Source organism: Equus caballus, chromosome 1 (assembly GCF_041296265.1).
Source record: "Equus caballus isolate H_3958 breed thoroughbred chromosome 1, TB-T2T, whole genome shotgun sequence".
Taxonomy (NCBI): Eukaryota; Metazoa; Chordata; class Mammalia; order Perissodactyla; family Equidae; genus Equus; species Equus caballus.
This window is the reverse complement of record NC_091684.1, coordinates 13404020-13692377: the sequence shown is the minus strand read 5'-3', so window position 1 is coordinate 13692377 and position 288358 is coordinate 13404020. Positions and strand designations below refer to the sequence as shown.

The window sequence follows — 288358 nt, the reverse complement described above, 5'->3', positions numbered from 1 at the left end:
TGCCTGGTGAGTCGTGCAAAACGGCTGCTCCAACAGCGAGTCCCTCTCCCCCACCCCAGCGGGGCTTCTCTGCCAGAAACAACCACCCGTCTGAGAGGGGAAGTAGTAAAAGCAACTCGTGGCCAGCATCCAGTTGAACTTCGTTTAGAACAGACTGTTTTCCGAAGAAGTTCTCCACTAATTTGATCATCATCTTTAGATGTGAACTAACCCTTCCTTATCTTTACTTTACAAGAATATATTCTGACATTAATCTTGGGCTGCCTTTCTTTATAACCTTTTTTGGAAATATTTGAGTGATACAGTTAAAAGCATGGGTGTGGCTCCCTAAGCATTTCCACACCTCCATTTCTTTGTCTGTAAAATGAGGATCATCACAGTGACAGTAATGAGAGTTGATGTTTTAGTGCTTGAACATGTGTCAGGCACTCTTCCAAGTATTTTACACAAATTATCTCACCTGATCCTCAGGCTGCCTCTGTGAGAGACCATTATTATGAGGTACTGTACCTAGGTACTGTTATTATCCTCACCTTTCACATCAGTAAACTGAGTCATGGAGAGGGTCGGTAACTTCTCCAAGATCACTTCCCTGCAGGTAATGGAGTGAGGATCCAAATCCAGGAGACCGATGATTCTAGTGCCTACGCACTGAACGCTCTGCTACTCTGCTTTTTTTGTAAGGTTGTGAGGATTCAGTGCGATTCATTAAATAAATATTTACTATGTGCCAAGTACTGTTCCAGGTGTCAGAGCTAAGGACGGATTCCTGCCCTCACGGGTATCACATTCTAGCAGGGAAGATTATCCATTTAAAGCTTTTAGTGCAACACTCAGGACAAGGCCAGTGCCCAGTTCTGGGTATTAGGGCTCTAGAAATTTCTGCCTAGTATTTTATTTATCTATGTACACGTTTTAATGCTCCCACTAGATTATAAATTCCCTGAAGACAAGATTAATTTCTGCTTCCTTTCTATATGTCTTTTAACTCCTTACACATAGTAAGAAATCAGTAAGTATTTGTTGAATAAGCAAACCTATTGATTCTACATGTATGTGGAAGAACTGAAAAAAGTGCTTTATCTGTGTATCACTGCAAAAGTTCTCAAGGGAAAATCTATAACTGTAAGTATATCTGAGATGTAGAATTATGTATCCACGTCAGTCGCTAAGAGGATCAAATAAGATGTGTATGGAAAGCTCTTTGAAAACTGTAACACATCAAGCATATGTAACATGTTATTGGTATATACAACACAGAAAGAGATTTCTTTCCCTCCTTCTATGCTTCCAGTGGAGCAAATGCTAACTCCAGGGTATAAACTGCCCCTGGGATGTGGATGGGAACCCACCAACCACGCAAGGCAGCAGTGAGTAAATAGCAAATATTCTCACATAAGCCAACACAGGGAATTTTTACCGTAAAGAAACGAAAAGGAATATTAGTTGTCTACTGCTGCATAACATCTTACCCCAAAATTTAGTGGCTTAAAACAACAGCAAACATTCATTTCCTCACACAGTTTCTGTGGGTCAGGAGTTTGGGAGCAGCTAAGCTGAATGGTTTGGGTGCAGTGTTTCATATGGTCAAGATGTCAGCCAGGGCTGCAGCCACCCAAGGGCTTGACTGGGGAAGGAGAGTCCCCTTCCCAGGTGACTTACTCACAAGCTGGTGCTGGTTGTTGGCGGGAGGGCTCAGATCCTTCCCATAAGGGTCTCTCCACAAGGCTGCTTGAGTGTCTTCACAACATGGTGGCGGGCTTCACCCGATGAGAGCGATCAAGAGACCAAGGCAGAATCTGCAATGTCTTTTATGTTCTATCTTGGAAGTCATACACCCTCTCTTGTGCAATATCTATTAGTCACAAGAGTCAGCCTTATGTGATGTGAGAGGGTACTATCGGGGTGATCATGGGGGCTCTCTTGGAGGCTGGCTACCATAAAGGGGAACTGGGGCTCAGAAATCAAGAACATGGCCACAGAAATGCAAATCAAAACTACACTAAGATATCACCTTACACCCGTTAGAATGACAAAAATATCTAAAACTAATAGCAACAAATGTTGGAGAGGTTGCAGAGAAAAAGGAACCCTCATACACTGCTGGTGGGAATGCAAACTGGTGCAGCCACTATGGAAAACAGTATGGAGATTCCTCAAAAAATTAAAAATAGAACTACCATACGATCCAGCCATCCCACTACTGGGTATCTATCCAAAGAGCTTGAAGTCAGCAATCCCAAAAGTCCTATGCACCCCAATGTTTATTGCAGCACTGTTTACAATAGCCAAGACGTGGAAGCAACCTAAGTGTCCAGCAGCAGACGAATGGATAAAGAAGATGTGGTACATATATACAATGGAATACTACTCAGCTGCAAAACAGAACAAAATCATTCCATTTGCAATAACATGGATGGACCTTGAGGGAATTATGTTAAGTGAAATAAGCCAGCGAGAGAAGGACAATCTGTGTATGACTCCACTCATATGAGGAATTTAAAATTATGGACTAAGAACAGTTTAGTGGATACCAGGGGAAAGGTGGGGTGGGGGTGGGCACAAAGGGTGAAGTGGTGCACCTACAACATGACTGACAAACATTAATGTACAACTGAAATTTCACAAGATTGTAACCTATCAATAATTAAAAAAAAAAAAAAAAAAGAACATGGCCACAGCTGGGCCTCCCCGAGACAAGAGCTGGACGGTATCCTGGAGCCAAGGCAGCTCCAGGCACTTTAGTGGCAGGTATGCCTAAGTCTTTTCTCCTGTTCTCTCCCTTCATGTAACTCAGCCACACCCGTCCTGTCTTCTCCTGCCAGTTCTTTCCGCGCTTCTTACTTCATATTCCTAAAAGCAGAGCCTGACGGCTCAGTTCATCTTTTTTCCCAGGTCATCACAGGTCATGAGCCTCATAAGGTTGGTTTCTGAGGATCCATTCTTCACCTAGACATTTGCGGGGGGCAAGGTTCACGTGGTCCAAAACATAGATGCCTTAGTACAGGGCTGTGGTCAGGACACTCTCTCTACAATGAGATAGTGGGTGGGACAGAACTCAGGAAGCATAGCCTGTCCCCATTATAGCTATTCCTCACCAGGTGTTGTGCTGAGCGGAGGGGCCACAGGTGGAGAGAAGGAAAAAAAAATGAAGACAAATAAATTGATCCCTGGCCTCTCTGTTTAGAGAGGAAGACACCCATAAGCAAATAATTATAATTGGTGCATAATCAGGCTATAGTAGAAGTACATGGATGGCACTATAGGAGCAAAGAGGTGGGGATGATTCCCTCTACCTGGGACAGATGGGGAGGACTCCCTAAGAAGACTTCTGCCAGGGTCTTGAAGGATGAGATGGAGAGGATCCAGACAACAAAAGGGAGAACGGCATTTCTGGCAGGGAGGCGCCCGCGTAGGATATTTTGGGGAAGGTGAGACTCTGCAGTGGGACTGCAGGGCAGGGTGGATGGGAGATAAGCTGGCAAGGTTAGCTGGGGTGACACTGCCATGGGCTTGGTGGGCTCGGTGAAGAAATTTGGCTCTTCCCAAGAGTAGCAGGAAGTCCTTGAAGGATGTGAGACAGGAATGAGAACTGTGGGTGGCTCCAGGGGCTGACCTGACAGCAACTCTGGAATGGAGGCCGGGTCCCAGGCTTCCTTTGAAGTCTTGTTCAAACACGCATGCATCCTTCCCTCTTCAGGTTCACGAGGGACCGTGTATGAAATGAGGAAAGCTGTCATCTCCATCACAAAAGACCTCTGTGCTTGTGAGGAACGAGTGACTGCTCCTTCACTGGTTTCCATTAATAGCAATCCCTCCAAGTATAATTCCACAGGCAGCCACATTAAGCAAAGCTTCATTCAGCACCAAGAAGGCCACATCTGCACAACGAAAAGATGTAACTGGAAGCTTAAGAAAAGGCTTCCTGTGGGTCCTCATCAAATTACTCCTCATCCTCCTGCAAACAACCTCCCAACCAGTTCAGAAAATAATGCCTGGAAAAGAAACCCCCTACAGCAGTTCAGGCCCTACCAATAAGCAGCTTACAGCAGACTCAAGATTCCTACATCAGTGAGCGAAGTCCAAGTACACTGTTGCGGGTTTTGTTATTTAAATGTCTAGGGCCAATTTGATGTCCTACAGACCACATTTATAGAGTGATTTAAGAGGCAAAAGCAAGCTCCTGGACTTTCGCCCTGAGAAATGTGTTGCTTTGGTGAAGTCTGCCCATGGGCAGGAGGACTGTTAAGTTGCAGAAGCCCCTGGAAGCTGCACGGCCTATGGTTAAGAGCGTGCCTCTGCAGCCGTCCTGCCTGGGCTCACATACTGGCCCTGACACTTTCTACTGTGTGACCTTGTGGTAAGTGACTTGAGCTCTCTGCACCTCTGTTTCTCATCTGTGAAACAGGGATTGTGTTAGTCTGTTCAGGCTTCTATAACAAAATACCACAGACTAGGTAGCTTATAATGAACAGGAATTTATTTCTCCCAGTTCTAGAGGCCAGAAGTCCAAGATCAAAGTGCCAGCATGGTCCCATTCTGGTGGAAGCCCTCCTCCTGGTTCCTAGCTGTCCCTTTTGCTGTGTCCTCACATGGAGGAAGGCGCTAGTGATCTCTCCAGAGCCTCTTTTATAAGGCACTAATCCCATTCATGAGGGCTCCACCGTCATGATTTAAGCACCTCCCGAAAGGTCCACCTACTATTACCATCATCTTTTTTTTTAATAGATTGGCACCTGAGCTAACAACTGTTGCCAATCTTCTTTTGCTTTTTCTTCCCAAATGCCCCCAGTACATAGTTGTAGATTCTAGCTGTAGGTCCCTCTGGTTGTGCTATGTGGGGCGCCGCCTCAACATGGCCTGATGAGCAGTGCCACATCCACTCCCAGGATCCAAACCGGTGAAACCCTGGGCCGCCGAAGTGGAGTGCGCGAACTTAACCACTCGGCCACGGGGCTGGCCCCTACCGTCATCTTTAGGGATTAGGATTTCAACCTACAAATTTTGGAGAGACGCAAACATTCAGACAGACCACAGCAGGGACGATAACACTAATACTACCTTTTCAGGGTTCTTGAGAAGATTAAGTGAATTAATCCTCGTGGAAGATTATGAGTGCCTGGCACATAGAAAGCTCGATATAAGTGTTTGCTGGTCATCCCGTCCCCTGCTCTGTATTACTGCCAGTGACAGGGAGCTCACTCCTAATTATTAGCAAGCTCTTCCCCATCTCAACCTTGATCCCACCTCCTTAAAAGTTCCCATCATTCACAAGATTTTCATTTTCTTCTGTGACTTCTGTATTTGCCAACTTTTATAGAGTGTATATAAATTGCTTTTGTAATTAGAAAACAATAAATTTTTAAAAATTCTAACCACTAAATCTTTTGAGAATAACATTTTGTGATTTTGCGAATAACATGTATTCACAAAATCTAGTTCTGCCCTTTATAATACCAAGAAAGAAAAAGAGAAAGAAACCTAATCGTTGGCCTCCTCTCCCACATTAGGTTGGTGCCTGCATTCAGCATGAGCACAGTGTGGCCTCCCTTGTCTTTGGGACCTGCCTGCTATTTGCCCATGCCGTGAGCTGCCACTAACTAGCAAATGCTTTTCTCGACTTTCCATGCACGCTTACCTTTACCTGCCCAGTGCTGTGGGTGCAGAATACTGTGTGGACTCCCAGGGGCCACCAGGTCTGACCCAGTGGGTACAGGCTGCCTCACCATGAATGCAGACACCACCTGCTCCAGTTCACGGGTCGGTCTTGGCATCTTGAGGCCAATGAACAGTACGGGATAGCAGGATGGGTAATCCATAGGTTTTAAATAAAATTAATCTGGGAAACAGAGGAACTTTGGGAAATCATAACAGATTTTCCCCAAGTGCAAGTGGGTTAAGCTCTGGCCTCTACCCTGTAAGAACAGCCCTAAAGAATGCGAGGAAAGGCCAGATGAGGACTTGTTGAGTGAAACGCTGCATTAACATGTGAGTTTAAAATTTAAAACACATTTTCAAACGAGGATATATCTTGTATATTATGTATGCATTTAAAAATTATTAACATTTTAGGGGCCGGCCCGGTGGTGCAGCAGTTAGGTGTGCATGTTCCACTTCAGCAGCCCACGGTTTGCCGGTTCAGATCCTGGGTGTGGACATGGCACTGCTTGGCAAGCCATGCTGTGGTAGGCGTCCCACATATAAAGTAGAGGAAGATGGGCACGGATATTAGCTCAGGGCCAGTCTTCCTCAGCAAAAAGAGGAGGATTAGCAGCAGATGTTAGCTCAGGGTTGATCTTCAAAAAAAAAAAATTATTAACATTTTAAAAATCCAAACATTAACAAAGGAAATGGTGCTAATTATTTATCTCTATTTACTAAGAATAATGCTTCTTTTTGTAAGTGAAAGATGATAAAAACTGAACCAGTTTGGCCTGTTGGGGTGAATAGCTGCTGCCTAGTAGAAGAATGTGATCTTTAAACACAAATAACAACCAAAAAACATCATTAAGGAGGCCAAGTTTCCAGAGGGATCTAAGGAAAGAAATGAAAAGGGCCCTTCACATTTAACAACCCATTTTGTATAAAATGGAAATGGCTCTAGAGAAATGCTCTGAGTAGTTTGTGCCCCACAGCCTTGGAAGGGGAAGGAAAAATGTGTATTCAACACAGCAACAAAAGACCATGTGCCCAGCAGCCAGGGATGGCACACAAACACCAAAGTCAGGAAAAGCTTTGGTTCTAGAAGACATTCTCCAATCAGCTAGACACTCCCGGAAGGCGGGGAAACCCTGTGTCTGTCAAGCAGACCCTTGCATTTTAGTCCTTAACTCACAGTAGTAGGTGTTCAACAAATATAGGGGTCCTAGTTCAAGAGCAAGGAAAGCTCTGATGACGCAGCGATAATAATATATCACATTTTACAGTTAATGGTGATTTAATGTTATTTTATTCACATCTCATCTCTGGGCGATGGGTCTCCAGATTTTCTGTTTTTCTGCATTGTCTGAATTGTTTATGAGTATGTTTTTTGAAACGGAAAGTAACAAAATTATCTCCCTATTGGGAAAAAAGTAATTCCCATAACCATCATCACCCATTTCTTGACCCCCTTTGGAACAAGACTGGGAGTTAATTTTGCCATAGATTATAATTCAATAGGAAGACAAAGTGAATTCATTCATCCCACAAATGTTTATTCTATACCAACTTGTGTTAAAGATCTAGGTGGGAATGGGGAACATGTATGTTCAAAAAACACCCGTTTAGACGAGCCCTGATGGCCTAGTGGTTAAAGTTGAGCATGCTCTGCTTCAGCAGCCCAGGTGCAGTTCCCAGGCGTGGAACCACACCACTCACCTGTCAGTAGCCATGCAGTGGCAGCGGCTCACATAGAAGAGCTAGAAGGACTTACAACTAGAATATACAGCTACATACTGGGGCTTCGGGGAGGAATAAAAGAGATAGGAAGATTGGCAACAGATGTTAGCTCAGGGCGAATCTTTCCCAACAACAACAAAAACAAAAGTTTATGGCCTAAGAGGGAGACAGGCATTAAATCCAGTTGCCACTATGACAGCTGCCAAGGGGGTGGCACCTGGTGGTAGGAGCACCTGTGTCTCCAGGATCTGTCCCCTACTTAGGCTCCACACATTTCCTCTTGCTATTTCCCCTCCCTGAGGGCCCTTCCTCCTTCTTCCACCTATTCAATCTTGACCTTGCTTTGGAATCCTGCTCAAGTCTCTAGTTCCTGCTCAAGGCCTCCCTGACTGCTGAGGCCCTTATTTCCTCCCTGCCCTCAGCATCTCTCTCATCCTGTGTTATGTCAGATACTGCCTTGAGGATCATGAAACTCACTAGTAGTTGTATTAGTCAGGGTTCTCTAGAGAAACAGAACCAAGGGTGTGTGCGTCCATACATGCATGGATGTGTGTGTGTATATAGAGAGAGACAGATTTTAAGGAATTAGCTCACACAATTGTGGAGGAGTAAGTCCAAAATCTGCAGGGTAGGCCAGCAGGCTGGGGACCCAGGGAAGAGTTGCAGTCTGAGTCCAAAGGCAGTCTGCTCACAGAACTCCCTCTTTGCTCAGGGGACATCAGTCTTTGTTCTATTAAGGCCTTCAACTAATTGGATGAGGCCCACCCACAATAGAGAGGGTAATTGGCTTTACTCAAAATCCACTGATTTAAACCTTAATCTCATAAAAAAAAAAATCTTTACAGAAATATCCAGAATAATGTTTGACCAAACACCTGGGCACCATGGCCCAGCCAAGTTGACACACAAAATTACCCATCACAGTAGTCTTATTTCCCTAACTAGACTCTACTGTCTTGGAAGGCACAGGTCAGCTCTTACATGTATGACTCCTCCCACAGGGCCGTGCTCAAGGATTATCATCAGGAGGTATCCAATAAATCCCCAAAGAGTGGAAGAATAGAACAGTGAGACTTGACAGACCCCCTGGAAGCCACCTCGTGTGCCTTCCGGAAACAACAGAGGATGTGTGACCAACACCTGCCTAGTCCCCAGAGTGCAAAGCACGTGATGGCAGAGACACCAAAAGCATAACCCTGGTCCTTCTCTGTTCTGAAAACAACTTTTCAGCCATACGCAGTCATCCCTTCCAAGATAATAACAGATTTAGATAGAAATGTCCGTTCAGTAGGGTTGGAACTCAGCACAACTCCAGTGAGTGAAGACAAAAGAACACCACGAAAGCATGTTGTGGCCTAGGGAGAAATTTCTGACTATCTTTTTATGACATATGTATCTGTTTCAAGCTTCATCTTTCTTCCAAGCCTATTACTAATTCATGCAACAGACTCCCAACTCTTGTCCTCCGCCCCCAACCAGGCTTAAATCAGTCCCCCAGAGACAAACCAGGCTCAGAGGAGGGGCCTAATGCTTTCTCAGCCAATTCACAGTCCAGGCTCAAATTTGTAATTCTAAACCCAGAATCTAATTTCCAGGCTTCCCTTGGTTCCTGAGAAGGCTGCTTAGGCGGCGGGAGGGAGGCCCGGGCCAGAAATCTCAAGCACCTGGAAAGGTGGTAGGTCCTCAAGCCATTTTTCAATGCCAGTCCCCATCTTCATGTGCCCCATAACTATCTGGTGCCCTTATTAAATTCCCTCTTCTGCATCTGTAAAAATCTTTTCATTGTTCCTCTGCCCCGGTAGAAAAACGGGCAAAGGATAGGTACAGACTGTTCAAAGGAAAGAAATTCCAAATGTCTCTGAAACACATGAAAAGATGCTCAATTACACTCACAATGATAGAAATGCAAATTAAAAGTACAAAGAGAATTGATCAGATTGGCAAAGATCAGAACGTTAGATAATGCAGTCTGGTACGATTGTGGGGAAACATGCACTGTGAACACTGCAGGTGCAAGGTAACCTTCTCTGAGCTCCTTGGAGAGTAATTTGGCAAAACATCTCAAATTTTAAGATGCACTGGTCCAATGACCAAGCACTTCCACTCCCAGGTATTAATAGATGTACTTGTACATTTGTACAAAATGACGTATGCCCAAGAATATATATTGCGGCATTGTTTGTAAGAGCAAATGACTGGGAACTATCTAAATGTCTATTAATAGGGGACCAGTTAAATAAATTATAGAGTGCTATATAGCCACTTAAAGGAATAAGGAAGGTCTGTATGGACTGATGTGGAAAATTTTGCAGGGGTATTGTTACGTGAAAAGAGTGAGGAGACTGCCAGTGCATATGATGTGCTAGCATTTGTGAGGGGGAAGAACGCATATATGTTGGTAAATGCATGGAGAGCCCCTGGAAGAACACTCAGGGACCTGGGGACACAAGTGAGATCTAGAGCAGGGACCTGGGAGGCTTGGGAATATCAGAGAGAAGGAGGCTTTTTTTTCTGTGTACCTTTCATAGGTTGAATTGTGACCCACGAAATTCACATGTTGAAGTCCTCACTTTCAGTATCTCAAAATGTAACCTTGTTTGGAAGTAGGGTCATTGCAGATGTAATTAGCTAAGATGAGGTCATACGGGAGTAGTGTGGACCTCTAATCCAATGTGACACATATTCTTACACAAAGGGGAAATTTGGACACCGAGAGGCACCAGAGAGAACACTGTGTGAGGACGAAGGCAGAGATTGAAGTGATTCTCAGCAAACACTAGAAGCCAGGAGAGAGGCATGGAACAGATTTTTCCCTTGCTGTCCTTAGAAGGTACCAATCCTGCAGACACCTTGATCTTGGACTTCCAGCTTCCAGAACTATGAGACAATAAATTTCTATTGTTCTAAACCACCCAGTTTTGGCACTTGGTTACAGCAGCCCTACCAAACTAATATAGTGTCCTTTGGTGCATTTTGAGTTCTGTATCCAGTGCATGTAGAACCAACTAAAAATTTTTTTCAACACAAATGTCCCTTCCTCCCTGAAGCCTTCCCAGATTCACTAGGCAGAGTTGATTGCTCCATCTTTTGGGCTCCTAGAACATTTTGTTTGTATCTCTGAGATAGCATTTACCACATTGTAATGTAATTTAACTCTTCGCAGGCTCTTGCCTCCACAAAAGGGGCGAAGCCTACATTTCTTTCATCATTATAGTCCCAGAGCCTGGCCCTCAAATGTTTGCTGGAGTGAATGAATAAATGGGTAACTAGGCATTTTTTATTCTCTTCCTACATTTCTATCACTATTTATTGATTTTTGGCTTGATCAGCTATGAATTCATCTATGTTTAGTTGGAGTGACATGACTAAAACCTGACCATAAGATTTGGAGGATTTTGATAGGTGGAAGGGAAAAAAAAAATCATTTCAAAATACATAAGAGTATCACTTCAACTGAGTTGAGAGTTTAGTACTTCTCAGGGGTGACAGTTCCTCAAACAGGAAAAGGCTTGATTTTTGCCTGGTGGGGAGAGGAGCAGTCAAGAAAGACCTCCTTCTGCACTGCTCTGCTTGACGAGGGACAAATGAAACAATTTATCAGTCACGCTCCAAAGGGTGATTCTTGCTACGAATTATGGAAGTGACATTTGCGTTGGGTGATAAAGGTTGACAGTATGGCTGCCGTCTTCCTTTCCTAGGACTGCCTTAACAAAGTACCACAAACTGGGTGTCTTAAAACAACAGAAACTTATTGTCTCAGAGTTCCGGAGGCCGGAAGTTGGAAATAAGGTGTTGGCAGGGCCATGTTCTGTGGGAGACTCTAGAAGATGATCCTTCCTCTTCCATTTCCTGGTGGTTGCTAGCAATCCTTGGCTTGTTAGGTATCACTCCAATCTCTGCCTCCCTTGTCACATGCCTTCCCTCTGTGTGTCTGTGTGTCTCTGTGTCGAAATTTTCCTCTTCTTACAAGGATAGCAGTCATTGGTTTAGGGCCCACGCTAATCCAGTATGACCTCATCTTAACTTGATTACATCTTGCAAAGCAAGGTCACATTCTGAGGTTCTGGGTAGATATAAAATTTCGCAGAACATTATTCAAGCCAGAATAACTGGGCAGCTAGGACTCACTGAGGACAGAGGACCTTGCAGTTAAGCACAGGCTGTGGAATCAGACAGACGTAGTTACACATCCTGGTTCTACCTGTTGGTCACCCATGTAAACTTGGGCAAGTTACTCAACATCTCTAAGCTTGTTTCCTCATCCATGCAATGGGCTTAATACCTCCTAGGGTTGCTGGGTGGAATAAATAAGATTAGATCCCAAGGTGCTTACTACAGTGCCTGATATTTTAAAAAATTAGCTTTTAATGCTAGAGTCCCTATTTCGATGGTTCCTGCCATCCTTCTAGAGGAGAACACAGAGAGTGAAATAGCAAAACAGGATAGTTTATGATTAAAGGCCCAGATTCCTGGTACTGGCTGTACCTGCCACCGGAGTCCAGAGAGCACAGGGCGGCTGGATTTGAGCAGGAACAGACTTTAACTTTTAATAACAAACAGATGCAGAGTTAGTGCTGAAATCTGAAACTGTGCAGCTAAGCTGTATTGATTTTCTCCCTCCCCCTCCACCAGGGTGTATTTCTAGAGCTCGTCATGGAGGTCTCCGTAGCATAACCAGACCAGACATCTTCTATTCCTCTCTCTGCTCTAACGTATTCTGCCCGTGACCCATCTCTCTTGATGCCCTTGACCATCGGGACATTAGAGAGAGGCCATAGTGCCCATACAGGTGGCCCTGACTTCCTCTTGTCTTGGTCACCCACGGTGGGAGGGTCCCCTCAGGTGGGGTTGGCTGGTGAAGGTGTGCACGGCTGCATGTGTCAATCTCTGAAAACATCCCAAAGGCAAATAAAAACGACTTGGGATGACCAATGCTTTGCACAAATTGGGGAGAACTAGCTGTTTTCCTGTGCCAGCTCATGTGTTCCATTAGAAAAGGATTAAATCATGCAGGCACTGAAGTCTTTTGGGTGCCATTTTCATTTAGGACTCGCCATTGTAGCGGGGCCTGAGTCATCTCTGTGACCTGTGCTACGAGTCAGCCAGGCCAGTCTACGTCATGGGCAGGGCTCACTCGTGATCTTCCAAAGCGGCCCTCTGCTGCCCTGTTTCCTCGGCATTGAGAAAAATTATGTGCACAAAGGTTTGCTTCTGAATTGTCGCTTTTCAAATTTTTTCCTTGGAGACTAGTGAGACTAAGCCATTGATTCACTTATTATATTTATTGAGTGCCATGTTAATAGCATGGGCTCTAGAATCAATTGCCTAAATTCAAATCCCGCCTGTATAAATCATGAGCTTTGTGATGCTGAGCAATTACCTAGCATCTCTAAACCCTAATTGGTTCATCTGTAAAGGGAGAATCACAATAATACCTACCCATAAGGCTGTTGAGAGGATTGTCCCAGGTTTGGTTCCTCGGGAAGTGGACTGTGAAACAGAAGTTAGCAAGCAGGACTTTATGAGGGAGTTCTCTCAAAAGTAAGACCAGCAAGGGGAGAGCAGGAAGCAGGAAAGGGCAGGGGGAGTTGAGCGGGGATGCAGTGCCACAGAAAGCAGTGACCAACCCCAGAGGGTGCTCTGGAGCTGGGAGAGCACAAGCACCGGATGCTGAGTTGGACCACCTGGGCCAGGCCCTCACGCCCTTCAGTAGATGCAGGCTGCCCCTGGAAGGAGGTGCGACCTTGGGCAGGGCAGTTTCCTTCAACTGAGCCAATTGGAAACCACAGCTGAGACTGGTATTTCTGAGTATTCCCAGCAGCTGAGGAATAAGTCCCTCATTCCAAAGGGCATCACAGCCTCCGCCACAAAGATTAAATCAGATGGTCCACATACAGCCCACAGCACAGTACCTGGCATGTAGTAAATGCTTAATAGATAGTGGCCATTACGTTTGTTGTTTTTGTAACTCTTATTTGCCAGGTACTGTGCCAGAGGCTAGGGACACAGTGGCCATCAAGATTCTGCTCCTGCCCTCAAGAAACTCAACCCATAAGCAAATCAGACCATTGAACAAGCAATTGCAATGCAGTGTGCTTGATAGGGCGACACAGGATTTGTAAGGGAGCATCTAGAAGGGACACATGACCCAGACTAGGACAGTGAAGGAGAGTGCTGGCAAAGGTGATACCTGGAGATGAAGAGGAGTTGACCAGGCAAAGGGAGTGCAAGGTGCTGCAGGTTGGGGAGAAGGCGGAGGAAGAATGTGTGCAGATGAGAAAGCGCAGTGTGTGCCTGAGAGAGTTCAGCAGGGCCAGAGTGGAACACGCACCGGGGAGAAGGAGGAAGGGGCCAGAGTACACCAGGCCAAGGAGTGTGGACTTGGACATAGAGAGGGCGATGGGAACCATTAAACCATTCTAACCAGAGAAAGGATATGGTTCATTTGTACTTGAAAAAGGTCACTCTGCTGCTATGTGGGCAATGGATTGGACAGAGACAAGATTAGAGGCTGTTGCCAGAGTCCAGATGAGAGATAAGGGTGACCTGGATCAGGCTGGTGGCGCCAAAGAAAGAGTGCACAGAATCAAGGAATATTGAGGAGGTGGAATCTACAGACCTGGTGACGACTGGATGGTAAGAGAGAAAGGAGAATCCAGGGTCACAGTTAAGCTTCTGATCTGGGCAAGTGAACTCTCAAGGGCCTGGTGCCCTAGTCTGCTTGGGCTGCTATAACAGAATACCTCAGACTGTGTGGCTTATAAATAACAGAAACTTATTTCTCACTGTTCTGGAGGCTGGGAAGGCCAAGATCAAGGCAGCAGCAGGTTCAGTGTCTGGCAGGGGCCCTGTGTCCTGGTTCACAGCCATCTTCTCACTGTGTCATCATATGGCAGAAGGGTCAAGGGAGCTCTCTGGGGTCTTTTCTTGTTGTGTTTTTTTTGGTAAGGAAGATTGGTCCTGAGCTAACAACTGTGCCAATCTTCATCTATTTTGCATGTGGCACGCTGCCACAGCATGGCCTGATGAGCAGTGTGTAGGTCCACACCCGTGATCCGAACCCACCAACTCTGGGCCACTGAAGCTGAGTGCTTGAACTTAACCACTATGCAATGGGCAGCGCCTGGGGTCTTTTTTACAAGGGTGCTAATCCCATTCATGAGGGATTTGCCCTCATGACCTAATCACTGCCCGAAGACCCCAACTCTATTAGCATCATATTGGGGAATAGGTTTCAACATATGAATTTTGGAGGGACACAAGCATTCCGTCCACAGCACCCGGGGAATGAGAGTCCTAAGACCCAGAGAGGAAAAAGCCACCAAGGACAGACATCTTCCTCGTTATCCAGCATGGCTCAGAGGAGCGTCTTCCAGCCAGCACTCCAAGATTTATGGCTCCATTTTAGACAAAAGCATTTGAAGCCCCTAGTGGAATACAACTCTCAGAAGCAGCTATGGTAATCCTGGAGGAACCTGCTTCCTCCCTGCTTCTGTCTAGCAAAAAAAAAAAGCCAGGAAAGAATGCTCTCAGTGTTTAAACTGTAGTTGAAGTGGAAAGCTAAGTGAGCAAAGGAAGAAGATAGACATAAAAATTCACTTTGGATTCAATCTTCAATAAACATCAGTATTTATTGAATATGGACTCTGGGCCCAGCCCAGTGCTCAGAGCTTCAGATATAAGTAAGAATCAGATAGACACTGACCAATGAACTTGAGGGTCCAGCTCCTTCAAAAGTAATATTTCTGATGGTAAATTAGTACACTGGCATTTGGGTTTATACATCAGTCTCTTGTGTATTTGTGACCTGAGTCAGTCCCTGTAGCTTAATCGCCTCTGTGTTTTCACAAAACTGCATTTTTGGACTTCAAAGCTGATAAGTAAACCTATGTAAGTGGGAACCATTCCACTGGAAATAATCAGAAGGCCTCTCTAGCATTTGCTCCAAAAGGAGTAATTTGAGGGCAGAAAGAGACAAAAGGTGTTGTGGAGGGTCCCAGGGTATTCTCTGAATTTGAGTTGGAAAATTGGACCCCACAATAGTCCAAGGCAGCATCTCAAAATGTTTCTGGGGGAAGGAATGAGTCTGCAGGCCTAAGGATCTAAAGTGGAAGCTCTGAAACGTTCTCTATCTGGAGCACCCTCTCTCTCTCCCATAGGAATGGGGATGCCCTGTTGAGGCTACAAGTGCAACCACCACTGAATCAACCAAACAAAACTTTTTCATGCATCAATTTGGTCTCCACTTCCCAAATAAGGTCAAGATTTAGGATAGCAAGAATCAGCCTCCACCATAAAAAAGACCAAAACCCCAAAGGATGTGATTTTTCTTTAAAGTTGTTCACTGCAACGAGAGTTTCTATATTTGAGATATGAGGTCCAGGAGCTGATGCAATCTTTCTTCGTTGGGTTTCAAAAGGCAGGCAGGTGAGTTTCCATTTGCTCTTCCATTTTCTCCCTGGCTTCGTTATGGTGTCAGATCAACATTCCAGACCTCCTTCTGGACAGCGCTTGAGCCTGTGAAAAAAAGTGATTAAAACGTAACTGAAGGACGCCCGTGTCCCTGAGTATCAGTATATGAGGGAGCAAAGGGGGTGGGGGTCGGGGGCAAGGCTCTAGTTGAAGACCAAGGACTTTAAAGGCTAACGATGACTTTGTTTTTATACGAAGGAGCGGCAGCAGGCACCGGGCTCGCGGACTCTGGGTCCCGGGAACACCCACGCGGCTTCAAGAAGAGGGAGCGAGTCTGGAAACCGAAACCGGCCCTGGGCGCACAGACGATGGCCTCGGGGCTTGCTCGTCCCGCCCGCTGGCCGCAGGTGCGCGTGCACCCCCACCCACCCCTGGGCGATCTCAGCCCGGGGACCGCCCCCCGACCCCCAGTCTCTGGTCGCTGGGCGAGGGAGGCGGGGACAGAGGTGGGGGTGGGGGAGGGTGGGGGAGGGTGGGGGGGGCGGGCGGGCTGAGGCCCCGCCCCCGGCCCGCCCCGCCACGATTATAGCCAATGACTCAGGGCGGAGCTCCGCATCCAGCTCGCGCCGCCGCCAACTTCTCTGGATGGGACCAGAAGTTTCTAGCCGGCCAGTTGCTACCTCCCTTTATCTCCTCCTTCCCCTTTGGCAGCGAGGAGGCTATTTCCAGACACTTCCACCCCTCTCGGGCCACGTCACCCCCTCCTTTAATTCATAAAGGTGCCCGGCGCCGGCTTCCCGGACACGTCGGCGGCGCGCACGGCTCTTGCTCCGGCCGCAGCCAGTGAGCGACTCGGCGCCTGGAGACCAGGCACCCCGCGACCCAGCACCCCGAGACCCCGCACCCCGCACCCCGGCACCTCGGCGGCCGCCCCTCCGGGCCGACCCCGACCCAGCATGAGCGCTGCCACCCACTCACCCATGGTGCAGATGGCGTCCGGCAACGGCGCCAGCGACCGCGACCCCCTGCCCCCCGGCTGGGAGATCAAGATCGACCCGCAGACCGGCTGGCCCTTCTTCGTGGACCACAACAGCCGCACCACGACGTGGAATGACCCGCGCGTGCCCCCCGAGGGCCCCAAGGTGAGCCAGGCCCGCGCTGCGCCGGCCGGCGGCCCCCTGGACGGCGAGGGCGGGGGACGGCGCCGGGCTGCGGGGACGCGAGGCGCCCGGCCCCGGAGGGCGGTGAAGGCCACCTGGGACGCACGGTCCCCCGGCGGACGCCGGCTTCCAGGGCTCGGCCCTCGGCGCCCCTACGAGCCCCTCCGGGCTCGCCCTTGGCCGGCGTCGGGGCGAGGGGGAGGGCCACGGAGGGGACTGTCCTCCCCGGGCCGCATTTGGTTTCCAGGGGTCGGCCCGGGAAGTGCGACCCGCGCGGTGGCGCCACGTCCGGTCCACCAGCTCGATTCGAGGGCCCGGGAGGGGCGGGCGGCCTTGGTCAGCGCCGAAGGCCCGGGCCAGGCCCCGCCGCGGCCTCGGCCGCCGCCCGCTCCCCGGGCTGAGCTCCCGGGTTCGCTGTGCTGCTCGCGCTTCCGTGGGCGCCAGGGGCCGGTTCGCAGGCTTGGGTGGTGGTCTCGTAGGAATTTGACCCCCTGAAGGACCCCCACTTGGTTGAGGGGCTTCTTGACTTTGCTCTCCAGTCTCAGGCGCAGAGTGACTCAGGAGAGTGATGTGAATACATTCCTTTTTTTCCCCTTTTCTGCGTTTGAAATTAGAATTGTATTATTGCTTGAAACCGTTTTCAAGAAGAATATGTTCTAGTGTGACTTGTTTAAAAACAAGATGCTCTTCTTCCAGGCAGTTTCTAAACTAAATACGTGAGACTGTCTCATAGTTGGCCATTGCCTTACGACATTGCCTCACACTGGCGAGAAAGAGAATGATTTTTTTTTTTAATGGCATACATTCCCTTCCTTGTTATGGTATGAAAATACCTAGGGTTTGTTTCTAACACACAAATAACTGAATAGTAATACTTTTGTGAATACAGCAGAAATATGCCTCTTTTACGTATATGCAAGGATATGTACTACTTAACCCTTAGGAACATGAAAATTTGAAAATACAAATTTGAAATGTCTGTTAATTTAAAAAGTTAGAACTGTACTACTCTTGTAATTTTCCGTAAATTTGAGCTTTTTCAAAATAAAAGTCTTGGGAAAAAGAAATACACGTAAAGAAAGAGTAATGTTATGCTGTCTGGGCAAAATAAACATAAAAGCTGTAAAGAGCCAGTAAGTTATTTTGAAGATTTAAAAATTCACAAAATTAAAAATGCTTTTTACATCATCATTTTAGAAAAAAGATCTGTATTATACACCTTCATTTTTATGTGCTTTTTTCTTAAAACTAGTGTTAACACTCTGGTGCCCAACAGTGAGACATTATATATTCAGCAGCTTACATTTACAAGAGATTAACTGTGTATTTATTTCTGAAAATTAGTACAAGAGGCTGTACTTAGCTGGGCTGGGCATGCTTATATATTCTTTTTTGTGTGTCTGGTCAGCCCATTGTTGGGTGAAACTAATGCTCTTTTCAAACCCCCCCTATTACTGCAGTGTGCATGGTTGTTAATCTTTAGCGTAGTAAAAAAAAAAAAAACCAAAAAGCTATCATTTTGAGGCTTCCTTCCTATAGAGACAGGGATGGTCAGAGTCTGCTGGCATCCTTGGTTATGCGTGAAGATCAAGTTTGAACATATCCACTGTGAGTGCAGTACGAGACCCAGATTGCCAGTAGTTTGTTTTCAGTGTGAAACTCACCCAGCAAGTTGAGATCTTCGGTTACCCATCTGGTGGATGGGTTAGGCTGTGGTTTCGTTATCCCTTTCAAGAGGGGAAAGACAGGTTGAGTTACTGTTATTGTTCCCCACAAGTAGAAAGTAAGAGCTACTGAATCAGAAGTCTGACGCTGGAAAAGTTGATTTGAAAATTTAACAGTCAGAATTTTAAGGTTGAAAGCTGCTTAAAGATGTTTTAGTTCAACCTCTTTATTTTACTGAGGAAAACCCCAGAGAATTCAAGTGTGTTTCCAGTGGTCACTCAGCTAGTACTAACAGCAGACAGAGAACTGGACCAGAAAATCCTAATAACAGGCAGTGTATCTGTTCAGAAGAAGGTAGAAGTGTCTTGAATTTTTATGAAACTGTGAAGTGTGCGGGCTGGAATAATTGATTATTTTTTGTGTCCTCCTGACCACCTAGTGTGGGTGGGTAACTTCTGTGCTGTCATTGCTTGGTAGTGGCTGGATGTGACTAACTCAGGAAAAGACTTCTCTTTACCAAGTTAACTACTTGAGATTTGTCAGCATGGCACCAAGACGTGAGGAGAAAACATTCGCTTCATTAGCTCTTTGCACTGCCTTGCTTTACAAACACGTGCTTTGATACACACAGAACATCTGGGTGACTAATTTACTTTCACTTATATGAAGTACACCTCACTCCAGACTAAATACAGTGGAAATTCAGTATTACTTTATATCAGAAATTGGTTTCTTATTGTATAACGAGAAAAGGGTCCTGGTGTATAATGTGGAATGTGAAAAGGGTCATTTTGGAGGAGCTGGGCCGAGAGGACCCTTCAAGCATCCTTACCTTCAAGAGGGGATGTTATCAGTCAATAAAGAGCTATTCATTGAGCATGAAAAACAGAGGAAGGCCTCTTTTGGGGAACACAGCTTCTGGGTGTTTACAGTTTAACCATTTTGGTAAAGGAATGACTTTTATGGAAAGAAGAGAAAGACTAGAACTTGGTGTTTTATTTAGTCTTATCCTCTGTCCTCAGTTGATCGTCCCACATTCCCCTGAAGTGGTTAGAGTGGCTCTTTATCCACTCTCCTCCCCCCCGCCCCCTTTTCTTTTGGTGAGGAAGATTAGCCCTGAGCTAACCTCTGTTGCCAATCTTCCTCTTTTTGCTTGAGCAAGATTGTTGCTGAGCTAACATCTGTGGCACTCTGCCTCTATTTTGTATGTGGGATGCTGTCACAGTATGGCTTGATGAGTGGTGCATAGGTCTGCACCCGGGCTCCCAAAGCAGAGCGCATGAACTTAACCTTTCTGCCACCGGGCTGGCCCCTCATTATCCCTGTTTTGGCAGAGGGAGCAAGTGAAAGCAAGTGTCTTGCCCTTCATTGCAGAGGCAGGACAGCTAGAGGCAAAGACAGTGGGCTTTATCCATTCCACTCTGAGCCATTGAACCTCCCCACCTGCAGCCTTCCTTGATATCGATTTTCTGCACACGTGGGCTTCCTGCTAATCCCCTGGCAAGTTCATACCAGTCCAGGCCCCTTCCCTGGCAGAGAGGGTGGCGTTGGCTTTGGAATCAAGAGATGCTCAGTTCCGATGCAGCCGCTCCTCTGGGGTGTCCTCACTGAATAAACAGAGGCTGGATACTTTGGAGTATGTCGCTGGGCTGCCCCCTCACAAACCTCGCCGGGACCAGAGGGAGACCCCTCTCCGTCAAGGAGCAGGGCTGTTCTAGCTCTGCGGATCTCGGAGGTCACCAGCACAGATTCCTAAGCCTGGCAGTCACCAGGGAAGCCTTTTAAGAACACAGATGACCAGCTGCGTCATCCTGCTACCCGCCTGCCACCCCCACCCCCTGTTGAATCTGAATCGCTCAGAAGGGCCCAGAAGTCTGTAAGTCAAAAAATGATGATTCTCATTCAGCCAGACTGAAGGACGGCATTCCCATTTTGTAGGGGCAGTGTGTGGGGCCCTGTGACATAGTGTATGCCTGCACGTAGGCCCTGGACTCCCTCAAGTGGCACCTGCTTAACATCTAACCTACAGAGCGTTTGCCAGAGCCTCCGTTTTCCTTCTTGGTGAACCTCCCCGGTGGCTGGCCTCTGGGAGTGTGAATGTGGGGGTGGCACAGGGATGGATGGAATCGGTAAAGTGGCAGTGCCTGGTGTGGGGAGGTGGTCAGACTCAGGGTGGTCCCAAGACCCTCCTCTATGCAGGAGGAAGCAAGCCAGGGGGTTTCCTTCCTGTCTCGCTCTCCCAGCACAAGCTCACTGTAATAATTTGACAGATTATACGCAGGCCCTGTGAGAGATGGGTAGAATATCCTTTCAGAGGAAATTGGAGATGTTTTGAGTTATGCTTGAAGTAGAGACACCCATTTATTCTGCTTCAGGTTCAGCAGAACCTCCTGAATTTTCTTGAAGATGAGATCATTTTGCTTTTGGCAGATCGATTGCAAGCTCTTATGCCTCCCAGCAGAATCAGAGCACAGTCAGGAAATGAGTGGCCGTTCTTTCCTTTGTATTTCCAGCAAGTTGCAGTTACGGCAGAGCAAATTCCTTTGCCACTGATGAACAGTGATTTGTTGGGGATAGAGAACATGGCCAGATGCCTTAGGAGTCCAGCTCATCCAAGACAGTCATTTTCCCCTCTAAAGAACAGTCTGTGTTTGGCTTATGCAAGAACTGGTCCCCTGTTTTGTACAGTAGGTTTGCCCTTTATGAGGGTAGAGTTGGTACATAGGATGGTGGTGGCATTTGACGTTAGCCAGGGCCGGTGAAGGCTTAGCTGTTTGATGCTCTTAGGGCTGGTTGTGAGTCAGAAAGCTTCATACCACCCATGAGGCTTGATTAGCGCTGTCCTCGTTTCTGGAATGACACATGGTTGCCTTATATAAACCACTCTACATGTTTATTACTTCCTATTGGCGTTTTAAAATGATCTGATGCTTATCATCAAAAATAGGAAGCCATGCATAATCCAAACCTGCTCTTTCTCCTTCACATTTGTGCTGTTTTAATGTTGTTCTTAAGTATTTAAGACACCTTACATAGAAAAACTGGGAGCAGAAGACAAAGGCCTTGCTTATGAGGAATCTCTGAGGACCCCCTAGTGCTAATGAACGCTAAAGGAAGCTCTGTCATACCTGACTGTGGAAATCTACAGCCCTTCCCGGCTCCCCGTTGCCTGTGAATCAAGTCTCCAGCCCCAGGGTCTTCCTCTGCCTCAGTTCTTAGATTCATACCTGGACTTCGGAATCTAAGCACATCCCCTCCTTTTGCAGATGTGGAAGTGGATCCCCACCCCTCGCTTGGCATTGTGTGACTCTGTGAGATACCTGGTGTTACCAAGTCTTTGCATATTTCTACGAAGATTTCTTTGGGGGCTTTGGCAGCTTTTCAGGAAGCCAGGCAGTTTGTGAAAGCTTAATCAGAGAGAGCTTCTTTAGGAAGGAATGAACCTAATATTTTTTTGTCTGTCAACGTGTTTATATATCTGTGCCAGACATTGGTTAATGCTTTTACAAACCTTATCTCTTTAAATCTTCAAAGCAGTTCTCTAAGATTGAACCTACTAGGTGCATCTTATGCATGAGAAAATAGACTTGGAGAGGGGATGTTCTTGACCTGAGGCCTGTCAGTTATGACAAAACAAAAAGAGTCTTGTGGCCAGAGGTTTACCCCCACTGGGGAAGCCTGAAAGACTTGCCCAGAGTGGGCCAGGCTGTAGTCCTTCATACTCAGAGCCCGCCAGCCACAGCCTCGGGAATAAACAGCCCTGGGTCTGTGTCTGTACAGCTGATCGGAAATGTTGGCTCACTTCCTGAGCCTGGGTCTGCACTTAGGAGATGGGCCCAAGTCTTTCCTCCTTCATCCCATCTGAAATTTGCTGAGTGCCTGCTCTGTGCAAGGCATGATGTTAAGTGCCATATAGAGGACAGCTCTGCCTGCTTCAATGCCATTCTCCGTGAAGCATTCCTCCCTGTCTCGGGTTAGAAGCAGGCTGTCCCTGCTCTGGACTCCTCATTAATTTAATTTGAATCTTTCCTCCAAAAGGCAGCACTTTTCTGCTTTGCCTTGGGGTCATGTCTCCGTGGGCTGAGAGTTCCGGAGGCAGCGTCTGCATCTGTTTCATCTTTCTGCCTCTCAGTGCCTGGCAGGATCCACAGGCTCAGTACAAATCGAATGATTCTGTGTGGAGAAGAGTAAAACGTGGGCCTGGGCTCCGGAGTGGACGGGCGGTTAAAGAAAAGGCGCCCGTGTTGAAGCGCAGACTGGAGTGTGTGTGTCGAGGGAAGCCTTCTCTTGGTTCCCACGTGCTACACTGTTGTCCTGGTCTCCCAGATGTCCCGTAGGAGCTGGTGCCTCTTTATCGCATTTCTGAATGGCCTTTTCTACACGAAGAACTTCACTATTGATTCCCTGAGTTCATCCTCACGGTCTGGAGAAGGTCTTTTCTGTCCCTACCAGTGACACAGCATCTTGGAGCAGGCCTGCTGGAGAGCCTGGGCGCTGAGAGCAGCCAGATGCTGCCGATCCACAGCTGCACCAAGGGCAACCCTGGCACTCCCTGAGCGTGGTGAAAGGAGTCTCTCTTCAGTTTTGCGTTTTTCCCGTGTGGCCAACAGTAAGGCCAGACATTGCATAGTGAAGCTGCTTATTCACTGTCAATTCAGAAAAGCCCCGAATTGCAGATTGCCCACTGCCTGCATCAGGAGCCTGTAAACAGCTCGGCTTGGGGCCAGCCCGGTGACGCAGCGGTTAAGTGTGCACGTTCCACTTCTTGGTGGCCTGGGCTTCGCTGGTTCAGATCCCAGGTGCGGACATGGCGCCGCTTGGCAAGCCATGCTGTGGCAGGCATCCCACATAGAAAGTAGAGGAAGATGGGCACTGATGTTAGCTCAGGGCCAGACTTCCTCAGCAAAAAGAGGAGGATTGGCAGGAGTTAGCTCAGGGCTAATCTTTCTCAAAAAAAAATAATAATAAACAAACAAACAAAAAAACCCAGCTCGGCTGCCCCAGAGCTCCCAGCACAGAGCTGTGTCCCAGCGATTGAGGTGAGATTTTCCACTGAAAGTTCCTTAGCATCCTGTTGGAGAACAGACATTTCCTATTTCAAAATAACTGCTTTGGTGTTCACTAAAGTAGAATTGTAGTTTTTTTCAGTTATTTTAAATTCTTCTAGGACACTGAATGAATGAATGAATAGTTTAAAAATTCAAACAGTGGGAGGATAGGAAATCACATGCGTGTGCAGAAGAGAAGGCAGCCGCTTGGTTTTTTGTATCTTCCGGATTCGTCCTAGACCCTGGGCGCATGTGGAGTCTTGAGGCCGTGGTGACTCAGAATGGAGCCGAGTGCCCTCACTCTCGCTGTCCTGCCTCAGCCAGGCAGTGACTCAGCACCGAGCGCTGGCTCCCTGACCCGGGGCGCACTCGAACTGAATGTTCCAGGTCTGAGCCTCAGCCCAGCTCGACTGGACGAAGTGAAATGCTTTCCCTCCTGCTGCGTTTTGCCCCAGGAAGATGAAGAGTTTGAAGACATTAGCCACAAACCGTTCTCATCACACAGTGTACGGATGGCGCAGGAGTCATGAAAGGATGATAATAGCGAAAGGCAGTCCCTGACCTTGGCGTCAGACACACCTGGGTTCTGGTGATCTCAGATACTCACCGTCTCTGAGCCTCAGTCTCCCCTTCGGTAAAACAGGCATCCAGCAGTACTTTCTAGCAAGGTTGTGAGCATCAAGGGGGCTGGTGCGTGGAAAGCGATGAGTCAGGGCCCGGCCTGACAGGTGTGTGTGGTCCATGGGAATGATCACAGCCTCCTGTAAGAAGCGGAGGGGGTTCACAGAGGGGTGGTTGGCTTCCCCACATGGTAGACAGTTTTGATTGGATATCGGTCTGTCTGCTCCCAGATAGGCCTGAAGTCTCTCTGAAGCAAGGCCTCCTCTTATCCCCCTTGTACCACTTTAGCTGGCTCTCCTTCCACCCTCAGCACCCTTCCCTGGAGTTCCTGTGCCCCTCGTGAGGGTGGTATGTAGCTGGGCAGTAACTCGGCGGTGCAGCCCAGGCGTCAGATGAAGGCTGTTGGCTTTCTGGAGCCTTAGCCAGACCTGCAGCCCACAGCCCCATCACCTGGAGACTCGTGCCTGCTCCCTCACCCTAAGCAGGCCAGGGGAATTGTGGCTCCTGCCCTGTGCTGTACGGGGTGCTGTGTTTACCCTCAACCCCGACTCCTTGAGGGGAGAGTCTCTACGAATCTCTGCGCAGGCCTGAAGACTGCCAGCAGGAGCTAGGTGCCTAGTTGGTGTTGGGGGGGAACTGAGCCATGTTAACGAGGGGCCGGCCATCTGCACAGCCATTCTGGACTCAGCTCTAAGGGGTGGAAATGTCACCATGGAAGGAAGGAGAGGGAGGGGTTTTCTAATTGTCATGGCCCTCCCTCGGAGGAGTATGATTGTTGGAGGAGGCATGCTTTGAGTTGTTGCTTAGGGTGGGGAGGAGAGTCCCCCCCAGGAATTCCCTCCAGGGCAGCCAACATCGGTCAGAGATGGTCTCCCCTTGCCTGAGCTGCAGTTGATGAACTGGAGCTTTTTTCTTTGGGGAAATTGTGTTTTGTACAAAATGCATGGCTGAAGCCTTGCACGCTGATGCCAACAAACACTTGCGTGGTGTGCATCTAGCAGATGGAAGAACCAGGTGATTCCACCTTAGTGTGAGACAAGTCCTTGAGAAACCCATGGAAATGTACCGTGAGGAGGTTTCTTTGAAATCAGACAGACTTTGCTTCCCGATATTGGAATTTCACTACTTTTCCATCTGTGATTCATGGCTTTAGATTTATTTATTCAATTTTATTTTTTTGAGGAAGATTAGCCCTGAGCTAACTACTGCCAATCCTCCTCTTTTTGCTGAGGAAGACTGGCCCTGAGCTAACATCCATGTCCATCTTCCTCTCCTTTATATGTGGGACGCCTACCACAGCATGGCTTGCCAAGCGGTGCCATGTCTGCACCCAGGATCCGAACCGGGGAACCCCAGGCCGCCAAAGCGGAACGTGCGAACTTAACTGCTGCGCCACCAGGCCAGCCCCAAGGGCTTTAGATTTATTAAAGCAGGTGTCCCTATTCTTTTTCTTTTTTTCTGAAGTGGAAGTAGGTAGTTTTTAATTTCCCGGAAGCTGTCAGTTCAGGAGCTGAGAGTGTGGTGACTGGGGTTCTTCACCTGGATCTTCAGTGACTTCCCATGTGACCTTGGGCCACATCTGCTACATGGAATCCTAGAGAAGGGCTTCAGGGGCTGGGAGGCTGGGAGGCTGGGGAGGCTGGATGCTGACTGAGCCCCCGGCACTCAGTCCAGCAGGGGAAATACCCAGCTGTGGTCAGTGGTGCCTGGAGGCCCCTTACGTGCCCTGATGGGGGTGCAGTGAGCGTGTTGGGGAGCTAGCAGTTCATGTTCTACTCCCAGGTGGATCCTCCTGCCCCAGCCTGGCTTAGCTTTTTCCTCTGGGCCTCGGGCATGAGTGCAATTTCTGATGTGATGTGAGCCACAATTAGTGCAAGTGGGTGCTTCTCAGCAGGGAGTTTGTCCACAATTCAGGCCCCTTCAGAGGAGCTGCTTGGGGCCTGCTGGAGGGAGAGGGGAGTTTAGGGCTCTGGCCCCTAGAGTTGTTGTTAGCGGTTTGCTTCCGAGTTGTGAAACTTTAGATAGAAGTTCTCAGCAGAGAAAGTGGCATCCTTGCTAATTAGTGCTTTTAAGACTCTCAGATAAAGGGGCTTCTAACTCTAACAGGCTCATTACCAACTTGGTGAGACCACTTAGGAATTAGACACAAATTTACAGTTTTATAAACAGTAGGTCCACCAACTGTTGCTTGAGAAAAGCTGGTCCATCTGTGGAATAAAGGAACATGATAATGTAGGTCATGGAGCAGCTCAGGGTTTATAAAGACTTTTTCGTGCCTTATTTCACTTAAATCTTGCAAAAATCCCTGGGAGGCATGGGGATTTTTACAGTTCAGGAAACTGAGTCTTAGTAGCAAGGAGTCCTGTCTGAGGGCACGCAGCTGGTGAGCAGCGGGGCGGGATTGGAGCCCCGGATGCAACTTGAAGACAGGGGCTCGTGCTGGGTCCTTCCTCCCTGTTTGGGCTCAGCTGCAAAAAGAAGCAATGTTGAGTTTCATCTTCTAAAAACGTTTTCCCCGGTAGAAACACACAGGGACACCCATCTTAGTAATCCCAGGACAGAGTATGTATACTTTAATAAAGGGAGCATCAGATAAAGCCTCCAGTCACCTGGGACCAGATTGCTTACGGAGTTGGTGGGCAGCACAGACTCTTGTCTTACCAGGAGCACAGTAATCGCACTTCAGTGAATATAGACTTCTCTTATTATTCAGAATTTACCCAGTCTCTGTTATGTGCCCCAAACAGGGCTGGGAACAGTGGGATCACTATCCAGTGGGAACTGAGGAATTTTGAGTTTGGCTGTGGGGATGCAAATAAATGTTTATATTTCAAATTGGCAATAATAGTTGATTCATTTCTGTGGCCTGTAATAACCAAATGGGAAGTTTTGGTAGGATGTTGAAGCTCAACTCTATTTGTGCTTTAGAAGGCAGTTTTTCTTTTGTTTTCTCCCTAATAGAGCTGAGCCAAGCCACTTAATTTTGATGCAAGTCCTAGATACATGGGGAGTTTCAGGATTCCTATTTCCCTCCATCTTTTTTTCTTTGTTTAGACGCTTAGAAATGTCCTTGGTAAAAGTCAACACTTGACTGGTGTGAAGGCTCATCTGGCCTAAAATCCTAGTTAACGGAATCTGTGTCCTGCTTGAGACCCAGGGCTGTCAAGGTGAGTGCTGTGGGGCAGCGCTCAGAGTGATCTTTGTTGCTGTTACCTTTCTTCAGACCACACTGGCGGGAGCTGGGCTTTGTAGGTGTTGAGCCCATCTTTTGAGAGCACTGTACCGTGGAGCGGAGGTGGGGGCTCACCCAGGGGCTGTTTTCAGGGTTCAGAAGCCACTCTCTGTATAGGGAATCAGTTATGGGTGGGTCAAGGCAAACCCTGCTCTCCAGTTGTTCCCAAAGCAGCTAAGGCCATGAATGCGTGACACCCCAGCAGAGTGGTGGGCATGTGCCTGGCACGAGCCCAAGGGCTGTTGTTCCTGCCCTACTTTTATATTCCTGCCCTGCTTGTAAGGCATAGGAGTGCTTCCCAGGGCTCAGCAGCTTCCTCCTCTTCGTTTGGTACCTGAAGCTTTGGGGCACCTTGACTTCCAGCAATTTCTGATGTGATTTAACTGAGTGTAGTTAAGAGTAGTCATTTTTATATTTCCGTGACATCAACTTTTCCTTGTTTTTGAGCTTTATGTAGATGTTCAGAGTTAATCAGAGGCCACAGAGAATGTCAGAGCTGGAGGGAACTTCATTTAGCTCCGTTTCTCAGTGTAGTTATGGCTGGGCTTCAGCACACACCTACCGAATCAGACTTGGTTGGGGTTGGGCTTATAGTCTGCATTTCCTTTGCCTTTTCTGAGTGCTCCTCATGCTCCCTAGAGTCTGAGAACCACTGCTTTACAGAACATCTGGGCCTCCGCTTCATTTTACAGCTGAGGAAATTAAGGTCTAGCGGGGGATGTGAGCTGTTTATGTAGCACACATCCTTAGGGGCGGATCCAGGGTTCAGACCAAGCACAGTCTCTTTCTGTGTCTCCTAGCTGTCCCCTTAGTGCCCACATTGTTATTAAAAACCGGGAGTGAAGTTTAGACGTGCTCTTAAGCAAACAAGACTTGTGTAATAAGCCTAAAGTCTCGCCCAAACTTAGAACCTGACCCCAAGGCTTTTCTCATAATAATATCTTGTACTTAATAAGGCACATTTTGGCTCATCTGGGGTAATTGTTCCTACTTTTTATCTTGGGCATCTCATGGAGTTGTTTGGTGCCCTCTGAGACACGCCTCAGGATTTCAAGGCAGTGCACAAACAAGGGAGAAGAATTAACGAATTCATTTTATAAATTAATGTGATGAGATAAGCCATGAACATCAGGACGCTGGCTCTTATTTCCTAATTGGATTTTATAGGTATGTATTTCAGATGTCTTTGCCCAAAGATAAGGATAATGAGCTAAGCTGCCCTGGAGAATGGTTCCTGTGGTACCATCATCAGTCCTTGAGAAGCTGCAGGCAGACCGAGCCGGGGAGGCAGGCTCACAGTTGTCTGCAGTCACTGAGGTCGTGGGCCCTGTCACGTGGTCACACAGGCAGAACCCAGGAAGGTGGATTCCCCAGTCCCCGTTGAAGTCAGTGGGGCGCATAGTGAGTCTTACATGGAAGATGCTGCTGTAAGCAAAGGGCTTTTTCTGGACTTGTGCTTGAACTTGAGAAAACTTCTTACAGGACTGATGAGACATGTTCTAGTCATGTTCTAGGATAAATCATAAATATTACACATTTTTTTTACTTTTTTCATTTAAAAAATATCTTTTCTTTTTTTTTTACTACATTGTGATGAAAACACCGTAGAAGATAGAAAGGGCAATTTAACTCTTTCAGGCAGTGCTTTTTATTGATAAAAGCTGAAGCCTTTGCTATTGACAGGGCTCTAATGATAGCAGAGTAGAAACATTAGAAGGTGGCGTCAGCATTCCTGGTACAGGCCTTATTGTGGGTGGGAGTTTCATTTTTGGTTAAAACTATTCATTCACTTAGAAGTGTTTAGTTTTCTATTCTGTAAAAGTGATGTGGTTTTTTTTTTCTTTTTTCGCTTGAGGAAGATTCGCCCTGAGCTAACATCTTTGACAGTCTTCCTCTATTTTGTATGTGGGATGCCACCACAGCATGGCCACCAATGAGTGGTGTAGGTCCACGTCCAGGAACCAAACCAGGACCACTGAAGCAGAGCGTCTTGAACTTAACCACTCGGCCCTGGGGCTGGCCCCTGACGTGGTTTTTTAACTTACCTAAAGCAGTGTTTTTCTAAACAAGACCCCACCAGAGTAGAGGGGAGGCTGGCCTTCTTTTACATGTGAGGCTCATGGAGAGATGTGTGTTTTTCTTTTTAAAAAAACTTGTTTTTTTTTAAGATTGACACCTGAGCTAACATCTGTTGCCAATCTTATTTTTTCCTTTTCTTTCTCCCGAAAGCACCCCAGTACATAGTTGTATATTCTAGTTGTGGTCCCGCTGGTCGTGCTCTGTGGGATGCTGCCTCAGCATGGCCTGACGAGCGATGCCATGTCCACACCCAGGATCCGAACCAGCAAAACCCTGGGCCCACATAGCGGAGTGCGTGAACTTAACCACTTGGCTGTGGGGCCGGCTCCTGTGGTTTTTTATTAAATGGCATAAATGGGTTGTTAATTCACACAGAAGCTGGAGCGTAGACCTCAGGACTGTAGGAGAACCTGCCTCCAGGCCGCCTTTAACCATCCCTGCCTTCCAGTCTGTGCCAGCTCACAGCATCATTTTTAGTTGGTTGCAGACTCAGAACTCGAGTCTTGGTGATGGCCCCTTCCCTTCGCTCCTCCTCCTGTCCTGCCAGCCATGGCAGCCTTTCCATCTCGCCGCCTCGGTTTCCTTTCCTTTCCATTGCCCTCGGTCCTTGGTTCGCCCTTACTTCCTTACTCTCATCCCTGACTTCTCTCGTTTCCTGATGTGTCCTAGTTTCTCCTTTCGGTTCCTCCCACATTGCTGGGGCATCTCTTGTCAGCAACTCTCAGGACAGTGGACGTGGAGCCTCACTTGCAGCTCAGCCCTCTGGGCTCCCAGCCTTATCTTCTTCAGCTCAGGACTTACCTTCTAGTGCTACCCCCTTTCCCACCGCCACTCTGACACCCCCGCCCCCACCTACAGTGACCACATGCTTTCCTCCACTGACCCAAACGTGGCACTTCTAAGCCCCAGGTCGAATATTGGCCCTAGGAAGCAGTCTCTGCTGTCACAGTCCCTTGGGCAGGCAGAATTGCTCTTCATTATCTCTTCTTCCCTCCTTCCTTCCTTTTTCTCTTTCAACCGAGGTACAAAGAATATTCAGTGAGATGCATAACATGCACAGCTCTTGGCAGGCCAGCTCCAGTGCCTTCTGGGTCCATGGGCTTCCCCCAGGAGGAACCAAGCCTCAGCCAGGCCCAGCTAAGGTTTCCAGACCCTGGAAGATTCTGAGTTGGAGGCGCAGCTCGCAGCGGCTGTGCAGAGATGGTGGGGTTGGCAGCTCTCACCTGTTAAAACCAGATAGTGTGGGTGGCAGGTGGCAGGAATGAGCAGCGTGGGGGTGCCAGGGAAGTGTATAGTTCAATAGATTTGTACATAGGTATACATCCATTTACCACCACCCAGAAAAAGATTTAGAACATTCCCATGCCCTCAGAAGGTTCTTTCAAGACCCTTGCCATGCATCACCGTTTCCGTCAGGGGCAGCCACCATCCTGTCTCCAATCACCGTCAGTTAACTTTGTCCTTCAGTTTTGATTCCTTTGACACTTTGGGGTCTGAGTAGCATAATCCCGTGCTGACTTAGGGAGGGAACTCACATGCATTTCGACCTTTTGGCATCCCTCTTGATATGTTCTCATAAAACCTCACAACGGGCCTGTGGAGTAGATATTGCTAGCTCCATTTTCTAGGTAAGGGGATTAAGCCTCACAGAGGTTAAGAGAATTACCCCAGAACTGTTACTAGTAGAGGTAAGAATAAACTTGCACCCTGTCTAGGATGGCGCCATCCTAGCTAGAAAAGCCCATGGTGTTCCCCATCTGCAGGGCCTCCCATGTTCTCCGGGTGGTTTTGCTTTCTGGTCATTTCATGGAGCCTTACACCATCTTGTAAGCCCCTCGCTGGCAGGGGTTGTGCCTTGCTGCTTTGGTAACCCCATGGTACCCAGCAGCTCGGTAGCAGGATGTTTACAGGAGGTGGTCTGTGGATGAGGGCTTGCTGACTGCCCAGCTCCATGGGCTGTGCAGAAGGCGCGAGGCTTTGCGTGGTTGGGAGGAAACAGTGCCCCTGGGCAGCCAGCAGACAGATGTTCCAGGACTTGTCCCTGCCCCTGCTTCAGGCTGGAAGGAAGAGTGCCCCACTGAGTGGATACAGTGCCCGCAAGACGTGTCAGGAGTCAGTACTGAGCAGCACAGGGTTTCTGCAGTGCCTCTCGCTGCCTGTCTCTCAGCAGGAATTCGGTTCTGAATGTGAGGCCTGGACCCACTCCCTGCTCTTGGGTGACCTGACAGTTAAAGCAGGCTAAAGTAATGCCGCCGCCCTGAGCACGTGGCTATTCTAATCTGAGAGTGCCTGTCTGCTATTGTCCCCAAGGACATGGTGACACCCTTGCCTCTCCTGTATGCTGGAGGCCCTCCCGGGGCAGGGTCTCAGCAAGAGGGAAGCAGTCAATGGGTCTAAAAGGGCTAAATTCCAGGGTCAGCCACCTGGTGCACACAACTGCAGAAACAAGGCAGAACTACAGTGGTCCATCACTCAGAAGGCGGGACAGTTCCTGGCTGTCTGTACTTGTGACCCATTTTGCAGCAGTGGGGATTACACCCAGAAGCTCATGGATGCTCAGCCTCTGGCGTTTGTTTCCAGTTCAGAGAGAGGCCTCCTTAAGGAGGGATCACTCTCCTCCCTCATAGTTGATCCACTCAGATGTGTGTAAGTGGCGCACATCCATAGCCCCCTCCGCTGTAAAAGGACCCTCTAGTGTTCAAGAGATAGGACTGAAAGCCTTGGGGGTCCCTGGCTCGGGTCGCCCAGCTCTACTTGGTGAGAAATGACATTGCCCGGTGAGTGACTGGCCAGCCTTGTTGTCTGAAACAAGATCTTTCTCTGTGGTACATCTGGAACTTGGCCTTCTCAAGGGTCCCAAAATAGCTAGGCTGCTGAAGGGAGAACTTCATGAGAGGACATAAGAGGGACCCCAGCCGCCTGGCCAAGCAGGCTTTCTTGGCATCGTAAGACCAGCGCAATTAATCCCCGGGTTTTTGTCCTCATCCTGTGCTGCTTCTGTATTCCCTTTGTATCTCCCTTTCTTGCCGCTTGTTCTGAAAGTCTTTCTGAGGAGGCAGCCTTCCCCCGCCGCCCTTTCTCTGCAAAGATTTCCAAGCTGTGGCTTGTGTTTGGGTCCAGCACAACTCTGTATTGTTAGGAAACGTGAGGACCTTTTAGGAAGCAGAGAAGCTGGCGATAATCTAGCGAGTTGGAGTTGAATCCTCCTCACACCTTCTGATCTGGGTCTCTGAAGGTTTGGGAGACAGGCACTGGCTCTCCTACGTACACTGCTGCCCGGTTGTCACCCAGAAAAGAAACCTGTCGTACCACTTTGGGAAATTGGGACCTCTCTTGTGCTCAACAGATACCTCAGCTCACCTGCTTTTTCTTGATGCCCCTAATTCTTAAACTGCTGGCCAGACAGCTGCCTCAGTAGGGGAGGAGGTGACTGACAGAAGAGGGGGCGCAGCCATGCTCCCTGTGCTCAGCCGTCCTGTCTGACACTGTGGGGTGTCACCCTCGAAGAGGGGAGCACCCAGCACCATCCTTTTTCCTTTTCAGGAGCCTTTCATTCCTGGTTTCTAACCAGTCTGTGTTTCTTCTCTTTTTCTTTTAGGAACCGCCATCCTCGGCAAATGGCCCTTCCCGGGAGGGCACCAGGCTGCTGCCCACTAGGGAGGGCCATGCTGTGTACCCCCGCCTCCGACCAGGCTACATTCCCATTCCAGTCCTCCACGATGGCGCCGAGAGCCGGCAGCCACACCCTTTCTCTGCCTTTCCCCAGCCTGGGACGCAGCGATTCCGAACCGAGGCGGCCACGGCGGCTCCTCAGAGGTCCCAGTCACCTCTGCGGGGTGTGGCGGAAGCCACCCAGCCAGATAAACAGAGTGGACAGGCGGGGACAGCAGCTGAGGTGGCGCAGCCCCCAGCCTCCCACAGACCTGAGGTAAGAAGAGGCCCGGCATGCCGGCCTGTGGGGCACGGCCTGGGAGTTCAGACTGCTGCCCGTGGCCTGGGCCGGGTACCTGATCAGATGCAGGGCATGCGGGCCTGGCCTGCAGCATCAGCGGTCACCCAGCAAAGACAGCCCCACATTGTTGCCCTGTGTTTCACAGGTGTTTTTTCCAGCTGGGCAGGGATCATGGCTGATTTTTGTAGTTAAGGAATTGGAGCTCATAAGGGTAAACAGCTTGGTCCAAATACATAAAGGCGGAAGTGGCGTTGCTGGGGCTAGAAGCCCGGCCTTCTGGCTCCTCATTTGATGCTCCTCACTCACGGGGCGCTCTATTTCAGAAACACAGAGGTACCCTGTTACTTTGTTCAGTTCAGTATTTACTGATAAGTGTTAACTGCCTGGAGCTCTCCTGATGTGAAAATGAGACAGCGTACCTGCCCTCCCAGGGTCCCACAATTTAAAAGGAAATCCAAAATAAGGAGTCAGAAAGGCAGCGGGTTTATGATACGCTTAAAAACTTGAGTGTGCGCATGTCTGAAGAACAGTTCTTCGTCCGGTTCTTAGCTCGGATTTGAGGGCAGTGGACCCAGCAGGGGCCTGAGCACTAAGCCCTCTTGTGTTTCCCATCTGCACCCTGTCCTGATGTGCCCACTGGCACTGTTCTAGAGCACAGATTCTAGCTCCTCGTCTGCACAGGAGCGGGGATAGCCTCCCTTGGCTCTATTCTGGATCTGTTTGGCTTCACTGCCTGCTTGGGGTGACAAATCACTCTTAACGTGGGACCCCTTTCTTGGAGAAGCAGTACTTCTATTTGTAATGTTTTTGTTGTAAATGTCAAAAATGACACATCAATCAGAAATACCAACAAGTTTGAGCTAGCAGGATCCTTAGAAGCAGCTGGGGAAATGCCTTCCTAGTTTTCTAGGTGAATAGAGGGTGACCCAGCAGGGAAAGGGGCCTGCCTGCCTTGGGCCACACAGGGGATGCAGTTCCCAATGCTCAGCTGAGTTCTCTGTAGATTAGCAGGGAAAGGGTTGAGGAAGGAGGGAGTGGAGTGATGAATGCTAGCAAATGGGGATGTATTGAGCACCTCCTGTGTTTGGCGCTTGTGCTAAGGCACATATACAGATTATGTTACTGAATCTCCAAGCCAGCCCAGTGAGGGAGGGGGCACGCTTTTCCATATTTTAGATGAGGCTCAGAAAGCTGTGGGGCATTTAAGAATTTGAACCCAGGCCTCTTGTCTCCGAGCTCCCAGTCTTGAAAACGGAAAGGCTCACAGCTGGGAGGTCCTGTTAAACCTGTTGCACTGAGCAGGCGCACAGTGGAGGCGAGTCGGAGGGCCGGGTTGAAGGTTGTCTCAGGGCCAGGTGTCTACCCTTGTGTCTTGCAGCGATCCCAGTCTCCGGCTGCCTCGGACTGCTCGTCCTCATCCTCCTCGGCCAGTCTGCCGTCCTCCTCCGCGCGGGGCAGCCTGGGCAGCCACCAGCTCCCCCGGGGCTACATCCCCATCCCCGTGATCCACGAGCAGAACGCCACCCGGCCGGCAGCCCAGCTCCCCTCCCACCAAGCCCAGAAGATCCACTACCCGGCTCAGCAGGGTGAATACCAGACCCACCAGCCCGTCTACCACAAGATCCAGGCGGATGACTGGGAGTCCCGGCCCCCGCAAGTAGCATCCCCATTCCGGGTGCCTGTCCGAGGTGCATCCAGCCGGGAGGGCTCTCCAGCCAGAAGCAGCACACCAGTGCACTCTCCCTCGCCCCTCCGTGTGCACACCGTGGTCGACAGGCCTCAGGTACGGGAGCTGGTGTCAGCACACTGGCCACAGAAGCCTCTCTCCAGGGGCTGAGGAGCTCCACGCAGGTGCCCTGATTCTCCCCTCAGCCCCACCTAGTTTACACACCTTATCTGGGGGAAAGTGAGATCCTGGAAATGGCAGGTTGTCAGCAGAAATGCAGGATGAGGGCTGTGAACCTGTAGTACTTTCTACAGCTTTTGCTCATTGTTCATTGCAGCTGCCTTAGAGGCAGAGTGCCAGCCACCCCGATGGGAAATGGCTGGGCAGAACCTGGGGGTCTGGTGTCTTAGTGCCCACCACACCCTCTGAGGACCCTTCAGACCCCCTCACAGCCCAGTCACGCCTCCTCCAGGCAGCTTGTCGCCTTCCTCACTGGTGGCCCTTCTCACCCTGCAAGCCTATTCCCACCGCTGAGCCTTTGCTCATGCCAAACCCCTCCCTGAAATGTCTCTACAACCCAAGTTCTCCCCATCCTCCAAGGGACACGCTGGTCTTGCCTCTTCCGTGAAGCCCGCTCATCCTTCTCACGGCATCTCGGACTGTGAGTCCCTTACAGTTCAGCATGTGATGATTTTGTGCATTTCAAAAGTGTTCATATTCTCACTTCAGCTTGGCTCTGAGCTTGGGGACAGGGACTGTGTCTTACACTTTTCTTCTCCTTTGCGGTAGAGGACCAGATTGCCTGGCTGATGAGCCAGCCGGCTGAGTGGATGGGAAACCTTCCGGCCTGGTGAAAGTTAGAGGCACGGGTCTGGTCCACTCATCCTTCATTGGAGACACGTGGGGGTCTGGTTCCTGGAGGAGGAGGTCATCTAGTTTTATCAGCTTGTACCTTAGCAGTAGAACATTCTGCAACCCTGAGCCCCCTCTGGCTGTGACTTGAGCAGCTGAGTTAATTCTCTGCCACAGTTTTAATTTTTTAAAATTTTTTAATTTTAATTTTTTTTTTGAGGAAGATTAGCCCTGAGCTAACTACTGCCAATCCTCCTCTTTTTGCTGAGGAAGACTGGCCCTGAGCTAAAATCCATGCCCATCTTCCTCTACTTCATACGTGGGATGCCTACCACAGCATGGCTTTTGCCAAGCGGTGCCATGTCCACATTCAGGATCCGAACCAGCGAACCCCAGGCCACCAAGAAGCGGAACATGCAAACTTAACCGCTGCGCCACTGGGCCGGCTCCTCCGCCATAGTTTTTAGAAGAAAGTCCTTCTGTAAACAAATACAGGGTATCTTTTTACTACAAATAGTGACACTGTCCTGGGCCCTCTAAGAGATCACTCTCCTTTTACTCTTATTTTTTTAGCTTTTTTATTTGGAAATAACTTGCACCTTACAGGAGAGTTATACGAATCGTATAAAGAAATCCAGTATGCTCTTCACCCATATTCACTGTTTATTAATATTTTCCTCCATTTGCTTTGTCATTTCTTCTCTCTCTATATATCACCTGTATATTTTAATTGAGATTTAGTTGTAAATATCATGCCCCTTTACCCATAAATACTTCGAGTATTTTCATAAGAAAAAGGCATTCTTGTTCACAATCACTGTGGAATTATCAGAATCAGAAAATTTAACAGTCTACAATGTTATTGTGTAATACACAGTCCATTTTCAAGTCTCCCTTATAGGAATTTGCTCCTGTGTCAGGCTCTAATCTGGATCATGAGCACTGCGTTTAGATGGCATTTCTCTTTAGTCTCCTTCAATCTGGAGCAGTTCCCCGGCCTGCCTTTGCTTTCATGACCTTGACATTTTTGAAGAGTACAAGCCGTAGAGTACCTCCTCTTAGGTATTTCTAAAGTCACTTCTCACCCAGCCATTGTTTTAAAACCCACAGGGAGGCGTGTGGCTGGTTCCTGAGGGTTAAGAGTCAAAGTTGAGGATGTCTGGGTTGCAAGAGAGTTTGGCTGGAAAAGGAGGTTGCTGGCATCAGAAGCTAAGTGTCCACAAAGTCCTCACTCGGGCCCAGTAATCCCGGGAAAGAGGTGCCCACTTGCAGAGCTGGAGGCTTCCCCTCCTCTCTTTCCCATATATTTCCTTCAATTGCTGAAACAGTGTTTAATCCTATTTCCACTTCCCTTCGCCTTGTTTGTTTGTGTGGCCTCCCTTTATAGCTTGTTCAAAGATCCCTTTTTGGAGGCTTGCAAAGATGTGACCTAACTGAACATTCATTATAGTAGACTTCAATAGTTTAAGTTGGGGGTACTTTAAAAATAATGTAGTCTGGGGCTGGCCCCATGGCTGAGTGGTTAAGTTCGTGCACTCTGCTGCAGGCGGCCCAGTGTTTCGTTGGTTCGAATCCTGGGCGCGGACATGGCACTGCTCATCAAACCACGCTGAGGCAGCGTCCCACATGCCACAACTAGAAGGACCCACAACGAAGAATATACAACTATGCACCGGGGGGCTTTGGGGAGAAAAAGGAAAAAATAAAATCTTTAAAAATAAAAAATAAACAAAGGCGACACTGCTCTTATTTAAAAAAATAATAATGATGATGATGTAGTCCAACTCTTACTTCCCAGTTGATGAAATTAGGATGTGTTGATATTTTTAAAGGAATTTTAGATATTCACTTAAATGCTGGAAGAGACAAGATATTTGTTTTAGGCATAGCTCATTTAAAAATATTTGGCTATAGAGCCAGCCCTGATGACCTGGCAGTTAAGTTTGGCACACTCTGCCTCAGTGGCCCGGATTCGGTTCCCAGGTGGGGACCTACACCACTCGTCTGTCAGGAGCCATGCTGTGGCAGCAGCTCACAAAGAAGAATTTGCAACTGTGCACAACCATGTCCTGTGGCTTGGCGGGGGTGGGGGGGGGGGCGGTGGCAGGAGGAAAAAGCACGAAGATTGGCAACAGATGTTAGCTTAGGGCAAATCTTCTGCAAAAAAAAAAAAAAAAAGGAAAGATAAATGCTTGCTGTTTAAAATATATGTATTTGGCTGTAGTTTATGTCACATTAAAGAGTGTCTCAGCCTGCGCAGCCAGAAGTCAGTGCGGAGATGCTGCCCAGCTGAGTGTTAGCTCTGGTGCAGATGTGCCAAGCAACATTCTTACAGGGTTAACTATTTTGCACATCTTGCTTATTCTCAAAAACTATTTCAGTTTGGGCAGAAACCACTAGGCTGTCATAAGTTTAGGGGAGGAGATTATAACTTTTCTAAAACAGGACGTGGGAAGGTCACACCCTGAACAGAGGCTGTCCACACAGCATGAAGGGGGACAAGTGGCAATTATTCCTTCATGGCTGCATTACCTGAGCGTCTGACTCACCCAGGGCTTTGCTTTGAGTTAAACTGGCTTAGCAGTCAGCATGAGTTTTTGGTATTTCCATTTGAAAATACTGGTTTTCTTTTCATTGCCCTAGGAATACCGTCTACCAAAAAATCCAGTGAGAGGTAACAGAACAAGGTGATGAATGGAAGCATAACAAATGGTTTGGTCACAGAGATGATTAATACCATATTTTTATTTTGTAGCAGCTGTTGGTTGACTTTGAAATCTCTTTTATACTGTTAAAGTTTGCGAAAGCCATTTGCCAGTTTCTTTCTAGTCAGTCATAGCTGCAAACAACTGCCTGTGACTCTCAGCCAATTACTAAAAATGTCTTTGTGTCCTTGCCTCTTCTCAGCAGCCCATGACCCATCGAGAACCTTCGCCCGTTCCCCAACCTGAAAACAAACCAGAAAGCAAGCCAGGCCCCGTGGGACCAGATCTCCCCCCTGGACACATCCCGATTCCGGTGATCCGTAAGGAGGCAGAGTCCCAGCCGGTCTCCCAGAAGCCCCCACCTCCCTCTGAGAAGGTAGAAGTAAAGGTTCCCTCTGCTCCAGTTCCTTGTCCCCCCAGCCCTGCCCCTTCTGCTGTCCCCTCGTCCCCCAAGAGTGTGGCTGCAGAAGAGAGAGCAGCCCCCAGCCCTGCCCCTGCAGAACCCGCACCCTCAAAACCAGGAGAAGCTGAAGCACCCCCAAAACATCCAGGTGTGTTGAAAGTGGAAGCCATCCTGGAGAAGGTACAGGGGCTGGAGCAGGCTGTGGACAACTTTGAAGGCAAGAAGACAGACAAAAAGTATCTGATGATAGAAGAGTATTTGACCAAAGAGCTGCTGGCCCTGGATTCAGTAGACCCCGAAGGACGAGCTGATGTCCGTCAGGCCAGGAGAGATGGCGTCAGGAAGGTTCAGACCATCCTGGAAAAACTTGAACAGAAAGCAATAGATGTCCCAGGTCAAGTCCAGGTTTATGAACTCCAGCCCAGCTCCCTTGAAACAGATCGACCGCTGCAGGAAATCATGGAGATGGGGGCCGTGGCAGCAGACAAGAGTAAGAAAAGTGCCGGACATGGAGAAGAGCCCCAAACTGAAACCCAGCAGGCAGAAGCCAAAGCAGCAGCAGCTCCAGACCCCAGCAGCACGGCAGACACAGCTGGTAACCCAGCAGCACCAGCCTCCACGAAATAAGCAGCAGACGCGGGAACTGGGAACTGATGGTTTGCTTTAGGGAATTTTAAGTTGCATGCATTTCAGGGACTTTAAATCAGCTGGTTTTTACTATTCATAGCCGCTTGGTAGGCAGTAACTGGGGTGGAGGCAAAACACACTAATAAAAGGGCTAAAAGGAAAATGATGCTTTTCTTCTGTATTCTTATTCTGTATAAATAAAGAAGTTGCTTGTTTCAAAAGTTTAATAACCCCATCGCTTGTCGTTTTGGGGCCCTCTCTCTGCTCGGGCCCGCGTGGTAGTGAGCCGTCTTCCTAGAGCTCTGGACTGAAGGAGTTTTAGTAGGTCGATGGGGAGTCGACTTCCCATCATGTAAACATGAAACCCATTTTTCAGAAGCGTTGCTGTTTTAATGGGATGATTTTCTTCGTCTCATAGCTAAAATACCTAACTTTAGATAGAAGAAAATGTGTAAGGAGCCATAGGAATATCTGTATGTTGGATGACTTTAATGATAACATTTAAAAAAAGGAAAATAAAGTAATAATATAACTCCAAATGTTTTTTGTGGTTTCTAAAACTTTGAAAAGAGTGGCAGCATTAAGTAAGGATAAATGGCAGGCGCACTTAGAAGCCTGCTCTGGGATTCATAACATCTCTACTGGCCCAGCTCACAAGAGAGTGAGTCTGGGTCGCTTTTCACTCTCAGATTGCAGGTGGAAGCTGGGAGGACTCAGGGCTGTGAGCTCAGGTCAGGGGAATGTGCCCGCCGCACCTCTCCAGACTGCCCCAGCCAAGGTGCCACTTGGGCAGCCTTTCTGCCCACCTGGCCTCAGGCCTCCCAAGGGGCTGAGATGGTTCACAAGTGCAGAGGAAACCAGTTCCCGGTGTTGCCTGAGGCTAGCCAAAGTGTTCTTTGGAGTCTGGGTCACTGGGGGTTGGGAATGTGTTGTATGAGTGTCTTGGGGTCATCTTTATCTGACACTTCTGAGTCACCAAACCAGTCTGGGTTTATCTTCTCAGATTGGGTTCCTAGAAGCCACTGGGGTTAGGGACCAGATGCACTCAGGAGCCACTGGGTGGGAGAAGAATCTTTCTGTGCCGATGGTTTTTAAAAGCTTGGGAGGGACCACAGCCCTGGAATGTGCTAGATTTTGGTTTTTTAACTGCTTGCCAAATAAACCTGAAAAGGAAGAGAAAGGCCTGAGACCTCGGGACGCCTGGGGAGCATGCTGACTTTGAGCCCCCGAGCTGAATTCCTCATGACTGTATTGAGTTTAATATTGGTGCCTGACGGTGCCGCACGAAAATACACGCTGGTGTTCTTGCCACTCTTAGCTTGCTGAGAAAGGTTGAAGTCATTCCGGTGGGAATCCGCCAGCATCATTCCTGGGTGAACTCATTTGGGGAGTACAAGCTGACGGTTAAAGACACACCACCGATTCTAGAAACTCAAACGTGTAAATAGAAGAAAAAAAGCCTACTGGATTATTTTTAGAATGAAATGAAGGTAAAGAATATGACTGTTTGTTTTTGTGACTTGGGCAGCTGTTCTCAACGGACCTCAACATTAACCCTTCTTGAGTGGTTGCTGAATTAGGCTGATGTTATTTTTATCACTAAACATCATCAATAGGTAGCGCTTTACTGTGGTTAAGGATACTTTCCATCATCCACGTTAGATGGTACGTGGCTGTCAGGACAGGAGTTCCCTGGCCTGTGTTAGTGGTCCCTGGGCCTTGTTTGGGGGCAGGAGGCTGGGCTCTTACTAATGTAACTGTCTTGGCCCCTGCAGGAGTCAGGGGATAGATATCCAGCGAATCTGCCTAGTGTCGGGGGTTTGGGCTTATGTAATATGTAGTCATTTCAATGCTCTTTAAGAGAACATCACCCTTTAGAACAGAGGCTTGAATCGGAACTCCTGGGTTCAAGTCACAGCTTCACGTGATAGCTCTGGGACAGTGGAGAAGTTATGCAGCCTTTTCCTTCCTGGTTTCTTTGGTTGTAAAATGGGGGAGAAAATCATTAAATGAATTCAGACATGTGAAGCAGTGAAAGTAGTCGCTGGCACATGACTAACATTAGCTGCTGTTACTGTCCTCCGTGTAACAGGAGAAAACAGGGAATGACTTGCTCACAGCCACAGAGCCAGCAGCAGAGGCAGGATTTGAATCCAGGTCCACGGGACATCAAAGGCCATGTTAGTCTCACCACAGTGCACCATCTTTAACACTAAGTGGGCTGTGGTGTCCCAGAGGGGAAGGACTGGTTGAGTGCCACAGAAATTTGAAAATAACCTCTCACCTCTTCCTAGGTCAGGGTGTTTGTTTTTTAATATATTGTCTCAAAATCCTGAGATTACTCCTGTCTCCCAGATAAAGCAAATGACTCGGAACTAGTAAGTAGTGGTGCCTACGCTGAAAGTCGCTTGCATCCTCAATGCTGGCAGCCCAGATCCCTGGGGTGGTTTCCAAAGCTGTCTGGAGCACCCCTCCTTCCTCTCACCTCAGCATCCACACTCCCCCTGCCAGGGGCACATGGGCAGCATGGATGGCCAGGAGGCCCTAACACCCCTTTGATTTAAGATCTTTGGATTTCAAGGCTAAATTGATGTTTATTCAGAAATAAACAGCAGCATTAGTTGAGGAGAGTTGAAGGCCAGTTCCCTCTCCCCCTTTCCCTTGAAATCCCCAGATGTGTACGGTTGGGCAAGTTGTTTCCTCTCTGGACCTCTTTCTCCACATCTGTGAAAGGTGGGCACTGACCAAGGCCCCTCTCGATGGTCTGGATGATGCTGGTGCGTCTGCACTTCCTACTGTCGTGTCCTCTGCACTTGCTTTTTCTCCGCTATCCAGTGAGCCATGCAGCGTGGCTCTCCATGACGGGCTGTGCATTCCTGCGACTCCCATGTGAGTGTGGCCGGTCTGCCCGCTGTTCTGTAACATTATACAAATGTGATCATATGCCAAGGGACAGGATCCAGGGTTGCGGTTATTTTGGGATGTGCAAGAGCCTGTGGGAAAATGCTGGAACATGTCTGAGTCACTCAGGCAAATACCTTTCTTTCCGTGTTCCGGCATGTTTTGAACTTTCAGGCGGCACAAAAAAAGCTCCAGCAGGTGCACACGCCCTGTGTTGCGGCAAGGCCTTCCTGAGCAGCCCTCCCTGTTTGTCGGCTGTGCCACCACATCCTCCGAGCTCTGAAGGGCTTGAGTGCCAAGGGCTGAGAGGTGGGGCTGGATTAAACCCTTGCGGGCCCCAAGCATGGAAGTAATTGTGGTGCCTCCCCACATAATGTGATTCAAAATAAAAACAGTAGTAAGCCCCAAAGAAGTGTAAGGATGATCTGAATTTGCCGTGTTACAGTCTGTCTGTTGCTTTTAAAAAAATTATCAGTTAAATTCCTCCAGTTCTGTGTGTAAGTGCTTGGCGTGTCCCTGCTCTCCTGATACTCAAGCTGCCCGTTGCTCAGCGCTGCCCGCTTGAATCACTGGGGACTGGGAAGAGCTGCTTCAGTCCCAGCAGGGCGAGCAGAGTCCAGGACCAGAGGTGGGAGCAGGAGAAGCCAGCAGTGGTGCCATCTGCACTCGGTAGAAGGGAGGGGAGGCAGCCACAGGCCATCTGCATGGGTCCTCCCTAGACTCGGGAGCCCAGGACAATGGGGCAGAGTTCTGGCTGCAACTGGATGTGTGAGGATGTGTGGAGGGGACTGGAAAAAGTATTCCAGGCAGAAGGGGCCTTTTTCTAGAACACTCCTTTTCCTGTCCTTGCCTGCTCTAGCCAGAGCTTTGCTCTGACGTCCTGTGTTGTCACATGGAGCCTGTGCTTTCTCCGGGGCCCTGCTGCTGAGAAGGACGGTCTCCTCTCATCCAGAGAGAAGCCCCACCACCAGCGCCTCGCTTCTCCTCTGCCTCTTCCTCTCCCAGCTGGCTCCTTCCTTCTCCTTAGCCTACAAGGTGCAAACCAAAAAGAAACGTTTCCTGCTTGCTCCTCAGCTTAACCCCTTTGCTATCAAATATCCCAAAAGAGCCAGCTGAAGTCACCCCCACCCCACCTCCCAGGCACACCTCTGCCCTCTGCCTTCCCCCCCAACTGCATCTGTGGATGCAGTGCTGCCCTGGGTGGTCGTCTCCCAGCGCTCCTCCCCATCAGTGCCGCCCGGGCTCACCTTCCTCCCCGCCCACTCTTCAACAGGGACGTCTCCCAAGCTCCCTTCCTCAACCCACTGCTCTTCTGGCTTTGTGATGGTTAGTTTTGTGTGTCAACTTGGCTAGGTGACAGTACCCAGCTGTTTAATCCCACGCTATCTAGGTGTTGCTGTGGAGGCATCTGGTAGGTGACCTGTGGTTAACATCTACAATCAGTTGACTTTCAGTAATGGAGACTACCCTCCATAGTGTGGGTGGGCCTCATACAATCAGTTGAAGGCCTTAAGAGCAAAAACAGGTTTCTTGGAAAAGAAGATGTTCTGCCTCAAGACTGTAGCATCAGCCCCTGCCTGAGTTTCCTGCCTGCCAGCCTGACCTACACATTTCCAACTTACTTATCCCCACAATCACGTGAACCAATTCCTTAAAATAAACGTCATAAAAAGATAAATACATACATATACATACACACAAACACACACATACACACTCATATTTATTGTGTTTTTCTGGAGAACACTGACTGATACATACCATTTACACTCTCACTGGGTCACGGGGTTCCACTTCCCAGACCCCAGTCACCTCTGGGTCTATGTTTCTGGTACCCTCTTTCTCCCGATCACCAGACTTATATGCACAGTTGCCTACAGGGCACACAGGAAGGTGAAGAACCAGCTGATATCCTCCAGGAACCTAGAATTCAAATTCCGGGGTTCTTTCGGGGCTCCCTCAGCACAAGCCTTCCCTGGGGTGCCATCTCGCATGCTCACAGAGGCCACCAGGTGGAGGAGTGGCAGAGCCAGCTGTCACAGTGGGGGGGTGGGGCCAAGGGCAGACACGGGCTGCTGCTCAGCCCAGCCAGTGGTTGCCAGATGGGGACGTGGGGCCAGCATTGTAAGAGCTTTCCAATTTTCAAGACAGACCAGAAATCTGTTCATGTGAAATCTCTCCATTTTTAAATATTTTTAAATGTTTTAGAAAACCCGGGCAGGCCCCACAAAACCCATCTGTGGGCCACGTTTGGCTTGAGGACTGCCAATTAGTGAGTTCCAAGTCCTGCTGTGTGGTAAATATTTACTTCTGTCTCGAGTCCCTTCTGTCCTTCCCTCTGCCCCTGTGAGTGTCGAGAGCGAGGACTGTGGCGCTGGGTTCTTTGACCCTTCTCGACGGAAATAAAGAGTCTGGGCAAGCTCAGCGAAGGGGTCTATTGGATAATCAGCATGAGGAGTTCAAACCCCAGGAAAGCAGGTCAGCAGAGCACTCCGATGGACCCGTTCCGAGGTGTGTGGGTTCAGATGCACCTTCTATCTCTTTCACAAAACAGTGCATGTGCAGGGAAGAGGAAAACAAAAAAACCTTACAACTTGATTTCATATATGTTAAAAAGAAAAAAGGGGATAGAGCACATCTGGGCTTTCATCCAGATGATACTTGAAGGTGACATAAAGAAGAATTCCTTGGTTACACCTCAAACAAGTTCAGAGATGCTGACATCATCTATGTGTGGAGGGAGGCAAGGACCAGGACTGTTGAATTAGTCCCTCAGTCTCTAAGAAATGCAGCTGGGAAATGTGACAGCGAGCTGCCCTTTCTCTCTTCCTGCTGTGGATCTGTCCAGCTGGCATCTTCAGTCATGAGATGTGGGGCTGCAAGGTCGCTTTGTCACAGGCGGAAGATGGCCTGCTCAGCTGCTGCCCAGCACAGCATGGATTTTACTGCACTGACTGAAAGCCTATGCAGTTTGCTTGCTGGATCTGCCTTTTAGACCAGGGGGATGGGGTTCCAAATGTCTGTCCACGTTCTACTGCACCCTGCTTAGGTTAGTGAGCCTGTCTTCAGGGTCCCCCCAGCCCCTGACCCATCAGTTCTAAAGAAGTCCACATGCTGCTGTCAGGTCCCCTCGTGTAAATGAAACTCACATTCGAATCGCTGTGCCTCTTTTTACTGATCAGAGGTATTTTGAGGGTAGTGGTTGAGTCAACTCTGGTGTCAGATGGGCTGAGTTCCAATCCCAGCTTCCTCACTCAGTAACTGCGAACTCTGGCAAGTTCTTACACTTTTTGAGCCTCAGTTTCTCCCTAAGTGGTGACAATAAGAGTACCTCACTCTACGTGAAGTGACATTTAATCCTGAGGACAACTTGCCCAAGACAATGAATGGGAGCGTTGTTTCTACTGTCCTTCTCTTCATACCACCGATGACAAGGAGAAAAGGGCCCAGGAACAGATCCAGGGTGTTGGTCCTGCTGCTCTCCAACCTCAAGATGGTATCTGGGCAGAGTCCTGGGGAATGGTAATCGCACACCACTCCTATTTCTTCTCTGCCTGCCATCTCTACGCATCTCTGCAACCTCCTGCTGAAGTCTGGAGGATGTCTTTTCACAGTGCGTTCCAGGCAGGAGTTTTACACTTGCAAGGAACAGGGAACACAGACTGCCTTAAAGGACGCCAAGCCATGGGACTTATTGCAAAAGATCTCTGATCCCTGGAACCCAGGAAACACTCAGGCCAGGCCTGGAAGGGAGTGTGAGCTGAAGAGGCTTGGATCCAGAGTGGCCCAGGGTCTGCCACCGAACTAAGCTGCCAGTTCTTCTTCCTGAAACTGCTCTGTTCTCCTCTCTCCACCAATGAGTAGGACATAAGTATCAGGGCCCATGATGCCATCAGGAAAGCACTTAAGTTGGCAACCACCGGCCATTCCAACTGCCCCGAGATGGAGCCTTCAGGGAGAATGACCTCTGCAAAGAGAGACCAGGAAGCAGGGTGGTTCCCGAGCGCTGGAAACTGCTGTTGGTAAACACAAAGGAATATAGAGCTGGGGCACACTGACCATCAGTGCCCCGGCAGTTGGACCTAACCACAGCAGTCACCCTTCAGTGCCCCTCAACATGTGTGTACGGGAGGGTCATGACCTGGGGGGCAGTCCAACTCCAAAACCGAGACACAAAAAGGATGATGCCCCTTTATACATTTCTAAATAAAATGTAAGCAAATTCAGTCCTGGGTGGTGGGGTGTTGAGCTAGATCTGTCTAGATGGGAGGGCCAGCGCCTGACCTGGAGCCTTAAAGGCACACATGCTTGGCTTCACGTACCCCACGTGTCTTCCTACCATTCTCCCACTGTACAGGATGGGTGGGACAGAATAGACAAACTTCCAGAAAAAAGGCCTAGGTCAGGAATCAGTTACCTGGCAATTCACAGTAGACAAGCTCTGGGAATGTCGATAATGCGCCTCTTTATGGCCTACAGAGTCTTGGGACTGTAGGTTCAAATGACCACTGCAGTGTGGGAGTGTGAACAGTGCAGTTAACCCTCAAGCTCGAAGGCTGTTGAGCTGATTTCTTGCCTTCTGGGGCTCAAGGATGCGCTTCTGCCAGCTTTCAGCTGTGTGAGGCAGAGAGTTCTAGAAAGTTATAGGAGAGCTTTAGATATGGTGGCAACCGCATTGGTAGCAGTGAAATCATACAGCTTCAGATCTTCTCATCCCCTTCCTCCTCCTCCAATCCCTCCCTCGAGACACAGCTTCTTCATACTTGGGACTTGGGCTTACACAGGCGCTCCACGGCCATGTGGTCTCTCTTTATAGCCGAACCTTTTAGCTTCCTCTTCCACTGTTCACTCTTTGATTCTCTACATGTCTTTTTTTTTTTCCTTAAGCCTTGAGACATAATTCACATACCATACAATTAACCCATTTAAATATACAATTCAATGGTTTTTAGTATATTCACAGAGTTGTGCAACCATAACTACAATCAAGTTTAGAATTTCATCATCTCAAAAAGAAACACCATACTCATTGGCATTTACTTCCCATTTCCCTCCTGCCATTGGCAACCACTAATCTACTTTCCGTCTCTATAGATTTGCCTATTCTGGACATTTTGTATAAATGGAATCATACAATACGTGGTCTTTTGTGACTGCCTTCTTTTACTTAGCATAATGTTGTCAAGGTTCATCCACGTTGTGGCATGTGTCAGTGCTTCGCTGCTTTTTATTACTGAAAGGCATCTATTGTGTGGATATACCACATTTTATTTACCCATTCATCAGTTTATGACATTTGGGTTGTTTCCACTTTTTGGCTAATGTGAATAATGCTGCTATGAACATTCGTGTACAAACTTTTTTGTGGACATGTGTATTCATTTCACTTGGGTATATACCTAGGAGTGGAATTGCTGGGTCACATGGTAACTCTGTTTAACTTTTGGAGGAACTGTCAGATTGTTTTCCAAAATGGCTGCACCATTTCACGTTGTCGTCAGTAGTATGGGAAGGTTCCAATTCCTCCACATCTCATTCTCTATATATCTCAGCTGAAATTTGTGTGTGTGTGTGAGGAATATTGGCCCTGAGCTAACATCTGTTGCCAATCTTCCTCTTTATTTTTTTTCTCCCCAAAACCCCAGCACATAGTTGTATATCCTAGTTGTAGGTCATTCTAGTTCTTCTGTGTGGGATGCCACCACAGCATGGTTTGATGAGCGGTGTGTATGTCTGCACCCAGGATCTGAACCATCAAACCCTGGGTCTGTGAATTGGAGTACACGAATTTAACCGCTCAGCCACAGGGCTGCCCCAAGCTAACATGTTTAAGAGCACAGATTTGACAGAAGCTCATCTCTTAGTACCAGGTGAGGTATTCACTGACTAGCTCATGGACGGTCTGCCTTGGGTCAGATACTCACCCCTGGTCCAATCAGCTAGGGCCAGAGTGATGAAGCAGAGTAATGCAGTTCAAAACGACTACCAGATGCACATCCCTTCAGCAGAGCATCTGGGGCAGAGAAGAGATCTGAATGACATGAGTCCCTGAAGGCAGGGCACTCGAGGAGGATACCAGCTTCATCCCCGGGCCATGTGCACAGAGAGGGCGCTTGGCTAAAGAAAGAAAATGGTACTGCTTCTCTTGGGACTCTAAAACAAGACGAATCAGGAGACCTTGTAACTAGTTTGATCTGCTTCAACCAACACGTTGGGGTCCACATGCAGTCGAGTCTCTAATTTTTCCAGTTAGTTCTTGGAGCATCTGCGCGCCCTTATGAGCAAGAAGTCCAGTCTCCGTTGTAAGCCCTATCCCTCCCTCCCTGAATTATTCAAGAACCTCAGGGGCGCTCACTCAGGTCAGCAGGAGGCCCTCCTGCTGCAGGCGTGGGCAGAGAGAACAGGAGGTGTGACTCGTTCCCAGGCAGCGCTTCGGAGGCACCCGCAGTGTTGCTGCTGAAAGCGGGCCCTTCTGTGTTGGGTGGACACTTGCTCCTTTTGCAGAGACCTTTCCATGAACCCTCAGTAAACTCCTTACTGCCTCCCTGCCATATCTCCACCCTCACACCATGCCCCTGCTCTCCAGTTCAGATTTCCCGCACAGAGTTTCTCTCCGCCCTTTGGTGTTCTTTTCTGTCACTGAGCCTTCATCTATGCCAACAGATTTTCCTGTTTTTGAATCTCCGAGAGAAAGGGCTAGAATCTGGAGCTTTTACCCCCAGGAGGCTCCTTGACTGCTAGACAAGTTTATACTCTTTCTCCCTGGCAGAGATATTGAGGGAGGGGCAGCCTTCATCCACGCTTTAGAAAGCTTTACGCCACTTTCTCCTCAGGGCAACGAGTGCCTGCTTGCCCTATGTTTTCATAACTAAAAGAATCCACTCCAAGACTCTTGCCCGAATAACCAAAGTTCTAAGATGACTCTGGGTCCACCCCCTGACATAGAAGCAGCTGGCATAATTCAGAAATTTCTCCCGATAAATGCCCATTTGCATTAACATTTTCTGAGAGAATTTTGACAAATTTGGGTCATAAAGTTCTTTCAGACAAAAAAAGACAAAAAGATCATTATCCCAAATAAATTTTTAAACCCTCAGAATTTAAAAATATTAAAAATATGGTAACTCTCCCATTTTGACATTTTGTTCATTATACTAGTGAACAAAAATGGTCAAGATAGAAAGTAGAGAGTTTAAAAATAAAATGACAGGGCCGGCCCAGTGGCACAGTGGTTAAGTGCACACGTTCTGCTTCGGTGGCCCCAGGGTTCGCAGGTTCAGATCCTGGGTGTGGACATCGCACTGCTTGACAAGCTATGCTGTGGTAGGCGTCCCACATATAAAGTAGAGCAAGATGGGCACGGATGTTAGCTCAGGGCCAGCCTTCCTCAGCAAAAAGAGGAGGATTGGCAGTAGATGTTAGCTCAGGGTGAATCTTCCTCAAAAAATAAAATAAAATAAAATAAAATGACATTTCATAATCATTTCATGAACGGTTTTAAGGATAAAGTTTCTTAGAATGACAAGAAAGGGAGACAGAGAGAAGCAGGAGGAGGAGGAAGAGGAAATGAGGGAGGGATGGAAGAAGGAAGTGAGTCCCAAGAATAACTTATTAATTAGTACAAAATATAGCTGAAATGATTGATTTGGGATAAATGTGGTGGGTTTTTTTTTTTTTTGAGGAAGATTAGCCCTGAGCTAACATCCTCTTTTTTGCTGAGGAAGACTGGCTCTGAGCTGACATTCATGCCCATCTTCTTCTACTTTATATGTGGGACGCCTACCACAGCATGGCTTGCCAAGTGGTGCATAGGTCTGCACCCAGGATCCGAACTGGTGAACCCCAGGACCACCAAAGCAGAACGGTGTGAACTACGCCACTGGGCTGGCCCCTCAATGTGATTTTTTTGGTGATACATTGGAATGTGAAACTCAAAATCTTTCTTTAGAGCCAAGGCTTTACCAAAGTTATTTGAAGGTTGGAAATCTCCAGGGGGATTAATTTATGAGTACAGGTTAAGGCTGGCAGCCTCTGGCCTTAGGGACTGCGGCTGTTAAATTAGGCCCTGGAGTGCTGAGATCCAGGGTCTTCATCCCAGCATCCCAGTAACTCACTGTGTGTTTTGGCAAACCTCTTTGGCTTGGACTCAAGAAATTCTGCTTCAGTGCTATGATTCTTAATAAAGGATTCAAAGGCACAAACTATTAAAATCTGAAATGAGGTATTTCCCTCACTGACCAGTAGGGGGCGACTCATGACTGTGCCTTCCATTTTTACCCCAGCCCAAAGAAATCATTTCCTGCTTCTCAGGAAGTTATTCCTATGATTGCGGGCTCCATTTCAGAATGAATTACTTCTTTCATGGTTTTTTATTTCTTATAGTACAAGTGATACCCTAATAAAGACTAAGGCCTTGTTTGAAAACCCAGTAAAGGAAGCAAGTGCAGGACGGGCAGCGTGCTGATCTAAAGGTTGGAACACAGCTGGGCATTCATTCACTGTTTCATTCCATAAATAAACGAGGCACTCCCACTTTCTAAAATTAGGGAGATTCGTGAATCAGGAATAATCTAATTCACAATCCAATTAGCGTTCCATTCTAATAATGGGAACTGACCACACCCGTCTGAGATCTGGCCCAGTCACATCTTGGTTGGTCTTCCAGCAATGTAAGCCAGACTTTGGGGGAAAAGGCAAATGTTCTGAGCACTTTAATGCCAGGCTTATTCTTTCATAAGGAGCAGGGTCAAAATAATGTTGAGAGGAAAAATAGAATTTCCTTATGAGACTGGACAAGTTTACCCTTGTACGAGAATGGAAAAATTAATGATAAAGCATGTTTATTTCTTAGATAACTAGTAAGAAATAGCCCTCCACTCCAACTCTTGCTGGTGACAATAATTATGGGAAATCAGAGCCCTCATCCTTATTCTTCCCCTTGGGACCAGAGCTGCCCCTCTCCATGCAGAATGGGCAGCGTATGGGCAGAGAAGAAACTGAACATCATGGCAAAGCCAAAAGCCTACATCTGAAAGACTCAAGAAAAGAGTGAGAGGCAACTTCATTCCATGGAGAGAGGTGGGTCCAGTAAGGCAGATTGGCGGTTCAAGCTTCCTGTTGAGAACAGCTGGAAAAGCTGGACAAAACATATAAGACATGTGTCTGAAGGTGAGCTTACCAAGGTGTTGAGGATTTGAGAGCCAAGATCTTGGAGAGAAGAGTTAGCAGAGAGATTAACTTTGAGGCAATTGCCCATTCTCAAGAGGCAGAGAAGCTTCCAGCATCTTATGCTAAGGGTACAAAAATTGGAGTTTGGGGCCACCAAGGAGGAGGAGCCCAAGTAAACAGCTCAGGCATTCAGCTCGGATTTCCAAAGGGCCACACCGAAGGGGGAGGGGTGAAAATAGAGATCCCCCATGAAGACTGAAGCCCAGCTTCCAATCAGCTCAGTTTTGATTGGATTAAGGCAGTTTCTCAACCTCAGTGCCATTGTCATTTTGGGTCAACTAATTCTCTGTTGTGGAGCCCGTCCTGTGTATTGTTGGCTGGTTAGCAGCATCCCTGGCCGCTAGCCACTGGATGCCAGTAGCACCCCCTCCCTAAGTTGTGACAACCAAAACTGTCTCCAGACGTTGCCAAACGTCTCCTGGTGGGCAAAACTGCCTCTGGTTTAGGAGTTCAAGGGTAGCTGCCCAGACCCTAACTGCCCGCCAGAAGCAAAATAAATCTTACCATCATCCAGAGCCTCAAATTATATCTATAATTTTTTTTTTTAAAGATTTTATTTTTTCCTTTTTCTCCCCAAAGCCCCCTGGTACATAGTTGTATATTCTTCGTTGTGGGTCCTTCTAGTTGTGGTATGTGGGACGCTGCCTCAGCGTGGTTTGATGAGCAGTGCCATGTCTGCGCCCAGGATTCGAACCAACGAAACACTGGGCCGCCTCCAGCGGAGCACGCGGACTTAACCACTCGGCCATGGGGCCAGCCCCATATCTATAATTTTTTATACGTTATATCCAGCACCTAATAAACAACATACCTTCAAAATAGATGACAAAATTGACAGACATAAAAAGAAAGAGATAAATCCACAATCATGGCAGATTTTGGGACACATTTCTCAGGAATTGACGGAATAAGCAGAAAAAAATCAACAAGATTTCAACCACAGGGTTAATAAGTTGTGAAGAGGGGAGAGTTTCTGGAGGGAAAGAACAGGGCCTCAAGTCTAGTTACGTGAGAGAGGGGCTGGGAGGAGAGGGGCATGAGAGAAGATGGACAGAGATGGAGAGAAGAGAAGCGTCTTTGTTATAGACGCTTCCTAGAGGCCTAATGCTATAAGACCTCCCCACCGTGGGCGGCACAAGGGAACTGTGTAAGTGCAGACATTTCTTTTGTTCCTTCCTCTAAAGACTATACTGGCTGCTCTGTGAGCTCCACCTGCACGTTCAGTCCACAACTGTGGCCTGACATAGTTCAGTGATGTTCGAGTTAACAAAGACTAGTAAGGCAGACAAAGGGGTGGTGAGCACTTTCTGATCATCTGGGAGGGTGTCTGCAACAGGGCTGCGGCTGAGTTCTCCTCCTCTCCCACCTCTGCCATTGAGGTACCATCAGGTGTCACCAGACTTAGAGAGGCCTATTGTCTGAGGGCAGCCTCCAAATTGGGAGGCAGTGAACTGAATATCTGATTCCTGTTCTCACTCTCCCTGCCATATTTTAGCAAGAAGTACTCCAGGACACAGAAGAGGGACCTGTCCCGCCTGGGTTATGCAGGATTTGTTGATAAGCGCTATGTGGCAGACATTATTCTAACTGCTGCCAAGACAGAGAGAGTAAGACCGGGATGTAGAGGGGGATAAGAACTACCCTTTGCCTTCAGGGAGCTCCCCTCGGCCTAGCGGGGGTGAGAGGGGTGAGTGACAATGAAGCAAGTAGACCAATATTTGAGTGCAGTGTGCTGGGGCAATGCAGGACAACATGGAAGCTGCTCATAAGATGCAGATGTAATCAGGGCTCTTATGAGTGGTTCACAGAGAGAGAGGACATTAGATTAGGGGCATCTAGTTAAGACTTTGAGAATCTTCTGGGGAGCAGGAGTAACACGAACAGAAACCTGCAGGTGGAAAAGTATGAAGTACATTCAGGGAAATTTGTACTCAACAGTGATTGAGAGCCTACTGTATACCAGGCACTGTGCTCGGAGCTAGACGTACAGCAGCAAACAAGACTTGGTCCCGCCCCACAAGTTGCTTAGGGTTGAGCTAGTAGCACAGACTGACAAGGAAACGGGTAATTTCAGGGCCTTGATGGGGAGAAGTTCTACAGAGAGCTCTCTGGAGTAGCTGGAGCATAGAGTATATGCACAGGAGTGGGAAATACATCCACCAGGTATGTAAGGGCCATATTATGCCTTGAAACTCAAGATGAGGCCTTGTGCCAAATTTGATTGGCAGTAGGGAGCTACTGAAATCTATTGAGCAGAGAAGTGGCACGTTACACGTATAAACTCACTAGACAAGGGGCTGTCTTGTGCTTGATTCCTGCTTTCGCCAGGGCTGAACCAGAGGTCAAGGTGGAATGGACAGCAGCACGTGTGTGATAGATAGGATGGATCTTGAGGCCTGAGTTCAAGCTTGTGGGACACGGGGGTCCCCTGTCAGGATCCATCCTACCCCCAATCCCTAGGGAGATCAGATCCCTGGCCCGATAGACGGCCAAGGCTCAGCAGCTGACACCCTCAATCTTTCTCTGGGAAAAAAAATTATTTTTAAGCATGATCACTATAGAGAAATTACTTTTTTTTTTTTCTTTTTCATACTTATTCCTTCTAGCTGGAAAGAATGTTAGAGATTTTTGGTGCAACCCTCTCATTTTCAGACGTGGACATGAGTGTCTGCAGGTAATGGCAGATCTCAGAATAAACCCAACCACCAATATGGGCATCTGATGTTGTGGCCTGCTTGCCATTTCCCCTTCTGCTAACAGAAGAACCTCAATTTACTTTGGGGAAACTTTGGTCCTGCAATTTCGGCCCACGTGGCTCAGAGGGGCCCGAATTCCCCCACTCTCCATACTGTTTCTCAGGCCTGGCTAATCAGAGCCCCGCGCCAGCTCCATGGCTTTTGCTGAAGCTATGAGAGTCTGTCTTTTTCTGGAGAACCAGGAGCTTCCAGGGGTCACCATGCAGAGTACATGCCGAAATGAAGTCAACCAGAGGAAAACAAAGCTGGGAGGTGGACAGAGACCAAGTTCTGATAACATAATTTGAACTCCAGGATCCAACCATGCCTGACAGATACCTACACCTGGACTTTTCAGTGTGTGAACCAATACGTTTTCTTATTTGTTTTGTGTTGTGTTTCACTTGCAACTAGTCTGAACTAATACATTGCTGACTTGCATTCCTTTCTCCTTCTGACCCACAAATGTTAATCCTTGGGTTTGTCAGCAGGCCCACTTAGGTCTGTGACACAATTCCTTTCCCCATCTATTATTGCCTTCTGCCATGCAGACTCTCAGAGCAGGATGGTGATGGCACCAAGGTGTGAGGGAGGCAGGTAGCCGTGGTTCACCAACAAAAAGGAGGCTCGGTTTCTAAAGACTTGGGCCTGGGGCTGGCCCCGTGGCCAAGTGGTTAAGTTCGTGTACTCCGCTGCAGGTGGCCTAGTGTTTCGTTGGTTCGAATCCTGGGCGCGGACATGGCACTGCTCATCAAACCACGCTGAGGCAGAGTCCCACATGCCACGACTAGAAGGACCCACAACGAAGAATATACAACTATGTACTGGGGGCTTTGGGGAGAAAAAGGAAAAATAAATAAATAAATAAAATAAAATCTTTAAAAAAAAAAAAAGACTTGGGCCTGCATTTCAGCATAAATCTCAGTGGATTTCTGTAGTGACATCAACATTAGTAGAAATACAGACAACTTATTCAAATGAGAAACTAACCAAGCTGTACATAATTCATCATTTTTGCCTCTTGTTTTCAAATATATATATATATATCTGTGCATGTGTGTGTGTGTGTGTGCAGGTATACATATTGTATGTATATGTGTATATGTATGTATGCATATATAGATAATACATATATGTGCACGTTGTATATGTATATTCTGACTTTAGAAGTAATGTACTCCCATTGCAGAAAACTCAGAAGGCAAAAAATATATAATGAAAGAACTCTTCCATAATGTTAATATCCGGGGATAATCACTATTGGCATTATGTTATATTTCCCTTTATTATTTTTTCTCTGTGTGTATACTTTGCAAAATTATAAGGTCGGATGTTCAATTTTGAGTATTGTTAAGTGAAAAACCAAGATGTAGAAAGAAGGTGAATGGCAGCATTTATGTTATATTTATGTATATATCTTACGTTAGTGCTCTAGGTCTGGGAAATACGTATCATATTATAGATAGAGATTTTCTCCGGAAATGAAATACAGAAAACTTTTACTTTGTAAGTCCTACATTTCTATATTCTTTGAACTTTTTGGAAAAACCATGGGTTTCCTTTGTAATTTGAATAAAGATAAATAGCAATTTCTTTTGTATAAATTCCTCATTCCTTAACATCATCTATACAGATGAACATCACTATTTTTTCCCCAACTTATCTGTTAGAACCACTGTTTATAATGTTTAAGTGAGCTGTATCATAGAGCACAGATATTAAACGGTACAGCTAGAAACAGCCAGAATGTAACCAACTCTGTCTTTGAAGCTCTGTGTTAGAGCTGGGTGCTGCTCTAATGCAGCAGTAACGGACAGCGGTCAAATGCCTCTGGGCAGTGACTTAGCAAGTCTTTGAGGCATTTGACACAACGTATTATACAGTGATCCCAAGCTGCTACAGGCCTGATAGAATGGCTTGGTGGATTGAGACAGAGCAGAGGGTCATTATGGCTCCTGAGGCATGATCAGAGGGGCAGCTGAGAGAAGACCCACTCTGTCCTTGGGAGGAGAGCCCGATGCATCAGTGCCAATGACACTGAGCTCACGGGCTCTGTTTGAGGATGATCTCACCATCCACCTCTTCTGAGACCTTGCATTATCTGTTATGCCAGCTCTCTTGTGTGTCCAGCTTCTCGCTCTCTCGTGATTTTCCCGTCAACTTTAAAATATCTTTAAGTCCCCTCATCACCCTATCCAGATATTGCCCCATCTCTCTCCTCCCTTGCAAAACCAAGCTTCTTGAAGGAGTTGTTTACACTCGCCACCTCTGCTTCCTCACTTCCTGTTTTACCCAAGTTCCTTTGGAATAGAGACCCATCTGGGTGCCTCAAGGGAGCTGCCTCTTGTAGGGTCACACTGGAAACCACGTGCAAATCTGGGGATAAGACACTGAAGCACAGCTGGTCCCATAGAAACTTGGCATAGGGACTGCAAGCCCGTCAGGATCAGATGCTCCTCATCTTTTCTCCCCTTTTGTCCCCTACCTTCTCCTCCTCTTTCCTTTCCTCTCTATGTCTCTCTGACTGTCTCTTCCATTCTCCCCTCTCTCTACTTCTCATTGAGCACCATCCCATAATGATCACTCCAGCTCCAGTCGACCTCAGGATCTTTAGCCCAGCTGCCACTGTCAATAGACAGAGTCCCAAGAGAGATGGAATCTAATTAGTCTGGTAACTTCTTCAATTGAGGAGACAAGTCATAGGTCACTACCCTTATATTACAGGATATGGCTATTTAGGGCCACAGGATCACGGACTGGGCAGCGTGCCTTAGAAGGGGCTGTGAAGGGGGAGAGCAGGCCATGAGAAGCATCTTTGTTTTCCTCCCATTCACTCTTCATCCTAAGGCAATTGGCTTATGTGCTCAGCAGCCCGGAGGCCGCTCCCACTGAGATCATACACAACATCTTTGTTGTTGAATCCAATACATAGTTTCATATCTTTCTGTATATCAATGTTCTGTGGCTTTTGAAACTGTTGGCACTTCTCCTGCTTCCTATGACTTCCATGAAATTTACACACCTTAGTTCTCCGCCTACTTCTCTGGCTGCTTCCTTCTAGCCTGTCTTGTGGGCTCCTCTTTCTCCACTGCTCCTTTTAAAGTTGGCCTTCCTCTGGGTCTGGATTTTTTTTTTTTTGAGGAAGATTAGCCCTGAGCTAACATCTGCTGCCAATCCTCCTCTTTTTGCTGAGGAAGACTGACCCTGAGCTAACATCTATGCCCATCTTCCTCTACTTTATATGTGGGACACCTACCACAACATGGCTTGACAAGTGGTGCCATGTCCACACCCGGGATCCGAACTGGCGAACCCCGGGCCACCAAAGTGGAACGTGCACACTTAACCACTGCACCACCGGGCCAGCCTGGGCCTGGCTTTTGCTTTCTTCTGCAGAGTCCTTTCTTCCTTTCTAGCCCCTCTCCAGGCAATCCTGTTCTACCACACGGCTGCAATCACCTGCTCTATTCTAATAGGTTCCAACTTTATCGATCTGCCCGACCTCCTCCCAGACCCCTTAACCACCTGGATGTCCCACAGGGACCTCAAAGTCATTGTGTGTACATTTGTGTGTACAGTTGAACTCACCACCTTCTCTCTCAAACTTTCTCCTCCCCTGATATTTTCTACTTCAGTAGATGGTGCCACCCACTTGCCCAATACTCAATGCCTCATACTCAATGCCTATCTCCTGTCACTCTCTGCACCCAACCAAATACCAAACAAAAGAACCAACAACTCCTTAATGTATCAGAGACCTAGGATTTCACTTCCTAAGTATCTCTTTATTTTTTCTTTTTCCCTCCTACCAACACCATTGTTCCTTGGGTCATTCAAATAGCCCCCTAACTGGGCTCCTCACCTTTAGTTTTCAATCACCCCAATCCAGTGAGCCCACTATGACCAGAGTGTTCTTTCCCTTCCGTCTTTAAAAAACAAATATAGTTGTAGTACTTTTATTTATACACAAAGACCCAAACCACTATAAAAAATGGAGGCAGGACTGCTTTAATATAAATATATACTTTTATTACTTATAAACTTCTTATTATGCAGAATCTTGAGCATGCATTGAAGAAGACAGAATATTACAATGTTCCTGTGTTTCCATTCTCCCAGCCCAACGCCCGTCACCCCAGGCCAGGCCTGCTGCATTCTTATCCCGGTTTACTCCTCCTTCACATAATATTTTGAAGCAAATCCCATATATCCCATCATTTCATTCATAAATATTTCAGTATGGATTTCTAAAAGATAAAGATTTTTTAAATACTATTATAACACCTAAAAAGAATTAACAATAGTTCCTTAGTATCACTAAATATCTAGTGTGCAGATTTCTCATTATCTCATAAATGTCATAAGTTTTTTACAAATTAGGATCAAATAAGGCCATATATTGTGATTGGTTGCTGTGTCTTTAAATGTCTTTTAATCTGTTGTTTTGCCTTCTATCGCGTTCTTTTCCTTGCATTTTATTTACTGAAAGAAAAAAAGAAACGTGTTGTCCTGTAGAGTTTCCCACAGTCTGGGTTTTGTTGATGGCATCCCCATGGTGTCATTTAACTAGGTCCTCAGTCTTCTCTATTTCCTATATATTGGTAACTGGACTTAAAGAATATCTTAGTCAGGTCGGGCTGCCATAACAAAATACCATAGACTGGGTGGCTTAAGCATTAGAAATTTGTTTCTCACAGTTCTGGAGGCTGGAAAGTGCAAGATCTGGGTACCAATATGGCCTCTGTGAGGGCTTCCTGGCTCACAGACAACTTCCTTCTTGCTGTGTCCTCACATGGTGGAGAGACCTCTGATCTCTCTTCCTCTTCTTGTAAGGACACTGCTCCCATGGCGCGGGCTCCCCCTTCATGACCTCATCTAAACCTAATCACCTCCCAAAGGCCCCGCCTTCAAACACCATCACTCTTGGGTTAGGGCTTCAGCATAGGAATTCTGGGCTTACACAAAAATTCAGTCTATAACAGAGAATACCTTTTTTTGTTAGTAGCATCACTGTATCAGACTCTTAATATGCTGGGTCGTAAGGTTAATTAGGTTTTCCTTAGCAGTTTAAACTTCCTAGACAAGTGGATCTTTCTAAATCTGATTATGTCCTCCCCTACTTAAAATCCTTCAGCAATTTCCCCATTTTCCTTAAGCTAAAGTTCAAAGGAGTGATCATGTGATTATACCCTGGCCACTGTGATTTGCCAGTGGGTGAACATGTGACCCATTCTGGGCCAGTGAGAGCCCTTTACCACCTTTTTTTGCTGGAGCTACTGGGAATCTCTTTTGCTGTGGTCTGACCATAAATAAGGCTCAGAGAAATTCTTCTGGAATTCTCTTGTTTCCTTGAAAGGACTTCTACTAACACAGCGGTTCTTAACCCCAGCTCCACAACCAGAGAGATTTCTGTTTTTTAAAGATTGGCACCTGAGCTAACATCTGTCGCCAATCTTCTTTTTTTGTTTCTTCTTCTTCTTCTCTTCAAAGCCCCCTAGTACATAGTCGTACATTCTAGTTGTAGGTCCTTCTGGTTGTGCGATGTGGATGCTGCCTCAGCACGGCTTGATGAGCGGTACTAGGTCCACACTGAGGATCCGAACCAGTGAAAGCCTGGCCCGCTGAAGTGCAGCACGTGAACCTAACCACTCGGCCACGGGGCCAGCCCCGAGATGTTTTTGTCTTTTGGTGAGGAATAATGGCCCTGAGCTAACATCTATTGCCAATCTTCCTCTTTTGTTTTTCTTTCCCTCCCTAAAGCCCCAGTACATAGTTGTATATGCTAGTTGTAGATCATTCTAGGTCTTCTGTGTGGGATGCTGCCACCGCATGGTCTGACAAGCAGTGCTAGGTCTGTGCCCAGGATCCAAACTAGCGAACCCTGGGCCACTGAAGCGGAGGGTGGGAACTTAACCACTCAGCCATGGGGCCGGCTCCCAGAGAGATTTTTAAAAGTACACGAGCCCACGAAAGAAGCCAGACACAAAAGCCCGCATATTGTATGATTCCATTTCTATGAAATGTCCAGCATGGACAAATCCATAAAGAAAGAAAGTAGATTGGTGTTTTCAGGGGCTGGGAGTAAGGAGGAATGGGGAGCGACTACCAGTGGGTCTGGGTTTCCTTTTGGAGTAAGGAAAGTATTCTAGAATTAGATAGCCGTGATAGTTCCACCACTTTGTAAACACACTAAAACCACTGAATTGTACACTTTAAAAAGGTGCACTTTATGGTACGTGAAGTATATCTCAATAAAAAAATACACAAGCCCAGACTCCACCCCGACCAATTAACTCAAAAACTCTGTGGGTGGGGCCCAGGCACTGACAATTTTGTAAAGCTCCCAGCTTATTCTAATGAGCAGCCAGGCTTGAGAGCCACTGTGAGTAACACGCCTGCTCTCTCTCTTCCCCATTCCCTCCTCTCCCAGGACAAGTGAGAACCGGGGAGGGAGCTTTTACTGTGCTTGCTTGACTTGAATCCCTATCTCTGCTCTCTCCCTTTCTCTTTCTCTTCCCTCTCTCAGATCAGTCCAGCAGGGAAGATATCAAGGAGTCCAGTGATGGCCATAGGTCTTAGTCTCTGTCATGGACTCACTTGTGTCTCCCCAAAATTCATATGTTGAAACCCTAACCCCTAATGTGACTGTATTTGGGCATAGGGCCTTTAAAGAGATAATAAAGTTAAGTGAGGTCATGAGGGTGGGGCCCTGTCCTCATAAGAAAAGTAAGAGACAGCAGAGGTGAGCTCACACAGGAAAGGCCATGTGAGGACACAGCGAGAAGGCAGCCATGTGCACGCCAGGGAGAGAGGCCTCAGGAGAATCCAACCCTGCCGACACCTTAATTTTGGATTTCCAGCCTCCAGAACTGAGAGAAAACAAATTCCTGTTGTTACACTGCCGATCTATAGTACTTTGTTATAGCAGCGCTAGCAGACTGACACAGCCTCCAATCCAGCTGTTTCTGTAATAGAGCACGGGGGAGGCAATCACATCATCTGTCAACAGTGATAATTTTTTTTTTATTGAGTTAATGATAGGTTACAATCTTGTGAAATTTCAGTTGTACATTAATGTTTGTCACTCGTGTTGTAGGTGCGCCTCGTCACCTTTTGTGCCCACTCCCCACCCCACCTTTCCCCGGTAGCCACTAATCTGTTCTCTTTGTCCACATTTTTAAATTCCTCATATGAGTGGAGTCATACAGAGATTATCTTTCTCTAACTGGTGTATTTCACTTAACATAATTCCCTCAAGGTCCATCCATGTTATTGCAAATGGAATGATTTTGTTCTGTTTTGCAGCTGAGTAGAATTCCATTGTATATATATACCACAACTTCTTTATCCATTCATCTGTTGATGGGCACTTAGGTTGCTTCCATGTCTTGGATATTGTAAATAATGCTGCAATGAACATTGGGGTGCATAGGACTTTTGGAATTGCTGACTTCAAGCTCTTTGGATAGATACCCAGTAGTGGGATGGCTGGATCGTATGGTAGTTCTATTTTTAATTTTTTGAGGAATCTCCGTACTGTTTTCCATAGTAGCTGCACCAGTTTGCATTCCCACCAGCAGTGTATGAGGGTTCCTTTTTCTCCACAACCTCTCCAACATTTGTTACTATTAGTTTTAGATATTTTTGTCATTCTAATGGGTGTAAGGTGATATCTTAGTGTAGTTTTGATTTGCATTTCCCTGATGATCAGCGATGATGAACATCTTTTCATGTGCCTATTGGCCATCCGTATATCTTCTTTGGAGAAATGTCTGTTCATGTCTCCAGCCCATTTTTGGATCAGGTTGTTTGATTTTTTGTTGTTGAGTTGTGAGAGTTCTTTATATATTATGGATATTAAGCCTTTGTCAGATATATGACTTGCAAATATTTTTTCCCAGTTAGTGGGTTGTTTTTTTGTTTCAATCCTGTTTTCATTTGCCTTGAAGAAGCTCTTTAGTCTGATGAAGTCCCATTTGTTTATTCTTTCTATTGTTTCCCTTCTCTGAGAAGACATGGTGTCCGAAAAGATCCTTCTAATACTCATGTCAAAGAGTGTACTGCCTACGTTTTCTTCTAGAAGCCTTATGGTTTCAGGTCTCACCTTTAGGTCTTTGATCCATTTTGAGTTTATTTTGGTGAATGATGAAAAAGAATGGTCAATTTTCATTCTTTTACATATGGCTTTCCAGTTTTCCCAGCACCATTTGTTGAAAAGACTTTCTTTTCTCCATTGTATGCACTCAGCTCCTTTGTCGAAGATAAGCTGTCCATAGATGTGTGATTTTATTTCTGGGCTTTCAATTCTGTTCCATTGATCTGTGCACCTGTTTTTGTACCAGTACCATGCTGTTTTGATTACTGTAGCTTTGTAGTATGTTTTGAAGTCAGGGATTGTGATGCCTCCCGTTTTGTTCTTTTTTCTCAGGATTGCTTTAGAAATTTGGGGTCTTTTGTTGCCCCATATGAATTTTAGGATTCTTTGTTCTAATTCTGTAAAGAATGTCCTTGGGATTCTGATTGGGATTGCATTGAATCTGTAGATTGCTTTAGGTAGAACGGACATTTTAACTATGTTTATTCTTCCAATCCATGTACACGGAATGTCTTTCCATCTCCTTATGTCATCATCCAATTCTCTCAGAAAGGCCTTGTAATTTTCATTATATAGGTCCTTCACTTCCTTAGTTAAATTTACCCCAAGGTATTTTGTTCTTTTTGTTGCGATAACAGTGATAATTTTGTCTCATCCTTTCTAATCGTTATGCCTCCTATTCTTTTTTATCTGCGTTATTGCCTCTAGTATTTCACAGATAAATACGATGTTTGCTGTTCATCTCTGATTTCTGTCTGAGTCTGTTCAGGCGGCTATAACAAAATACGACAGACTGGGTAGCCTATAACCAACAGAAATTTATTTCTCAGTCTTTGAGCCTGGAAATCCAAGCTCAGGGCGCCAACATGGTTGAGTGAGGGCTCTCTCCGGGTGGCAGACGTCTTGCTGTGTCCTCACCTGGTGGAAGGGGCTAGAATGCTCACTGGAGCGTTTCATAAGGGCACTAATCCCATTCATAAGCACTCCAGCCTCATGACCTAGTCACCTCCCAAAGACCCCGCCTACTAATACCACCATCACCTTTAGGGGTTAGGATTTCAACACATGAGTTTTGGGAGGACACAAACATTCAGACCATAGAAGAAACTTTTCTTTAAATTAAGCGGTCTTGACAAACTGTCTTGTTCCTGCCCACCTGTCTAGGACTTCTGTTGTTTTCTCCACATACTCACTAGGCTGCAAACAAAATGAACTACAGACTGCTTTCTGGACTTGCCGTGCTCTTTCGTGGCTCCACGCCTTTGCACATCCTCTTCTTCATCCCAGGAACACCCTCCCCAACCTTCAAATGTCTGACAGCTTAAAGAGAACCAGATACCGTTTTAATTCCTCTTTAGTTCCTCTTTAGACCCAGGACATAGAAAAGAAGACTCCTGCTTCTCTCCCCATTAGGGAGAATATCAGAGGAAACTTTCTCATCACGCTTCCCCTCCTTTTTAATTGCTTCCTCCCAGGGGAGAGGGAGATGTGATGGTACCACTCTCATCAGTGGGTGGAGTAACTAACTGGTCTTAAAGGTCAGGTCCCAGGCTCCACCCTTCTTTCACTTCCTGAGTTAGCACACTTGACAGGCCACCCTCCTGGGGGAGAGGGAAGTGGGGATCTGTCGTTCTTTCTTCTTGGATGCCTCCACTGTGACCGCATGGGCAGGTCCACTGACCCTTGCCTTCTGGGTCCTGCTGCATTCAGTCCAGTAGAGAGAGAGGAGGCCTCTGCTTCCCTCAGGCCTAGGTTTAAGCCATGTTCAACTCTTACTGGAGCTTTGTGTGAAGGTTGGTTTTCCCACTTGGCTAGAGATCCTTGGACATACGTTCTGTTGGTGTGCATCCTGGAGTTGGAGGGGCAGGGTGACTCTCGGCGACTCACTGGGTGCCGTCTTCAAACATTTGACAGATAAATGAGTGAACTGACTTATGTCCCTCAGCCTTTCCCTCCTCTAGTCATAGACTGTTTACTGACTGCCTTCTAGGAGCCAGGCACTAGGATCTCATTACATCCTCCCAACACCCCTACCAAATATGTGTCATTCCATTTTCTTTTTTCTGCTTTTTCTCTCCAAAGCCCCCCAGGACATAGTTGCATATTTTAGTTGTGGGTCCTTCTAGTTGTGGCATGCAGGACACCGCCTCAGCGTGGCCTGATGAGTGGAGCCATGTCCATGCCCAGGATCCAAACCAGTGAAACCCTGGGCTGCCAAAGTGGAGCGTGTGAACTTAACCACTCGGCCACAGGGCCGGCCCCTATTTCCATTTTCTAAAAGAGGAAATCCTATTTATCATGACTGTATTAACTCTCTGAAGGCAAATCTCTGCTTTAAAAAAGTAGCAGCCCCCCATTCCTCACAAAATCTGGCTCCAGTCTCCAGTCAGTCCTCATTCTGGCCCACTCCTCCACAGCTCGGAAGCTGACGCCCCTCTTTGTTGGCCTTATACGTTATTGATCTAGCTGAAACGTGCACGCTCCTGCCTTAGTTCCTGCATTCATTCAATCACAAGTATTTACTGAGCACCTACTGTGTGCTGGGTACTGAACCAGGTGCTGGGAACACGAGAGATGCTCAAGACAGACACGGTCCCTGCCCTGAAGGAGTTTTCCTTTATCAGGTCAACAGACTTGGACAGACACAATGAGTGGTACAAAGGAGAACTGCGGACTGGTTGGGTGTGAGACAGAGGACGTAACCTAATTTGGGGAGCCAGGGAAGGTTTTCCTAAAGAAGAGATCGATTTAAGCTCAGGACTCCGTGTGCTTGCTCAGGCTGCCCCTTGGGCTGCAATGCCCTTCCTGCTGATTTTCTCTGGCACCCATTCCATCATTCAACATCCAGATCCAGTGAAATCTCCAGAAGTCTGTCCTTGATCTTTTTGTTAAAACACAAAATAAGAAGACGGTAGGAAGTTAAAAAAAAAAAAACTTTAGAAATAATTTCATCATAGGGATAGACACTGTACTTTGTCTCCCAATATCTTTTCTTCTCTTCTTCCTTGGTAATAGAAACCTAAATTTTAGCCGAGCCTTTGGCCACTCAGACTAAAGACTATTTCCCCAGCTCCTTTGCTGCTAGGCTTGGCTGTAGGATGTAAGTGGAAGTAATGAGTGCTACCTCAGAGATGTGTTCTTAAAAGGAGAGAGTTTGGGGGCTAGCCCGGTGGCACAGCGGTTAAGTGCGCACGCTCTGCTTTGGCAGCCCGGGGTTTGCCGGTTCGGATCCCGGGTGCGGACATGGCACTGCTCATCAATCCATGATGTGGCAGGGGTCCCACATATAAAGTAGAGGAAGATGGGCATGGATGTTAGCTCAGGGCCAGTCTTCCTCAGCAAGAAAAAAAAAAAAGGAGGATTGGCAGATGTTAGCTCAGGGATGAGCTTACTCAAAAAAAAAAGACCGTGAGCTCCTTTTTCTCTCCTTCCCATCCCAATGCTCAGTGGATATGAAGACTACAGATCCATCTTTAATCACGAAGTTGAGGGCCACCTTGTAGGGTGGTGGAAAGGAACCTGGAAGTAGCCTGGGTCTCAGATGCCCAGAGAAACACTGTATTAGTTTCCAGGGGCTGCCATAACAAATTACCACTAATTGTGTGGCTTAAAACAACAGAAATTTATTCTCTTGCAGTTCCGAAGGCTGGAAGTCTGAAATCCAGGTGTGGGCAAGGCCATGCTCCTCTGAAGACACAAGGGAAGAATCCTTTCTTGCCTCTTCTAGCTTCTAGCGGCCCCAGCTACTCCTTGGCTTGTGGCAGCGTCACCTCAACCTGTGCTTCTGTGTTCACATGGCCTCTCTGTGTCTCGCTGTCCTTTCCTCGTCTTATAAAGACATCAGTCATTGGATTTAGGGCCCGCCCTAAATTGAGGATGATTTCATCTTGAGATCCTTAATTACATCCGCAAGGACCTTATTTCCAAATAAGGACACATTCTGAGGTTCCACGTGGACATGAATTGTGGAGAGACACTGTTCAACCCACTACACCCACTATACAAATTCTAGAATGCCTATACAAGCTGCTCGACGGAGGAAGAAAGACTGTTCTCTCTTGTTTATGCCATTATAATGTTGGGTCTCTGAAGCCATACCCTAACCATTAGAGTCATTCTGCAGGGCATGCCTGGCGGAATCTGCTGGGGACTGCTCTTGGGTGACTGCCTGCCCCACTCATGGCAGTGGCTGGAGGGTGGCGGGACCCTCTCCCAGTGACCATATTAGTGGATTATGAATGGACACTTGACCGAAGCTAAGCCAATAACATCCTCTCTTCAGGGGATTTAGAATTGGACTGAGAGATAGCCAATGTCTGAACTTTTCTCTTGAATGGAGGAAAAATAAATGTGTGGGTTGTGGGACTTCCGTTTGTCATGTGGAGAGAGAGAGAAAACTAATCTCTACATGGGAAAAAATAAAACATACATTCAAAGAGAGGAAGAAATATGAGTCTGACGGGGAGCCTGGATAGTTCTCATTCTTGGCTCCAGGGCTGTTAGGAGGCTTGGCTGCATTTGAGTTCTCAGGTTAAAGGTAACCCTAGTAACAGGTACTGAGTGCTTAGTATGGGCCAGAGCGACTGCTCCAAGTGCTTTACCTGCATCATGTGGTAGATGGGCCAGGTACTCGACCTTAGTTTCTTCGACATTTCAGTGGCTTAACCCAACACAAGTTTATTTCGTGCCTCACATGAGTCCTTAGTGGTCAGTAGCCCCTTGTCTCTTATACCTTTGTTGTCTGGGATAGGTGGGCTGCAAAGTTGCTGGAATAGAGGAAAGAGAGATGGAGGACGTACAGCCACTCTTCTTTTGATTGTTTATTTTATTTTTATAAGTATGTAGCATATCTGCAGAGTTTCAAAATTCAATCTACAAAGCAAGGTACATTCAAATAAATCTAGCTTATAGGCCTGTCCCCTCAACCCTATTCTCTCCTTTCCACTAAAGTTAACAATTAAAAAGTTATGTTTATTTTTCTTTTTAAAATATATTCAACCATGTGCATAGAGTCCTCTCCCTCCTTATTCAAAGTTATATAAATTTTCTCTACCTTGCTTTTTAATTTTTCTGGTTTTTAAAAAATTGTGGTAAAATATACATAACACGAAATTTACCATCTTAACCATTTTTAAACAGACAGTTCAGTGGCATTAAGCACATTTACATTGTTGTGCAACCATCACCACCATCCATCTCCAGAACTTTTTTCATCTTCCCAAACTGAAACTCCACACGCATTACACAGTAACTCCCCACGCTCCCCTCCCTGCTCCGCCTGGCACCCACCACTCTACTTTCTATCTCTGAATTTGACTACTCTAGGTACTCCATATAAGTGGGATCATACATCATTTGTTCTTTTGTGACTGGCTTATTTCACTTAGCACACGTCTTTGAGGAGGTAGAGCTGCTCATCAGTCCAGAAGTGGCACATGTGTTGCAATCCGTTGGCTGCTCACATGGCCCCAAATGAAGTGCAAGCAAGGCTGGGAAATGCAGAGGAAGACGTGGACTATTTGGTGAGTACTAGGTTTCACGAGACATACTCGTGTCACATAAGTTCTGTTTTTTTTGTGTAAGCTAGCTTGAGTTGGTTGCTGTTACTTGAAACCAAGGAATTCAAATCATCTCAACATCTGGTGAATGGAAGAAGCTCAAAACTGGGAACTTTTTATTACTAACTGGTGATATTTTTGTGCTGCTTTTCAAAATTGGAATTATAGGATGTTGGCATTAAAAGAACCCTGAAGGCGAAAGACGTATACAATGAAAACTTTAAGACATTACTGAAAGAAATTGATAATGTGATAAAGAAATGGAAAGAGGGGCTGGCCCGGTGGTGCAGCAGTTAAGTTCTCATGTTCTGCTTCTCGGTGGTCTGGGGTTCGCCAGTTCGGATCCCGGGTGTGGACATGGCACTGCTTGGCACGCCATGCTGTGGTAGGCGTCCCACGTATAAAGTAGTGGAAGATGGGCATGATGTTAGCTCAGGGCCAGGCTTCCTCAGCAAAAAAGAGGAGGACTGGCAGTAGTTAGCTCAGGGCTAATCTTCCTCAAAAAAAAAAAGAAATGGAAAGATATTCCATGCACATGGATTGGAAGAATAAACGCAGTTAAAATGTCTGTACTACCTAAAGCAATCTACAGATTCAACGCAATCCCAATCAGAATCCCAATGACATTCTTCACAGAAGTAAGACAAAGAATCTTAAAATTCATATGGGGCAACAGAAGACCCCAAATAACCAAAGCAATCCTGAGAAAGAAGAACAAAGCTGGTGGCATTGCAATCCCTGACTTCAAAATATATTACAAAGCTATAGTAATCAAAACAGCATGGTACCGGTAAAAGAACAGGCATACAGATCAATGGAACAGAATTGAAAGCCCAGAAATAAAACCACACATCTACGACAGCTCATCTTCAACAAAGGAGCCATGAACATACAATGGAGAAAGCAAAGCCTCTTCAATAAATGGTGCTGGGAAAACTGGACAGCCACATGGAAAAGAATGAAAGTAGACCATTATCTTTCCTCATACACAAAAATAGACTCAAAATGGACCACAGACTTGAAGACCTGAAACCACATAACCACTGGAAGAAAATATAGGCAGTCCACTCTTTGACATCAGACTTAAAAGGATCTTTTCGAATACCATGTCTACTTAGATAAGGGAAACAAAAGAAAAAATAAAGAAGTGGGACTTTATCAGACTAAAGAGCTTCTGGAAGGGAAAGGAAACCAAGATCAAAATGAAAAAACAACCTACCAACTGGGAGAAAATATTTGTAAATCATATATCCGATACAAGGGGTTAATCTCCATAGTATATAAAGAACTCACACAAGCGAACTACAAAAAAAAAAAAGCCAGTCAATAAGTGGGCAGAGGATGTGAACAGACATTTTTCCAAAGAAGATATACAGATTGCCAATAGGCACATGAAAAGATGCTCAACATCACTAATCATCAGGGAAATGCAAATCAAAACTTCTCTTCAATATCATCTTATGCCCTTTAGAATGGCTGTAATCACCAAGACAAAAAATAGCAAATGTTGGAGAGGATGTGGAGAAAAGGGAACCCTCATCCACTACTGGAGGGAATGCAAACTGGTGCAGCCACTGTGGAAAACAGTATGGAGATTTCTCAAAAAATTAAAAATAGAAATACCATATGACCCAGCTAACCCACTACTGGGTATTTATCCCAAAACTTGAAATAATCAATCCAAAGAGACTTATTCATCCCTATGTTCTTTGCAGCATTATTCACAATAGCTAAGATGTGGAAGCAACCCAAGCACCCATCGACTGATGACTAGATAAAGAAGATGTGGTATATAAATACAACAGAATACCACTCAGCCATTAAAAAGATGAAATAGTCCCATTTGCGACCACATGGATGGACCTTGAGGGCATCATGTTAAGTGAAATAAGCCAGACAGAGAAAGACAGACACTGTATGTATGATTCACTCATATGTGGAAGATAAACAAACTCATGGACAAAGAGAAGAGTTTAGTGGTTACCAGGGGAAGGAGGGTGGAGGGTGGGCACGGGGGTGGGGAAGGGGAGCACTTATATGGTGTATGACAAACAATAATGTACAACTGAAAGTTCACAATGTTATAAGCTATTATGACCACAATGAAAAAAAAGAAAAAGAACCCTGAATCCAGGGTCGAGGTGATCTTCTAACTTAACTTTCTGTAGACCACATATCTACTGCGATCAGCATTTATTAGACTAAGTGCATTGAGCACTTATGATGCATCAGGAGCTGTGAGGACCGGGGAGACACAACACTGAATAAAGTTTGGTCGCATTCTAATCAATGGAAAGCATTGTCTTCCCTCTATTGATTATAATTACTTGTTTGACCTATGACCTAAATGTTTTATTATTAGATTGTGCTCATGAGGGAAATTTATGAGTAAACCATGAGTATATTTTTGAGTTGTATAATTTCACTTCCTTTTTCTTTCTCAACACTTTTACTCTTGGTAATAAATTTCCCCTTTTTTCTTTTCTTCTTTTCTTTGTCTTTCTCTATTTTGTAAAGTTAAAGAATAAGGATGCCACATTTCACAAACTTTCATGACATCTTCTGCCAACTACCCAGGAATGACTCCTCAAAAATTTGAAGCTGCAGACTAACTTTTCTAAATCTGTACTTGATGAGCCAGGGTCTGGATTTGACATTATTGCACAGCACAAGAGATCAACAAGCATGGCAGTGATGTGAAAATTCCAAAGATGCAACCAGAGCTGTGTGGAGGTAATCGGGTTCCAGTGCTGGCTCCTCCCACAAATTAACTGCATCACTTTAGGCAAATTCCTTAAATTCCCTGACCTTAGCCCTTTATCTGTAAAACGCTGTCAAACTAGCTGAAAAAGTCCTTTTCTCCTTAAATTTCTATGCTTTTGTGATCTAGAGAGAACCACAAGGAAGACAGAGTCAAACAGCTGGGACAATTAGGAAACTGGAGAAAGGAAAAAGAAAATGACGGAAAAGGAAAATTCCAAGGACAAAGAAGACAATATAAAATAATTCAGAAAATGAAGAAGTAAAACAAGGTAAAAAGGAGGAAATGGGAAGTTAACGTTTTCTTGGAAGTGCAAAGATAAATGACATGAAATTTCATTTTTAAGCCTGAGGAGAAGAAGAAATCTGGTTATTTATATTTCTCTTGTATTGAGATGAAATCTTCTGGAGTTATAATGACTTGCCTCTCTAGGGTTTAGCAACTCTAAAGAAAAAAAGAGAGCCGATATCTAGTAGTTACTTTGAGCTATAAACTTGTAAAACTAGCACGTGGTAGTTATTGAGTGAACAAATGCTTTTTAAGGGGAAGGTGGACAAAGAATGTTGTAGGGTAAAATGAGACAATGTGGGAGCGCCCACAAATGAATCGTTCAACTTTGTTACCAGACTCAGAAAGAATGACTACATTTCATGATTTCCTCCGGCCACACAACAAAGCACGATACAGATGAGGAGAATAATGCTTAGCTCACAGCCACCTGACTCACATGACAATAGGCCCCTGTTGTAGGGTATTGTATGAGAGGCTTATTCTGATTCTTTTGGTCAGTCAGAGGCAACACTGTACAAACAGAAACAGCAGCTCCTAAACAAACCATTGCTTGGCGCAGAGGGAAGGAAGGAAGCTTCCATTCTGGGCATTTCCCGCCCCATCCTCTCTCCTCTTTCTAGTCCCAGTTGTCTTGCTTTTTGGGTCAGAAATAGGCTGCATCTGTCTGTGGCTTATGCTTTACTCTCCTGGGCCTATGAGACCTTGGCAAGTTCCTCGTGGGCTCCGCCTCTCATCTTCCATGTCCCTAAATAGGGCCAATCATATAGATTAAGTAGGCCTTTGGTGACTACCACCCAATTTTATGCAGAATGAAAGCTCAAAAATGTTAATTATTCTTATTATATGTTTTTTCCCCTATGGAAATTCTTTTCCTTTCTTTCTAAAGAGTAGATGCATCATTTAGAGGAGACCATCCCATTTTTGAAGACATTTCCTCTGAAAAATGCTGTTACCAGCTTTAGGGACGGGAATGTGAAAATTTCGTAATGGAAAAGTCACACAAGATGTTATAGATAGATTATGTGTGACAGTAAGTTTCAAGTCATAGAATCATGCATCTTAGCAATGAGAAGAACTCCTAGAAAGCTTATTCAGAAAGAAATTCTGGGCTATTTCATCGGTAAACACGGTGTTATCTTCCTTTTTTGCCTGGAGAGATGTGGATTTTGGTGGTTTTGAGCATATTTACCCCTAGGTAGCAATATCCTGTTCTTAAACTGACTGTTGTGGGTTGAATTGTATCCTCTCAAAAGATATGTTCAAGTCCTAAGCACTGGTACCTGTGAATACAATCTTATTTGGAAATAGGGTCTTTGCAGTTGTAATCAAGCTAAGATGAGGTCATACTGGAGCCCTGATCCAACAGCTGGTGTCTTTATAAGAGAAAAGTTTGGACACAGACACACAGGGAGAACACCACGTGACAATGGAGGCAGAAACTGGAGTGGTGCATCTACAAGGCAAGGAAGGCCCAGGATTGCTGGCAACACCAGAAGCTGGAAGAGGCAAGGAAGGATCCTCCCCTGGAGCCCTTGGAAGGAGCATGGCCTTGGCAACACCTTGATTTTGGACTTCCAGCCTTCAGAGCTGTGAGAGAATTAATTTCTGTTCTTTTAAGCCGCCCTACACGGGTAATTTGTTACGGCAGCCCTAGGAAACTAACACACTGACCAGATGACCACATCTCTTTGTTCCCTCTCTTATTCTAATCTGTAGAATAGGACTAATTCTTGCTGTCAATAGCTTTGAGATTTCTGATGGATGCTTTAATACAGTTATTAATACACAGTATTTTTATATTAAAATAATACAGATTTGGATTGGGGAAACTTTCTGACAACAGAGTTGGTAAGCTCCCAGGAAAAAAAGAGACATTCTCTCTTCAAGTCCTCTCCTGTGCTGCTCCATCCAGGGCTGCTGATCCTGCAGGGAAAACACAGGCATCACCGAAACCGTCTGTAAACGCTGCTGTTTACTTCCTGCTAACTCAGAAGAAAGCTACGTCTTTTAAGTATTTTGAGCTCTATAGAGGCTGCTGTGGAAAATTAGAGGTAGCATTTTATCTTTCTTTGCCTCCTCTTCTTTTTTTTTTTTTAAACCGACTTTCTGTTCCTCAGAACTTGTTTTTCATATCTTTTCTCTCAAGCCCTCCTCTCCTTGGCACCTGACAATAATTCTTGTTCTGATGTCATTGGTGATTCCACACCTAAGGAAAGGTGGTATTTTTTCCATTCTGTCAGGAACTCAGCTATTTATTTCAATCCATTCATAGACTTATAGCAGAGAAGGATATTTTGGTTAAGATTCCCTTTCTTGTTAGGTTGTAAAGATGAGTGTAAATGGAATGCATCCCCAGCACTGTGGGTTTTTTTTTGTAAATATGTGAAAATGATATAAACCGTGTTGACCTCAAGCTTTTTTTCACACCTCTCACTACCACAGTGAATTATATAGAACCTGCAACTGACACGAAGCTGAGGACCCGAAAAAAGATCCAGTGCTTAATTACATCACCGTTAGTGATGAGCTCTCTTGTCCCGTGCTTTCTAACTCCAAAACAGGTTCTGCTCTGCCTGTTGAAAGAGCAATCCTTTGTTCTGGTGCTAGAGATATTTCTGTGTGCTTACACTCCAGCTTCAGCATTAACTTTTCTCTAGAGAATCACCAGCGTTCTTTTTCCTCAACCCCTAAAGAAAAATATGAATAGCTATTTGGTTTTATTTTTCTACGCTTACAACCCTTTGGCTCTCATTCTGTCTCTGAAATTTAGACTTTTGGTTGCCCATCGTTCACCTTTTTTGTGTGCTTTAAGAAGAAGATACTTTCTCATGTTAGTTGTTGGTTGTGATTGAGGTTTTTATTTTTATTTTTTTTAAGATTTTATTTTTCCTTCTTCTCACCCAAAGCCCCCTGGTATATAGTTGTATATGCTAGTTGTAGGCCCTTCTAGTTGTGGCCTGTGGGATGCCACCTCAGCATGGCTTGATGAGTGGTGTGTAGGTCTGTGCCCAGGATTTGAACTGGTAAACCCCTGGGCCAGTAAAGTGAACCCTGAGTGTGGGAACTTAACCACTCAGCCATGGGGCCAGCCCCGTGATTGAGGTTTTTATAATTTTTTTAAAAGCCCATGATTATTCTCAATCATCTTGCTCATTCAGACTCTTGGTGCTATTTTTAGCACACAGCAAATCTGTTGTTTTAGATTAGATTAATAATGCAACTAGGGGGGCCTGCCCGGTGGTGCAGCGGTTAGGTGCACACGTTCCGCTTCTCGGCGGCCCGGGGTTCACCGGTTCAGATCCTGGGTGCGGACATGGCACCGCTTGGCAAAAGCCATGCTGTGGTCGGCGTCCCACACATAAAGTAGAGGAAGATGGGCACGGATGTTAGCCCAGGGCCAGCCTTCCTCAGCAAAAAGAGGAGGATTGGCAGTAGTTAGCTCAGGGCTAATCTTCCTCAAAAAAAAAAAAACAAACTAAATTTCTCAACTCTGTTTTTTCCCATTTTTGCAGTTACGATATTTGCAATATGTCTCTAAAATGATAATTTTTAATAGGTACTCTCATTTATCCAAGAACTTTACAGAGTATGTCAATCATGGGTAGATTGTTGAGAGTATCCAGTTTATATGTGTCCACATGATTTCATGTTTCACATTGTGCTTAGAGAAAGGATTTCACATCTTGTAGGGTGATTGCAGGGACCCCACGGTGGGTAGGGGAAGATGGGAAGAAGAGAGGAGAGTAGGAAAGCTGATGATGAGATCTTTGGCTGGTGTTATGAGCTAAATTGTGTCTCCTAAAATTCTGGAGCTGAAGTCCCAACCCCCAGTACCTCAGACTGTGACTGTGTTTAGAGACAGGGCCTTTAAAGAGGTAATTAACGTAAAATGAGGTCATATGGGTGGGCCTAATGCCACAGGACTGGCGTCCTCATAAGAAGAGGAGATTAGGACACAGACAGCACGTGACAGAGAGACAATCACGTGAGGACACAATGAGAAGACGGTCAATGGCAAGCCAAGGAGAGAGGCCTTGGGAGAAATCAACCCTGACAAACCTTGATCTTGGACTTCCAGCCTCCAGAACTGTGAGGAAATTAATTTCTGTTGTTTAAGCCCCCCAGTCTGTGGGACTTTGTGATGGCAGCCTGAGATGCTAATACAGCTGGGTCCTGGCCACAAGTCCCTCCCTGCTGCGGGGCTCAGCGTGAAGGGCAGTGGGAGGGGCATGGAGGAGGACAGGTGGCCATCACTTGGGAGATCTGCTTGGTACCACTCTGAAAGCTCTGAGCATGTCGTTATATATAGCCTGGCTGGCAGAGATGGACCCCTTCTTGAGGGTAGGGAAGGGGAAGCGGTGCAGGTAACAACACACACTCCTGGAGCAGAGGGAGACGGCTGCGAATATTCACACTATAATAATTTGGTTGCTGTCGTACTCAACTCTCTGATGGCTGATGTTTTACCTTTCCTTAAGGGTAAATAAATCTGTACTGTCTAGAAATATAAGGAAACAATACAATTAATTTGTACAGGCTTCAGTTACTCTCTATATGGCTTTTCTTTCTGAGTGACATGAGGAGTTGATGTATTAAAAGGAGCAGTAAAAGAAAACCAAACCATCCAAAGAAACCTACAAATCTCCCTTGGGCAAGTATTCTTGATTGAATAGTATTGCCCCAAAATTCATGTCCATGAGGAACCTATGAATGTGGCCTTGTTTACAAGTAGGTATGATTAGTTCAGATGATGTCACACTGGATTAGAGTGGGCCCTAAATCCACCATGACGAGAGTCCTTATAAGAAAAGGAGAACCGAGAGAGAGACACAGACACAGAGCAGGAAAAGGCCATGTGACAATGGAGGTAGAAATTGGAGTGATGCAGCTGTAAGCCAAGAAATGCCAAGAATTTCCAGAAGTTACCAGAAGCTAGGAAGAGGCAAGGAAGGATCCTTGCCTACAGCCTTCAGAGAGAGCACGGGCCTGCCAACACCTTGATTTTGGACTTCCAGCCTCCAGAACTGTGAGAGAATAGATTTGTGTTGTTTGAAGGCTTCCAGTTTGTGGGACCTGGTTACAGCAGCCCCAGAAAATTGATACAGGAAGTGAGCAGCGGAGGGACAGGCACAGTGTTTGATGGCTCGTGTTGTTCAGTAGCTACAGGTCTAAATAAGAGACTTCGCACCTGTGGAAAAGACTTCACACACTTATCTAAGTGGTAAAGTGTCTAGCACAGACCCTCAGAAATATTTCTCCCTTCCTTTCAAACACACTACACAGTAAATGGAAACCACTGACTGAAGTTCCATGAGGACATCTTAGGGGACCCATTGTGTCAAATAAGCTAACACATAGAATGAGCTTTGGAACTGGAGAATGCCTCATAAATTGTGAGGTGATTATGGTACCTCCAGTGTAAAGATCTATATTCTGAAACATCAGAATAGCTGCTCCGGGATGTAAAATCAGCTGACTTTTGAGAAATCTTTCCCTTTGTGAGAAGAATTATCATTCAACAATAGGTACACGAAGGTAACTATTGGAACTGAAATATTATCTTAAATCTTTCAGATGTAAACTTGAAATACGATGCCCTGGTTTTAAGATTTTTTATTTTTCCTTTTTCTCCCCAAAGCCCCCAGTACATACTTGTGTATTTTTAGTTGTGGGTCCTTGTAGTTGTGGCATGTGGGAATGCTGCCTCAGCATCGCTTGATGAGTGGTGCCATATCCGTGCCCAGGATTCAAACTGATGAAACCCCAGGCCGCCGAAGCAGAGCGCACCAAGTTAACCACTCAGCCACGGGGCCGGCCCCCGAAGCCCTGGTTTTAATGTTTAGTTATGATATGCTTGTCTTTTCTGCCAAAAAGGGTTCTGGGAGGATTAGCGAGGTACTACTTGAAGCTGATTGTAAATGAAATAGCTTCGTTCCTAGGTAGAGAATTATTGAGCGGCTAGTGGTGTGGTGGGAATCAGGCCGGATTAAAATTGTCAGGTTGGTTTCTGCGAGGCCTGATGTCAGAAGTTTGCTGCCTGATCCTAGGCAAGTTGCTGCAACTTGCTGAGCCTTCATTAGGCTAGATGATTGCTAGAATTCTCTATCATTGCCCCATGAGTGGGAACAGGGGGCACTGGCCCCTGCAGTGGGTTGAATAGTATCCCCCGAAAGCTATGTCCACGTCCTAACACTTAGCCCCTGTGAATGTTTGAAAATAAGGTCTTTGAAGATGTAATTAATTTAAAGATCTCTGGATGGGATCATCCTGGTTAGGGTGAGCCCTAAATCCAAAGACCTTAACATCCTTAAAAGAAATAGAAAAGGAGAAGATACACAGAGTGATACACATGTGAAGAACCATGTGATGACAGAGGCAGAGGTTGGAGCCGTGCAGCTTCAAGCCAAGGAATGGCAAAGATTGCAGAAGCCACCAGAAGCTGGGAGAGAGGCATGGAACGATTCTCCTTCTGAGCCTCCACAAGGAAGCAACCCTGGCCAACACCTTGAGTTGAACTTCTGGCCTCCAGAACTGTGAGAGAATAAATTTCTGTTGTAAGCCACTAAGTTTGCGGTAATTTGTGGAGCAGCCCTAGGGAACCAACACAGTCTCCTACAGGACAGGAAGACCCTGGCACGAGCGGCCCTCTCCACTGGTCACCCACAAGTCATCACCACCACGTCTGATGATTAGAAGCCAGTGCTGCCCATCTTTGCCAGACCAAACACATGCAGAATTCTGTCATGGGTTGTCTTAGTTTCCTGTGGTAACTCAACACACTTTTGCTCTCTTATAGTTCTGGAGCTCAGACGTCCAAAATCAACCTCATTGTGCCAAAGTCAAGGTGTCAGCAGGGCCTTGCTCCCTTCGGAGGCTCTAGGGCAGAAATGGTTCCTAGCCTTACCTGGCTTCTAGTGGCTGCTGGAATTCCTCGGCTTGTGGCGTATCACTTCCATCTTCAAGGCTTCCATCTTCAAATCCCTCTTTGCTCTGTCTTCACATCGTCTTCTCCTCTGTGTGCAAAATCTCCTCAGCCTCCTTCCCAGAAGGATACACGTGGCTGCATTTAGGGCCCACCTGGATAATCCAGGACAAGACCCTTAATCACATCTCAAGACCCTTAATCATATTTGCAAAGACGCTTTTTCCACAGAAGGTAACATTCATAGGTTCCAGGGCTTAGGGCCTGATATCTTTGAGGGCTATTGATCAGCTGCCTCAGGGGTTTAGTCTGTGCTTTCATTTAAACGTCAGATAAGCAACCTAAAACAGTCCGGTAATAGGGCTGGAAGCTTTGCCTTCATCTAACTTACTCTTTTCCTCATGCCACTCAGGGTGGGGGTGGGGCCTCTCAGTTTGGGCTTTCAGAGAATATTCTGAATGGATACTACCTGTTCCCTCAATTCTCTCTTGCTCCAATTTTTGAGTGTCTGTCTCCTGCCCTCCTGCCCCTTCTAGTCTGATGTCTCTGAGCCCCTATTTTGAAAATTCCAATCCTTCCAAGAGGTTGGGATCTGCCCTCTATCTCCCCAAGCATCTACCACTTCAGGCTTCAGCCTGATGTTACTGAGGATATTGCTCTGTTGGCTCTACAGGGGGTTGGGCCGAGGGAGCTCGGGTTGCTATCAATGAGGGGAGGACTGTGGTGCCTTGCTTGCTTCCAGGGAGTTCCTTGACCAGGAATGGCTGTGGTCAGGTTCCTTCCGAATCACCCAAGGGCAGGCACACTTTGCTACATTGAGTGTAACATTTCTTCCAAAGACATCTTAGACTAGTATCACATGATGAAAACATTTTCTTCCTATTAATAGTACTTTTGAATCCACTCCTGGAAAATCTATAACCCTAGCATTATTGAATCAAAGAATTCTTCCTAGCTCTATTTTCACTCTAAGGGCTCCACATTAACGGGAATAGCTCTCTCTGAGTCATTTGGGATGAATGGTGCTATCCTTGCACACACTGTTTCCGATCTCTAAATTTATCTCTTGATAGAAGCGAGTATGTGTGTGTGTTCTCCCAGCTACATGACTGTGAGTGGATTAGAGAATTGGAGGTAGCAGAAAGTACATCTGAGTTTAGAAAAGGGGGAGGGGCTCAAGTGACACAAGAGAATGATCAAACAGAGAAGGACACATCAAGAGAAGACAAAGAACAGGCCCCAAAATTCTCCTAGAATGTTCTTTTATGCTAGTGCTGGGAGCAATGTTTGTGGCACTTAGAGCTTTTTAAAATATGGAGGGTCCTTTTTAGAAAGAAGACTACAAAATAATGAATGTAGAATTAGGTACACGGCCTTGGACAAAACCCCAATGTCCTGAAGCTCAAGTTTCATCAGCCTCAGGGTGAGTCCTCTGTCTCTGGTTGGGAACCACAGCCAATATGCACCTTCTAGTTATATGATTAATATCCTTTATTCCTATTTACCAATGATGTGATTTGAGCTGAAAGCATCTGAATCACATATATTTACAATATATATGTAGAAAAATATATATATATATAACATGTTAGGAATCTGTCAAATAATCTGAGATCTAGAGAGGAAAAATTTACACATAAAGTAGATTTTTAAAAAATTACAAAATAACATTTCTAGAACACTTTATAGTTTAGGACACTCTTTCAAACACTTAATCCTGACAAGAAACTTGTAAAGGAAATTTTATATTATATCCCCATTTTACATAGGGAAACTGACCTTGGAGAATTAGGAGATTTGCCCAAGCACATACAGCTTAGGTTGATAGGGGAGGTGGGCTGGGAGCCAGGGCTCAACACTTCCCAGCATTGACTGGAGGTTGGGGGGTGGGGTAAACACAACTGGCAAACACTTCTGCTTCCTGGGGTTGGGGGTGGTGGTGTGTAGAGTAGGAGAGAATAAGGCAAGAGAGTTCATCTAAACTGCCTGCCTCTCCATACTGATCCTTCCTTCCTGTCTCTCTCCACCTGCCTTGGATTTCTGAGCTTCAAGCTGACAGGCAGAACAGTAAGCAATTTGCTCCAAATAGGCCCCGTCGGCAGAAAACAAGGGACTGGTGGTGCTTTGGGGAATGCCTTCAGGTCTAGAGCTTGTCGGTCTCTGCAGGCAGATAGCAGTCCCCAAAGCTTGCTGTCTTCTGAGCCAGACACTCAAGTTCCAATCATGAAACCACAAGAGAAGAAAAGTCCAGATACTAGTCTGTGGCCTTTGAATGTAAGGGCCCCACAGGAAATTTCTACAGGCCACATGCTTTTACCATTCAAAATGAAAATAGTTTTACTGAATCCCCAGGGGGAAAAGGCTCACACTGAAGCGACGGGACAGATTTGTTAGAATCTGAGTTGTTCCCAGCCTGTCCGCTTTTCCCCACTGCTGGAGAGCTTTCTGGCTTAGCCTTGTGCTATCTCTTCCCCTCTCCCACCCTCCAAGGAGGGCGGGCTTCCCAGGGGAGATAGCCCTACGTGGTTTGGTCAGATTTCACAGCAATGAGAGGAAAGAGAGAAAGGAGGCTGGAGAAGAGTTTGGAGAGAAGTATGGGGTTATCTGTGCTGCATGAGGACAATGGCCAGAAGAAAAGAAATAAGACATAAGATTTTTAAAAAACATACAGAGGGCTTTACAGTATTTGAGAAATACACAGAAAAGACTTGAGTTTTCTCAAATTATTTTTAATTGTATGGAATGGATCTGTTTTTTAACTTCAATGCTGCCCTGAGCTGCATTCAATGAACCCCCCGAGCTGGAGCTTTATAAGCATGACCCCAGCAACCTAGAATTCCCACTTGATTAAACTGGAGAGCAGCAATGAGACAAGCCATGAGAAACCACGCACTGCTTGCAGCAACTTAAATGTGAGCATCCTGCTGTATTTGAGAAGCAGCAAGAATGCTCTAATCCGGAAATTAGAGTGAGGGCCAAATTCTGAAAATATATTTGCCACATTTGCAATGGGTCTCTGGTTACCCATTATGGGCCTCCTTAAAAACATCGACTTGGAGACGTTGCAATCACATTCTGCTCCCGGCTGCCTACTCCCTGTGCTCACCTGGGGGGAGCAGTCCAAATACCCTCCCCCAACACACACCCTTCCCTCTGCTTCTTCAGGCTCAGTGGAGACTTGCTATAAGATGGAGGGGAAAAGAACGGAGCAGCATTAGGAAAACCAAATCCTGTATTTCCTTGCCGCTAAGGGCTGCTCTTACAAAATGGTGAAACACTGTGGGCGGCCTTTCCAAGGATGTACCACGTTTCTACAGGAGTAATTCCCCTCGCCCCCTGCCCTGTTGTTTTCTGATACAAAACATTCCTTAAAAAAATCTCTCACATGATTATCTAACAGAAGGCATTTTTGACAATTGTTATTGATTTACCAGGGTACAGGCCTTCACAGGCCATCAGCCTGAGAATTATGATTGGCAGAGAGAAGAACAAGCCACAGCTGCTGCTGTGGTTTAGAAAAGGTGCTAAAGAAAAACTCCGCTCTTTATACTCCATTTAAAAGAGTGTACCGTGCAGAAAAACGGCTTATCTGCCTAACCATACTTCCCTTTGACAGCACTAAGGTGTTAGGAAAGCTCAAAAATATTAAGCAGCATATGAAGAATGAATAAACACGTCTATGCCTTGGACTCCTGGCTTGTTACGGCAAAAAGTTCTAGATCCTTAGGCACGAAATTTCCTAAAAATATTTGCGTGTGTGTGCTGGAAGAATGAACTTTATATACACACACACACACACACATACACACACATTTAACTAATCTTTTTTTTAAATTTAAAGTATTAAATTTACATGGTTATAAAAGTCAAAACAATGTACAGGGATATATAATGAAAAGGAAAAGTTTCTAACCTCCTTGCGTTCCTGACTCCCTGTGCTGCCCTCCCCCTCCTTTCCATTTCTCAGAGGTAACCACACTTCCTGTGTTTTCTTTCAGAAATCTTCTGGGCTTATACAAACGTACTTTCTCTCCCATTCTCCCCTTTTAAAAACCCAATGGGATCCTTTAAAACACTATTCTGCAACTTGGACTTTTTCTATGTAACACTATACCTTGGATATTTTTTTCAAATTAGCATATTTAGAACTATCTAATTTTTTAAACCATTTTTTAAAATTGACAAGTAAATGCATGGCAGAAAGGAAGTGAGAGACAGCTGGCTTTAGACAAATATGAAATTATCACTGTAAAAGGCTAATTATCTTCCCTCTGGAGGAAGAAAGATCAGATGCAGAAAACACATTTAATTTTCTCTCTCCCACACATGAAAGAAATATTATAGCTGGTTTAAACAATAACTTGGGTCCTTGACAATTTTATCAGGCCATCCAACGAAAAAGCCAGTACTTATTAACCCCCCAAAGTACAGCAATGGAGGAGAGATGGTCTTCTCCATTGAACAAAGGGATTTCTCTCATTGAGATCAACGCGACAGTCTCCTGAGGAGCTGTACCCGTTTGTTCTATGGTGCTTCTCAAGTGAACAATTTTATATACGTCAAAGTGTTCCAAAATGCTCGTTCTAATTTCCAGTCTTGATGAAGTTATGGCAGGAGGGAGCACAAGTGTACTAGCAGACAAATCCATGAGAAATTGGCTGATGATTGCTCAAATGTAAAAATTTGGCTTGTGAATGTCTTGGGTCCTTAACCACCCCAACTGCTGACCTAAGAAATTAGCAGCCTCCTGGCAGGAGAAATACGCATTTTAAAAAATCTCTCCTTTGGGAGATTTCTCATACACAAACAAGACTGAAGAAAGTTCTCACAGACAAACAATACATAAGACTGTGAACAAGTATATGAGAGATGATGTTAAAAGTCAAATTTCACCAGAGGACTCTAGAGTCTAATCAGAATCCAAAAATTTCAGAGACAAATAATGACCCTGACTTTGAAGGCCAAATCGATAATCAGAGTTGAGTCATTTACCGTCATTATTTGTGTAAGTTTAACTATGTGAATACATTTCCTCATATTCATTGATTTCAGGGCTGGAAGAACCTTTAGTGACCATCTCTTTTAATAAATAAGGAAACTGAGACTAAAAGACATTAAATGGCTTGACTGAGATCACACAGAACTGGTTAGAACCTAACGCCCTAGGGAATATACTTAAATTAATATAAATATACCATACATGTAAAAGAAGGTATATAATATGCATGATGGTCATTCATGTTTAAAAACAGAACAGTATCACATGAACTTTCCACCAAAACCTGAGTGACACTATCCATTCCTTGAATTAGGAAGCTGGAAGAGAATGATGAAGGCTGGCAGGTAGCCACAGGCCAAGGATGGAGAGGCCAGCCAGGGAGTGCAGAAGCTGCAGGGTTAGGAGCACCAGGCAGGCAAGCAGGATCCCAGGTTCAGGAAGTCCATAGCAAGAACAAGGCAAGGCAGCTGTAGCAGGAGACTGGGGACAAGATGTCTGCCAAGGACAGAGTATTTACTCTTGTCGCTCATTCTGCTCAGCCAGGCCAGGGCTCTTACCTACCCTAAAGCTGAGTATCCATTTAAAGCGAAAGGGAGAGAGCAGCGTGCATCTGGGTCAGACAGATTCCAGGAGCGTCTCTCCTTCAGGTTTTTTCTCTCCTAAGGACTCTGCTTGTTAACTCTGGATTTACAGGTAACAACCCCAAGCAATGGTATCAGTTAATGATTGACTGCTGTTTTCTGGCAGATTTTTCCAATTAATTTCATTTAAAACAGTGATGCTTAATCCTGGCTGCACATTAGAATCCTCTGGAGAGCTTAGGAAAAAAAAATACTGATGCCAGAGCCCACCCTAATTAAATTCTGGTTTGATTGGTCTGAAGTCTAAGCACTGGTTTGTCTGAAAAACTCCCCAGGTGATTATGTTAGTTAGCCAGGGTTGGAACCATTGATTTAAAACATCAGGGAAAGTTCCAATCAACTAATCAATGGTTTTAAAACAGTTACAGCAGCACTGTTTTCTTCACATCTGGCAATGTGTTCCATTACAAAATAATGAAATAATTTGCATAACATACTTGGTAGGGTTTTCTCATTATCTATTCATTTTTGCTAAGTAAAGTCAACATATGGCTGAATTCGACAATAAATCTGAAACTGATGGTTCCACTGAACCTTCTTATCACCTTCTTATCTCCATTATCTTCTGTGTCCAAATCATATCACAAAGATTTGATGTGGTAATCACTGGGCTTGAGCTTTATGTTGAGGTGTCTGGGCAGCCCAGGAGGCATGGTACTTATCAGAGATTCCAGGTCATTTTGTCATCATGGGACTTTCAGTGCTATGGAAATTCAACAGAGAAATCAGTGTGGGCTGGAATAATTAGTAATGTGGAACTCCTTCCTGCTTTTGGGCCTTGTCTCTTTTATCTAAGCAGGTTACAAGTATTGCCTCCCTTTTCTAGTGTCCTACCGCGTCTTTTTCCTTTCCCTTTAAAGCATTAGAAAAGGCAAGAGATAGGAGTAGGAAGACTCACTGATTTATAAAACGGGGAGTGTAATTAAAGGTCATTTAATTCAACCACCGCCTGAGACCAAGAGACTTTCCCAGGATCACACAGCTAGATCACACCTGGAGCTAGGCCTGGACCTGGGAGCCTGACTCCCAAACCCCATTCTCTTCAAGAAACCACCTGGCCTTTCAAGATAGACAGCTCAGATACCCGGGAGAGCTTCCTCCTTCCACAAGAGGTTCTCCAGCCATCTTATCCTCGTCAAACTGGGCCCTTTCCACTTCATTAACTGAGGTTTTATTCAGTCTTCTCAGACGCATCCTACTTAATACGGGGCGCAACAGCTTCTGAACTTTGCTCCCTTCCTCCTCACTAGAGCCCTGTGCTGCTAATACTTGTGTATCTTCTATTGTTACATGCTCCTCGTTGATGTGCATTTATTGAATGCCTGCTGTTGTCAAGCGTCATAAGGTTCTAGGAGGAAATACCCAAACAGAAGACGCCCCGCTCTGCGCAGAGCCCCCGCAGCCAGCCCCTCGGTCGCATTTCCTGGCTAGCCTAGTCTGGCCCTCTGCGGACAGCTCAAACCCGGGAGGAGGGAGTTTCACGCTGGATTGGGGGTGTCGGCCTGGCTTTTCTCAGCGCTGGTGAAAGGAACGAATAACCCCCAGCATGGGTGGGGAGGCCCCATGAGCAGGCCTCTGCTGCGAAGGCTGCACGGAAGGAGGGCGGCCAGCCTGACTCAGCCACCCCGGGGTTGCCGCTGGTGAGGAGAACGGCCGGGGGAGGGGCCTGGGAAGAGCGGGAATTGCGGGGAGGAGAAGAGGGAGGAGGAAGGGCCGCAGGGACGAGCCGCGCGGGAGACCCGGGAGAAGCCGGAGAAGGCGGCCGGAAAGGGCAGCGAGGAGAGCAGAGAGCAGAGAGGCGGAGGGAGGGGGAAGGGCCTGGGGGACGTCGGGGGAGGAGCCAGGGGAGGGGGGGCCGGGGAGGAGCCGGGGCGGGGTCGGGCAAGGGGCGGGGCCGGGGGAGAGGCGACAGAGGCCGCGCCGCCGCCGCGCGTTCTACGGCCGCGGGTCCGGCTGCCGGGGTGCTCCTTTAGCCGCCGCTCCCCGAGGCGTGGGCTCTGGCGGCCCCGGCCGACGAGGACGCCCCGCGCGCCCCCCGCGGGCCGCCGGGGTCGGGGGACCGTGGAGACGCGGGCGCGCCCGGGCCGCCAACGCCGCCTCCCCCGGCGCCCGGCGCCGGCATGGAGCTCTTCCAAGCCAAGGACCACTACATCCTGCAGCAGGGCGAGCGCGCGCTGTGGTGCAGCCGCCGCGACGGCGGCCTCCAGCTCCGACCCGGTGAGGCGGGCGGCGCGGGCCCGGCGGGCGGGCGGGCGGGGGGCGAGGAGGGGGCGCGGCCGGGCCCCTCAGCCCGGGCAGCCGAGCGGGCGCCGCCTGCGGCCCTGCGCGCGGGGCGGGGCGGGCGGGCGCGAGCTGTCAGTATTTCCTGCCCCTCCGCGGGGGACAAAGGGCCGGCGACCCTCTCCCTGCGAGCGCGCCTCCGCGCCGACATGGCTCTGGAGGGCGGTCGGGAGAGCGGACCCGCCCGAGCCGAGGACCCCGAGACGGGGTCGGGCCGGCGCCCCCCGGGAAAGTTCGATTGAGGTGCGCCTGGCCTTGAGGGCCTCTCAGATGTCCTTCGTGGCAGGTTCTGGGTTCGAATCCCGATCTCAGACCAGAAGCGATCGCGCTGGTTCGGTGGAACGTCCTGCCGGAGCTTCACCCCCTCTTGACATCTGTGTGCTTCTGGTCCCTTCTTATTAAAGGCGTGACTTCGTTCTGGTTACCTCACAGGCACCCGGCGTAAAGCACCTTTTCTTTCATTTCAGTAGTACAGCTAAGCTGTATTGCAGTGTTGAACTTCGAGTGTTTTTATGTGACTCGGTACTGTGCGAAACAGGATGTATTGTGGGTCCGTGCCTGGGTGTCATGTAAGCTGTTATGAGCTGCCCGAGTCTGCACCGATTAGTTTGCGTTGGGAAAACTAGTTCACAGCGGTGAGTTATAAACAGAACGGTCCAGGGCGCGTTTCCTTTGTGAGGGGACTTGGTAGCACCTCCGCCTCTGAGGTTGCCTGTCCTTTTTCCTAATCGCCTCAGAGATCTTTCATTTTAGGGGAAGTGAGAATAGAGGTTTTTTTTTTTAAGTATGCTTTTTTTTTTGGTGAGGAAGATTGGCCCTGAGCTAACATCAGTTGCCAATCTTCCTCTTTTTCATTTTTTTCTCCCCCAAACCCCAGTACATAGTTGTATATTCTAGTTGTACATCCTTCTGCTTGTGCTGTGTGGGAGAGGGCTCAGTATGGCCTGATGAGCGGTGCCACGTCCGCGCCCAGGATCCGAACCTGCAGACCCGTCCTGCCCAACTGGAGCGGAGGAACTTAACCGCTGGGCCTTGGCTGCTCGGAGAATAGAGTTCTTTAAAGAAATAGAGCATTTCAGTGTACTTGTAATTCTTATATGTACTCTAGACAAAACTGTAGGTGTTAACTGAAAAGTATGAAACGTCCAAATGAGCTTTTTCGTATCACGGCAGCGAACGTTCATAGGATGGTTTCCAAGGACGTGGTTCCTTAATATATTATTCGCAAACCTCATAACAAGCTTACAAAGTCGGGGGTGGGGGGATCCTCTTTTTCAGGTGTGAAAGCTTGAGTAATTTGCTCAAGGTCATGGAGAGGGTAGAGCTGGCCCCCAGAACCTGGCAGGGCCCAGTGCTTTCTTATGGAGGCCTGCTAGTTAATTTGCTAGAGCAGGGAAGGAGATCTTATTGTTCCTAGGCTCTGGGTGTATTTTCTTGCTATTACACTTTACTGCCTCTATTCAGAATAGAGGAGAAACTGCTGCACCCAGGTAAGGGTCTTGATGATCTTGGGACAGAAGTTGTTGTAAATAGGCTAATTTTGGCTGGTCTCCAGTCATTCTCTTCTCTCTGCTTCTCCTGATTTGACCATTTGCCTGGCTCTTCCCCACACTTCCTCGCCAAAGTTTGGGTAAGGCTTCAGGTGCAGCTTAAAGAAACGTAGGTTGAAAATTCCCAGGCTGCCGAGGAGCCAACTCTTTGGGTTCTAAGAGCTTATCTCTTCCAGCCAGGTGGAACTTGAGATCATCTCCATCCAGCTCTTCGGCAGGACCCTTTCTGCACCTCATTTCTTCAACTACAGAGTGAGGATTGGGCTTTTTAGACCTTGTACATAGTGAAGATGTTTTTTAAAACAATACCGATTTGTTCATGTACGTCTTGGAGGACAAGAATTGACGTGTTCCTTGAAAAATGCTCAGGAAATCTCTGGGTGGTCATCTGTGTATTCGGCGGTGAGTTGAGGTGTGTATAAATAGAGTGGACTGGGTTGTCTCCATTTGTAGGGCTGCTGTCTCCTTTCTCTTAGCCCCTAAGATTGACAGAGATGATCCAAGCTGGTGGAATTATATGGAACAAGGTGTGGCCACCAGAGTCCTCTGAATGGGACGGGCTTTATGTGAATTGTGTGTCATTCTGTTTGGTTTAAGATTGTTTCTTGTACACAGTAGGCTCTCCAATCCTGATGGCTGCTTGGGGATAACTTATTCCCCTTAAGTGAAGTGAGTCCACTCTTCTAGGATGCTGGCTGGGGACTTACCCTTCAATGGAAGCATTTAAACCCTTACTTGTGAGCTGAAGAAGCTCAGATGAGCCGCAGAATTAAGCCTTCAAGGAGTATTCACAGAGTAACCTGGGCCTGCATTTTGGCTTAAGCCATACGGTTTGAATAACTGTTTATATATCCAAAGTCCACATCAGAAGTCAAGTTAAAAACTTTTTTCTGAATGAAATGGCTGTAGTCCTTGCAGTTAAGTCTATCTCACTTCTTAGGATGTTGCAGATCACAGACTGAAGTAGACCGAAAGTCTGGAGGAGGGAAGAGGCCATTGTAACCATTTTGATGTGCAGGTGTGTAAGTAGAGCCAGTGAAGAAGGAATCCCGTGCACTGGACTTGACCAGATAGTTTGTCCTGTCCAGCACTCAGGGTCCTTTCTAAAGAATGGCTGTTTCATAATGGTATTTTAATTGGGTAAGTGCCTTTCAGGTCTTTTTCTGTAGAATCATTTAAACGTCTCTTCATTTTATTGGACCTTTCCCCTCTACTTTTATGGCCAGTTTTGCTGCTGTTTGTAGTGAAAGCATTTAAAATCATTCGTTGTTTCCTATTCGATATTCAGCTGAATAGGTTACTGACCACGTCCTTTTCTTTTCCAAAGGGGAGTATTATGAGGCCAAAAAAGCCTACGGGCATTGTGGTTTTTGTATTTGTGGCTATTGAACAACCTGAAACAGGACTTTTCCTCTTCCTAGAGATATCAGAAGAATCGGTATTGATATTTAAGGTTAAAATGACCATTTCCTTAGCCTGGAATGTTTGTAACTGTTAGCCCCCTTTCCTGCCTAGTTTCTTCTGTTAAGACCAGCTCAGATGCCACCCCGACCCTGTGCTCACCCTAGCCTGCATCCTTGGGGCAGGATTATTGGTCTCCCTTATTGTGTTTCCAGGTGCTTTATACACTTAGTACACACTTTGATCGTAGCCCTTACTGCATCATTTAGTAGTAGTTTGCTTCCTTCTTCCCCAGTGGACAGTGCATCCCCCACGGCAAGGCCTGTCCTTTACTCGTCTCGGTATCTCTGGGCTTTAGCCTGCTTAGGATGCAGCAGGCATTTTTGGTTGAGTTGAGCTGAATTAAATTTAAGTCCAAGTTTTCTCTCAGTAAAATCATTGCCATAAAAATAGGATGTTGAGTTATGCTTATTACTCATTTTAGGCTCTATTTTGAATATCTTCTAATTGGGGCAGAAAATCTCTGTCCAGCTGAGTGAGAAAATAGGAGGAAAGGTGCGTTTCCACTTGTGTTATTTTTCTATCTGATTTAGCATCACCTTTTTTTTTTAATCTTTGTGGTAGTATTTATTTTCTTCTTTAATATTATTTAAAGTTTTTCGGTTCTCTTCTAGCTGAATAGTTGAGTATTATTTTTTCTGGTGTTTCCATTTTTTTAAGGTTAGCGAGTAGTCCGTATTCATACGAAGCACTAGTTTTTGGTGGATGCTTATGTCTATTGCAAGGTAATACCACCAGAAAAAAATATTTAGGTGGTTTTATTTTCTACCAGGGAAGATGATGAAGCACTGTGTAAACATTCAGTAATCTCCTGAGAGAAGAGTTTTACTATCTGAGAATAAGGATTGTAATTTAAAGACTTGAAAAGGAATATAATACAGTCCTCTGTTGGGGAAGGGTGATATGGTCTTATCGCTTCAGTCTTAAAATTGTTTCCGCTAGTCCTGTGGCTTTATCTGATATGACGGTGTTATATAATTTACTGCTGCGTCCTGCGTCCTTCTATTCTGAGGCTGAGTGACCATGAAAGATGGTAAAGCATCTGTCGGAGACATAACATTCATAAGCACGTAAACTATATAGAGAGAGATGATACTCTGATGAATGCCAGTGAACATTTATTTTGGGGGGGATATTAGCCATCAGAATTCACAGAAACATAAAAAAGTGTTCCTGTTCTTCTTAGTTATTTTTTGACAATGAAATTATTTTTAGTATGTCATGCAGTTAACTTTTTTGAATGAGAAGTTATAGTTATGGAATTGAAGTTCATGTAACTTCTCTCTTCAGGAGTCATATTTTATGAAACTATATTCAGTTTATTTAGAGTTTTATGTCATTTGGTATTTACTTTAAAAAAAGATTTTGAACTTAAAAAAATCATATTTGCTAAAAATTCACAAATTACTGTGACAAAATCTAATAGGGCGTTTAATTTAAAAATTAATTATTAAATATATTGTAAAAATCTAACCATTTTTGTTGTTGTTGAATAATCAGGTTTTTTCCTAGTGTTTGTAGTCTTCACTTTCTTTAAAACAGCTCACCAGTTTTATACCCAGAACTGCTTTTTACCCTATATTTTGTATTTCTAACAGGCTAGCAGTTGGACTGAACAGGTCTTTGTTTATTTTTATGAACATTTATTTTTATGCTTACAAGTAGAAAAGACTCATCTTTCCAAAGATTTTTCCCCTCTTCTTTGGTTTTCAAAAAAGAAAAGAGTCTTGCTAAGGGGACTGATGACAATTTTTGGAATTGGGGTTTCCAGATTGAGGGGAGTTTTTGTGCATATTTTGTCGTTTACATTGTCAACTGAGATTAATAGTAGACATTAACAGTAGCTTTTATTATTGAGCATTTTTCTGAACCGGACACTGTTCTAAGCCTTTGATATGTACTGTTTAATTTTATCCTCACAATAAATCTCAGGAGGTGGATTTTATTGTTATCCTCATTTAACAGATGAGGAAACTGAGGCATAGAGAAGTAATTTATCCAAGTTCACAAGGAGGGAGAGACAGGCTTCTAACCTCGTATGACTCCAAAGCCAAATTTTCCTCAATGTTGGCAAAAATATTTTATAAACCTTCTACCTTCTTGACTGCAAAGGTATAGGTTTTATATTTTTATGAATAGTATCTGAGCTGTATCTTTAGCTATCATAGTCGTTGTAGTGTAGCCTATATAGAGAATAAAATAGCCTCTCAAATGTAATAGCACACACATTGAGAAAGGATCTGTATAGAATGAGAAGGCTGATAAGGAGAAGACTGGTTTGTTCTTTGACCCTACACCTGCCCTGCCTCCTTTCTTGCAAAATTAGTTTATATAGTTACAGGGAACGCCATTATATAATAGATTGACTAGTTGTTTTTCTAGTTCTGGTCAGTTTATCCGGTTTCTCTTCTTAAGTTTTTGGAACATCTGCAGTTTGGGAAGGGAATAGATGTAGGGTAGATCTTTGAAGAGAAACATTGATATGTACTGGATGGGAACTATTTCAGCCAATGATGAGCAACCCGAGGCCTTTCCAGTCTAGCTTTGCGAGAGTCCTAGATCCAATTTCACAGGCATCCTTTCAGAGCATAGAAAGCAGAGAAGGAATGTGTGGAGAAAAAGTCTTTAGGGCGACCAGCTTCAAAGAAGGAAGGAACCTTTGTAGAAGCACAGATTCCTGGATGCTTGTGTTCTGACCAGGCCATAGCCAGCAGAGGCCAGGACTTGCCAAAGGCTGGCTTCAGAGGAGAGGCGATATCAAGGCCTGTTAGGGTAGAGGATGCAGGTGCCTGAAACCAGGGTGCCCTGACAGCTTGGTCTTTCGGGAACCTGGCTGCGTTGGTGCTGCTCCAGGATGCCCAGCAGCACGGCTCCCCCTTGTCCTACCTGCCCCGCCTAAAGCCGCCCAAGCGTGGAGAAGAAGTAGGTTCTTTGCCATATCCCCAGCACCTGGCCCACAGCAGGTCTTCTGTAAAAATATATTGAATGAATTGAAATCATTGTAGTCCCTGGTCGACCCTGTGTACTGTGAGCAGCAGAGGGGTCGTTGGGAGGATTAAATGGAGAATATAAGAACAGGAGACTAGAATGCTGTTTCTCTTGCCTGCTAAAAAAATCGTGCCACTTTCTCATTGTCATTTTATTCAGTAAAGGGGAGACTAACTTTTACGTCTGTGGGATTCAATAAATCTGTTCTCTGTTTAAATGAAAATAAATGGGACCTGAAGACATTTTATTTTCCTGTAACTGGCTCTTAGGCAGAAAAAAAAAAAAAGTTGCCTTTTGCTGATTTTCTTCCTTGTCATTGATGACAAAATTAGCTGATGTGTTTGCAGATAGATGCTAGACTATTGGAAAATCCAATGAGTTTGGCTCTGCTATTGATTCAGTGAGTTCTCAGTAGTCTAGCCTTAGAGTGGTTTTATGGGGCTTTAAATGTGTTAGATCTTTATAAGCTGTATTACTATCTGTGTATCTTTTTGTTAACTGTTCTGTTTGTGTACAAATATGTTTTAAAATATAACCTTTTAAAATCTAGTCTTGCAAACCTAAGTCCGAGAAGTAACAGCAATGTCATAGAACCTCTAACAAATAATTACTCATGGGGCTGGCCTGGTGGGGCAGCGGTTAAGTTCGCACATTCCCCTTCTCGGTGGCCCAGGGTTCGCTGGTTTGGATCCCGGGTGCAGAAGTGGCACTGCTTGGCAAAAGCCATGCTGTGGCAGGCATCCCACGTATAAAGAGGAAGATGGGCCTGGATGTTAGCTCAGGGCCAGTCTTCCTCAGCAAAAAGAGGAGGACTGGCAACAGATGTTAGCTCAGGGCTAATCTTCCTCAAAAAAAAAAAATTACTCATTAACTAGTCTGTCATTATCATTATGTGTTAACTGACCATAATTGAGCTGAGAAGAGCATTTGAATTACAGTATGTTTAACAAAATAGAGAAATAATATTTTTTATTAGTAGTAGCTGTTGATAATACATTAAGGAATCACATAGAAATAGTATTTTGAAAGTGAGGATAAACACTGAACACTTAGTGTTATAGTACTATCACCACACACACTGGGAGTATCTTAATTAAATCCCGTGCTCTGCTAGCATGACTCATTTTGTGGTTGCTGTGAGACCCTTAAAGGAACTGCTCTCATTCACAAAAAAGCATCCACGCCTGCCTGCCTGCTTTATAAGGCTCTTGAGTGAAATACGGGTTGATTTTAGGTCAGTGTTCCTTGGTGGTTTTTCTTTTAAGTTGCTTCATTTTAATTTCAGGTTCTTTCAGGTTTAACTTTGCATTTCTTACACTTGATAGTGGGATATGTAAAAGTACATTCATTTTCTTTATGCATCCTGTTCGCTGAAACAGCTTTTCACTTACATGCACTTCAAATTCCACGGTTTCTGCAGCGGTCAGTATTTGCAGTTTGAAACAGTCATAACATCTAACCAGTAGAGAATTTTAAGGATGCCATAATGTTTTTAATTATAGTAGTTTGCATGTATCATATTAATGATGCTTCACAGTATCATTATACATTGCCTTTCTGCCTTCTGCCTATTTCCATCATAAGATACCTCCCCCGTCCTGCCCCGGGGAGCAGTTGTGGTGGGCAGATCAGAGGTTAGCAGAGCAATAATTTGCTAGTCTCCTTCTGGGCGGTTGTGCTTCTTGACTTCCAGAATTCATGTCTAGTAGCTAGTGCCTTTATCCTGTCCCCCTTTGCACCTTTCAGCTACTACTCCCTTTTCTCAAAGCAGCAGCCCCACCTCCCCCATCTAACTAATTTGGTATTCTATTTCTTTCTGCTTCCAAATTATATCAAGTCTGAAATTCTGTGAAGTAATTTATTCTTTCAACAAATATTTATTGAAGACCTGTCTGCTGGGCATTGTGCCAAAATAAAAAGATGGCTAAAACAGTCTCTACCCTAGCAAGAGTGTGGTCCGATAAGGAGAGACCCAACAGGATGCTAGAGTGGCGGGTGCTGCGATAGAGCTCTAAGACAGTTCCGTGAGAGATTTGAGCTGGGGCTTGAGGTTTGAGGTCTGTGTGTGTGTGTGTGTCTGTCTTTTTTCCCCAAGATGGTGAAAGCCTAATGTAGAAAATGGGAAGAAAAGTGCTTTTTTATTTGATTCTGTGAAGTTTTTTCCAGCTGTAAATAGGCTGTGATTGTTTCTCTCTGTGAAGGGAAAGGCCTGGAAGAAACTGGCTGTCTGCATTTGTGGACTTTCATGGACTTTTTTGTCATACCAGAAATAACTCTCTGTATGCACAGTGCCTTCGTTCTAATTGGGTTCTCAAAAAAAAAAAAAAAAAGCTTATGAATGATTGACTTTTAGGAATGAATAGTGCCTGACTGGCCGGATTGAAATGGTACTGGTTTTCCCCTGTACCCGCTCCCCTCCCAGGACACTGTGCTGTGGCCCCTGTTGTTTGATCTAAAAGCAGTTTGTTTGAGGCGAACTAAAATGGCAAATCCTAGACCTGATGGTGGGTTTGAAGGCAGAGCTTTTTGTTGGCAAGGACCTATGGCGGCAGAATGACTCTACAGCAATCCTAGATGGAAGAGAGTAAGTTAGTTTTGAGCAAAGTTTTCAGGAAAAGCTATGAAATTATTTAAACACCGGTGGGGAGAAAGGTTGCATCTCTTTAATGATCGAAGTGCTAATTTTGTGCATCTTGTTTAAGAGCTCTAAAATGAGTTAAGGAAAATACCAATTGTTAGCTTGACTATGCTCTGATTTAGCTCTCAGAAACCTATTTCTGAAAGTTATTTCAAAGGACAGTTTTGGGGATAGCAAAGGTGTGAGGGATATGTCCCAACATATTACTATGTTTTTGGGTGTTGCGTGATGAATTTATTTTCCATGGATTTATCTAATCCTTGTTTCAACTGTTTATATTTTTAGCTTCTTAAGGTAATGAGTTTGGAAAGTCGTAATTTAAGCTGTACTTCCCTTCATTTATTCCCAAACTATGTCTTTTAAATGTGTGTCTCCTAGGCCAGTATTCTGAATGTACTGTGAAGTCCACGCCTTTCATAATCTTATGGTCCTCTCGGACCTAATGATGTCCTCACCTTTCAAGAAACTCTTTCTCTTTAGCTGTCCTCTATTCTTTTTTGAGTTGCAGTGGGTCTTTCTTGAGATGCGACAGTTAGGACTTTATGCTTCAGGTGGAGAGTCAGAACTTTTAGTTTGGATATTGTAGAGTTTAGAAAATGATTTCTAATGTCCTTCATGATCATGATCAAAACTTTGTGACCCTCTTGCTGCACTGTAATTAGATCCCCTTTTTAATAGAAAAATCTAGGAATTCCTAAGATCCGTTTCCTAGGTGGTATCTCATCTTTTAAGTATTCTATGGGTTATTTATTTTTTTAAATGCAAGGCCTCTTCCCCCCGCCTCCCCCTTTTTGGTGAGGAAGAGTGGCCCTGAGCTAACATCTGTTGCCAATCTTCCTCTTTTTTATGTTCTTTTCTCCCCACAGCCCCAGTACATAGTTGTGTATCCTAGTTGTAAGTCATTCTAGTTCTTCTATGTGGGGTGCTGCCACAGTGTGGCTTGATGAGTGGTGTGTAGGTCCGAGCTCAGGATCGGGACTGGTGAACCCCAGGCTGCCGAAGTGGAGTGAGTGAACTTAACCACCTGGCTGTGGGGCTGACCCCCTCGGGTTATTTTTTTAAGTGAATTTTTTATACTAGCTTACGCCAGCTTTTCTGCCAACTCAGTATATTATGAGATCTTTATGCAGTTTATGGTACTTTATTACACGAAAGAGTTTAAAGTTGTACACGGCACAGGCATGGTCTTTGAATCAGACTGATAGGATAAAGCTAAGCTGCCGATACAGGGTCCATCTCGTAACCTATAATCATTTAGATCAGAAATTCTCAGCCTGGCTGTACATTAGAATAACCTAGGGGAGACTTACAAAATACCTGTGCCAGGGCCCTGCCCTAACAAGTTGAGTCAGACTCTGAGGAGTGGGGCCCAGGATCAGAGTTTTATAAAGCTCCCAGATGATGTAATGAGCAGCCAGCATCAACAACCATTGAGTTGGAGTTCACACTGAGAAGTCACCAGCTGCTAAACTAAATTGGACCAGCTCTTTAGCTTGCTGAATGCTGGAAAGTAATTACCATTAGAGAGTTCAGAGAAAGGTGTATCAAACTTTGCATTTATAAGATGACACCTGAGTCAAATTAATCCTCAACCTGTTTTCCTGGCCTGATTAAATTCTGAGAACCGAAACATGGATAAGCTAACAATTGGAACTTTCAGTTCCTCATTTTAGAGCTGTTTTCCTCATCTGTTTGACTTTGGTGATTGTCTTTTCAGAGCAATAATATCCTTTGTCTTTAGCAGGAAATGAAACTTGGATCCAATTATTTATGCATACTCTGGCACCTTTTCTTCCCCCATGACACAGGTGAAACTGCCTATAAACTTCAGCAGCTGTGCAAAACCCAGGCTAGTTCTTGGGCTAAGGGTGTGCCATCACTCTGGGCTCTTGGAATGAATGACTCATGCCCAGCAGGCACACAGTACTTAATCACTTGTTTTGTGTGTATCAGGAGGAAGAGGGCATATGAAAATAGAAGACATGTACTGCCAAATGGATCTGAAATAAGGGTGGAAATGTTGACCTAATGGGTCAAACATTGAGCTTAAGCAAAATACTTATGTCTTTGAGTGTATGTTACTTTAATTATTTCACTAATTAAAATTTGGCGTTGTTTCTAAAATGTTATACTTTTGTAATTTGTAAGGAACTCTACTCTTTACTAGATAACTTTGATAATCCTAAATTTTAAAACTTGTTTGCAAATTTCAAATGTTTCTCTTTTAAGTTTGTATGCCACATTGGAATATACCTTTTGAAGGAAGGATTAGAAAGCAATCTGTTTGTTGGAGCAGATCAATCAAATAACTGTTTTTTGTGAAAGAATGATATAAGCCCACTGGTCATTTTCTCTGCTATTCTGATGCCTTCCACTTCAGAGTAACCATTAATACTGGTGACATGGTCTCCATTACTAAGCATAGTTGCTACATATGCTTAGACTAATATCATCTACGTCCACATGGCATCTGTACAAACAGACTCTGCTAACGCCAACTTGTTTTATTTCCTTAGTGAAGAGTAACAGATAAAAAAAATACACATACACAAACACATTTTGAAGTGTCTCTTGTGTGCCAGGCACTGTACTAGGCAGCAGAGGCACAGCAGTTCACAGAGACACACGGAGCCTCCCTTCTTGTGCCAGTTATGTCGCCTGCTGCAGGCCTACCTCTTATTTTTTTTTTTTAATGCTTTTTTTCTCCCCAAATCCCCCCGGTACATAGTTGTATATTTTAGTTATGGGTTCTTCTAGTTGTGGCATGTGGGACGCCGCCTCAGCATGGCCTGACGAGCGGTGCTGTGTCCACGCCCAGGATTCGAACTGGTGAAACCCTGGGCTGCTGAAGTGAAGCCCACGAACTTAACCACTCGGCCACGGGGCGGGCCCCAGGCCTTCCTCTCTTGTCTCTTTGTTGGTATGAGAAGCCATGGGCACCTACTAGAGATTTTAAGATACTTTAAAGTTTCCCAGAATTTTTAGGTAAGTCTTTCATTGTGAGAAATCATGCTCATCATTTATTATATTTATTGAAAGATAAATGCTTTTATTAAAAGTGGCTGTATAGCAAAGACTGGTGTTTGGGGGTTTCCTTTAAAAACAATAGGGGCTGGCCCCATGGCCAAGTGGTTAAGTTCACACCTCCGCTTTGGTGGCCTGGGGTTTTGCTGGTTTGGATCCTGGGCCTAGATGTGGTACTGCTCATCAGGCCTTGCTGAGGTGGCATCCCACATAGCACAAGCAGAAGGACCTACAACTAGAAGATACAACTATGTTCTGGGGGGCTTTGGGGAGAATAAGAAGAAGAAAAAAAGAAGATTGGCAACAGATGTTAGCTCAGGTGCCAATCTTTAAAAAAAATAAATAAATAACTGAAAACTATAAAAACTTAAGATGTTAGTCTTATTAAAAGTCAGTGAAGGGGCTGGCCCCGTGGCCGAGTGGTTAAGTTCGTGCGCTCTGCTGCAGGCGGCCAAGTGTTTTGTTGGTTCGAATCCTGGGCATGGACATGGCACTGCTCATCAAACCACGCTGAGGCAGCGTCCCACATACCACAACTAGAAGGACCCACAACGAAGACTATACAACTATGTACTGGGGGGGCTTTGGGGAGAAAAAGGAAAAAATAAAATCTTTAAAAAAAAAAAAAAGTGAAGAGCCAGCCCTGTAGCCTAGTGGTTAAAGTTCAGCAAGCTCTGCTTCGGGGCCTAGGTTTGGTTCCTGGGAGCAGAACCACACCACTTGTCTGTCAGTAGCCATGCTGTGGTGGCTGCTCACATAGAAGAACCAGAAAAACTTACAACTGTACACAGCTATGTACGGGGGCTTTGTGGGGGGAAAGGAAGAAAAAAGGAGGAAGATAGGCAACAGGTGTTAGCTTAGGGCGAATCTTTCCCTGCAAAATAAAAATAAATGAGTAAATGGAAAAGATTTTTTAAAAATTCAATGAAAATAAGCAATTGGTAGGAGAAATCCACTCTTGGGTTTGCTCTTTCATGCTTGCTTTTACTCGTTTATTCATTTGGTTCAGTAACTATTGAATGAGTGCCTGCTATGTGTCAAACACTGGGCTAGGCCACACAAGTGTACGGTGGTAAACGAAATAGGCATAGAATTACATAAACTGATAGAAGCATTGAGACTTAGTAGTCTGTCTTTTAAGTGGTTAGTTGAAATGGTACATTTATTATAATTATTTATATATTAGGAGTTATTTCTACCTTTTATTTATGTTTTCTATTTATTGTGCTTTTTTCTTCTTTTTTTTTCCCCCCCACCATCTTTTCCTGTCTTCCATTGGATATGTCGAATTTTTGTCAGGTATCTTTCTGTTGCTGATTAAAAGTTATACATTCTTTTTATTTTCTTCTATGGTTTCTCAAGACTTAGGACTCGGTACTTATTTTCTCATACGTAACTAGAGTTTACCTATATCCATGTTTTTTTCCCAAGCTCTGTTTTTACGTCTCTTTAGACTCTTCCCCGTCTGGATTCTCCGTCTCTCCAGTGTCGGTGACATAGAGGAGGGAGGAGCTGGCCGTCGTGCTTGGTTTGCTGGTTGGACTGGAATTGGGTTGCCGGGACTGAGACTGCCTGTCCGGTTTTGAGCTGCATTAGAGCTGTAGCTCTATTTTTCATACTGTGAGGAAACGAAATTCTGGGGTTGTATCTTGGCGTTGAGATTTTCGTAAAACGATATTACTCTGAGAAGGCTTTCAGGAATGATGGCCTTACCATAAGATTTAGTAAGTCAAAAGCATATTGAAGTTGGGTTTTTGTCTTTTTAATCTTTTCCTTTTTTTTTTTTTAAGGCCATATTGTAGACCCTTGATGTAAATATCTTCGAGGAGATTTATCAAGTGGTAGGAATCTGGAATTTTAAATGCATATGCATTTCCCAACTTGAGATGAAAGTTATTGAACATTCACATGCCAGACGTTGTGCTGGACACTTTTACATAATTCTCTCATTTAATCCTCATAAAAACCCTAGAAGTTAGATGAAATTCCCATTTATGACAGAGGAAACCAGAGCTGAAAGGGTTCAGAGACTGCAGTAGAGCTCGGACTCTCCTCCTGGGATGCCGAACCAGGCTGTGCCCACATCACACCCACATGTCTTGACTCTGTCCAGCCTTCCAGTTCGAGAGTCAGCCCCAGGCTGCCCTTGTCCATACTCCTGTCTGTCACCTGAATCTTTGCCTTTAGGCTTGTGCTCTCCTGTCCGTCCTCTACACGCTGGTCCTTGTGTTCAATCTCAAATGCAAATCTGCCCTGTCTGGAGATAACAGCTCCTGAATTTACTGTCTGTTCTCCTCCAGAGCTGGTCCCCAGGTTCTGGCTTGTGCAGCTGGAATAATGGTGGCACACTGAAAGCGCCATACAAATATAAAATGAGAGTGTTAAATGTTCGTTACCTGAGAATTTGGTAGGGAAACTTTTGGTGGTAGAGGTATGTTAGAAAGAGCCCTGGACTGAGAGTGGGAAATGGTGTTTTGATTTTGACAAGCTGTGTAATGTTGGTCACTTTACCTCTGCCAGCCCTGATGCCTTTATCTGAAATAGAGCAGATGACTTTAGCTTTGCCACTTTAGATAGTGAACCCTTCTAGCATGTTTTCACTGCAAATTATCTGACTTCAGTTTGCCTCTCCATTACATATGATACCTTTATTCGTCTATTCAGCATCTTGGAGCCTGCTGTGTACCCTGCACTGGGCCATAAAGCTAAATGACACTAGGTCTCAGTGAGTTTCCTATTCAGTCAAGGAGACAGGCAAGTCTGTAATTAGGTGCGTTAAACGGAAAGAAGGTGCCATGATGGAAATGTGAGCAGGGTTCAGTGGGGCTGCAAAAGAGATCCTCCTGATCAGTTCTCCTGGGTGGGTGGAGTGGGGAATGTGTCAGGGAACACCCGTGACCCTTGTTCTGAGTCTGGAATGAAGAGCAGGCAGAAGTGGGTGTGGAGCAACATTCCAGGCCCGGCCTGTGCACACTTCTGGGTGACTGAAGGAAGACCAGGATGCCGGGGGTGGGAGGCAGGAGGAGGGTGGACAGGACCAGCCCATGCAGGGCCTTACAAGCCTTTCCAAGGAATTTGGACTTTGTTCCTAAGGCTTTGGGGAATAGAAGTTATACGATAGGATTAGCAATGTTCATATTTATTCCTTTTTATGCTTAATATATTTCTTTCACAATATTAGACAAACTAGACTTTAGGGCAAAGAGCATTATTTGAAATAAAGGCATTTATTACATCCTGATAAACAGAGCAGTTCACCAGGAAGATATAATAATCCTGAATCTGTATATGCCTGACAACATAGTCTCAAAAAATGTAAGGCAAAATTAAGAAGGAAAAAATGGAAAAAATACACAAAGCGTAAGATTTTTAAAAAACAAGGCTTCTCTCAGAAACTGTTAGTTTAAGCCTTCAAGAAATTAGCAAATACATAGAGGAGTTGAACAAAATAATCAACAAAGTTGATGTTATGAGCCCTTACCCCAAAGTTAAATAGTGTGTTCAAATGTTTGAGGTCCATAGTGAAAAATACTTAAAATCATGACCTGGTGAACACATACATATATGTATGTTCCAGAAACAAAAGTTTCATGAAGTGTTTCCTTTTCCATGGTGCAGTTTTTCAGTTTTCTGTTCTATTCTGTATCATTGCTCTTACTGTTTATCTTCTTATACAAAATATAAAGTGGATTTTGTGACCCACTAATGGATTGACACTCTTTTTCTTGAAAATACTGAGTTAAAAAAATATGCTTTTCAAGCACACATAGAACATTTACAAATTGCCATTCTGGATTCCCCTCACCACGCCAAGCCTCTGCTACCCCCATGTTCCCCTCTGTTGTTCACCCTGCTAAAGCAAAGATAACTTTGACTCCTATTTTTACTGAGTCAGGGCCATCTGATACATTCATCTGCTTCTTGTCTCCATATCTATATTTAGCCTTTCATCTTTTCCTCCATTCTTAGAAAACAGTAGTGTCCTTCCTTTCCAAGGTTAACTATTACACCTGTACTTTTTTTTTGAGGAAGATTAGCCCTGAGCTAACATCCACTGCCAATCCTCCTCTTTTTGCTGAGGAAGACTGGCCCTGAGCTAACATCTGTGCCCATCTTCCTCTACTTTTTACGTGGGACGCCTACCACAGCATGCCTTGCCAAGGGGTGCCATGTCCGCACCTGGGATCCGAATCGGCGAACCCTGGGCCACCAAAGCAGAACATGTGCACTTAACCGCTGCGCCACTGGACCAGCCACTACACCTGTGCTTTGGATTTCATCATCTTCTATTTTCTTTTCCTCCTTTAATATCTCCTCTGGTCCTTACATCTAGACATTTCTCCTTGATCATCCTATCATGAACTCGGTCTTAATGGATTTACCTGGTTCTCTCTCTGGACCTCAAAGATTATCAATGACTATTGTTTTTAGTCATTAGATCACAAAACTTGGTCATCTTTTTAGTTTTTTTCTAGTTAAAATTTTAATTTTCTTGAATGGCTGATGTGTTCACTGGTTTGAAATGCCAAAGATGCAAAAGGGCATTGAGTTAGGAGGGTCTCACCCCATTATCTCCCGGCTGCTGTATACCTTGTCTTTCCTTTCTGCCTTGCTTCCTCTTCCTCTTCTCATCCATGTCCTTATCTTCTCCCCCTCAGGAGAGAATAGACGTTTCATGCCATCTTTGATTTACTCTCTACCTGTCCTTGGTATAGCTTCCTTTGAGGTGTTTCGTGTTCACCTCTTCCTGGGCATTCTTTAGCTCCTGCCCACCCCACTCCCCAAGCTAGGCTAGCTCCAGGTCCTTTCACGTCAAGACTCTTGAAATACCTTCTAGTTCCTTTCCCTGCACTCAATCTCCACTTCCTTTCAATGCCATCAGCGAATCCCTGGCTGCAGTCTTGTCCTGTCATTATCTGCCTGCCGTGGTGTCCAGGAAGTGCAGGCTCATTGGTGTTTTATTTAAGTCTCTCCACAGTTGGCCTCAGTTTACTTTTTCCAGTTTTATCAATTCATTTCTCCACTATACCCGTTGGTCATCTGTTCTAGACTGTTCGCTCCTTTGTTTTTGTATCTTTTTAGCCTGATACAGTGCCTGGTTCCTGACAGGTACTTGGTAAGTGTTTCTCCGATGAAGGGACAAATTCCAGAACAAACCTTGAACTTTCTTTCTTTCTATATTATTTTCTTGCTGCTTTCCTTATGCTTGCAGTTCCACTTCTATGTAACTGTCCCTGACTGCTTTGGCTCTAACTTTTTCTTCCTCTTCCATATTGCTAGAGCTCATTTGGTACCCAAGGGGTAGAGTCTTACAACTGTGGTCTGTTCACCTGAGGTCAGAGTGCAGAGTACAGATAGCTGGACCTCTTTCCTGCCCAGGGACTTCTGTGTTGGCAGATGTTGAGACTTGGCCTGCCTATTTGAAAAGTCAGATAGGGAGCCTATATGACTCCCTATTGAAAAGAAATCAGGGTGTTTTTAGTCTGTACACCAATGTGAATTCCAGTGGGCTTAGTTAGATTTTTAAAAATTAACAATGAGATCAAATTAATAAATACTTATTGATATTGGATAAGGAATAACTTTTTAAGCATAAAGATAATGAAAAAATGATAGATTTGTATAAAAATTTAAAACTTTGAAAATATTTGCAAACATCTCAAAGAGTTGATGTCCTTAATATAAAAAGAACTCATAAATCAATAGGGAATATAACGAAAAATCGTTAGAAGATATGAACAGGAAAATCATAGTAGAAGAAACATAAGCAGCCAATTTTATAATTAAATGTTTAATCTTACTAGCAACGAAAAGAAAATAAACATCCTATTAGGCAATAGATGCAATCAAATTAGCAAAATTAAAAAATTCTAATACTGACAAGAGTACTTTAAAACAAGCATTTTCATATGCTTTTGGCAGAAATTTAACTTGCTTATAACCTTTGTAGAAAGAAATTTCGTACTATTTGGAAGCTTTAAAATTTTTTTGTTTTTACCTACTAATTTTATTCCTAGGAGTCTATCGGAAGATATTAATTAGGGAGGTAAATACAATATTTGCATGGCGTTCATTTATCACAGTATTTTTTATAATAGGGAAGAACTGGAAATCACCTAAATGCCCAGGAGTGAGGAAGTGCTTTCTTAGGTGGAAAATTATGCAGCTGTGAAGTTATAATTTTGAAGAGTATTTTGAAGACTTGAGAAAACACTCATGAAATGTTATAAGAAAAAATTAGCATATAATGCTGTATTTGCAGTATTGTAATTAGGTATGCACACAAACGTATGACCTGAAATGTAGCAGAATAATAATGTTATCTCTGGGTGGTGGGATGGGAGTGATAAAATATTTTTTTCAATTTTATACAGAGTTACTTTTATAATAAGAATGCATGTTATTTAAAATGTAAATATTGTTTTATGGATTAGTTCCATGCATAGCTTCTGAGAGGCCCTGTAGCAGGAATGTTTAAGAGCACAGGCCGTGAGTCGTGCAGACCTGGCTTTAGGTCACAGCTCTGCCCTTGATCCATTGTAGGACAAGTTACTTTTCGAAGGCTCCGTGTCCTCATCTGTAAGCTGGGACCCTGAATACCTAACTCACACAGTTGTCAGGATCAGAAATGATCATGTGTATAGCAGCCTTAAAAACAATTCATTTCTTATTTACTTTTATTCTTGCATTAGAGTGAAGTCAACTTTTTTTTGCCTTCCATTGAATATGTCATTAACAACAAAGATGTTCAAGATACAATAGTCAAAATGCAAACTAGGGGCCAGCCGGGTGGCACAGCGCTTAAGTGCGCACGTTCCGCTTCGGCGGCCCAGGATTCGCCGGTTTGGATCCTGGGTGCGGACACAGCACCCCACATATAAAGTAGAGGAAGATGGGCATGGATGTTAGCTCAGGGCCAGTCTTCCTCAGTGAAAAGAGGAGGATTGGCAGCAGTTAGCTCAGGGCTAATCTTCCTCAAAAAAAAAAAAAAAAAGAAAACTAATTTGGAGACTAAACTGTTAAGTCTGTAATTACCCCATGAGTTACAGATTGATTATAAATTTAAATAAAATTTAAATGGTAATAGTCAAAATGTAATTTAAATTTTCTGCTAAGAGAAATATTGTTTTCATTCTTGCTAATCTTTTCCACCTGTTGAATTACCACTAATGTTGCATTTATCTCCGTGTATGTAACAGCCTTTTGCAACCTGGGTTCCACGTGAGAATAAGTGCTAATGTCTTCAGGCATCCGTTGTGTGTAATGAACTAGCTTCTCTACTATGTGTCTAGAATGGTAGCAGTTATGTGCCATTGGGAGAATTGAGAAGAGAGTCATCCAAATCATTGTTCCATGGTTCGGATGAGGAACCCCGATTGGGATGCCTGGCACACAGCCAGCACTCAACACGTGGAAACGGTTCCTATTGTTTTTGCCCTAGATGTCACATATAAGAACACTGGCTTTCTGGATTTCTTTGTTTGGTATAGGCTTCTTTGGGAAAGGGTATTTTCCAGAGTGTGATCCAGTAAGTGGACCTCTCTGTGGCGGTTTCTCAGGCCTTGTCTTTGGATCTGGGGCTGACTGTGGCTATGGGCCTGCGATACTCCTCTTATTTGCCCTCCTGGAGTGTACCAGCCTCTTTCCTCCACTGCAGGGCGCCAAAGTACTGCCTCCCATCTGAGTAGAGTTTCAGAATGTCAGCCCTCTCCCCATAGTTGTCCCTGTTCTTAGTCTTATTCAGGCCTCAGATTTAATGCTTTTTCACAAATTGCTTGATAGTAATGTATTCAGTTCTGGATGTTCATAACTGCTCTTTTGGGACATTGATCATTTTTTGATATACTGCTAGAGTTATTGTTTTAATATGATTTCTGATGAATATTTTCTCATGACTGTGTCTTATTTTATTTTAGCTACTGACCTACTTCTTGCCTGGAATCCCATTTGTTTGGGGTTGGTAGAAGGTGTTATTGGGAAAATTCAGCTTCATTCAGGTATGTTTCTGTAACTCCTTAAACCTGTCAAGTTTAATGTGGCATTCTGACATTTTCTTCTTTGAGAATAAATGTAGATTCTGTTATGGCTTTGATTCCTGTGCCTTAATTTTGGATTTGCCCAAAGTGTGTATATTTCCATATAAGTTTCATGAAATAAAACTTGAGAGAAAGGGAGGCATAATATTACAATCCTTTCTTCCTATAAAAAACAAAAACCAAAAACACAACTTACCAAATGCCTACTGTGTGTCAGGAATTGTGATAGTTGGTAGGACACCACAGTGAGCAAAAACTGGCCCATTCCCACCCTCATGGAGCTTACAGTTTAGGAGGGAAGACAGACGTCAGTGAGTAATCATTGAAATAAGTATGTAATCGTTTGATAATGGTGGTAGGTGCTCTGATAGAAAGATACGCCAACTGCACTGATTACAAGGGAGAGGATAGTAGGAATAGGTAGGCAGGTGGCAGACCAGGACTGGTTGGCTTTGGATCAGCTGTCCGTTCCTGATGCAGTCACCTCTGACCAGGGAAGAGTATGGGCTTCTTAGTATGCAAATTGCCTTTCCAGGGCAGGCAAATTGATGAAAGGTCTAGGTCATTCACCAAGCTTTCACTTGGAAGGACAGGCACCTGTGCCCTGGGCTCAGAGGGAATTTTGTTTTTGAGAAAATGGATGTTATATAGGCAGGTTCCAAAAAGTCCTAAAGAAGACTAAATGAAATATTTTACACAGTAAATTTAAATGTTTTTCCTTTGGTATCAATTTTAATATGAGTTATGAACTGTGGGAGGCTTTACCATTATTGCTTTGTACTTGGGACTATAGCTATCTCTGTAATCTTACCTTTTTAATTCTTTTTTTTGGTGAGGAAGAGTGGCCCTGAGCTAACGTCTGTGCCCATCTTCCTTTATTTTGTATGTTGGTCACCGCCACAGCATGGCTTGATGAGTGGTGTAGGTCTGTGCCCAGGATCTGAACCTGTGAACCCTGGGCCACCGAAGCAGAGCATACTGAATTTAACCACTATGCCACCAGGCTGGTCCCTGCCCTTTCTTATTCTTTTAAGATAAAATTATTGAGCATTTTGGAGCTAGGTTGATTTCTGGATGTTATAAATAAGGCATATATTACTAGAGATGATCTAATTTTCTTTTGCTAGATTCTTTGGTTGTTTTTAATATGGAATTTTTTTTAGATAGGAAAAGATGTTTATCACAGATATATGGTATAGGTTGTTGCAAAACAAACACACATATATCTTCCACCCAGATTAAGAAATGAATCATAACCAGTGTTTTTGGAGCCCTCACTCTGCCTTTCTCCAAGTGTATCCTGCTTCCTTTCCTTCAGGAGAACCTGCCGTTTTGCGTTTTGTACTTATTCCCTCGATTTTCATTATTGCTTTTATTACATACCTATTCCTAAACAATATGTTGCCAGTGTTTGCTTTGGGGGATTTTATATAAATGATATTAAACAGTTTGTGTTCTTTCACTTCTTTTTTCCCCCACTCAACTCTTTATTTTTGAGATTTATCCATGTTGATGTATGAAACTTGAGTTCCTTATTTATACTGTTGTATGAATATATCATAATTTGTCCTTTTTCCTGTCATTGAGTGATGATTTTTTTTTTTAAAGATTGGCACCTGAGCTAACATCTGTTGCCAATCTTCTTTTTTTTTTCTTCTTCTCCCCAAAGTCCCCCAGTACATAGTTGTATATTCTAGTTGTGAGTGCCTCTGGTTGTGGCATGTGGGACACCGCCTCATTGTGGCCTGATGTGTGGTGCCGTGTCGGCGCCCGGGATCTGAACCTGTGAACCCTGGGCCGCTGAAGCAGAGCACACAAACTTAACCACTTGGCCAGGACCTGGCCCCTGGGGGATGGTTTCTTTTTTGTTATTAGAAATAATACTGCCATGAGCATTGTTGTATATTCTGTCTTTGGTAGTTTTTTAATTCTTTCAATACAGAGTAGAAAAGACATTGTATAACCAAGCTAAGTATTTTAGTAACTCTCCCACCTGTCCACATTTACATATGTTGTTAATTCATTTACATACTGACAGGATAATTTCTGAGTGTTCTGAGTTAAAATTCATTTTCTATTGTTTAAATGAAGTGTATGAAACTTTTGATTTATTTTTCTTCAATTTCACTCTCATCTTGGAGCAGTGAATAAATCACTGAAATCAGTCAGGAGACCTGGATTCCAGCTTTATTTATTAGCTTTGAGACATAGGGGAAGTTGCTTACCATCCATTTCATTTGTCTATTGCTGTGTGACAAGCTACCCCAAAAGCTAACGCCCTAAAACAACAACAGTGTATAACATCTCACGAGTCTGTGGATTGGCGGAGAGGCTCTTCTCTCTTCTGTTGGCTGGGTCATTTCACATGGCAGCGCTGAGCTGGGGGTTTGCCTGGGGTGTCTCAGTTTTCTTTCATGTAGTGTCTCTCTCCATGTATCTCATCTTACAAGGCTTCTACTTTGCGTCCTCAGTCTCACTCAGTCTCGCTCCTTGATGCCTGGATATCCTGTCAGGGTGGTGACTAGAAGACAAGTCCCACTGTGCAAGGGCTTATCAAGCCTCTGCTTGTGTCACTGAGCTTGCTAATATCACGTTGGCTACAGGAAATCACACAGCCAAGCCCAGAGCCGGCATGAAGGACTTCACTGGGGCGTGCCTTTCAGGAAGGGTTCTTTGGGGCCACAGTGTCCCTGAGCCTCTACTTCGTAAGCAGTCAAACGAGTAAAAATAACTGCCCTCTTTTTTTCCCCAAGGGTGAGGTGAGTCTCAAATGAGATAAATATACCTGATAATGCTTAATAAATTATAAATCACTATTTTATCAAGACTCTTTTGTTGCAGATACAAACCTATCAGCTTATGCAAAACCAGATTTTTATAAGGAACCTAAGGGACCAAAACCAAGAAGTGGACACTGTATGAGATCTGAGAGTACTTTTTGGGGGGGCAAGTGGTATCTGACCACCACTTCTCCCTGTACATCTCCTTTATTCTTCTCTTCTTTTTGGCTTTCTCTGTTTCTGTGTAAGCAGGACAGAATTTCTGCTCTTATGTGATACTCAAACCAACTTCAGCCCTCAAACCAACTAAGATCTGATGTTCTCTACAACCACGGGAGACTGACAAATATGTTACTGGTTGATGAGTTTATGATACTGTGAGAGTATGGTCATCTCTGTGGTCAGTCCCCGTTTGTGTGTACTTGCCCTTCTTGCACTGCCTGCCTTTCTTTGGACCAAAAACAAGTGGTTGGTAGGCAGTGAGGGTACCTGTTATGTAGGATGAATTGGAAGAGGGAGAGGTGGGGAATAGAGTGAACTGGAGAAAGAAAATATAAAAAAAAAGGAAAGAAGGGCAGGGAAAGTATCTCAATTTTTCTCTCCTAATCTCTCTACCTTTTTTTTCTCTTGTCACATCACTCATATAAGATTTGACTGTTAAGAAAGGGAGTGGGGAGGAAGCAAGGAAAATCTTTTCTGGGCCCTCTGCTGCTCTTGTTTCCCTCACCCACAGAGAGAGCTGCAGCTCCACCCTGGTGTGTCACTCCACCCCCAGCTCCTTGCCCTCTGAGCATCCGTCTTACTCTTCTCTCCTTCCCTTTCTTCATCCTCTGTCCTGGGATGCCTCAACTCCTCCTCTCCCCTCCCTGTGCCCCGTTAAAGCTCTTGCTCTGGCCACACCATCAGCTTGGCTGATGGGAGGTGTGCTCCTGGTATGTATTAGAACTGAGAGAATCACTTTAGGTGCCTTTTCCCATGGGAGCATCTTACCTTCTGGGGGTAGAGGAGGAGGGGTATAAAATGTCTGTGCTTGAACTCACTCCTGTTTCCCTCCTACTTATTCTCTACATATTCATGCACAAATTTTTGTTCTTGCCTAGTGAGATGGGAACATAAATTTATTTGAACAGATGTCATTGACAGTCAAAAAATGGCGTGGGTGAGCCCTGCCACTGTTCCTGACTGTCACTGAACTCTGAGCTCTGTGGAGTGCAAGCAGGCATGATTTAGGAGCCGTTTTAGTTTGCTAGGGCTGTCATAGCAAAGTTCCCCAGAGGGGGTGGCTTAAACAACACAAATTTATTTTCTCAAAATTCTGGAGGCTGGAAGTCCGAGAGCAAGGTGTCAGCAGGGTTGGTTTCTCCTGAGGCCTCTCTCCTTGGCTTGTAGATGGCCACCTTGTCTCTGTGTCTTTCCGTCGTCTCCTCTCTGTGTGTGTCTATGTCCAGATTTCTTCTTATAGGGACACCAGTCATATTGGACTAGGACCCACCCTAATGACCTCATTTTAAGTGAATTACCTCTTTAAAACCCCTGTTCTTTAAAGTAGGGTCACATTCTGAGGCACCTGGGGCTTAGGCCTCCAAAATATGAATTTTGAGGGGACATAGGTCAGCTCATGACAGGAACCTAATGTCCACTGGAATGCTTATTACAAAAGCGTGTCAAAGAGAATTCCCACTATTGCTCCTTAATCTCTGTTTCACAGTGAGATAGGCCATTCTCCGAATAGCATTGCCTGGGCACCTGCCTAGAGCTGGACTTACCCCGAAGATCGCACCGTTGCCTTGGGGTCAGGTTACTTCATTTAAGCCTCACTTGCCAACTCTAAGTCAAAGATGTTTGCACCTCCTTGATACAGTTATTGCGAGATTTAATACAACTCAAAGTGCTTGGCATGGTTCCTGATAGAAGTAAGCATTCTATAGGTGCTGGCTATTATTTTTTTCCTTAGTTTTAAAAGTAACTTAGAGATGTCAGATATTCCACTAGAGAACCATGTAAGTTCTATCTATACGATTTTGAACAAAAATTAAACTTGGACTGTTTTTTCCAAAAATGTTAAATATTTGCTAAAACTATGATGATATTAACATGTCATTAAAAGACTACATAGTGGGGATTATAAAAAGTAATGTTTTTAGTGGTAAAATATTAGTAACATTAGTGAAGGTTATATTTCATAATCCACACACTTCTTTTACAAAATGTGTGGGGGAAGAACTTTAAAGTTATTTGGCTGTGGTGTCCTTTGCTAATCATTGCCCTTCCTTTTAGCAAGTGCTGCCAAAAATTGTTCTACAGCCCTGGTGCCTAGGGAATGCCGTTGAGATCCGCAGCTTTTTCTTTGGTGTGGCGGCCTCTTCTCCAGACATTTGCAGGCAGGTGCGCTCCCAGTCAGCGTGTACTGTGGTTCATCTCCCACAACTTGAATGGGTCTGACTTTGGTTTGATTGGTTGGGGTTTACTAATGAGGAACAGAAAGTAGAAGTGACGTGTAATGTGTTAAATAGATGAAAGAAAAGTAAAGCTCCATGAAAAATCAGCAGTTTTTACTTCTTATAGTATTCAGGAGGAAATAAGAATGATAGTCAAATTCTTATCACAACTGTAATTACACATTTAATTTTTTGTTTTCTTCTTTGTTGACTGTCCCCGCTCTGGAGGATAAACTCCAAGACGGGGGCTGTGTCTGTCTTGCTCATTCCTGTGTCCCCTGGTGCAGGGGCTATTCAAAAAAATTCAGCAAATGTTTATTGAACAGATATTTATGGAGTGCCCACTGTGTGCCAAGGCCTGCACTCGGTGCTGGGAGTTGCGGGGCAAGCAAAACCCAGAGCTTTGAGGAGTGTGGAATCGAATCCTAGAGACAGATGTTAATTACCCGATCACACAGTTTTATCATTAGACTTAAGCTTCTGAAGAAAAATGTGGGATGTTGTGAAGCACATGACAGAGGGCCCTGATTGGTGGGGCTGGGGGTCCTGGATGGAAGGCCTCCACAAGGAAGTGATGTCTGAGTTGAGGTCTGAAAAATGAGTAGAGATAACCTGCACTGGCCAGGGTGATGGGCAGGGGGTGAGAGGAGAGACGGTTGTTGGCTGAGTAAGTGGCTGTGCAGAAGCCCACATGATTGATGTTTTTCCTCTCTTTATTTTCTGTAATGTTGGGGAGATACCCTGTCTTCACACACATATCTGTGAAAAGACTGCTTTAGGCTGGAGACTTGAAACGGATCATAAAACCTCTTTAAATTAAAGATTTTGAAGATTGAGAAGAGCATAAGCTCAGTTAGGGTAAGACGTATCTGAATATAAAAAGCAAAAGAATATAATCCATGATATATTCAGAAATAGTTTGAAGAGAAAATTGTCAGGAGTCTTGCTTATTTTGGCAGTGGAGGCTCTTGGTTTAGTAGTTAAGTGAATTACTGCCTGTAGTACTGAACAGCCACAGTTCACGCAAGTAACTCTTCATTAAAATGCTACTCGCCATCTGCTGTTCCTCCACTTTTGATGTGGAGGAAGATGTCTCAATCGTTAAAATGACAAAGTGTTTTATGCATATGGTTTAAAAGTGTGATTTTAGTCATCTATGACACCTTTCTTGCTATGACACTAATGACATGAAATATTTTATATATTTTAGTGATGAATGAGTTGAGTGTCACTAGCATTGCTTTAGTATTTTTCCTAAAAAACCATTGGAAAACCCCACTCCTCAGGGGCACTGGAGAAAAGGGAAGAGGGGCTGACAGGACCCCTGCGGAGCTCTCAGCCTTTGCTGGAGGCCTGCTTCTTGGCACGCCTTTAGATATTGCTTCTGTTCAAATACGGTTTTAATTGTCTGTGTACAACTACACTGTGAAAGAAGTAGGTTGTTTTATTGTCTACTGACAGCTCACCTTATTAAAAACATGTAAAGATTGTGATGATGGTTGTACAACTCTATAAATTTATTAAAATCATTGGGTTATATACTTACAATGGGTGAATTTTATGGTTTATAAATTTTATCTCAATGAAACCGTTAAAAATATTTGTCAGAAGATAGCTTTTATTGTAGCTTGTTATCATTCTGATTTTATTCTTAATTAAAAAATTTGAAACATCTACTTTTTGGTAACTTACAGGTGATTTGTTTTCATGTACTAAAGTTGCTTTGAGGGAAGTATTCTAAAGAAACAGTATTATTTGTGACATAAAATTTCTACCAAAATAGAAATGATCTAAAATGTAATTCAAATACAGTCATTTTATATGCATTTTGGCATTCATGAGGATGTCAGAAGTATTTATTTTGGAGGTGAGATTTTCTTGGTGACTAGATTGTGGCTAACCCTTAAAAGATTCTTTAAGTGTAGTTTAGCTGACCTATTCTATTAACGGCCCTAGGTCTTGGAAGAAGGCAGTATGTGGTGGGAGAGATTCCTTTCTTTGGCATCTTCTCATCTCTCTTTTTTGCTTCCCTCCCCTTCCTTTTCCTCTGTCCCCAGGCACCTAGGTGCTGAATGGCCTTTACCTCCTCTCTTGGCTCCCCTTAGCCTGTTCCATTACTCTGTGCTTCAGAATTTTCCACCACCTCCCTTGTCCCTAATCTGAGCTCCAGTCTCCTTGGTGCAGATGCTTCCACCTCCCAGGTAGGAGCAATGCTTGACCTAGGCAGACGAATGTGAGCCATAGTTCTGAGCTCTCCCAAGGTCAGCAGACGAGCATTCTTCTTTATTCTGAGCACATCGCTAACTGGCTGATTTTTATATTTTCCGGCAGAGAGATACTTTAGATGCAGGCCAACTTGCCTCTTCTGCTATTCCACTGTCATCCCATTTTTCTAGTTATAAACCCATTTGTCCTTAAACTCCAGTTGTTTTTCCTCAATGATTCCTATGGCAGTGATATTAGAAGATTTTAGCATCAAAAAGAGAAGAGAATTGTTAAGGTGAGAGTGACTGGCTGTATGTATGGGCTACCTATAAACGTGCTTTCTATTTTTATTTCCTCCTTTATATTCTTCTTGAACTTTCTATCTTATTGAACATTTTGAAGTGATTACAATCAAATTATTATCAGGTCTAATTGTGTTTAAGAAAGGAGATTCTTGATAAATATAGTGAGTTCTCACTTACTTAGATGTGACCAATATCAGCCATCCAAGCAGAAATTGAAGGTCATTCATTAGATTGACTTGGTTATCAGGTTGTTACAGCCTGTGGGCTTGGGTCCCCTAATCTGGGGGCAGATCGCCTCCAACCTTGAAGCGTACTTATGTCACTTCTCAAAGCAGTAATTTACCTTCATGATGACAAACCTGCATCATGAATAAAAATCCCAATTATACTTAGTATACTTAATGTACTTAATAGGAAAGTATATTATATCTGAAAGTTTTCAATAAACATATAAGAAAACATGTTAGCTCTTTAGGAGGATAAGCTATAGTTAGCTGGGAAATGTACTTTTATATAGAAATTATTGCCCAATGATCCTTTATAAGTTAGACTTTTCTAGTTTTCTAAGACTATTATAGATACAAAAGATTTTGTATTTTTATAGAGTATAATAGATTATTTATGGCAGGTCACTATTAGAGATTTTATTATTAGGATGAATTTAAATTCATCCTAAGCATCACAGGCTAAGCTGAATATGTTTCTGATTCCACCATTTGGTACTTTTGAAATGGAGCCTGTTAAAACTCTCTCTTTGGGGCCGACCCGGTGGCATAGTGGTTAAGTCCGCAGGCTCTGCTTTAGAGGCCCGGGGTTTGCCAGTTCAGATGCAGGGCACAGACCTGTGCACCACTTGTTAGGCCACGCTGTGGCAGCCTCCCACATAAAGTAGAGGAAGATTGGTACGGATGTTAGCTCAGGGCCAAATCTTTCTCATAAAAACCGCCCCCCCCCCCAAACAACAAAAAAACCCCTGCCCCTTGCCCTAGATGCTCTCCTTATGAGTCATTGTCCATTTTCTGTAAACCCAGACTAAGGAAACTTTAGTAGGTAACAGAGCAAGCAGCCAAGAAACATGGAGTAGTTACTGTGTGTGGAAGATGAACAAAATAATAATTGGCTCGTTAGTCACTTGAGAGCATCAGAAGCCCCATGTGATGTGCTTTTAGCTTCCTGACAAGGAAAGAGCAGCACTACTGTGGTGGTAGTGTTATTGTAATTCCTCTTACTTGGTGTACAGTGCTCCCTGAAATACGTTCAGGGATGCATGGTGCTTTATTTCCATTAGGGAAAAAAAGCATTCTCTTAGTGTAGTTTAAAAAAACAGAAATGGCTTTAAAAATAAAACAAAAAATTATGTTAAACATACCATGAATTTATATATTTAGTAGAAATTTAAATTCACGTGTAAGTTTGCATAACACCTACTTTATAGGCTCATGCTCATACTCATTTAAAAGTGCTAACTGGCCAACTAATAGCTTATGCAATGGATATCATTGAAGTAGGTTTTATGCACACTTTGGTCTGAATTTAAATTTCTACCAAAGATTTGTTTAAAAAAAAAAAAGGATTCTTTAAATTGGAACATAATTTATCTTGAGGTAAGCTATTAAGATATCTGAATTATTAGATTCTCTTAGAATGTATAGTTTGTTATATAATATAATGGATAATTTAAAGATATTTCATATGTTTAAAAAAATGAGATCAAGAGAAACTAGTCAGAGATTCTGTTTCTGACCGCAACAGACTAGCAGTATTTGAAGAGATAATAGCCAAGAATTTCCTAAAATCAACTATAAATGCAAGTCATAGTTTCAAGAAGTGCTTTGAACTACAAGGGAAGAATAAAGAAAACCACACTTAGGCACCTCATAATAAAACTGATGAAAACTAAAGACAAAACATCCTAAAAGCAGCCAAAGAAAAAATACACATTAAATTCAAAGGCATGTAGTAAGCCTTGATAGAAATAATGGAAGCCAGAAGACAGTGGAATGGTATCTTCAAAGTGTCTGTCTAGAATTTTATACTTTCAAAAATTAAGGAAAATAAAGACTTTTGAGACAAACTGAGAGTATTCATCACTAGCAGTATCTACACTAAAAGAAATACGAAAGAGAGTTCTTCAGGAAAAAGGAAGATGATTCCAGATGGGAGTGTAGAGTTGCAGAAAGGAATGAAGATCCATGGAAAGAGTTAATATGTTGGTAAATTTAAATGAATTTGGCTTTATATGAGGTGTAAAATTAATGCTGACTTAAAATATATAATGATAGTAACAATAGGGAGTTAAAAGAGGTTGGTGTTCTAACTTCCTTTCACTGTCCAGGAACTGATAAAAGTACTAGTTAGAGTTCATGTTATCATCCCCTACAAAATAACCACTAACAGAATAATAAAAGATTGTAAAAAGTTAATAAAGGGGGAAATGGAATATTGATCATTTAAAAATTTAATCTAAAAGACAAGAAAAGACAGGTATGTAGAACAGGTGGGACAAATGGTAAATAGATTCCTAAATATGTTAATAATTACATTATATGTGAATGGAGTTAATAATTAAAAAAACAGGTTTTCATACTAGAACACCAATAAAATCCATCTATAAGCTGCTTTCAAGACAAACACCTTGGTTATGTGTGTACAGAACAGTTGAAAGTAAAGGCATAGAAAAAAGGTAAACTGTGCACACACTACATGCTGAAAACTGATGCAGCCATCCGAATATCAAAGCAGACTTAAGGCAAGAAGCATCGAGAGAGACATTTCAAAAATAACAAAAGGTTCAAATCACCAGCAAGGTATAACAGTCTTACATTTGTATGTACCTAAACATGACCTCAGAATATATAAAGAGCAATGAGTCATTTGGCTTAAATATATTAGTTCAGCCAGTCAGTTTGAAATGACAGAAACATGTAAGTATTCTTATTGTCACCTTGACCCAGAAGAAGGGAAAGATGGGTCAACTATAATCTCCTTTCCTAATTCTCTTTTTCCTTCTTTACCGACATATCTCCATCCTCCGATAGATCTGTTGCAAATACAGACTCCTCAGTGGCTCTTTGAGGCATAATTTGCAGAAGCCTTTCAAGAATTTAAATATTTGTATTTGAATATCATGTTACAAGCAACTTTGGAGTGTATGGTATCCTCCTGTGTCTTTGGGATAGTGTTTTTGTTTTTGTTTTTGAGGAAGATTAGCCCTGAGCTAACTGCTGCCAATCCTCCTCTTTTTGCTGAGGACGACTGGCCCTGAGCTAACATCTGTGCCCATCTTCCTCTACTTCATATGTGGGACGCCTACCACAGCATGGCTTGCCAAGCAGTTCCATATCTGCACCCGGGATCAGAACCGGTGAAACCCGGGCCGCCGAGAAGCGGAACGTGCGAACTTAACTGCTGTGCTACTGGGCTGGCCCCTTTGGGATAGTGTTTATTGGCATGTGGACATAATTATAAATTCTACTGTGCTGGCTCCTCCATTCGCAATTGGCTGTGAGTGTTAAGGCCGCGGGTGCTCTCCACTTTGCAGTTTCCCAGCCTCTCCTCCCGGAGCTTGAGGAGTAGGGGACCTAGGAGAGGTGAAGGGAGGCTTTGTCCTCAGGAACATAGTCGGCTGTTTTGGGGCAAGCTAAAGGAGGTAGACACGTGAGAGTTGATAGCAGACCCACCATCTCTTTTTATTTTACCTTTGGTTGTAACATGAATGTTTATAGAGAGATACAAAGAAACTGGAAAGTGTTCAAAAAAGCAGTCAACACAGAACCTACAAAATAGATTATGGTTGTATCCTGCAAAAATAAGCCCCTTTTTTTCTCTCAAAAATTAAAATCTTTGAGGGGCCGGCCCTGTGGCGCAGCGGTTAAGTGGGCACGTTCCGCTTCGGTGGCCCAGGGTTCGCTGGTTGGGATCCCTGGTGCGGACATGGCACTGCGTGACAAGCCATGCTGTGGTAGGCGTCCCACATATAAAGTAGAGAAAGATGGGCATGGATGTTAGCTCAGGGCCAGTCTTCCCCAGCCAGAAGAGGAGGATTGGCAGCAGATGTTAGGTCAGGGCTACTCTTCCTCAAAAAAAAGAGAAAATTAAAATCTTTAAAAATATCCTATTGAACCAGTTCAAATTAGAACCAGTCTTTGGGGGCCCAGCCCCGTGGCTGAGGGGTTAAGTTCGCGCGCTCCGCTTCTGCAGCCCAGGGTTTCGCCGGTTAGAATCCTGGGCGCGGACATGGCACCATTCATCAAGCCACACTAAGGCGGCATCCCACATGCCACAACTAGAGGGACCCACAACTAGAAATGCACAACTGTGTACTGGGGGGCTTTGGGGAGAAAAAAGAAAAATAAAATCTTTAAAAAAAAGAAAAAAAGGAACCAGTCTTTGGAAAAGGTGAGCCAGAAGGAAAAAGAAACCCAGAAAAGCAAAATCATTTCCATACAGATATTTTACTCCCTTCAAGTGTCTGGCACATAGAAGTATGTGCTGCATATGTATTTCTGTCAGTAGGAGCTCTGTTAACTGAAACTCACTTAAACCTATTTACCAGATTAACCAACATGCCCCACCTGTTGGTGGATGCCTAGATGCTCTGAAGGCTGGTGGCTGGTGGGGGACTGGGTAGGAAGCCCTCCTTCTTCCTGTGGATCGTGGCGTGTGTTTGTTCCCAAACTTGTTTATACCTGTTTTACTTGCTATTGTAATTACATAGTTGAAATAAGCCCATCAACTATAAGTGCAAAAAGAAAGACTTCTTGTCTCTATGAAAGCTAAATTGACTATTTAGGAAAGACTAGATAAAGCTGTATTGCATAAAAAAAGAATAAACAACACTGAATACCCATCAGTGGCTCATTCTCAAAGAAAAGCTCTTGGAATGTTTCATATGAAAAATAAAGTTAAAAATTTTTTTTTTTTAATTCTTTTTTAAGCTCCCAAGTTAAAAGGACTAATGCCAAGAATGGTAACCAGTTGCTCTGCATCTCTGATAGTCTCCTTATATGAGAGAACTCACAAAGTCAGGGTTGGATTAGATTTAAAGAATTTCCATGGAGGGGAGAGTACTGGTCAAAGGGAACCTTAGTTTTATCTGTAATGTTTACTTTTTTAAACAAATGGAATCTATTCATATATTCCCTATATAATTAACATTAATGAAAATGAAAAGGACTGCTGGGTACTCGTTATTGGATCAAATGCTTATCTTTTCTATATGTTGGTAGGATGGATAGCCATGTCGAGAAATAGGTAGATGCAATACTTCCTAGAAGTGAGGTCGTGAATAGAGCAAAAACATTATTTTTACTAAAATTTGATGAAAAATATTTTTGATGGAAATCTTTACCCCACAATTGTTTATCCCCTTTTAATGAGTCAGTTACTGTATTGGGCAAGCAATTGAATCTTTTCCAGGACTATTGTTTTAGCTTACTTTTCAAGATAATCACTTCCTACTCTGTTTTCTTAGCTTGCTGGGGAAGTCAGATTTCCTTGTCTGTCTTTTCCTGGAGAGCCAGTGTTACAAAATTGACTTTTTTCCCTATTGTAATATGTTTAAAAAGTTGAAAAACTATCTTTATGCCAAAGGACCTTACCAGGCTAAATTACCTTTGCCACTTGGTTACACTGCGTGTCCGTATCTCAATGTGGCAGCTTTGACTAAGCCAAGTTTCTTTTCCTGCTGGGTGATGTAAGTGAATACAATAGCCTGCGTTGGTACTTTAAAAAATTTTATTACGAAAGTATGCCTGATGGATACTGGGATTGCTAAACAAATAGTGATGCTATACTTCTATGTTTTTTTTAATCTCAAAACTCAAACTATGAAAAATATATTTGGATCATTTAACTCTGTAACTCACATTTTCCTTCTTGCCAGACTTTCCAAGCTTTTGGGGGTGGTGGTTGTATTTTGTTTGACCTAAGGCAAAATAATTATAGGAATAGAGAGTGCTGTTATTTCCCATGAGGTTTTTTGTTTATTTGTTTTCTAGACTCAGTGATTTGCCTGGAAATATCTCAGCGTCCAATGCAAAATTTTCATTTTCTTTCTATTGTGATAATTTTAATTATTCCTTTGAACACTACTCCAAACAGCTACGTCTTTTCACTATTGTTGGTAGATTTCAAGAACTGATAGGTTGTCCTAGCTTAACCTCTGTCTTTGGCTGAAAATACACTTTTTAGTTTTTTATTTTCTGCTCCAGTAAGAAAGACTCCTAAGAAGTTCTTTTGTTCTTTAGAAGGAGTTTTTTTTTTTAAATTGAGATGTAATTCACATACCGTGCAATTCAACCTTTTAAAGTATACAATTCAGTGATTTTTAGTAAATTCACAAGTTTATCATATTCCACATATCATATTTATCTGCAGATATTTCAGTATGTATTTCAACACCGTTTATTGACACGCTATCCCTTCCTTCTATGTCATTGTTTACTAGATGCCCATATACATGGGTCTGTGTCTTTTCTGTTCTATTCTAGCATTCATTTGTCCCTTCCTATCCCGGTACCACATTGTTTTATTTACTGTAGCTTTGTAGTATGCTTTGCTATCTGGTAACATTAGCTCTTGTAGTAATAACATGAATTATAAAAATTACTGTTTAATCCTCATAGCTACTCTCTGAAGTAGGCAGTTTTATCCCGTTCTATAGATGAGAAAACCAAGAATCAGCGCAGTAAGTATTGTGCTGTGGAGTGATGGAGCTAGAATCTGAGTCTGCCTTCTGACCTCCAAGTCCAGAACCGGAAGCCTCTCTGAAGAGGGAAGGCCACTGTTTACAACATCCTTTCCTGTTTTTTGAGATCATTTACCTTATATTTTCTCAGATGTAATCTTCATTATAACTCCCGAGGTATATTGAACTTCAATCTGTTATATTTTTTTTAAAGAAGCCCCTTAGTTTTTCACATTTTTTCTGTGTGAGTAGCTAACTAAACTGTAAAAATATGCATATTTTATTTTAAAATGTATTTGAGTTTATAAGTTGAATTTCGGTGTTGGCAATACCAATGTTTTTGTGGAAAAAAGTATGCCTTTTGGTCTCCAAGTGAGTTCGTGTATGGGGTAAAACCTCTGTGTTTGAAAGTTAATTTTGTATTTTGGTGCTATACCATTAAACGGTTTGTTGGAAAGACATTTATCACATTTGATGATGCACATTGTTTTTGTCATTGCTGTAATTTATTAACTCATAATTTGCAGCGTTAATGTGGAATGAATCCAGAGTAAATTGCAGCAAGAGAGCGTAAGCCAGGAGGAGGGCTTCCTAATATTGGCTTGTTGGTCAGCTGCCAACACTCTAAAATTGTTCAGTGTAAAATAGGAATTATTCCTGTGAGGTTAAGAGACCTGTGGTAAGGATTTCTTTCTTTCTTTTTTTTTTTTTTCCCCGCTTTATCTCCCCAAATCCCCCTGCTACATAGTTGTATATCTTAGATGCAGGTCCTTCTAGCTGTGGCATGTGGGACGCCGACTCAACATGGCCTGACGAGCGGTGCCATGTCCACGCCCAGGATCCGTACTGGCGAAACGATGGGCCGCCACAGTGGAGCGCACAGACTTAACCACTCAGCCATGGGGCCGGCCCCAGGATTTCTTTTTATTTAACAAATGTCTTGACCTTCAGCAGTGTATTATGTGCTTTATTATGTGTTAGGTTTATTAAGTGTTAGGTGCTTGGTAACCTTGATCCATTCATGCCTGAGACACTTCTCTGCACATGGGAGGTCCTCGGTTAATGTGTAATGATAATGAATAATGAAATAGCCTGTAAGAGCCTTGAAACTTTGGAGTAAATTTATACCCTACTTTATAAAGAATTATGAAATGTTTCCAAACATTTGCATTTATGAAATGCCTAAAGCACATCTTCAAAGCACTGTCTCTAAAATGAGAGTTGATTAATATTGGGGAAAAAAATAGGGGAAATTGAAATACTGTATATCTTTTTAAAAAATATTTTTTCATATGGGAAATATATACCCATCATGTTACTTTTCTATAATAAGAAATTCCTGAAACACTTGCAATTATTTTTATTTTTGGTGCTAACTAGGTAGTAGTTTTGTAAGACTGTAACATTATTACCTGAAAAACTGATTTTGCATGCTGTCTTTCATAGACTGTTTCTCATTTAATTAAAAATGTTCTGTGTGTGAAGTAAAAATTTGGGTTGGAAAGATAACTACTGGGCCTCTGTGTTTTCTTTCCTTCTTTCTCTTCTATTTATTAAAGATTTCTTTTGTTTTAACCATTTCCCGCCCCTGCTGCCCCCATTCTCCTCAATAATATTTGCTTATTTGCTCAGTCCTAGTGTTTACACATAAAGTAGTTTTGGAATTGCTAACCCATACCCTTCTTTTTTTTTGAGGAAGACTGGCCCTGAGCTAACATCTGTGCCCATCTTCCTCTACTTTATATGTGGGACGCCTACCACAGCATGGCTTTCCAAGTGGTGCCATGTCCGCACCTGGCATCCGAACCAGTGAACCCTGGGCTGCCAAAGTGGAACGTGTGCACTTAACCACTGCGCCACCAGGCCGGCCCCCTAACCCATACCCTTCTGAAAAACAAATTCACTAACCAGAGTGCAATATTGTATACAGTTCTTTTTGTCTTTATCCTTATAAAATACTGTTTTTCAAAGTTAGTTAGATGAGCTTTTCTTCCCTGTCTCATATAGTGTGGTTATATTTTCCATCTGTAGCAGAGTTGGGTTACTGTTTGCATTCATTTTGGGTTCCCCTAACATTCTGGTTGATTTGAACTATTTATTTTTGAGGAGATGTGAAACATTACCGTGGTTCTGAGAGAAGTATACAGAAGGGAAAACTCAGAGAACTGTCATTTCCCCTGATCCCATGTCATTCCCGTTTCCCCCTTCTTCCATCCCATTTCTGCCTACCCCCTGTAGGTAACCAATCTCATTAATTTCTAATATATCTCTCCTCTTGTCTTTTTGTACAAATGAGCAAATAGATGCATATTTTCTCATATCTTCTTTCTTACACGAAGGGTGGCACATTCTAGATACTCTTTAGTATTTTAATTTGGTAATATATCTTACCATATGATTATATCCTTATTATGTATATTAATAATATATCTGTTTATCCACTTACGATATCCAGGAAGCACTCCTTATCATAGAATGAGGCTAATTCCTTTTTCACAGCTGCATAGTACTCCACTGATTGGATGTGCCATAGTTGTTGGTTCAACCAATCTCCTATACCTGGGCAGTCAAGTTGTTTCTGGTATTTTGCAGTTACAGACTGCAGCAATGAATAGACTTGAGTGTTGTACTCTTGTGTTGTGTATCTTCAGGGTAAATTCACAAGAGTAGGATTGCTAGGTTAAAGGGTAAGTGCATATGTTTTGTTGGCAGGTATCACTAAATTCCCCTCCAGAAAAGTTGTATCCATTTGTGTTCCCCCCAGCACTGTATGACAGGGCCCATTTTCCTGCAGCCTTGCTAGTGAATGTGCTGTCATATGTTCTTATTTTCCCCAATCCGATGGGTGAGAACAATACTACTGCAATTTAGTTTATGTTTCTCTAATTGTGAGTGAGATTGAACATCATCTCACATGTTTAAGGGCCATTTCTGTATCTTGGTTGTGTGCTTTATTTTGGAGGGTTGTATCTAATGCACACTTAGTGGTGGTTAGGTTGTTCACCCCAGCTTGCCAGGACAGGAGCACTTTATAGATACCAGCCATTGACTTTTCTGTTTCAGATCTTCCATGGTGGCTTATTTTAATTCGGCAGAAAGCATCGGTGGGCAAACTTCCAGGAGATCATGAAGTCTGTAAAGTTACCAAAATTGCTGTGCTGTCACTTTCTGAAATGGAACCTCAGGATCTTGAGCTAGAGGTAAGGTGAAGTCTCAGGAAACTGTATGGAAACTTGATATAAATATTATAGTAAATATGAGGATTTGGTTTAATAGACCAGAATCATACAATTTTAGAGCTGGATAATATCCTTAAAGTAATTTAACCCTGTGGTTTTCAAACCCTACTTTAGTAGTGGAACTTTTGTTTGAAAATCTGTGAAATCCGGTCTGTAAGATGCATAAAAGCAGGGCTGCTTTGGTTGAGGTGGTGACAGGGGGAAGAGCTCCTTGGGGCCCTGCTCATGTGGCCTCTGCTGGAGAGCCACCTTCTGCTTCCAGGGGCCCCAGGACTCTGCACAGTATAGTTTGAAAACTCCTTTTTTTGGAGAGGGGGGGAGTCGAGAAGATGAGATTTAACTTTTTACTATGTCTTCTTTTCTTTGTATTTCCTGAGATTATTCTAAGCATGTATTTCTTTTGTAATTTTTTTTTTAAGAAAGAAAAACCCCTGATCTAGTGTGATCTTTTCATTTTCCAGGAGGAAACCAAGCCCACATTATTGACTTAAGGCCAAAATAATCAGATTGCCCGGCGCCAGTGTTTTTCACCACACTGCGCCACCGCCTGGTAGAAGTAACCCATGAAAGTATTTGTATCACGTCTGCTATTGGTGTGGGGATGTGGCGTCTAGGGATGTCACACTCTGCTATAGTCCCAGCTTATCTTGATCACTATGTGATGTGCCAGGCAGGCCCTGAGGGTTACATGGATTATCATATTTAATCCCTTGGACCACCCTGTAAGGTGGGTACTGTTACGATTCTTGGTGTACAGATGAAGAAAGGAGGCGTGGCAGGAGTTAAGTCACACGGCTGGCGCATGGTGGGGTCTGGACCCGGACTCAGGCTGTCTGGTCCTGTAGTGCTGTGCTGAGCTGCCTCCCTGTTATCCGAACAGCAGGGAACAGGGAAGAGCACCCATCCCCCACAATTCGATACATATTTTTCCAGGCTGGGTTCATGGGGAAGAAGTTTGGGGAGAGGGTTAAATTGTTTAAAAAAACAAGAAAAAATAGTTATTTTTATGCTTCAGGTTTTATGGGAGTTTGACTATCTAATTTTAAGAAACCAAAATTAAAACAAATTTAAGAAGACGCTAATATTCTATTTGTTACAGGAACCCAAAGAAGACTAGAGTGTGTACTTCTCGTTTCCCTTTATTGGTACTGGAGCCAGAACACTCTTTACTGCTGCTCATCCAGAGACAAATCACTTAGCTGGCAATTAGGTGGATTAAAAGCAGGTGTTAGCAGTTTTTGTTTGCATTTTATTTTAGGGACGAGCAGCCAGTCTAGCAAAAATGGTATTAGTTTACTAAGCCAGTAAATTTGTCATCAGTGTCTTTTGAATGGCTTTGCTGACAAAGTGAAAGATCAGTATGGCTTTCTGTCACCGACCTTTGCCTTGAGGGTGAGCACCCCTTGGGCTGGCTTTCTGGTTTGAGCATTAAGCCTGGGGCCCTGGCAGTTAGATTTAGAGCAGGGGACCAGCTCATCCAGCACCTTGTCCACTTGTCAGTCATCAGTTTGCACGTTTGGCACTCCCATCCCTGGGGAAATGAACTGTCACTCCTCATCCAGAGGGGCTTGGGACCCTTGTTGGACTTTTCAGGGAGGTTTTCTGATGCCCTTTGTGGCCACCAATCTGTAACTTTTTTCTTTTTGGTGAGGAATATTGGCCCTGCACTAACACTTTCTCTTTTTGTTTGAGGAAGACTGTCCCTGCCTAACATCCATGCCAATCTTCCTCTATTTTGTATGTGGGACCCTGCCACAGCATGGCTTGATGAGCAGTGTGTAGGTCCGTGTCTGGGATCTGAACCCATGAACCCCAGGCCACCAAAGTGGAGCCTGCAAACTCAACTACTGTGCCACTGGGCTGGCCCCTGTAACATTTTTGAGACTAGTATAAATGGAGAGGAGAAAAGCTTTAGGAAATGACATTTACATGGAATCTTTAAACAAAAAAATGTGAATATGGTGAAATCTTAAAGGATTTTTTTATTCTTCAAACTTTTCTCTCCCTTGATACACTCAAGTGAAAGAGATTATCTTCAAATAAAAATGAAAATGAGATTGACTATTTTTACAGTACTGTTGGACTGTATAAGCTACAGCACTTATCAGGGGCGTTAAAGATATGGCCCATGTTAATTATTGAAACTGGGTGGTGACCCTTGTTAATTAGGGGTAAATGTGATTACTATAGAGAAAGTATTTTTGGATCCTATTTTAGGGAATAGTTTGGTACGCCTTTCTCTCAGGAGAATATGATTTTAGAAATTTGCACCTAAAGCCTTTTGTCCTGTCCTTTTTATCCAGTTTTTGGTAAAAGAGCTTTACAACAGTGAACAGTAGGAGGAAGAGCAAAGAACAGCTATGTTGAAAATCACCAGTTGCTTTCTTATTTTCTGACATGTTAATTTAAATCTTTGGTATCATTATTTCAATTTCCATATAACTTTATTTAAAATGAGCTCTTAGAAACTTTAGTTTTAGGCTTTTTAAAAATTACACAGTAAATTGTAAATGGGGAGAAGAAAAAAATGTCACCACTTAGAAATAATCCTTGTCAGTATTCTGCTGAGTTTTAATGGTTGTTTCCGTTTGCCCCAAGCTCTTTGGAGGACCACTGTTACTTTCAAATCTTCGGAATAGTTTTTATTTGCTGCATTTTTACAGATTTTTTTCCTACTTAACTCCTATTTTTCATGAACATACATATCTTTTACACATAAAAAGACTTTTTTAAAACAAAACTGATTCTTACATCATCTTGGTATGTCTTTCTAATTTGGATGCCTGTGCATCACTTTGAATACCCACTGTTCTTGTCCTCTCCCGGTAGGACCCTCGGGCTCTTTAGTGTGGCCACTGTCCTCAGATTTGCTGGGTCCTCGGTCTGTCTTCTGTAATTGGAGCAGAAGCAATTTTATTTCAGAGTCTGGAATTAGTAGAATTTCTAGTTTTCTGCCTCAGTTGTCTTTTTACCTCAAGTATGTGGCTTGTTTGCCAACTTTTTCTTTATAATTCACATATTACTGTACAGTTCACTCATTTAAAGCATATAATTCAATGGTTTTTAATATATTTACAGAGTTTTGTGACCATCACCACAGTCAGTTTTAGAACATTTTCATCACCCCGAAATGAAACCCTGTACTCACTAGCAGTCACTCTTCATTTGCCTCCAGACCCAGCTCCCTCAGTCCTAGGCAACCACTAATCTACCTTCTCTCTCAAAGTTTGCCTATTCTGAACATTTCCTATAAATGGAGTCATGCAACATGTGGCCTTTTGTGACTGGCTTCTTTTACTTAGCACAATGTTTTCAAGATTCCACGCTTGTTGTAGTATATATCAGTACTTAATTCCTTTTTATCCCATTGTCTGGATAGACCACGTTTTATTTTTCCATTCATCAGTTGATGGACATTTGGGTTGTTTCCACTTTTGAGCTGTTATGAATAATACTGCTGTAAACATTTGTGTACAAGTGTTTGGTGGACATTGTTCTCTTTTCTCTTGGGTGTAAACCTAGGAATAGAATTGCTGGGTCATATGGTAACTCTGTGTTTAACCTTCTAAGGAAGTGCTAGACTGTTTTTCAAAGTAATGTGCCATTTTAAAAAAATGATCTATATAAAGGTATACAGAATCTGTGGGGTTCAAACAAATGAGAACATAGATGTTCTTTCTTTTGAAAAAACATCCTTTAAAGTTTTATAGGCTTGCCATATCTGCATATCTTATTTGCTGTATCTCATTGCCTTAATAGATCATCGCATCATTTTCCATATTTAGTTTCCCATTAGACATCTGTTTGAAGTTTCAACTCCAGATGGACATAGATAGATACCAACTTTTAAAGTAAAATCATTTATTTTCCTTTTCTCAAACAGCACAGCATCAGCCATTAATCTTGGTTGTGAAATGCCAGTTGGTAGAGCGATGGAACAAGTAGGGGAGCCCCATGGGGCTTGTGGTGGTCGTTTTCTTTTTGAGATCCTGTGTATCAAAGTTGTGATAAGAACCAAAGCACATGCTACACAGAACTGGCTGGGCCTCTGGAAAAGGGAAGCTGATCCCTCTGTCAGCGCTACACGTGGTAATCCCAAGGGCTCTGTCTAAACAAAGCATCTTAGGACTGGAAGGGATCCCAAGAAATAGTTTTCTTTATCCCTGCTTTTTGGTAGGACTGAATTTAACCGTTTTTTTAAAGAACAACTCAGCAAAATAAAAATTCTGGTTTATTGTTGGACAACATTGTTTCACTCATATATCAAACAGGCCAAAAAATATAAACAGCAATTTCATAGACAAAAAAGGAAAAAAACCTTTTCTCTTTGATCTTTTTAACCATCTCATACAAACCAACCACTCATAGTACAGCTAAGTACATATGCAAAGAAAGTTACTGGAATGGTTGGAACTGAATTTAACCTTTTTAAAAAGATAATGGTCTAGGGGCTGGCCCGGAGGTGTAGCGGTTAAGTTGGCACGTTCCGCTTCTTGGTGGACCAGAGTTCGCTGGTTCTAATCCCGCGTGCGGACATGGCACTGCCTGGCAACAAGCCATGCCATGGTAGGCATCCCACGTATAAAGTAGAGGAAGATGGGCATGGATGTTAGCTTAGGGCCAGTCTTCCTCAGCAAAAAGAGGAGGATTGGCAGTAGTTAGCTCAGGGCTGATCTTCCTCAAAAAAAAAAAAAAAAGACAAAGGTCTATACTTTCTTTCTAAAGGTAACTATATGGAAGATTCTAAAATATCCATTGAAAATGTTATATTTGAAGTGATTTTAAATTTCTATTTAGAAAAATCAGTTGTAAAAAATAGAGACTTGAAGATAAGATGCTGTAGTGAGCGTGCTTTGCTATACAGATCACAATCCTTATCTGAAACATTTGGGGCAATATTTGTTTTAGAATGCAGGTTTTTGGGGGTTTTCAAAAGGTTATTCCATGTGTTCTGTTTATACCCAGTGAGTCTGGGGTATTACCCCACAATATAGCACATTAATATTTCTTGAAGATTATATGAATATTCATACAATGGGAGGTAAATGATGACAATCACTAGCCTCATATCAGTTCAGGGTGTAGTTTGCCATTAAATGAGTTTGTAACAAACTTAAAAGTAAATTTTCAGGTTTCTGAGTTTTTTGGATTTTGGAGTTGTTGATAAGGAAGTTAAAGGATATTGGGTCTATATGAATTCTGTTCTAAGCCCAGAAAGGATAGATAAAAAAAGAAACAAGAAAAATAAGACATTGCCAGACCTAGAGAGAAGCAGCATCTTCATGGACCGTAAATGTAACAGTAGATTGAACTGAGGCCATAGGCTCCTGGGTTCTGGATCCAGAAGCAGGCAGTGGCAGGTGGAGATTTGGCTCCTACACAGTAAAGGGAACTGAAAGGGCTACATGGGGGATGGGAGCCTGGAGCCATGCTTAATACTTGAAGCCTGGAGCTGGAGTGGGGCTCCCCAGCTTGTCAGAGGAGGCTAGTAGGTTGTCTGCACTGAGTGGGATAATTGTGCATAAAGAATTCTCCTATCTCATAAGCTAGTAGCACTTCCCTTGAGAAACACTGATCTCGGCAAAAGATAAGGATCTGAATTAACACAATAACAATCAGCATGAAGTAGTTGGGGTTGATAGGAGAGACTTTCGGAAGGAGAGTAATGGAAGATGACTCTAAGGTTTCTTGCTTAAGTGATCCAGTGGGTGATGTAGTCGTTGCCTGAGATAGGGCATACCAGAGAAGGAACAAGATTTGGGAAACAGATGTTGACCAGTTTTGGAGATACCGAATTTGAAAGACTAGTCAGTAGTGGGGAGATGTTATATTTTTGGATAATGAGCTCAGAGTAAAAGAATGGAGTTAGAAATGTGGAGTTAAACCTAGTGGTAGTTAAAATGAGAGAAGAGTATAAAATTTTCTAGATAGATCATGAAGAACAGGAAGAGAGCTAAGGATAGAACACTGGGAACCACTATAATCTTTAGACACAGAGATGCCAACAAAGAAGACTCAGAAGGAAGAGTCAGAGGTGAGAGAGGAACCCAGAGAGATTGACGTCATGGGGACCAAAGGAAGAGATGGCAGGGAGTGATTGTTAGTGTCACACCCTTGGAGTTAAGGGTTATCCTTTTCAGAGTTGAGGAGGTCCTTGTTTTACTCTGCCTGAGTAGTTTCACTGGGCCTTCACTCTTTGACCTACCCCAATTAGACTATTTGTTGCTAGTGTTGTTGAGTGGATTCTGACTCCTAGTGACCTTGTGGACAGTAGAGTGGAACACTGCCTGGTCTTTTTGCACCATCCTCTAACTTCCAGTGCTGTGTCAGACAATGCTCCACTGCTATTCATAGGGTTTTCATGGCCAATTTTTTGGTAACTGGGTGGCCAGGTCCTTCTTCCTAGTCTCTCTTAGTCCGGAAGCTCTGCTGAAACCTGTCAGCCATAGGTTACCCTGCTGGTATTTGAAATACCTGTGGCATAGCTTTCAGCATCAGAGCAACATGCAGCTGCCACAGTGTGACAACCGACAGACAGGTGGTTTGGTTCCCTGACATGGAAACAAACCCGGGCTGCAGCAGTGAGAGTGCCAAATCTTAACCACTAGACCACCAGGTCTAATCAGGCTATAGTCTTCACAATTCCAGTGACTGTGTCACTGTTTGTACCCTGCTAACTCACAGAGAGGATTCCATGGTTGAGGAATAGATTTAAAAAAAAAGATTCTGGTAAATTTGAATGATATTAAAGGTGGTAGGAAAGGGACTAATGGGGAGGGGTGGGGGATAATGGAGCAAGGTCCTGATCCTAGAAGAGACACAGCAGGAAACCAGCCTTGCAGAGAGAAACAACCCCGATCCTTGTGAGAATGAGGAAGCTGTGGGTGCAGACTAGATATGCTGCTAGAAGATTACTTTAGAATAGCTAGATCTTTAGAATTGTCTTAGGTATATTCCTGGGGGCAAATTTTGCTGCCTTGAGTCCTCTGAAGGAATAACTGAGTCTGACAAATGTATAATACCCTGTTTTGGATGTTAAAATTGGAACAATCTATAACTTGGTTTGGGATATCTTTTCAGATTTTTTAAAGAAAGTGTTATTAATAAGACTAGGTAATTACTAACATTCTGTATAAAAATGGTTAACCAACAATTGTTCAGTGCCTCAAGCAGAAGCAGCAGCAGGGGACTAAGGGGAGAGTATCTTTTTAAAATGGCTCCTCTGCTGCCCCACTGAGTCTGCACCAAGGGAGGTGGGGATGTGTGAGGTATGTTCATGGAAGAGCGGAGTGATGGTTTTCCCAGGACTGCTTATATGCCTTGTGTGTGGATCTGGAAGTTGCCACTAGCATTAGAGCCCATTCATTCATTTAGCAAATATTTATTGAGACCTCCTATGCTGGGTACTGCTGAGGCACTAGAAACATGTGAGTCAACAAAGCAAAGATCCCTGCCATTATAGAGCTTACGTCATAGTGTGTGTGGGACAGACAATTAACATCAACATCATAAGTTATATTATGTCATATGTTGGGAGGTAGTAAATACTATGGGGAATAAAAGTTGAGCACAGTAAGGGTTGGAGAGGGAGTGGCCAGCGTTGGAGATTGTGGTCAGGTATCTGGGGAGAGGGTGTCTGGGCAGAGAGTACAGCTAGAACAGAGGTCCTGAGGTGGAAGCATTCCTGACATGGTGAGAAATGGCAAGGAGACCAGTGTGGATGGAGTGGAGGAAACAAGGGGAGGAGAGTATAGGAGATGAAGGCAGTGAAGGGAAGATGAGGGCTTGGTTTGGGACTTGTTGAGTTTGGGGTGGCTGGTAGAAATGTTGAGATTTGTAATGCTAGAATTTGGTGAGAGAGCTAGGCTGGAAATATACATTTGGGAGGGAAGAGTTGGCATATAAATGGTATTTGAAGCCATGAGACTGGATGAAATCACTGAGGGAATAGTGAATGCAGATAGACAAAGGGGTCAAGGATTGAACCTTGGGGTGCTAAGACAGTAAGAAGTCAATGGTCAGAAAGGAGCCAGTAAAAGAGATGAAGAACGATGCGTGGAAGCCAAGTGAAGACAGTGTATCAGAGGATGAGGGAGTGAGGAACTGTGTCAGATACTACTGAGAGGTTAAGATAAGGGCCAAGAATCCACCACTGGGTTAGCCAAGTGGAGGTTGTTGGTCATGCTGAAGACAGCAGTTTAGGTGAAGTAGTATGGGGCCAAAGCCAAATTGGAGTGGGCTGGGGGGAGAGAGAGGGATTGGAGGTAGCGAGGAGGACAAAGAAAGAGGACACTAGCTGGCAGAGGGAGAGACTTCAAGTATAAGTGACAAAACTGTCCACTTCCAAATTTGATAAAACAAGAATGCCCCCCCTTAAAATTTCCCTTTTTTTGTTTTTTACAGGGAAAGATTCACCCTGAGCTAATATCTGTTACCAATCTTCCTCTTTTTTTTCCTCTCCAAGGCCCCAGTACTTGGTTGTATATCCTAGTTGTAAATTGTTCTAGTTCTTCTATGTGAGCCGCCGCCACAGCTTGCAAACTGACAGACAGACAGTGTGGTTCCACGACTGGGAAGTGAACCCAGGCCGCCAAATTAGTGAAGACTCAACTTTAACCACTAGGCCATCAGGGCTGGCTCAAAAAAATGTTGTAATCAAAGCTTAAATTAGCTTTTGTTCTCCTCATTAAGGTTTTTGTTTTCATCCTGTTTATTGTCTAGTAATAGTTATTTTGTAAGTAAGACACTAATAATAAGCATTTAGTAACTATTAGCTCGTAACAGGAGTCTGCCACTTGGTGTAGCAATAAAATTAGTGTTGAAAAAATAGAATTAGTCTGCATATGGTTAATAGAATCCTTGTGTACCTTTCTGAATATTTGCTTTGTGTGCTGAGCCACATGAAATTCTCTGTAAAACTGTTGACTTTAACCGGCTAGTTGCCCTCCTCTTAACACGTTGCCATCCTCTTCCTCCCTTTGTTAGTTGGACTGCACATTTCCTTGCAGTTCCTACCTACTGCTTCTTCAAATTTAACTAATCTCTTGCCTCAAAGAGTACGTTTTTATGCTGATTTAATTAGTGTGTGTGAGGATAGGAGGAGAGAGCGCTATTGAAATGTCCAGCTTTTAAGATTCCCAGTAGAGCAGACTCTTGACATGTTCTCAACCAAAACACTCAGTTAACTAGCATGAATGAGTATTTAGCACAGGTAGCTGTAAAGTAATGCCCCTGAAGCATAGCACATGTGTATTTTGCAGTATTTTTAATCTTAGATGCCAATTTCCAAAGCATTAATAAACCTCAACCAGAGGATTTTATTCTTCAGTTATGTTAGATAAGAGCTTACCATAATTACAATCCTAACCTGAATTTTCTGCCCCTAGATCCTAAGTATATCCTGTCCTGAATTCTTTATCCTCTACTGTAGCTTTCTAATCATTGAAACCACAGCTGTGTTTTGTAATATCAGTTGTCTACTTGTGATTTTACTGACTCTTGAGATTTACTTTTAACCACAGTACACGAGCAGTAGCCTCCACTTTTGCACTCATACTTGAACATTTAACAAGCAGATATTGATAATAATGAATTCTCTCTCTCCCTACTTATTTAGCTCTGTAAGAAGCATCATTTTGGAATTAACAAACCAGAGAAGATTATACCATCTCCTGATGACTCAAAGTTTCTCCTGAAGACCCTTACGCATATTAAATCCAATGTATCTGCTCCTAATAAAAAGAAAGTAAGAATTTAATTGATATGGGCTTGGAATTTATCTTTGATTAGTTTTAAATTGAGTAATTTTCTGGCCAGTAAGCATATTTTCAAACCACTTGTCCCATTAAAGTGCTGTTTCTGCCTGGCCTTGGGGTTATTTTCACTTCTTCCCTAGGAAGTTGTATATTATCCACATAGTGCTTTATGTATAATTCCTGCAATAATAGTAGATTCATTTCTTACAGGTTAAGGAAAGTAAAGAAAAAGAGAAGTTGGAGAGAAGATTACTCGAGGAATTGCTGAAGATGTTCATGGACTCGGAATCCTTTTACTATAGCTTAACCTATGACCTGACCAATTCGGTGCAGAGGCAGAGTGCTGGGGAGAGGGACCTCCGGCCCCTCTGGCAAAAGGTACCTCTCACAGCTCAGACCAGGGTTTGCCCTCAGGACAGTTTATGACCTGTTTGGCTTCCGTAGGAAAACTGAAACAATGTGTTTCTGAACTGTTTTATTCTCTACCTTTCCCAGGTTGATGACCGATTTTTTTGGAATAAGTATATGATACAAGATCTTACTGAGATTGGTGTAAGTAGTTGTTTCTAAAATATTCTGAGTTAGTCATCATTGTTAAGCAAATATTTTTTAATTGTGTTAAATTTAAAATCTCGCTGTAATGTTTCCCCTATAGGATGGAATTATTTAGCTGGGGAAAACGAAGGCATTATTTTAAGGCAGTTCACAGTTCCACAGCCTAGCCACAGGCCAATCTTTTAGCAGGTTCTCATAGGATAGTAGTAATTTAAGGCTGGGGAACTCATGTCTACAGACTTCCTGTAAAGGAGCTATTTTTTATTGCTCATTGGAAATGTTGAAGCCCAGTTTTCTTTAATGATACCATGTCATTTATCTTTCCTGTTTCCTCGTCTAGTGGTTGGGGCAGACAAATCTCCAAGGACATTCTGAGACTGCCAGTATTTGACTCAAGGAAGACAGGGAATATAATGAGATTATCGCATGAGATTCCTTCTGGTTTCATGATTACTTTCTGCTTTTAGTCTGTCACATGTTTTGGAGAATTATGACTGTCCAAGGACAATTAATTCATTTATCCAGTCAGTCAACAAAGATTTTTTGGAAGGGCTGCTATGTGCCAGTTACTGTTCTGTACACAAAGTGGGCAGATAGCTGAGTAGTGTCACATATTATCTTTTTCTTAACCTTTCAGAAATTTCAAACCTTTTTTTTTTCTCCCCCTTGGTGGCAGTTACTATAAATGATTCTGACTATCTGGTGGTGTCTAACACTAGGTATCTATCCTGCCTGTCTTGTGAATGAGGCCTGAAAATGTTCTCACCTCTCTTTATGATGCTGATCAACTATGACCATCAAAACTCTGTGGGTATGGGATTAAAAATAAGGGTGTCTATAATGCGTATTTGTCCTATTTGCTGACATATTAAGTTCTAATATGTTTTGCAGAGTTTTTTCAGATACCCAGTTAAAACTGATGACTTGCAATAAAGGTGGCATTTGACAACATACATTTCTCTGTTCCTGTCAAGAGTTTTGCATTTATTGATAGAATAAAAATGCAAATAGTGGGAATGGTGATAAGAATAGTGAATGCAGGTAGACTCTTCAGTTCCCTATTTTCAACTCTAACCACCTTCCTAAGATCCTATCCTCATAGGCTCCATGAAACAAAACAAAACTGTGAAGTAGGACCTAGACAATATGATTATGGAAGAAGAGATGAGTTTGAAGTTGATGCTGAGGTTAAGGCTAGATTCAGCTATCGAGATAGGAGAGAAAGGGGGACGAAGAACAGCTCTCTGGAGCATTTTTTGTCGTCTCCTGTCCCTGCATACAGTCAGTTGAGAAATGTGAGTATTCTTAATCTGAAAGACACAGAAGAGGAAATCTCTAACTTTAATTAATACTCTCTTAATTATGTTTGATGACTTTTTAAAATAAGATATTTATGGAAAGGCATTTTTTTTTTTTGATTCATTTACCACTTGGATTTTAGCTTGGTGAAGCAAGTTTTTTTTTCTAAACTAGAAAATAGAGTAGACCTCTGTGTTTCATAATAAAGTGATGAGAGTGGTTATATTTTCTTAAAGGTTTAATACACTTGGGAGTTAAAATCAACCATTAAGCTTTATTTTCTTTATAGCAACAGAAATAATCATAATAGCTACATTTGTTAAATACTTAATATAAGGCAGGCACTGTGCTAAACACCTTTTACATCTTACTCATTTAATCTTCACCACAACCTTACAAAGTAGTAGTTTTTTGTGTTTCACAAAGCAGAAGGTGGTGGCGTGGTGAGGTTAAGTGATTTACCTGAGAGAGTTAGTAAGTGCTGGAGCTTGAAGTTGTGCTCCGCGGTCTGGCTCCTGTGCTGTGGTTTTCTCAGGAAGCTCTTTTTGAATGATCACCATAAAGAAAAGGAAAGGCTCTCCTCTCCACTCTACCCTCTCCCTCCCTCCATTCCCTAGTGTTCTCCAGTAAGCAGAAAATATGGTTAAAGAATGGAAGGTTTCTGCTTCTAATAAACTGACAAATATGTGTTAGCCACCGTTGGGGTTTAAGAAAGTAGCTGTGCTGACAGGATAGAAACAACATGATGTTCATATTGTTTTCAGACACCAGATGTGGACTTCTGGATTATCCCCATTATCCAAGGTTTTGTGCAGATTGAAGAACTTGTGGTTAATTATAATGAATCATCTGATGATGAGAAAAGCAGCCCAGAAACCCCCCCTCAGGAGTCTACCTGTGTAGATGACATTCACCCACGATTTCTAGTGGCTCTCATTTCACGCCGAAGTAGGCATAGAGCAGGTGAGTAGAGGGCTGTGAGAGCGTGCAGATCACACCCAGGCCGGAACAGAAAATCTGCCGATGAGTTGAAGTGCTGATGACAGTAATGGATTTGGAGACAGTTGGTTTCAAAGTACTCAGTGACTCTGCGATGTACTTGGGGACCAATTATTGGAGAAAGGTGAATGGGGAAGAGTTAGGAAAGGAGAAAGAAAGGAGGTTTGTATATGGAGAAGAGAAGAAAGTCACTTGGGATGTGGTTCTAAATCCCAGCGTTCCCACTGACGGCCTGTATCACAGTAACCCATCCTTCCCGAGTGCCAGCACCTCTGGGAAAACCTTTCTCTTTCAGTTTGCAGGAACTATCTTAGCTTCAACTTTTAAAAAGCAATGATGCTATAGTTACGATTTTGGTTAAGTGGATACTGTTCTGCTTGACAGTTGCGTGTTAGATCCCCAGGGCTATTCTGAAAGACGTAGATTTGGTTAAGAAGCATAATCTAGTTAGACTAAGTAATTTTAAAAAAAATGTTGGTGTTTTCTGTTTTAATTTGCTTATAGGAATGCGCTATAAACGAAGAGGAGTGGATAAAAATGGAAATGTTGCAAATTACGTGGAGACTGAGCAATTAATTCATGTTCATAATCATACCTTGTCATTTACTCAAACACGAGGCTCTGTGCCTGTCTTTTGGAGCCAGGTTGGGTATCGATATAATCCAAGACCTCGGCTAGACAAAAGTAAGCATATCAATTATTTGGTTTGCAGATGATGATTTCAGAGGGAATACTTTAAAAAGTGTTAGGTACTTTATAGCTTTGGATTTGCTTTGCCAGATCCTTCATTCAAAACAGTAACTCATATAGTGAAATTTAATAGAAAGTGATATAATAATAGTAATAATATTTGTTGACAATTTTAGTAATTTAACAATAAAATTCCCCAACAGTAGAGCAAAACATAGCTTGTTTCAGATTTTAAATTATTGTTTCTTTGAAGAATACTTTATTGAATGCTTAATTTTGGAAAAGGGTAAATGTAGCCAATATTTGTAGAAGCAGGAAATAACAAGACAGCATTGACAAAAAGTAGATAAAGTGCCTTTACTCAAGTGTCTCACTGTGAAAGTTTTGTTTTAAATATTGGGGGTTTAATTTTCTTCCAGTATTTTAAATTGAGCACTGGAATAGCTAAATCATGTTAATCTAATTAGATTACTGAATGAAGTTGATTTAAAAAATTGTTTACAGAACATTTTTCTCTCAAAACCTAATTTATATTCGTGAGATTTCAGTAAAACTTCAACTTTTAATATCCTTTTTTTTAGAGGGATTTTTATTCTTTTGTTATAAACCACATGAAACCTTTTCTGACAAGTAGGCTGGATATGCAAATACATGTCATAATTTCACAGTTTGCACTTTCTGTATGTTTCAGTTTAGTCTAATTGGGAAAAAAAGAAATCAGAATATTTGGCTTAGCATTTCATTTTAAAATATAGGTATTGGTTTTAGAGAATCTTAGTTCCATTTGGGCTGTCATTAAATTATTTAAAAGTAAGAGTAAAGATGGAATAGACACTAATTTCTGTCTTAAACATGGGAAGGAAAAATAGATTTTGTATCACTTCTTTGTAGGTGAAAAGGAAACTGTTGCCTATTTCTGTGCTCATTTCGAAGAACAACTGAAAATTTACAAAAAACAGGTGGGCTTTGATCTAGTAACAAAATGTTCATATTTAGAAATGATTGTGTATCTGTTTCTTTAAATTTCACGAAAATAACAATGTACTTTTCATAATTAAGCAAAATGGCATTTGTCATGAAGTTGAAGAACACATAAGCTAAGAGTATTCTTAATATTCTTTAAGAATTGTCATTGAGTCAGCTACTTGAGACTGTTTTTAGATGAGATTAGTCTACTGTCAGTTAATTTTTATAATCTGAGAAGTACCTAGAGCAAGAAATCAAAGGCATCTCTCAGTACCACATACAGTTCCACCTCCTAGAGATAACAGTTGGATATGTATCTTTCAATATTTCTTTCTCTGCCCACCTTTCTTATGTATTCATACACTCATATGTACGAATGTGATCATATAAACAAGAATCAATTTAAAACTCTTATGTGAAATACAAGTTCAGTAAGATGACCAGATTTCAAATACAAGAGTAATATAGAACAGTCAGTAACTGTCTTATCCAGTAGCAGTGACCAGTCTGAACGTGTAATGCCACGGGATGCATTTTTCTAACAGCAACAAAAATAAAAGAGGAAGAAATAACCTAGAATCTAATAAACATACAAAAAAGATACCGTAAATATGGGGGAGGGGGAAGAATTACTGAAGAACACAAAAGAAAACCTGAATAAATGGAGAGAAAATACCATGTTCCTGGAAGGAAAGCCTCAGTATTATTGAATAGACTCCAGTTCTTCCAAAACTAAGATATAAATTTTGTGCAGTCCCAGAGAAGGTCCCAGCAAGGAAATAAAAAGCAAACCCTTAGACTGAAAAAAATTATACAGTTTGATAATAAGAGATAAAGGCAAGTATTGGGGAAATCAGAGCTCTCACATTGCTAGAGGTGAGCATGAGTTGGTGCAGCTGGTTTGAATGGTATTATCAATCAAAATAAAATATGCTTATATTTTTAGCCCAGTAATTTTGCTTTTTGATATCTATCCTACATACCATATACGAAAATCAATTCCAGATGGATATTGATCTAAATATGATGAGTTAAACAGAGAAAAAGGTAGAATATATTTTTCACCTTGGGTCTCAAATAAGACTTAAAAACTACCAACTATAATGAAAAAAAATTGATAAATTTGACTTTACTAAATTTTAAATTTTTATTAAAACTTTATCATTTGTTATTCATTGAAACTTTGTTAAAATTAAATAGGACTTAAAAAGCACCAACTATAATGAAAAATTGATAAATTTGACTTTATTAAAATAACCTCTATTTGTTAAAAGGCACTATTAAGATAATGTAAAGGCAATTTATGAAGTGGGAGAAGATATTTAAGATTTTTTAATACATATATATGACAAAAGACTCATATCTAGAGTAGTATAAAAACACTCTTATAAATCCATAAAAAAGATGTATAACCCAAAAGAAATCTAGAGAAAAGACTTGAGAAGACTCTTCATGAAAAAGCATACCCAAAAGATCAATACACGTATGAAAAGGTGGTCCACTTCGTTAATCACCAGGGAAATGCAAACTAAGACCACCACTCACACATCTGAATGGCTAAAATAAAAAAATTGGGAAATACCAAGTTTTATCAAGGATGTGGAGCAACTGGAACTCTAATACAGAGAAGTTTTAAATCTTCCTGAGAGAAATGTGTTCAATCAAGGAAGTATGTACAGGAACATTCATTGCAGCATAAAAGCAACCTTGATTGTTCATCAGGAGGGCAGTGGGTAAGTAAAGCAGAGCACATCTAAAGTGTTGAATACAATTGCTTAAAAATGATGTGGTCGATCTGTGTGTACTAACACGGAAAGATCTTAAAATCACAGAGTGAGAAAAGAAAGCATATGGTATGTTACTATTTAAAAAATCCCACAAAACAAAACTGTCTCTTATATATATGTACTTGTCTTGCATATATATGTTCTCACACATCCATGGCATGCACATTTATATGGGAATGAATTTATGTGGGCTGAAAGGGGATGCCCCACACGAGTAACAGGAGGTCCCTCCAGGGAAGGCTGTGGGCCTGGGTTGTGGTCAGGAAGGATTTGACCTTTATCCACGTTGGAGTATTTTATGATGTGAATAAATTCATGTGTTAGCAATATGTGTAATTATAAATAGCATTACAAAGAAGAAACCACAATTTAAATGTAACACATAATCATTGTAAAAATGGAAACAATACTGAGGTGTGTAAAGGAAGCAGAAGAAATAGCCTCATCCCTGCTCCCTGTTGTCTTTAAAGATCTGTTTCTACGCATCACTTTTATAGGCGTATATATTAAGCAGACACCTCCTCGTTTCCAGCAGTACCCTGACAGTGTTCACTCTTCCACCCTTATCCTCGAAATTGCTCTCTGGGAGACGGGCCCACGGTTGGTCTGCCTCAGTTGTGAGGGCGCCACTGTTGCTCTTGCCAGTGATTGGTTGGTTTAGTTCTGTGTCTGTTCGTTGGCAATTTGGCCAGTGAGGTCTAGTGTGAGGGGAAGTCTGCTGGGAGGCTTCTGGGAAAGATTTCCTGCTCTAATAGAAAGAGGTACAGGAACCCACAGTCTCTGTGGTGATTGTGTCCGCATTTCATGTGGTACTGCTACAGCTATGTCAAGACCATGAAGGAACTAGCCTGAGGGTTGACCAGTACGCTGAGGATGGCAGAACAAAAAGAGGGAAAGAACTGGTATGGGTAACCACCGAACTGTGCAGTTCTGGAACTAAGCAACCTCCAGACTTCTTGTTCTGAGATTTGAGTCAGTGATTTGTCATTTGCAGCAAATCTTGACACATGCATATATACACATTCAATATTTAAGTCAAAAGAGGGCTATACTATGTGTACTATTATTCTGCAATTGTTTTCATTTAATATCTCATGGCTTATTATTTAACCATTTCTCCACTGGTGGACCTTTAGGATGTAATTTTTGCTATTATAAAAATTCTCCAGGAAACATATCTTATATATTTTGGGACACTTGTGTGCTTTATAAGATGAATTTCTAGAAGTGAAATGGCTGGATCAAACAATGTATATTCATTAAAGTTGATACCTACCACTCTGTTGCTCCCCAAAAAGATCACACTAGTTTACACTCTCAGCACAATGGGAGCCAGTGCCCATTTCCCCATATATTCACCAATGCTGTCTATATTTAGTATTCAATTTTTGCCTGTGTATAGGTGAAAACTAGTTTTCTGTTTTAAAATTTGCATTTCTATGATTATTAACAAAGTTGTGGTCTCATGTTGATTGGCTATTTGTATATTTTCTCTTGTGGATTTCCTCTGTATCCTTTACCCATTTTTTTCTTACTGAACTTATAGCACTCTTTATATATTACTGGTTTTTATGTTGCAGGTATATTCCCCTAAGTAGTCCTTTGGTTTTTTTCACCTTTGCTTATACTGTCATTTGTTACAGGTTTTAAATTTTTATGTTGTCATATCTGTCCACCTTTTTTTAATGCCCTCTGGTTTTTATTTTATGCTTAGAAAGTCATGTCCCATCTTACAGTTATGGAAACATCATCCCAAATATTCTTCTAGCTTTTTGTAACTTGAAGAAAAAGCATTTAGATCATTAATGCATCTAGAATTTATTTCGTGTATAATGAGATGTAGGGAGCTAAAGTAATTTTGTACCCCCCCATGTAGATTCTTATCCCAATACCATTTATAGAATAGTCCATATTTTTCCCAGAATGATATTGTTATCTTATCTTAGATTCCTCAGTGTACATAGGTCTGTCTCTAGGCTCTTTATTCTGTTGTATTGAGTCATTTATCTATTTCTGCACTAGTACTATATTTTTATATATATAAATTTATATATATAAAATATATATATTATAAATATATATATTTAATTGCTATAGATTTAGAGTATGTTTTGCTCTCCAGTGGGACAAATCATCCTTTATTACTAGTTTTCAAAGTTTTTTCCACATATTTACCCTTCTAGATGAACTTTAGAATTAACTTGTCAAGTTCATAGATCTTGATCGAATTTTGATTCAGACTGTGGAATATATTAATCTGGGGAGACTTGACATCTTTACAATATTGAATCTTGCCGTCTGGCACCATGATATGTCTCTCCATTTATTCAGGTTTTCTTTTATGTATTTCAGCAAAGTTTTATAGTGTCCGGTATGTAGGTCTTGTATCTATCTTTCTTTCTTTCTTTCTTTTTTTAGGAAGATTAGCCCTGAGCTAACATCCACTGCCAATCCTCCTCTTTTTGATGAGGAAGATTGGCCCTGAGCTAACATCTGTGCCCATCTTCCTCTACTTTATATGTGGGATGCCTGCCACAGCATGGCTTAACAAGCGGTGTGTAGGTCTGCACCCGGGATCTGAACTGGCGAACCCCGGGCCACCGAAGCAGAATGTGCGAACTTAAGCGCTGCGCCACCAGGCCGGCCCCTTGTATATTTCTTTAAAAATTATTCTAGAAACTTTAAGTATTTGCTATTATAAAGGACCTTGTTTTCATTATGTATTCTAATTGGTTATTGTAAATAAATAATGTATAAAAAAGCTGTTAATGTCATTGATGTAAACAGTTGTATAAACGTAAATGTAACAAATGGACATCTAATTTTATCAGGAAAAATTGATGCTTGAGTGGATTAATTTCTAAGTATGGCTATGAAATATTTCTAAAACATAATTCCAAATAAATTCATTAAAAATCACATTATCAGCCTAACATCTGATTAAACTGAATTTTTTCTTTCTCTTTACTCTCACAGGTTATTATTAACTTGGTAGACCAGGCAGGCAGAGAGAAAATTATTGGTGATGCTTACCTGAAGCAAGTGTTGCTCTTTAACAACTCACACCTCACTTATGTTTCATTTGACTTCCATGAGCACTGGTAAGATGGCTTCCTGAGAGGAGTTTTGATCAGTTGCAATGTTTGTGGTAGATGCTGCTACAGAGACCTTAGTTTTTCTTCTCTTTATTGGGAAGAAAAATTTCTTCTTCTCATCATTGTTAGAAAAGGAAGGAGAATCATTTGATTACTTAGTTTTAATTTTCCTATGGGTTTTATTTTGGCTAAAAATTTAATTATTCCTGAAATATTTTCAGTCTTTCTCTTCCAAAATTACTTAAAGACTTGAGTTCCATTTTTCCTTTTGTTATTCAGTTAAAGAACTTCTGGAGCTTTTCCTTTCCACTTTAGTTTGAGCCTGTAGAAGTAATAGTCTTCTTACTTAAAAATCATCCTGCTGTCTCATCTTATACTCTGTTAGTAATACTTCTTTCCCTGTGGATAGAGTTCACTAGAGTTTGCTCTTGGAAAACAACAGTTGGTAAATCTTTTTGATGGTAACTTGTGTGTATTTTGAAAGCAAGTTTCTCGTGTCATAATCCTGGCTCTAACGTGGGTATTGAAAATTTGGTGGGAGAGAAGCTTCTGATGCCTGGGATATGTTTCAGTGTATTCTTAAGTATATCTTCTTTCACAATGCAGATTAGTTATAAACATTTATAAAATTGCTTGTATAATTTATAGTAGTGTTAACCTCATGTATTTATAGTAATAATTTTCTTTAAGTTTTCCAAGCAACCTTAAATATCATACCTTAAGTTTAAAAAAAAAAAAGAAAGTCATTAAAGACTTTTTTCTTTCTTTTGGCATGTATTTTAGCCGAGGAATGAAGTTTGAGAATGTTCAAACACTAACAGATGCCATTTATGACATTATTCTTGACATGAAGTGGTGTTGGTATGTATTTCATAAGTCCGTTTGACAAACTCTTGGTCTGTGATATCATATTGTTTGTCTGGTGCCACTAAGCATTAAAATAATAGCAGCAAGCTTAGAAAGCATTTTTGTTTTTCTTGTTTTGCTTCCCAATTCCTGTTCTCCTTTTCAAGAGAGTGTTAGTTATTAGGCAGTGTTAGCTTTGAACAGGGAAAAGGTGTCAGATGGTTGGGCAAAATGGAGTGGAATGGAGTGAGATCCTCTTTAATTCCTTCTATTCCTCCATGGTCTGCATTCCTCTTTCTCCTCTTTCTCACCATCCCTAATGTGAGAAGGAAGGATTAGAGGTACTTGGTCTCAGTTTTCAGTCATTTCAAAATTATCCGAGAAGGGAAATGATTCTCAGATTACAGGAGGGAGATGTAGGAAGAAGAAATTGGCTTAAAGGACAGAAGAGAACATTCGATTAGACTTTAAGGCTGTGGGTGGCCAGAGAAATTAGTTGAGCAAGGCATGCTGCATGACTCCTCACTGGGTGGCAAAATGAATTAGTCTGTTCAAGCAAGTTTAGATGCATTTCTACATGGAGTCAAAAAGGAGGGACAGGATGGTGTTTTAAAGTGCCTTCTGGTTTTAAACGTGTAGAAAAGCATAACTTAGGGTTATGTCAGGTCTGCCTAGCAGTTGTATGAGTTGGGGCAAGTTACTCTTTCTGCACCTCAGTTTGTCTTTTTTCAAAATGGCGGTAAGAATATCTTCCTTGTCAAGTTATTGTGTAAATTAGCAACAGTGTCTACAAGGGACTCAGTAGTGCCTGCCATGTCATAATATTCCAAGCAAATTGATAACCAGTGCTGCTGTTATTATTGTTGTATTTAAAGAATTGTGGTTTTGGAAAAACTTATTAAAGTATTTCGTATTGTAAAATATTCCCATACTATTTTTGAAAAGGGTTGATCAAGCTGGGGTGATCTGTAAACAAGAAGGGATTTTTCGTGTTAATTGCATGGACTGCCTGGATCGCACCAACGTGGTCCAAGCTGCCATCGCACGAGTGGTCATGGAACAGCAGGTAATTTGGAGTCTGTTGGATTGTAAATATTCATTTCCATTTTTATTTTCACATGTAAACAAATAACTAAAATCTTTGTCCTGTAGAAAATTTACAGCATACAAACATCCTTCTTCCATCAAAACCCGGAAAGGTAACCTTAACTAGAAATAAGTTGAACCAAGTGACATTTTCTTAAGTACTCTTTTCAAAAATGTGAAGTCCAACATTTGAAAATTTATTGGGTGGAACTGTGTCTTCATATACCTTTTATTCTTGACATGTTGTGAGACTTGGGGCAAGTTACTTTCTGCACCTCAATTTTTCTTTTTTTCAAAATGGGCATAATAATATCTTCCTTGTCAAGTTATTTGACAAGTTATTTTCTCTCAGCTCCATACCTTCTGTATTTGGGGCTGGGAGTCTGTACATCACATTTTTTTTTTTTTTTTTTTTAAAGATTGACACCCGGGCTAACAACTGTTGCCAGTCTTTCTTTCTTTTTTTTTTTTTCTGCTTTATCTCCTCAACCCCACACACAGTTGTATATCTTAGTTGCAGGTCCTTCTAGTTGTGGGATGTGGGATGCTGCCTCAATGTGGCCTGACGAGCGGTGCCATGTCCGCGCCCAGGATCCGAACCCTGGGCCGCCGCAGCGGAGTGCACGAACTTAACCACTCAGCCCCGAAGCTGGCCCCATGTACATCACATTTTTGCTCGGCTGGCCAGCTCCATGTCAGGCTCTTCCAATAGGGGGCGCTAAAGGAAGACCATGAGGCTGGAGGAGTTAAAAGGGACAAGCTTCTTCCCCTGTGTTGTATTCTGTCAGTGGTGCCCTCTCTGGGGCTGTTGGTTCCTTTGACCCCACAGAACCAGCCTCTTCCCTTTATGCCCCAGTTGGTCGCAACTGCTTCCTGCAGTAATGATGTCTGTTACTCAGTATCCCCTTCTAGATCTTTCAGTCCTCTAACACCTGAGAAACCAATTTTCAAGGTGGAAGTTCCTAACATGGTTTTTCGGCTTTTTCTTTTTCTTTTTGATAGAACCTAATGACTGGCCTTTGAGGATGTCAGTCTGCTCCTTCTAATGTATCATTGAAGTAGCCAGGCTTTTGAGCCCAAGCCGTGGCTCTTCCACATACTGGGTGTTGACCCCATGCAAAGAACTCAACCTCTCCAAACTCCTGTCTCCTCATCTTTAAAATAGAAGTAATAAGAGTATTGATTGTATAGGATTGTTATGAGGAGTAAATGAGATAATTTATGTAAAAAAGCTCTTAGAACCCTAGCCCTAGCATAGAGTTAACATTTCTTCGTCACTTACTGTTCTGCTACTATTAATATTATTGTTGTTTCGATGTGCTTTTTTAATAGTTTCACTTCATAGGCAAATTTAAAACAGACAAAATATAAAATGAGCCTACCCATTAAAAATTACACCAAAACAGTATAAATATTTCATTCTATCTATTCACCTGTAGCAGTTCATAAAACTCTCTCTCAAGTGGTGCTTTATTTTGAAAAAGTCTGAAAACACCCTTTCTTTTATTTAAGGGTCCTAAATTGTATATGAACATGCTTCCTTTTTCTGTATTATATATTTTATGCTATGGTTTCTTGGCTCATATTTAGTTAATCCACCAATGTGTTGATTTTAGCTGAAAAAGTTAGGTGTGATGCCCCCGGAGCAGCCACTACCAGTGAAATGCAATCGGATCTATCAGATTATGTGGGCCAACAACGGTGACTCCATTAGCAGACAGTACGCGGGGACAGCTGCTCTGAAGGTAAATACCTGCAGCGAGCATTGGTGGATCATTCTGTGGGACACACAGTGTGGTTTAAAACCAGCTTTGTTTTTGAGAGAAAGGTCGGTGAGCTATAAGTGGTAGGTCTAGAATGTTTAGCTAAGGCAGGGGTCACATATTCGAGTTCCTGCTGAGGCCAGGTGATGTGACTCACGCAGGCCACCCATTAGATTAAAGGGAGAGATGGGGCTGTGTGGCCCTGAGGAAGAGCATATGTTGTCTCAGGAGGGTGCTGTTCTGCTACTTCCCCTGGACAAAGGCCCAGTGTTGCTAGATCTTGCAGTTTTTCAAGGGAGTTTGGAAATTTGGAATTTTATGTGAGAGAGTTGGCTTTTAAAACTTTATACAGACAAAGCAAAACATGTCTGTTGATGGGATTTGGTCTCTAGTATGATAATTTGCCTCCTCTGAAATTTGAATCCCAGCCCTGCCTCTTACTAGCTCTGCGACCTTGGGCAAGCCACTTAACCTCTCTGTGTCTGTCTCCTCATTTGTAAGACAGGAATAATACTAGACCCACTTCAAAAGACTATCTTGGGATTATATGAGTTAATGCATGTGAGGGCTTAGACCATTCTCTGGCACGTAGTAAATGCTGAAGAAATACTTTATCATCTTTTGATGGTTGTTATAAATAAGGTCTTTTGAGGATCCAACAGAGCTAATCTTCATAGAACTTAATTTAAATGAAAAATAGAGTCACTGGTCACTAAATACTCCCTGTGTGGGCAATAGGAAGTGACTGAATTAGTTTAAATTAGGTTTGTGTTAATTTTCCTTCAAGCTAATAGTACATCTCAGGATATTTCTTATAACAAATTTCTTATAACATCAAGGGCTCAACAGTCATCAGATAGTCCATCTTTTCGTTTAGTGATAAATATAAAAAAACTTTTTATTAATTAAGGAAACTTAACTTTAGAAGTCCTTGTAGAAGTTATTGTTTAAAGAGAAATACTTCTTATGCACCCAACATTGGAGCACCTAAATATATAAAGCACACACTAACCGAACTAAAGAAGAAATAAACAGCAATACAATAATAGTAGGGGACTTTAATACCCTGTTTGCAACAATGGATAGATCATCCAGGCAGAAAATCAATAAGGAAACAGCAAATTTGAACAGCGTTATAGATCAAATGGACCTAACAGACATATACTGAACATTCCATCCAATAACAGCAGAATACACATTCTTCAGAAGCATACACAGAACATTTTCCAGGATAGATCATATGTTAGGCCACAAAACAAGTCTCACAAGTTCAAGAAGATAGAAATTATATTATGTATCTTTTGTGGTATAAAACTAGAAATCACTAATGGGAGGAAAATTGGAAAATTAACAAATATGTAGAAATTAAACAGCATAATCCTGAACAACCAATGGATCCAAGAAGAAATCAAAAGAACAATAAAAAAAATCTTGAAACAAATGAAAATGAAAACACAACATACCCAAACTTATGAGATACAGCAAAAGCAGTTCTAAGAGGAACGTCTATAGCTATAAATGCCTTTAAGGAAAAAGAAAGATCTCAGATAAACAATCTACATTCTATCTTCAGAAACTAGAAAAAGAAGAAACTAAGCCCAAAGTTAGCAGAAGGAAGGAAACGATAAAGATTAGAGCAGAAATATATGAAATAGAGAATATGAAAACAATAGAAAAGATCAGTGAAACTAAAAGTTGGTTTTTTGAAGAGATAAACAAAATTGACAGACTTTTAGGTAAACTAACCAAGAAAAAAAGCACTCAAATGAAATTATAAATGAAAGAGACATTACAACTGATAGCACAGAAATACATAAAATCATAAGAGACTACTCTGAACAATTATATGCCAACAAATTAGAAATTTAGAAGAAATGGATAAATTCCTATAAACATACAACCTACCAAGACTGAATCATGAAGAAATAGAAAATCTGAGCAGACCAGTGAGTAAGGAGATTGAATCAGTAAGCAAAAACCTTCCAACAAAGAAAAGCCCAGGACAAGATGGTGTCACTGGTGAATTCTAACAAACATTTAAAGAAGAACTAACACCAATCCCCTTCTCAGACTCTTCCAAAAAATATAAGAGGAGAGGACACTCCTAAACTCATGTTATGTCAGGCCCTGATACCAACACCAGGTGAATACACTACAAGAAAAGAAAACTACAGGTCAACTCCCTGATGAATATAAATGCAAAAATTCTCAACAAAACACTAACAAACCAAATTCAACAGCACATTAAACGATTAAACACCACCAAAATCAAGTGGGTTTATCCCTGGGATGCCAAGATGGTTCAACATACACAAAATTGGTGAATGTTATATACCATATTAATAGAATAAAAGATAAAAATCATACAATCATCTCAGTAGATGCAGAAAAAGCATTTGACAAAATTCAACATTCTTTCATGATAAAACTCTCAACAAATTGGGTATAGAAGGAACATACCTCGACATAATAAAGGCCATATATGACAAACCCACAGCTAACACCATACTCAACAGTGAAAAGCTAAAAGCTTTTCCTCTAAAATCAGGAATAAGACAAGAGTGCCCATTTTCACCACTCTTATTCATCATTGTCCTGGAAGTTCTAGCCATAGCAGTCAGGCAAGAGAAAGAGATAAAATGCATCCAAATCAGAAAGGAAGAAGTAAAATTGTCTGTGTTTGCAGATATGTATAGAAATCCTAAAGACTCCACCAGAAAACTGTTAGAACTAATAAATGAATTCAGTAAAGTTGTAGGACACAAAATCAACATACAAAAATCATTTGTGTCTATAAACTGACAAACTATATACTGACAACAATCTGAAAAAGAAAACAATCCCTTGTACAATAGCATCAAAAACAGTAAAATACTTAGGAATAAATTTAACCAAGGAAATGAAAGATCTGTACACTAAAAACTTTAAGACATTGATGAAAGAAATTGAATAAGACACAAGTAAATGGAAAGATATCCTGTGTGCATTGATCAGAAAAATAAATATTGTCAAAATTTTCATACTACTCAAAGCTGTTTATAGATTCAGTGCAATCCCTATCAAAATTCTGGTGGCATTTTTCACAGAAATGGAAAAAATCAATCCTAAAATTTGTGTGGAACCACAAGACCCCTAATAGCCAAAGCAATCTTGCGAAAGAAAAACAAAGCTAGAGGCATCACACTCCCTGATTTCAGACTATATTACAAAGCTATAGTAATCAAAACAATATGGTACTGTCATAAAAACAGACACACAGACCAATGGGACAGAACTGAGAGCCCAGAAATAAACTCACACATATACAATCAACTAATATTTGACAAGAGAGCCAGGAATACTCAATAGGGAAAGGATAGCCTCTTCAATAAATGGTGCTGGCATTAGTCTTTGGGTGGTGAATGTGATGTAGCCTACACAGAAATTGAAATATGATGTACACCTGAAATTTATATAATGTTATAAGCCAATGTTATCTCAATAAAAAAGGTAAAAAACTAAAAATAAAGTTCTTGAGAATATAAAAAAGATGTTGGCAAAATGGGATATTCACATGCAAAAGAATTAAATTGGACCCCTATCAAAATGGATTAAGGACTTAATGTACGACTGAAACTTTCCAGTTTACTCCCACAAGAAAACATAGGAGAAAAGCTCTGTGACATTGGTCCTGGCAGTGACTGTTTGGATGTGACACCAAAAGCATAAGCAAGAAAAGTAAAAATAAACAAGTGGGACTACATCAAACAAAAAAGCTTCTGCACAGCAAAAGAAACAATCAACAAAATGAAAAGACAACCTGTAGAATGGGAGAAAATATTTGCAAACCATATATCTGATAAAGGGTTAATATCCAAAATATGTAAGAAACTCATACAGTTTAATAGCAGAAAAACAAATAATCTGATTAAAAAATGGGCAAAGGACCTGAACAGACATTTTTCCAAAGAAGATATACAAATAGCCAACAGGGACATGAAAAGGTGCTCGACAGCAGTAGTCATCAGGAAGTGCAAATCTAAACCATAATGAGATAGCACCTGACTCGGGTTAGAATGGCTGTTATCAAAAAGACAAGATAACATGTTGGCAAGGATGTGAAGAAAAGGTCACCCTTGTACATCGTTGTGGGAACGTAAATTGGCATCGCCATTATGGAAAACAGTATGGAAGTTCCTCAGAAAGTTGATGCCACATATGGGGCCGGCCCAGTGGCGTAGCAGTTAAGTTTGTGCACTCCACTTTGGCAGCCCAGGGTTCACTGGTTCAGATCCTGGACACAGACCTGTGCACCACTTATCAGGCCATGCTGTGGCAGGCATCCCACATATAAAGGAGAGGAAGATGGGCATGGATGTTAGCTCAGGCCCAATCTTCCTCAGCATTTTAGAAAAGGATTGGTGGTGGATGTTGGCTCAGGACTAACCATCCTCAAAAAAAAAAAAAAAATTGATACCATATGATCCAGCAATCCCATTTATAGGTATATGCCCAAAGGAAATGAAATTGGTGTCTAGAAGAGATATCTGCACCCCATGTTCATGTGGCATTACTCATAACAGCCAAGACATGGAAACAACCTAAGTGTCCAATACTGGATGAATGGCTAAAGAAAATGTACTCTATTTGTGTGTATTTGATGGAATGTTATTCAGCTATAAAAAAAGAAGGAAATCCTGCCATTTGTGAAAACATGGATGAAGCTCGGGGGCTTTACGTTACATGAAATGAGTCAGACAAAGACAAATACTACATGATCTAACTTATATGTGGAATCTAAAAAAGCCAAACTGATAGAAACAGAGTTGATTGGTGGTTACCAGGGGATGGGGGAAATGGGGAGATGCTGGTCAAAGGGTACAAACTGAGTTATAAGATGAATACATTCTGGGGATCTAATGCACAGCATTGTGACTATCGTTAACAATATTGTATACTTGAAATTTGCTAAGACAGTAGATCTTAAATGTTTTCACCACACACATGTACAAAAAGGAACTATGTAAGGTAATAGATATGTTAACTAACCTTGTTTTTTTCTTGGTGAGGAAGATTGACCCTCAGCTAATAGCTCTTGCCAATCTTCCTCTTTTTTCTTTTTTCCTCCCCAAAGCCCCAGTACATAGTTGTATATTCTAGTTGTAAGTCCTTCTAGTTCTTCTATGTAGGACGCCACCACAGCATGGCTTGATGAACAGTGTGTAGGTCCATGCCCGGGATCCAAACCGGTGCACCCCAGGCCACCAAAGTGGAGCATGAAAACTTAACCACTATGCCACCAGGCTGGCCCCGTTAACTAACCTTAATGTAATGATTTCACTATATATGTATATATACACATATATGAAATCATCACATTGTACACCTTAAACTTATACGATGCATTGTCAATTATATCTCAATAAAGCTGGAAAAAAATATTTATTTTTTTCCTTTGATATTAAACTTCTTTGGACACAACATTCACGTCTCTCTTCTGTAATAGATTCTTATTGCCAAATTAATATTTCCTGTGAATGACTTAACTAATTGGCAACATGTTCTTCCTAAATGGTCAGTTTTAGGACAAGGCCTATTTCTGAGATTGCCTTGGATAGAAATAGTGGGGTTGGGATAGGGTAAAAAGAGACTGTACCTTACTTGCCTTAAGTTTAAATCACCACCTCTTCAGGGACTTGCTCTGACACCTTTGTTGTGAAAAGCACGGGAAACAAAACAATTAAATCTTGATTGGCTCATTCTATAGAGATTGTCATGTGCAGCAAGGTACAGAAGCCTCCGCTCTCTGCATCCACGCATCCACGTACACAGGTGCTCTCTCTGCATACATGCATCCACGTACACAGGTGCTCTATACACATGCACACACACGCAGCTACATACACAGGTGCTCTATACACACACATACACATGTATCCATGTACACAGGTTAAATTCCATTATAATAAACTCTAGGGAACTGTCCACTTGTTCCCACTTCAGAAATTTGTGGGTTTTGAATATCATACCAGTTTGTGGCTTGAAAATCTTTCTCTTGTTTGTTATGTAATAAGTTTTGACCTGTAAATTCTAGAAATTCTGTACTTTGCCAAGAATTGCCTTACGTTAAAGCACCATGTCTAACATAGTATGCTTAGTTAGTTATTTGACATGCTTGGGTCAGAGTCAAATACTAGTAGATAATTTACTTTAAATACATTATTTGGAAATTATGAAAGCCTATAGAATCCCAGTCTTGAATTGAAGGCCCACATTGACTTTGAGAACATTGTTCCGTTTGAATAAATTGTCAAAATGACTTTTTTCCTTGACAGGGTGACTTTACAAGGACCGGAGAAAGAAAGTTAGCAGGAGTCATGAAAGATGGAGTTAACTCAGCAAATAGGTATTACCTGAATCGCTTCAAGGATGCTTACAGGCAAGCTGTTATAGGTAAGGATCATCAGTGCCTTTCTTACTTTAAAATTTGTTATTCCTTCCATGACTAACGTTTTACAGAAAACAACTTCATTAACATAGTTCATATGTTTTATAATATACTTGTATTTTCAGATTGAGCCTCTTACCCAATAAAGCAAATTCAAATTCAGATTAGAATTTGAAAATTTTTTTAGGCTGGAGCAACAAAAGGAACCACTCATTTCCTTACGTATTTGTCAGTTTGCTATTCATGTAACAAAAGGCAGGGTTAAGGCTCCTGGAGTATGGAATAAGGTACCCTAAAACCTCTTCAACTGAAAACTCCATGTTCTATTTGTTTTTTCATTACTCAAGGCTGAGAGATGTAACAAGATGATTTTCTTTCCCCATAAGACATTTATCCTATGTTCTTGCTGTGGACAAATACACCATCCTTTGTAAGTATGATTTAATAGGATGTTAAGGTATCAGGTTTAGAGATTATCCTAACCAATTCTTATCATTATTTAGAAGAGGAAATGGAGGGTAGACTGCTTAGTGGAATTCATGAGTTGGCATGTGTTTTTGTTTTTATTTCTGCTGAGGAGGATTAGCTCTGAGCTAACATCTGTGCCAGTCTTCCTCTACTTTATATGTGGGTTGCCACCACAGCGTGGCTGACAAGTGGTATAGGTCCGCACCCGGGATCCAAACCTGCAAACCCAGGCTGCCAAAGCAGAATGCACCGAACTTAACCAGTGTACCACGGGCCAGCCCCATTGGCATGTTTTTAATTTAATTTTTGTGAAAGTATTACCTTATGGAATTAACATCAATGTACAGTGTTCTGGATTAGAAACAAATATAACACCTTGTCCTGGGAATATTTTTAAAATCCTATTTTTTAACCTGATTATTTATCATACGTGAAATAGAATGGCCTAGACACAGGCTAGTTAGGAATTTGAGGAGTCTTGTGTAAAGAAGTTTGGCTCAGGGGCTGGCCCCGTGGCCGAGTGGTTAAGTTCATGTGCTCAGCTTCGGTGGCCCAGGGTTTTGCCAGTTTGGATCCTGGGCGCGGACATGGCACTGCTCATCAAGCCGTGCTGAGGCGGCGTCCCACATGCCACAACTAGAAGGACCCACAACTAAAAAATATATATATATGTATACAGGGGCTGGCCCCGTGGCTGAGTGGTTAAGTTCGTGCACTCCGCTGCAGGCGGGCCAGTGTTTCGTTGGTTCAAATCCTGGGCGCAGACATGGCACTGCTCATCAAACCATGCTGAGGCAGCGTCCCACATGCCACAACTAGAAGGAGCCACAATGAAGAATATACAACTATGTACCGGGGGGCTTTGGGGAGAAAAAGGAAAAAAATAAAATCTTTAAAAAAAAATAGAATATTAAAAAAAATATATATACACACAACTATGTACTGGGGGGCTTTGGGGAGAAAAAGGAAAAAAATAAAATCTTAAAAGTTTGGTTCATTTGTCACAGATAGTGTGTGTGTGTGTGTGTGTGCTGACTCGAAAAGTGGGTTTTAGCAGTTTATTCAAAGAAAAATAAGATACCTTCTGTTGGTTGATCTAGTGACTCATTTATGTCATTGAGGACCCAAGTCTGTCCCCCTCTCAGTTCGACCATCCATAGCATCAGCTTCATCCTGATCCTGAAGCTGGATCTCTTCAAGGTTTAGAAAGAGAGGCTGGTGGCAGTCTGGATTATTGCTCCCCCTTGTAGGGCAAGAGTTTGGCAGATCTGTCACAGAAGCCTCCCCTGGTCTCATTGTCCCAAAAAACTATAGGGAATGGTGTTATAATGATTTGTTAAAGCTTGAGCCTCATGCCGCACCAGGAAGAAGTTAGCTTGTCTACTCAGATCCTTTGCCCATGTTAAAATTGGCTTGTCTTTTTATTATTGAGTTGTGGGAATTCTTTATGTATTCTGGATACAAGTCCCTTATCAGATAGATGATTTGTAAATATTCTCTCTCATTCTGTGGGTTGTCTTTTCACTATCGTGATACTGCCCTTTAAACACAAAAGGTTTTAGTTTTGATGATGTCCAGTTTGTTTCTTTTTTTTCTTTTGTTGCTTGTGATTTTACTGTCATATCTAAAAAGCATACCTAATCCAAGGTCACAAAGATTTATGCGTATGTTTTCTTATAAGACTTTTATTGTTTTAGGTCTTACATTCTCTTTTATTTTTAAAAATGTTTTAGTAAACTAAGATGATGATAGATATTAACACTTTCTACTCTAGATTTGATGCAAGGCATTCCAGTGACAGAAGATCTTTATTCCATATTTACCAAGGAGAAAGAACATGAAGCTTTGCATAAGGAAAATCAGAGAAGCCACCAGGAACTAATTAGCCAGCTCTTACAAAGTTACATGAAGTTACTGCTGCCTGATAATGAAAAGTTCCATGGGGGTTGGGCCCTCATTGACTGTGACCCCAGGTGAGTTGGAGTGGTGTCCTGGTAACTAACGGGCTTAAATTTCTGATGTTGTTAAGGTGTTGTAATTAATGCTAGCAGTTGTCCATAGCTGTGGCCCTGGATGCATGGCACAAGGCAGTTTTTAAATACAGCACTGGTACTAGGGCAAGCTGGCCGAGGCACTCACCTTGAGTGCCAAATTAAGGAGGCACTAAAAAAGTCAGGAATGAAGAGAAATATTTTAATGCAATATTTGACTGAAAAAAATTGCAGCTGGCTGCATGCGTTTTCCCCACTGCCGGAATCTAGGTTTCTTTGTATTAATGCACAAAACTGAGTACAGCAAGAGGTGCAACGATGCTAGTCACTTTGATCAGTTGTAAAGTGGTCCTGGCCTTTCATAAAAAAAATAGGCCAACCAGTGCTTAAGATTGTTTTAACAAAAATCATCCAGTTTTAAGTGGTTCTTCAAAATATCAATGAATGGCAGGATCTAAATTTATCTGCCAGATTGAATGCTTGCTTTTATGCTGAAATCTAAAATTATAATTTTCAATATTATGAATCAAACATTTCAGAAAACTGTAGACCATGTTCTGAGAATAAACAGCTCCATTTAGATTTTATCTTATTTTAAATTGCATATGTTTTTAATAAAAAGGACATAAAACAAGCTTGAACAATTGAATGCAAGGTAGTATTTACATATATTAAAATTAATTAAAAAAAATATTGACTGTAGGTTCATAGGGGAACATTCCATACTTTTATTTCCTGGATTGTTTTGATAGTCAATACTATATGTATGTATGCAATTTGTGGACTCTTAAAATAAGAGATGAGGTTTTCCTTACACACAACTTAGCAAAAATTTCTGTGCTCTTATAAGTCATTTGGTAAAAATTTTTTTGATTCATGTACCTTAGTGTTTTTTTCTTTTTTTAAAATAACGGCCGTCCAACTTAATGCAGCACCAAAAGAAAAAAGGTAGTACTCTTAATTCCCATTCAGAAATATCTGCATGTAGCACACCTGCATTTTGCTTGAGTTTTAACTTTGCACTTCAGTTTTTTAAAGGTCATGATTGTCAGTATCATTTTCCTTAGATCAAATATTTTTATTTGCACTTTGGAGATAACTGAAATAGGGAAAGACCAAAAGGTTCATTTCCAAAGCTATTTTGTAAAGTCACATTACATCTGATTTTATTTCCAATACTGTAACTCTTGTGTAAAGTGGGTATCCTGGGTTAGGAGTATAAAAAAAATGTAAAGTGTGTTCAGCTATGCTAGGTGAAGCTTGCAACACAATTTGGGTGAGCATGCTTATAAAGTGTCAGTAGAATTCTCTTGCATTCAAGAAAAAGGTGCATGAAAACACTCAGGCTTCTTTCTGACAACTGGACTCACTGGTACAACATAAATTAATGATACTATGTTGTACCAAAATAATAATGAAACAAGATGAGTTTTCTAAGATTAGGTCTTTAAGAAATCCTTGTTGGGTAGTTAGATTTCCAAACCCCATAATAAATTCCCAGCCGCCAAATGCCTACTTCAGAAATACAATTGTGCTTCAGTTTTCTCTTTTTTTCATTAACGTGATGAAATACTTCTCGTTTTTTCTGATTTTTCGACTCCCACCCCCCTCTACTGGCCAGCAATTGCACTCCTCATTTTTCTTTAATCCTGCACTATAAAATTTGGCTTTCTGCTAACAGAGAGCCGGTGACTGTCCTCTGCTCATCTTTGGTTAAATCTCCTGATGAAGAATAACTTACATCAGTAGCACATGCTAGACAGCAAGTGTCACTGCATCCTTCCCTTTGCTTGTTGGCCCCATTTGGGTTATAAAAAGCAGAGCCCACACTTCCTTCACTGCAAGTTAAGCTTTCAAATTCCAGTGCATTATCAGGTTTTCAGTAAGTGGTGTTACTCTCAAAGATTATCAATCTCTGTTTCCAAATAGTCTCTCATTTCAAGACGGATGATGAAACGTTTGAGTGCTGCCATTGCTGTGCTTCTAAGTTCATTTAGCTCTGTACTTATTGCTGCCTTGTCTGTAGGTCTTACCCTGGCCCAGGGCTTGTGCCTGGTGGTCCTAATCAGGGGAATTAGTGACCTACGCACTCCTTAAACACCAAGATCCTTTGTGCTTGTGGCTCTGTCACTGTGGGTCTCAGCCCAAGCTTTCTGTTGAGTTTGCCCTTTAGTTCCAGTTTTGCTGCTGCTTCTGCTGCTTCCTTCTTTTGTTTTCAGATATTTCTTTGCTCAGATTCTTGAGTTGTGGTCTCTGGCTAAGTCTCCTATTTCTAACTTGTTCTTGCATTCCCTGCCTTTCCAGATGTCACTGCAAGATGTTTTGTCTTCTAATTCTTTCTTAGATGGTCTGTTGTTAAACTTGATTGTGAGAGTATCCCTTTGCCTATTTTACTTGCCAAAGCATATTCACCACTGCCATCCTTGCCCTCTTCTTCTTCCTCATGGTTATTGGTGGACAGAATAGGCCCATCAGAGTCAGAGTCATGGGCATAGTGATGCCCTTTGACCTTCATCCTATGGGACAATGAAAGATGCTGAAGATTGTCCCATCAGCCCAGGTCTCCTTGGCTGAGATGCTGCCTTCCCTGTCTTGTTGGTGCTAACACGTAAGCCAGTGCTGATTGAGAATGGTTCTGTGTGTTGATTCTTCAGTACAGACACTGACTTAGGTCTCGGAGAGATGGGCAGGGAACTCCTCTGCTAACCAGGACAACAGGAGTGTCTTGAGGGAATGACGTACTGATTTTTAAGAAGAGGAGGGGGGATGGGGGCAGTGAGAGCCACAGACTTGTGGAATTTATCTGTAGTTTGCTCCTTGGTGACAGGGACAGACTGCTCAGGTTTGAGACTTTTCACTCTGGTCTCGGAAGAATGTCCTGTAAGGTTGACCACACCAGAAGTGGTTGTGTTTGACAACAGTTGAGGCATTAGCTGCTTGCTAGTTTTTTTCTTGCCCTCTGTGGTTCCCACTGTTATTGTTTTACTAGAAACTGCTCCTTTGAAGCTTTGGGACAGGATGATGTGGATGGAGTAGGTAGTGAAGCTGATGCTTTGGAACCAGTGACTTTGCAGGTCATGTTTTGGCTTGGTGGCTTGTGTAGAAGGCTGGGGCTTGCCTACCAGGAGTCTTGGTATCTTTGTTTTAATTAGAGGCACTTCACCATGATGTGGCTGGTGCCAGCGTGGGCCCCTGTGGGAGGCACAGGTGTTTAGGTTTGGGCCTTGGAGGAGCTGGAGCAGGAGCTACCAGTGTTTCACAGTGGTCTTCTGTCTTTTTCTCTTCTGCCTTTTCTTCTAGAGGCGATGCTTTTTCAGATACAGAACTATTACCATGTTCAGATTTCACTGCATTTTCCTCTCAGGTGGATTATTCTCTGATGGGTATCATGTGCCCATTTGAATTTCTAAAGTTAACTGTGTGTTTCCATCTTGATTAGACAGTTCTTTAAGAACTCTCCTTCTTATTAGCTCCTCTCTACTTTGTCTTGTGGTTATCATCCTTTTTTTCCCTTTTCTTTTTAAATTAAGGTAACATTGATTTATAAGATTATATAAATTTCAAGTATATATTATTATTACCATTCTTTCTAATACTGCTGAGATTTCTTTAAATTTGCCACTGGTACTTTTCTTCATTTGCAAGGCTTACAGATTTTCCAGATGGTAGATAGTTTTCCCTTTGTCTTGAAGGGAGATGTTGGGAACCTGCTCTTGGGCTATCTCAGTTTGCTATAGAACCTTTGTACAGTCAGTCAGCTGAGTTGGGGATGTGGACCCGGAACAGGCAGACTGGTGGAGGACAACCAGAGGTATGGCTGTCGGGGCTCAGGTCCCTGGACAGCCAGCTGTCAGTGGACTTGGGGGCTTTAGCAGTCGGCGCCTGCCTGCCTCCCTGAGCCATCCACTCCTGTGCTTGTGTGTTATGTATGGTTTTTAAAAACACACTTATTGAGATATAATTCATATATTATACAATTCACCCATTTAAAGTATACAATTCAGTGGTTTTTAGAATATTGAGAGTTGTGCAACCATCACCACAGTCAATTTTAGAACATTTTTATCACCACAAAGAGAAGCCACAGACTCTTTAGCTGTCACTCTTCTATCCCCCTAAACACCCCCAGCCCAGAGCAACCACTAATCTACTTCTGTCTCTCTGAATTTGCCTATTCTGGATATTTCATATAAATGGGATCATATAATATGTGGCCTTTTGTGACTGGCTTCATTCACTTAGCATAATATTTTCATGGTTCATGCATCTTGTAGCATGTATTAGAATGCCATTCCTTTTTATGGCTGAATAGTATTCCATTGTATGGATACACCACATTTTGTTTATCCATTCTTCCGTTGATGGGCATTTAAGTTGTTTCTACCTTCTGGCAATTGTAAATAGTGATGCTTGTGAATAATCACGTATAAGTTTTTGTTTGAACATATGTTTTTCTTTTGGGTATATACCTAGAAGTGGAAGTTGCTGGGTCATGTGTAATTCTGTGAACTTTTGAGAAACCACCGAACTATTTTCCACAGTGGCTGCACTATTTTACATCGCCCCCAGCAATGTTTGAGGGTTCCAGTTTTTCCATGTCCTCACTAACACTTGTTATTTTCCATTTTTTTATTGTGGTCTGCTAATGAGTGTGAAGGTGGTATCACTGTGGTTTTGATTTGCATTCCCCTAGTGACAAATGATGTTAAGGATTTTTTCTTGTACTTGTTGGTCATTTATATATCTTCCTTAGAGAAATGTCTATTCAAATCCTTTGCCCATTTTTAAAATAGGGTGTGTGTCTTTTTGTTGAGTTGTGGCACATGTTTTTGTAAACAAAAGTTTTACAAGGACTAGGGCTGGGGTTAGGCTAATAAGACAGGGTTGTCGAAGTGCAGGATCCGGATCCTGTCTTTATTTAAAATATCAGTGTTTTGTTCATCATGATATTTTTGCATTAGTTTGGTTTTTTAAAATACCGCACTGAAAAATTATCTTGATGGCTGAGTTTTTTGGCACCCCCTTAAATTTTCTGCTAGAGACCGGTCCCTCACTGGTCTCACTGCAGTCCCAGCCCTGTTTAAATATCTGACAGAAAAATAGTCTTGGCAAGCAGTTTACAAGGAGCCCTACGCGGGGCAGCAAGAAGGGCTGCCGTTCCCTTCTTAGCCTCCCAGCTCTCCCCTTGGAACTGCCCAGCACAGCCCTGGCCGGGTGCTTGGTTTCTGCCTCCTCCGTGCACACCCGGTGCCCCCTCGCGGCCCCGGCCATTTTCTCTTCTGACACGCGCACAGCTCAGTGTATTAACGCGTAGACAGCCTCCGGGCGCTCCAGCCCCTCGGTGTCCGTTCCTTGAGCCCCCGCGGCCCCAGCTGCCGCAGGACGAGCTCCGCCCGGAATGACAGGCGCCGGAGGTGCGCAGCGGCCGGAGGGGGTCCTAACCGCGAAGGGAGGTCGCTGCCCTGTGCGCGTACCCTCGGCATCTCACAAGCCCACTCTATCTGTCCGGCTCTCTTTGACCCGCCTTCCTACCCCGAGAGTAGATCACTTCTCTACCGCGAGCGTGCGGCAGCCGCGCTCTTAGGCATGTGAGGGTGCCAGGGACAGACGCCTGGTCTCCGTGTTGCGGCCTGCCCTCCAGTGTCCCTTCCAGCGGCGGGGACCACTCCGTCACTAAGGAGCGTGCCAGCTCTCTTAAGGATTAGGATCGGGCAGGTGTCCGAGACCTGCGGCCACCTCGGCGCCCCTCGCAGGCGGGCTGGGGTCAGTCCCCTCACGGGGTGGGAGGGGAGCTGGGTGCGCAGGGCTTGCCGCACATGCGTGCCGGGCGCGTGCCGCGGCGGAAGTGGGCGGCCGGAAGTAGGACGTGTTCCTGGGCGGGGCTTGGCGCGGAGGCGCTGCAGTTGCCGCAGTCGCCACAGTCGTCGCAGTCGCTGCAGACGTCGGGTCGGGTGCGGGAGGTTTTGAGTGAGCTTCGACTCATCGACGGACGGGCGGACAGACGGACTGACGATATGCCGCGCTCGCACCGGCCTCCGCCGGCTGCTCAGCGGCCCGCCAGCTCCGCCAGTAACGCCGCCGAGCCCAAGCCTGAGGGCGGCAGCCTGGCGACGACTTTCAAGATTTTTCTCCTTTTTGCAGGACTTATGGTTAAAGTTCCTGTGGGGTTATATTTTTCCTGTAAATTACTCCTTTTCCAAAGTCTCCTGTTGTTGTCCCCTGACGACAGTGGCTTTTACGCAACCATTGTCGCAGTGGTGGGGCTGCATGTGGTCCTGTCCGTTTTCGTCTTCATAGTGTGGAAGGAGGGCTGGCCCGACTGGCGGGAAAATAAGGACGAGTAGAGCACTGGCGAGCTGCAGACGGGGGGCGGGGGGCTGAGGGGGTCTTTCTTTTGCTGTTCGTGCTACAAACCGTGTCTGTGTTGGGGGGCGGGGCGGATGGGGAGGGCGACTACTCACTGCAGCTCAAATTCAAGTACAAATGGGGGGGGGGCTGACGTGTTTCTCGACCGCCTTGTCGTGCCAAGTGCTTTCCATTAAGGACATCATATTTTCGACTGAGGATCACGTTTGACTGATGTAAATATCAATACCGAAGTAGGAAGCTAGGATTAAGTTACCCTAATTAGTAGCAGTAGTAGACTTTCGTGTTAGCATGTGTGTCGTGACGTAGTTTTCCTGGCTTGGCTCGAGCACCAGTTTCCGAGCGCACGTAAGTATCCGCGCGAGCTCAGGTGCCCCGGCGGCGTCTCTCTCTCTGTCTCTCTGAAGCGGCCAGCATCGCGGAGTCTGTGCTTTGATTGATTGGTTAGTGCTCACATTTTGGATCAATCTGCGTACTCCGGTTCTGGCGTCGCATCATCTCACTCGTATTTTTCGGCATATTCGAAGTGCAAATTTAGATGAATTTGTTTTAGATTAAGACTGTTGAGTTATGCTGCAGCGAGGTGCCAGGGATGTAAAACACTGCGGTTTAAGAATTTGGTAAATTTTTCTCTGCAGAACCGGTTGAACAATGACCTCATTCTTATGCAGATGAAGTGGGTGACTTAAATTCCATCTGCAAATGATTTTTTTCCCCTTCTGTTTACCATTTGTTTTTTCAGTAGCGTTTTGGTAAGTCTTGGCAAATAGGTGTGAGATTCTAAGCAGAAATGTCCACTCTTACAGTGCAATTTGGGGACCAATAGAAGAACGCAGATTAATTTCCACCTTTTGATTGCAAAGGCTGTTACTAACATTAGATGAAAAGTTTTGAGTTCAGATTCTGTCTCTGTTGTCTGTTATTAGTAGATTTTATGCGTTGACCATTTTCTTATTCGCGACCTTACAAATACATGTATCTTACTGTAGTTTTGGTTTAATGGTTCATCAGCACTTACCTAATGTCTAACCCTTATTCTGATGTTTGATTTTTGGGTGGAGGTAAAATAGGGCAAAATGGATTTAGAAAGAGGAAATGTTTACTTGTTCCTTAAAAGCCAAGTAAATTAATCTATTGTAAGAAAAATGCAAAGTAGCTTTGGGCTTGGTTCCACTTTTACTCGTAAATGTTGTATTTATGTAGAATTCTTTCAAAGGATGCAGTCTACATGAGTGTAAAAATATCCTAAATGTGCAGTGTGGTTTTGAAGGCTGGGTCATGTGAGAGAATCTGGACAATTTCTCCCTTCTGATCCCGCCCCCCTTCCCCCCCCCCCCCCCCCCATTATCCCGTTTCCTGAGTGCTCCCTCCTCCTTGGCTGCTCTCACTGAGGGGCCTCTCAGCTCCATTCCTTCCCTCTGCCTTTCCCCACTCCTTCCCAAATTGGGTCGTTTTATTTTTTCTCTTAATTTCCAAATGGATAGATTGGATGCATTTAACATCAGAAGCAGGATTCATTGATTATTTGATTTGTTTTGTTTTGTTTTACCTTGACCAATCTTTTATCATTAGTGGCTCTGCTGTAGGAGTAAGCTTGGCAAAAATGCAGATGAAAGTGAAAATATTTAATTCCCGGTGTTGTGTTTGTTTAGCCTCATCGATGCTACTCACAGAGATGTGGATGTGCTGTTACTGCTTTCTAACTCTGCCTACTACGTGGCCTAGTAAGTTGCTTATTAATTTAAAGCTTTTAATTTTGTTTTTTAAATTTGGGTAAATTTGCTTTTTAGAATTTATAACAAAAAAATTTTTAAGAATATGGTTTTCTACTATATTTTAAGAAACTTCAAAGAACCTCTTTACATAACTGTTACATCACTCTGACTTCTTTTTACTAAGTTGAAAATGTGATTTTAGAGTTAGAATCAGCACATTTATCTAATAATGTTCTTTTAGCATTTAGTAGTAGTTTCTGTATATCTCCCAAGTTTTGATGTACTTAATATATTTTTATTATTAATGACCATATATCATTGTTTTTATTACTATACCATTGTTAAATATTTCCATTGTTAGGCATTGAAATACTTCCCCTTTCTGCTATTATGAATGATATAGCTGTCTTTGTGCAGATAATTTTGTGTGTGCATGCACATGCATGCACTTCTCTTTGGTTCCAAGGTTATGATGAATTTGTATGACTTTTGTGGTTTATTGCCAGGTTGATGTCTAGCAATTAACAATGCCACTAGCAAAAATACACATCTTCCTCCTAGCCTTACCAGTATTGACTTTTATTTTTTTCTAAGTAAATATTTGCTTTCTTTTTGGTCTTGTGTGAACTGCCATTTTTTTAGTCATTGTCCCAAGTGCCTCGTGGCATTGACCATATGAATTTTTCATTCTTGATTTTGGATATGAGATTTATCTGTTGTATTCACAATTACAGAGCTTCAGTATGTGTATGTATGTGTGTTTTTCCTTTCTTTGAGGTTAAGTTTTAGGTTTGTTGGTCTTTTTGGTAAAAGTTTTTATAAAACTGAAATTATTTTTGCTTTGTAATTGATTTCTTCTAGTGTAAGATCTATACACTGATTTTCCTTTAGCTGTTGAACTATATATGTTAATCTCATTTCATCTAGTTTTTAAAATATTTATGTTCAGCTCTTTAACTACTCTAGAATTTATTGTGCTGTGGATGATTTTAACTACATAGTAGTTGCTACTATTATATCTCAGCTGACAAGCCAAGTATGCTTTTGATTTTAATCCTCATTTTACTCCCTTTCCCTTTATCTAGTTATGATGATGAAGTTGATAAGGTAAACCAGTATCAACGGCTAAGTCTAGAAGACCTGGAAAAAATAGAAATAGGTAAATTTTAACATACTAACCAAGTCATAGAATACCGTTTCTTCCATGAGTGGGTCAAATTATTTAAGCAACTGGTAACATCTTATTAGAACCAGAAAGGAATATCCCTAGTAGTCTTATTTCTTTTTCTTTTTTTAATTTAATTAATTTATTTTTTGAGGAAGATTAGCCCTGAGCTAATATCTGCCACCAATCCTCCTCTTTTTGCTGAGGAAGATTGGCCCTGAGCAAACATCCGTGCCCATCTTCCTCTATTTTATATGTGGGAGGCCTGCCACAACATGGCTTAATGAGCGGTGCGTAGGTCCATGCCCGGGATCCGAACTGGTGAACCCCAGGCCACCAAAGCAGAGCAGGCAAACTTAACCACTACGCCACTGGGCCAGCTCTCTAGTAGTCTCTTTCTTGACGCCCTTCTATTCTTTAGAGATGTGATGGCTATAATCTAATAATAGCTGTATTGTTATTACTTACCTTGTGAAGATTAACCCAGGGATCAAGAAAGTTGAAATATTTGAGACTGAAGGTATTTTTTGTAGCTTCATCAAACCAAATTGTCACAATAAGCTTGTATTTTGTGTGCTTTCATTTAGATTATGAAGAAAATGTGCTAAATACCTGATTGATGATTGTGTTGGTCTTTTGAAGATATAGAAGAAAGTGAATGTTATGTGAAAGATTTACACATATTCATTTGGGTCTTTAGGTCCTGAACCCACTCTTTTTGGTAAGCCAAAGTTCTCCTGCATGCGATTGCACTACAGATATAAGGAAGCAAGTGGCTATTTCCACACGCTGAGAGCTGTAATGCGCAATCCAGAAGAGGATGGAAAAGGTAATGAAGAGATGAAAGTATTCAGTGATAACTTTTTATCTGCTCTCATAGGCCCAAATGGAATTGAGACAGTACATACCATGACCAACTGCATGATTCTGGAAATAGCTTTGTGACTTGAGACCTTGAAAAAGCAGCTTTGTTCCCAGCAACGCAGGGAGATTATTTGAACTAATGATGTAGTTTGGGGCAAGGGAATCCATAATGGGAATTCTCAGTGTGTTTGGCCATATTGTTGCCAGGGCTTTTCCCACCACATTGTGCTTCTTGTGAATAGTAGTCAGGGACCATGCGTCTCCTGTTCACATCTATTGCCTTGGCATCTAGCCCAGTGTTTGGACAGCTGAATTAGTATAAACTTTTTATTCCAATTGATTTTGTTCTTTTGTTCTTTATTTACTTTTCTGTTAAAGAACATTTTGAATTAGTGGGGGGAGTAATGAATAAGTAGTAGTTTTCTGTAAATTGTGGCAAATAAATTTGTATTTAATTATAAAACCACAAATTTCATTTAGGGTTCTGAGTTAGAACTACTGTTGTTTTAGTATTTTTTGGAGAAGCTGGCAAGCATTTATATTTGGGTTTCAGATACCCTTCAGTGCATTGCAGAGATGCTGCAGATCACCAAGCAAGCCATGGGATTAGATGTACCTATAATTGAGAAAAAACTTGAGAGGTGAGTATACTACTTTGATTTTCTCTCAAGAATAAGGACATTATCATCCAGTCTTATTTCCTTAGAAGTATTTGTAAGGGGAGGAGAAATCACATGCTGTGTTGGTATTTAGAGAGGGAAGTATCAAATTTCTGTGGATCAAAAGAAAATACTTTTTGTTTAAATTATGGCCACAAGTGATATATTTAAAAACTCTTAAATATACTTTTAAGAGAAGGAACGTTATATTTAAATAACTTTGTAGACAATACAGCCAGTATGTTTTAAACATACTGTAACTGAATTCAGCCAAATTGGAATGTGTGTAGACAGCTTTAGTTAAGGTGCTGTCGATTCCCATTTATAGTCGCTATTGCCTTTGCCAGTTTAGATTGTGGATATGATAGATCTTTGCTGCCCTAGCCATTTAGGCTGTGGAGCCTTTGAAATGCGACTAGTCTGACTTTTGGGCGTGGACTTTTTGTTTTTGTTTTGAAGCAAATTTATTCTCAGAATAATGCACAAAAGCACAGGTTGAGGCTATTCTTGGCAGGTTTCCCTCCCTTCTTCCACAGCCTTCCCCTCCTCTCTGAATCCCATGGAGAACACAGTTGAAGGAAACATGCAATAACAATGATCAACTCTAAAGACAAGGGTTTGGTACAGAAGAACTCAATATAATTAATCCAGTTACTGTGAAGAGCTTCACTGAGTAGGATTAAGGTATTGCAGATGTAGTGTTTCCACACGGTGACTCTTCAGTGCACCACGGGGCCTGCTTGAGGAAGACAGTGCATGCAGGACACAGCTGTAGCCCGCTTGCTTTGTGTGGGGTTAAAGTCACATAGCCCTGCTACTGGGTCCCACTCAGTGCCTAGGGGCAACTTGTCAGTGTCGGTTACAAAGGCTTCTGCTGCTCTGTTGTAAAATGCTGCGCATTAGCTGTTTCAGAGACTTAGTATGAAAAAGAATAAGATAATCTCATTAATCATCTTTAATATTGGTTATACGGCAGATCGTGTACTGTTTCTCCTGTACTGTATTTACGATCCATGGTTGGTTGAATCTGCAGATGTGGAACCCACAGATACAGGGGGCTGAGCTAAGGGACTTGAGCATCTGTGGATTTTGGTATCCTGGGGGTCCTGGAACCAATCCCCTACAGATACCGAGGGACAACTGTATGTTGAAGTGACAATATTTTGTCTATACTGGGTTAAGTAAAATACTATTAAAATTAACATGCTTTTAATGTGGCTGCTAGAAAATTTAAAATTACATATATAGCTCACATATTTCTCTGGGACAAGAGCATCAGCTATTCTCAATCTAGCATCAGCTCAGAGGGGTTATCAGAATTTATCAATTAGCAGTGCACTGTTTTCAAGAAATTGGGGCCAATTTAAATAGCCAAGTCTTCACTTATATTAATAATTGGATCTGGTATATTGAATTCTATGGGGAATTAACATTTTTCTTTTCTAATTTGTAGGAAGAGCAGTAAACCTCATGAAGACATCATTGGCATCAGATCTCAAAACCAAGGCTCTTTGGCCCAGGGAAAAAAATTTTTAATGAGCAAATTTTCATCTCTAAATCAGAAAGTGAAACAGACCAAATCCAATGTAAATATAGGCAATCTGCGAAAGCTAGGAAACTTTACAAAACCTGAAATGAAAGTTAACTTTCTAAAACCAAACTTAAAAGTAAATCTTTGGAAATCAGACAGTAATCTTGAAACCATGGAAAACACAGGTGTGATGGATAATAAAGTCCAGGCAGAGTCTGATGGGGAAATGTCTTCAGATAATGACTCATACCACTCTGATGAATTCCTCCCAAATTCCAAGTCTGATGAAGACAGGCAGCTAGCTAGTTCCTTAGAGAATGTAGGCCCAATTGACTATGTTCTGCCTAGTTGTGGTATTATTGCTTCAGCACCTCGAGTAGGCAGTCGATCCCAGTCTGTCAGCAGCACTGATATTAGCATTCCCGTTCCTTCAGAGGTTACTGTTGCTCATGCAAGTGGGCTTGGAAAAGGCCATGAGTCTCCTTTGAAGAAAAGTCCTTCAGCTGACAACATACACATACTGACTGGCTTTGCCAAGCCTGTGGATATTTACTGCCACAGATTTGTACAAGATGCACAAAACAAGATGACCCAGCTCTCGGAAACCAGGTCTCTTTCTCAGCAGGCTAGTGAGGAAGGAAATCGAATGACCAATCAAGTTTCTAATGAAGAAACCCAATCAGGATCAGTGGAACAGATACCTTCTCGACCATCTCAGTTAGATGTGTCTTTTTCTGCAACAGGCCCACAGTTTTTGTCGGTTGAACCAGTACATTCAGTGTTACCTCAAAAGACCCCCGGCTCCGGATCCAGCATGCTTGAACTTGAGACAGGGCTTCATGTAACTCCTTCTCCAGAGAGCAGCAGCAGAGCAGTCTCTCCCTTTGCAAAGATTCGAAGTTCCATGGTCCAGGTTGCTAATATTACCCAAGCTGGATTAACCCAGGGGATAAACTTTGCAGTGGCAAAGGTTCAGAAGAGCCCTGTGGACCCTGAAGTGGTTAATGAAGTCCAGCAAAATGAACTTAAAAATATATTTACACAATGCCAGACACGAATAATTCAGATTTAGTTTTTAGCCACAAAGAATCCTCCTGTGGCTTTTATTTAATCCAAAAAGGGAGGTTTCACGTATTAGGCTACTTTAACTTGTACTGTCTTTGAATCTAGGGATCACAAATTCTGTTTATTGGGAAAGGTTTTAAAAGGAGTCTGAACCTGAGCAGATTTCCAAATTTGAAAGCCAGGACGACAGGAGTGCATCATCCTAAAATGTGTAGACCTGAGTAGCTTATACACTACAGAGCAGTTTGTCTCTTTGAAAGTAATGCAGGAATAGCTTACTTTGGGACGTAACTTGAACCTTTTTTGGGGTGGGGTGGGTGGGTGGAATGTATGAAGTAGACACTTACAGGATGGATGTGGATACGTTTAGGGGATTAGCATTTTTCATAATTTTTCTGTTCATTTCTGTGTATTACCTCTACAAGGTAAGGTTTTTAGTGACTAAAGTGTTACTGGTAAGGAGAAGCATTTGAATATAAAAAATTATTTGTTTAGTTTTGATAGCTTAACGATTCCTTATGAAGAGTTGAGGGTTATTGGCACTGCAGTCAAGAAATACATGCCCATTTGATCTTAATTTTCCCCATATTCTACTTAAATGAGTTAAAAATATTCTGCCACCTTGTACATCCCAGAATCTAGGACCATTAGGACTTGTCAGTCATAAAACCGGAGACATGAGATATGAATATCAGCACCTATTAATTTTTTGTTATTTTTTCCAGAATGTAAGAAGGTACATTTATTGGATACTGGTAATTCTTGAAGGCAGGCTTCAAGTTGCAGGGGACATAAGTCCTTAACATCTTGTGCAGACTGTCACAACTACTGAAAATTTAGTCTGGAGCACGCCTGTGCTAAAACTGGTTTTATGACTGTAACCCTGACCCCATGGAACCAGGGCCTCTTCCATAAGCCCGTGCAGTAAGAAAGTTGCATATTTTATTCCAAACAAGTATTGGTTTGTCTAGTATCTTTATAGCCTTACCGTTGAAGTGATTCTCAGCTAAACATTATGTCTGTTGTAACTTTGATAAGTGTTTCCACTTTTGTTATTTATTAGTGGTATTTTTTTGAAGTGTCAAATCTGGTGACTTAAATAAAATACCATTGTAATTTAAAGTGACAGTGTGTATGAAAATTCCTTGAATAACATTTTAAAGAGAAGGGTTTGATTTTAAATCAGATTAAAGAATTCCTAAGGTAAGTTTGCTATAACTGAACACTTGGTCCCACCCTTTCCAAATATTTTACTCTTTTGAAGTGTTTTCATGACTTTAAAAATGATGAAATGGATCACAGACCATCAAATTTTAAAACCCAAATATTGAAACTGAGTGCTTTATTCTACTCTTACCAGGTTTTTTCTGGGTCTTGAAAACATTGTGTCCCACGACATGAGAGAAAATGTAAGCCAAGATCATGTGATAAAATGTGTTTAAGCACCACAGAAATTAGTTCTAAAGTGATTTCTGAAAACTAAAGGCGGCAAATGTTTAGTTCCAATCAGGGTAATAGAGATGTCTGTCCAGTTTCCTGATCATTCCATTAGGATTGCCATTGCATTAGGCCAACAAACTTTAATGTCCACGTGTATAGACAAGGGAGAAACGGGCTTCTGAAACCCAGCATTCCAATCTCCTGCCTCCCTGAGTGGGGCTTCGGTAGGGCGACACCAGGCTGCACACCTCCCGTATTTAAGTCTACCTCTAGTAAGGGTTTTCCACCAAGAGGACACAGGATCTTTTTCACAGTGAAGATCATGTGTGATGAGTCTCATAATTCATGAAAAACAGCCCAAAATACTGGTAATTTGGGAAGTTTTATTTATTTGGAAGAGGGTTTTCCTTTCAAGGGAACTTTTCTGCAAGACCAAGCAAATTATGAACTTCTCTTTGGTAAATTACAGTTCATGTTGGCACAATAAACACACAGTAGCTAATCTACTCTGCTGAATTTTATTCTTACAAACCCACTTGAGCCTTTCTTTTATTTCTAAAATTTTAAGGAAGGTCTAGGCTATCAGTTATAAAAATGAAAACCAGTTAGAATTCTAAATATAAACAGATTATTTACATTAGTTTATAAAAATAGATTTGAATTTAGGAAAAGTTAAACAACCTGTAATCTTCAGTTCATCAGGCATAATAAATTCCTTGCTTTTCAAGGCTGACCCTGTTTCCTTGGTTAGCAATGTCAATTTAGGCCTTGGCGGGAGGGGCAATTTAAGGAATCCTTTAACTGATCGCTAATGTTTCCAACTAAGTAAGTTACTGACTAAAAGAAATTAATCTTTATATATAATCACTGATAGCTTAAAAAAGTAGTGTTCTAACCTTTCCAAAGATTCCTGATGCCACTATTATACTATATAAATTCACTTTCTAGCTTATGGGCCGATATTTTTGTTCCTTTACAGTTTTAACATAAAAGTGTTTAGTTGGTCTGGGGAAAACCTAGCTACAGTTTGACCAGGGGGTTCCTGGACTAGCAGATAATGGTACTTGATCTAACACATCTGGAACTAATTGGTAAACTTATAAAATTCAAAATCCAATACAATCATCAAAGCAACTAAATGACATTTATTAGGAAAAGAATTAAAAACCTTTTTTTTCTAAAGAAGGCATTTTTTAAAAAAAGTTTACTATTTTGCTCTTTTCATATTTGGGCAAAACAACTTCATAAGGCAGCCCCCTTAAGTGACTCCCATAAAACAGTGGTTCCCAAATTCACTGGGGTGAAATGAGAAAATTAAGGACAATATAGTATTTTTTTTCTAAAAGCTACATTTATTCAATTTAAAGGACTCTCTTGTTTTGAGATTGTCCTTTTATGAAAAAAGAAATGGTCATGATAATACAGTGATTTCTTCAGATAACTTGGCAAAATAAATTGGCAACCCTGTCAGTCCCCCAAATTTTACAAAATATTACTGGTCCATGAAATCCAAAAGTCTGGGAACCACTGCCATGAAAAAAGGTAATTTTGCAGGCTGTTAACAACTGTGAAATGGAAAAAAGCTGCTATGGTCAAATGTTTGGGAAATGATACTACAGAATTTCACATGGTTATGTGAATTAATGGCAAGTACACCCCATTCCCCAAACTTGGACCACCAAACACATTCAGACCCACTGTTAACTGGAAAGACATAAAAATCTGAAGTGAACAATTCCTCTGACTTCGGAATTGTAACAATTTTCTTCAAGTGTATTTGTCATTAGCATTTCAACAGAGTTGGGCCTATGACTTAGCTGAAGCTAAGGAAATGGTATAATCAGCAACATTATCAATATTAAACTTTTAATATCAAATACATTTTTATACATCATTACTAATTTATATAATTATAAAACAAACTTCAAAAGCTCCATAAAATCAGTAAGGTAAAAGCCCTTACTGAATATTATTATATAAACTTCAGATGTTACCAGGCTTGATTTCAGGAAAAGTCATTGGTTTTTGATAGAAATTATCTACAAAACAACGTGGTATAAATGATATTTGAATTTTACAATAATGTGGCTACAAGTTGCCCATTACTCTTTCATAGGTATCAGATCTTTAGAGTTCATTTCCATTTACACATTTCTGTTGTTGAAGCCTGGTTCTTCTTAAAGACTCTAGCTGCTTGGCTCTCAGCCACCGTTCTCTTGACAGCGTTGTCTGACCAGCACTGAGAGACAGAAACCTGGTTTGAAATACAGAAACAAGTTTAAGTCTAGACCTAGAATAATACCTTTTGATTTATCTATCTATTTTTAAGACCAAGGAATACTGGGTTAGGAGACAAAACTGTCCGGCTAGCTACAGACAAGTCAAGAGCCAAGTTAGACTTCTACAAACGAATCTTTTAAGAGTCAAATTTGGAGGGTGATGCACTCTTTGAGGCTTAAAGAACAAGAAGCATGCCTGTTCCACTAAAGTGATCACTGGCCAAACACATTCCCTGTCAATGGGCCATTTGACATGGTGTTTTATATAAAGGAAAGTGTTCGTTTCCATTTTTAGAAGTCTGCCTCAGTTATTCCTAAATAAATTAGAAGACTTATCCACAGCTTACTGACAAAGCAATCATGGACACACACTACTCACCGAGCTACAATGAGCAGCTGGTGGAGATCGTCAGCAGTGATGCTCTGAGGATCATTCTTCCGCATTTCCACGAAGTCATCTTCAACTGCCTTTATCAAAAGAGTACATTGACTTAAGAACTATTCCCTATGAAGAAATGACAATTGCATTTTGTAGGGAAAAGGAAAGTAACATTGTCCCTTGATTGATGTAAAAATGAAGTCCGCCCTGCCTCTTAGACAAATGAGATAGTATGGGTGAAGGGACTGAGGACCAAACTTTACACATATAAATAATTCTACTGATGGAAGTATTCCAAACAAAATAACAAAACCCAGAATCATTTGAGAAGGCCAGGCAAACATATGTCAGCCACCTGCATAGCAAACACGATGCCTTTAAACACAAGGAAAAGTTGACATCAGTGAAAATGGCAAAGACCTCTGAAAATTCTCTCCACCATTAAAGGGAAAAAGAACAGTAGCAAAAATGATCAAAATCAGCTTCTTCAAAACTCTGGAAATTCAGTAGAAAGGCTCAACAACAGGTATGAGCAGGCAGAAGAAAGATTCAGCAAACTTGCAGATAGGGTAACTGAAATTATCCAGTCTGTGGAACAGAAAGCAAAAAGAATGAGGAAAAATGAACAGAGCCTCAAAGACTTGGGGGACGCCATCAAGTTTACCAACATACATATAATGGGAATGCCAGAGGAAGAGGAGAGAGAAAGGGGCAGAAAAAATTAAATGACTGAAAACTTACCAGATTTCTTGAAAACTCTCCAAAATGTGCGTTAATCTACACATCCAAGAAGCTCAACAAACTCCAAGTATGATAAACTCAAAGAGATCCACACCTAGGCACATCACAGTTAAAACTGTGAAGAGCCAAAGACAGACTCTTGAAAGCAGCAAGAGAAAAATGATGCATTGTGTACAAAGAATCTTCTCATCAGAAACTAGCTGACTTGTCATCAGAAACCATAGAGGCCAGAAGGTGGTGGGAGGACATGCTCAAAGTGCTGAAAGAAAAAGCCTATGGAGCCAGAATGCTACATCCAACAAAACTAGTCTTCAAAAGTGAACAAGTCAAAATATTTCCAGATAAGCAACAACTTAAGACAATTTGTCACAAGCAGATCTGCCCTACAACAAATACTAAAGAGAGTTCTTCAGGCTGAAATGAAAGGACACTAGACAGTGACTTGAAGGAGTTACTTCAAAGGGAGGATCGCTGGTAAAGGTAACTACACAGGTAACTAGGAAAAGCAGTGTCAATGTCTTTTTCTTTATAACTTTCCCCCTCTGATTTAAAGATAAATGCAAAAAGCAATACTTATAAATGTGTTGATGGATGTCTAATGTATAAAGATGTAATCCGAATGACAATAAAGCACAAAGGAGAAGAGAAGGCATGGGATACTACTGTGACTAAACTGGCATTAATCCTAAATAGATGCTTACAGTTAAGATGTTAGTTGTAGCCCCTGGGGCAACTACTGAGGAAAAGAGTATTGTAAAAGAAAAGAGAAGGAAATTAAAACAGTACACTAGAAATATCTATTTCAAACAAAAGAAGAGAATAATGGAGAAAGAGGAACAAAAAAGACAAGACATAGAAAACAAATAGCAAAATTACCTTATCAGTAATTACAGTAAATAGAAATTGATTACATATTACAATTCAACAAAGGGAAATGCTTTATTTAAATATACCTTGGTTATTTCATCAGATATGCTATAATCCAGGAACCTCAAAAGGGTCAGATAAATGCGGAATTTATTCAGCACAGAAGGCAGCACCGTTGAGAGAAGGCTGTTCATGTACTCTTCCATGTTTGGTGGAATGAGCTGTGGCTGTAAGTGGATCTGGCAATCTGCCTAAAAAGAGAAATAGTACACAGTATTTTCCAAATTCCTAAATTAATCTAAATTTTCAGGAGGCTGCATCATCTCTATCAGCCCCTAAGGGAATTAGAAAATACTATTTATTATGGGGGGAGGTCACTTTTTTTCTTTTTTGAGGAAGACTGGCCCTAAGCTAACAGCTGTTCCAATCTTCCTCTGTTTTATGTGGGATGCCACCACAGTGTGGCGTGATGAGCAGTGCTAGGTCTGCACCTGGGATCCGAACCTGCGAACCACGGGCCACTGAAGCAAAGCACATGAACTTCACCAGTATGCCACCAGGCCAGCCCTGGGAGGTCACTTTTTAACACTAATTTCCTTGCAGTATAACTACCTCAGCAACAATTACAAAAGTTAGCCCTTTCTTGATTAGTCAGAATGTTTCCTCAGTGGCATCAGTAAACTACAAAAAAAGGTAGCCAAGCTCGAAAAAGCAGCTAATGACAATGTTTTAGATATTTCCTTAATCATGTAATGTGTACTCTATATCTTACTGAACTGCATTTCTAGAAACCACATAAAGCAAATCACACTTTCCCACAGAAAACTTACCAATGGGCCATTTCATTCTCATTCACAGGTGGTTTCTCGTAAATCACAGGTGAACACTATTATACAGAGACACTATATACCTTTTACACAATTGGGCGTATTTTTCATGATTAAAAGACTCAGAATTGAAAGCTTTCTTCATTAGTCACTCTGATGACTTACCAGAGCATTTCATCATAAAGCATAAAAATGATTACCAGGTGATTAGGAACATTTTAAAAGGAACTCTAAAATATTTCTCACATAAGATGGGCAGAACACAATAGGACAGAGGCAGCAAGAACAAAGGTCTGGATGTTAGCAGGCAATTTACAGACAGCTTCTACTTTCCAGGCCTCCGGGTGGGAGTCTCTGCTATCAACACCTTTCTTCTTTGTTTTGTGATTTGCTGATACCTGGTTCTTCATCCCAAGGCAGGAGCAAAATAATCAATTCCCTTATTAACAATCAGCAGCCACAATTTTTTAAGCAAGTTTAACTTATTAACAATAAGCATTACCAAGAAACAAAACAAAAATATAGATCTCTCTCCTAGGTAGCCTCCCTCCATTTTAAATGACCCGCCGTACCGGCAGGAGTGATCGCCCCTCGGAAGTAATGAGAACATTAATATTGCAGGGGAATTCCATCTGGTGATAGCTGAAGTCATAATCCACCTTCTGCCAAGTTATCAGGTTGCTCAGGGCAGCCACATTGTGCACGCCTAGAAAAGCAAGACAGTGATTTTTCAGTGATTTGATTTTAATCACCCAAACAAATTAGTGTTGCTGATAGTAGTTCTAAGATATGAGGTTTCTACTGCTTTAAAAAAGTCTATGAGGCACTGTCCAACTGACTCAGCTAAATATTCATTAGGTAATAGGCTGCACAGACAGTATCTGTCAAGCTAGACAAATAGGGTTCTGGGGCCGAGGCACCCCCAAATCTAATTAGTAGCATGTGGTGTGCAGCTAGGTGTTAAACGAGGTTCCCAGTCAGTATGATGACTTTCTCTGTGGTGTGTCCACGGGGCTAAAATAATACGGCAGAACTGAAACTATGTTTATACATAGGAATAATGCTATGAATTTTAATGATTTTATCCTCACCTCTGCCCTAAAGGTACCCAGTCTACATGATTTTTAACTCTTCTTTACCTCTTGAACTTCTAACCAGCAAAATGTCATCTTTATTCTCATTTGAACACAAAGCAATCTGCTTCCTCGTAACATTATTATAACACCTCCGGCAACTGAGGTCAGTTAAAACCATTCAGTCTACGAAGTAGTTTTTTCAGATATTCTTTGAAAAAATTTTCAAACTTCACACTTTGGCAAAGAATGTTTTATTAGATCTTTTCTACACTTTTCTTTTGAGGTAATATATAACCAAAGGCAAAATTTCCTCCCTTTCACCTTTAAAAAGCTACTTTCTACTTACTTGTTCTATCATTGTACTATTTTCATAAACTACGACAAAATACAGTTGATGTACCCAATTTATTAGTTTACAACATCCACTTCAACCAAATTCATTTGGCAAGGCTTTATCTTAAAAACTTGTGAAATGTGAATTTTGTTCACAGTTCTTCGTTTAAAAAGTCATTACCAGTGTGGCTTTAGTGGGAGGTGAGAACCGGAAGGGAAGTGTCCGTGCACACACCTGGGGTGTCTAGCTGTCCCTGCTCCAGGAGCGTTTCATCGATGACGAGGGAAGTGTTGCTGGGCAGCTGCAGGAGCCCGCTGACCAGGCGGTTGGCCGTGTAGTCCTTGTGGGGGATGAACTTCAGATGGTTCATGTTCTCCAGAGTCATCTGGAGACGGAAAGACTGCACAGAGAAAGTTCTCAGTGAGCAGTGAACGAAGCTGCCCGTTTCAAGAAAATGGCTATTTGGGGTTAAACACTGTTTTATACGGAAAGAAAGATCTTATCAATTTCTAAGGGAGGGGTCTCATGGTTTCTTTGAGCTCTTAGAAGCAAAAATCATCTGTATAGCCTAAATAAGAATTTCACTGATTCTATGAGCTGCTTTATCTCAACTGTTCTGTTACGTATTCTTCTAATTTTAATTTTACCAGTGAACCAGAAACAAATGATAGGCAAGTGAGAAACATATATCAAATACCCAAAAGCTTAACGTCTTTAACCTATGACAGGTAGTAAAACAGAAAATAAAATGTTTATTTACTCATCCAGATGGGGAGAGAGAAGCTTAATTTCCCTCCATGCTCCTTGAATTAACATCATATTCATGCATCATCGACTCCTGCACACTTTGAACAAAGTGTTCTGAGAAAGACTCAGGAGCAGACAGAGCAGGCTGGGTTGTGGCCGGCGCTGTGGGTGTCAGGACTCACCCAGGCCACGTGCTCCCTCTACGGCCGGGCTCACCAGAGCAGAATGTCTGCCTAACCTACGTGCACCTCCTTCCCCAGCTCCCTGAGGAGGGACTAAAATAATCTATCTAAAATAATCTAATCAAGCGCCCTGCACCGGCTTTCCCCTCCCTCTCCTCTTCTCTCACTCCAGCCTAAGAAGCAGTATGTGTGGCAGGGGTGGAGATGGGTGTCAAGGAAGAGATAAGACATATTTTCAAAATTTAGAGGACTTTTGTACTTTGGCTCCGTAATTCAAAGAAAAGGGGAGGGGGGGAACATGACATCACAGGTGCAAGCAAACGACCCCTAAAGCAGCAGAGCCTGTTGAACTAAAGGGTGGCACAGCAGTGTCTAGCTCCATAGGAGCATAAGCAGGCCACTCATCCTTAATCTGTTGTGAAAACTAAACAAGATCTTCAAGAGGCAAGTGTTCAGAAAAACTTTAGGGCCAGCTAGACATAAACACAAGAGTAATGTAAGGGAGTGGGATATGGTAAAAATGAAACAGTATAAAAACAAACCCACAACAAAGTGATGTAGAATAAAAAGAACAAAAAAGGAGCCGGCCTGATGGTGCAGCGGTTGGGTGCACACGTTCCGCTTTGGCGGCCCAGGGTTCGCCGGTTCGGATCCCGGGTGTGGACATGGCACCACTTGTCAAGCTATGCTGTGATAGGTGTCCCACATATAATGTAAAGGAAGATGGGCATGGATGTTAGCTCAGGGCCAGTCTTCCTCAGCAAAAAGAGGAGGATTGGTGGCAAATGTTAGCTCAGGGCTAATCTTCCTCAAAAATCAAGAAAAAAAGAAATACCTTACACCAGGCTTGAGCACCTTCCTCGAATAACTCTTTCATACTTAAAAGTATCATTTGTGTCTTAAGTATGTGCTACTTAAATCTTGGCCTCACAGCTTTGACTGGCCCTGGGCTGCCTTTCAGACCTCACCTCCTACCCTTTGCCCTAGTGCTTACTCCGCATCCAACACACCAGCCTCCCTGTTCCTCAAACATGCCAGGCGCGCTGCTGCCTCAGAGCCTCTGCACCTGTGCTCCCCGCAGAGGATGGACAGTTGCCCCAACACAGCTGCCCGGTTGCTCCCACACTTGCGTCCAGTCTCTCCCTGAACTCCACCCTACCGTAAGGCCTTCTCTGACCTCGCTGTAAGCGTCAGCAACTCCCCCGGCCCCGCCCCGCACTCCAGATCCCCTTTCTCCTGGGCCTTTACTGTTCCCCATGGCACTTCAATGACAGACCACATATTTACTTATTGTTTGTTGATCCTCCACCACAATAATTTAAAACCTATTTCCGTAATTCTCAAAATGTGGTCCAGGGAACTCCCACGGAATTGCCGAGACCCTTTTATGGGGTTTATGAGTCGAAATCATGCATGGATAAAAGGTCCATTCAGCGTGCAAGATGGGCCAATGAATTTACTACAGCAGAGCAAGAAAAACTCACTGAAGATAAGATTTCATGTTTCACACTTACAGCTATCCTTTAAGAGAATGCCACATGGACAGTTTTGGTCTAGTATCAAAGAATAATATCCAGTTATCTGAAAAGGCTATTAAATCAGTCCTTCCTTCGCCAACTACTTTGCCATGCGTGTGAGGACAGCTTTCCTTAACATGCGTCAGTGAAAACATGTTACAACAGACTGAATGCAGAAACAGACATGACCATCCACCCAGTTGTCTTCTGTTAAGCCAGACGTTAAAGAGACTGGCAAAAATGTAAAACAATGTCACTTTTATCACTAATTTTTTTGTCAACTTTTATCATTAATTTTTTTTTGTTTGGGAAAATATTTTTATAAAAATATTTTACTTGGGGCCGGCCCCATGGCCGAGTGGTTAAGTTCATGTGCTCTGCTGCAGGCGGCCCAGTGTTTCATTGGTTCAAATCCTGGGCGCGGGCATGTCACCACTCATCGAGCCACCCTGAGCAGATGACACATGCCACAACTAGAAGGACCCACAACTAACAATATACAACTATGTACCGGGGGGCTTTGGGGAGAAAAAGGAAAATAAAATAAAATAAAATAAAATCTTAAAAAACAAAAAAAGGGGAAAGAAATGTCTCCTTATAAAAAAATATATTTTACTTATGTTCATATGCAAGCTATTTATTATTTTCAATGAATATGTTGATATATTTTTAGTTTCTAATCTAATATGGTAAACTAATGATAAATACAACCCACATAAAGCACACCTGAGTCCTCCATAATTTTTTAAGAGAGTAAACTGAGTCGAGGGGCGTGAGAACTGCTGGTCTGTTTGGTCCACCGCTGCTCTGACGCGCCTAGAAGATGGCTGGCACTTACAGACACTCAAGAAACACTGGTTACCAGAATGATCCACCGCGACCGCTACACTCCCAAAGCAAGAAGCAACCAGCATCGCCAGTCAAGCAAGAAGCAACCAGCATCGCCAGTCACACTACTAGTCAGAAACCATTTCCCCCGTTCCCAAGATCTCCCCACCACACAAACACTGCCTTTCAGGCGCCCTGACAAGCAGAGGTGGCGCAGCTTTCCAAACGGGCATTAAAATCGGGGCAGTGCAGCCACAGATCTTTATTACCTCAGCTAAAAGGACTATGGTCCTATAATTTAGAGTTTATTTAGATTTAAGATTTTAATGCGCACAAAGGATACCAAATTGCACAAACAAACTGGCATTAACTGAGAGTACAATTTTAAGGGAGTTAGTGCAATCACGTTAATTGGAGACTTACAGAAATTTGTGGTAAGGCAATAAAAGTGACATGTTTAGGGGGGAGTGCATATTAAATTATGGAATTTGGCAGGCTTTGTTTCCCCTTAATGAGGTCTATTAAAATCTCAAAGCTAAATATTTGGGTTGAATGAAAGACAATTAGATGGATTTTAAAAGTGTGCTTAGGTTTATAATACGTATTTATATTGATCTTACTGCTGGAACAAGATGTTGAATAATTCGATATAAGTGTTCTGTGAAGGTACTATTCCGCGGGCAACCACTCAAGTTAACAGTAAATTTTCCTAGTGGAAGAACATCTCTTCTTGTATATCTAGAAAAAAAAAGATCAACCAATAAGATATTCAGGTGATTTCCTGATTTCCATCAAAAAGCAAACAAAGAAAAATTAGCTTAATATTGTCATTAAAAATAAAGCAGATCACTCTGATTGGTTATTTATCAGAATCACAGCAATAAAAATAACAGCCAATACTTATACACGAGTGCTGATCACGTGCCAGGGACTGTTGTGAGTGCCTAAGCGCTTTCTCTTTAATCCCCAAATACTCCGATGTAGGTATTACTATCCTCATTCTACAGATGAGAAATCTGAGGCACAGAAATTTTAAGTAACACGCCCAAGGTTATAAGCCAGGAAGTGCAAGAGCTGGGATTTGAACACAGACGGTTTGTTTCCAGAGTCTGTGCTCTCATCATTACGTACTACTATCTCAAATCCTATCAGAGGAGAGATTTACAGGACAAAGATGTTTACTGCAGTGTTATTTATAATAGAGAAAAACTTAACATGTAGGGAAATGGTACAAGTGTCTATAATGAAATACTGTGCAACCATAAAAAGTTCATGAAGAGTTATGATGGGAGAACGTGTAGCATAAGTCAAATGGTAAGATCCATGTAGGGATGTATACGTACGTAACCAAGAAAAGAGGATACGAACGTGTTCCAAAGTGTCATAACTGAGATCATCTCTAAGTGGTGAGATTACAAACAATTTCTGTTTTCTTCTTTATGCTCTTGGAACTTGTTGAAGGCACACATGTTACTTTTGAAATCAGGAAACAGAGAACTAGAGTGAAGTGAAAGGGAGAGGTGCTCATGTCCTCACACAAGTGAGACGTGCACACGATGGACCTCGCTGACCGTCTGCAGACAGAGCCTCAGGAAATGTAAAGACACAGGAAGTCAGAATGCAAAAAAGACCAAATAGCTCATTTTACTCATCAGCCAGGTTCTTTATCTGATTTTGGCTCTTAAAGTTAAGAAGACATAATCAAAATGCTAAATGTGAAACTGAGAAAAGGTGACAAAGGAATTTGTGACTTGGTGTAACACTTGTTACTCTGAAGAAAAACCACCTGATGTTGAGTCTCGTAGACTAAAACACACAAATCACCTCAGAAACCTTCCCGCTCTTTTCCACTTCCAACAAAGCCCAAACCTCCCTTAAGGCCCATGAGGAACAGGGCACTTACACTGTGGAGATGAGATGTAATATAAGGTACTCAGCAGCCAGGCTGTCTCCCAAGAGGGCATGAGTGAGGAAGCCAAGCAGTTCTGCTCTGACTGGAGACAATTCAGACATGAAACCTGAAACAACTGGAGAAGGAAGGGAGACCAGATTCAGAACACATGCACCAGTTCCTCTCGAGTGTCTCAGGCTAAAAAAACAACTCTCGGGAACGAAGCCCTGCAAGTCAGCAGGCGACCAGCACAGACTTAAAACACTGGCCAGCAAGCGATGCCAATCTTCAAACCACGACGGCTTGGACACTTGCTTTTGCCTCATTTTAATGAAGAGAATTAACATAAAGGAAAACGGGGCAAAGAAATGGCAATCATTAGGGAAACTTATTCTGACGAACGAGGACCTGACGCAGCTCCACCGCGAGCACACGCCACGGGCCACTCCCGCACACACGGGGTGGCAGTCTGGGTCAGGAGGCTCTAGCACTTACACTTACAGGTTTTGCTCTCCTCCTTGTTAAGGCAAGCAGGCAGTAACGGATTGATGTGCTGCAACTTCTGGGCTAAAACCACGTGAATTCTTGGCACCAAGGAGGCAGGAGGGCTGTGCACTCTCTGTTCCTCAGCTGTGTCGGTGCACTCCATCGGATCCAGGAGCGAAGAGGCATCCCTACGGAGAGGATAAAGGTTCCCTTCATAGATGCCTCAGTTGGACAGATGTAAAATACTATACACCTCTGAAAAGCAAATCAGACCAAGCCAACAACAGTTCCATCTGCATACCTCCTTAAAGAACAGGAAATGGCTCCTCATTCATTACATCGCACAGATTTCAGGCTAGTTACGTCATATTATGATATAATGTATGTATTCTAATCTTCACGAACAATAACATTTTTACTCAGTTGCTGTCACTGCACTAAATGGGATATAGTATGTCACTTATTTCAAAACACAGATACTCTGGGGCTGGCCTGGTAGTGCAGCGGTTAAGTTCGCACGTTTCGCTTCGGCGGCCCGGGGTTTGCCGGTTCAGGTCCCGGATGCGGACATGGCACCGCTTGTCAAGCCATGCTGTGGTAGGTGTCCCACATATATATATATATAAAAAAAAAAAAAAAGTAGAGGAAGATGGGCATGGATGTTAGCTCAGGGCCAGTCTTCCTCAGCAAAAAGAGGAGGATTGGCAGCAGATATTAGCTCAGGGCTGATCCTCCTAAAAACAAAACAAAACACAGATACTCTTTATTGAGCTCTCACTAGGACATCAAATATGTCATAGCATGTCTCAAAAACCATCAGGAATCTATTATTCAGTGTGTGGAGAATCCATTCATCTCTATCTTGCTAATTTTCTTTCCTAAATTTTATTCTTACATATACCTCACTTGAATAGTGACAAGCAGTGTAATAAAGTGTGAGTTCTTCAGATTTGCTAAATAAATTAGCAGATGATAGATTTATTGTGAGATGATTGAAATAAATGACTGAAATGTTTTTAGATGTTCAGACTTTACAGACTGACTCTACAGAGTAATCAATTCATACTACCGTCTTCCTTAAACACGAGAACGACAAGGACAATCTTTCCATAGTGTGCACCCAGCGCTGGGCCATGTTCTTTGCTTTGCACACAAACTCATTAAAGCTGCACAACCACCCTCATTTACGATGAGGAAACCAAGGCACCACAGAAGTGAAGCCTAAGGTTACACAGTCAGTAAGTGGCCAAACGAGGACACCAACCCAGGCCATCCGGCTCAGTCTGTGCCCTAAGCTGCCTCCATAAACGAAGTCACTAAAGCAGGAAAATCACCATACACAGAAACAGCCAAACAAGCGGTTTTATATACTCTTATTAAGGAATTGCTATTGACATTTATTTACAGTTGCTTAAAATTTTTGTTTTGCATCTTTTAAATGTGAAAAAACACATACTTCCCGTGGAAAGAACACAGTAACCTTGGAACACAGCACTCTGATTCTGCACCCTCATTCTAAACACAAAGAACCGCAAACGAACACTGAACTCTAGTTACGAGGTTTGTTTTCTGCAGTGGCATGGGCTACAATTCTGAAGTTACTTTCTGTGTATTGTAGGGCTGAGCAAAGGAATACACTGAGGATAATGGGAGTCAGGTTTCTTTCTATTAGAAATGGGAGTTACAAATACGGAAAGGAGGAAGACTAGAACTGACATCCATGATGCTGAACTGGAAGCAGAAATATGGTGTGAACTCATGGTTTCTGATAGACAGACTTAGAAAGATATACATATGTGTGTGTGCGCGTATCCTAGCCCTGCCCACCAGAAGGGCACAGAAGCAATGCCAACCCAGTACCAAGGAGCAGACCAGCACTTAGAACTCGATTTTTAATAGAATTCTGGACTAAAAAAAAACTGGTCTTCCTTGGAAAAATGGCTGATATTGGGGATGGAGCATGGCAAGTACAAGATGAGGCTGAAGTAGCTTAATGTGTAAAAAAATATATGTTCAAAAATGATAAGGTTGTCAAAAAGGACCCAGAGCCTACTTCAAGTGGTTCCCACTAGCTAAATGTGGGAAAATTTGAGTCTCACAATAAATAGTAATAACAGATTAACATCCATACTGATATAAATAAATTACTTGAATAAATAAATGGGAGAGAAGGGAAATCTCTCTTACAGTAGAATGCAAATAAATAAATGTAGGAGGAATGACTGAGACAGAAAATCACCATCACAGTAATAATAGCTTCAAGCAAGAATCCTAAGTGGGTGAAAGTTAAATGAGAAACTGATACTTACATAGTCTCAAAGTATTTCCCTTCAAATTACTCATCAATTAAAAAGTGAAAAATAGTAACTTCATAGGAGGGAAACCTGGTAGACATCACCTTAAACAAGTGATCCAAATGAACATCACCAGTAATGCCACAAACCAACATCACATGTCAAACGCAGAACCTGAATCTACTCACGAGGAAACATCAGACGAACCCAAACTGAGAGAGATTCTATAAAATAATTGGCTTGTACTCTTCAAAAGTGTCCAGGCTCTCTGCTCTCTGCCATGCGAGATGACAGAGAGGAGACGGCCAAGAGAAGACAGCCATCTGCAAACCAGGAGATGGGCCCTCACGAGACATGGCATCTGCCGGGGCCTTAATCTCAGACTTCCCAGCCTCCAGAACTGCGAGAAACGAATTTTTTGTTAAGTCAAAACAGAGTGTCAAGGCCATGAAAGATAAAAGAAAGGGTGAGGATTGTTCCAGGTTAGTGCAATGAGTGAGCCTACGAATCCTGGACCTGATAAAAAAGAGCCTGCCAGAAAGAACATGACAGAGACAAATAGTGAAATTAAGTGTGGCCTGTGGGTTAGTGTACTGTGTATTCATGGTATACCTCCAAATTCTGATAGCTGTACTCTGATTAAATATGAGAAAGTCTTTGTTCTTTGTAATATGGACTCAAGTAGTTAGAGTATGATGTAGGTATGTTGTATGTAACTTACTCTCAAGTGTTTCAGAAAAATACATGTATGCATAGAAAACTCTGTGTAGACAAGAGAGCCCAAATGAACAACACAGCAAACGGGGCATAAGTATTAAACAACTGGTAAATCTGGTTAAAGGGAAAACGGGTGTTCTTTCTAACTCTCCTCCACCTTTTCTGAAAGTTTGAAATTATATCAAAATTAAAAGTTAGCAAAGAAAGCAAATAAACTCACCTTTCATCATTGTTCAGTATACTTAGCACAGGATCCACGGACAGTATGCCATATAACTCAAGAATATCGTTTACTTTGAAACAATCCCAGTCTTCATAGACCTAACAAGAGACCACACAAAATCCCGCTGTTAGGACTACGTAATACCAAGCAAGCATAAGATGTCAGTGTTGAAGTAAAAGTAATAACAATAATAAGAATAATATCTTAGGATTTTAGAGCAAGAAATGGACCTTAAAGCAACTCCTTTATTTCATAAATTGAGATTGAGAGACGTAAGGTACTTGCCTAAAGTCGTTCTGCCAGTTAGCAAATAAGTTAACAATTAAAACACAGAATTCCTGTCTCCTAGACAATGTCTGTTTTCAGTATACCACACTACTCCAAAAAACAGGCTTCTCCCAAAGGATGATGGTCAACTAAAACTAGAAACATGTGTTATGGGGCTGGCTCTGTGGCCGAGTGGTAAAGTTTGTGCGCTCTGCTGCGGTGGCCCAGGGTTCGGATCCTGGGCACGGACATGGCACCACTCGTCAGGCCACGCTGAGGCGGCATCCCACATCCCACAACTAGAAGGACCTGCAACTAAGATACACAGCTGTGTACAGGGGGGTTTGGGGAGATAAATTGAAAAAAAAAAAAAAAAAAGATTGGCAACAGTTGTTAGCCCAGGTGCCAATCTTTAAAAAAAAAAAAAGAAACATGTGTTATGTCAAAATCTATTAACCACACCAAGAGAAGGGGGACAAAAGCCCAGACTTACTAATTTTGGGGTTATTCACAAACTATCCAACATTAGAGGATTAACACAAAACTGAAAATGGCCACCAGGTTTTTCACAATAAAAAACCAAACTTCCAGAGCTGTCTGTTGTGATGGACTTTCGTAACTGTCAAGCCTCCTACTGGCAAGACCTAACTGTGGCATGGCAAGAAAAATATCATGAATCTGGCCCCCGTGTTATGTAACTCAAGTGCCATTTAAGTGAAAATCACAACAAATATGAATGGAATTCTCAATGATCATTTATTTCTGAAACTTGCATCAGTTATTCATTTATCAGGATTAAAAAATTAGAATAAGCAAGACAGGAGAACAAACTATTAACAGATTTTTTTCTCCTGTTTTATTTTATATCCAAGTGAGAAATGGATTTTGATAAGGGAAGAATGGTAAAAATGAAGTAGCTATCAGGAAGTGAGAAGTGATCCAGGAAGGAAGTAGACATGAACTAAAAAGCTGCTCCACCTTATGTTTGAAACAGTCTCTGATTCTTTAAGAATGCTGTGGCAGGCAGAAGAACGGCCCCCCCAAAGACATCTCCATCCTAACCCCAGAATGGGTGAATATGTTACCTTAAAGGGACTTGCAAAAATTAAGGACCTTGAGATGGGGAGGTTGTCCTGGATTACCTGGGTGGGCCCAATCTAATCACCCAGGTCTGAAAAATAGGAGAATCTTTCCTACCTATGGTCAGAGGGAGGCGTGACTATGAAGAAATGGTCAGAGATGCATTGTTGATGGCTTTGAAGATGGAGGAAGGGGACACACGCTAAGGAATGCTGGCGGCCTTGAGAAGCTGGAAAGGCAAGGAGACAGATTCTCCCCCAGAGCCTGCAGAAGGAATGCAGCCCTGCGAGACCCTGATTTACCCCCAGGGAGATCCATGTTGGACTTCTGACTTAAAGCCTGTAAGGTGATAAATTTTTCTTGTTTTAAGCCACTAAGTTTGTGGTGATTTGTTACAGCAGAAAGAAAAAACTAATACAAATGCTAAGAGTCTTTCATTTTAATTTCCGAGACACATACACATCTATGTCAACGCCAGGTCTGCGACAGGCTTTATTACCTTCACGAGGCATGCAGGACCAATCTCTCCTGGCAGTGGAAAATTCAGATCGAAAGGAGAAGAGAGGTTCAGCGAGTTCAGTTGTTGCCCAGTAGAAGCTTCAGTTTCTAAACGTTTTGGCTCTCCACACCATTGAAGACCACCAACACTCCCTAAATTCAAAGGAGAGCATTGCACTTAATCATTTCTCAGGCCTTCTGGAGATAAAGAACATTCCTAAAGAGGCTTTCAAGTTTGATAAAAGTGATGTTTCTGAGCTTGCAAACTTCAAGTTGTTACAGTTTTTAAGGAAATAACACATACTAACAAAGCTCTTTGACCTATGAAGAAAGCAAAAATTATTACGAAAATCTGAAAATTTAACAGTTTTTCTCCCTACAATAAAATGGCAAGAAAATTCCCCCACCAAATCTCACGGAAGTATTTTTAATATTTAATATGGTTACTTTGACATCTTTGCCCTAAGGAATACACGGTCTACTGACAACAAAACCACCTGGGTAGAACAAACTTTTGTCTACTTACCAAGCAGAATAAAACAATATAGCAATAAATTCATTTATCAAACACTAATATCCAATACGTACCAGGAATCAGACTAGTTGTTGGGGATACAAAGATGATTAAAAGATAGCCTCTACCCGTTACATGGTCACAGTTTAGGGCTGATAACTAGTCAGAATCAAAACAAAGCCTGCCATACCAGAGTACTGCTCAGCAATAAGATGGAATAGACTATTATACACACAGAAATCTGGCTGGATCTCAAGGGAAGTGTGCTGAATGAAAAAAGCCAATCGACAAAGTTTATATACTATATGATTCCATTTATATAACATGCCTGAAATACCAAAATTACAGAGTTGGAGAACAGATTAGTGGTTGCCAGGTGTTAGGGACTTGTGGGGAGGGGAGGCAGGAGAGGTGGGTGTGACTGTGAAAGGGCAACATGAGAAACTTGGGTAATGAATCGTCCCGTATCCTGACTGTGGCAGTGGTCACAGGAATCTACGTAGGTGATGCCACTGCACAGAACTAAATGCATCACACAGGAATAAGTGCGCGTGAAGCTGTGAATTCTGGATAAGGTCGATGGGTTGCATCAAGAGCCATGGCCTGGTTATGATGTTCTACTGTAATTATGTAAGATGCTACCATTGGGGGAGACTGGCTCAAGGGTAGACAAGATCTCTCTCTATTATTTCTCACAACTGCACAGGAATCTACACTTTTCTCAAAGAAAAGTTAAGAAACATATACAGCTTAGAAGACTGCCTAAACCCAACAAGCTAGCTACAGTTTACGTAAACAATGCACTCAATGTACAAAGAGCCCTGCAGCGTGACATTCAAACAAAAGGGGCCAGAAACAGAAAGGAGCAGCAATTGCTTAAGTGCTAAGAAAGAGAATTACCGTATGTCCTGGATTCTAACATGTCACTTACTGTTTTGATACACCATTAATTTTAATAAACATTTGGGGGTAGGTGGAGAAAAAGAAAGAAGACTTTTTTTTTGGCGTATATTTTACTGTAAAACATCTAAGTTTAAAAACATTAAAGTATGCCTTAGCATTAAGGAAACACAGTAATAGGAACTTATAAAGTAGAATAACATATGGTTAAATGAAATTCATTAGTAAATCTTTGTTTACCACTGATTGTCACGCTTGCTCTTTCAACCCAACCTTACAAATAGCAACTAACTAGACTAATTTCTTTTACCTCCTCTCCCTTTAACTTGCCCTCTGATTAAAGGAGCTAAAAAGAAGTGACTGGCACATAAAAGGAGAAATAAAGACAACCTTATCTACTCGCTGGAATGAAGACGTTCACTGCTCATAAAAACCGTGACTTGGTGAAAGCAATGATGATACACACCAAGTTGGAAATCCTCTCACGCTCTCAGAAAATTTCAACTTTCGGTCTCCTTGTTTTCATCAGAATTAGTTGTATCTTAAGCACGTTTTAAGCAATAAACCACTATAAACCTATGTAAACAGGACAAATAGAACCGTGACTCTTCTAAGGGTTATCTGCTCTAAAGTTTAGGAATAAGCAATCTAGCGCAACCACGACTTTACGCTTTGCCTCTGATAGCCTCAGTGTTACCACTACTCCAAAAAGAAAATTAAGAAAGGATGTTTTCAGATATAAATAAATCATTTTTAGGATAAAGTACTATGCTTCCATATTACTTAAGAGCAGAGACAAAAATAAATATGAAGAAAGAGAAAAGACTTTTTTCAGCTAACCACTTGAGACTCTCAAACGGACAGCCGAGCAGGTCCCCTCTAACTAAGTGACGTTAATAGCTCCATTACGAAGCATAATCTGACTGAAGAGTACTGTGAAAACTCTCCAAACTGTCTATAATTCTGGTAAACTTGAAAACAAGGCTGTCAAATCATGCCAGCTCATAAATCTAGAGCTATATTACACAACAGTTAATTCTGAAAATGAACCTTCTGCAAGAGAGCTGAAGTCTACAGACAGCCCGTTGGCACACGCTACCTGCTTGTCTGGCTCCGGCATGTTGGTCTTTCTGTTTATTGGGCTGTAGGTCCATGTCTTCATCGTCTTCGTAACTCCTTTTGTGACGACTGGGCGTGTAGGATGTTGAAGGACTGACTCGAGCTTGGTTTGCATTAACATAGGCGTTAAATGAAAGGTTAAGAAAAGACTACCATCAACTGAGGAATAGCCTAAGTTATGCTAATCATAGACTAACAAAAGACGACTAGTTTGGCAATTCGGTTAAAAGAAAAATGTGTTTTTAAAAAAAGGCTGGACTTCCAGTTCTGGTCATGAGAGCAACAGCTCAACTTTACGCCCCTGCCCCTCCTGTAAGGAGCGATGAAACTGGGCAGAAGACAGGAAGCAACTGTGCTCAGTCACTGGACAACAGGGAGCATGAGGTTATGATCCTTGAATGAGAAACACGCTGGGTTAACCCCACACTCTCCCCACCTCCCTCTTAGGGGAACTCCTAAGCTGCAACAAAGAGAAGTGGAGGCCTGCTCTTGTTGGGTAGAGAAAACACAGTAAATAGTTCACAGCTACTGAAAGAACGAGAATTTGCAGGACAGAACTAGAAAGGAAGGAGTTGCAGACAGAAGACCCAGAAATCTGTGCAGGTTCCACTCAGGTCTTTTGCTGAGTACAAAACTGTGGATGCACAAGTCAAGATTCCTTAAGGCCTAGCAGAGAACAGCTGCTGGTTGGCTGGGAGCTAAATGGAGATTCTGGAAGTTGTGCAACACTAGAACTGGACGCTGCTGAACATTCTGGGCACTCAGGTAAGACCCAGAAATAGCACATCTCATGAGTAAGGACTATGTCCTGCACAGCAAGGCTACTCCACACCCACCTTAAGAAATCCCAAAACCAAGCCTTGACAAGATGGAAGTGATCCACTTAAATCACCTGCCTGTCAGAACAAAATGCAACATTTCTGAAGACAAAACCAAACTTTCCACAATGTTGTATATCAGCATACAATAACACATTATTACTTATGTGAAGAAGCAGGAAAATATGACCTAGAATCAGGATTAAAAATAGTCAACAGAAACAAACCCAGAGACGACCCAAATATTGCAGTTAGCAGATAAGGACGTTAAAAAAAAAATCTAGAACTAAAAAAAAAAAAAGGACAGAGCCTCAGTCGCCTGGAGGAAAATAACAAGTAGTCTAACAATCACGTGACTAGAGCACCAGAAAATGAGACAATGATGAGACTGGGGACAGAAAAATATTGGAAGAAATAAAGGCTGAAATCTGAAAAATATCAACCCACAGACCCAAAAGGTAAAAAAAAAAAAAACCCAAGCCAGATAAACACACAAAAACTCACATCTAGGCACATCACAGTCAAACTGGCAAAAACCACAGAGAAAGAGAGAACATTAGAAATCAAAGACATTACACACAGGGGAACAAGGACAAGATGATGCTAGCCTTCCCTTAAAAAATCAATGGAGGCCAGGAGTCAGGAGAACAATGTCAGTAAAGTGTTGGAGAGGGAAATACCTGCCAATCAAGAATTCTATATCCAGTGAAAAGATCCTTCAGAAATAAAGGTGAAATAAAGACATTTTCAGTTGACCCAAAGCTGAGAGAATTCATCACCAACAGATCTGTACTTAACAAGAAAAAAGCTTAGTAAAATAGTTCTAGATAAAAAACAAAGAACAAAGAGAGCTGGAAATGGTAAATGTGCACACAAATATAAACGATGTATTTTTTTTCTCATTTCTCAATTTATGTGGAAGACAACTGTTTAAAGCAAAAAAATAATAATATACTGTGGATTCTATAATTTAAGTACAAGTAAGTGTTGTGTATGACAACAGCAGCATAAAGAATGGGAGGGGGTAAACGGAGGTACAGTCTTGTAAAGATCAGGGAGCAAAGAAGAAACCACAAGGGAAATTAGAAAATATTTTGAACTGAATGATAGTAAAAATAACAAATCAAAATTTGTGGAATACAACTAAAGCAGTGATTAGAAAGATACTTATAGCCTTAAATGCTAACATTAGAAAAGAAGGAAGATTTGAAATTAATGATGTGAACATTCACTTGCAAAAGCTGGAGAAAGGAATTAAAACCAAACTAAAGAGTAAGAAAATAGAGCAGAAATCAATGAAATAGAAAACAGAAAATTAAAGTAAAAAAGTTGGTTTTTTGACAAACTACCAGCAACATGACCAAGAATAAAAGAGAAAACGTAATCAACACTACTGGAAATGAAAGAAGAGACCACCCAGACATTACAAAGAAAATAAGGAAGTAAAAGCTTGATGTTATTGACATAAATTCAACAAGAGAGATTAAATAATTTTGAAACAATTCCTTGAAGGCTACAACTTATCACAAGTGACACAAAATAAGTACTAAAAAAATTGAATTAAAAATCTCATGAAGAAGATGCCTGGCCGCAAACTGGAAACAACCCAAATGCTCATCCAATGGAGGTGATAGAAACGAACACCACTGGCAATATAAAGAAATGAACTACTGATAACACATGGATGCCTCTCAAATGCACTAGGCTGAACAAAAGCGATGAGACAAAAACTGTACTCTATGAGTCCATTGGTACGACATCCAAGAATAGGTAAAACGAAACCAGAGAGAAAGAAATCGGATGGTGGCTGCAAGGGAGGGGAGTGGTGACTAGAAAAAGGCACAAGGGAACTTTCTGGCACAAGTTCTTTCCTGTGACTGGGTTGTAAATTAGACGGGTGCAGGCATCTATCCAAATCACTGAGGTGTACCCCTAAAGCCTAGCATTTCAGTGCATGTGAATTATGCCTAAAAAAACTAGCTAAAAAAATTAAACAAAAAGAAGCCCGAGATGGTCCACAACCTCCTTCAAAAGAACCAACATGTTGTTTTCCCTTGAGAAAATGAGAATTAGTTCTAATTTAAAACTATTTGTTTACTTAATTATTGCAATTCTTTTTCAGTACCTTTAAATCTCCCTCAATCTTTTTAGTAGCGTTTCACTATAGGAATGTGCCATAATTTTATCATTTCTCAGTGATGAATACCTAGGTTGCTTTACAGGTTGCCTTGTTTAGGACAAATGAAACACGTTTTATTAAAATAAAGCCAAGCTTTGTAAATGAAGAATCATTTTTTTTTCCCCCAGCAAACTTCACTGAAGTAAAAAGACTAAGTTTTTAACAACTCAGAATGTGAATTGTGGTCTTTTCAATTAAGAAAATAATCAGGAACCAGTGAACACGTAAGAAAGGATATTTCTTTTACCCAGGTGGATTCCCCAGGCACTGGGACACAGTAGAAAGTCTGTCTTTCCAAAGTGGTGGTTCGTGGAGAGTTCACATCAACTTCTTGTTGAGGCTATGATGTGTACAAAAAGTATTTTTAAATTTTATTAAGAAAACAACATTTTTAAAAATTAGCAACCACATTTTCATATTACTTATAAAACCAAGCAACTACTAAATCCAAACTACCATTTTTTAAAGGAAAACTAATATAAAATCATTTCACACACAATAATCAATATGCCACCTTCTCTCAAATCCAGAATACACAGCACTCTAGGTTACAAAATTAAATCCTTTTTAATAAACAGGATGCTCTCAAAGACAAAGCACATGGTAATTCCACTCTCTCTTGCACAGAAAACTATCAAAATCAGCCTATAAAATAGGAATTTAATGAAATACTCATTACCAGGTATCTCTGAGATGAGATTTAAGAGTCAGACATTATTCCCTGGAAAAGGCATATTCTGTGTTTCAAATATACTTAGAAAATCCTAAGAGGTAGAAAGGGCCCAAGATGTAGCATTAAAAATTACTTTAATAAACACGTATTACAGGGCCGGCCCCATGGCTGAGTGGTTAAGTTCATGCGCTCCACTTCGGTGGCCCAGGGTTTCACAGGTTTGGATCCTGGGCGCGGACATGGCACCGCTTGTCAGGCCATGCTGAGGCGGCGTCCCACATGCCACAGCTGGAAGGACCCACAACTAAAAATATACAACTATGCACTGGGGGGCTTTGGGAGAAAAAGCCAAAATAAAATCTAAAAAAAAAAAATTCTAAAAAAAACCACCAAAAGCGTGTATTACTTTTATAATATAAATAAATCCTCTTAAAAGCAAATAAAATGTATACTCCATTTTGTAGGGGAAAAAAAGGAGCCAAGAGACATTGAGTCTGAGCCTGAGATAAAGTGTTTAAGCTGGGTTTTTCGTTTGTTTCCTTCTTTCCAGGCCCAAAGTCCCCTTTTCCTGGCTTGGTGCTTTTCCTTACGACTCTATTGCACAAACTCTCTCTGCCTCAGTAGTGTCACAGATGGAGAGCCATAGCTATTTTATTTTCCCATTTTCAGATGCTGAGGTTACAGAGCCACAGTAATACAGCATGACTGTGCAGTAGAAAAAGTTGTGTATGAATACAAATCCATCTTTCATGAGTCCATTTCTCTAAATAGTTGGAAGAAGTTATATTTTTGTTTAACATAATCTTTGCGGCAACCTTTCAAATTAGGGCTGCTCTTCTGTCGAGACTGGCCCGGTGAACTAGAACACTTTATTCCACCCGAACAACTTCTACTGCTAATTAACGGGCTGGTGTGGGGGTTTACAGATCAATCTCCTGAGGTTCGGGTAAGCAGGAGTCTGACGCCCAGAATGTAAAAAGCCCCAGGTAATCCGATTAAACTGAGATTCTGGATCCGCAAAGCACAGAACTAGACCCAGAATGGGGGTAACTCCACCGAGGTCCCCCCATCTACCCAGGCCCTGCCTGAGCACCTGGCTCGTCACCCCCCACCTGTGATAGCTGTTTTCTTTCTAACAAGTGCCATTACCATTTGTGTGTCAACAGAATCACATGAGAAACACACAAAAAGCAAAATATGGGAGACATTTCTCAGTCAATATATTTACTTTGACATGCTGTTAATCTTGTTTTTTTTGACTTTTAAACTAGAAATCAATTTTAAACTTGCCTCAGTTACAATGCCAGGCATGTTGAACAGGTGTCTGAATGAAATTAAATTTAATTCTGCATGTTGTTCCTCTATTATCAGAAAAGCAATAAAGAAATGCAAGCACACTGTGGCTCCTCTATAACTGCTTTTCTAGTAAGTTCCTAGTCAAGACCACCCCTTTCACAATTATAATTCTATCCAGTGTTCCGCCTTCTTCCCTCTCCCATTATTGATATGTAAAAGAGTTTCTATTACTTCCTTTTATCAAAGAAAGCTTAAGTTTATTAAAAACTTTTTTTCTCCTAGGAAAAGAGGGCAGGATTTAGTCAAATTTAATTAAGCAAGCGTTGAGCCTGAAATTAATCTCCTACTTTCATTTTAAAAGAATTTATCATAACCTGTAGTTTTTTAACCAAGTATATAGACAATTGGGAAAAGCAAGGAATTAGTTTTGTCAACTACAATATTCCACCTTCTAGAGATTTTTTGAAGATAAAATATCTTATCAGAAACTCTTAAAGGCAAATAAACATTTCACATGACTTCTTAGAACTTATTTACACACAAGACACATTTAAGATCACCAAAGAAACGTCATAAATTCTCTGCTTAGGAAAAAATTCTTATTAAAAATGTTTTATAGATCTTAAGGATACGTACCCCACACTCCGCTACATCTCTATATTTTCCAAAATGAAGAACCTATGACCCAAAACAAAGGACAACAGTATTGCATCAGTATATCTGAATCGAAAGTACCATAAACAACGCGAGGGCAAAATCAACATCATTAATCAGAAACAGAAAGTTTCAGGAGAAAAGTAATCCATACCCGTGTTTTCGTGTTTCGGTTAACCGTTTCATAAACTCCCATATAAAACTCAGGGTCAAACATATCCTGAATCATGCAGCGGAACTTCACAAAACTGTTAGGTTTCAAATAATGAAGGGGAACTTCATTCAGTGACGGTACCTGAAAGGAAGAGAATCAAGTCAATAAAATACTCTGTCTACAGAACAGAGAGGATATATCCAGACCCAAACTGCAACCCCCACACACAAAACATCAAGCCCCGTCAGGGAGCCAAATGATCTCAACGGTCAACACAACATAACTGCTGGACAAAGCACTTTCTGAGTTCTTGCAAGTTTGTATGAGAACCGACTATTACGTAAAAGGATGCTTTTCCTTCAGAACGCTCTTCAGTTAGCAGAAAGGCATTTGCTTTGCTGAGTTCTTCTTTTAAAACTACTACCTGCCAATTCTTTTAAAATAAAGGTAATAAAGATAATCGAAGCTCTCAAATCTAATTTTCTTAGAAAATAATATAGTCAGTTACTGCCACCTAGAGGCACAAACATACAAGCATTTAACTGCTTGGATTTAAGTTAAAGCTGCAAAAGAGACCAAACTCTTATAATATGTATGCACTTAAAGCAGAGGGCAGTAGACATTAATTTACATATTCTTAAATTATATACGGATTACTACTCTACTGAGAGAAACTGGAAGGTGATCAACCCTCACCCCCCACCCCTAAACAGCAACAAGCTTACCCATTTAGGAGCATTATTTTCCTTCAGCTTTTCCTTAAAATATTCAATTACTTTCTTCTCCCAGTCAGGATTAACTCCATTTTGGGCTGAAAGAAAACATAGTTTTCAAAGCTAAAGGTACAATACACAATAGACTATGCTCAGGTGAGTCACACATCAGTGTGCCTGCATCTGAGGCACCGCTCAAGCCACTCGAGAAGCCGCCCTACTCGGGGGCTGGGTACCACAAGTCAGGGTGAGGCTGACCTCCTGCAGGCTCTCAGGAGCTAACAACCTGGCTGAGAGCATCCACAGAATGAGATAGGTTACCTAGACAAAGCAGCAGATGAACCATCATTTGTAAAGCGCACTGCTCCTTGAAAACATTTTATATAAATTTTAAAAATCTTTACAACTACCCTGAAATGGAGCAGAGGATGTTTTGTTTTAACTTACTTGGGAATAATTTCAAACTTTCAAAAAAGCCACAGGAATAACACAGAGAACACCTGTATCCTTGCCCCATCTGCTGTATCATTCGCGCTCAGTTATTTTTCTGACCCACTTGAGATGGTTACACACATCATGTATTTTTACCTTTAAATATTTCAATGTATGTTCCCTAAGAATAAGGAGATTATTCTACATAACCACAGTACTGATATCAACCTTAGGAAATTCAAAATTGATCCAATAATGTCATTTAAGCTAGCATTCATATCCCAATTTATCATCTGACCCTATACTATCCTTTATTGCACTTTCTCCCCTTCAGTGCAGGACCCAGTCTAGGATGACATATTGCTTTTAGCTATCATGTTTCTTTAATCTCCTTTAATCTGGAACAGTTCCCCAATCTTTCTTTATCTTTTATGACACTGATACGGCAGAAGAATACAAGTCCTTCAAAAAAAAGAATGCTCCTGACTTTGGGTTTGTCTGATGTTTCCCTATGATTAGATTGTAGTTACGTGTTACCAGTCAGACTCCTACATAAGCGATGTTGTGTCCTGGTAAGGGTATCATCTAGAGACTAGATGTCCATCTTCCCCTTACTGATGATGTTAATTTTGATCACCCAGTCAAAGGGATAGCCTATTTCTCCAGTTACTTTCTTCCTCGTACAACTATTAAGAAATCTACAGGAGACACTCTAAGACCTTGCAAATAATTTTCATGAAACTTCTCTCTGCCCTCAGAAGATTTAGCATCCGTCGATGATTCTTGCAATGCTGATTGCAAAATGGTGAGAAAGGTGTTTTTAATGTCCTGTTAAAGATAAGAAAACCAAGGCTTTGAAAAATTATGGAAATTGGCCAAGACCAAAGAGCGAACTATCTACAGAATTAAGAATAAATATTTTCGGGGCTGGCACAGTGGTTAAGTTTTGCACGTTCTGCTTCAGCCGCCCGGGGTTCACCGGTGTGGATCCTGGGTGCGGACAGGGTACCACTCGGCAAGCCATGCTGTGGCAGGTGTCCCACATATAAAATAGAGGAAGATGGGCACGGATGTTAGCTCAGGGCCAGGCTTCCTCAGCAAAAAGAGGGGGATTGACAGCAGATGTTAGCTCAGAGCTAATCTTTCTCAAAAAGAAAAAAAAAAGAATAAATATTTTCGTGAGTGAGAACCACTAAACCATAGCTGGTCAATACCTCCACCATTTATATTCATCACGCAGGTGCTACAGAGAGAGTAAAGGAATTCTGTCTATATTTGTCATAAAATCCTGCTAACACCATGCTTTAGCAGGGCTTCCAAACACTTTTACTTAAGTGAGCAAAGGCTAGTTCTGAAAAAAGAGTGAAGGGGAAAAACTCCTTCGGTGATTCTGATGTGCAATGAGAGTTAAATCTACCAGCAGACTGGCCCTCACAGCGTGGTTCCCTGACCAGCACCATTAGCACCACCTGAGTAGGTGTTAAAAATGCAAATTCTTCAGTCCATCTCAGACCTACTGAATCAGAAACTCTGGAGATGAGGCCTAGCAATTTGTGTTTTAAAATACCCACCAAGGGGAGTGCAAACTGGTGCAGCCACTGTGGAAAGCAGTATGGAGTATCCTCAGAAAATTAAGGATAGATCTATCATATGATCCAGCTACCCCACTGCTGGGTATTTATCCAAAGAACTTGATAACACAAATGCATAAAGATACTTGCACCCCTACTTTCATTGTAGCATTAGTCACAATAGCCAAGACTTGGAAGCAACCTAGATGCCCATCAAGGGACGAAGGGATAAAGAAGATATGGTATTTATAAACTATGGAATACTACTCAGCCGTAAGAAATGAGGAAATCTGGCCATCTGTAACAAGATGGATGGACCTTGAGGGTATTAGGCTGAGTGAAATAAGTCAGAGGGAGAAAGTCAAATACCACATGATCTCACTCATAAGTAGAAGATAAAAACAACAACAAACAAACACATAACAATGGAGATTGGATTGGCGGTTACCATGGGAGGGGAGGGCAAAAGGCATGATTAGGCTCACATGTGAGGGGATGGACTATAATTAGTTTTTGGGTGATGAACATGATGTAATCTACACAGAATTCAAAATATATTATGATGTACATCCGAAAGCCATATGATGTTATAATCCAATGTTACTGCAATTAAAAAAATAAAATAAAATAAAATACCCACCAGGTGATTCCGATACTCTGAAGTTTGAGAACCACTACTCTACAAGATGCATGCCAATAAATGATTACTGAATTGGGGAAAAAACAATCAATTGGTGTTTTCACTTCTAGTCAAAATGGATGTTTAAAGAGAAACCTGACATGCAGCCATGACTGCCACACCAACACTACTATTCTGACGGCATTTGTGTAAGAAACATGAAAATGCCACACAACAGATGACGAAGCTACATCAAAGAGGGATTGGGAAGCAGTTAAGTTACTACTAACTAACTAACGTGTATACAAAATAGTATGTAAATGGCCAGATTACAAATATCTGCTACTGCTGGGCAATTAAAGGACTGCAAAAGACAATTCCCCAAATACCCAGAATGCACCAATAAATGTCAATTATTTATTAAGCCTACCGTGTGCCCAGCATTTCCTAGGTGCAACGAGGTCACTGAGAGCTGAAGGAACTTAGAGCTAAGATAAGCTACGGCTAGAATAAGAGCCAAAAGTAAAGAGGAGAAACCAGTGTAGGGCAAAGAATCTGAGAGGGCTTCTGAAAGAGGTGTTGCTTGAGCCAGGCCTTGAAAGGAGGAGGACTGACTCGTGTCAAGGTGGAAGGGATTGGCATATTCTAGATGGACAGCACTCCGAGGGAAGAAACAGTAATGAACAAGGACAAGGATGGCCACTACCTGAAACTCAAGTACACGGAGCACTAAGTGCCTGGAAGAGAATAAAGCCAATGAACAAAATGAAGATGAGGCCATGCCTATCACAGGGAGTTTTCAACGCCAGGCTACAGATTTGCTCTCTATTCAGACTATCAACCTTCACATTCCCAAGGCCTAGCAAGGGCCCGGGACATAAGTAAGAGCTTTGGAGTTAGGGAAATAAACATTAACTAAGCACAATGTAGAGAAAATAGGTTGTTTTGCAAGACTAGTATCCACTTCTCCTTTTTCTAATGACGGTGCCTCTTTTTGCGGGAAGAACCCCTGCACCCTCACTGTCTCAGTCCAAGGCCTCAGTGGTTCTGACAACTGCTTTAGGGGTGCGCCAATCAAAGACAATCTCGGGAGCCAGGTTTAGTAACAGGGTGCAACATTGCAGGTTATAATCCTGAGGCCGCATGTGGCCACTGTGACCAAGGTCTGTCTGAAAACTATGCCATCCCAGAGGAAAGTGGAGCAGAGAGGCAGATTGCTGTAGACATGGTGTAAGTATTTGGCTCTAACTGAGCCTGACGTTAACTTACCCATGAATTCTGTCACCTGAGACCATATATTCATCTTTTGGGGTTTAAGTGGAATCAAGCTTGGTCACTTGCAACCAAGAGTCCTGCTTAGCCTAGACATCACTCTATCATGTTTCCCATGAATTCCTGGGCATCTGAATTTGAGCACCACTGCATACAATCTTCCTCGAGTTTAGAAGTCAGGGAAACTGAGGAACAAAAAATATACAGGTTTTTACACTCGTAACAGTTTATGAGGGTTCTAGTTGTTCCACCTCACCAATACTTGGTCTTGTCAATCTTTTTAATCCTAGTCATTGTGCTGGTTATGCAATGGCTTCTCTTTGTGGTCTCAACATGCATTTCCCTAATGAGTAAGGATGTTGTACAGCGCTTCATTTGTTTATTGACCGTCGCAATAAATCCCTTCGTGAAGTGACTACTCACATTTTTAAAAAAGCTTGCTGCGGCATCACTTACTGTGCTAGTTCTCTGTGTATTCTAGATGTCTTTTGTCAGATATACGTAGGGTGAGCATTTTCTCCTAATTTGTAGCTTGGTTTTTGACATTCTTAATGGCGTCTTTTGATGACAAGTTTTAAATTTTGATCCAGTCCAATTTTCCAGTTTTTTCTTTTACGGTGTCTCTAAGATCATGAAGATCTTCTCCTACGTTTTTTATTTTTCACATTCAGGTCTGTAAATCCATATCAAATTAATGTTTTTGTTTATAGTGTTGACGTAAGGGTCAAGGCTCATTTTTTCCCAAAAAGATATCCACTTGTTCCAGCATTATTTAACGAAAAGACTTTCTAGCACTAATTGCTTTGGCACTTTTGTCAAAAACTCAACTCACTGTATTTATGTTAGCGTATTTCTAGATTCTCTATTACATTATACTGATCTATTTGTTGATCTTTATGCCAATACCATACTGTCTTAATCACTACAGCTTGATAATAAGTCTTAAAGTCAGGTAGTTAAGTTCTTTTAACTTTCTTCTTCAACTTTGTTTTAATTATTCTAGATCCTCAACATTTCTATATAATTTTGAGGAACAACTTGTCAGCTTCTACGTGAAGTCTGCTGAAATTCTGATTAGGGTGATATTGAGTATATAGATTAATTTGATAAGAACGGACAGCTTAACAATATCAAATCTCCCAATCTATAAACTCTCCCATGGGAGAGAGCACTGGGAAGCCTCCAGACTCCATCTGGGTCTTTTTCCCGTAGGATCTGGCTATGCAACCTTACCACACTGCTGTTATAAATCTTAGCCAAGAGTCCAACTATAAAGAGTCACGTAAGTCCTTCTAATGAATCTCCAGACATAAGGGTGGTCTTGGAACTACAGCTCCTTTCTTTTTATTGCTGAGTCGTCTTCCACTGTATAGCTGAACACAATTTGTTTCTCCATTTACCTGTTTAGATTTAGATTGTCTCCAGGTTTTGATAACTATGAGTAAAACGACTACAAACATTTGTATACAGGTTTTTGTATGAACATAAGCTTTCATTTCTCTAGGGTAAAAACCTAGGAATGGGACAGCTGGGTATATATATGGCAAATGTATGATTAACTTTAAGAGTCTGCCTTTTTCCAGAGTCGCTGTACCATTTTGCATTCTCACCACCAACATATAAGAGAGCCAGCTGTTTGCATTCTTGCCAGTACTTGGTGTTGTCAGTATTCTTTTGGTTTATTTTAGCTGTTCTAATAGCTGTGTGAGATCCCATTACGGTTTAAATTTGCATTTCCCTAGAGGCCAATGATGCTGAACTCTGTTCATGTGGTTATCTGCCATCCTTATATCCTCTCTGGTGAAGTGTCCATTTAAATCTACCTAAATCTTTTGCCCCTTTTAAAATTGAGTTGTTTAATTACCGTTGTGTTTTCTTTCTACATTCTGGATACAAGTCCTTTATGTGATATATGATTTTCAAATATATTCTCTCAGTCTATACCTTGTCTTTTCATTCTCCAAACAGTACCTTTTGTAGAACAAAAGTTTTTAATTTTGATGAAGTCCAATTTACCAAATTTTTGTTTTATGCATTATGTCTTTGGGATCATGTCTAAAAAGTCACTGCCAAATCCTGGTTCATGAAGATCTTCTGTTTACTTCTAAAAGTTTTATTCTTTTAGATTTTATACTTAGTCCTATGACCCATCTTGAGTTAATTTTTGTATAAGGTATGAGATTTAGGTTGAGATTAATATTTCTGCATAAGAATGTCTAACTGTTCCAACATCTTTGTTGAAAAGAATATCCTTTTGCCACTGAATCGCCTTTTGTACCTGTCAAAAGACAATTAAGGGGGCCGGCCCGGTGGTGCAGTGATTAAGTTCGCAGGTTCCGCTTCGGCGGCCCAGGATTCACCGGTTGTGATCCCTAGTGCAGACCTATGCATTACTTGTCAAGCCACAGTGTGGAAGGCGTCCCACATATAAAGTAGAGGAAGATGGGCATGGATGTTAGCTCAGGGACAGTCTTCCTCAGCAAAAAAAAAGAAGGATTGGTGGCAGATGTTAGCTCAGGGCTAATATTCCACAAAGAAAAAAACAAAAACAACTACGGCAACAGGATGAACCTTAAAAACATTAAGCTAAGTGAAATAATCCAGACAAAAAATGACAAATATTGTACGATTCTACTTATATGAGGTCCACAGCATAGGCAAATTCATAGAGACAAAAAGCAAAATAGAGGCTCTGGGGGGACACTGGAGGGAAGGTGGAGCTGGGGTGGGAAATCTATTTCATCTCGAGTGAGTTTGGATAGTACGTGGTTGTGGCAGGAAAAATAATGCCCTCCCCCTGCAAAGATGTCCACATCTTAATCCCAGCACCTATGAATATATTATGTTACATGGCAAAAGGGAATTTAGGGAGAAGATGGAATTAAGGTTGATAACCAGCTGACTTTAACACAAGGCGATTATGTGATTTTCTGGGTGGGTCCAAGGTAATCACAAGGGTCCTTAAATGTGGAATGAAGCAGAAGTAGTCAGAGTGAGAAGATGTGAGTAGAACACCACCTGCTTTTCTGGCTTTGAAGATTTTTAAAGGGGGCCACAAACCAAGAAATGTTGGCAACCTTGAAAAGGTGGAAAAAGACAAGGAAACAATCTGTCCCCTAGAGCCTGCCGCAAGGAATGCAGTGCTGCTGACAACTCCATTTTATTCCAGGGGGACCTGCAGCAGACTTCTGGCCTCCAGAACCGTAAGATAAGAAGTTTATATTGTTTTAAGCCACTCAACGGGTAGTAATTTGTTACAACAGAAATAGGAAACCAATACAACGGTTTTTGAGGAGTTGGTCCACTTCATCTCAGTTGTCGAATTTGCATCCAGAGCTGTTTGTACCATTCATGTCCACAGAGTCTAGACTCTATAGTGGTATCTCCCCTTTTGTTCCTGAAATCGGTAATTTGTGTCTTCCCGTTTTTTTTTTCTTTGCCCGCCTGGCTATAGGTTTATGAATTTTATTGCTCTCTTGTAAAAAACAAACAAACAAACAAGCAGCTTAGGGTTTCATTGATTTTCTCACTTTTTCTTCTGTTATCAATTCAATTTAATTCATTTTTAGTCTATCTTTATTATTACCTTTGTTCTGTATGATTCAGATTTATTTTGCTCCCCATTTCTAGTTTCATAGAGTGGAAGCTTAAATTATTGATTTGAGACCTTTCTTCTATTCTAATAAATGCTTTAATGTCTCTTAGCACATCTTTGGCTGTATCACACAAATTTTGATACGCTGTGCTTTCATTTTCATTTCATTCAAAATATTTTAAAATTTCCCTTGAGACTTCTTTTGGATCCATGGATTGTTCAGAAATTCAAACTTGAATTTCTAGTTATCTTTGTGTTACTGATTTCTATTCTAATTTCATTATGGTCGGAGAACATACTTTGATGGTTCCAATTCTTTCAGGTTTGTATTTGTTTTATGACCCAGGAGGTGGTTTATCTTGGTGAACGTTCCATGTGCACTTGAAAAAACGTGTATTCTGCTGTTGTCAGACAGAGTGTTCTACAAGTGTCAATTAGATCTACTTGACTGATGGTGTTTTACAGTTCTTGCTGATTTTCTATCCACAAGTTCCCTGGAATACTAAGAAAGGAGTAGTAAAATCTCCAATGATAATTGCAGATTTTTCCTTTCACTTCTGGCAGTTTTTGCTTTGTGTGTATGTGTGTGTGTTTTTGATGAGGAAGGTTGGCCCTGAGCTAACATCTGTGCCAATCTTCCTCTATTTCGTATGTGGGATGCTGCCAGAGCATGGCTTGATGAGTCATGTGTAAGTCCACACCTGGGATCCAAACCCACAACCCCCAGGCCACCGAAGGGGAGCAGATGAACTTGACCACTATGCCACTGGGCCAGCCCCATGCTTCGTGCGTTCTGAAACTCTCTTGTTAGGTACATTTACATTTATGTCTTCTTGGTGAATTGACTGTTTTATCATTATGTAATGTGTCTCTTATGCTCTTCTCAAACAACTTCTCTTAAAAATATTTTAAAATTTAAAAAGAAGAATCCAATTAAGAGGAAAACAGGAGACCCAAGAAACAACAGAATTAACTCATGAACGTCACGGGGGGAAAAAAATCCCAGTATGACAACTAAGCAACAAACCTAAAAAGCAACTGACACAAATTAGAGGAATAACTGAGAGGGCTCGTTGAAGAACAGCCACAAAAAGATAACGGTTTTGAGTAAATAAATGAGATGAATAAAGTGCTGGAAGAATTTAGTGAAAATGATGACAAATTTCTGTTCAATAGGGAAAAGAAATGCAAAAATACAAGTAAATTAAATTTTAACACTATTGCTTAAGAAAATAAAATACATACGTATCTGACAATATAGCCTCAAAATACATAAAGCGACTACTTTCAGAACTAAGGAGAAAAACAAATCAAACGGCAATCACAACTAAGGGACTTTACCACAGCCCCTTCAGAAACATACATCAAGCACAAAACACAAAATCAAACGACATAGCAGGTATGAATAAGACAGTTACCAAGCTCTCTAATATATAAATATCCAGACATAGAGTACACTTTTCAGTACACGTGACATTCACAAAAAGTTCTACGTGTTAGTCACAAAGGAAACCAACAAATATCAAATGTACAATATGTTCTCTGAACAAAATGTGACACGGTAACAACTCAGTAACAAAAGGGAAGCTTAAAACAACAGCATCCTCACGTCTATAACGATTTAAAGCAAACAAACCATATTAAACAATCCTGAGTTCAGAGAGGAATTTGTACAGGTAATTATCAAATACTCTCAGATAGATGATAAAGAAAGCTATACAGGTCACTATTTGTGAGATACTAAATAAAGTGCTGTTTATAGAGAAAGTTACAGATTTGAATACATTTATCAAATGTCAAGAAAGAATGGAAATAGATGAGTTTATTAGTATTCAAGTTAAGAAGCTAGAAAAAGAACAATAGAACCCAAAAAATAAAAAAGGAAATAATAAACTTAAGAGCAGACATCAATGGAATGGATAACAAAAACACCAATACAAATAATATCAACATAGACGAATTTTTTGGCAAGACTGTTGAGAAACAACAGAATGATAATGCAAAGAAAGAATAAAATCATGCTAATAAATAAAAACAAGAGGATACAAACAAAACACAAAACTTAGTTTCTTTTAGAAAAAAATAACTATAGGCAATAGGAAAAATAAACTGAACACAGAGAAAATGCTAGAGATAACAGAAATACTAAAAACTATGTAAAATATCATGAACTATAAACTGACAATCTTGAAAATTCAGATTTAAATTTAAAACAAGATTAGCAAACTGAGTTCTTATTTTTATCACAATTTGGTCAAAGAACACTTTTTGTCCAATATCAGTATGAAAGAAACAAAAGAAACAGTAGCTAATCCTTCTTCTCAATCCCATGAAGTCCTCAGTCCAGAAAATCTTGCAGTTTCAGGCCAATTTCACAAAAGATAAAGAAGCAAATTTCTACATAAACTATTAGTTAACTGAATCCAACGAAGCATTAAAAAAGAAATCAAGTTCAAATTGTACTTGAATAATAATGCAAGAACAGTTCATCATCAGAAAATCCACACAACTAGAAGGACCCACAACTAAAACATACAACTATGTACTGGGGGGATTTGGGGAGAAAAAAGCATAAAAAAAAAAAAAAGAAGATTGGCAACAGTTGTAAGCTCGGGTGCCAATCTTTAAAAAAAAGAAAATCTATTAGTGTAATCTAGCACATTAAAGATTAATGGAAAAAAAATTACGTTCTCAGGGGGATACAGAACTAAGCACTTGATAAAGTCCAACCTATTTCATTATGAAACACTATAAATTATGGTTTGATAGTAAACTTAGGAGTATAAGAGAAACCATTTGACCTTGATTCTTGAAACGCTGTCCTCAAAGCAAAATAATTTAATGACAGCATTACACTTCCTTCCCTCCTGGTCCAACCACCCTAGTAGGTCCTGTAGGGAAAACAATTATACAATCATAATATTGTAAATGCTACTCACTGGTTTTTAACCTTTATAATATGATCAGAGCACAGAGAATGTAAATATCACAAGCTTTGTAATGCACAATGACACAAATTGGGTACAAGCAGTGGAGGGCAGTATAGAGACACTAATTTCCTCCAGTGAAAGACCTGAAATAGTATCTAAAGCAGTTGGAGGGAAAAAGAGATTTTAGAATATGCCTTTAAATGTAAAAGGAAGGCAATAGAAGAATTATAAACAATGTAAGTGAGAAACCAGAAGCTTTCCCACTAAGCAGGAACAAAACAAGGATGTCTCTTCTTACCACTCCTTTTCAACATGGTACTGGAGTCCCAACTAATGCAATAAGACAAGAAAAGGAAATAAAAGGTACACTGACAGAGAAGGAAGAAAATAAAACTGCCTCTATTCACAGATGACATGATTTTCCATGTAGAAAACACAAAAGAATCAACAATAAAACCTGTTGGAACTAACAAGCTATTATAGGAAGGTTGCAGGATGAAAGGTTAATATACAAAAGTCAATCACTTTCCTATGTACTACCAACGAGCAAGTAGAATTTGAAATTAAAAACACACTACCATTTATATTAGCACCCCCAAAAGTGAAGTTCTCAGGTATAAATCTAACAAAATATGTGCAAGATCTCTATGAGGAAAACTAAAAAACTCTGATGAAAGAAATCAAAGAACTAAGTAAATAGAGAGATATTCCATGTTCATGGATAGGAAGACTCAATATTGTCAAGATGTCAGTTCTTCCCAACTTGATCTATAGATTCAACACACTCCCAATCAAATCCCAACAAACTATTTTGTGGACATCAACAAATTGATTCTAAAGTTTATACGGAGACGCAAGACCCCAAATAGCTAACACAATATTGAAGAAGAAAACAAAGAACTCTTAAAACTCAACAATAAGAAAATTAACAACCAGGGCCAGTCCTCTGGCTGAGCTGTTAAGTTCATGCGCCGTGCTCTGCTTTGGTGGCCCGGGGTTAATCCTGGGTGCAGACCTAGCACTCCTCATCAAGCCATGCTGAGGTGGTGCCCCACACTGAGGAACTAGAAGAACCTACAACTAGGATATACAACTATGTGCTGGGGGCCTTCTGGAGAAAAAAAAAGAAGATTGGCAACAGATATTAGCTCAGAGACAATATTCCTCACACACACAAGAAAGGGGCAGAGACCTGAACAGACACCTCACCAAAAAAGACATATAGGTGGCAAATAAGCATATGAAAAGATGCTCCACATCATACATCATTAGGGTAATGCAAATTAAAACAAGATACCACTACAGTGCAACATCCAGAACACTGACAACACTAAATGCTGGAGAGGATGTGGAACAACAGGAACTCTCATCACTAAGCACTGGCAATTCTAAACAATGTCAGTGACAAAATATTCTTCCTTGAAAAATCTTTTGTTGGTCTAAATCCTAAACAATTGTGGTTACTGCTGAGTTTTAATAATATATGTGAAAGAGTCAAATTAGCACATTTTCACTACTTACCCTTTAATAAACCCTACTTTTACATAGAAGTTAATCTGAAGAATCCCCAGTTACACACTCGGCTCCCAACACAGACAAAGCTACAAGCATTTGTGTGGATGGTAAATTTCTAAGTGGTCCAGAACAGTCCAAACTTGCTTAGGGCATCGTCTCCTCCAATCCCTGTGGTAGAGTCCTACTTGTGTACGACAGAGTTGAAATAAACAATAACACAGTGATCGTAAAGCTGAAGACAGAGAACCTGAGTTACTTCAGTTCTATCTTCTACTCAACAACTTGCAGTTTTGTGTTTAACATTTAAAACTGAAATAGCTCGAAATTCGTGATATACTAGGTGTAAATTTTAGCTCATGCATGAAATATTTTACTGAATTTGAATAATATCTTTAATACTGAATGTATTCTTTTAATGTTAGTTGCTTTAAAACTAAAGAATAAATCAAGAAAATACATTTGTAACATCAGCGGAACTATCTGGTGGTTATCTAATTTGTGTCTTTTGCAGATGTTTCAGTTTTATTAAAATTCACTTATTAGTTACCAGACAATTGCTTATATAAAGTATTATTATATCAAACTAAAACCTAATGACCAAAATTCAAACTATTAGGTAACTATAAATACTATTGAGTAAATAGTTGAGCTTTTTTGTCCTGCAGGAACTTGGGAAGTTAGTCTTAATATAAAGAATTCATTAATTATACAATTAACACAAAATTATTCAAATCTGAAGTGTGGTACACATACTAACATAAAACATGAACACAGTAGAACTCAACAATAACAAAAATTCCAAAAAGGCGGGCGGGAAGAAAGCGACAGAAGCTATGTGTAGATCTATTTTGAAATATATAATATCTTCAGTTTTGCATATAGCTTTACTTTATGATTAGTACTGAAAATAATTTTGTAGTATAAAGAAGGGAGGTATTAAAAAATGATGCACTTAGAGAGCCAAATATCCTGGGTATGGCCCTGGAGTTAAGCAGCAGTCTCGCTCTAAAATCTGTAATCTTTATCGTTCTTTATTGTCAAAAGAACTAAAAGCACTACAGATTCAACGCAATCGCTATCAAAATGCCAACTGCCTCTTCTGAAGAAATGGACAGGCGGATCCTAAATTCATATGGAAATACAAGGGACCCTGAAGAGCCAAAACAATCTTAAGAAAGAACCAAGTTGGAGGACTCACACTTCACGATCTCACACTTACCACAAAGTTACAGCAATCAAGACAACATGGTACTGGCATAAGGCTAAACATATAGATTAATGGAATGGAATTGAGAGTTCAGAAATAAAGCTATACATCTATGGTCAACTGATTTTTTTGACAAAGGCGCCAAAACCATTCAGTGGGGGAAAGAATAGTCTTTCCAACAAATGGTGCTGGGGAGCTTCCAGTTTGCTGAACCCAAGTACATGCTGAGAAGGTAGCACATTCACGTTCCACGGAGACAGAAGCTCCTCCACGAGGGACCCTCCCAGACCCTGCCTATATACCTCTTCACCTGGCTGTTCATCTGTATCCTTTATAATGTATGTAAAAAAAACCCCAAAACCAAATAGTGCTGGGACAACTGGATATCCACATGCAAAAGAATGAATTTGGACCCTACCTCATACCATACACAAAAATAACTCAAAATGGATCAAAGACTTAAATGTAAGAACTAAAACTATAAAACTCTTAGGTCAGAAGTGTAAATCTTCGTGACCTTGCATTAGACAATGGTTCGTTAAATAGGGCACCAAAAGTATAAGCAACTAAAGGAAAAATAGATAAATTGGGCTTCATCAAAATTAAAAACTTGCATCAAAAGACTATCAAGAAAGTGAAAAGACAATCCACAGAATGGGAGAAAATATTTGCAAATCATATCTCTCGTAAGGGTCTAATATGCAGAATATATAAAGAAATTCTTGTAACTCAACAACAAAAAGACAAAACCTCAATTTAAAAATGTGCAAAGGATTTGAAGACATTTCTGCAAATAAGATATACAAATGGCCAAAATGTATATGAAAAGATGTTATTATCATGACTTATTACGGAAATGCAAATCAAAACCACAACGAGATGCCACTTCACTCCCACTGGGACGGATATAACTAATAAAACAATGAAACATAACAAGTGTTGGAGAGGATGTGGAGAAACCGGAACCCTCATGCATTGCTGGTAGAAACGTAAAATGGTGCAGCTACTTTGGAAAAGAGTTCCAACATAAAATTACCATATGACCCAGCAACCCCACTCCTAGGTATATTCCCAAGAGAATCGGAAACATAAATTCACTCAAAAACTAGTACATGAATATTTATCGCAGCACTATTTACAATACCCAAAAAGTCGAAACAATTCAAGTGTCTACGCGTGGATGAATGGGTAAATAGAATGTGGTATATCAATACAACAGAATATTATTTTTGGTCATAAAAAGGAACGCAAGCACTGACACATGCTACAGTATGGATGAATCTTGAAAATACTATGCTAAGTTAAAGAAGCTAGACACAAAAGGCCATGTGTTGTATGATCCCATTTATATGAAAGGTCCAGAATAGGTAAATCATAGACAGAAGTAAATTAGTGGTTGTCAGAGGATGGGGAGGGGGCGATTAGGAGGGACTGCTAACAGATACGGAGTTTCTTTTTGGAGTGATGGAAATGATAGTGGTGATGGTTGCAGACCATCGTGAATATAATAAGAACCACTAAATTGTACATTTTAAAATGGTGAATTTTACGTTATGTGAGTTACATCTCAATGAAAAACAAAACTATAATTAGCAACAGTTAAAAGTGGTGACCTCAGTGGGAAAAGAGCATCCTTTTACTCTTCATTTAATATCATTTTTTTAACCACGTGCAAATTATTCAATAATATAAAAATTCATATACATGTACATATATATGCCTTTTGCCATGGCCATCCAATTGATTCTTCTCTGAGAAGTTCTCCCACTATTGAGGAGTGGGCCTCAACAGTCATGACTGTCCTACATAACTCTATGCCCTGGCCATAGCTGACTGGTCTGTGAGTGGACCCCTGACTCCACGCTGGGCCAATCAGATTCTCTAACCCTGGAATACGGTATTAAGATAAAGATGCTAACTCTGTGGGTTGGAACTGACAACAAGGGAAATTAGGAGCTGTGGAGCAGAGAAAGATAAAGTTCCTGTGCAGAGGAGAATACAGCCTAAGGGCGAAAAACTGAGACAGGTTGCTTGGATTCCTGCTGGCTTTCCAGTCCCTGATCCCATTCTGCAGCCTCTTGGGATACCAAGCAACCTCGCTGCCTTTGGGTTCTACAGCCTTATAAGAATTTTTTTTTTCAGTGGCTTACCAAGGGCGGGTTGGTAGGAGAGATCTAAAGTGGGTACAGACAAAAGCAGGTGAATTATCTGTTTAGAATCACAGGGACAACAAAAAAGCAGATGGACTTTTAGTCGATTTTATTATTGCTTTAAATTCTAAAATGCTAGTGATCACACAGAGCTCCCTGCCCTCCTCCACACCACTGCCTTTCTACGAGCTGGTCTAGTCTAGTCCTGTTCAATACAACCAAAGGACCTGGGATACAACCAAAAATAACGATCTTGACCCAAGCAACAGTCTAAAGAGAAAACAGGGAAGGAAATCAGAGTTGAAAAGCATTCCCACTTGCTCTGAAATTAACAGCAGTTATTAATCCAAGTAAAGAAAATTTCCTTTTCTTAAATAAAAAATGATTAAAAGAAACAGAAGCACACAAAACTTTTTTCCCCCCAAGATTCCTGCCTTTGTTAAAGGGAAGCAATTTGATATGGGTCGCTAAATGAACAATCACTGCGGGGACTGAGCCAACAGCATTCTGCACATAATAGAGCCCAATAAAGTAGTCTTCAATCTTAAGCCTTTGGACCTCAATGTCCTGTATATAAAATCTTTTAGAAACTGGAACTGAAACATTAAAGGCATTTTATGAAGGCTTATTGGAAAAATTTACATACGAACAACTGTAATATGGCAGTTATAAATTCAAAAAACAGACTGGTTCACAAAGATGAATTATGATTCATATAGTTATGATTGGCCACTATGAGAATTTCAAAGTTTCTCATCTAAACCAAGAAGAATAGGATTTGCATGTGAAAGTTAACTCATACCTGGTCTGATCACATGCTCTGAACCCATATAGGGTCTAGCAGGACTGTCCTAAGTTTGAGATTTGTGGTCACAGTAACCACCCCAATTTACACCACTTCTGATTGATAATCAGTTTTTCCATTGCCTCTGTTCAACAAATGTTCATTGAGCACTTTCAATGTGCAAAGCGTATTCTAGAGAATGAGGACATACTGGTGAATAAGGCAGACACAGGCCCTGAATTTCCAGAGTCAAAGATAGCGAAGGAACCCAAGAAACAAGTAATTTGGACGATATGCTTTACATGCTAATTTCCAGGACACACAGGATCCTGTAGTGACATGGAGCAGGGGGTACCTAATTCAGGTTCCCAAAGGAAGAGTAAGACTTAGCCAGGAAAGTGGAAGTGGGATGAGAAGGGGGGACCTGGCAAAGTTAACAGCCTATGCAGAAGGTCTAGAAGCGAGGTTCAAAATCAAAGAACTGAAAAAGGGTTCAATAAGAGGGGGAATGCAGTGATGAGGTCTGAGGGCTAGGGAGGGGTGGAGCCAAGAAAGGCCTCATAAACCACAAAAGACTTGCATTACTTTTCTACCTGGGGGAAGAATTGATTTAAAACAATTTCCTATTAAACCAAAGAGTCTACAGAGTTTAACACCTGACATACTTCTCACACAAACATACCTGTAATGCTGTTATTATAAAGATATTCAATATATTCACAGTGATAGAAAATATAGCAAAAATACATACTATACTTCAGAACATCTTCTACAAAAAAACCATGACTGTAAGACAGTATTTGTTTCTCCTCTATAAGACACAACCTATATGGGATTAAGACATTTTGGGGGAAACATATCAACAAGGTCCGGGTCCCCACAACAACTCACAAAATTTAGAAAATACTGTAAAGCCCATATTTTATATCTAAATTATACCCTTTCAGTACTATGAGGAGATATCCCCCTTAGGATCATACACTTAGGAGACAAAATCTGACTCAAATACACCCAAATGTGTATTAAATATAAAATCATTGCATTTATCCAGCAAGATTAGGGTACGGGGTAGTTCTCACAAATTTTCTAAATATCAGTAACTGGAACTTCACCCTTTAAGCACCAGAACTTTTTCCTTTTGAAGGATTTTTCCTAAAAAGTATCTATCTGTCTGCACCCTCATAAATCCACTGTTCAATTTAACCTTCACTCCATATCTTGGGGCCATTATTTTGGACATCAATTATAGGTTTCAGTATTCATTATAAACATCAATTACTAGCATTTAGTGGAGGGACATATTCCCCTTTCTCAAAGCACTCTTGATATATAGTGATTAAAAAAAACACATAACACAGGTTTTCTTTTCTTCTTTATCAGGCTGTCAGTGTCATTGGCTACAACCCGCCTGCCTACCCAGGCCTCCTAATTTGCTGTCTCTAGTCGCAGCCTGGGAAACCAGATTGATTAAACTAGTTCAAATTATAGGGAAAATGAGTAAAGAGTTGCTAAGTGTGCCCCTCCTACAAGAAATACATTTTACGCCATCAGTTTTGGCTGCTGGGGACTATCCAGCTTCTTCTTAGGAGTCCTCACTAACATCCCACGAGGTTTTAAACGAGCTAAGGCCAATCCAGAACTCTAAGTTACCTTCCGACAAGTCAGGTGCTACGATCTTAACACGGTGATTTCTGGCTGGGTTTGCCTCCACCACTCCTAACGCAAAAAGACATGGGGGAGGGGGTGTCAAAATGCCCAGTTAACCATAAAGAAACCTAAATTTTCCTTCGTACCCTTCGCAGAAAAGCAGCACTAACAAGACAACTGCCACCAAAATTTACTAAGCTCGTCCGCAGCATTCTAAGCTCTTTCCAGGCAGAAACTCGTCTGAGCAGTTCGACACTCCTTGCTAGCTCCGACCAAGAGATGTACACCAGGCAGGTTTTCCAGCCGCCCTAACAGAAAAATTAAGCGATGACACGAAATCTTATCTCGAAAAGAGAGGATGTGTGTAACAGTAGTTAGAACCAACTTCTGCCGCGAGCGAGCACTCCCCCGACACACCGGAAGTTTGGAAATACCCTGCAGGCTTCCCATCGGCAAAGTGCTGTGCCCTCAGCCCATCTCTGCGGGCCCTGCCGACGGGCAAGGAGCTCTCCGGCTACGGCCGCCCGCGGCTCGGCCCCGCGTGGGGACACCCAGGGGAGCGAGGCCGTCAATCACGGCCGGCCGCCGGCTCCCCCGGCATAACCTCGGCCGCTCGCGAACCGCGAATCGGGCAGGTGGGAGGCACCTGCGGCCGGGCCCGGGGCCGGGCGTCTCGGCGCAGGCCCGCTGACCGTCTCGGCCGCGCGAGCCTCGAGGTAGCCCCGCGTGGAGCCGGGCCCGGGCTCGGCAAACTCGGCGGCCAGCCCGGCCCGCCCCCCGCGCCGCCACTCACCGAAGAAGCCCTGCACGATCCCGAGCGGCTGGCTGAGCCAATCCTCCCCGCAGGGCATCTCGCCGACGGCCCGGGGCCGGCGCGGCCCGGCGTCCCGCGCCGCGGCTCCTCCTCGGGGGCTCGGCCGCTCCTCGCCCGCGCCCTCCCACGCAGGGCGAGCCTCGGGACGCGGGCCGCCCGGCCTCCGCGCGCCTCCGGGAACGGCGGCTGTGGCGGCGGCAGCCGGGGCGCTGCTGGTGACGGGCAGGCGGCGCGTGCGGGCCCCCAGCCTCCACTTCGCACAATGGCGGGAAATAGGCGCCGCCGACCGCGCTGCCTGCGACCTGGGTGGAGCTCGCGCGGGGAGGGGCGCGGGCGCGCGCTGCGCGGCCCCGCGGGCGGGCGGGCAGGCGGGGAGGCGGGGGTCCGGCGGCCGGGGGCGGGCCGCGGCGGGGCGGGGCCGAGGCGCGGCGGCGGGCCGGCCGCCATCTTGGAGTCGGGCAAAGGGGAGGGCAGGCGCGGCCTCGCGGGGGCTGTCGCGCGCGGAAGCAGCCTTCGCATGCCAAGGGCGGCGTGTTGCTGTTTGTCGCCCTGTGCCATCGTGAAGGAGGAAACTCCCAAAGTCTGGTTTATTTATTCACAACAAGGCTTTGTCCAGGTCGGAGGCCGCAACAGCCGGAAAGCACAAGCCCAGGGAGACCTGGGAGTCATCTCTGGGCAAAAGTAGTGGGTGAAGCAGCCTTCGGTGTCCGCCCACCTCCTCCTGGTGATTTTTCAGTTTTTAGCTGGTGGCACCTTGTTCTGCCACAAGCCCAGCTGGGCTAGGGCGGCAGGATATCTTGCCGAGAGACTCAAGAAACGACCGGGAGACTGCGGACGAGACATACAGATTTATTGGGACTTTCTTACAGGGAGAATGTCCGGTGGCGGCCGGCTGGACGGACATGTGCACCCCCAACCGCCCCCTAAGAGAAGCTTGGTTAAGTAGGCGGAGGAACAAAGGATGCATGCTTGCTAAAGGGCTGTCCTTGGTGCGACCAGCGTCCCCAGGAACAGTAGCTCACGTGGAGGAGCTCTGTGTCCCTGTAAGACGCGATGTTCTTCTCCTGGGATAAGGGAGAGTCGGGCGGCCAGGCCAAGATCGTTACAAATCCGGGTAGCTGGGCTGCCTGCCCAGAAGGGAGCCAGAAGGACACATGGTTGCAGTGGGCCTGGGGGTTTCTGCTGAGCAAGCAAGGCCCGAGCCCTACACAACTCTTTTCTCTGGCGCCCTGCCCGAAACCCTGTCTAGTGACTTGGACGTATCTATTTAGATAAAGGGGACTTTGAAAGACCCCACGCTCCCTTTGCTGTCATCACAGGCACTGCAGTAGAGGGACCAGTTCCTCATTGAGAGGCAGGCTCCGAACTGCGAAAACGCATGGTGATCTGCGTCTGTTTGGAAGCCTGAACCAGCCAAGGGGCTTTGACGAGGCTCCTGCCCAACATGGATATGAGGAGACCCTCAGAATGAAGATGGTGGCATCAGCACATTCAAGTGGTCAAATCTACGATGACCTTTTAATGAGGAAATTTGGAAAATGTCCAGCGAAACCGTGTTTCCCCTAGGCCTGGAAGGTACCTGAGAAAACCCCAGTCTCCTCAGCTGAAAATAGGGCATGTTCAAAGGAGGAGGATGGTCTGGAGTCTAGAAAGTGGGGAGCCGAAGAACAAGAAGTGAACTGAGATCTCAGGCCGTCTTTAGGGCAAAAAGGTTTCATTTATATTTCTCGTTGTGAATTAATTAATTGGCATACTGGATTATACATGTGGCTCTTCTGAGTTTGGGTGAGCTGAGAAAACTGAGTTTCAAATCCAAGGCATTACCACAACTTGGTTCATTCCTTCCTTCCCTTAGCTGAGAGGGTTGCCAACTCCCTGGTATTGAATGGAGAAATCCCATATTTTAGCTTCGTGGCTATTAATATGCAAATTAAATGTAAGACATGAAAATGTCTGCTTTTAAATCATCATAATTTCAGATTTGCTTTATGTGAAATTGCAGCTGGACACCAGTTCAGCAAGGGCTAGGAACACTTCAGCTTTTGGTCTTTCCCTCTGAACAGTATTTAGTGATTTATAAACAAACAATTGCTCAGATTTTACTTAAAGAGATACTGTGGTCATTCTGAGATGTAATTATTTTATAATGTGAATAATTTCACCCTTTAATTTTTCTGTGGCAAGACATTTTGATATGACAACTAAGTAGTTATGAAAATGTAAGAGGCCAGGGGATGGTGCATGAGGGCATATCTCTATGGCAAGATTTTTTTCCCACCACCAGTCACCCTAACTGCACTTCCACCCCTACCCAAGTCTGTATTTTTTAAGGAAGGCATTAAGTAACCCTGTCTGCAAGTAGTTATTGAGGGCATTGGAAATACTGGGAGGAAGAGAGAAGAGTCCATCCCTGCCCCCATGAATGTACAGTCCAGTAGGAGACTTATTCCTAAATAATTATTCATTTACAGCCATGATAGGTGCCAGGTAAGAAAAAGTGAAGTTCTGTGAGGGGAATGAACAGCACCATCTATTCTACTGAGGAGAGGTGTGGGGTAAGGGGGAAGTATGCTTTGAGCTTTCCTGAAGATGTGACATTTACACTAGGACTTGAAAGGTAAGTAAGAGTTAGCTAGGGGAAAATTGTGAGGGAAAAGTGTTCGAAGCCTAGGAAAACAAAACATGTATAGAAAAATTAAAATAATCACAATTTATTATATGACTTGGCTATTAATAGTATTCACAAAGTCATAATAATGGTAAAATTTGAATGTTGATCCAACCAACATTATAGTTTAACTTTATTAGGAGGCTAGGGGTATGAGAAGGATTCATACATGTGATGAGAACAAAGAAGATCAAAACAGAAAAATCCTCATCTTTCATCTGAGAAGTCAACACGTAATGCAAAGGGGAAAAAAAGGAAAGATAAGAGTGGCAAGGTAATCATGTTAATTTAGAAATGCAGAAATACTGAAAGAATCAGTTGAAAGAGTTGAATGTAGTTGCCTCCAGGGTGGGGTAAATGTTTCTTTTAAACGTTTGCTAGTTTTCTATGTACTTACTATTAATTCAACCCTGACTGCACCAGAATTTCCACTAGATTGTAAGATCCTTGAAGCAGTGATTTTGGTATTTGTATGCTGTTTCATTCCCTGGCAGCGAGAAGAGTGCCCAGCATCTCATATGCACTCAATAATTCGTTGCTGAATGGATAATGCACACCTTCCATCAATTGCCTAGATCTCTGCTGTAGACAATGAGACACATCAAGTATTCTGTATACTTAATTTTCTGGGACATCTTTCCAGGCCTTTTGACCTATTCCAATATGGACTTGTTGCCTTCTACTTCTGGTGGCAAAACTGTCTTCCTAGGATCTCCTACCACCGTTATCCTAAAGATTCTCTTTTCTTCTTTTATCTTTTCATTGAGACTGAAAAAAATCTGTTCCCTCTTTCTTCCATAGCTGTAGATAGGTTGCCCAGGGAAGAAGTGCATTTGCTAGCTCCAGAGGTGTAGCTGAGGCTGGTTGCCCAGCTAGGGACTACATCTTTCAGCCTTCTGTGCAGCTAGGTAGGGCTGTGTGATTAGGTTCTTATCAATGAGCTGTGAGTGAATGAGATGTCTGGCACTTCCACTTCAATTTCTTAGGAGGAAAGATTTGGCCCTGGAGGTGTTCTTTCCTTCCTGATAGTGAGATGGTGATGACTAGAATGACCTTGTGTTAGAGACAACCTGGATTTTTCTATGAACTCTGCATTCTGAGGTCTCTTTGTTACAGCTGCTGGCCTTACTGTATATAACTCAGAAATTGCTATCAGCAGTGGGGTGTTCTCATAACAAACAGAAAGGAATGTGGCTCTAGTTTAAGTGGTTGGATAGTGGGTGGCGACAGGTGAAAGACAAAATGCCCAGTGAAGGACAGGATTTTATTCAGGTTGTTGCAATAGGAATGTTCATTCATGAACATCTCAAAGAAGAGGGTTAAAATTGGAGGTTTTATAAAACAAGGAGTCATTGAGGATGGGCAGAGGTGGGTCTTATGTTGGAATATGCAACAGCAAGGTGGTCCTTTATAGTTAGCCCTTTCTTGGAACATAGAACACAAAAGGAAGAAGGGATTTCTTTTTTTTTTTTAAGCTTCAGTGCATGGTTGTGTATCCTAGTTGTTGGTTTTTAGTTCTCTATGTGAGCTGCCGCCACAGTATGACAACTGATAGATGAGTGGTGTGGTTCCATGACTGGGAAACAGACCCAGGCCATGGTGGTGAGAGTGCCAAATTTTACCACTAGACCACCAGGGCTGGCTCAGGGATTTCGTATCTATCACTGTTTTCTGAGTACTTGAGTGGGTACAACAAACAGGGAAGTTGGACTCATCGACCAAGTCCTGACCTTTTTGGGCCAGTTGCTGCAGAGTTTGTGGATCAGAGTTCTATTGTCAAATATAGTCTGGTCATTGTTTGTGTATTCAGTCTCAGAAAAATTGTGCAAGCCACATATGTAATTTAAAAGTTTTTAGTAGTCACTTTTGTTAAAAAAAAAATATCCAACCGGGTAAATTTAAAGATCAAATTGGCTTTATTCAGTGATTCATGAATCAGGCAGCATCCCATCTAGGAAATAGAAAGCAGCTCCGCTGAGCTGTAGAAAAGGAAAAGTATTTAAAGGCAGAAAGGGGGTGGGAAATGAAATTATTAGCAAAGAATCCATTGTTTCAGCAAGCTCGCCCTTCTAAGGGGAATGGAAGCAGCCTACTGGGTGGATTTCCTCACTAGTGCTGACCTGGTAATTCCAGGATGACTGGTTAAAGGTCGCATTCCTGGGAGAGGCTGAAACTGCAGTTAGGTTAGGTATTAAGTCTTGGTTTGCTGATGCGGGGCTTAGCACAAGTGACTCCATTTTGGGCCTGTTGTTTCCTTTTTAACAATCACCCGCTTTGATCAGACTCTCAGCTTAACTGAGGGATGTGATCAAAATGTAAGGAGACATTCAGCTACTGCTCTGTGGTTCCTGCAGCTTTTGTTGATCCTTTGTGTGGTATTTATAAGTCATGATTTTTTTTGCTTAGTCTCTCTGCTATTCACACGTCACAACTTCAGGTTCATGATCTTTAAGTCAGTCATTTTCTTCATTCCTTTTCTGATGTTCCACTATTAGGGAGATCATTTGCTTGGTGGTTAGTGACTGTGAACATGCATTTAAAGCTTTTGAGAGACTACAACACACTAGGGAAATTATTATAATTATTATAAGCAGGATAATTAACAGTGTATGGAGTGCACTTTGGAGCCATGGTCCCCAAGACCCAAACCCTTACTCAAATACGTCAAAGAAAGACTTTGTTGAAGGAGTCACCTGTTTAAGCCAAGTGGCTTGCTCAGCGATCTTATCTAACTGAGTTTCAACTTCTCCAGAAGTGTTAATTCAGGTACAGCAGGTGGTGTTGGCCACAGCATAGACACCTCCTTGCTCAGCTAAAAGATAATCAAGGGCTATGGCCAGAGAGTCTAAGGATTTGTGTTGGACAGCTATCATTTTAGCAGATGATTCCACAGCACTTTAAAGAGTTAAGGAGAGGTTCCCAATCATAGCCTCATTTACATTTACTCCTAACCAGGTATGTATGGCCCTGCCAAAGGAAGCGAGTCCTGAGTCATGAATGCCTCCTGGTAATTCCTGTTTGAATCTGTTGCCCAGGACTGGAAAGGTGACAGCCATAGAGGCCAGTAAAATTTTAAGAGTCTGTAGGCCACACTGGCAGTTTTATTCTGGTTACCCTTGCCTTGAGTCCTTTTCTTTGCATGGAGCCTAGACACAAAGTTCTCTGGGTTTGGGGTTATTAGCCAGAGATAGGTAGATGGACCAGGGGGGTTCTAGAATCATGGACAGATCAGAGTTTTTGATGACAAATCCAGCAAGCTGAAAGGTTACCACCCTTAGCAATGGCCTAGGAGATATGGGTGATGGTGTTATCTTTCCAGGCCAATGCCAGAGTAAAAGGAAGAAAGAGAAGAGAAGGTTTCATGTTTAAAGTATGAAGTCTTGGGGGGAAGCAGTCTACCTCAAAGTTAGCTAGTTTTCTTCCTAGTCCGTTTGATTTGGAGGTCTCCAGTGTTTGCATAGGACCAGATGTCAGGTAGAGCCTACTTTTAAGATCTAAGTTCCTGAAGTTTGGCTGCCATCTGGGTGGTGAGGAGGACTCAATATAGTCCCTTCCAAGGAGGTTCAAGGGCAGTCTTTGTTCTTCGTGATTCCAATTCAAAAGTGTGGCAGAAATTAGAAATGTTAGTTTGGGGAGTTGTAGTCAAATATTTGAGAGAAGAATTCAGGATCCAGTCCAGTTTAAAGGTATATAAGAAAACTTTAAAGACAATTAACAGGATCAGAATCTAATACAGACAAAGGTGTAAACATAGTTTTTCTCTCTACAGTTATCCCCATTTCTTTTTTCCAAGGATAATCACAGTAAAACTAAATTGTTTGCATTAAACATGGCCTGATTATTTACACAAGAGAAGCAAAAATAGAGATTGACTGTATCAATTCTTTTAAGACTGCTTTGCTGGAACTTTGTAAGCAAGGTACTAGGTTAGTTTTTCCACGGGGCTTTATTGGCTCTGTAAAGTCAGCCATAGTTCCTTTAAACTGTCTGATCATATCTGAGTCTATGCATATCTCTTTCAAATATGACAATCCAGTCAAAGTCTTGGTAATATAGCCTGTGTTTCCAATTGTGTCCTGTTACAAAGAGGACAGATTCTTTTTTTTTTTTTAGATTGGCCCTGAGCTAACATCTGTTGCCAATCTTCCTCTTTTTTTCCTTCTTCCCAAAGCCCCAGTACATAGTTATATATCCTAATTACAAGTCATTCCAGTTCCTCTATGTGGGACACCACTACAGCAGGGCTTGTTGAGCAGTGTGTAAGTCCGCGCCCAGGATCTGAACTGGCAAACCCTGGGCTGCTGAAGTGGAGTGTGAGAACTTAACCACTTGGCCATGGGGCCAGCCCCAGGAGAACAGATTCTTCTTGAACTTATGCCAATAACTAACTGTATTGCCGTGAAAAGAATAATTAAGAGTTTCTGAATTTTGGAGGGATCAGGAGGAAGAAAAGGTAAAAATTTTGTTTTTGTTTACAGTGGTATACATTCCAAATTGTTGCAAGTCATAGATAGCTTCAGAGAAAAGGTTTCCTTAAATCTGGAAAAACAAAACATTAAAGAACCAGCAGTGTTTCAGACAACGAGTCATAAAAATTATAATCATCCTCCTCAATTCGTGTTATTAATTCTTGTTCTTTTTGAATCCGGTTTTCTTCATTAGTTCTGGACATTCTTACCCAGTTCAGTTTTATAATCTTAAAGTTATCAGAAACCCGTACTTGTCAAAATTATTTCCATAAAGCTCCTTGAACATGAAGCACTTTTGCAGGAACACTTTTGCAAAGCATCAGAGTAAAACAATAACTCTGTAAATGACAAAAGACTTAAAAGTGCCTATTATTAAAGATCTGATGAGAGTTTGTTAGAATGGAATTGACAAGAGAATTTGCTGTGACACACAACACTTCAAGATAATAACTGGAATTATGACTGATAACATTATACCAATTACTGCATTACTGTCCAAAAGAAGGCCCTGTGTATACTACCACCACTTCCTCCTATGGACCCTTGGACTGGAGAAAGGGTTGAGCCAGAAGACCTCAACAAATGGGGACTGTGGACTGGGGCTCCACATAAAGAGGATCTGTGAACTGCCACGAAGAGCCCCCAGTGGATCTTGGGACAGAATCAAGGGCTGGGGTTTCCAATCAAATGGGGAATTGCAGACTGAACCAAGGGCTGGGGACTCAAGTTCTGAATGGAAGAGTCTGCCAGCTCATGCTGACCCAGGCAGCCCTGGAATGGAAAGCCAAGGAGATCAGGAGCTCAACGCAAAGAAAGTGCAGCTCAGAACTGAGAGGAACTTACCCTGGCCCTTGGAAATGGCAAGAAAGACAGTGCTCAAAAGGTTCTTGGGGTACTACACTTGTTTCTTGTCCCCGAATGCCATCAGAAGTTTGCTTTGGATCCCATTGTTTTCACTAAATCTGTTAAAAAAGAGTTCAACTGAGTAAGTTTAAAGATCAAAGTGGCTTTATTCAACAATTCATGAATCAGGCAGCATCCCATCTAGCAAATAGAAAGGAGCTCCACTGAGCTGTAGAAAAGGACAAGTTTTTACAGGCTGAAAGCAGGTGTAAAATGAAATTATTAGCAAATAATGCAATGTTTCAGGCAAGCTCGCCCTTCTAAGGGGAATGGAAGTGGCCTATTCAGTGGATTTCCTCACTAGTGCTGACCTGGTAATTCCAGGATGACTGGTTAAAGGTCGCATTCCTGGGAGAGGCTGAAACTGCAGTTAGGTTAGGTATTAAGTCTTGGTTTGCTGACGTGGGGCTTAGCACAACTGACTCCATTTTGGGCCTGTTGTGTCCTTTTTAACACATTAAAAGAAGGAAAAAGAAACAGGTAACATCAATTTTAATAATATATTTAACCCAACATATCTAAAGTATTATAATTTGAACAAATAATATGAAGTTTATTAATGGATATTTTAGGTTTTTTTTAAACTAATTTTTTGAAATGTGGTGTGTATTTTACACTTACAGCACATCTCAATTCAGATAGCCACATTTCTAGCTCATTAGCCAAAAATGGCCAGTGCTACCAGATTAGACAGCACAGGAAAAATTGGGGCCTTCAGGTATTGTAAAAGCTAATCAATTCATTATTCGAATTATAGGAGGTAAGAATCTTGCTCAAAGGCATTTTCAAGGGTCCTTGAACACTTTTAAGGTAAACTAAAGAACTAGCCCTGTGGCAAAGGCCAGATCAAGGCTGTAGCTTTGCCACCAAGTCTATTGTTTCAGATGGCCTCAAGTTAACCACCATTAGGCTGAGAGAAAAAGAGCTCAGGTCAAAGAAGTAAAAATCACGGAACTAACTGGAAATAAAATACCGGGATCCTGGCCTGAAAGTCTGCAACTGTTCAAGCCTTAAAGCAAACTCATACCAGCAGGAAGTAGGCTGCCAAAACTGTAAAGTATCCAAAAAAGACATGGTTCCCAATGCCACTTCAGATTTGGTTGTGAAAAATCATGGACAAGGAGAAACCTCCCAGGGCACAGAGCCAAGGCCACAGAGGACTGTGGCGTGGGGAGTTATTTCCAGAGGGCCAAACCAGAGGCAGCCAGGACTAAATGTAAATGTTCTTCACCGTTAGGGCAGGGAGTATCTTCCATTTATGCCCAGCAGGGTTCAGTCGTTTCTATGGAATGGTGATTGCTATGTTTTCCATTCCTCCTTTTTCCCAGTGGGAGTCTCCATTGCAATTACCCTGTTCTTGGTCCACAACTGTCTGTTGGACATCTTATAGTCATAGCTCATGAGGAGCCACATCCAGGCCTGCTGGAAAGGGCTGAACTGCACCCAGAGATCCTGGACTTTTAAGCTGGATGCAGCTGGTTGCCTCCCTCAGGAAGTGAGTAAATTCTGTATTTGGGGAGAAGGGTTGGCATTTGGTGACCAGAGGGTCAGACTGTGGTGGTGACTGCCATTTGCCCAGCAAAACCTTCTTCCTCCATAGTTATAGAATGGTAGTTCGGATGTGGCTACTCTGGTGGGGCCTGTATTTCCCAGCTCTTCCTGCACCTAGGCGTGCCTTTTGTCAAAGTTCTCACGGTGGAATGTGAACAGAAGTGACTCCTACAACTTCTGCCTCACTTGTTAACATGAGACATTCGTGCCTGAACTGCTCGGATCCCTGCCTGTTGCCTTGGCTGGCAACAACTAGAGAGAGGCTGTGGAGCCCCTGTGTTGAAGACAGAAAGCTGGTCACCAACATGTACTCTTCTGTGAGTGAGAAATGAACTTGTATTGTGTTTGAGTCATTGCATTTTGTGGGCCTTCTTGTTAAAACAGCTTGCACTCCCCAGTACACCTGTGTTGGATATCATGTTTCCTATATCCCACGGAGGAAGACTTTCTTAGCCTATTCCTTTATTTGGGTGGAGCACTTCCTCCATTTGCTTTCTTAGAAGGTGTGCTTGAGAGGCAAATATTTTAGGAGCTGAATTGCTTTGCATTTGACCTGTTTTTATCTTCTGGAAACTTTAAACATCTTCTTTTTGTCTCCAGGGCTCTGGTGAGTGTCTATTTTCAACTATTGTGCGGGGTACTCAACCCTTTAAATCTGGAACCTTGTATTTTTCATTTCTGGGAATAAAAATTTTTCTTTGATGATTCTCTCCCCTGCATTTTCTCTGTCTCTATTCTTGGGAGAACTCTTAATATTCAGATATTGGATTTCCTTGCCCGGCATTCCAGTTTTCTTATGTTTCTCTCTTAACTTCCACCTGTTTGTCTTTTGGCTTTAGTTTTGGGGAAATTTCCTCATATTTATCTTCCTTCTTCTGCCTTTCTTTTTGGCCCCTGTTTCTGTTCTTCCCTTTTTAAAATAGCAGTTGGATCTTGCGTTTTGGTTGCAGATCCTCGTGTCCCTCCGAGGATATTATTGGTAGATGTTTTAGAGGTTTTTTCTTCCTGTGTGGGTTGTTTCTTCTAAGTTCCATTTCCTGCTCTTTTGTGTGTGTCCTTTCAATCTCTTATCTTTCATGTTAAAGGACTTTCTCAACTATGTGGTCATCACATTTAAAGTGTGGGGACTAAAAACGTGTTGGGGAGCTCAGAGCATATAAATGGGGCTTGTTGATTGTGAGCTTAATTATGGGATGATCTGGCTGGGCTGTCTTATTGGGGAACCTTGATTTCAGTATCTCTATGTCTTTCATTCTGATGCCCCAAAGAAGATTCTTCTAATCTCCTGCCTAGAGATTGAAGATCTGGCAGCTAGTGTCTTTGGAGCTGAGGGGAGAAATTGGTCTATGGTTGTGGGAGAGACTGTTTTATTATTCAGGATGTAAATATCTGCTTTATCTTCCTTGTTTTATCCACTCCAAAAAAAACTTAGTCTTTTTTCCTAGAAGGGGGATGGTCAGTAGTCCAGTTATTCAGAGTGGGGAAGGGCCCTAACTACTTCTTAAACAATTTTAACCAATCCTCCTAATACAGGACCTCTCTCTCCAGCTTCACTGCCACTTCCAGGGGTAAGTGAAGTTATCAGGTCCTAACCCTTTTTGTGATTCGATGGTGCAAATAAAATTGCCTTTGGGCTTTCCCCATTACTGCTTTGCTAATCATCTACCATTGGTCCATTTTTTTTGTGCCTTCCAAAATCTTTTTGCTGTCGAATCCTCTCCCATTCTCTTCATCCTTATGGGTTTATGCTTAAAAAACTAAACAAATTCTATGTGTTTTCAACAGAGTTTCAGCAGGAAGAAAATGAAGATATATCTGTTCAATATGACATCTTTCTCTGGAAATCAGTCCTATTTCTGTTTATTCTCGTTGCAATTGCTCTAATTTGAGCCACCATCATTGCTTAGCTGGTCCACTGCAGCAGCTTGCCAACTTCCAGGCTTGCTCGTTCCTTATCTATTTTATTACACTGAAGTCAGAGTGGACTTTCTACAGAGCATATGTTATTATTTCTCCACTCTCCTTTAAACCTTCTTTGACTCCCTTTTGCTCTTTTTTTTTGAGGAAGATTAGTCCTGAGCCAACATCCACCGCCAATCCTCCTCCTTTTGCTGAGGAAGATTGGCCCTGAGCTAACATCCGCGCCCATCTTCCTCTATTTTATACATGGGACACCTGCCACAGCATGGCCTGATAAGTGGTGTGCAGGTCTGCACCCAGGATCTGAAATGGCAAACCCCAGGCTGTGAAGCGAGTGTGCCAACCCAACTGCTGCGCAACCGGGCCGCCCCCATTGACTCCCTTTTGGTCTTAACTTATAGGACCCTGCAACATCTGGCCTTGGTCTGTTTTTCACCTTCATCTCCCAGCTTTCTCCCAGCTGCTCACTGGGGTCCAGCCATACTCTAACCTATGTTTCTCTTAACACCCAAACATGGGCTCCCAGGGTATCCCTACACACTGTAACTTTATCTAAAATTCTCTCTTACCACTTCCTCCAACCTCTCCCCTCCAAGCTTTTCCAGTTAACTTCTGCTCATTGTCTATCAGGTCTCAGCTTCAATTTTTTTTCTTCAGAAAAATGTCACTTTCATGTCACTCCAGACTAGGTAGATCCTTTATTAATCGTCTGATTGTTTGAAATATTTGCTATCCCTCCCCACGGGAAGGTTATACCTGCCTCCCTGGATGGTGTCAATATTCCACATAACACACTGGGAAATTCTATGTTATAACTTTTATCACACTTTATTGTTATCACGTGTTTAGTTGTCTGTCTTCCCTACCAGACTGTAAGCTCCAAGTAGGAAGGGTCCTGTGTCTATGTTATACACCATAGTACTCTCAGAGTTTAGTATACTGCCTGCCCACGCATAATCATGACAAAGACACTCTCCTTGACCAAACTCTTGCATGGCTTCTAACAGCTTAAGGCCATGTCCCTAGGATGACACCTGTCCCCCTTAAAATGCCTGCCTGAGAAAGCTCAACAGTGCCAGGAGAATTTACTGTGTGGTCTAGCCAAAACCTGGTGATAGGCACATAGCCCCTCAACTCCCTCTTCAAGCAGTGACTTCAGAAAGCTTGCAATTATAAATCCTTCCTCCGGCCTTTGAGATATAAATATCCTGTCACACAGAACTTCTCAAGGACCTGAGAGCTGTCTGGTCCCAGCCTGGTGGGTACCTTGCTCTAACTTGTAACACTGCCTGTCATAAACATAAGAGAATTTGCTTCTTCCCCAGATAAGTGCTAATTAACAAACCCAGGCGGCCTGGTCACATGGACCAACACCCCTTGGCACCCTACAATGCCTCTGCCTTAGCACACCCCAGTCTTTAAAAAGCCTCCAGCCTTGTGTTTTGGGGAAATTAAGGTCAGTTCACTATGTATCCTCTTCCTTACTGCAGTAGTTGTTACTGAATAAAATCTATCCTTGCTGCTTTAACTAGTGTCTGGCTTTATCTTTGACGGCAAACACACTAAATAGTTATCCGACTTATTAATAAACAAGCTCTTATATAGGTGTGAACAGCTGAGGGAGGAGTTTCATTATTTCAAAGCTGCTTTTGGGGTCTCTTTTATCTCCCTCTCCCAACCTCCAAGAAGCTGCTTATCTGTTACTTTTCTTTCATAATCCCTACCTATATGAAAGATGACAATTATATCCAAATTATCCGCAGTGTATTTGGGGGTTGAACTAGTCAGATCATTGTAGACAGATACAGAAAGTTATTCAGAAAGTCAGACCCCTAAATTTCAATTCCCCAGTTTCTCTTTTAAACATTTTTTTTTTCTCTCTATGGCTTAAAAACTTCAAAAGTTTTACCATTTTTATTTTTGGGCCAATGATAAGAGTTCAGTTCAGCGCAGAAAGACACGTGGGCGGGTTAGACGTGACTGCCAGAGTAGATGAGTTTGGCGAGGCTACAAACTGCCCACACACCTCTTCCTCCCTCCAGCTGCGGACAGCACTCTGCTCCTGCGGGCTTTAGCTGTTCCTCCAAAATCTTTGCCAGTTAAACGCTCCTGTGGGTACTTTCAGGAAGCCCAGAGCGCCCCCGCAATCCGTGACTTTCAGTGTCAAAGCACGCCTTGATCCACAGCCCGCGGCGCCGACTCTCCCACGCTCCAGCCCGGCCTCGGCCCCCGCCTCCGCCTCCAGCCGCGCCGGGCCAGTGGCTCAGCCTGTCATGTGCTAGGACTCGGGCGTGAAGCCGGCGACGCCATGTTGACTTCTGGCGGCGCCAGCTCGGGGACTGGCGAAGGCGGCTGACGCACCGGCCGGCGTCCCGGCCCTTCTGCGCAAGTGCGGAAGTGTGCTGGCCCCGAGTGTGACTGGTTTCCGGCCCGAAGTGCCGCACCAGCTGGCCGGAGACGTGTAACGGACGGTGGGCTGCGGCCATGGCCGAGAGGAAACCTAACGGTGGCGGCGGCGCCGCCTCCGCCTCCTCGTCGGGTACTAACTTACTCTTCTCCTCCTCGGCCACGGAGTTCAGCTTCAACGTGCCCTTCATCCCGGTCACCCAAACCGCCGCTGCCTCGGCCTCCTTGCTCTTGCCCGGAGGTAGTAAGGGGGTGGGGGGGTCCGGTGGGCGAGTGTGTGCGGGGAGGCGGGCAGGGGGCGTGGGTTGACGAGGGTCGGACCGAAGGGTTTCCTTCTGCCTCCATCCGACCCTCTGGGTAGCTTGCCAGGGCCGTCCGTGGCCAGGTTTGCGTGTCCCGGGGGCTGTGGGGTCTTGGAGGCGGGGGCCAGGTCGTGAGGCTTGCTCTTCGTCGAAGGAACCTGTGTCCCGAGCGCTGGGCGCTACTGCTCTGGCGTTCCACAAGCTTTTTTTGAACACCTACTGATGTGCCTGGTGCTCTCAGGGAATGCAAGTAAATTAGACAGGGCTCCCTCTCCTAGGATACAGTGGGAGATCTCTTAGGGTAGACAGCGCCCCTCTCCTGGGGTAGACATGTAGTATTTGCAAAGTAGAGGAACAGAATGCCATCCTCATCTTTCAAGGCAGTGCATCATTTCCTCTAAGGACCTGTTTCTTGTTCTCTTAGGTGCCCACTCCTCTGTGCACCTTAGCTCTTTGTTCGTATCTTGATTATCGTCTAGGGGGATTGCTTTTTAACGATTATATGGCATAGCAAGAGAATGGTGTTTAGGAGCATAGACTGTGTTTCAGCTCTGGCCCTGCCAGTAACTTGCTGTGTGACCTCAGACGTGTTACCTTATCTCTCTGTGCTTCACTTTCCATGTATGTACAGCCTCATAGGGCTGTAATGAGAAGTGAATTAATTTTTGTAAAGCAGTGAGTATAGTGCCTGGCACTTAGTGTTTAAACATATAAATGTTTGTAAAACAGACGTATTTGCTTCTCTATTTGGACTGTGGACTTCTTCAAGTTTACAGCTATGACTTATTTACCGTTTTGTTTTTAGGATCTTGTTTAGTGCTTAGCACACAGATCCTCGGTAAATGCTAAATATTTTCCCATTGAATAATTTCTTCTGGCTTGGACGACTAAGGAAAGTTTCAGGGAGAAAGGAAGGGGGCAGACCAGAGGCAGCCATCCGCGAAGGTGCTCCTTGCCCTGTGTTGTGTTTCCTCTTGGTGCTTATCACGACCTCACGTGTATGCGTATTTGTTTACCTTATCCCACTAGAGGATAAGCTCTGTGAGAGCAGGGACTTATGCCTAGAACAGTGCCTGGGGTGCTGTAGACCAGTTTTTCAATGGATTTTTGTTGAATGAATGAAAGGATGGAAGTCAGGAATATGTACGTCTCATTTTGATGGTGTGGCTGAACGGTTAAGCATTCCCATTTTTGGTGAAGGACTAGTCTGGCTGGAGCCAAATGCTGTGGGAGGTTGCAGGAAGAAATAAGGCCATACGTGGGGTTTTTGTCACTGTCAATTAATGCTAATTATTTTCATTGTCAAGTACAGGATAACTATACTTGTCTTGAGAACTCTTGTTTCTTGGTGATAGCTTACTTTTTAATGAGAAAATTAATAGTTCATATAATTAAAATTCTGTAGCAAATCTTTCTGCACCTCTAAAAGAGATTTGGTCATTAGAAACCCAGAGAATTTTCCGGAGACAAAAGAACCTGTCTTGTTGGAAGCAACAGTTAATCATGTCAGTGAAAGAGACACATAGGAAGCAATTCCATGCATTCAACAAACAAGGATTGAGCAGCTTCTGGTTGCCAGGCCCCGTTCCACGTGTCAGGGAGACACAGAAGAGCAGATTGCGTGGCCCTCAGTGACTACACGGTACACACACACCCTGTCCCCAGCTGTGTAAGCAGTTGTGATACAGGTTAATAATGGCTGGGAAGAGGGATTGGTAGGCTGCTGTGACAGCTATGGCTGACCGGGAGAGGACAGCCCTTAGCCTGTCAGGGCCTCCCAGAGGAGGTGATTCTTTTTTTTAGACTTTTTTTTGGGGGGGAGGGGGAGATTAGCCCTGAGCTAACTACTGCCAGTCCTCCTCTATTGCTGAGGAAGACTGGCCCTGAGCTAACATCCATGCCCATCTTCCTCTACTTTATACGTAGGACGCCTACCACAGCATGGCTTTTGCCAAGCGGTGCCATGTCTGCACCTGGGATCCAAACTGGCCAACCCTGGTCTGCCGAGAGGCGGAACGTGCAAACTTAACTGCTGCGCCACCAGGCCAGCCCCAGAGGAGGTGATTCTTGAGCTGAAAGTTGAAGGATACATAGAAATTAGGGAGTCTGCAGAGACAGGCATAGATAAAAGCCTGGAGGTGTGAAAAAACCTGCTGATTTGGCAGTATTTGGTGGTAGGTGCTCACATTCCCCCGCCCTTGCCCTCTCTCCCTGCCCCTCCACCAGTAGATCAGTGTGACTAGAGTGTGTGCAGGGGAGTGGCTCGAGGGGTCAGTGGGGACCAGATTACAAAGGGCTTCATATACCATCCTGAGGATATGGGTGTGAGGGAGCCTTTGAAGGATTTTAAATGAGGCATTGAAATTAGAGGTGTGTTGCAGAGAGACTGGAGTTTTTTGAGGTTGTGCCGGAGTAAAGCTGACTATAGCGAGAGCGGTCAGTCTGGAGGCCACACTGAGTCAGGCAGCAGCAGACAGCGTTCTAGCCCTAGTCAGCCGCACTGGGTGTGAAGAGCAGGGAGCACGGTGAGGTTTTTAGACTGTAAAGTTGTTGGGAGTTAGTGACTTACTAGAGGCCGGACTGTCGGCACGGAGGCCCCTTCCCTTCCAGTTTTATCCCCAAAGCCTAGCTCCGTGCCTGGTGTATAATGGATGCTGTCCACGTTTCTTGAATGAGGATCTGAGTGATTAAAAGGGTATGAGAGGGCGGGAGGAGTCTGAGAGACTAGAGTTCTGGTTTGAGTGGATGGATGTTGGCAAACTTCTGCGCTTAGAGTGAGATGTGGCAAAAGGAGCACATGGAGGGTGACAGTTAAGATAATGAATTCAGTTTTAGGCTTACTGAGGTTGAGGTATATGTTGCTAAGTCTGCCAAAAGTATTAAGGAAGCAGGTGGAAAAAAAGTTCTGGACCCTATGAGAACAGTCTCGGTTTGAGACAGTTGTGTCGACCCAAAATAACCAGTGACCATTGTCTAGATGAGAGAGGTGAGTTTAACCAGAGCCACAGGGAGGATTATCACCCAGGGAGGCCTTTTCCAGAAAGGAAGAAAGAGTTCCAGGGAAACACGGTTTCCTTACAGTCTTATGTCTTTTTAGAGCAAGGAATGTACGTTAAATGCACCCAGGATACATCTTCATAAATGTCTCAAAGAGGTGTTTAGTTGCCAGTTAGCCGGTCAACATGACCCTGATGTTGGGAAGGGGAACTTGTTTTAGGAGTTCTAATACTGGAGTTACCACCAGGGCGTGGGAGAGGAAGCATGCATTCTTAGCTTGAGAGAGTGCCTTCTTTCCTTCACTGGTTAAAGCAGATGTACAGTGTGTGTTTGATAGGCCGAAGTCAGGGTTTTTTTAGTTCAAGCCAAATCAGTGTTGAATCAGAGTAACTCTACCCCATATGTCCCAATATGTGAACATCTCTTGTCAGTTGGGAGTGTCACAAGTATCCAAGTGCTCATTAAAGTTGTGGGTCTCCATGCCAAATGTGTCCACATGTAATTAGGAAGTGCCCCTGAGGTGAGGCTGGCGGTGTGTTGAGGTCAGTATTTCATTTGTATGATGCTGGTCAGAAAGAAGTCTCGTGGATCAGGTTGATCCCAAGTTCTTTAAAGGATGAAAGATAGCACCGAGGTTTTTCAATGCTTCTAGTTGTTGAGAAAGGGGACTACAGATGAGTCCAGTGCGGTTCATGGGACTGAAAAGAAAGGGTGGGAGCTGGAATGTATCAGAAAACTAGAAGGATACAAGCAGATTAAGGGCCTTGTGCAGGAAGTGATGTTATATTTTTAGTTAGAGGAGTATTTTGAATAGTGGAGCGTCTTAGTTCAGTTGATGCATGTGAAATACAATGGGAGCAACATAGAAGCTCAAGTTAGAAGTTCTGAGCCCAGTGGCCTCCTTCAGCAGAGGCCAAGAAGGAGCCTGGACCTTGAAAGAAGGCCCCTGTGGCAGTCTCAAGGGCAGGGGTCACGGGGTGCCTGTGTGCTGGGTGTGGGTCCACCCGTCTGTTGGGCTTCATGCCTCCAGCTGTAGGAGATAAGAGGAAATGAGATAGGAGAAGGAAAAGATTAGGAAGGGGAGGAAAGTTTCAACAAGCTAAGGGCTCATGAAAGTTTGGTAAGGAAGAGTAGACTGGACTTTTGAAGCCATGTGGAGGGAAAATGTTTTTATTTTACAGCTTGGTAGCAGAAGACAAGATAAATACTTTGGTGTTGATAATTCCCGCAGTGAAGATCAATTTGGGCAAAGGGAAGTGAGGAGAACTTCCTTTGGTTAGAAAATGACTTTCTAGCAATTTGATACTCTCTGACTGATTATCTGGTTGTGATACTGTGTGATTTTAGGGATGGCAAGTAATGACTGACGTACTTTCCCTTGGGAATGCAAATACCACGTGTTCATTTGTACAATGAGTGCTTTGTAGGTAAGAGCTCTGACACACCCCTTCTCGTCAACAGTTAATAGCTATACTTTAGTTTCTTTTCATTACTGTAGAAACAAAGTTATGTATTTTTGGGTAGTGGAAAAATATTTGAATTACTTCTTTCAGGAAAAAAAGCATTCAAAATAACATGTAAAAATAGTAGGTATAGATTTTGTTTCTGTTTTTAAAGTCTTCTATATACAAATATGTATAATATATATTTACAAAATAAATAATATATAACTATTTATATGTATTTGAAAAGTACGGAAGGGTATGTACCGAAATGTTAACAGTGTTGACAGTGGTTGCCTCTGGGAGGTGGGCTTATGAATGAATTAGAATTTTTCTCTCCTTTTGTTGTTTCTTATTCATATTTTCTAGTTTTTCGTTTCAAAGAAAAATTTTCAAAAAAGTTTTTCATTTTTTTCCTGTATTGCAGAACTGTAACGACAGAATCAGAGGTACAGTTGCTAGGTGTGCAGTGTGAAATCCTATCTGTAGACCAGTGGAATGCCCTCTAAACCCTGGGCTCTCTTATTCCCTTTCAGAGGACTCCACAGATGTTGGCGAGGAGGACAGCTTCCTTGGTCAGACTTCGGCTCACACGTCTACCCCGCAGACATTTAGTTACTTCTCTCAGGTATCGAGCAGTAGCGATCCTTTTGGGAATATTGGACAGTCGCCATTGCCAACTACAGCAGCATCGGCTGGACAGTCAGCATTCTCCAAGACCCCGACTGCTCTCCCTTTTACAACGGGATCCCAAGATATGTCGAATGTGTTTTCACCGTCCGTTTCGAAGGCTCAATATGGTGCTCCACCTTCTTCACAGATGGGAATAAATACTTATCTGCCTTCTCAGCCAAGTAGTCTCCCGCCTTCAAATTTTGGGAGCCCACCCCAAGGAACACCGCAACAAGGATACAATCCATATCGCCATACCCCTGTGAGCAGCAGGGCGAATCCTTACATTGCACCCCCGCAGCTTCAGCAGTGCCAGACACCAGGCCATCCCACTCCTCCTCCACCCTCCGGACCCCCTGTTCAGATGTACCAGACGCCTCCAGGAGCTTCGCCACCGGTAGGGAGACATGTTTTAGATCCTAATTGTTCACTCTAATTTTTAATCTCTCTCTCATCTTAGCCTATGTTTTTAAAAACACTGTGCTTTTAATAATCCATATGATGACAAATTATTTCTAGAAGCTATTCTTTGTAAGTTACATGCTTTGAAGTAAACATTCTTTTAAAAGTAGCTTATTTTAGTGGTTCATATTTTAGTTTATGTGTCTATTTATGGAAGTAGTAATTTATTTTAATGAGTTAACTTATGTCAGTATTTCCAGATTTTAATGTAAGATGCCAATAATAAATGTCACTCAGGGACATGTGAGGGTTGAAGCAGTTATTAACAGACTGCCAGCTTCTCATTTATTAATTATACTATTCAATCAGCCACTCAATTACAGGGACTAAAATTGATTACTCAGTAGTTTCTTTTATTTACATTTGTGGAGTTTGAATCTAGACAGCCAAACTATCCCGGGAGAGTAATGGAATAACATTTGCATTGGGTAAATTTGATGAAATTCCCTTATGCTTTTTTCCCAGCTAATTCAAGTGACTTCCAAAGGGCAATCAACTGAATCAAAAAAGGGAAATGATTAAAAGGAAGAATTGAGAACCCAACCCAGTGTGGCAGAGATAGCAGTATTATAAGCAGTGTAGCAGTATTATAAGCAGAGTGTAATCTTTGGGGATAGAGAATGGGCTCTGTTTTATCGTTTAATTTAAATCACATTAATACACAGACACTTGATAATCTTGGATTTTAGCATATTGGAAAATAACTAGACTCATAGCATGTAGTATGGTTAATAGTTACAGTTTTGCTAATTAAATTTTTGAAAAGATTTCTAATTAAGAATTTAAAAAAATGGTAATTTCAAATTTAAAGAAAAGTTTCAAAAAAAATAGCACAAAGAACACCCCATTACCCTTAACTCAGATTAACTGATCATTAACATTTTACCCCATTCCTTCTATCATTTGTGCACGTGCACACTGGCACAAGTTTGAGCATTCTTTCTGTCTCCCTTTCGCACTCTGAATATGTGCAATTTGGGGGGAAAACATTTGAAAGTCAGTTAGATACATTATGATTCTTTACTCCTCGATACTTTAGTGTGTGTTTCCTAAGAATAAGGATATTCTTTTATATAACCACAGTACAGTTATCAACTTCAGTAAATTTAGCAGTGATACAATATTCCAAAATGATTTTTTTCTTTTTCTTTTTGGTGAGGAAGATTGGCCCTGAGCTAACATCTGTTGTCACTCTTCCTCTTTTTGCTTGAGGAGGATTGTCCTTGAGTTAACATCTGTACCAATTTTCCTCTATTTTTTGTATGTGGAATGTTGCCACAGCGTGGCTTGATGAGCAGTGCATAGGTCTATGCCCAGGTCCAAACTCCTGAACCCTGGGCTCCTGAAGCAGAGCGTGTGAACTTAACCACTATCCCACTGGGCCAGCCCCCCCAAAATGATTTTTGATTAAAAAATTTTAAAATAATTGTATTATGGCTTTAAAAGTATTTCCAGTGCAACAAATTTGAAAAATGCAGAATAATCAAAAGAATAAAAATTGCCCCTCTATCACCTCTCTTTTCATTTTGTTATGTGTCTGTCTTATCTTTTTCTAGACAAACATTATATGGCTTTTGTGAACATGTTTTTAGATGTTAAGATTTTTTCCAAAACATTTTTAATGGCTCTAGGGAATTCCAGCATTTGAGTAAAAAATAATTTGTTTAATCAGATTTCTGTTAGACATTTAGATTGTGTCCAGTGATTTTCTAGTATGAATAACCTTTTGGTGTACATCCTTGTACATAAATTTTTGCTTGTTTTTGCAATTATATCTTTAGGATGAATTCTTAGAATGTCTGGCTCAAGGAATGTGCACGTTTTAAAGATTAAATAAATCACGGAAGACATATTGCTAGATTGAGTTCTGTAAAGGTATTAATTTACTTTGCTATCAGCGTGAGAAAGTCCATTTCACTTCATGACTGATTTTGGGTTTTGTTAGATTTAAGAAAAAGTTTTAATTGCTTTGGGGCCTAGTTATTAAACGAAATAGTTGCCCAGAAGTCTATGTAGGATAATTATTACTAATGTCAGTTTGGGTCTGAAGCAGATACAGAATTGTTCCTTTGCACAAACGTGATGGTCCTAACTTTTTTGTCCCCTCCAGGTTCCTCCTGCAGTGCAGTCAGGGCTGTCCCCTCCTCCACAGCAGCAGGCGCTTGCCAGACCTCTGGGTCCCCCCGTGCAAGTGCCACCTCCTTTTTTACTTCAAAGCCAATATGAACCTGTTCAACCCCATTGGTTTTACTGCAAGGAGGTAGAGTACAAACAGCTATGGATGCCTTTCAGTGTGCTGGACTCTCTGAATCTGGAAGAAATCTATAATTCAGGCAAGCACTGATCATACATCATTTCTGTCTGCTTTTAGGAAGAAAAGAAATAAAGGGTATTTGTCCGTGGCCTACTTTTTGTGAATGTCAGTTTCCTTAATCCTTGTAGACCTCACCTGGCTCTGTACCTTAAGATGGTGCTATGAATGCAAGTCCTGAGTTATTTGAGATAGAATTTGAAGAAATATTTTAGTAATTTTCTTCTTTAGTTTAAAAATGTTTTAAATCAGAGAAATAGAGTAGTTCATGTAATCCAGGTTTCAATTTTCCTATCCCTTATTTATTTATAGTTAGGCATTTGTAAAGTATTTCCTCTGGAACTCTTGTTCCTGAAGATGCTCTGAAAGAAATGTTCCACGGTCAGGTGAGTTTTGGAAATGCGTTAACTACATCCACCTCTTGAGATAGACAGTGCACAGGAGTGTCTTAAGGCTCTGAGAAATCTTGCAGTATAGGAGTATATTTCTTTGTCTATCCTGATGATATTTCATCATGGGACTTAAAAATCACCTGTTAATATCTTTAGAAACGTACTTCATGGAGCATTGCTGCTTTGATTTAAAAACAAAATCCATGAGTTATTTGAATTATTTTATGATTATGTTTTTAAAATTTTGCCCTGGCGGTTTCTTCTTCACTTAAGAAGAATCATAATTTTGAGCAGCACAGATTAATCTTAAACTTCTATTTTTAAACAAAAATGAGCTTAATTCTTTTGTCTTTAAGCATTACTGGTCACCGTATTCATTATTTCTTACTTTTAAACATGTCTCGTGACTGTCGGGTTAAAATGTGGGGTTTGTGCTGCAGTCCAGCCAGACCCTGAGAGCGTGGTCCTCGGCACGGATGGGGGCCGCTACGATGTTTATCTCTACGACCGGATGAGGAAAGCCGTGTACTGGGAAGAGGAGCCGGCGGAAGTGAGACGCTGCACGTGGTTTTACAAAGGGGACACAGATAGCAGATTTATTCCCTACACAGAGGAGTTCAGTGAAAAACTGGAGGTGCGTGGGCTTTATTTATTCCTTTATGCTTTTCTTTAAAACGAAGTAGATCCTTATACATTGGAGCCTCACATAACACCACTCATGGTGGAGCAGACTTTATTTGCAAGGGACCTGTCTTGATCCTGTTCACGAAGAAGATCGCTTTTCATGTGGTGCCATCGTTCATGAGGTGCTAATTGTGGCCTCAGTGTCTCAAGGCAGAATGTTTTCAGGGGCACCTCACAAACCTGAGAAGCTATTTGTATCAAACCTTCAAAAGCACTTAGTCTGCTGGGATCTGTTGTTGACAGCACGTGCCAACCGTATGGACGCTTTTCAGATTAATTCACAGTGAAAGGCTTGACAGTAACCTCTGATTTATGAAAAGAAATACAAAATAGAATGGGAACAAATGTCATGAGGCTTAGCCGTTTTAAAACTGATGGTTAATGTTTTATATAATTGTGTTAATTTCTTGTGATAATTATACTTAGTTGAGTATTAAATATTTGAAATAAGTTAAATGAATTCAGTTGCATACATGGGAAATGAGATATAGAACATTTTAGTTACTATTTTTTAATGTAGTTATTAAAACTTGGATAACCAACGCTAACGTTAAACATTAAAACAACACTAATATTAACATTTAAAGGGGCTCTAAAACATTAATCTTCCCTGGATTATATTTTGAATAGCTTCAAGCAAGGACTTGTGTTCTGTTTAGCAGCTGACAGTCAAGTTTAACAGCTGACTATTAATTACTAAATTGTTTTGTCCTCAAAGAACATAATAGTATAATTAATAGAAATAAAAAAACCCACAATCTTCACATCCTTTCAAACCAAATTCTGCATTCAAAATGTATTTTCTTTATCCATATACATATTTTTCTAATAATAATATAGATTTTTTGTGGAGTATATTTTGCTTTTTAAAAAAAATTTGTAAATGCAATTCTTACTTGTTATAAATTGTGCCTGCTCTGGAAATATTAATCTCTATAGTAGTGACTATGAAATACTATTCGATAACCAAATCAATACCAAAAGGCGAGTGTTGGTCTGAAGTAAGAGATTAGTTTGAGTTACGTAAATTGGAAAAAAAGCTTGTTGAGAGCAGAGGCATCAAATTTTTCTCTTTTCAACCTGTAGTAAGAAATACGTTTTACATTTGAGCTTTAGTACACACATTTTGCACACACACACACATACACATATGTATATGTATATTTATTTACCAGAAACAGTGGTGTTTGGTAAACTGGTTTTCAGGGAAGAAAAAACCCTGATTTGTAGCATTTGCTGATTTCCATGGTGTAAATACTCTCACCATGGCCAATTTTAAGCTATCAACATCGTGTTACTGGACACAGAGTTGAGAAGAGATATGTGATCAGCTCTCGTGAGTTGGTGTGAGCCAGCTCTAACAGACCACTAAAAATAAAGGTCCATGGAGCAGTACTTACTCTTCTAGGTGTCATTCACTTTGATATTTTCCATTTCACTTAAAACGTTGATTTTACGGTTTATTAGTGGTCATGACCTACAGTTTGAAAAACACTGATTTAGAGCAGAATCAGAACCTAGTTAAAAAGGAGCAAAGAGTGAAAAGAGGGCATAAAATTAATTTTGTTCTTGGGAATACTAAATATCAGGAGGCATCAGTCTCCTAAAACATAATTTTAGTTATTTGAATAAAGGAAAAAATGTGTAAAGGAATGCTGATATGTATAGCTTAACTTTAGACCTAAATAGTTAAGCAAACAAATGTGTACTTTAATTTTTGGTACCTTCAATAGGATCCTACTGAAAGTATAATGTCTCAAAGCCGAATGTTTAGTCCTATTATTTTGAAGCTAAAGTATATATTTTCAAGTCTAAGCAGTATCTGAAAGTATACAGTTTATTTTAACTGTATCTGATTATAAATGAGTAACACTGGGTTTGCGAGTTGGGTAGCTATCCACGACGGACCATCTGAACAGCACATGGCTGTTCTTAACCTAGGGAGACCTTAGCTCCTGGTTAGCCACTTCCAGGAAACTAAACCAGATCGGGGAAGAGGAAGAGCAGATTAGGAAGTGAGAAAGCCAGTGAGAAAAAGAGAACCAGCTGCTACGTATTGCTCAGTATTGTGTGGGTGATCCTGTCCCGTCAGCACTAACATAAAACAACAGAACAGTTGGAAACAGAAAACACCTTTAACTTGATGATGACGTGATTGTCTACATAGAAAATCCTGGTTACATAGAAAACCAGGAGAACCTCTACCGTTGGCATTGTGAGTCTGTGGATATAAAATCAACATATACAAATAAATAACATTCCAGTACAATAGAAATAACAAAATAGAAACCATAATAAAGACAAAAGATACTATTTATCACACTAACAAAACTACAGGCTAAGTAGGAAAAAAGTAGAACAAAAGATATATGTGAACTTCATGGAGAAAAACTATAAAACAGATTTGAAGGACATAAAAGATGATCTCAAGAAATGTAGCTAATAATTATGTTCATAGATGCACAGTCTCAGTATAATAAAGATATCATTTCTTCCCAAATCATTTTATAAATTTTATGTAATCCCAATCAAAATGACATCAGGGTTTTCTAGGTAAAATTTGCAAACTGTTCGTAAATTTTATATGGAAAGTCAAAGTGTCAGGAGTAACCCAGACCATTGGGAAGAAGATATGTGGACACTTGCTTTACCAGACAAGGTGTATTATAAAGCTGTGGATTGCGAAGGGAGTATGAAGAAATGAAAATAATTCTTAAGATGGTGAAACCTTTCTTTCTTTAAACATTTTTGTTTGTAATCTTGCTTTTAAAAATTATAAATAAATATGTTTAAAATTTAAAAAAGTAAAGTGAGGAAGAGGGTCAAAGGGATAGAGGCTGGTGGAGAGGAATTGTTACTAAATGACTGTCCAGGAGACGCAAAGAACCCTTTCTGTTTTGACCTGATTGTCGGGTAGTCATTGTTATTAATTTTGAAAAAGACTTTGGACAGTGGGTGTGCCAGAGGTTCCCCCTTACTTCATCCTGAATCTCTCTCCAGGAGGCCCTCGCTTTTGCCTTGTAGACAGCAGAGTAGTGCATCTGGAGGAAGAGGAGGAAAATGGTCGAACAGTTAAGTCTTTGGAGTCAGAAAGTTGTGGGTGGGCGTGAACTATAGTTCTTACTTTGCTACTCAGCAGTGTGTAATCTCGTGCAACTGCGAACTTAAAATGTCTACTAGGGGTTGGATTGTGTGTCCCCCACTTCCCAACCCCCCAAAAAGATGATGTTGAAGTCCTAACCTCCGGGACCTCAGAATGTGACCCTGCTTGGAAATAGAGTCCTTGCAGACATTATTAGTTATGATGAGATCATACTGGAGTAGAGTGGGCCCCTAATCCAAAATGACTGGTATCCTTGTAAGAAGACAGCTCGTTAAGACACAGAGGGAGAACAACACATGAAAATAGAGGATTGGCGTGATGCATCTGTAGGCCAGGGAACGCTAACGATGGCTGGCACAGCACCAGCCCTAGGAAGAGGCAAGGCAGGAGTTCCTTCTGGGTTTCATAGGGCACGTGGCCCTGCCGACGCCTTGACCTCAGGCTTCCGGCCTCCAGAACTTAGACAAATTTCTGTTGTTTTAAGCCACTCAGCTTGTGGTACTTTGCTGCGGCAGCCCTTGGAAGATAATGAGCTGTCTAAACCTTGGTTTTCTCCTCTATGTAGTGGGGATAGTGTTATTTAGGAGTGATTGAGAGTATTGATTGAATGAGGTAATGTTTATTAAGTGGTAAACAAGTATGGTAACCAGTTGACATATGAGAGCTGCTGTTACTGTTATTTTTATTACCATCATAGTTATAATTTCCTTTCACACTTTCTCTCAATGTGGTGTAGATTTGTCTTATGTGTTGTTTCCATTATTGCAGGCTGAATATAAAAAAGCTGTAACCACGAATCAATGGCACCGTAGATTAGAGTTTCCAAGTGGAGAGACAATTGTTATGCACAATCCAAAGGTAATGATAGTAACATATTAAAGTGTTAGGTTCATTTTAATAATTATTTTGCTGAATGTGTTTGATAAATGTTCATTTTTATTAATTTCTGTAGTGGGGATATATTCATTACAAGTGCATTGCTTTTAAAGGCTTACTATAGTTCACCTTGATTGTAGAAACAAAAATGAATTTTAAAGTTTTCTCATGAAATTTTTGTTTATGACAGCATGTTAACTGAAGCTTAGTATGTACCACTGAAGTTGTTTGATAACATTTTTGTACTTGATCTGGGCTCAGCAGACTTCTGTAAAGATAGAGGAAATACTTAAGGCTTTTTTAGAGGCCCTGTGTTTTCTGTTGCAGCTGTCAACTCTGCCATTGTAACCCTGAAAGCAGCTACAGATAATATGTAAACCAATGAATGCGTCTGTTTCAATAAAACTTTATTCATAAAAGCAAGTGGTAGGCCACATTTGGCCTGTAGGCCATCCTTTGCCCACCCTGCCCTTGATGGTCTGTTTCAACCTTGAAAGTAAAACTATGTCCTTCCTCTTTTTATTTATATTGTCTCCATGAACTTTTCTTGTTTTTTTAAGATACTAATTAGTGGTGTTCTGATTCTCCCATTTACCATCCTTAATCTCTCTGAGTTCCAGGTTCCTTACCTGCAATAAGATTTACCTCCCAGGGTCATATTTTTAGATAAAGTGAGGTTATTTATGCAAAAGCATCTAGTATAGTGCTTGGCATACAGTAGTTTCTCTTTTATTTCAAAAAAGTGTAAAAGAAAACAAAAGTAATCTATAACCTAACTATATCTGTAGTCCTTATTGATATTGAAATAAATAAAAATAGAAACATATTCATATGCCAACAAAATTTGAACAGTATGAAAAGGTATCAAATGAAAAAAGGCTCTTAGCTCTGCATTCCCCCAATTTTTCCTCTTGGTGATAACCACTCTTGACCTTTTCCTTTGTTTTTTTTTAACCTGTTGTTTTTTAGACAAACACAAAAATTTTGCATACCATCTTGGATGCATTTTTTTTTAAGAAAAACTTTTGTGTGACACTGGGCTAAATATAATATAGTCATGTGCTGAATAATGATGTTTCAGTCAAGGACAGACTACATATGGAACAGTGGTCCCTTAACATTGTGACCCAGCTGACAGATTCCTGTAGCCTAGTGATGTTGTAACTGTTGTAAGCTTGTAGCACAGCCACAGACTGCGTGTATGACAGTGGGCCCGTAAGATTAGTACTGTATAGCCTAGGTGTGTAGTAGGCTATACCATCTAAGTTTGTGTAAGTACACTCTGTAATATTTGCGCAACAACGAAATCGCCTAACAATGTAGCTGTCAGAATGAATCTCCGTTGTTAAGTGGCATGTGACTGTACTGATGTGTTTGTGGCGATGCTGGTGTAAACAAACCTGCGCTGCCAGTCATAAAAGTGTAGCACATAGAATTATGTACAGTATATAAGACTTGATAATAAACGACTTTGTTACTGGTTTATGTATTTACTATACTGTACTTTTTATTATTTTAAAGTGTATTCTTTCTACTTACAAAAAAAGTTTACTGCACGACAGTATGCTGTGTTATGCTGGGAGCAACTTCATACATCTCCTGTTTACCACATCTCTTGATTGCATCATTTTCTCTTGTGCTTGATTTAATCCAATGTTGTTTTGTTCATCATGGCACCTAAGTGTACAAAATCCCCTGCTGATGTTGCCGGTAAGAGGCCACGTTGTAGAAATGAAAAGTGATTAAGGACTATGAAGGTAGAAAATCATGACGGTTATTGCTTGCCAGTGAGGCATGTCCCATTCCACCATAGCTACGATCTTGAAAAACAAGAAGAAAGTGACAGAAGCTGTTAAAGGATCTGCTTCATCGATGACAATGAGACTAACAAAAATTCGACAAGGGTCTATATCTGACATGGGGAAACTTCTACTGACGTGGATTGAAGGCCAGACACAGAATTGTATCCCTTCCAGCACCTTGATGATCATGGCCAAAGCAAAATGTTTGTTAGCGATGTTGAGAGAAAAGGCTGGACCATACTACAATGTCGAATTTACTGCTAGCTCTGGGTGGTTTAAACGATTCAGGAGTCGTTATTCATTACATCGTGTGGAAGTGAGTGGTGAGTCTGTGAGTGCTGATGTGAAGGCAGCGGAAGCATTTTTGGAAACTCTAGATAAGCTGAGTTTGGAGGAAAATTCCTTGCCAGAGCAAATATTCAATATGAATGAAATCTTCCTATTCTAGAAACAGATGCCTGAAAGGACTTTCATCTGTAAGGAAGCCAAATCAGTGCCAGGTTTCAAGGCTTTTAAGGACAGGATAACAGTCTTGCTTGGGGGCAATGTTGCAGGCTAGAAATTGAAACCCCTTGTGATCTGGCACAGTGAGAACCCCAGGGCCTTTGAGCATATCTGTAAGCACACATTTCTGGTGTACTACAGCAGCAGTAAGAAGTCATGGATGACCCAGCTCCTCTTCCAAGATGCCCTCTTGAACTGCTGCACCAGCAAAATGGAGAAGTACTGTTTGGAGAATAACAAACCTTTCAAGATTTTGCTGATTGTTGATAATGCTCTCAGGCATTCTCCTTTCATTGGTGATCTTCATCCCAATCTTAAGGTGGTATTTCTCCCTCCAAACAGCACCTCTTTGATCCAACCCATGGGTCAAGGAGTTATTGCAGCCTTTAATGCCTACTACCTGAGGAGGACCTTTGTAGCAGGCTATTGCTGCAACTGAGGAAGACACTGAGAAGACTGATGCAATTCTGGAAGGATTAGAACGTGTATGACTACATCAAGAACCTTGCTTGGGCTTGGGGTGATGTCACCAGGAGTATACAAATGGCATCTGGAAGAAGTCACTCAAGAGGTTCGTCCATGACTTCAAAGAATTTACCAAGGATGAAGAGGTTGCAAAAATCAACAAGGCTGTAGTTGAGATGGCAAACAACTTTAACCTGGGTGTGGATGAGGATAGCATTGAGGAGCTCCCAGAGGTGGTTCCTGAGGAACTGACTAAAGAGTTGTTGGAAGTGGAACAGGAATGCATGCATAGCTGCAGAAGCAGCAAGAGAAAAGGTAAATGAAGGAGAAGAGAAAGAACCGCCAAGAAAATTCATTGAAGGGTTTAGCAAAATCTTTTGCAGACTTCAACAAGCTCCTTTAAAAGTTTGAAAACATAGACCCCAACACTGAAAGGTTTTCATTAATAGAGAAGAATGTTCATGGTGCATGATCTGCTTATAAGCAAATCTATGATGAAAAAAAGAAACAAACCAAGCAAACCGACATGGACTTATTTCTGAAGAGTGACACCTTCTCAAGAAGAGCCTCAGGCAGGTCCTTCAGTATTCCAGAAGAAGGCATTCTTCTCACGGATGACAGCTCCATGCACATTATTGCCCTGAAGACCTTCTAGTGGGACAGGATGCTCTGGAGGAGGAAGACAGCCATGTTGATGATCTTGACCTGTTGTAGGCCTAGGCTAATGTGTGTGTTTGTGTCTTAGTTTTTAACAAAAAAATTTTTTAAGTAAAAAAAATTTTTAATTTAAAAAATAGAGAAAAGGTTATAGAATAAGGATATAAAGAAAGAAAATATTTTTGTACAGCTTTACGGTGTTTTAAGCTGTTATTACAAAAGTCAAAAAGCTGAAAAAAATTAAAAAGTTTGTAAAAGTAAAAAAGTTACAGTAAGCTAAGCTTAATTTATTATTGAAGAAAGAAAAATTTTTAATGAATTTAGTATAGCCTAAATGTATAGTGTTTGTAAAGTCTACAGTAGTGTACAGTAATGTCCTAGGCCTTCACATTTGCTGCCACTCACTCCCTGACTCAGAGCAAACCTACAAGCTCTTTCATGTGAGTGCCCTATACAGGTGTACCATTTTTTATCTTTATACTGTATTTTTACTGTACCTTTCTATGTTTATATGTGTTTAGATACACAAATACTTACCATTGTGTTACAGTTTCCTACAGTATTCAGTACAATAACATGCTGTGCAGGTTTGCAGTTTAGGAGCAGTAGGCTATACCATAAAGCCTAGGTGTGTAGTGGGCTATACCATCTAGGTTTGTGTAAGGACACACTATGATGTTTGCACAGCCACGAAATCACCTAACGATGCATTTCTCAGAACATATCCCCATCGTTAAGTGACGCATGACTATACAGTTGATTTAAAAATATATGTCTTCCTCAAAAGTAATGGGCAAATCAGTTTTTGGCATTCAAATTGAATTTGTATATTATTTGGGAATCTTGCTATTTAAAGGATTTTGCCTTAAGTGTTTCTGTAAAACAAAGATTCCTCTGTTCAAGGTAACTTTTCCTTAATTTCTTATGTGTAAACCTGGATTTTTATATTACATTTTTAAATCAAGATATACGACTTCCAATTTGGTTGTATTATTTTCCACCATAAGCATTTGAAGGAATGGTATTGATTTGCTTAGTTTTAATGGTTAATGAACAATTGCAGGACTCTTACAAAATTGGTTTTGGGAGAATAGTATTGGTACTTGATTTATAGACCAGCCATACTATGAAGTAGTTTATTATGTATTGAAATAAATTATTTTTAATTGTAGTAGAAATGAATTTGGTAATGAGCTCTGTCATAATCCTTCTCTTGTATCTTGAAGGTTATTGTTCAGTTCCAGCCTTCATCAGTGCCAGATGAATGGGGAACCACACAAGACGGACAGACAAGGCCCAGGGTTGTAAAGCGTGGAATTGATGATAACCTTGATGAAATTCCTGATGGTGTGTATAGTTTGTTTAGGACCAAGATCATTTTTAGACTTCTCTATTTTAGCCTCGTTTTTTAGAATGATGAAAAAAGAAACAGTTATTAGGATTACTTGCCATAACATGCAGAAATCAGCCAGGTTGGCACATATCTTTCTTTTTAATTTTGTTACTTTTATATATATTTACTTTTTAATTTAAAATTTTGTTGATATACAAACCATGTAATACAGATTTTAAAATATGTATTGTTGTAAAGCAGCACTTTGCTTGTTGAAACTGCTAGGCTTTTGGCAATATTTTTGGGCTTGTTTTGTTATGCCTCATCTTATTTGTATTACTTTAGTGCAAAAGTTGGCAAACATTTTCTGTAAAGGGCCAAATAGTAAATATTTTAGGCTTTGCAGGCCATGTGGACTCTGTTGCATCTTCTCAACTCTGCCATTGTATTGTGAAAGCATCTATAAGGTATGTAAAGAAATGGGCATGGCTGTGTCCAATAAAACTTTATTTATAAAAACAGGCAGTGAGCAGGATTTGGCCAATGAGCGGTGAATTGCCAACCCCTGCTCCAGTGTATGTGTTTTGGTTTCTCCTATTATACTATTTAAAGTATGGATTTTATGTTGACAATTACATACTTCGTGTTTGTTTTGTTGTCTCATGAAATTACAAAACAAATGTACTCATATTATGAATCTGAATGAAATAACTAAAGTAAAATAGTACATTTAACTTGGAGATATTACTGTATAGTTGTATGAATCTAACAAATTAAAGGGAAGGATTTTGGGAAAAGATTTAAAAGTTTATATTGGCAAATTGCGTCTCCATGTGGGGCTGAGTGCCCTGAGGATTTCCGAAGAAATCACAAGGTTATGGAGCCTCTATAGCTACAAAACTGCCGGTTGTCATATCCTGATAGCCTCTCGGATCAGAGGCTGCCTGCTTCCTCCACTTGGTTTAGTTCACTGTTATTTCCCAAGTGGACTTTGAGCTGTTATTCTCATTTGAGAGGGTAATAGGATTATTAGCCTTGAAGGGTCATGAATTTCTTTGGCAAGTTTGTGATGACAAAAGAGATATCTAGAATATTGCTATTCAAGTAAGAAAACCCAAACAATTTCCCATCTCATTGTATGTATGTATGTATTTCTTTTGTAGGGGAAATGCCTCAGGTGGATCATTTGGTGTTCATGGTGCATGGCATTGGACCTGTGTGTGACTTGCGCTTTAGAAGCATTATTGAATGTGGTAAGTGGTAGTCATTTTATTTCATGGAATGATTTGAGAACTAATAGAAGGGCTTTTAAATGTTCATTTTTAAGATAGTTTCCAGCTGTATACTACTGGCTGAGGGACTGTAAGAGGAGATTTAAATGATTACTGTGAAATATTAATTTGTACTTGATTTGCTCTTATGACATATGTAACTCATAAAATTCTGGGCTGTGAAGAATCAGAAGGGCTCCTGGAAATAACTTAGCCTCTCTGACAGACATCCTCTGCCTGAGCACTTCCAGCAACTAGGAACACCTGTGCGTTGAGCCGATTTAAAGTGAATTAGTTGTGAGAAGTTGTTATTGGAACTATGACTCTGCCTGGTTTATGTAGATTTTTGAAGTTTTATTTTTATGTCTGTGTAATAATAGTTAATATTTATTGAATACTTGGTATGTGCCAAGTGTCTTGCATGTAGTGCATCATTTAACCCTCACTGTAAGCCTTTGGGGTCTAGGTGCTGTCGCTGTTATCCCCTCTGTAGGTGAGCAGCTGAGGCCCAGAGGGTGAGCTCGCCTCTCCCATGTCGTGGTCCGTGGGTTCTGGAGCAGGGAGCCTGTGGTGGGCAGTCTGCTTCCAGAGTCGGTTCCCATGCTGCCCTGCTGCCTCCCAGTAGTCATAGTTAAACTCACGTTTTTCAGTCATTTATACATTCCTCTAAAATAATGAAAAGTTGAAAAGAACTTCTTAAAGGTTGGAGTTTTTTATTTTTGGACTAATTTTGTCATCATTTTTTTTTCCCTTCAAAAGTTTGTGTTAAAAAATACTGGCATATTGGCGGGAATTGCTGGTTACCTATCAAACTAGGAAAATTTAATCAATTTAATTTGTCTTCCCTGATTTTTTTTTTTTAAGTGGATGATTTTAGGGTGGTTTCTCTCAAATTGCTGCAGACACACTTCAAGAAAGCTTTAGATGATCGGAAGGTCAGCAGAGTGGAGTTCCTTCCAGTTCACTGGCATAGCTCCTTGGGCGGGGATGCCACGGGCGTTGACAGGTTTGTGGATTCTGATGACTTTTTAGATTAGTCGAGCTTAGATTCGGAATTCAAACCATAATGTGAAGTAGTTTATTATGACTTCAAATACATTTATTCAACAAATTTATTTTAATTATATGCTTGCTCTGATATATGATTCAATACTGGCTGTTAGGTTTATATGATGCTTTTCTGTGTGTGTGTGTGTGTGTGAGCGTGTGCATGTGTACGTATGTATTCCTATTGTAAATATTTAAGAGAATCAAAGAAATTTAAGCTGGTTTAAAAATACTATTCTAATCTATAGTGGTTTAGACTGGGGCCTGTCCTGTATATTGTAAGATGTTTAGCAGCATCCCTGGCCTCTACCCTCTAGGTAACAGTAGCACCACCCCGCCCGATGTAACAACCGCAAATGTCTGTAGTGACTGCCGAATATCCTCTGGCAGTAAAATTGCCCTTGATTGAGAACCACTGATTTAGATTATGGTTCCTCAGTGGAGACTCACGTGGCAGGACAATTCTTTGTCATGCCATGGTGCTGCATCCATTGTAGGCCGTGTGGCATCCTTAGTCTAAAGGCCAGCAGCACTCACCAGTAACTGACAACTGAAAATGGCCCACTCAATTTTGAATGTTCCCAATTGAGAACCACAGATTTAGATAATATTTATGCTGAGACATAGGGCTAATAACACATCTGGATTTTAGTGAAAGTCATAATGTTTCAAGGCACGGGTTTAATAAAACTGCAATTTGTAATCCTACAAATAGCATTCTATGTTATTCCATGGTAGGCCCTATTATGAGGGTGTTTTCTTTCTCTGGATGTTCATAAACCTTAATATGGCCATTCTCAAATCAGGAAAGATTTTCATTCCATGCAGCTCCTTTCTTGCCCCTTGCTACATTCTCTATTGTCCTTTGCACCACGATTTTTGTCAGGTACTCTGATTTCCTATTAAGTGGAAGAAAGATGGAAGAGTAGGCTTTTCTCTTTAAAAATAAAATTAAAATCTTTGCATGTGCCTTATTTTTATGATAACTCTTCAGAGAATCCCGAAATTCATAGTACAGTTATAGGCACACATAGCAACTTCTTTGCTTTATCTTGATTTATTTGTAATAACTCTGGCTACAGAATCAACTTATAGTTAGCGTATGGGCTTCTTTTACTCGTATTTTCAGAAATAAAAATCTAAACTTTTAAAAATCCATAGATTTAAGCTGGCTACTGACTGCATTTACTCTTTTTTCTTTCTAAACAGGAATATTAAGAAAATCACTTTACCAAGTATTGGTCGGTTTCGTCACTTTACCAATGAAACCTTGCTAGATATTTTATTTTACAATAGCCCCACCTACTGTCAGACGATTGTGGAAAAAGTAGGAATGGAGATAAACCGTCTGCATGCACTCTTTATGAGTCGGAACCCAGACTTCAAAGGAGGAATCTCTGTTGCTGGTCACAGTTTAGGTAAAACTGTCAAATAGCCACATTTCAAACATAATTTTTCTAGTATTATCACTGCTTTCAGTGTGAGTGACCATTGTTAGTGCGAGATTTAGAATTAGAGAGTTTAAGTTTTGTAAAGGGTAGACATGAACGCTTTGAGTTTAGATTATGCCGTTGATACTTACCTCTCCTAGGAATTACCTAAGAGTGCTTTATATTTTAATTTATTCTGCTGTTTGGTAAAACAAGAATATTGATTGTCAGATCTTAATTAACGTCTAACTTTTGTATGACTTCTGCCTACAGACTTTGGAAAAAAAAGTAGGAGAATTTATTTAGTGTTATAAAAATATCTAGAGCATTATAAAACAAAATGCTTCTTTTTCTTAGGTTCTTTAATATTATTTGACATCCTGTCTAATCAAAAAGATTTGAATTTATCAAAGTCTCCTGGGCCTTTTGCTGTTGCTAATGGAGTTGTGAAGCAGCCACATTTTCAGGAAAAACAGGTATGATCCAATTCGCATTTAGATTTAGAGTTGGAGTTGAACAATTTTCCAAAATCTGAGCTGTTTCCTGAAATGTTTTATATGTCAGAATACACTGAGGTTTACAAGTGTAATGGAATCATGTGGCTTGTTGTTTGAGTTTCTCACTCTTCTTCCTTATGGATTATAAATTTAAATGTGAGAGAAAGTTTATGGTTTAAAAAATATGGTAAGTAAATTATTTTAGGAAATGGGAGCATGATTTGTTAAATTTATATACTTTATCAGAATATTCAAACTTTGAATGACACACTACCTAAAATTATGATTTGTCTATAGAGCACAATTCTTTAAAATTTTTTGTGGATCAGGAGACATTTTATGGGAGTTTTTCTGAGCTTTGCAATGTTCTTGACTTTTTTTTTTAAGGCTCCTGAAGAGCCAAAGCTGACTTTGGATGAATCTTGTGACCTTGATGTTGAAAATGAAGAAGTCCTAACTTTGCAAGAAACTCTGGAAGGACTTAGTCTCTCTGAATACTTTAGCACTTTTGAAAAGGAAAAGATCGATATGGAATCTCTGGTACTGATGATCGTTTGATTCATTTTTATTTAAAATTGTTTTTCCTTTATAAGATTGAAGATTAACAATGATTTAAACACTCTTGCGTCACAATATATTCCAGATAAGGCAGAGACTTAAATGTTTAAAAAATTGAAAAACACAGGAGTTTTTTTTTTTAATATAATTTGGGAAGGCTTTTCTAAGTATGACACAAAACCCAGAAGCGAAAAGAAAATTTGCATAGCAAAAGAAGCCATAAACAACATCTGAAGGCCAATGATAGATTAAGAAGAATATTTGGAACACACATTTTAGACAAAGGGCTTATTTCCTTACTATTCAAAGCTTCCACAGATTAGTTACACAAGGACCATTAGCACAATGGGAAAATAGGCAAAGAATATGAACAGATGATATATAGAAAAGGAAATAACAAATGGCTTCTTGTCATATGAAAACTCATGGGAGGAATGCAAATTAAAAGTGCAGTGAGATTTTTTTTTTTAACCTACCAGTTTGGCAAAAATAAAGAATTTGATAAAATACTGTGTGGCCAGGATGAGGGGAAGTAGGCTCTGTGACATGTTGTTCCTGAGTGTAAATTGGTACAACCTCTATGAAGGACAGCTTGGCAATATCTTTTAAAATATGAGAAATACATACCTTTTGCCCCAGCAATTTCTCGGCCAAGAATAATTCCTACAGAGAAATATGAGCACAAGAATATCTATAAGGATACTCATTGCAGCACTGTTTGTAATAGCAAAACTGAGCAACATCTTCTGTGTCCACCAGTGGGACACTAGTGAAGTCATTTTTGGTGCATCCACATAATGGGATACCCTGCAGCTGTTGAATAAATGAGGCAGTGTCAGAGATATTGGTGTAAAATGATCTCTAAGATGTGTTATAGGAAAAGAGCAAAGTTCAGTCCTGTCTGCATAGCAGGCTGCACACACACAGTTAAACATGTAGATACTGTGTGTGCATAAGATATCTGTGGAAGGAGGGCACGTTGCCACCAGCTGCTGCTGAGAGAACTGGGTGGTCCGGCCAGGAGTGCAGGGGAGAGGCTTCATTGTATGCTCGACTATAGCTTTTGACTTTTGTATAATAATGTGTATTTTCTGTTAAAAATTAATAGAATGATTTAGATTTGAAGGCCTAAGATTTTACAGCCTAAATTAACCCATGATTTAAAAACAAAAAATATTAACTTTAAAAGAATTGACTGGATCTTAGATTGCTTTAGATGATATGGTTTCTTGTTATAATTTTCCTTATTTCAATTTCAGTTCATCTGTCACTAGACTGGATAATTAATGTGCTTGTTTGTTTACTTTTAAAGCTTATGTGTACAGTTGATGACCTGAAGGAAATGGGCATACCCCTTGGACCCAGAAAGAAGATAGCTAACTTCGTAAAACATAAAGCAGTTAAATTGGTAAAGTTCATGTCTGTCTTATAAAAGAAGCTAAAACTCATATGTGACTAGCATATTTTTTGTTAATGTGGTTATGATTTGGCCAGCTAGTGTGCTCCCTGCCCAAGGGCACGGTGGTGGAGTTGATGGAAGCCCAGACTTTGGCATCAGCCACGATTGGATTTAAATTCCAATTAGGGTAGCTGACCATCCCAGTTTTCACAGGACTGAGAGAATTCCCAGGATGAAGGACTTTCAGTTTTAAAATTGATATTTGGGGATATCCTGGTGCAAAAACTAGGTTAGTCCTGGACAAATAGATGAGTTGGTCACCCTAATTCCAGTTCAACCACTTATTAATTACATCTTCGTGAGCAATTTGCTTAACGTTTTTGACCCTTGGTTTCCTTCATTTCTAAAATGGGAGTGATGATACCTGCCTGATAAATGTTAGCTCATTTTCTCTCTTCCTGAACCTTCTGACCTTCTACAGAGATAAGGACACCCCCACTAAAATCTTTTTAAATACTAATCAAAAAGCAAAAATACAATACAAAACAAAGTAACAGCTAAAAAGTATTTTAGAGAGAAAACAACTGGGAAAAACTCACGTCTCTTTAATTTTCGTTTGTTAATCAAATTAATTTTGCAGTGATTTTCTAAAGACTTAATTAGAAACATTAGCCCTTAGGGTGGCTATTTTATTTTATTTTTATTGCTGTTAACATGGTCTTTGTTGATCCTTCCATCTTTTGGACTACTGTGGTTCTTTTGTGTTATGTATTTAGAACTTAACATATGCCACTTTCTATGTAATATGACTGTAAAGTCATAGACTGACTTATTATGGTTAACTGAAGCAGTTGAGTTAGTCAGCATTTTATGAATATTCTTTGGGTCAGGCCCTGGGCTCAGTTTTGGGGATTTGGAGATGAGCTGAGGGTGTGTGGTCTAGTTCAGGAGAAGGATTTGCCCATGGTGATGACACATCAGTCGTGCAGCGGAGTGCTGTGCGTGCGTCAGAGCCGGAGGAGGGGTGGCAGTTCTGGCCTGGGCAGAAGGGGCTGGGATTGTGAGAGAAGACTTCCCTGAGGTATTGATGCTTGAGCTTGAAGGAGAGGTGGGATCAGGGGAAACAGCCTTGCAGGAGCGGGCTTGTGTTTTCCTCTGGCTGAAATAGCACATGAGCTGGTAATAGGGTGGGGCTGAGGGTTCCGGAGGCCAGAATGGCAGTTTGTGGAAGTTTGGATTTTTCTCTTGTAAGAGAGTGGTTTCTGGCCGTGAAAGTCATGGTGCTTTTAAACAGACATCCTGAAATTGCTGACCTGCTTCTATCGCAAATCATGATTAGCACCAAATCGTCCCTTCAGTCTAAATTTTAATTTTAACTTTAGAAATTTTAAAATTTAAAAATTTGTGCTATAAGCCGTATTTAATTTCAGTATCTGTAATCAATTTTTGAAAATATTGACTCCTTCCTAATTTTTCCAGTCACGTTTGCTTTCCTTTGCCATCAGCTAGGGCCTACTGGTTGATGGAGTACTAAAGGAAAAAAGAATCAAGTTGAGACAATTCTGTTATCAACTTGATTTTTAAAATTTTATTTTTTTGTGAATTAGGCCACAGTTTCATTTTAGCGGCAGTAAACCGCTCTCAGCTTTTGAGGGGACGTTGAGAACCACTGCTGTAGGGCAGTGCGGCAGTGGGGACAGTTCCTTGATGGGCTTGTGTTTAGAGAGTTCGCTCGGTTACTGTGCAGAGCTGGAGGCTGTCAGGCATCTCTTAGAGTAGTCCTTGTGATTCTGCAGCAACTCAGTGAGAGATGGTGGGGTGTAATAGGAAATAGAAGAGACGGGTGCAACTCAAGAGAATTTTAGACATAGTGTTTTTGATATGTAGTTGATTGAAGGTAATGATGAAGATTGAGTTGAGAAAGAGGTTATTACCTCTGGCAGTTAAGTTTAATTTCATTTTTTCTGTACATGGAATCATTGTATAGTTTCAGTTTACAAAGAGCTCTTCACTTGAGGCTCACAACAGCTCTGTGAGGTAGATCCCAAGGTGTTAAACTCTGATGAACTCCGTGGTCAAACCAAAACCAGGACCCGAGTGTGCTAGTGTCGTTCCTTTCTGTGCCTTAAGCACACGTGTCTCCATGTGCACATCAGTGAAGCACAAGCCTATAAAAACCCAAGAAATGAGAAGCTCTGTTTTCAGGCTCTACATCATGTCCTTGATTGTGTTCTGTAATAAAAGGAAAAAAGTAGAAAAGTATTCTGTAGTTCTTGAAAATTTTCTAAAAGGAGCCTGGTTTATACAGCGTAGTTGCTTGGATATATAAGTTATGGCATATAAGAATGTTTTGAAAGGAGTAAAAATCTATAAAGTGATCTTATTTTTTAAATTCAAAAGTAATTGCCTCTGGATGAACCATGAAACTTCTCAGTCGTGTTGCATTGATTGCTTTATGGTTTTTACAGATAACAAGGGCTGCCAGATCAATAATAAGATAATACGGTGTGTCACATTGATTTACTGTAACTGAAATAATGGGATCAAAATTATCCAATTATTTTATAATAAGGAGATCAAGTATTTGTGGCCTGAGTGCTTTTCCCCCCTTTAAACCATCTTAGTGATTTTCATTTAAGGAATAGTTTTAATGTTTGGAATATTGATAGTCAAGTATGTGTGTGTAAGTTCACTTCACTTTAAAATTATTGCATATGTCTAGGGGAAATGAAAGTGTGCAATAGCACAGTTTATAATCTGTTTAGACAGCTCTCTTAGCAATGTAGGATGTTAAGTCCTATGAATATAAGGGGAAGTACTTCTGAGTTGAGAAAACAAATTTAAACTGAAGCACCCTCCACATATTCTTATTTTGGATTTTGGGTTTAATCTTGTGCTGCCTCCAAAGGGCAGAGATAGCCAAGATCCAAAACGTTTTTGGTGGAATCAGTTCCAAGCTGGCTGGCAGAGAGTTTTCCTTTTTCTGTGTTGCCTGTTGAATTAACTAATTGGACTTGTTTCCTGATTTCTTAGTATTTGGAATTCATTAATAGACAAGATCAGTTTGGCCAGCTGTTTTGTTTCGGCATTGTTGGTAGCTGTTCACATAGAGCCTTACACAGTCGTTCACGGCCTGGGGAATGAGGGCTGCTGACACACGTGCTTGTGGGGATGGCCAAGTCCACCTGCTGACACACGTGCTTGTGGGGATGGCCAAGTCCACCTGCTGACACATGTGCTTGTGGGGATGGCCGAGTCCACCTGTGACACACGTGCTTGTGGGGATGGCCGAGTCCACCTGCTGACACACGTGCTTGTGGGGATGGCCGAGTCCACCTGCGACACACGTGCTTGTGGGGATGGCCAAGTCCACCTGCTGACACACGTGCTTGTGGGGATGGCCGAGTCCACCTGCGACACACGTGCTCGTGGGGATGGCCAAGTCCACCTGCTGACACACGTGCTTGTGGGGATGGCCAAGTCCACCTGCTGACACACGTGCTTGTGGGGATGGCTGAGTCCACCTGCGACACACGTGCTCGTGGGGATGGCCGAGTCCACCTGCGACAGCTGTTCACGTTCCCTCACATTGTCGCTGCTGTGTCAGGGTGTGATCACAAACCAGTGTGAGTGGATTTCCTCTCATTACTACAGAGATAGACCTGTTCCATAGATGCTCCCAAAGCTTTTGCTTACTTATTTATGGAAATGCATAGATCTTAAGTGTTCAGTGCTGTAAGTTTGACAATTTTTGCACCTGTGTAATCACCACCTAAAGCAAGAAAGAGAACATTTCTGTCATTCGTAGTTCCCCCATGCTTCTTACTAGCCAACTTCTCCCACCATTCAACTACGTGCTATTCTGATTTCTATCACTATTGAATAGTTTTGCCTGTTCTAGAAGTTCATATAAATGGAGTCAACCCTTTGTACTCTTTTGTATCCGTCTTCTTTCACTCAAAATAATGTTTTTGAGTTTCATCCAATTGTTGCATCATTTGCAGTTCATTCCTCTTTATTTCTGAGTAGTTATTCCTTTGTATAAATATTACCACAATGTGTTTATCTGTTCTTCCCAAGATGCTTTTGAGGAAAACTTGTCAGTGGCTCTATGCAGATGTAGTGAGTGTAAACACGTTCAGTGAAGAAATGTCTCCTAAATTACACATCTTTATAGGAAGTATGTATTTTACAGTTACGTAGTACTTCTAAACTGTGTACAGTTGAGATCATAAAGGAGGAAGTTGACATTTTTTACTTTTTATTATTAAAATTTAAAATTATATAGGAAAGTAGAGTGAATGGGATGATAGCCAATATTTAGATTTAATTGTAGCTGTTTTGCTGTATTTTTTTCCTTTGGCTCTTAACCTTTTATTTTCTTAAGAATTTTAAAGTAAATTATAGACATCATTTCTTCCTTAAATATTTAGTGTGTGTCTTTAAAAAGGACGTTTCTCTAATCACCACAGTGCTGTTGTTGTGCCTCAGAAATGACTAATCATGCCGTGACACTGAGATAGCATGGTTCGTAGTGATAGCTGATAACTGAACTTTTCCTGAAGGTTGTGTTATGAAATGTTGGTATTTCACAGGAACAGAAAAAAGCAGCATCAGAAAAGAAGGCAGTGATGGCCGCTTCGACAAAAGGACAAGAGGAAAGTGCTCAGAAAGCTAAAGAAATGGCTTCTATCCCCTCAGAATCAAATGGGTCCAAGAGGAAACTTCCAGTTGGTGCTTACGTTTCTTCTATGCATGTTGATTATGAGTCTTTTGAAGTTGGCACTGGACAAGTAAGTTTACATATTGATGAGGGCTGTGTATTTTATGTTGGAATCACATATTTTTATTATTTGGATTGGCTTTAAGTTCTTGAAATATTTATTTAACATTTATGGGGGAGTGAAGAAAACTGATTTTCTCTTAATAAAAATTGTATGCTTCTTTCATAATGTTCAGAATAAGGGATTGAATGTGTACTGAACATGTATTCTAACATTTGAAATTGTCTTTATTTCAGTTTTTCCGCCACTCGTAATTTTGTGGCGTTAGTCTCCCATAGCCTGTAGCAACAGAAATGGTGATAGTTAGAAAATTATATTCACAATATACTTAAGTTTCTGTGAGAGAAACTTGCTGCATTCGCTCAACTTATGTGTTTTAGTATTCACACTTCTTCCCTTAGGGAAAAATTCCTATAAAAATTGACCAAGTAGTTGATCATGCTGCGTTTAATAATATACTTTAATATACTTGTATCTCAGTGGCTTAAAAGTATTGAAATCTTTTTAGACAATGGTACTTTCAGTGTATTTATAGTTGTGCATGTAAGGTTCCATTGTCATAAGTGTGTTCATGACTGATTTAAAGAAGGCAGAAAATGGACATGGATGTTTGCTCTGTGCCTGTTCAAGCTTTTAAGCCTGATTCATCGATAAGGATTGTATTTTAAAAATCTCTCTCTCTTTTTAAACATGAGCAAACTTGAACAGATTCTAGCAAATAAAGGAAGATATTTCCTCACCTAACTGTGAAGGATCAGAGTGTAGAAGATTTGTGGAACGAGAGGCTCCATGCCACCAGGACACTGTCACTGCATGCCCCTCTCTGGGAGTTGACTTTCTTCTTAAAACTGGAACTATGGGTGTCGGTGGCCCTTCGCTCATCTCCTTCCAGCTTTGGGACCACAGAGGAAAAGGAATCTCCCCAGAGAGGTCCAGTCAGGGAAACTTCAAGGAGAGATTTTACTTGACCTGGTTTGAGTCACAAGACCATTCTGGACCAATTCTTGTTGCCTGGGGAAGGGGGCACAGGCTGATTGACCCAGTGCAGTCACGTGCTCCTCTATGGTGGGTGGGCAGAGGTTGGCAGGCAGGATCTGTTACCCAGAGGGTTGTTGGGCAGTCCAAACAATAGCCCCCGTGTGCATCATTCACTGCCAGAAAGCCGAGAAATACTGATCAAGCAAAAGAGTGAAAAAATAATCTCGTCATCTCCTTTAGCAGAACTCAGCACTGTTAACTGTTTGACAAGGCCTTCTAGACTTTTATTTGAGCATATATTTACATATTTTAACAAAAGTGGGAAAATACATATAATGTTTTGCTAAAACATTATTACTGCTGGGGCCGGCCTGGTGGTGCAGCGGTTAAGTTCACACGTTCCGCTTCGGCGGCCCGGGGTTCGCTGGTTTGGATCCTGGGTGGGGACAGGGCACTGCTTGTCAAGCCATGCTGTGGTAGCTATCCTACGTATAAAGTAGAGGAAGATGGGCATGGATGTTAGCTCAGGGCCAGCCTTCCTCAGCATAAAGAGGAGGATTGGCAGCAGATGTTAGCTCAGGGCTAATCTTCCTCAAAAAAAAAAAAAAACATTATTACTGCTGTTTTCAAACAGTATTTTATGAATATATTCCCATGTCAATAAATATTTCTCTACAACTTCATTTTTAATGACTGGTATGTTTCACTGTTTGGAAAGATAATGATTTTTTCTGTCATTTACTGTTATTGGATGTATTAATGTTCTAGAGCTGCCATAACAAAATACCACAAACTGGGTGGCTTACAACGGCAGAAATGTATTGTCTCACACTTATGGAGGCGGGAAGTCCCAGACCTACGTGTCAGCAGGGCCACGCTCCTCCGAAACTTAGAGAGGAGACTCCTTCCTTGCCTCTTCCTAGCTCCTGGTGACCTGCCACGTGTTCCTCGGCTTGCAGCTACATTGCTCCCGTCCTCCATGTCACATGGCGTCCTCTGTGTCTTCACGTCATCTTCCCTCCGTGTGTGTCTGTCTCTGTGTCCAAGTTTCCCCTTTTTATAATAACGTCAGTCATATTGGATTAGGGCCCACCCTAAAGACCTTGTTTTAACTTGATTACCACTGTCAAGACCCTCTTTCCAAAGAAGATCTGAGATACTGGTAGCTATCTTTTTTGTGGGGGACACAGTTCACCCATAACATTGGACATCTAGGCAGTTTCTGATTTTTCACTCTTTGAAGCAATCCAGTGATGAACAGTTGTAAACCCATTTTCTGTGCACATTCTTTATTATTTCTTTCAGTTACATAAGTAGAAGTGGGATAGCTGGGCCAAAGGATGTGCACTTCAGAATTTTGGTAGTTACTTCTACTTGCCCCTGGAAAGGTTGTGCCAGTTTACACTCCCACTGGCAGTTTATAAGATTGCCCCTTTCCTTCACTAGAATTGGTATTTTCCTTCTCCTTTAAAAATATGTAGTATTCTTACTTTTGTAACTTTCTTCTAGAGAAATAATTTTCTACATGAAAATAGGAGATTTTTACTTTCTTTTTAGGATTTTATTTATATCTCTGATAATTTTATAGGGAAAATGGTATCTTACTGTGTTTCTTTGAACACTAGAGAGGTTAGATATTTTATCGTATATTTTTTAGGCATTTTTATTTTGTGAAGTGCTAGTTTTACCTATTTTTCTATTGAGTTTCTTTTATCTTTACTGATATTTAAGAGTTCGTTACATGTTAGGGATGTTAGCCCTATGTCATATATGTTGTAAATACTTTTCCCAGTTTGTAATTTTTGTCTTAATTTTCTTTTTCCTTCTTTTTTTTCTTGGAGCTGGGGGAAAAAGCATAATCTTGAGAGCATCTCCTATGTGGCCCTAATTAGTAGCAAAAACTATTGAATTTGCGGATATAAGGGCAAGCTGAGGGATGTGAAGTCTAGACTTGGTTAGAAGGGGCAGCCTAGTGTAGTAGAAGGAGCGTTGGATTTGGCATTAGAAGTCTTCATTCTGCCACTCACTGGCTGTGTGCTGTTGCGTAAGTGATGTCACCTATCTGAGCTTCACTGCCTTCATGTGAGAAGCGGGCATGATTCTGGCCGTACCTCCCTCGTTCAGTGGACCTCTCTTAAGCGCTTGGATTATGTCATTCATTGTTCTTCGCGCTCAGGATACTGAAATGATGACGACACACATCCTGCCACTGAGCAACAAATGGAAGAGCTTTGTGAACGGCAGAGTGCTACATGAGTGTAGGCACTTTCTCTTAGTCTGGGCAGTTCTCCCTGAGCTGAGAGCCTACGTGCAGGCTGCTCTCAAACAGAGGCTCTTTTGGGACAAGTCATTTTTCTAATGGAAAGAAATTTGCCTTAACACGTGAGGATGGTAGTTAAAATAGAAGTAACAGTCTTTGGGTGCTTAAAGATGCCACGCTCTGTGCTAAGCACTTTTTGTGGATTAGGTTATTTATTTTTCAATCACGTTATGAGTTTGGCATTGTTATGATTGCCATTTTATAGAAGAGGAAGGTGAGGCTGAGGCAAGAGAGGTTAAGAAACTTGCCCCAGGTCGTACAGTAAGGAGTGGAGCCAGGATCCAAACCCAGGCAGTTTGAGTCTAGAATCTGCAGTTTTAAGCACATTTCTAACTATAATAAATATAATATTTACTATTTACTGTATATATTATGCTATACAACAAGTAAAAGTATAGCCAGAGGTTGTGATAGTCTATAAAGATTTTAAAGGGGCTGGCCCCATGCCGAGTGGTTAAGTCTGTGCACTCCGCTTCCAAGCGGCCCAGGGTTTCACAGATTCAGATCCTGGGGGTGGACTTGGCATCACTTGTCAGGCCATGATGAAGCGGCATCCTACATGCCACAACTAGAAGGACTCTCAACTAAAAAATATACAACTATGTACTGGAGGTATTTGGGGAGAAAAAGCAAAAAAAAAAAAAAAGAAGGTTGGCAGCAGTTGTTAGCTCATGTGCCAATCTTTAAAAACAAAAAGATTTTAAAGAGGAATTTTTTAATCCTTTGGCGCCAGCAGCAGCTGTCCATGTCAGTGATTATAAGCATCATAAGCCACACCTTGAGGGGCACCATCTGTGTTGGGATGTTTTCAATTAAGTGCAGTTCCAGCTTGAACTTTGGAATTTTGTATTATGTGACATTGGAATGAGCATCTTTTATTGTTTTTTGATTCTTTCTAGGTTTCTGTTGTTTACAACTCATTAGACTTTGAACCAGAGATTTTCTTTGCCTTGGGATCTCCAATTGGTATGTTTCTTACTATTCGAGGAGTGCACAGGATAGATGAGAACTACAGGCTTCCCACCTGTAAGGGATTCTTCAATATTTATCATCCAGTGAGTGAATTAAATTTACTTCCTATTTTGAAGAGCACCTGTCCTCTTTATCCTAATAGATTCTCAGAGTCTTATTTCCTGGGAATTAGTACTGATTTTGATTTTGTACATCTCAGGTGGCTGTCCTAATAGATATAGTATGATGCTTTCCTGTAAGTTTTTCTACCGAAAAGCCTTTGTCAAGGAAATAATTCTGTTGCTTTGCTTGTGAAGTAATTTTACTCACAAACTTGAAAGTTATAATTTGAATAATGTGTGAAAGAAAAATCAAAATCTCTGGTTTCTCAATTGTCTCTTTTCTCACCCAACTAAGATATATAACTCAAAATAAAACAGCTTTTCATAAATTTCTAATTCTTCTATTTATAGCTTGATCCAGTGGCCTATAGATTAGAACCTATGATTGTTCCAGATTTGGACCTAAAAGCAGTTCTCATTCCACATCATAAAGGCAGAAAAAGACTTCATTTAGGTAAAAAAGCAAATACTATAAAAACTTCCTTCCTGTCATTTTGTAATCTGTCATTTGTAATGAATTATGAAAATTTTAACACAAAGTCCTTTCTGACAGAATTAATGTTATTTGAGTGCTTACTATGTTTGGAACCTGTTTACTAAATATTTGGAGGAGCTATAAAGAAAGTTATGAATGAGTTCCTTCTCCATGATTACTTTCTCTTGATAACATTCTAACTGTTGAAATAATTAGGAATGGGGGAAGTTGGTAATAAAGTGATGAGATGCATAGATTTTAATAGGATTTTGTTATAATTTTTGGAATTGGGAAGCAGAATAACATTTGGACTAATGACCAAACCATCAAGAAGTAAATTTGATGTTATCTAAGTCAAGTGAGCATTGTTAGTTTCTTGCTAACTAGACAGTTTTTTCTGTTAAAAAAATTCATTAAGCATGATGGATTGATAATAATTCCAAGTAGGGTTTAGGTTTCTCTTATGCCTATTAATGATGTATGTTACTTATCTATAGATTTAAAAAGTTGGGTGGAAGGGATGGGAGTGCAAAGGAGAAGAGAGGGAAAAGTGGTCATGCAGTCTTATTTTAAAAGTGTTTCCTTCTTTTTTGCTTACTTCATGCTTTTTAAAAATACTTAACTTTTTTGAAGTTAAAATGAGAAATTTGGTACTTGAAGACCTTGAATTAAAATATGATTTATTAGACAAAAGTAGAAAAGGTGAAGGGGCAGGAGTTTCTTCATTTTTAAATTGGAAGTTTAAATTGTGGTTATATCAGAATCTCGACTTCTCAAAATGATTTCCACATTACAGATGAGAAAAGTCATCGTTTTAATCTTGTAGGCCCATATTTTAACTTACAGTTAAAAAAACCCCACATGACTGTGCTTACATTTTCATGGTATTTGAACTCCTTTTTTTTTTGGAGGGAGGAAGTTGATAGGTTTTGGCTGGATCAAGTTTAGTCATTAAAAAAATTGACAGAATAATTCTTCAAAACATTTGAACATGCTGCGAGTTCTTGGCTGATAAACTCTGTATATTTGACATTTAAAAGAGGAATAAGAGGTCTTATCCTGTCTGAGAAAATAGTATTAACTTTTGTTTTAATTTTTGTTGTGCAGAATTTTACCCGTGACCAATAACTTGATATGTCATCTTAATTTCTTTAGAGTTGAAAGAAAGTCTCTCTCGTATGGGATCTGATTTGAAGCAGGGTTTTATTAGCTCTCTGAAAAGTGCTTGGCAGACGTTAAATGAATTTGCCCGTGCTCATACCTCTTCAACTCAGTTGCAAGAAGAATTAGAGAAGGTAGCCAATCAAATCAAAGAAGAGGAAGAAAAGCAAGTAGTTGAAGGTAAATGTGACATTTGAGGCATTTTCCAGTACAAATGTTACTTATGAACATCACACTTATAAATTACTTAATGATGCTTTTCCATTCTAGTCTTCCTGGTTACAATGCAGAGGCTCTTCCTGTAAAGGAAGATCTGTGTAGATAATCTGTACTTCAGAATGCATGTCATCTTTTTTTATTAGGTTTTTGCCTAAGTTACTGAGCTGTTTACTCTGCAATCTTAGAATTTTGTTGAGATTCATAAGCCAGAGTGGAATGTCAGAGTTGAGAGGCGAGTTTGTATTCAGGCATTTTGAAGACCCACTCTGAAAAACTATCTTGCTGATGCTCTTGTTGAATGAGCTGTGCCCACTGTGGACTTCATATGCAATGTCAGGTCATTGTGCCATGATGTTTTCTACTTTTTCAGATTCTAATTCTATTTCCTTTCTTTCTACAATGCTCTCTCACCCCTTTTCTTCAAAACTTCTGTCAACTCGTTGGCTCTTTCTCCTCTCTCTCGAGTAACCAGCCCCTCTTCCCCTGGCTCTTTGGAGGAATGGGAAGTGAGCCTGGTAGCTCCTCAGGTTGCTACGTGTGTCAAGCAGTGTTCTCATTGAGCCCAGAGAGTCAGCTAAAGTCAAAGGATAATGATTAAGTGATTGACTTTGATATTGAAATGGTTTAAATTCTAGCAGAAAAGATTGTTGAAAGTCCAGATTTTTCCAAGGATGAGGACTACTTAGGAAAGGTTGGAATGCTAAATGGAGGCCGCCGAATTGACTACGTCCTTCAAGAAAAGCCAATAGAGAGTTTTAATGAATATCTTTTTGCTCTTCAGAGTCACTTATGCTACTGGTAAGTATTTTCATCTTTGATAACATTCGCATGGCCTTTAGGTGCTAGCACATTCAGCAGTTTTAGACTCTTTTGCTGATTTATCATTTGTTATGGAATATTAATTTGAATGCCCGTATACTCAAAATCAATATTTTCCCCCTTTAGTTTAGTTTCCACAAGGTGGCAGTATGTCATCTGCCTTTGGCCAGAGGCCTTTGGTTCTTGCACACTGCTGTTGTAGGGATGGCTTTCACAGAATGCGAGTGGTAGGGCCTTTGAAAAGCCATCCTTTCGTATATCCACCTGTCAACAAGGAGAATTGCAACACAGTTATTTTGGAGCTGAATGGTATCCATCCAGTTTTTAAGGACAGCTCTGAGATTACACTACTTTTCATTCGCCCTTCTCAGGTAGGGTAGAGGGGAACGAAAGCAGCACTTTCCACCTTTATGCCCAGAGGTTAATTTATCCTAATTGTCTCTTAAGTAAATATTCGTTTCTTTTTGATAGGGAATCTGAAGATACCGCCCTGTTACTACTTAAAGAAATTTACCGAACAATGAACATTAGTCCAGAACAGCCCCAGCATTGATGGGACTTCACTTTCACTGTGTGAGTTTATCTTACTTTGTGTATAAAGTCTGAATGTTTTATTTGGAAGTCTTTTTATGGAGTTGATGTTGACTGTAATTTTCTTTTTTCCGTTTCTTCTGTTTTTTAAAAAAATTCAGAATACAGACATTAAAGAAGAGAATTGCTTTGCAATCTACATTTCTGACTTGTTAAACAGTCTATTTCTGCATAGAATTTGAGTTCTTTTATTTTCATTTTCTTTTTAAAATAGATTCCCAGGAATGTCAGTTAGGGATTCCTTTGTTTGTTGGTAACAGAACCAGATTCCTATTACCTTAAACAAATAGAGGTTTATTTTCCTTATGTAACTGGAAGTGTTCGTCTGTTGAATGATGCCCCCGGACACCCAGGTTTTTGCATCTTTTCACCTGCATGTTGGCTCTTTCTGCCTCATAGTTACAAGATGGCTCCCATAGTTCCAGAAAGCATATCTACAGTCAAAGCGTAAAGGGGGCGGGGAGAGCAGTATTGCTTATATCTATCCCTTTTAACTAGGAAAGCAAAAGCATGTCCAGAAATTCACTCATGCCTGTTGACTAAGCCTATGTCCCATGTCTCCCCTTAACCCCAAGTTGCATGAACGATTGTAAAAGTTTTGTTTTAAGCATTCCAAGTCTTTATAGAGGGAAGGAATGGAGAAAGGGGTTAAACCTATGATGAATGAGCCATGCTGTAAGTCGGCCCCACTCTGTATTCCTCCCTGTCCTCCTGAGACACCTGACACCTATTTTTCCTCACTAAATTATGCATCACTTTAAAAACTAGGTAATGTGTTTTTTTAAAAGTTAGAAATTTTAAGGCCTTTGAAAGAGTGAAATACAAAGTAGTGAGCTCTCAATTGCTGAAATCAAAAGTAGCTCCTGGCACCTGTTGATTTTCTAATATTATATAAGTTCAACCTCCCCCTTCTTATTTTGGAGAGAGAACCATTTTTAGTAGGATTTCCTTACAGTAATTTTCCTGAGCATGTCCAACAAAATATCTATGCATGTTAAAATAAAGGGATCTCATTAAATATATTGTTCTTCAACTTAATGTTTTTGATCAACCATATAGCTTGCACAGCTTTCCATATTAGCTTGTGTAGCTAATTTTCATTCTCTTTAACGGTTACATAGTAATCCACTGTATGGCTACATCCCATCTTATTTAGCCAGTTTCCTGTTAATAGACATTTAGATCATTTCCTAATGTATATTAAGGAGTCTTAGTTAATCGAGTAGGTAAGAGGTCTGAAGAACTATTTTATCATCAGACTCTTGATACAGTTTTATCAGTTCTCAAGATTTCTGATATTATAATATTAAAATAAACTAAATGTAATGTCAAAAGCTACCACAGTCCAGATTTTCAGTTATTCATAGTTATTCAAGTGGTTGACAAGTATTTATTGAGTACCTGCTGTGTACCAGGCACCAGTTTTCATGCTGGGGATAAGTGGTAAACAAGATGCATTCTCACCTTTAAGGAAATTATTTTCTACTGTGAGCAGATCGACAGTAAAGCTGTACTCTACCCCATAAATGAATTTCAGATATTGATAGGTTCTGTGGAGAAGATAAAATAGGAGGATGTGGAGAGTGATGGGGTTGCTTCTGGGAAAGCCTTGCTGGGTTGATGACATTGGAGTTGTAGTGTGAGGGCTGAGAAGGAGGTGGACGTCTGAAGCTATGGGGAGAACAATCCAAGCAGAAAGAAGGGCAGCTGCAAAGGTTGTGAGATGGAAGCAGGCATGTACTGTGTTTAAGGAACAGAAAGCAGACCAGTGTAGCCAGAGGGCTACGCTGAAGGGGAGGTGGAGGGAGATGAGTCATACAGGTGCGTGGGCCTGATTGTGAGTGATCTGGTAAGGCATTCACATTTCACTCTAAGTGTGATGGAAACAGTGGACGTTTTTCAGAAGAGGAGTGTGTGATTTGGTCTGTACTTTAGAAAGATTGCTCTGGGTATTAGGTGGAGGATAGACAGTTGGGCAAGAATGGTGAAAGGGAAAAGAGTTAAGAGGCTGGTGGTGACCTTGACTAGGGGTATAGTGGGAGGAATGGTTAGAGATGATTGAATTCAGATCTATTTTGGAGGTACAGTTTCAGACTTAGGATGAATTCATTGTGGGGAAAGAGAGTTAAGGATGACTCGGGATTTTGATGTGAGCAACTGGGGGGATGGTGGTACCTTTTCGTGGGAGGGAGCAGGGCTTTGGGGGAATAAGGGGGCTTTGGAATGAGTAGTTCTGTTGTGTCAAGTCAGTAGTTGATGATGTTGGTCTGAAGCTCAGAAGAAAGCTAAGAGCTAAAGATGATAACTTTAGACTCATCAGCATATACTTGCCATTTGAAGCCACCCACTGGGCGCGGTCACCTAGGAGGAGTCTGTAGGTGGAGAAGAGAAGGGATCTATGCAGAAGGAGGAGCCAATAAAGTGAAAGAAAATACAGGGGCTTGTCATCTCCAGGAAGGTGAGAGAAGATTGCTTCAACGAGAGAGCAATCAGCCGTGTCAGGTGCTGCTGAGAGGCCAAGTACGAGGAGGACCAAGAATTGCCCATTGGCTTGAGGAGGATGTAGGACATCATTGGTGACCTTGAGCAAAGCTGTTTTCGTGTCATGACAGAGGGAAAGTGTGTTGAGGAGGGGTAAGGGATCAGAGAGAAGAGTTTTGCTATGAAGGGTGATAGAAAAAAGACAGGGGGACATTTCATGATATTAAGGGGTGTGTGTTTGCTGATGACAGTGATACATTATTGAGGGAGAAATGGGTAATGCGAGAACAAAAGGGGATCATTGTTGAGGGAAATACTTGCAAAGGCAGTGCAGGCTCGGGCCAGGGCAAAGGGAAGGGCCCAGCCTCAGAAAAGGAGCAGGGGTGCATCTTTCATGGTGCTGGAGGAGGGCAGAGTGGGCACAGGGATGGAGAGTGGGCGAAATTGTGGGAAGAGGCGGGGTTCTCTGGTTACTTGAGTGTCCTCTCTGAAGTGTGTGAGAAGAAGGTCACCAGTCCAGGGCTTGTGGGAGGCGTGAGGAGCGAGGAGCAGAATGATACTCATCTCAGAGCGTGGAGACGGGAGTTTACCAACAAAGAGTGGTAGGATTGTCCTGCAGGCTCGAATGTGCATTTGATATTTGGTCATAAATTTGAAGTGACTACAGTGAGCACAATTGCCTGACTTCTCTGGCCACCTGCCCGCTACTTGGGTGAGGTTTCAGAGTAAGCAGACACTTGGGTTTACTAGGATTAGGGTTTTGCCAGGTGAGCAAGACAGAAGACAGAGGAGCTAAGGGAGGTGATGGAGAGTGAAAAAAGAAAGAGGTCCACGGTAGGATGAGGTCAGAGAATCGCAGGAGAGAGGCGTACCCTAGTGAGTGAGCCAAGGCTGGGATGGGAGGTTTGAAGTGGGGATCGCTGAGGCAGCGCAGGGCCTCGCCGTGTCATAGGATCCAACGTCACAGGACCCAGTGTGGGGGCTGTTACATCTGCTAAACAAGTGCTCTGTGTGCTGCAAAAGCAATTTAAAAAAGGATGCAATAATAATGCCTCATACAGAAACCTTAGAAAATAGGTAGAGTGTTTTTGTTTCTTATTAACTTATAATTATGATATTTAAAGATACTAACCTTTGTCATTGCAAATGTTTTTTCCAGTTTGCCATTGCCTTTTCTTTTTGCTTGTGTTTTGGATTTGGGGGAGGGAGATGTGGAGAGCGTTTTTTGAAATATGTAGGCCAGTCTTTTAAGGTTAGTATTTAGATAATTAGATTTATTTTCTTTTAGTTTTAAATGGTTTTGTTTTTCATTTGACTTTATAGTTTAGAAGAATACGGTATAAAGAAGGATTTAGCTTTTTTCTTAGTTAATCTTTTTTGCCTGTGCTGTCTATTGAATAATATATCCTTTGTCGTTGGTTTGATGTTTTTATTATATGCTGTTATTTGACATTTTTTATCATATGCCTGATATTTATTTTCTAGGCTTTCTGACATCTCTTCCGTTGACTTATTTATCTGCCACATTTTACTGATTTCAAGTCAAATATTTTCCACATTTTAGCATCTTTAAAATTGGGATGCATCTTAAAATCACCTGTTGCCTGGGTGGAAGTTGAGTTCTTCCCAAGAGGGTCTGTATTTTCTTCTGCCAGTCACTAGGGGGCGCTACCAATCTGAGTCGGCCTCAGCTAATTTCTCTGCTTGAGATTTTCTTGGGCTACACTGGTAGTGTGAATCCAGACCATGAAATTTGCAGGTCTTGTCCCATTTTCAAGGAAGAGGTGTGGAGACTTCTTTGCCATCCCTTCTGCGAGAAGAGATATTTTTCTTATCCCTCATTGAGGCTGTAGCCATTTGTTGTCCTCCTTTTTATGAGAGTCTGTCTCCTTTTAGACTCCCTATCCTGAGCATCTTTTCTTTGCATGGTACATGAAATAATGGTCTGCCTTACAATTGATGGTTTATTATATTCAGTGAAATATGGTGTTTAATAATTCTAACTTTATAGTTTTGACTATCTGGCAGTGCAAGTTGTTGGTATACCGTAATCTTGGCTATTATTCCAAAAGAATTTTGAAGTGATTTAAGTTCCCATGACATATTCTCGCCACAAAAGAAACAAAACCCAAACAGTATAGTCCTAGGATTTTAATATCACCTACTATGAAAAACTAAGAACTTTTCATTTCACACGTAAATTTGTTCAGTGTTCATTGTTTTATTTCTTCTTACACTTGGTTGTAAAATTTAGGCAAGAACTTAAGTTCCTAATACTGTACTAATACTATAAAATAATTAATTTAAAATATTAACAGTTGTTCTATCATGATTCATTCAAGTATAGATCAGTTTTGCTGAATAATTCTTTTGGGTTTATCTCCTTTAGTCCTTTTTAAAATTGTTCTTTAGAAAGCCTCAGATTAACTTAGCAAAAATTTGACTTTTTACTTTCTGTGCTGATTTTGTTAGGAAGATGCTCATGCTAGTCAATCTCCCTGAAGGTCGCCTGCTGCCTGCATCCTGTCGGAGGGCCTGTCTGACGCCCGGGGACCTGTGCTCACAGGGCGCGTGCCGCAGAGGCCCTTTGCAGTGTGTTTGGTCCAGTTGAGCGCCTGGCAGTGTGTTGTTTTCCTTCAGAAAGAAACAGCAGTGCGCTGTTGTATTCTTGCTGTAAGTTTGTGAAGTTCACCAGGGATCCTTTCTTCTTTTAAAGACTTCCTTATCTTTTCAGAGAGTTGCAGTACGATTACGTTGCTGAGAAGATCCTCAGAGGACGTTCCCAGCTTGCTCCTGTGACGGGTGACAGAGAAGTGATTCATCGACAGTTGCTCAGATGTGATTCTCAGATGTAGGGATTCATTTTAAAGAAAACATACCGAACAAAAAGACAGTGAAAAACCAGTACCACATTTGGACAGAAGAGACGAGAAATGTAATCATCACAATGATGCAGTTAAAAATTCCTCTGATCAGTTTAGTTGTACAGTTGTCAAAGTAATGTGTGTGATATCAACGAAGAAATACCTGTAGCATGCAGATGTTTGTTTCTGTTTCTTAAAAAATTATTGTCAGTAGGCTATTAAACTTGCATTTTTTTAAATTAATGTAGTATGTTCTTTCATTCAAGTATGGACTTCTTGAGAAACTATAGTAATACGATTTTTAAAAAATTTATGTTCTTGTTTAAATGTGAATTGTAGTTCTGAGCTGCTTTAATGCAGGGTCATTTGTATTTGTTAAGAGGAAGTAACCAAGGGCACTTATTCCAAGTAGAATCTGAGCTTCTTCTGGAGCTTTCGGGCTGTTGCTGAGAGCACGGCTGTGGGAGGAAGTGAACTGTCTCCTGCTGCCCAGATGTCCTGGGAAGCCTTCTCCCAGCTTGCCCGTTCCTACCCGGAGGGCGCAGCGACGGGAGGGGTTCCATCTCCTCTAACGTAGCCGTGCGGTCGCCTCACTGCTAAAGTTCCAGTTGACGTGAGAACCAAAGTAGAGTTTGTTTGGTTTTGGGGTTTGTTGCTTTGTATTAATTTCACTTATACCAAAGTGTTTGAAAGTATGAAATGTATTGTTTCTAGACTATAAATCTACTTCATGAAAAGACTGTTCTGTAATATTTCACTTTGTTTTACTATAGCTTCAAATTATCTGAAAATATTTTCCTAATACTACATGGGAATGCTGAATTTCCTTCTTTTGTTATGCAGTAGAAACATTTTACACTGTTTACATAGTTCTCATGGAACATAGAATCTTTTGAAAGCAACATATGATACACATTTTTTGTGTATATATTCTAATTAGTGTGAATAAAACTGTAACATCAATGCATTTTTTTAAGCAGCCAACTTCTGTATTTCTCTTGTCTTCTTTAAAAGTATTCCTATGAGTTCAGCCTTTCTTTACTTTTCATTCTGAATACCTGCTATATATAGTTAATACGTAGCATTTGCTCCTAATAATAGAATTAAGACAGTAGAGTTTTAGAGCTGCGGTGGACCCCAGACAGTATATTCCACCCACCTCATTCTGCAGCTGAGGACATGACACTGAGAGCCTTTCTCAGGCTGCTTGTGGGCAGATCTGGGCTGGAGTACAGTTTCACTGACTCCCTTTTGGCCTTCATTTCTCTACACCAGTACTACTATTTTTCACTTAATTTCCCCTTAATTTCCCAAAACTAATCAAATAAAGAACAATGAGGGTTATTTATGTATATTTTAATAAAATCCAGTTTGATTTTTCCATTTACAAGTGGTTGTGTCTGCGTTATTGAGCCTGCATCTTCTGAGCATCGGGCAGAGGAGAAGGAATACCTAAACCAATGTCCGTGGAAGAGACGTGTGCCAGCTGAGCTTCAGGAATCTTGTGATTTTAACACTTAGGGGAAACATAAATTAGAATTTTTTGGTGACGGCCTGTGGACATATATTTACATCACTCTTCAATTTCTTTAAAAATGGGGCCGGCCCCCTGGCCGAGTGGTAAGTTCACGTGCTCTGCTTCGGCGGCCCAGGGTTTCGCGAGTTCAGATCCTGGGCACGGACATGGCACTGCTCATCAAGCCATGCTGAGGCAGCGTCCCACGTGCCGCAACTAGAGGGACCTACAACTAAAATATACAACTATGTTCAGGGGGGATTTGAGGAGAAAAGCAGGAAAAAAAAATATTGGCAACAGTTGTTAGTTCAGGTGTCAATCTTTAAAAAAACAAAAAAAAGTCACAAAAAATAGGTCCTTTGAGGGCAGAGTCTGCATTTATTAGCATATTGTTCACTATTGTAATCACCACGCCTATCTCAGAGTCTTGTCACATATAAAGCACTTTCCAAATATTTGTTGAATAAAAGAATTAAAAAAAATCGAAAACATTATTTAACACTTGGAAGACCATCCAGATCAGTGGTTTGCAAGTTTTTAAAAGCAGCAGAGGGGCCAGCCCTGATGGCCAAGTGGTTAAGTTCACGTGCTCCCTTTCGGCGGCCCAGGGTTTGCTGGTTTGGATCGTGGGCCTGGACCTTGCGCTGCTCATCAAGCCACACTGTGGTGGCGTCGCACATAGAGGAACTACAATGACCTACAGCTAGGACACAGAACTATGTACTGGGGATTTTGTTCGGCAACCCAGGTTTGAGGGTTTGGATCCTGGGTGCAGACTTACACCACTGGCCAGCGATGCTGTGGCAGCGACGAGTATATAAAATACCACATATAAAGTACAGGGAGATTGGCATAGATGTTAGCGCAGGGCTAATCTTCCTCAGCAAAAAAAAAAAAAGCGTCTGTATGAAATTGAAGGTCAGAAAGTCATCATGAAACTGATGATGATAACCTAGGCCTGGTTTGTTAATATGGTATATAACAAAAGGAAGCTACTTCCCAAGTCTGACAGATCTCTGTCTCTTGATTCCACCAGAAAAGGGTGTTTTCTCAGAGTGTTGATTATAATGAAACTACAGATATAATCTGTATATTGATTTTTGAGGTAAGTATGTTATTGGAAAGGCGTGACCTACATAGAGCTTGAAAATGAGGTTGGAGTGTAGATCCCACTATCCTAGGAGGGATGACCTATCTATTGGAAATACTAACAACCTTGGTCTGACTAGACAGAGTACTGGAGATAAGACTGTCCCGGAGAACCCAGGATGAGTGGTCTTGATATTTATATTACCATTGTTTCAGGTTTTTATGACAAGGCCTCTAACTACCTTAGTGTTTACCAAGCAACATTCTGGTGGTGACTCGGTTCCCCATGTAGATTTTGGCATCTGAGAAGAGGGTGAATTGAAGTGCAGACACTGTGTGTTTGGGTTTTCTTTCCACTTAGAGTTCTCACTGCATTCTGGTTTAGTGTGAGTCAGTTCCAGGGCTGGGTGCTCCAGGGGGAGGGGATGGAATTCAGCTCCCTTACGAGCCGAGGGGCTGACGTGGCATTCCTGCTCCTGCCATAGCACTGAGGCTGCCTTTGAGCCACCTCCCTGCAGAGCACTGGAGGGACTGCCAGCTGACTTGTCTCCTTGCTCTTTCTGTAATACTGACGTGGACTAAGGCTGCCCCAGGGAGAGAAGCCCAAGGTGACCTGGCCTACATGCCGAACTATATGACCTGATGAATTTTTATGGTATGAATTAGGGCTGCCCCAGGGAGAGAAGCCCAGGGCATCCTCACCTACATGCCGATCTATATGACCAGATTCGTATCTAAAGTTATACCACCGCACAATAACCAGACCCCATCTGCACTGAAATCATTTAATGACTTTTTACATCATCTTTTCTTTTTCCAGTAAAAATAAGTCACGTACCTATGCCTTATAAATTTAGCCCTAACCCTCAACTCAGGGCAGCAGCAGGAGCTCTGACTGCCCATGGGTCCTGTCCCCATGCTATTCCATACTATTCTCTAAATAAAAGAGCACTACTGCCAGACCTTGAGAGTCCAAGAAATCTTTCTTTCGACTCCTCCGCTCACAGACCCCGCATCAATACTTGCAACAGCTTATCAGTCTCGTCCTGGTATTTGACCTCTAAATTGAGCTTACCAAAAACTGGGTAGCATAATAAAGAGCTCTGGTGCCCACCTGCCTTCACTTGTGTCCAAGTTCTACCTCGTAGTTCTGAGTCCTTATGCAAGATTTTCCCCCCTAATCTCTCAGCAAAGTGTTTTTCTATTCTTGGTCAGGTTACTCTTTCATGAAATTTCTCAACCCCCTAGTGTTGTTGTGATGCTGAAATGAAAACACAAGTGAAGTGCGTCTAACAGAGCTGGGCACATAGTGAGCACTCCGAATGTTTGCTCCTTACCCTTGCTGTTACTGCTCTTGTAGCAGGAGCACTCAGGTTCAGAGAACACCCAGCCCTCCGTTGCCAGGTCACCGCCACTCCCTATCCTCCCTGGCTCATAGCTGAGAGCTGCGAGAGAGAGGCTGAGCCTCTGCTCACAGGGGTCGAAGTGTCCGTGGGTGTGTGGTGTGGGAGCCTGGAAGAGGTGCAGGTCATTGAAAGGAGGATGGAGAGCTGTGGAGCCGTTGGGGGTGGGTGGGGTGGGGATGGCTTGGGGACAAGGATGGTAATACTTATTTCCCTGTCTTCCTGCAGGCCAGTGGGACTCTGGAAGCACCTTTGAATAAATTCTGCGTGCCCTTGTTCTCTTCTCTAAGCTCATTTTGGAATAGGATCAAAACAACATGTTTTTCCTTCCTAAATTCTGCCCTCTTTTCTCCCTGATCTTTATTTTCCTGCTTTAGAACATCAACTCTTACAGATTTTCTCAAACCCATTGGCCCTACAGAACATTTTGAAAATGACTTTATGTTGCTGTTAACGCTAGCGGGAGCTCGTGAGATAATGCAGCCTCTTCATTTGATCCTTCTTTCAGTCTCAGACCGAGTGAAGTGAGTTTGGGCAGTATACAGATGTGATATAGTAGCCAGTCACAATGGATGTTCAGTATGTGAAATCGTAGGCTGACACATAAAACAGAGCGGGGATTGTCAAGGACCCGTCCGTGAGATAAGTAGCCAATGCTCAGTAGTCATTAGGGAGTGAGCGGCTACTGTTCAGGTTCATGGACAGGTGGAACTGGTGTATTTGGGATGACCCACCATGTTTTTCTTTCATTTCTCATATTAAAGAGTGACTTTTAAACGGCTTTATTATGGAAATTTTCACATGCTCAAAAGTATGGAGAATGGTCCAATGAATCCCCGTGTCCTCTCCCCCAGCTACAATGGTAGAGTCGGGGATGGCCTCTGAAGAGGTGACCCACAGAACAGCAGCGGTAGCCAGGTGAGAAGGGAATGAAGTGTGAGGCGGGAAAGAGCATCGCACACTTGCGCAAGTGGAAGAAATGAATTGTTTTGCAGGAAATGCAAAAAAGAACTCTATGAGTGTGTTGAGTATGATTTTCATTGAAATTGTCTTAAAGACAACATTTCTAGCAGTGCCTTTTCTTTTTGTAGCCGCTTAATAGTGCTCACTGTTGTTGAAAGGAGCACAGTGGGGAATATTGGAAAGTGCTGGCTACCTACTCAGCTGCATTTCTTCCCTGCGCTCCACAAACCTGTGCCCAGCTGTTTCTCAGACCCATTTGCCTCTCTTTCCAGGGTATGATTATTAGTCATGATTGGTCAGGAGTTGCAAAGCTGTTTTGCAGAGCACTGCTGGCTCCTGGAGAAACTTCGGGTGGACGAGGCTGTTGCAGTTCTCAGAAGGGTACTCCCGGGAATAGAGCTGGGGAGGGGACCTCGTGGCTTTTGGCTGTCGCCTTTTTCAGGCACTGTGCCAGCTCTGGCTCTCTCATGTAATCCTTACAGAAGCCCGACACGGGTGGGTGTTATCCACCCCACTGTACAGCTAAGAGAACGGAGGCCCGTAGAAGCTAACCGTCTTGCCGGCACCACACAGTTAATGGTAGGGCAGAATAAAGTGCCCTTAGGCCTCAAAAATCCAAACCAAGTGAAGCCTCTACTATAGAAAGATGTCTTTTCACATACTTGCAAATCGAGTGCCTGCCTCTATTTGGAAACACCTGGGCAGTCACAAAGCCCGTTTCATATTTATGTCTATATTTTTGTGCAAGCAAAAACATTTTCAAAGACAAGGATAAATTTTAGGAGATGTGGATTATAATTTGCTTTGTCGTCTTTGCCTAAAGTGTTCTTTTTGTGGAGCGGGGGTAAAAGCCTTAAGTCAATGAAGATTCCCAAATACTGCAGTAAACAGAACCTAGACGTTTGCATAACTACCCTTTAAACTGAACAGGGACGAATAAAGGCAAGATGGTCTGTTGCCCTTAACAAAGAGTGTGGGAAAGTGTCCTAGGCCGTGCGCCCATCCTGAGTTTCTCGGGGACGCCGCCAGCTTGATTGCTCCTCGTGGGTTGGTTCTCCGTTCTCGCTTCCATCACCCAGGTTTTCCGGACGCCCGGGAAGCCGAGAGCCGGTGCTGGCCCCGCAGCCGTCCCGGAGCCTCCGCGCTCCCAGCCTGTCCTCACAAGCGTCCCCGGCTGCCCCGCCGCTCCGAGGGGCTTTCCTTGTTCAGAATTTCATGCCCTGCCTTGTTGCCTTCCCCCGTCTCTCTCCTGCCTTGCCTTCTACTCCCTCCATGTGAACCAGGGCGGTCATTCATTCTCCCAATTTGCGTTCCCTTTGTTGGCTGCGCGGCCCTGAGCATCCTCCCGCTGCCTCCGCAGGGAACCGCCTCCAGCTCCTCTCCGGAAACCCCGAGCGGGCGCTGCCGGCCCCCACCCACTGCTGCTGAGCTGATACTTATTAATATCGATTTTACCCTGCTTTGGTCTCGGGCGTCTCATTCAAAAAGCACAGTTCAACAGGGGAAAATGGCTAACGAGATTCCATTCTTTGCCTTCAAAGGATGTTAAAGGGAGGCAAACCCAGAGTCCACAGAAACACTAACAAGAACGCCTTTCTTCTCTTCGCTGGCACCTGCGGCCTCTGCCACGCTGTCCTCAGCCTGGCACCCCTCCCCAAACAAAACGGGAACGTTAGAATGGAGGAATTTCTCACAGTTGCATCTTGGCCCATGTGGACATCCATAAACTAGAGAAAGCAACAACTCCCCCTCCTGCTTGCTGGCGCCCGGGACGCCCCGTTACCTGCGCGAGGAGACAGCCAAGGGCAGCAGATGCCCGCCTCGAAAACACGCGGTCACCTGGTGAGGCGTCTTTTTTAGGCCAGAAATTCACATTCACTTTAAGCATCTGAACTCAAAGCTTTTTGCTCCTCTAAATAAAAAAGGACTTTAATACAAAGCTTTCCCTTTGGAAAGATATAAAATTTTCCCCCCAAACCATCATTCTGTCAAAACACGTATTTTAGTTTCTTTAAATAATATCCACGATAGCTTTTACTAGGTAGACTTTTCTGGATGCCATCCAGAAATCCTTAATTTGCCTGTTTTGAAGCGTTCCTTTTCTGTCATTCTCACTAGCACTCCCTTTATGCCATGCTTGGGTCATGTGTGTGACGGGGACATTTTATTATTTTTTCCGCATTCAGGTGGGCAACTCTTCAGAATCGTGCATTCAAAGCACAGTTGGATTGCAAAGTTGCTTTTTTCCCCCCTTGAGACTATGTCTCATCTGTTTAGTTCAAACATCTTCCACCTAACTTCTTTCAAAATTCGTTTTCTGATGCCACTTTTCATTTTCCAACAAATTTCGGAGTAAAATCTTAGATGTCCCTCCATTTTTTCCCCTTTCCCAGATCAGTTTGTCAGCATCAGAATCTAGTAGGCTGTGGTCTCTGCATGGCTGTGTAGGACTGTCTCCTTCTGTCATCACTTTTTATTGCCTGGGTCCTGTGGAGTTTTATTCTCTGTAAAATGACAATATTTTGTTAGCTGAAAATGATAGTTTACCTCAACTCTTATCAAGTATAATGAATTTTGAATTGGCAATTTTGAGTCTCAATAAGTCTCCTCCAGAAGAAACATGTAAAGATTAAGGTTCCGGAATCCTGGGATTGAATCCTAGTCAAACCTGTGCTGTTCATATGCAGAGAACTGAGTCCCGTCTGCTGGCTGCATGTCAGAGCCGTGTGTGTCCTGCTTTCTTTGGTGCTGAGAGAACAACGACAGTCTACTCCTTGGCGTACCTTAAAGTTCTGGAAAACTTTCTTGAATAGCAAGAGTGATCGTGTGCAGTAAACCCATTTGCCAAGCCCCAAAGGGAAACGAAAATTTAAAGAAGTTTTTATTTTGTAGATGTTGTGTGGTTTTGTATAGTGCAAATCCCAGCCAGCTTAGAAGCGGTCACTTTTTATTTTTAGGTCTGGAATTCAGTCTCCCACCCTTTTTAGCTGTGGGAGAAATTGCTTCACAGATTTTCTTATGGCAAGCTTTTAGCAACTTAAAAAATATGAAAAGGACATGAACAGGTAATTCACTAAAAAAAAACCTAGTCCACTTGAAATAAAATGTTCATCCTCATTACTTATCCAAAAATACAAATTAAAATGTAAAAAGAAGGACCTTGTTTTTAGCTGCTCATAATGGCAAATTGAAAAAAAAGATGGGCACGTAACTTCATAATATTGCTATCAGGGTTATCAGTTGGTACGTCTTTTCCAGAAAACAATTTGATGTAGTATGTATCAAGAGCCTTAAAATAGTCTGTACCTTTCGACCCAGTAATTTCACTTTCAGAAATAGTCTTTAAAAAAAAACTGACAAAGATTAATACACACCAGATTATTTATCATGGGAGAGTTAGAGTAAAAACCTGGAAACAAGTGTTCAGTGTAGTTACACAAAATAAGAAGGTCAGTTTGGGAAGAAGTTGAAGGAGAAGCGGGAGGGAGACTTGAAATGTCACAGATCTCTAGCCTTGGCCACAAGGAGTTGTACTGGACAATAAGAGCCTGTGGACAGGCAGTGCATGTCTGTTTATTTCTGTAATTATAAAAGCAGCCCAAATGGGTCCCTATCAGTGGCAGGCTGGCAGCATTATCTGTTCAAGGGCAGCACATTAGACAGAGGCAGTGTCCTAGCACAAGATGCCACCTGAAGTATAGAGTGGTCACTCATATATAAAGCCACCACGCCGGGCGGGGGGGGGGCAATGGATGTGCATGGCTTGAACCTGGCTTGAGCTGGGGGCTCAGGAATCCTCCTAACCAGTCCCCAGCAATCCCAGGACTAGAGGGGAGGGGCGTGGTCATGGGTGCAGATATTGACAAAGCCAGCACTGGGGTCCCGTCTCCTGAGTCCAAGTCCGTTTGTGTCCACGTAGAAAACTGAATAACAGCTTTGTATGTTACTTTAAAGTTTGTGGCATCTGGAATGGCACAGGCGCATATTACGATGAGGAAACTGAGATCAGACAAGTGGAGTGACTTGTCCAAGATCACATAGGTTAAGTGGTAGTCAGAGTAGAGAAAGCAAAAATTTAAAAATGAGATGAAAATTCAAGATTTCACTTGTAGCTTATGTTCCTCCAATGTTTGCACAAAATCTCTCAACATGTTTATCAAGATTCTTTTTTTAGTGGACTTGGAAGGGAGAGGAGAACATTATCTAAAGAAATTATCTTCTCTTTCATGTGTGGATGTGTCTCCCACAACATCCTTACCTTGCCTTTTTCTGCCCTGTGTAACTATTGATAACGTGCCCCTGGGGTCCTGGGATGGCTGTTTCTTCACTCAAGCGGTTTTTGTAAATGTCTGGTTTTTTCTCTGTGTTGGCTGGGGCCACCTGCCTGTCCAGAACTCCCGCTTTGGTGCTCCGTGCAGGGGCCCACGTGCAGGGAACAGGTGCATGGTAAGCATGGACGTCTAATCTGATGTAGAATACGGAGCCTTTAGCTTTATAGGCTTGAGTCAGATCCACGAGAACTTTCAGAGCATCTTCAGTAGTTACTGATTATTCCTCTTATTGAATCGTACTTTCCCTTTGGCAGAAGGCTTTCGTGAGCTTTACTGCATTTGATCTTCATGCTTTTTAAGGGAGGAAGGCAGCACGGGGATGGCCACCTCCATCCTTTTAGATGAGAGACGCCACTTTCCCAGAGGTGACGTGACTTGTCTAGAGTGACTTGGAGGAGTGAGTGGCGAAGCTGGGACTTGAACTCTAGCCTTCCCTCTCCTGGTCCATTCCTCTTTCTGTGGCACCATTTTGCTTCAGTATGGAAATATATTATTTATCAATATGTTATTGGCAACTCTGGTAGGCCATAAATTGTGTAAATATCAAATAGCTCTTGGCACCATGTTCAATTAGAAAACTTGGAAAATGTGGAAAGCATAAATGAGAAAATAAAAATCTCACGTATTCCACCCTCATGATTTTGCATTTTTTCCTTATAAAAATGGGATCACGAGCCGGCCCTGATGGGCTAGTGGTTGAAGTTTGGCTCTGCTCTGCTTCAGTGGCCCGAGTTTGTTTCCCAGACGCAGAACCACACCACTTGTCTGTCAGTAGCCATTCTGTGGCGGCAGCTCATATGAAAGAACCAGAAGAACTTACAACTTTACACAACTATGTGTGGGGAGTTGGGGGGGAAGGAAGGAAAAGAAGAAAGGAGGAAGAGTGGCAACAGATGTCAGCTTAGGGCAAAATCTTCCCCTAAAAAAAAAAGGATCACATTATAATGTTTGGAACTTGCCTATTTCATCTGTTATTTCTTGAATTTTCTATATGTTATTTAAAAAAATCTATCAAATCAAATCAATTCTCACTTAACCAATCACCTATTATTTGGATTGTTCCTAATTTTCCAAGCATACATATATGTATGTATACATGCGTGTGCATTGGTAGAAAGATAAATATGTCAGCTAGATCAAGCTTTTGATGAGCCTCCTTTCAGAGAAAGCTTTGTGAATATTTGAATTCAGTTTTATTTTTTATTTTTTTTGAGGAAGATTAGCCCTGAGCTAACTACTGCCAACCCTCCTCTTTTTGCTGAGGAAGACTGGCCCTGAGCTAACATCCATGCCCATCCTCCTCTACTTTATATGTGGGATGCCTACCACAGCATGGCTTTTGGCCAAGCGGTGCCATGTCTGCACCCGGGATCCAAACCGGGGAACCCCAGGCTGCTGAGAAGCAGAATGTGCGAACTTAACCACTGCGCCACTGGGCCGGCCCCATGAATTAGGTTTTAAATTCAACCACTGAACATGTAAGATTTCTCTGAGGTCAAATGAAATGTCAAGTTGCTAAGGAAATAAGACTTTCTTCACTTGATTTTATTTGTGTCTTTGTATCCCCCCATTGAAGGCTCAGAGTCACCCTCAAGATTCTGTTCCCCGAATGGCGGTGTTGGTGTCCACCAAAACTGTATGTTAAATGTGGATTTAAATCTCAGCTACTTAGCTATGTGGTAAAGTGGTTTTTCTATTTTTCAGCCCAAATTAATTCTACTAAAGACCTAAAAATTTTTTTAAATAAAACACTCAATTATGGGAAAGTAAATTCCGTAAGGCATTTCTCTATTAGAACACAGTGGCCACTTAATCACCTAGCAGGGCTTTCAAGTCTGAATCACCCAGAAGTAGATTGTTTCCCAAAAGGCAGTGTTTGTGTCTAAATCTACAACCTGGCTTGACCACTGTTTGCCATTTAAATGTGGCTTGCATATTTACACATCATGTAAACCTAATAAGCCAGTTTCTGAACCTTTCTGAATCTTCTGGAAAGGCTTTATATTTCACAAAGTTTTGAATTATCTTGTTTATGCTGTGTATGTGATTTGTATTGCATTCATTTGTTTTCATTCAGATACATATGTCTTACTTTAGTACTTGGTCTGATTCATGTAGCCAGTGTTAGCAATATTTTAAATTCCTTTGCAGTATCAGTTATTTATTCTTATTTAAAAATGAAATTTGCCCTTGAACATAAAACTCTAATTTCAGAAAATACAGTTACTGGCTGTAGGTATTGTTTCCGCACAAACCTGTTCAGATTCTCTAATTTACCTTCCTAAGGCTCTTAAATCCAAATTATGCATATGAGAGGGAAGGGGGAGAGCCGAGTAGCCCATCCAGTGTTTCCTCTTGCCAAGCAATCTTGTCTTCCAGAATATACTTGTTTCCTTGGTGGCTTGTTTCTCCACCCAATTTTCAGTACCCAATTTATGACATTTTTCAGTTACTATGCCCTGAGGGTAGATTTCCACTTTCAGTAATGATAGACTAGCTTATGGTACATCAACCCTCCCACTAAAAACAACCAAAATATAATCTGTAGAAAACAATGTTTGAAGGTAGCAGAGAAGTAAGGATTTGGGGGACCAAGATCCCAGAGAGAAAGGGAATGCCACAAAGTAGGGCTGACATTTGGTGCCACTTCTCCCCTCGAGGTAATTGCCAAAGCAGAAAGTAGCAACTGAGATGCTACTAAGGTGACAGCAGAGCTTCTGGCATCTTTTGGGGGGGACTGGGGGGGGGACAAAAATTATAGTTTAAGGCACACCAAGGAGGAGGGATTCTGATAAATACCCCGGGATTTCCTGGGACTTCTGACAGTCTAGTCCCTCAGATAGGGATGAAACTGAAGTAGAACAGCCCTCTAAAAGCCAAAGCCCAGATTTAAATCAGCTTAACCCCTGATTGTATTAAGGTGATTTACCCCTATCTGAACTGCCTGAAAGAAGCAAATCAAATTCTTTTCGGAAGAAGATAACATCACCCATAGTTTCAAATATTTTGTGTAATTTTTCATACACCCTGTCTAATTTACATGACTGAAAAATCAAAAAGCACAGTAAAGACAGACCTATGGTAGATCCAGACATTGGAGTTATTAGACACAGACTTTAAAATAACCGTGCTTAAGGGGCTGGCCCCGTGGCCGAGTGGTTAAGTTCGCGCGCTCCGCTGCAGGCGGCCCAGTGTTTCGTTGGTTCGAATCCTGGGCGCGGACATGGCGCTACTCATCAGACCACGCTGAGGCAGTGTCCCACATGCCACAACTAGAAGAACCCACAACGAAGAATACACAACTATGTACCGGGGGGCTTTGGGGAGAAAAAGGAAAAAATAAAATCTTTAAAAAAAAAAAATAACCGTGCTTAATATCATCAAGAAATTAGATGACAATTTGGAGCCTTCTAGTAGAGAACTGGAGGTATCAAAAGAACTGAATGGAAATTCTAGAACTGAAAAATAGAGTAAGAGAAGAAAAGAATTCATTGGTGGGTTTCACAACAAATAAGACACAGTTGAAGAGAGGAATAGTGAATTGGAAGGTAGGTCAGAAAGAAGTATACTGAAGCACACAGAGGAACACGATAGAAAACACAGGGAAGAGAGTAAGAGACATGGAATATGATGGAAGGTCTAACACAGTGTAATTGGAGTCCTTGAAGGCAAGAGGACGGAGAAGAGGGCAGAAGCACTATTTAAAGAGATAATTAACAAGGATTTTCCAAAACTGATGAATGGTTTCAAGAAGCACTATAAATCCTAAATAATATACATAGAAATAATAAATAAATAATAAATACAAAGAAAACCACCCTCTAAGGCACATCATGGCGAAACGTTGGGTGGCTTTAAATCATTACTTAAGTCCCTACTTGACAAGAATGTCTTCTACTGAACAGACCTTCACCTAAATGGGCAAGCAGTATGCTATGAATTTCCACAACTGCTTCCACACTTTTGCCTTTGGAATTCTTACCAGACACATCTCTCTTTGGGATAACATTTTCCAAGGACCAGCTTTTGCCCTTAGTACGGTCACTGTGCATCCAGACCTGGTGTTCTCCTCTTGGTGTACTTTTGTCTATAATCCCAGGGGAGAAACGCTCAGTGCCTGCCAGAGACTGGCAGGTCTCCCACTGAGGGGCTGGATGGGGTGTAGGGTAATGGCTAAGAGCACAGGCTCTGGAAACAGGTTGCCCTATGCTTGTTCAAGTCTTTGTTCTTCCACTTACTCATGTAATCTCACCTCTTGAAGCTTTAGTGTCCTAAAATGTACAGTAAAGATTATAACAGTCACTTGTACTTTTTAGGGTTGTTATGAGATTTAAATGAGCTCATGGATATAAAGTGTTTGGCATATAGAAAACAATTAATGGGTGGATTTATTTTTAAATCTCCTTGACTCGTTTCTTCAGCTTGGTTGGTAGCCATGTAGTTCCTCCTTAATAATCCCTGAGGCTTCTTCCAACTTTTTGTGCCTGGTTTGCCCCAGTGGGACTGAACATGAAAGGAGAGGAGGTGATGTACATCTTATATCAGAGGAGAGAGCTTAAAAATTGATCTCTTTAAGTATGTACAAAAGTTGGTGAACTTTACCCTTCAAAGGAAGACGTGAACATTAAAGTTTGAAAAGTTTCTGAAGAGCCAGAGAAATCAGACCTTGATAGGATCAAATAAACCACCTGGATGGGTTAACAGAATTTTCTCTTCATAGTAAACTTTACTCCTCTCACTACCCTGACCCAATTTAAATTTGGTTCCCATTTCTGCCGTAAAAAAAATTGATGCATAAAATACACCATCTTCTCTATTAGAAAATTCTTTGATAACAATTCCCATTAATTGAAACTTGTGTATTTGATTCAACTGCCTGTCGACTACTGTTCACTTCTTGGTTAATGCATTTAAAAATATATTCACATGAATTCATATATATTTTCTATAATTATTTACATAAACACACACTAGTTTTTTACTCCAGTTTATTTTACTCTCATTGTAGTCCGTCTCCCTCTTAGGTAAATACATGTTTATAGAAATCAAATTGTAATTTCAACTACCTTGCAGAAAATTGGAAATTAAAATAAATTTCATTTAACGTCAAAGACTAAACCCCACCACTGTTAGCATCACCTGCGTGACGTTTTGGCTCTCCCTGTTAGCAGTGAGGAGCATTCAGAAGAAATGAAAGAATTAGCCACATCTGCCTTCCGTGGAGCACCAACTATGTGTCAGGCACTGCAGGAAGCTGCTGCCATGCGGGACCCCATCTAGTCCTTACAACCCCCTGGCGAAGCCTTTACTTCAGACCAAGGGCATCATTGACACTTTTTTTTCACTAGGCAGAAATTTCAGTTTAATACGAATATAAATTTGGGCACTGAAATTGGTGGCAACGTTCACTTATGAGATAGCCTTCTCTTACGAGGTAAATGACCCAGAGAACATTTATGTGCTGGGAGAAAACTCATGGTGAGAGAATGTGTAGATATCTTCCTCTTTCCCAGCCTGACTTATAAAACTCCACTGCTGCCGTTTGAAGAGAGTCTTGGCTTTTGTGATGCGGGTTTAGATTCATTCATTCATTCCACGAAGATTTACTGCAAGCCCACTATGAACCAGGCTCCATGCTGGGCACTTGGGGTGCAGCAACAAACAAAACAGAGACCCCTGCTCTCGAGAACTTACATTCCAGTGGGAAGAGAGTAGACAATAAACAATAAACATAATAAATAAGTAATATATAGATCTCTGGTATTCTAGAATATGATACATGCAATGGAAAAAATAAAGTGGGTTAAGGGAGATTAACAATCTGGGAGGGGTGTTATAACTTGGAAAGGGTGGTCAGGCCTGGCTTCATGCACAGGTGAACTTGAGCAGGGACCAGGTGGAGGTGAGGACATGAGCCACACAGAGAGCTGGGGCGCGAGCGCAGTGGGCAGAGAGCACACTGGGGTGAACGAAGGCTCAGAGGTGGGAGCACGCCCGCTGTGATGAGCAGGCTGGGGAGGAGGTGGGGAGGGAGCGAAGGGAGAGAGGTCATGGCCTGGCAGCCATTATTAAGGCTTTTACTTTATCCTGAGAGAGACAGGAGCCACTGGAGAGATTTGAGCAGTGGTGTGACTTGATGGGATTTATGTTTTAATAGTCCCTCTGGCTGCTGCGGTGAGAAAGGACGGTAGGGCCTATCAAAGCATAGCTGGATTTTCCCAGAAACAGACTCTGAGAGGGAGAAAAGCGTGCAGGAAGTTTTTGGGGTGTGCCTTCTGGAGGAGCTTCTGTGGGGAAGTGGGGAGGCAGGGGAGGCAGAGGTCTTAGTGTTGCAGTGGCCGCACTGGCTCAATGGGATGGCCTTTGGGGATGTTCTGAATTGAGGCAAGAGCCCCAGGCTTTATGTCCCTATATCCACCGGTAACAGGATGTAGGCTGCTCCCAGGAAGTGGGCATGAGCTATGGCCAGGCAGCTTGCTTCCTCGGAGGGCAACCCCTCAGGAGAGACTCAGCTGAGAGCCATCAGCAGGTGATATTCCTGGCAGGTGGGGAAATGATGCTTTGGTCTGAAGGGCGGCTCTGGGTGGCACTGCATTGGTGTCCTCTACAGGACAGGGGTGGGAGCAGGGAGACCACATGGAAGGCTCCTACGTGAATTCAGGTGAGAGAGGGGTGGCCTGGACCACTGATGCTGCAGGGCAGGGGTGAGAAGTGGCTGGACCCTGGACCTGTGTGAAGGTAGAGGCCAGGGGATTTTCTGTTCGATTGGGCCTGGGTGGGAGAGAAAATAAGGGGTAAGGATGACTCCAAGGTCGAGCAGAGAAAGACCAGTCCAGAGAGAGTGGGAGGAAGGAAAAGCTGTCATCTGAAGGGTCGGTCAATATATATCATAAAGAGGGGGCTCCAAGGGCTGGAGGTAGAGGAGGAACCGTGGGAGAAGGGGTCTACGGAGGGGCTCCAGAGAAATTGGGGCGATGAGAAGAGGGGATGTGAGAAATCCTGCTGGAGTTACGAATTGGATTTCTGTTAATATTTTTGGAGAGGCTCAAGTTAAAAAAAATAAAAAAGAATTTCTTTTAAATTACTTTTGCCTGTTTGGACTGTGTGTTTTTCTACCCCAAATGATTAATCTAACCTAATCAGGGCGCCTTTCCCTTTGCAGTGATTGGTTTGGGGATGGTCACGTCCTGAGTCCTGGCCAATGCGATGGGGAGAGGCAGCTGGCTATGGTGGAGGTGGGATGCTTCTGGAAGGCTCCGCCCTTGGATGTTTTCTGACCCTGATCCTAATCATTGCAACAGTATAATGGCTGCTCTGCCCAGTGCTGGTCGTGCTTCATCTCATTTACCTCTAATATCAGCCCTGTGACCAGGCATTGTCATCTCTTTTGACACAAGTGACAAAACTGGGAGTCAGGGAAGTTGGGAGACTTGACCATCCCTAGGTCACACATCTAGTAAGAAAAATCACACTTGAAGCCTGCAGGCCTGTCTCAGAGTAGACGCTGCGTAAATGGCATCAGCCCATTAGAATACAGACCCTTCCTCGGTGCCGGGTAGGAGTGTAGGGCCGTTGGTCCAAATTTATGTGCTTTGTGAATTCACTTTTGATTTTTTTTTTAAAGATTGGCACCTGAGCTAACAACTGTTGACGATCTTCTTTTTTTTTTTTTCCTGCTTTTTTCTCCCCAAATCCCCCCAGTACATAGTTGAATATTTTAGTTGTGGGTCCTTCTAGTTGTGGCATGTGGGACGCCACCTCAGCATGACCCGATGAGTGGTGCCATGTCCACGCCCAGGATCCGAACCGGTGAAACCCTGGGCCGGCGAAGTGGAGTGTGTGAACTTAACCACTCAGCCGTGGGGCCAGCCCCCATTTTTTATTTTTATTTTTATGTTTTTCCTTTTTCCTCCTTCACTGTGCAAGGGCATTTTTAATTACTATCACCGTATCTACCTGAATCACAGTGTAATAGAAAGAACTTTGAAGACTTGGGTTTGAATCCCAGCTACACCATTAACTAGCTGTGTGACCTTGGGAAGGTTACTTAACATCTCTGAGCATTCGTCTCCTCATGGTAAAGTGGGGATAATAATAACAACCTCAGAGGGTGGTTTGAAGATTAAATGAGATAATGTATATAAGGTGCTTATTAGCACATTGCCTGGAACACAGTCAGCACTCAATAATGTTAGATATTATTATCACTCTTATTGTGTAGATGGCCCATCTAAGGCAGATCCCATGTCTACCTAAGAGGGTTTCTGTGAGGCCAAGTGAAACG

The 288358-nt window shown here is 42.1% G+C and overlaps 4 protein-coding genes, 1 non-coding gene and 1 pseudogene across 27 annotated transcripts; 3 read left to right on the top strand and 3 right to left on the bottom strand.

The window, feature by feature from the left end:
• Positions 1–13665: 13665 nt before the first annotated feature.
• Positions 13666–40341, top strand: BAG3 (BAG cochaperone 3). Of its 13 annotated transcripts, none has more exons than XM_070259914.1 (7): positions 13666–14016; positions 15540–15807; positions 16051–16199; positions 16504–16934; positions 33196–33525; positions 34928–35332; positions 38975–40341. In XM_070259914.1, the coding sequence occupies exons 4-7, from the start codon at positions 16749–16751 to the stop codon at positions 39800–39802; spliced, it is 1749 nt and encodes a 582-aa protein (XP_070116015.1). In that variant the 5' UTR covers positions 13666–14016; positions 15540–15807; positions 16051–16199; positions 16504–16748; the 3' UTR covers positions 39803–40341. The 13 variants fall into 13 exon arrangements, with proteins under 13 accessions (XP_070116015.1, XP_070116039.1, XP_070115998.1 ...); XM_070259938.1 differs by having other exon boundaries at positions 13754–14016; positions 38978–40341; XM_070259897.1 differs by having other exon boundaries at positions 13773–14016; positions 16572–16934; positions 38978–40341.
• Positions 40342–85367: 45026 nt separating this feature from the next.
• INPP5F (inositol polyphosphate-5-phosphatase F) lies at positions 85368–169779 on the top strand. Of its 6 annotated transcripts, none has more exons than XM_070259835.1 (20): positions 85368–85573; positions 105791–105871; positions 123390–123526; positions 133182–133310; positions 133531–133698; positions 133816–133872; positions 135939–136137; positions 136678–136857; positions 137755–137822; positions 142593–142717; positions 143495–143572; positions 144503–144623; positions 146260–146388; positions 152721–152838; positions 155076–155274; positions 163311–163382; positions 164459–164532; positions 165239–165367; positions 165956–166043; positions 167515–169779. In XM_070259835.1, the coding sequence occupies exons 3-20, from the start codon at positions 123500–123502 to the stop codon at positions 168662–168664; spliced, it is 3111 nt and encodes a 1036-aa protein (XP_070115936.1). In that variant the 5' UTR covers positions 85368–85573; positions 105791–105871; positions 123390–123499; the 3' UTR covers positions 168665–169779. The 6 variants fall into 6 exon arrangements, with proteins under 6 accessions (XP_070115936.1, XP_023494063.2, XP_023494070.2 ...); XM_023638295.2 differs by lacking the exon at positions 85368–85573 and adding an exon at positions 85836–86150; XM_070259840.1 differs by lacking the exon at positions 85368–85573 and adding an exon at positions 87940–88175.
• On the bottom strand, positions 127904–127974 carry MIR1244 (microRNA mir-1244). The gene has a single exon (NR_032775.1). It is a non-coding gene; the product is annotated as a microRNA mir-1244 (primary transcript).
• On the bottom strand, positions 157065–159402 carry LOC111772953 (phosphatase and actin regulator 2-like; annotated as a pseudogene).
• Positions 169780–170460: 681 nt separating the features above from the next.
• Positions 170461–215224, bottom strand: MCMBP (minichromosome maintenance complex binding protein). Of its 3 annotated transcripts, none has more exons than XM_023638322.2 (16): positions 214866–215224; positions 196363–196448; positions 195638–195778; positions 195466–195507; positions 193099–193200; positions 189844–189988; positions 187332–187483; positions 185483–185583; positions 182261–182439; positions 181778–181901; positions 180495–180612; positions 176835–177000; positions 175763–175896; positions 174450–174614; positions 172756–172844; positions 170461–172351 (listed from the first exon to the last, which is right to left on the bottom strand). In XM_023638322.2, the coding sequence occupies exons 1-16, from the start codon at positions 214921–214923 to the stop codon at positions 172225–172227; spliced, it is 1929 nt and encodes a 642-aa protein (XP_023494090.1). In that variant the 5' UTR covers positions 214924–215224; the 3' UTR covers positions 170461–172224. The 3 variants fall into 3 exon arrangements, 2 of the variants coding, with proteins under 2 accessions (XP_023494090.1, XP_023494092.1); XM_023638324.2 differs by having other exon boundaries at positions 182267–182439; positions 214866–215188; XR_011436325.1 differs by having other exon boundaries at positions 171223–172351; positions 172756–172881; positions 214866–215188.
• Positions 215225–228437: 13213 nt separating this feature from the next.
• Positions 228438–272162, top strand: SEC23IP (SEC23 interacting protein). 4 transcript variants are annotated; one of them, XM_014733271.3, is made up of 19 exons: positions 228438–229044; positions 234081–234613; positions 236789–237011; positions 237822–238015; positions 241937–242026; positions 246699–246819; positions 247969–248058; positions 248941–249082; positions 250333–250541; positions 250911–251029; positions 251438–251590; positions 252921–253016; positions 257603–257800; positions 261989–262144; positions 262514–262616; positions 263793–263978; positions 264653–264815; positions 265308–265409; positions 270643–272162. In XM_014733271.3, exons 1-18 carry the CDS (start codon positions 228882–228884, stop codon positions 265387–265389), a joined length of 3021 nt encoding a protein of 1006 aa, XP_014588757.3. In that variant the 5' UTR covers positions 228438–228881; the 3' UTR covers positions 265390–265409; positions 270643–272162. The 4 variants fall into 4 exon arrangements, with proteins under 4 accessions (XP_014588757.3, XP_014588759.3, XP_070115945.1 ...); XM_014733273.3 differs by having other exon boundaries at positions 228775–229044; positions 264656–264815; XM_070259844.1 differs by having other exon boundaries at positions 228808–229044; positions 233972–234613.
• Positions 272163–288358: the final 16196 nt, after the last annotated feature.

Coding starts and splice junctions, on each gene's coding strand:
- BAG3 (XM_070259879.1), top strand. CDS start 16,161: ATGGCCTCGGGGCTTGCTCGTCCCGCCCGCTGGCCGCAG. Junction 16,935..33,195: donor TGCCCCCCGAGGGCCCCAAG/GTGAGCCAGGCC, acceptor TTTTTCTTTTAG/GAACCGCCATCCTCGGCAAA. Junction 35,333..38,974: donor CCGTGGTCGACAGGCCTCAG/GTACGGGAGCTG, acceptor GCCTCTTCTCAG/CAGCCCATGACCCATCGAGA.
- SEC23IP (XM_014733271.3), top strand. CDS start 228,882: ATGGCCGAGAGGAAACCTAACGGTGGCGGCGGCGCCGCCTCCGCCTCC. Junction 262,145..262,513: donor TCTTCAATATTTATCATCCA/GTGAGTGAATTA, acceptor TTCTATTTATAG/CTTGATCCAGTGGCCTATAG. Junction 264,816..265,307: donor CAGAGTCACTTATGCTACTG/GTAAGTATTTTC, acceptor TCTTTTTGATAG/GGAATCTGAAGATACCGCCC.
- INPP5F (XM_023638295.2), top strand. CDS start 86,054: ATGGAGCTCTTCCAAGCCAAGGACCACTACATCCTGCAGCAGGGCGAG. Junction 123,527..133,181: donor CTCAGGATCTTGAGCTAGAG/GTAAGGTGAAGT, acceptor CTACTTATTTAG/CTCTGTAAGAAGCATCATTT. Junction 136,138..136,677: donor CCGAAGTAGGCATAGAGCAG/GTGAGTAGAGGG, acceptor ATTTGCTTATAG/GAATGCGCTATAAACGAAGA.
- MCMBP (XM_023638322.2), bottom strand. CDS start 214,923: ATGCCCTGCGGGGAGGATTGGCTCAGCCAGCCGCTCGGGATCGTGCAG. Junction 172,845..174,449: donor TATCTGATGAAATAACCAAG/GTATATTTAAAT, acceptor CTTTTGATAAAG/GCAGTTGAAGATGACTTCGT. Junction 172,352..172,755: donor CAGCTGCTCATTGTAGCTCG/GTGAGTAGTGTG, acceptor ATTTCAAACCAG/GTTTCTGTCTCTCAGTGCTG.